This window comes from Pseudophryne corroboree, chromosome 6 (assembly GCF_028390025.1).
Source record: "Pseudophryne corroboree isolate aPseCor3 chromosome 6, aPseCor3.hap2, whole genome shotgun sequence".
NCBI classification, from domain to species: Eukaryota; Metazoa; Chordata; class Amphibia; order Anura; family Myobatrachidae; genus Pseudophryne; species Pseudophryne corroboree.
Window position 1 is genome coordinate 208,137,343 of NC_086449.1, and position 288,358 is coordinate 208,425,700.

The 288,358-nt window shown below is 47.2% G+C and overlaps 1 protein-coding gene across 3 annotated transcripts; it reads right to left on the reverse strand.

Moving 5' to 3' along the window:
• Window positions 1-72,132: 72,132 nt before the first annotated feature.
• On the reverse strand, window positions 72,133-202,305 carry LRRC28 (leucine rich repeat containing 28). 3 transcript variants are annotated; one of them, XM_063925708.1, is made up of 10 exons: window positions 202,204-202,305; window positions 190,401-190,622; window positions 166,316-166,356; window positions 135,279-135,316; window positions 131,200-131,337; window positions 116,553-116,759; window positions 98,384-98,486; window positions 97,545-97,720; window positions 76,925-77,084; window positions 72,133-73,738 (listed from the first exon to the last, which is right to left on the reverse strand). In XM_063925708.1, exons 2-10 carry the CDS (start codon window positions 190,566-190,568, stop codon window positions 73,666-73,668), a joined length of 1,104 nt encoding a protein of 367 aa, XP_063781778.1. In that variant the 5' UTR covers window positions 190,569-190,622; window positions 202,204-202,305; the 3' UTR covers window positions 72,133-73,665. The 3 variants fall into 3 exon arrangements, with proteins under 3 accessions (XP_063781778.1, XP_063781779.1, XP_063781780.1); XM_063925709.1 differs by lacking the exon at window positions 202,204-202,305 and adding an exon at window positions 192,939-193,060; XM_063925710.1 differs by lacking the exon at window positions 202,204-202,305 and adding an exon at window positions 191,046-191,069.
• Window positions 202,306-288,358: the final 86,053 nt, after the last annotated feature.

Consider the following 288,358-nt stretch of genomic DNA (forward strand, 5'->3'; position numbering starts at 1 on the left):
ACATGTAAGTCATTTTTATGACACGCCTCTGAGATGTACAGTAGCAGTACAAATTCACGCTGGTAAGTGTTACTTTCATAATCCCCCTGACCTGCTTTTTCAAAAGTAGGCAAGCATGGTTACATTTAGCAATTTACTTGCTTTGGATGGCACAGGGCTTGTTTTTGTGTGTGTGTGTGTGTGTGTGTGTGTGTGTGTGTGTGTGTGTGTGTGTGTACATATAGATATATACACATATACACACGGTGATTTAAAAGTTGAAGTACACCCTTTTGTTTCAAAAACTGCAGGAAATGGGAAAACTGAATACTCTAGTAAGGTATGGGTGAGGTGGGCTATCTTTTAGGGTATGTACTGAACATGGGCACCATCTTGCAATCAGCCATTTTGAATGTAAGTCAGTTTTTTTTAAATGGAAAGGGGGTTGTGTAACATGTCAAACAACATCAGTATTTGCTGAAAAGTTTATTGCTGCAAACAGATTTGAAATAGCAGTTATGGTTACAACACTTTATTTGTTGTAGGTAACTGAAGATGGTTTTGACAAAAGAGGAGAGAATTGAGGTCATTTTGATGTCTGGAGAACGAAGATTCCATGTCATAGCTGCTGATTTTAACAACTGGCACCCAGAAAGACCCCCTATTTCACATAACACTGTCAGGTGCCCAATTTCCAAATTCCGAGAAACTGGAACTGTGGCTGACAAGTCACGGAGTGGTCGTCTAACAAGTGCTACTGATGAGACAACCTCAACAATGGTTTTGGCTCTTCACGAAGGATGCCAAAACCATTGTTGAGGTTGTCTCGTCAGTAGCACTTTTTGGACGACCACTCTGAGACTTGTAAGCCACAGTCCCAGTTTCTCGGAATTTGGAAATTGGGCACTTGACAGTGTTATGTGAAATTGGAGGTCTTTCTGGGTGCCGGATGTTAAAATCTGCAGCTATGATACGGAATCTTCATTCTCTAGACACCAAAATGAGCTCAATTCTCTCCTCTTGTCAAAACCATCTTCAGTTACTTGCAACAAATAAAGTGTTGTAACTTTTGAACCATAACTGATATTCCAAATACACTGCTCAAAAAAATAAAGGGAACACTAAAATAACACATCCTAGATCTGAATGAATGAAATATTCTTATTAAATACTTTGTTCTTCACATTGTTGAATGTGCTGACAACAAAATCACACAAAAATTATCAATGGAAATCAAATTTATTAACCCATGGAGGTCTGGATTTGGAGTCACACTCAAAATTAAAGTGGAAAAACACACTACAGGCTGATCCAACTTTGATGTAATGTCCTTAAAACAAGTCAAAATGAGGCTCAGTAGTGTGTATGGCCTCCACGTGCCTGTATGACCTCCCTACAACCCACACAAGTGGCTCAGGTAGTGCAGCTCATCCAGGATGGCACATCAATGCGAGATGTGGCAAGAATGTTTGCTGTGCCTGTCAGCGTAGTGTCCAGAGCATGGAGGCACTACCAGGAGACAGGCCAGTACATCAGGAGATGTGGAGGAGGCCGTAGGAGGGCAACAACCCAGCAGTAGGACCGCTACCTCCGCCTTTGTGCAAGGAGGAACAGGAGGAACACTGCCAGAGCCCTGCAAAATGACCTCCAGCAAACCACAAATGTGCGTGTGTCTACTCAAACGATCAGAAACAGACTCCATGAGGGTGGTATGAGGGCCCGACGTCCACAGGTGAGGGTTGTGCTTACAGCTTTACAGCCCAACACCGTGCAGGACGTCTGGCATTTGCCAGAGAACACCAAGATTGGCAAATTCGCCACTGGCGCCCTGTGCTCTTCACAGATGAAAGCAGGTTCTCACTGAGCACATGTGACAGACGTGACAGAGTCTGGAGATGCCAACGAGAATGTTCTGCTGCCTGCAACATCCTCCAGCATGATCCGTTTGTCAGTGGGTCAGTAATGGTGTGGGGTGGCATTTCTTTGGGGGGCCGCACAGCCCTCCATGTGCTCGCCAGAGGTAGCCTGACTGCCATTAGGTACCGAGATGAGATCCTCAGACCCCTTGTGAGACCATATGCTGGTGCGGTTGGCCCTGGGTTCCTCCTAATGCAAGACAATGCTAGACCTCATGTGGCTGGAGTGTGTCAGCAGTTCCGGCAAGATGAAGGCATTGATGCTATGGACTGGCCCGCCCGTTCCCCAGACCTGAATCCAATTGAGCACATCTGGGACATCATGTCTCGCTCCATCCACCAACGCCACGTTGCACCACAGACTGTCCAGGAGTTGGCAGATGCTTTAGTCCAGGTCTGGGAGGAGATCCCTCAGGAGACCATCAGCCACCTCATCAGGGGCATGCCCAGGCATTGTAGGGAGGTCATACGTGGAGGCCACACACACTACTGAGCCTCATTTTGACTTGTTTTAAGGACAGTACCTCAAAGTTGGATTAGCCTGTAGTGTGTTTTTCCACTTTAATTTTGAGTGTGACTCCAAATTCAGACCTCCATGGGTTAATAAATTTGATTTCCATTGATAATTTTTGTGTGATTTTGTTGTCAGCACATTCAACAATGTGAAGAACAAAGTATTTAATACGAATATTTCATACATTCAGATCTAGGATGTGTTATTTTAGTGTTCCCTTTATTTTTTTGAGCAGCGTATGTTTGCAGCAATAAACATCAGTATTTGCTGAAAAGTTTAACATGTTACACGACCCCCTTTTCATTTGAAAAAACTGACTTAGATTCAAGATGGCGTCCATGTTCAGTGCATACCCTAAAAGATAGCCCACCTCCCCCATACCTTACTGGAGTATTAATTTTTCCCATTTCTGGCACAGTTTTTGAAACAAAGGGGTGTACTGCGACACTTTTCAATCACTATGTGTGTGTGTATATGTCATATATATATATATATATATATATATACACATACACACACATATACACACACACATCTTGTAGCAGTCAGCAGCACACCATACATCCAAATTAGTAAGTATACAGCCGGTGCTCTACATTAGTAACAGCAGCCCAGGCTGTTTCCATGTACATCTACAAGCAGGTGGCGGCACTCCAGGCTCCCCAAAGGGGAAATTACGAAGACTCAGTCAGATTACATACATTATATATATATATATATATATATATATATATATATATACATATACATATATACACACACACACACACACACACACACACACACATATACAGTACTGTGCAAAAGTTTTAGGAGCGTGTGGGAACAGTTTAAAAGTTTCATTTCATAGGCCACACACCATGACAAGACTGCGCACAACAAGGCACAAGGTGGTTATACTGTATTAGCAAGGTCTCTCCCAGGCAAAGATTTCAAAGCAGACTGGGGTTTCTAGATGTGCGGTTCAAGCTCTTTTGAAGAAGCACAAAGAACCGGCAACATTGAGGACTGTAGATGCAGTGGTCAGCCAAGGAAACATAGTGCATCAAATGAAAGACACATGATGCTTACTTCCTTTCGAAATCAGGAGATGTCAAGCAGCGCCATCAGCTCAGAACTGACAGAAACCAGCAGCGACCCAGGTACACCCATCTACTGTTTGAAGAAGTCTGGCCAGAAGTTGTCTTAATGGAAGAATTGTGCCCAAAAAGCCATACCTTCGACACTGAAACAAAGCCAAGCAACTCAACTATGTATGAAAACATAGTAACTGGGGTGCAGAGTCATCAGCACTCTCCCGCCCGTTCTAGAGCTTTGGTATAAACCCCATGGTTCTTGAAGCATCTCCAGCATCCTCTAGGATGTATGACAAAATAGGATTTTAATACCTACCGGTAAATCCTTTTCTCTTAGTCCGTAGAGGATGCTGGGGATGCTTCAAGAACCATGGGGTATAGACGGGATCCGCAGGAGACATGGGCACACTATAAGACTTTGAATGGATGTGAACTGGCTCCTCCCCCTATGCCCCTCCTCCAGACTCCAGTTGTAAGAACTGTGCCTAGGGAGACGGACATTTCGAGGAAAAGGATTTATTTAATTATTTTAAACTAAGGTGAGATACACACCAGCTCAAACCACTAACACGCCGTACAACATGGCATTCAACAACAACGCATGCAACGGCATGACCAACAACAGTCACAGATTGACTAAACTCAATGCAACATGAGCGTAACTATAACCAAACTGCAGCTACAGCCCGCACTGGAACGGGCGCCCAGCATCCTCTACAGACTAAGAGAAAAGGATTTACCGGTAGGTATTAAAATCCTATTTTCTCATATATCCTAGAGGATGCTGGAGATGCTTCAAGAACCATGGGGTTTATACCAAAGCTCTAGAACGGGCGGGAGTGCGCGGATGACTCTGCAGCACCGATTGACCAAACAAGAGGTCCTCCTCAGCCAGGGTATCAAACTTGTAAAACTTCGCAAAGGTGTTTGAACCCGACCAAGTAGCAGCTCGGCAAAGTTGTAACGCCGAGACTCCCCGGACAGCCGCCCAGGATGAGCCCACCTTTCTGGTAGAATGGGCTTTCAGCGATCTCGGTAACGGCAATCCTGCCGTAGAATGAGCCTGCTGAATTGTATTACAAATCCAGTGCGTAATAGTTTGCTTAGAAGCAGGAGCCCCAATCTTGTTGGGAGCCCACAGGACAAACAGAGCCTCTGTTTTCCTAATCTTCGCCGTTCTGGCGACATAGATCTTCAAAGCTCTGACCACATCGAGAGACTTTGACTCAGCCAAGGCGTCAGTAGCCACTGGCACCACAATTGGCTGGTTAACATGAAATGATGAAACCACCTTTGGCAGAAATTGCTGACGAGTTCTCAACTCCACTCTATCAGCATAAAAATCAAATATGGTCTTTTGTGAGACAAAGCCGCCAACTCAGACACTCGCCTTGCAGACGCCAAGGCCAACAACATGACCACTTTCCAAGTAAGGAATTTTAACTCAACCTTGCGCAAAGGTTCAAACCAATGTGATTGCAAGAATTGCAACACCACATTAAGGTCCCATGGTGCCACTGGGGGCACAAAGGGAGGTTGGATGTGCTGCACGCCTTTTACGAAGGTCTGAACTTCTGGAAGGGAGGACAATTCTTTTTGAAAAAAGATCGACAAGGCCGAAATCTGTACTTTAATAGAGCCTAACTTTAGGCCCGCATCCACACCTGCTTGTAGGAAATGGAGCAAACGCACCAGGTGAAATTCTTCTGTAGGAGCCTTCTTGGATTCACACCAAGACACATATTTTCTCCAAATACGGTGGTAATGCTTTGCCGTTACTTCTTTTCTAGCCTGAAGAAGTGTAGGAATGACTTTACTGGGAATACCCTTTCGGGCTAGGATTTGGCATTCAACCGCCCCGCTCTCAAACGCAGCCGCGGTAAATCCTGATACACACGCAGCCCCTGTTGTAATAGGTCCTCCCGAAGAGGAAGAGGCCAGGGATCTTCTATGATCAACTCCTGAAGATCTGGATACCAGGCCCTTTTTGGCCAATCCGGAACAATGAGGATTGCCTGAACCCTTGTTCTTCTTATAATTTTTATCACCTTTGGAATTAGTGGAAGTGAAGGGAACACACAGACCGCCTGAAACACCCACTGTGTCACTAGGACGTCCACCGCTATCGCTTGAGGGTCCCTTGACCTGGAACAATATCTCTGAAGTTTCTTGTTGAGGCAGGACGCCATCTTGTCCACTTGAGGAACTCCCCAACGACTTGTCACTTCTGCAAAGACCTCTTGATGAAGACCCCACTCTCCTGGATGGAGATCGTGTCTGCTGAGGAAGTCTACTTTCCAGTTGTCCACTCCTGGAATGAAGACCGCTGACAGAGCGCTGGCATGTCTTTCCACCCAGCGAAGAATCTTCGTGGCCTCGGCCATCGCCGCTCTGCTCTTTGTTCCGCCTTGGCGGCTCATGTACGCCACTGCTGTCACGTTGTCTGACTGAATCAAGACCGGCAGACCTCGAAGAAGATGTTCTGTTTGCAGTATGCCGTTGTAGATGGCTCTAAATTCCAGAATGTTTATGTGTAGACAAGCTTCCTGGCTTGACCACTTTCCCTGAAAGTTTCTTCCCTGTGTGACTGCTCCCCAGCCCCGGAGGCTTGCATCTGTGGTCACCAGGATCCAATCCTGAATCCCGAACCTGCGTCCCTCCAGAAGGTGAGAACTGTGCAGCCACCACAGAAGAGAAATTCTGGTCCTGGGAGATAAAATCATTTTTCGGCGCATGTCCAGGTGAGACCCGGACCACTGGTCCAGCAGGTTCCACTGAAACACCCTGGCATGGAACCTGCCATACGAAATGGCCTCGTAGGCCGCCACCATCTTCCCCAGCAACCGAGTGCAGTGTAGAACTTACACCTTTGCCGGTTTCAGAATCTATTTTACCATGTTCTGTATTTCCACAGTTTTTTCCACTTGAAGAAAAACTCTCTGCAATTCTGTATCCAGAATCATACCCAGGAACGACCGCCGTGTTGTTGGATCCAACTGTGATTTTGGCAAATGTAGGAGCCAACCGTGTTGTTGCAGAATCATCAGTGAAAAGGCAACATTCTTCAACAATTGCTCCTTGGACCTCGCCTTTATGAGGAGATCGTCCAAGTAAGGGATAATTGTGATTCCCTGCTTGAGCAGGAGAACCATCATTTCCGCCATTACTTTGGTGAAACTCCTCAGAGCCGTGGACAGACCAAACGGCAACGTCTGAAATTGGTAATGACAATCCTGCACAGCAAACCTCAGGTAAGCCTGATGTGGAGGATATATGGGGACATGTAAGTAGGCATCTTTTATGTCGACTGACACCATAAAATCTCCCTCCTCCAGACTGGAGATCACGGTTCGTAGAGACTCCATCTTGAACTTGAATTTTTTAGAAAGAAATTGAGGGATTTTAGGTTTACAATCGGTCTGACTGAGCCATCCGGCTTCGGGACCACGAACAGGCTCGAATAAAACCTTCCCCCTGTTGAGACGGGGGTACCGTGACAATCACTTGAGTTTGACACAACTTTAGTATCGCAGCGCTTACTATCTCCCTTTCTGGAAGAGAAGCTGGCAAGGCCGATTTGAAAAATCGGTGAGCGGGCACGTCTCGAAACTCTAACTTGTACCCCTGGGTTACTATGTCTACTATCCAAGGATCCAGGTCCGAGTGCACCCAAACCTGACTGAAGAGTTTGAGACGTGCCCCCACTGGTGCGGACTCCCGCAGAGGAGCCCCAGCGTCATGCGGTGGATTTGGTAGAAGCCGGAGAGGACTTCTGCTCCTGGGAACTTGCCACAGCCTGTGACCTTTTTCCCCTTCCTCTCCCCCTCGCAGCAAGGAAGGAGGACCCACGTCCTTTTTTTTAATTTATTGGGCCAAAGGACTGCATCTGATAGTGAGGCGATTTCTTCTGCTGTGCAGGGACATAAGGTAAAAATTAAAACTTACCCGCGGTAGCCGTAGACACCAGGTCAGTGAGGCCGTCGCCAAACAAGACCCTACCGTTAAACAGTAGAGACTCCATCACCTTCTTAGAGTCAGCATCAGCATTCCATTGATGTATCCACAACGCTCTCCTTGCTGAGACCGCCATGGCATTGGTCCTTGAACCCAAAAAGGCCAATATCCCTTACAGCTTCTTTTAAATATGCTGCAGCATCCCTGATGTGACCCAGAGTCAAAAGCACACTATCCCTGTCTAGGGTATCTACCTCAGATGACAAGTTATCTGCCCACCTTTTAATAGCGCTACTCACCCATGCCGAAGCAACGGCAGGCCTGAGTAGCGACCCTGTAGTGACATAAATTAATTTTAGTGTATTTTCCTGATTACTATCCGCAGGATACTTTAGGGCTGCCGTGTCAGGGGACGGAAGCGCTACCTTTTTGGATAGACGCGATAAAGCTTTGTCTACCGTGGGAATTGACTCTCACCTTTCCCTGTCCCCAGAGGGGAACGCATATGCCACTGGAATTCTTTTGGGAACAAGTATCTTTTTGTCAGGATTTTCCCAAGCTTTTTCAAAAAGTGCGTTCAGTTCATGAGAGGGAGGAAACGTTACCTCAGGTTTCTTTCCTTTAAACATACAGACCCTAGTATCAGGAACAGCAGGGTCCCTCAGTGATATGTAATACATCTTTTATCGCCACAATCATGTACTGAATACTCTTAGCCAGTTTTGGATGTAATCTGCCATCACTATAGTCGACACTGGAATCAGAGTCCGTGTCAGTATCTGTATCTGCTATCTGGGTAAATGCACGTTTCTGTGACCCCGAAGGGGTCTGGGCCTGTGACAAAGCATCTTCCATGGATTTCCTCCATGTCTGGTGCTTAGACTCAGATTTATCAAATCTCTTAGTCAACTTAGTCACATTTGCGTTTAACACACTCAACATATTCACCCAATCATCCGTCGGCGGTGCCGACACGGTCACACTCACATTATTTTCTGTCCCCGCTCCAGCCTCCTCCTGGGAAGAGCATTCAGCCTCAGACATGTCGACACACACGTACCGACACACCCAAACACACTGGGGCTATAGGAGACAGACCCACAATGAAGCCTGCCAGACACAGAGAGTTCAGCCAGCTCACACTCAGCACCTATCCCGGTACTAAAGCCAGTAATAAGACTGCCCAGACCTGCTAGCGCTTTTATATATATATATATATAATTTTAGCACCAAATCACTTGTGCCCCCCCCCCCCCCCCCCATCGTTTTGCATCCTGTTACTTGTACAGCAGTGTGGAGGTCAGGGCCAGTGTCTCTGCAGCTTCTGTGAAGAGAAAATGGCGCTGGTCAGAGCTGTGTGGGCTACATGGCACGCTTCAGTCCTGCTTAAAAAATCTTTATACTGGCGGGGGTCCCTTAACAAGTGCCTGGGCGCTGTTATAGCTTATTGCCAGTGCTGTTTGAGGTCCCCCATGCTGCCCAGGGCGCCCCCCTACGCCCTGCACCCTGCAGTGCCGTGTTATGTGTGGGAGCATGGCGCGGTACCTCGAACTCCGTCTTCTGCCGTTACTGAAGTCTTCTGATCTTCTCATACTCACCCGGCTTCTGTCTTCTGACTCTGTGAGGGGGGTAACGGCGCGGCTCTGGGAACAAGCAGCTAGGCGAACCAAGTGATCGAACCCTCTGTGTCACGATCCGGGTATCTGGACGCCATTTCTTACCCATCAGATGCCTCCTAAGGCTGGCTCAGCGCTCCAGGACCGGATCCCATCTGTTATCCTAATGTTCACATTCCTGCATCCTCTCCTGTCTCTCTGAGACGCTGTCACAGTAACGCCTTATTACATCTGGCATGGCGTCTCCCGCGGCCTCCGCCGCCGTCCCTGAGCTTCTGCATGCAGAGTGTCAGAGTGGCGATTACGTCAGCCGCGGCCTCCGCTGTGTCCGCGTGGTTGGATGTGCACTTGTCAGCCTTGCGTCTCCTGTCTCCAGTGGCCGGCGCCGCCATTACTGTTTTCATTACCACATGGATTACAAACCAAACTTCCCTCCAAGTGTCTGCATGGGCGCAGCCATCTTGGATTCTGTCAGCTGATCATTTCCTCCAATCTGTTATCAGTATTGTTAATCTGCATAATTGCCTAGCCAATCCCTTCCTTGCTGCAGGTATAAATACACTGTGCCTGAGCAAGGAAGGCGTCAGTGCTTTGGTTGTCAAACCTAGTTCCTGTTTGTCTCTCTCCTGTGATTGTCTTCCAGGTTCCAGCTCCTGTCTCAAGACTTCCACCATAGAGACCCGCACCAGCATTCCACCTGCGGTGTAGCCTGACTCTCCAATCCATTGTGGATTCATCTGTTTCCAGCTACAACATTACCTGCTTCCAGCCCAGCTTCCAGCAGAGTACAGCTTCTCTTAAAGGGCCGGTGTCCTTTCTACACTTTACCACTCTCCACCGGTATTATTATTTCTCTGCTCTCAAGTTCTACATTTCAGTTCATATTTCATCGCTCCCAAGTTCATTTATTATTTAACTGGTTCCAGCCAGTATCCACTCCGTGCTAACAACAGTCTGGTTCCAGCCAGTATCCACAGCAGCCGTTTTATCTTCAGCAACCCAGCTTTTCCTGGAACACCAGCTGGTACAATCCTGGGTTATCTCCATTGCTACAGTCGGGCCTGGTAAGGACTTTCCATCTAGAAGATTATAAGAACTATCTCACACTACCAGTGCCCTGTGGCTCCTGCCATCCTGTAGTACCCAGGAACTGTATTTATTCTTTGCTGACTTTTACGTTTTCTTTTACTGCTGCTGTGTTGCGGAGTTGTCATAATAAACATCATTGACTTTTATCCAAGTTGTCGTGGTCACGCCTTCGGGCAGTTATTATTCATGTTACTTACATGTCCAGGGGTCTGATACAACCTCCCAGGTTCCGGTACATCTCAGCCCCTACAACTGAGGCTGCCTCCCGTCAGCTCAGGCCCTCAGTTGTGACAGTAAGCACTGACCTAATGAATCCAGCCGGAGACCAGGATCAAGCGGCCAGGCCGATGCAAGAACTGGCAGCCCGACTAGAACATCAGGAGGCTGCACAGGGCCACATCATCCGCTGTCTCCAGGATTTCTCTACTCGGCTGGATGGGATTCAGACAACTCTCCGTGGATCAGGCGCGTCTGGTGCGTCAACCACAGTGACTCCAGCTATAACCCCACCCACCTTACCCATTTCTGCTCCACGTCTTCATCTTCCAACGCCAGCAAAATTTGACGGATCTCCAAGATTCTGCAGGGGATTTCTCAACCAGTGTGAGATTCAGTTTGAGCTACAACCTGGTAATTTTCCCAGTGACCGTACAAAAATTGCCTACATTATTTCTCTTCTCAGTGGCTCAGCCCTTGATTGGGCATCACCGTTATGGGAGAGGTCCGACACCCTGCTATCTTCCTACACTGCCTTCGTGTCAACATTCAGGCGCATCTTCGACGAACCAGGCCGGGTAACCTCAGCTTCATCCGAGATTCTCCGTTTACGCCAGGGGTCACGTACTGTAGGACAATATCTGATACAGTTCCAGATCCTGGCATCCGAACTGGCATGGAACGACGAGGCCCTGTATGCTGCATTCTGGCATGGCTTATCTGAGCGTATTAAAGATGAGTTAGCTACCAGAGACTTACCTTCTAAGTTAGATGAGCTAATCTCACTCTGCACGAAAGTTGATTTACGTTTCAGAGAGAGAGCAACTGAGCGTGGAAGATCATCTGCTCCAAAATCTTCTGCTCCTCCTCCTCGTCAACTGTCACCATCTAAAGATGAGCCCATGCAACTTGGCCGTTCCCGTTTAACTCCTGCTGAGCGCCGAAGACGTCTCTCCGAGTCTCTCTGTCTCTATTGTGCAGCTCCGTCTCACACCATTAATGCCTGTCCCAAACGTCCGGGAAACTCCAAATCCTAGCTCGCCAAGGAGAGGGCCGGCTAGGAGTAATGATCTCCTCTCCATCTCCTCAAGATTGTAATCTCCCAGTCTCGCTTCAAGTTGCTCAACGTTATCGGAACGTCATTGCCCTCCTTGATTCCGGAGCAGCTGGGAACTTTATTACCGAAGCCTATGTTAAACGGTGGTCCCTACCCACCGAGAGACTTCCTTCGTCCATTTCTTTAACTGCCGTGGATGGCAGCAAAATTTTTGATGCAGTTATTTCTTTAAGGACTCTACCAGTTCGTCTGAGAGTGGGAGTTCTTCATTCCGAACTTATTTCTTTTTTAGTGATTCCAAGAGCCACACATCCTGTGGTCCTGGGCCTTCCATGGCTCCGTCTTCACAATCCTACAATTGATTGGACGACTACGCAAATCCTGGCATGGGGTTCCTCCTGTGCTGAGACATGTTTGTTTAAAGTATTGCCTGTCTGTTCTTCCTCCCCCAGATCGTCTGATGTTCCACCTCCTCCATATCAAGATTTCACGGATGTGTTCAGTAAAGCTTCTGCTGATATCCTTCCTCCTCATAGAGAATGGGACTGCCCGATTGATCTCGTTCCAGGGAAGGATCCACCTCGAGGCCGAACTTATCCGTTGTCTCTGCCTGAGACGCATTCTATGGAGGAATACATTAAAGAGAACCTAGCAAAGGGGTTCATTCGACCTTCTTCTTCCCCAGCCGGCGCAGGCTTCTTTTTTGTAAAAAAGAAAGATGGTGGTCTGCGGCCGTGCATCGACTACAGAGGTTTGAACGACATTACCATCAAGAACCGTTATCCTTTACCCCTGATTACTGAGCTCTTTGACAGAGTTAGCGGAGCTACCATCTTTACAAAGCTGGACTTGAGAGGTGCATACAATCTCATCCGGATCCGTGAGGGTGACGAATGGAAGACCGCCTTTAACACCCGTGACGGACATTATGAGTACCTCGTCATGCCCTTCGGATTGAGTAATGCTCCAGCTGTCTTCCAGCATTTTGTCAATGAGATCTTCAGAGACATTCTATACCGTCATGTCGTGGTCTATCTAGACGATATCCTCATTTTTGCCAACGATTTAGAGGAACATCGTTTTTGGGTTAAAGAGGTTCTGTCCCGTCTCCGTGTCAATCATCTCTATTGCAAATTAGAGAAATGCGTCTTTGAAGTCAAGTCCATTCCGTTTCTAGGGTACATTGTGTCCGGTTCCGGACTAGAGATGGATCCTGAGAAACTACAAGCAATCCAAAATTGGCCGATACCCTTAACCCTCAAAGGGGTCCAGAGGTTCTTGGGGTTCGCCAACTATTACCGAAAGTTTATACGAGACTTTTCCACCATTGTGGCGCCTATTACTGCTTTCACTAAGAAGGGTGCTAACCCGCCCAAGTGGTCTGAAGAAGCCATGCAAGCATTTTATCTTTTAAAACAAAGGTTCATCTCTGCGCCTGTTCTGAAACAGCCTGACATCGACTCTCCTTTCATCTTAGAGGTGGATGCCTCCTCCGTTGGAGTAGGAGCGGTGTTATCTCAGAGGGCTAAAGATGGCCATTTACACCCTTGCAGTTTCTTCTCCCGGAAGTTCTCCCCAGCTGAGCGCAACTATGCCATTGGCGACCAGGAGTTGCTAGCCATCAAGCTCGCTCTAGAAGAGTGGAGGTATCTGTTGGAGGGAGCTTCTCATTCAATCACCATACTTACAGACCACAAGAACCTTTAATATCTGAAAGGCGCACAATGTCTCAACCCTCGTCAGGCCAGATGGGCACTTTTCTTTTCCAGGTTCGACTTTAAACTCCAGTTCTGTCCGGGCTCTCAGAATCGCAAGGCCGATGCCCTTTCCCGCTCATGGGAGCAAGAAAATGAGTCAGAGTCTTCAGACAAGCATCCTATTATAAATCCGTTGGCATTCTCCACGGTAGGGATGGACTCTACGCCCCCATCAGGGAAAAGTTTTGTGAAACCGATGCTAAGGAAGAAGCTCATGCATTGGGCCCATGCTTCCCGTTTTGCCGGACATACAGGTATCCAAAAAACCCTGGAGTTTATCTCTAGGTCCTATTGGTGGCCAACTCTGAAAAAGGACGTCTTGGAGTTTATTGCATCTTGCCCAAAGTGTGCTCAACATAAGGTATCCCGCCAGTCGCCTGCGGGGCAACTGGTTCCACTATCTGTTCCCCGTCGACCTTGGACCCATTTGTCGATGGATTTTATTACAGATTTACCCATGTGCAACAAGTTCAATACCATCTGGGTGGTAGTTGACCGGTTCACCAAGATGGCACACTTCATTCCTCTCACCGGTCTTCCGTCAGCTTCCAAGTTGGCTCAAGTATTCATACAAGAGATCTTCCGACTCCACGGTCTTCCTGAAGAAATCTCAGATCGAGGAGTTCAATTCACAGCCAAATTCTGGCGAAGTTTATGTCAAGTCCTTCAAGTCAAGCTAAAGTTTTCCACGGCTTACCATCCTCAGACCAATGGTCAAACCGAGAGGGTGAATCAGGACTTGGAGGCCTTCCTCCGCATCTATGTGTCCTCCTCTCAAGATGACTGGGTTCAATTACTTCCCTGGGCCGAGTTCTGTCATAACAACCAGTATCATTCTTCATCTGCTTCAACACCATTCTTGACTAACTTTGGATTCCACCCTAAAGTCCCTGAGTTCCAACCGCTTCCAGCAACTTCTGTTCCCGCAGTGGATATCACCTTGCATCAGTTTGCCAATATCTGGAAGAGCGTACGATCAGCTCTGCTCAAGGCATCGTTCAGGTACAAGAAGTTTGCGGATAAGAAGCGTCGAGCAGTTCCTGCTCTCAAGGTGGGTGATCGGGTATGGTTATCCACGAAGAATTTGAGGTTAAGAGTTCCCAGTATGAAGTTTGCACCTCACTATATCGGTCCTTTCAAGATTGAACAAGTCATCAATCCTGTTGCTTACAGACTTCAGTTGCCTCCCTTCTTAAAAATACCCAGGACATTCCATGTTTCCCTGTTGAAACCGCTGATCTTGAATCGGTTTCATTCCTCACTTCCTCCAACTCCGAAAGTCCAAACTCAACGAGGCGTTGAGTATGAAGTGGCCAAGATCCTGGACTCACGTCACCGTTACGGTCAACTACAGTATCTTATTGACTGGAAGGGTTACGGCCCTGAGGAACGTTCATGGACCAATGCTTCTGATGTCCATGCTCCTGCCTTGGTCCGGAGATTCCATTCCAAGTTTCCTCAAAAGCCAAAGAAGTGTCCTGGGGCCACTCCTAAAGGGGGGGGTGCTGTCACGATCCGGGTATCTGGACGCCATTTCTTACCCATCAGATGCCTCCTAAGGCTGGCTCAGCGCTCCAGGACCGGATCCCATCTGTTATCCTAATGTTCACATTCCTGCATCCTCTCCTGTCTCTCTGAGACGCTGTCACAGTAACGCCTTATTACATCTGGCATGGCGTCTCCCGCAGCCTCCGCCGCCGTCCCTGAGCTTCTGCATGCAGAGTGTCAGAGTGGCGATTACGTCAGCCGCGGCCTCCGCTGTGTCCGCGTGGTTGGATGTGCACTTGTCAGCCTGGCGTCTCCTGTCTCCAGTGGCCGGCGCCGCCATTACTGTTTTCATTACCACATGGATTACAAACCAAACTTCCCTCCAAGTGTCTGCATGGGCGCAGCCATCTTGGATTCTGTCAGCTGATCATTTCCTCCAATCTGTTATCAGTATTGTTAATCTGCATAATTGCCTAGCCAATCCCTTCCTTGCTGCAGGTATAAATACACTGTGCCTGAGCAAGGAAGGCGTCAGTGCTTTGGTTGTCAAACCTAGTTCCTGTTTGTCTCTCTCCTGTGATTGTCTTCCAGGTTCCAGCTCCTGTCTCAAGACTTCCACCATAGAGACCCGCACCAGCATTCCACCTGCGGTGTAGCCTGACTCTCCAATCCATTGTGGATTCATCTGTTTCCAGCTACAACATTACCTGCTTCCAGCCCAGCTTCCAGCAGAGTACAGCTTCTCTTAAAGGGCCGGTGTCCTTTCTACACTTTACCACTCTCCACCGGTATTATTATTTCTCCGCTCTCAAGTTCTACATTTCAGTTCATATTTCATCGCTCCCAAGTTCATTTATTATTTAACTGGTTCCAGCCAGTATCCACTCCGTGCTAACAACAGTCTGGTTCCAGCCAGTATCCACAGCAGCCGTTTTATCTTCAGCAACCCAGCTTTTCCTGGAACACCAGCTGGTACAATCCTGGGTTATCTCCATTGCTACAGTCGGGCCTGGTAAGGACTTTCCATCTAGAAGATTATAAGAACTATCTCACACTACCAGTGCCCTGTGGCTCCTGCCATCCTGTAGTACCCAGGAACTGTATTTATTCTTTGCTGACTTTTACGTTTTCTTTTACTGCTGCTGTGTTGCGGAGTTGTCATAATAAACATCATTGACTTTTATCCAAGTTACATGTCCAGGGGTCTGATACAACCTCCCAGGTTCTGGTACATCTCAGCCCCTACAACTGAGGCTGCCTCCCGTCAGCTCAGGCCCTCAGTTGTGACACTCTGCAGCTAATGGTGTCCAGTAGCCTAAGAAAAAGAGCCCATGAACTCAGAAGTAGTAAGTCTGCTTCTCTCCCCTCAGTCCCACACTGCAGGGAGCCTGTAGCCAGCAGGTATCCCTGAAAATAACAAATCTAATAAAAGTATTTTTCTGAGAAACTCTGGAGAGCTCCTCAGTGTGCATCCAGTCTCACTGGGCACAGAATCTAACTGGAGTCTGGAGGAGGGGCATAGAGGGAGGAGCCAGTTCACACCCAAAGTCTTATAGTGTGCCCATGTCTCCTGCGGATCCCGTCTATACCCCCATGGTTCTTGAAGCATCCCCAGCATCCTCTAGGACGTATGAGAAACAGCAGCAGGTGATCTGGACTGATGAGTCAAAATTTTAAAATATTTGGCTGTAACAGAAGCAGTTTGTTCACTGAAGGGCTGGAGAGTGGTACAATACTGAGTGTCTGCAGGCAACTGTGAAGCATGGTGGAGGTTCCTTGCAAGTTTGGGTCTGCATTTCAGCAAATGGAGTTGGGGAAGGGGGCCTCAAGGCTGAGAAATACAGGTAGGTACTTATCCATCATGCAGTAACATCAGGGAGGCGTCTGATTGGCTCCAAATGTATTCTGCAGCAGGACAATGATCCCAAGCACACAGCCAATGTCATTAGGAACTATCAACAGCGTAAAGAAGAACAAGGAGTCCTGGAAGTGATGATATGGCCCCCACAAAGCCCTGATCCCATGATCTCAACATCGAGTATGTCTGGGATTGCATGAAGAGACAGAAGGATTTGAGCAAGCCTACATCCACAGACTATCTGTGGTTAGTTCTCCAAGATGTTCGGAACAACCTCCCTGCCGAGTTCCTTCAAAAACTGTGTGCAAGTATACCTGGAAGAATTGATGTTCTCTTGAAGGCAAAGGTTGATCACACCAGATATTGATTTGATTTAGATTTCTCTTCTGTTCACTCTTTGCAATTTGTTAATTGATACAAATAAACTATTAACACTTACATTTTTTAAAGCATTCTTACTTTGTAGCATATCTTACCCACCCCTTCCACAGCCTAACCCCTGAACTTACATCTGGAATGCGTTGGGATTCTGACCGTCGGGATCCCGCTGCCGGTATTTTGACAGGATCCCAACATAGTAATGCTGATTCTGGGTTGATATATAAACACATACTTGCCTAATCTTTTGATGTCCAGAAGAGTAGACCACTCTGCTGGACCCTGTCCACTTCCACAATGAAATGGGTGGGTCACAATGATCATGGGCCCACTGCATGATGCTGTGGATCGACCTCCCACCTACTTACTTTACCAGACTGTACGCCCTCCCAGGCAGGGCCCTCTGTCCTTGTTCTCCAGTCCCAGCACTATGCCTGTCACAAAGCACATCAGTCTCCTGGCTCCTACTAGTGATCCTGTGTCCACCCACTTGTTATGTTAAGGATAATTAAATGCTAATTTACTTTCCACTCCATTCCTCCACCCCACCCTCATCCCCACATTCCCCTAAAAAAATGTAATTATTTGCTTTTCTGGCCATAATGAGTTGTTTGATCCACTCACCTCACTTCCTCCATTCCGTCCACCCTGTGTTTATTTGTATTATTTTGTTAACAATTATCTTATGCATCTCCTATATATTAGACCAGATCTGTGACTCATTTCCTAACGCTGGGTGTGGCTAGGAGCTTTCATTGGGTTAGCGGCAGGTCTATCACACCCAGCCCACAGCTGATTGGCCGAGAAACACCCTCCCACACAGGTTACATCCAATGGGAGGCTCTGCCCTTTGCCTGCTGTGTGTTCCCTGGACTCCACTTGGCTGCAGAGGGACTCGCAGGCGGGGAAAAGCTGCGGTGCCTGGCCCGGGCACAGGAGCCTTCCCCGCCTGATGCAGGGAGCACCAACAAAGTTAAGCAGCTTAGCTGCTTCCAGGAGGAGAAGCATTATCCGCCCCTTCTCCCACTCGCAACACCTCCAGGCCCCCTCCCCCATACATGGCACCACTGCACCCTCCCCTACCCGCAGCACCCCCGGCCCGTCCCCACCTACGACGACACCACCGCACCCGCCCCTCCCACACACGTGGTGGCTCAGGACTCCCCCCCCCCCCCCCCCACCCGCGGCACCTCCGCAACCGACCCTCCCCCACACCTGCCCCTACCCAACCCGCGGCACCCACCCCTCCCCAAGGGCGTGCAAGGGTTAAGGGGGCATAGGCCCTTGCGACGGTGTGAAGAGCGCCCGTAGGGCGCGATGAATCACCTAGTTGTTCTACAATTGTTTTGTTACTCCTGTACAGCACTGCAAACAGCTTGTGTCAGCTCATAAATAAAATATAATATTGAAGTAATTTTGCAGCTGGGGGTAAGGATGATGTTGTCCCCGTACATGACACTTTGACCTCTCCTCTGGGAAATCCCAATACGCAACAGTGAAAAGTATGCTAAATGGCCATGTCCTAATTGCACTATGGGGACCAGACAGTTTTAAGTATTGGCAATGTCAGTGGTCTCATGTATTTTGTGAATGAGGGAAATGTACTAAGCAGTGATAAAAGTGGAGACGTGAGCTAGTGGAGTCAGCATTGAAGTAACATTTATAATTAGCACACTATAAAATAGGGGTGGGCAACATGCGGCCCGCGGGCCGGATGCGGCCCGCGGACCGATCCTGCCTGGCCCGCTGTGCCCCACCAGAGTGCAATGACAAGAGGCCCGACAGGCCGCTTGTCATTGCACTGCTCGCAGATGCGGCGCCGCTGAGGAAATCCCGGTCACGTCACATGGTCAGCTGACCGGGATTTCCTCTATCTCATGCGCTGGGCGGCGCTGGGCGGGCACTGCAGAGTGGGACTCGGAGCATAACGCAGCGGCCAGTGGGGAGCACAAGCGGAGGCCAGTGGGGAGCACAAGCGGAGGCCAGTGGGGAGAAGAAACGGCGGCCAGCGGGGAGAAGCAGCAGCAGCAGCAGCAGCAGCGCGGATCATCACTGACAGTGGGGATCGTCACTGACAAATAGGTAAACCCCCTGGATAAAGCTAAAGCTGCCCTATAAGTTATGGGGAGGGGAGTTAAAAAAGGTTGTATGGGTTTAGGGGAGTGTGTGGGGGGGGGGGGGGGAGGGTAAGGACTGCTATATAGGTTTAGGGGAGGGTGGGGAAAGGGGGGTAGGGACTGTCTGCCGTAATGTGTAAAAACGGGGGCCCTGTCTGCCGTAATGTGTAAAAACGGGGGCGCTGTCTGCCGTAATGTATAAAAACGGGGGCGCTGTCTGCCGTAATTATAAAAACGGGGGTGCTGTCTGCCGTAATGTGTAAAAACGGGGGGTGCTGTCTGCCATAATGTGTAAAAACGGGGGCACTGTCTGCCGTAATGTATAAAAACGGGGGCGATGTCTGCCGTAATGTGTAAAAAGGGGATGCTGTCTGCCGTAATGTGTAAAAACGGGGGCGCTTGCTGCCGTAATGTGTAAAAACAGGGGTGCTGTCTGCCGTAATGTGTAAAAACGGGGGCGCTGTCTGCCGTAATGTATAAAAACGGGGGTGCGGTCTGCCGTAATGTGTAAAAACGGGGACGCTGTCTGCCGTAATTAATAAAAGCGGGGGCGCTGTCTGCCGTAATGTATAAAAGCGGGGGCGCTGTCTGCCGTAATTATAAAAATAGGGGTGCTGTCTGTCGTAATCTGTAAAAATGGGACGCTGTCTGTCGTAATGTGTAAAAAGGGGGACACTGTCTGCCATAATGTGTAAAAAGGGCACGCTGTCTGCCATAATGTGTAAAAAGGGATCTCTTTTTGAGTATTTTGTGTGTGGCCCTCGAATATTCGCTGGAAGTGTTAAGCGGCCCCCCAGCTGAAATAATTGCCCACCCCTGCTATAAAAGTATACAGAGCAGCTGATTGGTTGACATGGGCAACTTCTCCACTGGCTCACTTCTCCACTTTTCTCACTGCTTAGTACATGTCCCCCATAGTTTCTACCAATATACTGTACATATCTGCCTCCACTCTGTGTAGTGTAGACAGTGTCAGCTCCCATCTGTTACAGATTAAACTAGTACCGGGTGTTAGTGGTGTTAGTTACTATAGGAGAATTCAGCTTCCCCTCATTCTGCAGAATAATGTGATATACTCTGTACTCGTTATGGTTGGTCATAAAGCAAACAATATTATAAATATATTAAATATTAAAAATTAAATATTTATACAAAAAATATATATTTGCTTACTTTGCAAAGTGATTCCTTATTAATAGTACTACTACAATCTTAATAGGAGCGTCATTATATTTTTCATAACTTGACGTAATTACAGTACTTTAGGGAGGCAACAATCGGTGAACCAAATATAATTATCGGTCCGGATTCACTATGGGAGCCCGACCTTGAGTGCAGCGTGTCACCTCACGGGCTTGCTGCGCTTGCCACGCTTCGTGCACACCACACTGTTATATTCCCCCTAGGGTGGTGGCGTGGACCACCACCCAAGTGGGAATACCGGGCTGTGGTCAGGATTTTGAATGTCTGCATTGTCCCTGATGTCGGGATTCCGGCATTGGTATTTCCAGCGCCGGGATCCCATCATTCGGGAAATTACCTGCATCCCATCAGTCCGATGTGAACCACTGTTTAGTTCTCTTCCCAGTAGTTCTGATATTGCAGAGTGATCAGTGTATTGAAGCAGTCCAGGGGGTAAATGTACTAAGATGGGAGTTCTATTTAAGATGGGATGTTGCCCATAGCAACCAATCAGATTCCAGTTATTATCTTCTAGAAGGCGCTAGATAAATGAGAAGTAGAATCTGATTGGTTGCTATGGGTAACATCCCATCTTAAATAGAACTCCCATCTTAGTAAATTTGACCCCATGACTGGAATGGTGATGAACCAGCCATAGACTATATGACAGTGTCCGAGCATTGTGTAATGGTGCTCTGATCCCATTATGTTACCTGATGCTTCTCCAGGAAAGATATTGGCAGCAACCTTATGAGATGAAGGTCACAATGCTAGGCCACTGAACATGATGAACCTCTTGTCCAAAATCACTGGTCTAGAGTAGTTAGATATGGTCGCTGTGTCCATGGTTACTAAACGGCGATAATTACTTTTAGTACATGCAATTATTACTTTCACCTACACATCATATGGACTAGGGACAGTGATAATTATATCCAATATGTAGAATAAGAATCAGACTGCGCAGCTGGTTGCTACTGAAAATGGGATATTACTAACACTAAGTCTTTAAAACCAGGAAATTAAGCATAATAGGGAACAAAGGGGGAGATGTATCAAAGTGTAAAGTGAAGTTGCCCTTAGCAACCAATCAATTTCTACGTATCATTTTTCAGAATTTACTCAATAAATGATACATCAAAGCGAATTATTTGCTATGGTCAACTTCTCCACTGGTTACACTGCTTGATACATCTCCCCCACAGTCATGAGTTTTTCCACATATGCATTTAAAAAGTAAGCTCTAGAAAGCTACATGTATGTACAGATGTAGCCACACTCATTGTGGCTGCGTCTATTCGTGGTTGCTGCGATGCATGCGCACAGTGACGCGCATATATATATATATATATATACGCCCCCGTCGTGCATATGCATTGCATGGACTAATTCGTGGGTGCGTATAGGTGTGGCTAGTCAATGCCACAATGCGTATGTATGTGCGTATGCATTGCAGCAATGATGAGCCTGGCTACATCTGTATAAACAGCAAGTTATGTCCACATGCTTTGGTGGTGGCTTTGCAAGACGCATCCGGCTCTGCACCTTTAGTATACAGTATGTACCAGTTTTATATCAGACATATTTATACTTTTACATCAGACATATTTACACCCAACCAGGTCATAAGCACAAGAAAAATAAGTTGACATTTGAGGTAATAAAGAAAAACGCATTTGCAATTAGCTATACAGTGCATTCTGAAAGTATTCACATCGCTTCACTTTTTCCACATTTTGTTATGTTACAGCCTTATTCCAAACTGTAATAAATTCATTTTCCCCCTCAAAATTCTACACACAATACCCCATAATGACAACGTGAAAAAAGTATTTTTGAGATTTTTGCAAATTTATTAAAAATAAATAAATATATATATATATATATATATATATATATATATATATATAAATAATAAAAAACTTCCATAATACAGCAGCAGAGGCATATTAAGAGAAGAGGGGTCAATTTACAGTCTCCACCTGGGCCCCCCGTCTCTCTAGCTGGCAGCACAGCAATTTCTGAACACTAGGGTAACTAGGAGACAGTAGTGATGTGCCAGAAACTAGAGCACATGTGCAGGACTCCAGGAAAATGGAGTGGTAGACATTTTCCAAGTGATTTTCCTACTGCGCATATGTGCAGTACAAATTTGCATTTAAATAGGCATACACCTAACTCTGCATAAGCCCTGTTATGTAGTAATCGTAGTCAGTCATTAGGGCAACACCAACACACAATATCAACGGTTATGATGGTCAATGGCAGACAGGGGGAATTCAGTTGATTTTTGCAGTGGGCGCCCAACTGAGCTATTCAGTTGTTTAGATGTTCAGGTGCGACTGCATGATTTCTGCTCGCAGACTCCTGAGTTGTTGAGCAGAAATCAGCAAAAAAGTTGTATGCTTTGCCACGCTACAAAGGACTTTGTATGGGTTTAGCTGCATTACACGTCTAACCATGGTGCATTTGGGCGCAACAAGCACGATAAGTAATACAGTTGTGCCTGACCAGCAAAACAATTGAATGGCTTCATTGGGCGCCCAATTACATATAGTAGCGCAAAAAATTATTAAAACATGGATGAAATTAAATTACATACTGTATGTTCTTACAGCTCATGCATACAATATACACCATATTACTTTATAAGTATTTTACTTTTGTGAACTTGAGTTCATATTGTGAGAAAGTTGATGAAAGCCTCTACCCGTCCTCTCCTTGCAAATCTGACCAGTGAAGGTTTCTTAGACTTATATATCACTTCCATCATCCTGGATGCATACACACGTAGCTAAGCTGCTAGAGTAAAAACAGATTGATGGCAGGAATTCAATCGATATTCAATTAAAGTAACCACTAGGTCTGTCTCTGTGGGTTTTTGGGCCAATGCCCAGATTGGAAGTCATATTCACAGCATGCTCCAGGGGAGAAACTGCAATTCTTATACAAGAGATTTAAGGAAGGGGGGAGCGTGTGCCTTGGGGCCCTAAAATTAAATATGGGATTCAGTATGTCAATGAGGAGCACACATTTGCATTTTTCATTCTTCTGAAAGCGTACTTTGAAAGTCAAATCCAACTGCATGGAACAGAGATTTTTTTTGTACACAGCAAATATCTTAACACCATTGCACATCAGGATTTATAGATGTCACTGCTTAAATTCCGAAATAAAAGGACTATTGATTAATCAGGTCAGGGATGGTGCTAGGGTGTTCAGCACCCCCGTGCAAAAGGGGTGTGGTCTCACAATAGTAACCCCAATTCAAATAACGCCACACAGCACAGTCTTATTCACATTACACCGGATGCTGTGCCCGATTCCTATTACACCATATAGAAGCGTCCTTTATTCACGTTACGTCATGTAATACTGTCTCCTTATTCACATTATGCTACACAGTAGTACCCCTTATACACGTTACACCATATAGTAGTACTCCTTATACACGTTACACCATACAGTGGTACCCCTTATACACAATGCACACAGTAGTAGTGCCACTTACACATAATGCCCATAGTAGTGCCCTATTCTGCCTCTGTACCCCTTTCTTACACTATGCCCACTTCTGCTTCTCTGTACCCCCTACTGCTTTTCTGTGCAACAAAATTTACCCCCTTTCTGCCACTTTTCCCTTTCTATGCTATTCATTGTTTATTTCACCACCTGTTTTCTGTCCAAGCCACTGTGTTACATTCCCATAGTCTCCCAGCCATTGTCACCCCCCCCTCCTACCCCTGTGCTCTCTCCCAGCCACGGGCACCACCTACCCATGTTCTCTCATGTCACCCCTTACCTGTGTTCTCTCCTAGTCACGGTCACCACTTAGCTGCATTCTCTCCCAACCATGGTGTCACCCCCACCCGTGTCCATTTACAGCCACTGTGGCACCCCACACCCGTGTTCACTTACAGCCACTTTGTCTGCCTCCAATCTGTTTTCTCTCCCAACCACTGTGTTGTCCAAATGCACCCCCCTCACTCCTGATTCCCTGCTGCCTGTTGAATGCAACTTCCCCATAAATCTGATCTGCTTACCTGACCCATTAGACCAGGTGCTTCAGTGGCCTGCTAGTGCCTCAGAGGTATCCCGCTGGTCATCACTGAGTTGTGCGAGTACAGTTTCTCCACCTCTCTAAGTTGCCCAGGTCACCCAGCCTCTCGTTGCTCAGCAAACTGCTTCCCTCCCAGTCCCAACCCACTGATGCCATTGGTGCCCAAACATCCCGCTCCGCCCACACACTACACCTCCTCCCAGCATAGCCAGACCAAGCCTTCGGTTGGCCCAGGGCACTTAAGACTGGGGGGCCTCTATGATCTCTTCGTCCTCTCCCACTGTACTGTACTCTCCGGTGGCACATCAGATCGCTAGCAGCTGCACATTACTCCATCCAGAACGGTCTCTCTCCCCCAACAAATCAGCAATATTCCACCCAGCTCTCCCTTATCCCATGTGTTATCTCCCCTGCATCCTGTGTACCTCCTGTTCTTTCCCTATTTAATTTTTCCTCAATTTTCAAAATGTCCTCATATTTCCCCTGAACCTCCCTTTAATTTCATTGCATGTCCTTGTGTTCTAATTCTTCTGATAATTTTCTTCCTTTGACAAATGTCTCCCTCCTGTACCATGTCAAAACCTTTGATATATTTGAAAGTGTCTATCATGTTCCTCATTCCCTTCTCTACTCCAAACTGTACACAGATCTTTTAGACTGTCCTGGTAAGGTTTGTGATGTAGGCGATGCACCATTTTAGCTGTTCTTCTTTGTAGTCTTTGTTACAATGATTACCTGCATTTAAGTCACCTGAAATAGTGAATCCCAGATCCTCCTCCTCCTCTGTAGTTACCATTATAGTACCATGATACTATATTTAGCCTTTGAGTTTTGAGACCCAAGTGCATGATATTGCATTTTTTGGCAATAAACTGTTGTTGCCATGTTCTTGCCCATTCCTCTAATCTACCTAGATACTCAATCATTTATTTCACCCATCCCGGTGTATCTACCCTGTTGCATACCTTTCTGTCATCTGCAAACAGGCATACTTTACCTTCAATACCATTTGCAATGTCTCCAAAAAGATATTAAAAAGCACTGGTTCAAGTACAGATCCCTGGGGTACTCCACTGGTAACATTCCCCTCCTGTGAATGCACTCCATTTACTACAACTCTCTGTTGTCTATCCTGCAATCAACATGCCTCTTTTCTGTGGCAGAAACATAAGATACAGTAGTAGGCTGGCCATGTCTAGTGAAGTACAAAAAGCAACGATTATGGTAGACTTACCTAGATAACCTTGTTTTTCTGAAGTCCACAAGATCTACCTTGGGATATATAGTAGCGACAGCTGAACGGGCACAAACCAGTTAAGCTTTTCAGACTCCAAGGATGCAATGGGCCAGCCCCCTATATCCCCACCTCCTTGCTCAGGCAATTTAGTTGGTTCCAAAAGCTCAAGGCCGGAGCAGTTCCAGAGGGAGACCTATTCGAGCGAGAAAAACATACACATACACTTCCATACCAAAGGACAGGAAGAGTTTAGCAAGTGTATAGATTCTCAAATCAGGTGCGTCAGGGTGGGTTCCCTGTGGGCGTCAGAGAAACAAGGTTATCTAGGTGAGTCTGCTTTCTCTATCAGGGTCCACAGTGATTCACAGGATTTACCTTGGGACGTCCCCAAGCAGCAATTAGTGGAGGATATGCTCCTGATTGGACAGGAGAATCCTTCATCCAAATGCAGCATCCTGAGAGGCAAATGTGTCAAAGGCATAATGCTAATGAATGGTAAATGGAATACCATGTGGCTGCCTTATAGATTTGTCCAGCTGAGTAGGTAGGCTGCCCATGAGAACCTACCTTTCTAGTAGAGTGGGCAGAGACATTATCCGGAATAGGGAGATAAGCTTGGGAGTATGCTTCTGAGATAGTTATCTGAAGCCATCTTGCCAGTGTTTACTTATTCACAGGCCATCCTTTCTTATGAAATCCGTATAGGACGCAGAGAGAGTCTGTCCACCTGAGGCACTTGTACGATCTACGTCGATCCTTGGAGCACAAACTAAATCCAATGATGCATCTCCCGCAGAGAGGTCTGGTGCCTGAAAGGCGGAACTACAATTTCTTCATTAAGTAGGAACTTAAAAACCACCATAGGAAAATAACACAGATTTAGTTCAAAGAACGGCTCTATTTGGATGAAATACCCGAAATGGAGGACAACACGAAAACGCCCCTAAATCTGATACTCTTTTAGCTGAAGCAATTGCCAATTGCCAGTAGAAAAAGAACTTTAGCGGTCAAACATTTGAGACCCACCTGATTCAGTGGTTCAAATGGGGCAGCTTGAAGCGCCCTGAGGACTATTTCTAGATCCCAAGGGGCTGTAGGGGGAACAAAAGGAGGTTGAATGTTGAGCATTTCTAGGAAAAAAGTGGGAACATCCTGTAGGTTACCAGTTTTTCTTTTGAAACCATACAGTTAATGCTGACACTTGTACCTTCCAGGAAGCAAAGCGGAGACCTTTGTCCATTCCCGATTGAAGAAATGCTAGAATTCGTGAAACTCTGAAAGGCCTATAGTAATATTTTCTGGCAGCGCACCACTGAAAATACACATGCCATATCTGGTAACAGATGCGAGCCGAGGATGGTTTCCTTGATTTAAGCATCGTTTGAATTACCTCGTGAAAACCCTTTCATGTTCAAGATGGGTGTCTCAAGAGCCATGCTGTCAAAGACAGACGATCCAGGTGTTCGTAAAGACAGGGACCCTGGATCAGTAGATCTGGACGTTGAGGCAGAAAGAACAGAGTATCTGCGGACATCCTCTGCAGATCTGTGTACCAATTTCATCTGGGCCACGCTGGAGCTATTAGTATCACGGCGCCCTTACCTGTTTGAATCTTCAAATCACCCTGGGCAACAAGAAAATTGGTGAAAAAAAAACCCCATATGCCAGATGAAAATCCCATTCGACTGATAGGGCCTCCACGACAACTGCATCGGGATCCTTTGTTCCTGACCCGTATGCGGGTACTTTGTTGTTCTGACGAGAGGCCATGAGGTCCACTTCAGGCAGTCCCCACTTGTTTACCAGAATCTGAAAGACTTGTGGGTGCAAGGTCCATTTGGATGCATGACTGTCGCACAGACTGAGAAAGTCAGCTCCCAATTTTGGACTCCCGGTATGAACACAGCTGGATGATGAAGTTCTGCCCACCTTAACGTGCGGCTTACCTCCTTTATTACCCTTCGGCTGCGAGTGCCTCCTTGGTGATTGAGGGACGCTACTGCCGTCGCACTGTCCGAGCGAATCTGAATCGGCTTGCCCTGAAGTATTTCCTTTGCCTGGGTGAGTGCCATGTGTATGCCCGTAGTACTGGAAGAAGTACTGTTCTGTCATGGCTCCCCAGCCCTGAAGACTAGCGTCCGTTGTCAGTACCTCCCAATTAGAGATCCAGAAGGGTCAACCTCTGTCCAGATGGGATGTCTGTAGCCACCAGGCTAATGACCGACATTTCCGGAGGAAGAATTATAGTCTGAGCTATTTATTATCTGATCCTTTCTATTTGGAGAGAATCAGATGTTGAAGGGGCTGGGTTTAACCTTATATGAGGAGGGAAAATGCGTCTTTTTGGAGTCTGCTTCAGACACCAGAATGTTATCTAATTATGTGCAACACAGAATATTCACAACAGGTAAAGGAACCAGAACCTCTAAAATTTTTAATCAGCCTTCTTGCATGTATCCAGATAGCTCTACGAGCTGCTATTGAAGAAACTACAGCCTAAGAAGCGACTGTACCGTATCCAGGGCAGCTCTTTTGCAATATGGGATAACTGTTCTCTTGTAGCTGTTGAAAGATCATTTTCTAAAGCATCTTCACCCTCTTGGATTTACAGCAACTGGTATTCCCAGGTGGTCTCCCATCAGAGTACTAACCAGGCCCAACTCTGCCTAGCTTCCAAAATCAAGTGAGATTGAGCAGTGTGGTGTGTCTGTAAGTCCTACTGTTTTAGCCACTGATGCTGTGGCCATAGCTGGGCTAGACATTGTGCTAAAGAAAAACAAACAGTTCTTAAGAAACCCATCAATGGGGGTAATTCCAAGTTGATCGCAGCAGGATTTTTGATAGCAATTGGGCAAAACCATGTGCACTGCAGGGGAGGCAGATATAACATGTGCAGAAAGAGTTAGATTTGGGTGGGTTATTTTGTTTCTGTGCAGGGTAAATACTGGCTGCTTTATTTTTACACTGCAAATTAGATTGCAGATTGAACACACCCCACCCAAATCTAACTCTCTCTGCACATGTTACATCTGCCTCCCCTGCACTGCACATGGTTTTGCCCAATTGCTAACAAAAATCCTGCTGCGATCAACTTGGAATTACCCCCAATCTTTCTGTCATTATATTTATGATTTTGTAGGCAGAGATAATGTAGATTAGCGCACTAGTCTCACTGTGGGGCAAATGTATTAACCTGGAGAAGGGATAAAAAGGTGATAAAGCAGTGATAAGTGCAAGGTGATAACGCACCAGCCAATCAGCTCCAATATGCAGAGGCGTCACTAGGGTTGGTGTCACCCGGTGTGGTAACTCATGGTGTCACCCCCCATGATCCTCCTCCTGTATCACACCACACGGAACCCTTAGTAATGTACTAGTACTAGTTTTACTTGTAAATCATAATTCCTGTATATCACTGAATGCAATGGCAATAGTAGTGACATAAACAGCTAACAAAATTAATATCATACCTTTAAATTACAATATCATATGCACAGCCCACATGAACAAAAAAAAACCCCGTAAAAGCCATATACACTTAAAAAAAAAAAGTTACAGCACTATACTCACCATTGGCTGAAGTCTTACTGTTATGCGGGTCCCTCACCGTGGAGCTCACAAACGGGCAGGCTGTGGGAGACCAAGCAGCAGGAATGCGAAGCTGCAATGCATCAGGCCATCAGTGGGATGGGGATAACCAGGCACAGTGGTGGGCGGCCAGGAGCCATTTTAAATGTGGCGCCTACTTGCGAACCAATAGGAGCTTGCGGTCCGGCAACGCTCCTGATCGGCTGTCGGTCCGTGAGCTCAGAATGGCTGGAGGTCGGCGCCTCATTTGAAGTATCGTCAGCGCTATCATCCATAGCTGTCCAGCCCCTGCCTTACCGCTTGTGTCGATGTTCCATTCGTGATCAGGACCAGGAAGTGACAGCACGAGAGGGCAGTAGATTACTTCCGCCCTTACAGCACCTTAATGTTTTATCCATTCTCCGTTCGTTTGTGGTTATTTCGTTTTACCTATGCACCATTGGACGCTCGACACGCTTTGGGCTGGGTGTCTCGCTCTGCTTCGCTCGCCACAGGTTACTATTAAAAATAGTTTGTGACATGGACCCAGGAGGTTATGGGAAAGGTCCCCTCACGAAAGATAACTAGACGCTACCCTACCTGACCGCATGCCCAGCCCCATCCTCACTACGTTCCCAGTCCCCTCCTCATAGTGTTCACGGCCCTGGTCGCCAGGCACCAATACCTGGTCGCCATGGCGTCTTGGCCGCCGGAATTTGTCGTGCCATGCAATACACACTTACAAAATCTAATCTAAATGACCTTTTATCTTTTTGATAATCAAATAAATATTTAGTATCAGTTGTACAGCAGTCACATAGGGTTGTGTCTATGTTGCCTTCGTGCAAAGGACCTGGACGTGACAAAATGAGTGGGCATGAGAGAACTTCCGCCCTTACAGCTCCTACATGTTTTCTTTGTTCTCTGATTGGGGTATTTTTTTTTGTCTATGCAGCATTGGACCCTCGCCACGCATCGGGCTCGGTGTCTCGCTCGCCAACTTTTCTATTCCAAATAGATTGTGACATGGACCCAGGGGGTTATGGGAAAGGTCCTCTGCACGAAGAGAATCTAGACTCTACCAGTCACATAGGTGTACTAACCTCCCCTGCCGTATTATTTGGCTTGTCTCAGAGCTCTTTTTGTATTATCTTTGCGGATACTGGTCACCGCTCCGCTGCCCGGCGCTACCCATTGCTCCCCGTCTTCATTCTCCTCTCTGCCATCCGCATCATCACCGCCGTGGCCACTGATTCCTCTGCTCTCCGTAGAGCTTAGTCAGCACTGCGCTCCCCCTGTCATCTGCCTATCAGGAAGTTGTGACAAGTGCGCATGCGCAGCTGACAGGGGGAACGCAGCGCAGACCAAGCTCTACGGAGAGCAGAGGAATCAGTGGCCGCGGCGGTGATGATGCGGATGGCAGAGAGGATAATGAAGATGGGGAGCGTGGGGGCGCAACGGGTAGCGCCAGGCAGCGGAGCGGTGACCAGTAGCCGCAAAGATAATACAAAAATAGCGCTGAGAAAAGCCAAATAACATGGTGGGGGAGGTTAGTACATCCCACCCTGAGACTGTACAGGAGAAGCTTATATCCACTTACTCAGCACTGCAGTCTCAGCTCCAGATGAAAATACAGGCCAGCCCAGCCCCTGCTTCAAGATGTGAGCTGCGCCACAGGACTCAGCTACATGCACCGACCCACACAGTGTCAGCTTATCCCGCAGAGTCCCCGCCCGCTCCTCCCAGCCTCCCTCTACAGCCGCTACAGTGCAGAGAGAAAGACTCGCGAGATGATGATGTCATCATCTCACGAGTCTGTTCTCCGTCGATAGCTCCGCAGCGGCACAGACTGAGACACAGTGCCGCTGCGCTGCGGCTGCCGGACCCCAGTAGCAGTGACAATACCCCGGGCGGCGGCGCACACGAAGCGCGCTGTCCGGTGTCTGTTTAACTTTAAACATAGCGGGCGTGAGTGACTGCGGTCCGCTTTAGAAGGAGGGGGTGCGGACGTGAGAGTGCCTGTACTTGGTGTCACCCTATTGAAGGGTGACACGGGGTGCGGGCCGCACCCCCCGCACCCACTAAGTGACGCCACTGCCAATATGTAAATTTACAGTTAGGAGCTGATTGGGCGGTGCATTATCACCTTGCACATATCACTGCTCTATCACTTCTCCAGGCTTAATACATTTGCTCCTATGTGTGCAACTACCCTGGAAGGAATCTTCTTTTTAAACATAAGGATAATGAGAACCCTTCTTGGGAATAATAGGATTTTAAATTACCTACCAGTAAAATCTTTTCTCGTAGTCCGTAGAGGATGCTGGGGTCCACATTAGTACCATGGGGTATAGACGGGTCCACTAGGAGCCACTGCCACTTTAAGAGTTTGAGAGTGTGAGCTTGCTCCTCCCTCTATGCCCCTCCTACCAGACTCAGTCTAGAAACTGTGCCCGAGGAGATGGACAACTTCAAGAAAAGGATTTTACACAGATAGTGGCGAGATTCATACCAGCTCACACATACAAGGCAAACCAAGCTAACTAGCTTGAAACATCAGTAACGGCTGAACAAGATAACTTACCAAGTAACAAAACCGTACTAAACCAAGAACTAAGCAGTACTGAATTAATTAACCACTGCAGGATCACGAAGTGCTGGGTGGGCGCCCAGCATCCTCTACGGACTACGGAAAAAGGATTTACCGGTAGGTAGTTAAAATCCTAATTTCTCTTACGTCCTAGAGGATGCTGGGGTCCACATTAGTTCCATGGGGATGTACCAAAGCTCCCAGAATGGGAGGGAGAGCGCGGAGGCTCCTGCAAAACAGATTGACCAAACTTCAGGTCTTCAGAGGCCAAAGTATCGAACTTGTAGAACTTTGCAAACGTGTTCGGCCCAGACCAAGTAGCCGCTCGGCAATGCTGTAAAGCCGAGACACCCCGGGCAGCCGCCCAGGAAGAACCCACTTTACGAGTAGAGTGGCCCGTAATAGATGTAGGACACGGCAATCCTGCTGTAGAATACGCATGCTGGATAGTGAAAGTGATCCAGCAAGATACTGTCTGCTTAGAAGCAGGACACCCAAGTTTCTTGGGATCATACAGGACAAACAGATTCCGATTTTCTGTGACGAGCTGTCCTCTTCAAATAGATTTTTAGAGCCCTTACTACATCCAAAGACTTTGATGAAATTGAGGAGTCAGTAGCAACTGGAACCACAATAGGTTGGTTGATATAAAATGCCGACACAACCTTTGGAAGGAACTGCTGACATGTCCGCAGCTCAGCTCTATCTTCATGGAAGATCAAGTAGGGGCTCTTACAAGACAAAGCCCCCAGCTCCGACACACGTCTAGCAGAAGCTAAGGCCAACAAAGTGACAGCTTTCCATGTGAGAAACTTGACCTCAACCTCCTGTAGAGGCTCGAACCAATCCGATTAGAGAAACTGCAACACCACGTTAAGATTCCATGGTGCCGTAGACGGCACAAAGGGAGGCTGGATGTGCAAAACCCCTTTCAAAAAGGTCTGAACCTCCGGGAGGGAAGCCAACTGTTTCTGGAAGAAAATTGACAGGGCCAAAATCTGGACCTTTACGGATCCCAACCTCAGGCCCATATCCACACCTGCTTGCAGGAAGAGGAGAAACAGTCCCAGTTGAAACTCCACCATAGGAAACTTCTTGAACTCACAAGATAAATATTTTTTCCAAATACGATGGTAATGTTTAGACGTTACTCCTTTCCTAGCCTGTATCAGGGTAGGAATAACCTTGTTCGGCATGCCCTTCCGCGCTAATATCTGGCGTTCAACCTCCATGCAGTCAAACGTAACCTCAGTAAGCCTTGATAAGCGAACAGCCCCTGCTGCAGCAGGTCTTCCCGAAGAGGAAGAGGCCTCGGCTGTTCTAGCAGTAGATCCAGAAGATCTGCGTACCAAGCCCTTCTTGGCCAGTCCAGAGTAATGAGGATTGCCTGAACACTTGTTCTCCTTATGAGTTTTAGAACTCTTGGAATGAGTGGAAGTGGAGGAAACACATATAAAAGACTGGAACACCCACGGAGTCACTAGGGTGTCCACCGCCACGGCTTGCGGGTCTCTCGACTTGGAACAATACCGCAGATGCTTCTTGTTGAGATGAGAGGCCATCATGTCTATTTGAGGTACCCCCCAAAGATCTGTTACCTCCGTGAACACCTCCGGATGGATTCCCCACTCTCCTGTATGGAGATCGCGTCTGCTGAGGAAGTACGCTTTCCAGTTGTCTACTCCCGGAATGAAGATTGTTGACAGCACCAACGCGTGTTTTTCTGCCCAGAGGATGATTCTTGTTACCTCTGACATTGCAGCTCTGCTCTTCATTCCGCCCTGTTGGTTTATGTAAGCCACTGTCGTTACATTGTCCGACTGCACTTGAATGGCTCGATCTCGCAGAAGATGAGCCGCTTGGAGAAGACCATTGTAGACGGCTCTTAGTTCCAGAATGTTTATCGGTAGGCCAGCTTCCAGACTTGACCACCTTCCTTGGAAGGTCTCCCCTTGAGTGACTGCGCCACAGCCCCGGAGACTTGCATCCGTGGTTAGAAGGATCCAGTCCTGAATCCCGAACCTGCGGTCCTCCAGAAGGTGAGCTGAGGTAATTGTAGCCACCAGAGGAGTGAAATCCTGGCCTTTGGTGACAGACGTATTCTCTGGTGCATGTGCAGATGAGATCCCGACCACTTGTCCAGGAGATCCAGTTGGAAGGGTCGAGCATGAAACCTGCCGTACTGCAGAGCCTTGTAAGAGGCCACCATCTTCCCCAGAAGTCGAATGCACTAATGAACAGACACCCGCGTTGGCTTCAGGACATCCCACACCATTGCTTGTATCACCAACGCTTTTTCCCCTGGGAGAAACACCCTCTGCACTTCAGTGTCGAGGATCATTCCCAGAAAGGACAACCTCCTGGTAGGCTCCAAATGTGATTTTGGAAGATTCAGGATCCAACCGTGTTCCCGGAGTAGGTGGGTTGTGAGAACAATGGACTGTAACAGCATCTCCTTGGACGATGCCTTTATTAGCAGATCTTCCAGATATGGAATTATGTTCACCCCCTGTCTGCGGAGAACCATCATCTCCGCCATCACCTTGGTGAATACCCTTAGTGCTGTGGAGAGGCCGAATGGCAGGGCCTGGAACTGAAAATTACTGTCTAATAGTGCGATTCGAAGAAAAGCTTGATGTGGCGGCCAAATCTGAATGTGGAGGTACGTATCCTTGATATCCAGGGATACCAGGAATTCCCCCTCCTCCAGATCTGATATCACTGCCCTCAGAGACTCCATTTTGAATTTGAACTCCCTCAGAAAGGGGTTTAGCGATTTTAAGTTCAAAATGGGCATGACCAAACCATCCGGTTTCGGAACCACGAAAAGGTTTGAATAGTAACCTTTGTTTTGTAAATGGGGTGGAACTGGTACAATGACCTGTGACTCCACCAACTTCTGGATGGCTTCCTGTAGGATAGCCTTGTCCACCAGCAAAGCTGGCAAGCCTGATTTGAAGAATCGGTGAGGAGGGAGATCTTGAAACTCCAGTCTGTATCCCAGGGACACAATATCTTGCACCCAGGGATCCAGGCCAGACGACACCCAGACGTGGCTGAAATGCCTGAGTCTTGCCCCCACCTCCAGGCCGCGCTGTCCACCGTCATGCTGAGGACTCTGGCGTACCTGAAGCAGGCTTCTGTTCCTGGGAACCCGCCGCAGCAGGTGGATTTTGGCCTACCTCCTCTAAAGGAGGAGTTGAACGGCTTGGCATTTCTTGTTTTAGCAGCCCGAAAGGACTGTGAGGCAGCTGAAGAAAAGGTTTCTTCGTAGCAGGTGCAGCTGAGGGAAGAAAAGGTGACTTACCCGCTGTAGCCGTGGAAATCCACGCATCCAACGCTTCCCCAAAGAGAGCCTGACCAGTGTAGGGTAGGGTCTCCACACCTCTCCTGGATTCCGCGTCAGCAGACCACTGGCGTAGCCAAAGTCCCCTACGAGCTGAGACAGACATGGAAGATATCCCTGCAGCCATGGAACCCAGGACTTTCATGGATTCCACCATAAATCCTGAATGTTACGTAAAAACAATTCAACGTCACTTTTATCCATTGTATCCAAATCCTCAAGTAATGTGCCTGACCACTTTACTAGAGCTTTGGAAATCCATGCACAGGCAATAGTAGGATGCAGTATCGCCCCTGAAGCCGTGTATATGGATTTGAGCGTAGTGTCAACCTTGCGATCAGCCGGTTCTTTTAACGCGGCAGATCCGGGGACAGGTAAAACCATCTTTTTTGAGAGTCTGGATACAGATGCGTGAACTATGGGTGGGTTTTTCCATTTTTTCCTATCCTCCTCAGGGAAAGGGAAAGCAACCAGAACCTTTCTAGGGATCTGAATTTTTTTCTCTGGGTTTTCCCAGGCTCTCTCAAATATAGCATTTAATTCCTTAGACACAGGGAAGGTTAGCGAGGCTTTCTTATTGTCAGTGAAGTAAGCCTCCTCAACCTGCTCAGGTGTTGTATCAGCAATATTCAACACATTTCTAATGGCCTCTATCATCAACTGCACCCCTTTTGCAAGAGATGCCGCCCCTGTAGCACATCCCCATCCCCGCCTGCCACATCAGAATCGGTATCCGTGTTATCTTGCATAATCTGGGCAAGAGCACCTTTTTGGGAGCATACAGCAAGGGGCCCTGAGGTAACTGAACCGGACCAAACTGCCATAGAGTTCTGTAAAACCTGAGTTGCAGATTCACTTTCTGCAACTTTAGTAGAAATCTTACTTTTAATAGAGGCTAGCCACTCAGGCTCCCTTGCTGGGACCTGCGCTAACACAGTGCAATCCTGATTACATGGAATGGGATTATCCGGAGAGGACATATCCTCTGCAGCATATGACACAGAGTCCCTGGACATAGCTTAATGGAGACCACAAACACTCCACACACAGGGAAGGGGCAGACAGAGTTTCCCCCTAAGAATGGCAAGAGAGACACAGATTGGAGCCAACCCACACACAGCGCTCCAGGATATAGGGAAAACCTTATCCAGCGCTTACTGTGCACCTTAATAGGTTGCACAGTACAGATATACAGCCTCCCCCCCACTTCTACAACTCATTGGTACCATATAAGATAGCTGGAGTTGATTTGGAGGGACAGCTCTCACTGACAGCGCTTCTGCAGGCACGAAAATGGCGCTGAATGCTGCTGGGTCCGCTCTGAGAAGCTCCGCCCCCTTTCATGGGGCTGTCTTTCCGCTCTTCTGAAGATTATACTGGTCTGAGGAATAGTGCTGGCAGCGATCCTGTGACCCTGACAGGCTTGGAGGTCAGTGTAGGCGCTGGCTAAGGGCCCCCCTCACAGAGCTGCACCATGTACCGCTGAGCCCCGGAGTGCAGTTAGTACTGCGCTCCCTACCCTGTTGCCACCATCTTCACACCGGTACCCCGCTTGCCAGGGGGGCCGGTGACTAACCACAGATCTTCTGGCTCTGTAAGGGGGTGGCGGCATGCTGCTGGGGTGAGCGATCCTGTGGCGGGGAACGTTCGATCCCCTCAGCAGCTCAGTGTCCTGTCAGTGGAGATAGTGGCTCAGACCCCACAGGGCGGACACTACTTCCCCCCTTAGTCCCTCGAAGCAGGGAGGCTGTTGCCAGCAGCCTCCCTGTGCCTAAACTCTATTAAAAGTAATAAAACTAAAAGAACTCCTATGGAGCTCCCCTAGCTGTGACCGGCTCCTCCAGGCACATTTTCTAAACCGAGTCTGGTAGGAGGGGCATAGAGGTAGGAGCCAGCCTACACTCTCAAACGCTTAAAGTGCCTCCTAGTGGACCAGTCTATACCCCATGGTACTAATGTGGACCCCAGCATCCTCTAGGATGCAAGAGAAATTAAATTACTTACTGGGTGTAACCCATGCCTTTGCATTATTTCCCTCAGATGAACAGATTTAGGAAATTCTGTTGGTCGTTTAAATACAGGTGCCTCCTAGATTGAGAAATAGATTTGACTACCTGAACTAACTCAGGTATTCCACTTTAGAAGAGTATTCCTCTTCTAATATTTCAGAATTTGAGGATTTGGCTTCATCACATGAAGTACCCTCTGACTCTGAAAATAGTGTCAACAGTGAAGATAGTAATTTACGGTCTATGTGACTTGAACTGGATGTGGCATAATCCCAGTGGGATGTTGCATGTAAGGGTTACATGGGAACCCCATACCTAGGGCCTGCTAATTCAGACATCTATGCAAAAACTGAACGAGGAGGTTCTTAAGAATTAACAAGTACCTAACTTGGATCTGTATATTCAGAAAGTTTTTACACTACCAGTCATCCTGAACCAGATCCTGGGTGGTTAACCCATCTTAGTAGGACATGTTAATGTAGTCATCACTATTTCCTTTTTTTTTTTGGACATAGCAACAATTATTACCACAATAATCAGTGTAATTCTACGCATAAATGTGACCATCCTCACTTTAATGCTCACAAAGTGAAGTACAATCAGATCCCCTACATAGGAGGATCTGAACAACAGAGAGACAGCTTAAAAAAAAAAAAGACGTTAAAGTCAGCAGTCACACTAGTAATCAGTCACACCAAAAAGAAGCGTTAATACATATACATTATACAATGGGGGTAATTCAGACCTGATTGTAGCAGCAAATTTGTTAGCAGTTGGGCAAAACCATGGGGGTAATTCCAAGTTGATCGCAGCAGGAATTTTGTTAGCAGTTGGGCAAAACCATGTGCACTGCAGGGGAGGCAGATTTAACATGTGCAGAGAGAGTTAGATTTGGGTGGGGTGTGTTCAATCTGCAATCTAATTTGCAGTGTAAAAATAAAGCAGCCAGTATTTACCCTGCACAGAAATAAAATAACCCACCCAAATCTAACTCTCTCTGCACATGTTATATCTGCCCCCCCCCCCCCCCCCTGCAGTGCACATGGTTTTGCCCAACTGCTAAAAAAAATTCTGCTGCGATCAACTTGGAATTACCCCCCATGTGCACTGCAAGGGGGCAGATATAACATGTGCATGGAGAGTTAGATTTGCTGCTACGATCAGGTCTGAATTACCCCCCATGTGAGCACATTTTTCAACTACTTAATACATATAAGTAGGCAGGAAGAAACATTACTGCATTACCTTATACCAGAGAATAGCGTATTAAGACACATAGCGAATAATACAACAGTAAATGTTCACAATGCACTTTTGCATCAGGCACCTATAATCAACTACTCAGTACCCCAGGGTACAGAGCCGGCCATAGGCATAGGCAAACTAGGCAATTGCCTAGGGCATTTGATATGCCTAGGGGCATTAGCAGCTTCTGCTGATTAAAATGATATGCGGCATGCCTATATTCTGTGTGTAGCATTTCATATGCAGATACAGCCACAGTCTCACACAGTATATAGGCATGCTGCATATCATTTTAATCAGCAGCAGAAGCTGCTTGTGCATCCTAGCCACATACCAATGCAAATAAGATACAGCTTAATAAAAAAAAAGGTGCCTGACGTTAGCATTGAGGCAAGATTTATGAGGACACATCTGTATCCAAGCAGAGGCAGAGGTCACAGTGTTAGTGGCAGTGTGAGTACTGTGTGCATGTGAGTGTGTTGGTTGTGCAGTAGTGTTCGGAATATGTGTAAGGAGCATTATGTGTGTCATGTAAAAATGCATTAATAATGTGCAACATATGTGTAAGGGGCACTGTGTGTCATTAAGTGTATAAGGGCATTAATAATGTGCAGCATATGTGTAACAGGGTACTACTGTATGTGTGTCATTATGTGTATAGGGGCACTAATAATGTGCAGCAAATGTGTAGGGGGCACTATGCATGTCATTATGTGTATAAGGGCATTAATAATGTGCGGCATATGTGTAAGGGACATTATGTGTAAAAGGGCATTAATAAAGGTTGTCATAATGTGTAAGGCGCATTATGTTTATAAGGACATTAATAATGTGTCTCATGTGTAAGGGGCATTACTGTGTGGAATTATGTGTGTAAATGCATTACTAATGTGTGGCATTATGTGTATAAGGTGCTCTACTATGTGGCGTTGCGTATAGAAAGGGCACTACTGTGTCATCTAATGTGAATAAAGAGCAATAGGGTGTGATGTAATGTGAATAAGGGGCTCTACTGTGAGGAGTAACGTTTATAAGGTAAAGTGATACTACTGTGGGATGTAATATGAATTATGGACACTAACGCATGATCAAATGTGAATAAAGTTGCAGTACTGTGTGGCGTAATTGGAATTGGGGTTACTATTGTGTGGCCATGCCCCTTGCCCGCAAAAAGACACTCCTTTTTGGGCTGTGCGCCAAATGTGCGAACCAGCCAAAATCTTGCCTAGGGCATCATATTGGTTAGGGCCGGCTCTGCCAGGGTAGGTAGGTACTCAGTGCTGTAACACCTGCCTCAGGAGAGCGGTATACAGGGAGATTTAAGCCTCGCTTCATATTCAACCACTGCACTATAGATGGCTGGGAGACACAGTGGACACAACCGCAGAGCAACTTATACGGACCTAGTTTGTGTAAGCGTCTCAGACGGAAGCGGGACTATCAGTTAATGGTGGGAAACTCAAAGGACACTGGACATGAACTGGGGGGAGGGGCGACCAGGGGAGCGCCTTACTCCTCACTGCTGACATCAACTTCAGGGATCGCGGTCTCTTCTGATCGCCAGAACCTATGATCCCTACGGCCTACGCTGGTGCACCTGAGGTGGTAGCCGGGTCAGCGACTGTCCGGTAGTCTCCACCCCGGAAACAGTAAGGATGTGTTACATGCATCTCAAAACGCCATCGGTAAAGAGACGCCTTACCTTCTCCCCGATCTGACCGCAGCCTGGGATCGTCAGTACGGACTTGCTAGTACATCCAGTCTGACGCCCACCGAAATAGAGGTGTACTCAGAGGTAACAGTTGTCACAACCCGGCGGAGAGTTGTTTGAGCGCCGTTACCTTACACGTTTAAGACGCATAGAAAGATCACTCCTAAAAATAAAATACTGTAAAATGAAAGCTTATGGCTGTGGAAAAAAAATGTGCAGCCCAACCGTTCAAAGTGGTCCGGCCTATTGCATCCTGGGAATCTGAAAAGCCCAACTGTTTGGTGCCCGTTCTGCTGTCATTACTATATATCCCAAGGTAGTTCCTGTGAACACTGTGGACTTCAGAAAAAATAGGATTTTGGTACCTACCAGTAAATCCTTTTCTCGTAGTCCGTAGAGGATGCTGGGATCAACATTAGTACCATGGGGTATACATGGGTCCACCAGGAGCCATTGGCACTTTAAGAGTTTAAGAGTGTGGGTAGGCTCCTTCCTCTATTCCCCTCCTACCAGACTCAGTCTAGAAACTGTGCCTGAGGAGACGACATACGAGAGAAGGACTTAACACAGATAGTGGTGAGATACGTACCAGCTCACACATACAAGGCTCAACTAGCTTGAACAAGTCAGCAAATGGCTGAAACATTACTTACCCAGTAACTATGCAGTATGCAACTAAACAAAGTGGTACTGAACAAATAACATATGCAGGAAACGAAGCGCTGGGTGGGCGCCCAGCATCCTCTACAGACTACGAGAAAAGTATTTACCGGTAGGTAACAAAATCCTATTTTCTCTAACGTCCTAGAGGATGCTGGGGTCCACATTCGTACCGTGGGGATGTACCAAAGCTCCCAGAACGGGAGAGAGCGGAGGCTCCTGCAGAACTGATTGACCGAACTTTAGATCATCAGAGGCCAAAGTATCGAACTTGCAAAACTTTGCAAACGTGTTCGACCCCGACCAAGTTGCCGCTCGGCAAAGCTGCGTTGCCGAGACATCCCGGGCAGCCGCCCAGGGAGACCCCACCTTATGAGTAGAGTAGGCCTTAACAGATTTTGGACACAGCAATCCTGCCGTAGAATAGGCATGCTGGATAGTGAACCTAATCCAGTGAGAAATAGACTGCTTAGAAGCAGGAGACCCAATTTTCTTGGGATCGTACAGGACAAAGAGTCCGATTTCCTGTGACGAGAAGTTCTCTTCACATAAACCTTCAGAGCCCTCACGACATCCAAGGACTTTGAAGTAATCGAGGGGTCAGTAGCCACTGGCACCACAATAGGTTGGTTGATATGAAATGCCGACACAACCTTTGGAAGGAACTGCTGACGAGTCCGGAGCTCAGCTCTATCCTCATGGAAGATCAAGTAAGGGCTTTTGCATGACAAAGCCCCCAGCTCAGAGACACACCTAGCAGAAGCTAAGGCCAACAAAGTAACCACCTTCCATGTAAGAAATCTGAGCTCCACCTCCTGTAGAGGCTCAAACCAATCCGACCGGAGAAACTGCAACACGTTAAAGGTCCCAAGGCGCCGTAGTCGGTACAAAGGGAGGTTGGATATGCAGAACTACCTCCAAAAAGGTCTGAACCACCGGGAGGGCAGCCAATTGTTTCTGAAAGAAAATGGACAGGGCTGAAATCTGGACCTTCACAGATCCCAATCTCAGCCCCATATCCACTCCTGCCTGCAGGAAGAAGAGGAAACGTCCCATTTGAAATTCCACCGCAGGAAACTTCTTGGACTCACACCAAGAGAGACCTATTTCTTCCAAATATGATGGTAATGCTTAGACGTTACCCCTTTCCTAGCCTGTATGAGGGTAGGAATCACTTCTTTCGGAATACCCTTCCGAGCAAGAATCAGGCGCTCAACTTCCATGCAGTCAAACGCAGCCGCGGTAAGTCTTGATAAGCGAACGGACCCTGTTGCAGCAGGTCCTCACGAAGAGGTAGAGGCCTCGGCTCTTCTTGCAGTAGATACAGAAGGTCAGCGTACCAAGCCCGCCTTGGCCAGTCTGGGGCAATGAGGATCGCTTGTACCCTTGTTCTCCTTATGAGCTTTAAGATTCTTGGGATGAGTGGAAGTGGTAGAAACACGTACACTGACTGGAACACCCACGGAGACACCAGGGCGTCCACGGTCACTGCCTGAGGGTCCCTCGACCTGGAACAATAACGCCGAAGCTTCTTGTTGAGACGAGAGGCCACCATGTCTATTTGGGGTAGACCCTAAAGATCTGTTACCTCCTTGAACACTTCCGGATGGAGGCCCCACTCTCCCGGATGGAGATCGTGTCTGCTGAGGAAGTCTGCTTCCCAGTTGTCTACTCCCAGAATGAAGATGGCTGACAGCCCCAATGCATGCTTTTCCGTCCAGAGGAGTATTCTTGTGACCTCTGACATCACCGCCCTGTCATTTTATGTAAGCCACTGTTATGTTGTCCGACTGTACTTGAATGGCCCTGTTCCTTAGAAGAGGGGCCGCCTGAAGAAGACCGTTGTAGACTGCTCTTAGTTCCAGAATGTTGATGGGCAGGCCGGCTTCTAGGCTTGACCACCTTCCCTGGAAGGTCACCCCTTGAGTGACTGCTCCCCAGCCCCGGAGGCTCGCATCAGTCGTTAGCAGGACCCAGTCCTAATTCCCGAACCTGCGGCCCTCCAGCAGGTGAGGCAATTGGAGCCACCAGAGGAGTGAAATCCTTGCTCTTGGCGACAGACGAATTCTCTGATGCATGTGGAGGTGAGATCCCGACCACTTGTCCAGTAGATCCAGTTGGTAGGTCAGAGCATGGAACCTCCCATACTGGAGAGCCTCGTAAGAGGCCACCATCTTTCCCAATAGGCGAATGCATTGATGAACCGACACCCGGGGTGGCTTCAAGACATCCCGGACCATAGAATGGATCACCAACGCCTTGTCCCGTGTTGTGAGAGCAATGGACTGCAGTAGCTGTTCCCTGGACGACGCCTTTATCAGGAGATCGTCCAGATAAGGAATGATGTTCACCCCCCGCCTGCGGAGCAGCACCATAATTTCCGCCATTACCTTAGTAAACACCCTCGGTGCTGTTGCCAGGCCAAACGGCAGGGCCTGGAACTGAAAATGACAGTCCTGCAATGCAAAGCGGAGATAAGCCTGATGCGGCAACCAGATCGGAACGTGAAGGTATGCATCCTTGATATCCAAGGATACCAGGAATTCCCCCTCTTCCAGACCTGATATCACTGCCCTGAGAGAATCCATCTTGAACTCCTTTAGAAAGGGGTTCAATGATTTCAGGTTCAGAATGGGCCTGACTGAACCATCCGGTTTCGGTACCACGAAAAGGTTTGAATAGTAACCTTTCGCCTGCATGTGTGGTGGTACCGGCACAATGACTTGTGCCTTTACCAGCCGTTGAACAGCCTCCAGTAGCACGGTGCTGTCCTCCAACAGAGTTGGCAAGCCCGACTTGAAAAACCGATGAGGAGTTAGACTTTGAAATTCCAGCCTGTATCCCTGATAGACAATATCCAACACCCAGGGATCCAGGCCGGAGGAGACCCAAACATGACTGAACTGTCTGAACCTTGCCCCCACAGGCCCCACCTCCGGGCCGTCCCGTCCAACGTCATGCGGAGGACTTAGGGGTAACCGAAGCAGGCTTTTGTTCCTGGGAACCTGCAGTGGCAGGCTTCTTAGACTTAACCTTACCTCCTCAGAAGAAGCAACCGGAAGACTTGGCCTTTCTGGTCTTGTTGGGCCGAAAGGACTGCTGCGAAGCTGAGGAGAAGGACCTCTTCGGAGCAGGAGCTGCTGAGGGAAGATACGGAGACTTACCCACAGTAGCGGTAGATATCCACGCGTCTAGGGCTTCCCCAAAGAGAGCGTGACCTGTATAGGGCAGCGACTCAACACTTTTTCTGGATTCCGTGTCGGCCGACCACTGACGGAGCCACAGTCCCCGAAGAGCTGAGACAGACATGGAAGAAATTCCCGCAGCCATGTAACCCAGGTCCTTCATAGATACCACCATGAAACCTGCAGAATCATGAATGTTACGTAAATATAATGCAACGTCATCCCTATCCATCGTATCCAAATCCTCCATCAAGGCAGCCGACCATTTCACTATAGCCTTAGCAATCCACGCACTGGCAATAGTGGGACGTAATATGGCCCCTGAAGCAGTGTACACCGATTTCAGAGTATTATCAATTTTCCTATCTGCCGGCTCCTTTAAGGTGGTAGATCCCGGTACCGGCAAAACCACCTTCTTTGAGTGTCTAGATACAGAAGCGTCAACAATTGGCGGGTTTTCCCATTTTTCCTGTCCTCCTCAGGGAAAAGAAAAGCTACCAGAACCCTTTTAGGGATCACCCAAGCCTTCTCAAATATAGCATTCAGCTCTTTTGACGCAGGGAAGGTTAGCAAAGCTTTCTTGTTTTCAGTGAAGAAAGCCTCCTCAACCTGCTCAGGTGTGGTATCATTAACATTTAACACATCCCTGATCACCTCTATCAACAGCTGCACCCCCCTTGCAAGAAATGCGACCCCCGCAACACATCCCGTCACCATCTGTAGTGTCAGAATCGGTATCCGTATCGTCTTGTGTTACCTGCACAGTCGCACGTTTGTGGGGATATGTAGCAGGGAGGCCCGAGGTACCAGACAAGGGCCACACAGCCATAGAGGACTATGGCTGTGTGGCCAATGGCTGTGTGGCCAGTAATGAGTTGCCGACTCATTACTGGTAACCCTGTCAGCAATCTGGGACATCCAAGTCCTGATAGAGGAAAACCATTCTGGTTCCCTTGCTGGAACCTGTGCTAGACCAGTCCTAACCTGATTGCATGGAATGGTATCATCCTGGGAGGATAAATCCTCAGCAGCATAAGACACAGTATCCCTGGACATTGCTGCTAGTGACAACCAAACACACCCCACACACACACAGGATGGGGTAGGACAGAGCTTCCCCCCCTCCCCCAAGAATGGCAAGAGAGAGAGAGATTGGAGCCAACCCACACCAGCGCTTTCTATACTAAGAGACACCTCTTACCAGCGCTGACTTGTGCTCCTTAATAGGACACACAGTCAAGTATTCAGCCTCCCCTCCCTTCTACAACCCCCTGGAACCGTACAGTAACTGGAGCTGCTGTGGTGTGGATGAAGATCTTCCTTCAGCATGCAGCATGGAGGAAAATGGCGCTGGAACGATGCAGGTACGCTCTGAGGAGAAGCTCTGCCCCCTTCCTGGCGCCGTCTTCCTGCTCAACAGTTTTCAAATCTTGGTCTGAGGAGTTATGCTGGATGGATCCCAGGGGCCAGACAGGCTTGCTGACCAAGTGTGAGGGGTAAGCGCTGGCCCAGGGCGCCCCTCACAGCGCCGCACAGTGTGCCTCTGGTAACCATCCAGGCCTTTGAAGCAATTGAAGAGTCAGTAGCCACTGGCACCACAATAGGTTGGTTGATATGAAAAGCCGACACAACCTTTGGAAGGAACTGTTGACGCGTCCTGAGTTCCGCCCTATCTTCTTTTTTTTTTTTTTGAAAGAATATTTTATTGGGTGATATAGAATTAGGTTACAACTTGTGAGGGAAATACAGCAGGCTTATTATGAAGTCTTAGCCAAACATTGTTATACTGTAAAAGCACCTGTATCATTGGAGATCAGTAGAAGTGTAACTCATTATAACATTGAAATAGAATTTATCATTTTATGTATGTGAAGAAGAATATACTAGTCAGAGTTCTGATAGTAAAAATATGCGTAATAGGTTATAGGAAAGATGGAAGAAGAAAATAGTATAGAACTTTAGTGATTCTGTATGGAGAGAGACAGGAAGGTAGAAAGGGTGCAGAGAAGAAGAACATGAGAAAAGGGGGAGAGAGAAGGTGATAGAGAGGGTGGGGGGAGGTAGGATTAGGGATAGGAATTACAAGATCGGAGATGCAATCATAAGATACAGGTGGTGTGGTGGGGGGGGGGGGGGGGTTGCCAGTCGGGGTGTATCATCATGCTAGGGGGATTCAGGTGATTTTAGATGGTTGACAAGGGAGGTTCAGCGTTGTAATAATCGGTCCAAAGTGACCACACGCGGATAAATTGAGTCGGGGTGTCATGAAGTACTGAGGAGATACGTTCCAGTCTGTAAGTTGACCATATGGCGTTGATAGTAGCAGGGACGGGAGGGGGGGCTGTGGATTTCCAGTGCAATGCAATTTGACACTTCGCTGTGTTAAGTATGTGATTGATCAGTTTGAGCGTGGGACGTGGAAGGTTGGGGATCGGTCTAGCTAAGAGAGAATAAAAAGGTGAAGAGGGCATGTCAAAGTCAGTGATATGCTTAATTAGTTTGTGTATTTCCTTCCAGTATTGACTTATACTAGGACACGTCCACCAAACGTGTAATAAGGATCCTCTCTGGCCACATTGTCGCCAGCAAAGATCCGAGGCATCAGGGAAAATTGCACGGAGTCGGGTCGGAACCAAATACCATCTGGTATATAATTTATAAGCATTCTCTTTAATGCTCACTGAAATTGAGCATTTTGATATGGCCAGTTTAATTAGGGACCAGTCTTCGGGGGTGAGAACCTCCCCCGTGTCATTCTCCCATGCCAGTTCGTGGGGTTCCTTAGCAGGTTGATTGTGTGATAGCAAAATCTGATAGATTGACGAGATAAGACCTTTAGATAAGTGGCCTGAACGACACAGGGATTCAATAGCTGAAGTGGGTGTAAGGGGAGTGCCTGGGGAGGATCGGTGAAGCGAGTGGTGGAAGTGTCGGATTTGTAAAAATTGGTAAAAAACTCTGTGGGGGAGGTTAAAGCGCGATTGTATGTTAGCAAAGTCCGGGAAGGTGTGTAGGGGAGCTAGGTCCAGGAGAAACAAGATATTGTGGGCAGTCCAATGTGAGAAATGATAGTGGTCCATACCAGGAGTGAAGATAGGATTGTTCCATAAGGGGACTAGGAGGGGGTGGAATGAGCGGAGTTTGTATAATCGCGTACAGTAATCCCATATGGATAGCGTGAATCGTATTGTGGGGAGCATAGTTGAGGTTGGTGGGCGTTGTGTACGTTGGCACCATAAAAGGGTGGAAGGGGAGTATACCGATAATGTGTGGGCTTCTATATGTGTCCAGACTTTCTGGTTGGGCGGGGCGTGCCAGTGAATGCATGATGCTAGGTGGGTGGCTCGGTAGTATTTGATTAGATCAGGTATGCCTATACCTCCTGTGGATTGATGTTTGTGTAGTATTCGCATCTTAACTCTTGGTTTTTTGGTTGCCCATATAAAATTTGAGATGTCCCGCTGTAGGTTCTTAAGGATTGGCGTAGGGATGTGGATTGGTAGCGTCTGCCATAAATATAGTAAGCGGGGTAGAACGTTCATTTTGATCGCCGCAGTTCGTCCGTACCATGAAATATATTGTTTATTCCATGCTAATAGATCCGTTTTGATAGAGGCGAGCAGTCTTGGAAAGTTGGCTGTGTATAGTCGGGGATATGATTTTGTTAAATATACTCCCAAATATTTAAGTTTCTCCGGTTGCCATCGGAAGGGGAAGTCCGTTTGAAGTAGTGTTAGATCTGAGTATGGAATGTTGATGTCTAAGAATTCTGTTTTTTCTGTGTTGATGTTATAATTTGAGTGTAAGCCATAAATGTGAGTCTCAGCGAATAAGGTTGGGAGGGAGACAGTGGGGTTGGTCAATGTCAATATTACATCGTCCGCATATAGTGCTATTTTATGGTCCGAGTGACCTACTCCTATACCCGTAATATTGCTATTAAGCCTTATTCTGGCTGCGAGAGGTTCCATGACAAGGGCAAACAACAGGGGAGAGAGGGGGCAGCCCTGACGGGTGCCGTTTTTTATTTGGAAGGGTTCGGAGGTAAGGCCATTTACCAATACGGAAGCGGAAGGGTTATGATAGAGGGAGTTAATACCATTGAGAAAAGCGCCTCGAAATCCCATATGATGTAGGGTTTGAGTCAGAAACGGCCAGGCCACCCTGTCAAAGGCTTTCTCAGCATCGAGCGCCACCACCAGGGTCGACAGCGAGCGGGTTGTTGCCATTTGAATAAGGTTGATCAGTCGTCTCGTGTTATCGGAAGCCTGCCTGTTGGGGATAAAGCCCACCTGGTCTGGATGGACCAGGGACGTCAATATAGGGGAAAGGCGCATAGCAAGAATCTTGGCGAACAGTTTTAAATCGACATTTAAAAGAGAAATAGGCCTATAATTGCCCATCTCCAGTGGGTCTCTCTGTGGTTTAGGGATAATTATAATGTTGGCCCTGGTGGTGGCGTCATCGAGCGTACCTCCCTCCAGTAGTGAGTTGAAGAGGGGGCGAAGCATAGGGAGCAGCGATTCTGTAAATTTTTTGTAGTATAGGGCGGTGAAGCCATCAGGCCCTGGTGCTGCAGAGCGGCGTAGCGATTTGATAGCTAATCTAATCTCTTCATCAGTGATCGTTGCATTAAGGCTTTGAAGCTGTGTCATGGATAGCGTGGGTAGAGAGCATGAATTCAAGTATTGGGTGAGAGAGGTGGTATCTGATGGTAAGGTAGAGGGGCTGTGTGAGAGATTGTAAAGTGATTCATAGAATTGGCGGAATTGTCTAGTCATAACTTGGGGGTCATGGGTAATGGTGCTGTCTGTGCATTTTAGCTTAAGAATACGGTTGCGGGTGCGTTTAGCTCGCAACTTTCGAGCCAAGATGGTGTCTGCTTTATCAGATTTTTCATAAAAAGTTTGTCGAACCCATAAAAGAGTTTGTGCTGCCTTTTTAGATAAGATTTGCGATAGTTGTCCCTTAACAGCGAGTATCTTTAAATAGGTGCGTCTTTTAGGATGATTGTGGTGTAGGTCTGTCAGGGATACTAGTGTCTTTTCTAGCTCTAGTATACGTGACATCTCTGATTTCTTAGATGCAGCTGACAAACTGATAAGGGTGCCCCGAAGGGTAGCCTTATGAGCTTCCCACAGGATGGGTGTGGGGATATCAGGGGTAGAGTTGAGGGTAACAAAATCCGTGAGAGCTGTAGCGATAGTCTCGACATTTGATTGTTTCAAGAAGAGGGATTCATTCAGTCGCCAGTGGCGAGTAGGTCGGGGGCCTATATGAGAGGAAATTTCTAGTTCGATAGCTAGGTGATCTGACCATGATATAGGGAGGGTCTGAGCGCCCACAAGAGATTGAGATGTGGCACGGTCTACAAAAAAGTAGTCAATGCGAGTGTGTAGGTCATGGGGGGGAGAATAATGTGTATAACCTCTCGCATTGGGGTATTGTACTCTCCATGCGTCATATAGATCGTGAAGGGCCAATCGTGACATGAGCGCCTTAGATGACTTGGCGTGTTTGGGGGGGGTGTTAGAGGAGCGTGATCTATCTAGTTTGGGGTCCGTGATAGTATTAAAATCCCCTCCTATAATGGTGAGTCCTCGGGGCATCTGAGTAAGTTGATTAAAGAATGTGGCACAGAGGGAACCTTGTTGGTCATTAGGGGCATAGACTGAGGCCAATATAATTGGGGCATTGTTATACGTACCCTTAAGGATAAGAAAACGTCCCAGAGGGTCGGAAATAGAGTCATGTATGGTGATAGGTGTGTTGCGATGGATGAGAATCGCAGTGCCTCGACGTTTAGCGTTCATGGAGGAGTGATAGGCCGTAGGATATTGTTTGGTCACGAGGCAAGAATGGGGAGTCTTGAGGTGTGTCTCTTGCAGCATAACAATGCTAGATTTACGCCTGTGAAGGTATTGGATGGCCATAGCCCTTTTGGTTGGGGAATTAAGACCGTTTACATTGAGAGTTAAAACTGTCAACTTCATGGTGGGTCAAAAGAAAAAGAGCTCAGTAGCAGATGGGGTTCACACCCCAACTGGCGGGAAGGGCAGGGGGGGAGAACATGGAGGAGGTTAAAGATAGTGAGAGAGGGGTTAAGAATCAAGGGGAATAGAAGGCGACCTACTCCTATAGTGGAGCTAGGTCCAATGTAGGCAGAGGGAGTGTCGTTCTGACACATCCATCTGAGTGTGAGGGTGTGTAAAAACAGCAAAATTCGTAGAACGTGAGGTTTAGTGTACATATCAAGTAACAACTAAAAAGAAAGAGCGAACGGGGTGACCTGAGGGAGAACAAGGGCAAATATTAACATGTTAACATATTAGCGCTTGAGGCAAGAGGGTAAAGAGAAAAGGAAAGAAAAGGGGCGCTAGGACTGTCTATAGAACAATTATCAAACTTGTTGTTAAAGAGCATCAAGAAATATATGAAAAGTTAGCATTAATAGAGTGTGAGGCACAGTTTTCTATCTTAGTATGATTAATGTAATTAATTAAGCCGGGGTCCATTCCTTCGTTGGCGCCATGGGTCTAGAAGGTGAAGCAGGATGTCGGCATATTTCTGGAACATCTTCTAGGAGACCAAACGATTTCAGTAAATCATAACCTTGGTTTGGGGTCTTGACAGCGTGAGTCGTGCCATTTCTGTTGACCAATAATTGGAAGGGGAAGCCCCACTTGTATTTGATAGAGTGGGTTCTCAGAGTCTTGGTAACATTCAGTAGATCTCTCCTTTTCTTTAGTGTCGACGGTGCCAGGTCCTGAAAGAGTTGAAGCTGAGACCCAGAATGGGAGACCGTTGAGAGCCCTCTAACAGCAGTCATAATTTGCTCTTTCGCTTTAAAATAGTGAAAGCGGAGAATAACGTCCCGTGGTGGTTGGGTCGAGGGCGGTTTTGGGCGGAGGGCCCTATGGGCCCGGTCCAAATGAAGAAGGTCCACTGAGATGTCAGGGATTATGTGGAGAAAAAGGTCCTTTAGGTAGGCTGGAAGTGCGTCGGCAGTTATTGTTTCCGGGATGTTGCGTACGCGGATGTTGTTCCGCCTATTTCGGTTTTCAATATCCTCGAGCTGGTCTTTGTATGTTTCCATCTCTGCCCGTAGATCCGTGAATTCTTGATCCATGACGCTCTGATATTGGCAGATTTCATCTACCTTCTGCTCGAGAGTGCCCGTTCTGGAACCTAGGTCTTCCAGTTCCGATTTAAAATCTGCAAGGGCCGATCTCATCTCTGATTGTATCGTTTTAGTAACTATGGCGATCACATCCTGAGCCGATAACGGGGGGTCAGTACGAGAGGCACCAGCCATGATCAGAGCACTTTCAGCTCCAGGTGATTGTTTCGGCAGAGAACCGGCTTTTTCCCACGCCCTGATGATACTGGGTTTGGATGGAGCAGGGGCCTTCCGGCGCTTCTGTGGCATTCCGTGAGAAAAAATAAGAGTAAAAATGGAAAGTTCTGCAATGCGGAATGAATGTTATGGGGCTTCCCGTGAAAAAGTGGCAATTACGGTCTCATTAAAGTAGATGCATTAGAGGTAGGTGGTGTTAATAACAGCAGCGTGCAGCTGAGTCCCCGTTCAGGTCAGGCCACCCCATGATTCAGAGGTAAATCTTCATCAGGCGAATTAATAAGAGCACATGTAGTGAGGAACTAGGCACTGTAGGATAGTAATGGAATGGAGGGCGCAGGTGAGCAACACCATCCGGAGGGAGAGGTGTTCAGAGGTTGTGCTTTGAGGCCGGCGTCTCGGGGGCCGTGTGTGTGGACTCCCGGTAAAGCAGAGGCACAGGGTCCCAGGGAGTGTTCAGCGGGGTCCCCCAGCTAGAACCTGCAACGTTTGATGAGGGCGGTGTTGGTGGTGTGGAGCTTGCTGCGGCTGTCCGCCACCTCCAAGATGGCCGCCGAGCGGGTCCGTTTAATGTGCGGGTATAGAGTGTGGCTGAGGTCTGGCCAGAGTGTCTAGTGGTGAGCAGAGCCCTGTGGGGGGGCCGCACCGGGTCCGGCCGAGCAGTGCAAGCGGTGGTGTGGGGCCTGCTATGAGTGATTGCCTCTACCAATATGGCCGCCGGCAAGTCACCCGTATCAGGGGCGGGTTTCAGGGCTTGTAGCCGGGGTGAATGCTAGTAGCGGTGGGGGGGGTTAGGTACCTTCAGGGGGCTCCGGTGGCTGGGAGGCTCCCGGCTGCCTATGTGGAGGGCAGCGTTGGTGGTGTGGAGCTTGTCGTGTCCGGCTGCCACCTCCAAGATGGCCGACGGACGGGTCCGTGTGCCGAGTGTGGACGGGATGCGGCGAGGGCCGGAGGTCGTGCAGGACCAGTAGATGTGTCCGGCGGCGAACGGAGCTCGGGGCCGTCGGGCGGAGAGTCTCACCGTCCGATCGGTGCAGCTGGCGGTGCGGGGCCCGTCTTGAAGTCTGTCCCTTCCACTTCCAATATGGCCGCCGGGCGGATCACTCTTAGCTGGAGCAGCACCCAGCGCCGATTATTAGGGTGAGTGATAGTTGCGGCAGTGGCAGAGACTTAAGCACCGTTGGGGGGGGGTCCTGTATCTGTCAGATCATATCATATAGGGACGGCAAAGGGGGGGGGGGGGCGTCGGGTCCACACCAAAATCGAGGTCCCAGGCTGGAGGGTGTAACTGGGCCTCAATCCGCAGGAGCTCTTTTCAGTTGCTCCCCGATTCTGAGGTCGCAGTTTGAGATTCCCCCTGAGTGCTATGGGTGGGGGTCTATAAGCTGGGATATTTTAGGAGGGGATTTTGGTTGAAATAACCAGTTTAAACCTTTAGGAGTGGGGAGCTCAAAGCAAGTGTGTCTGTTCCTCACAGTAGCTAGGCCACACCCCTTCGAGTTCCACCCTATCTTCATGGAAGACCAAATAGGGACTTTTACAGGACAAAGCCCCCAATTCCGACACACGCCGAGCAGAAGCCAAGGACAACAAAGTGACCGCCTTCCACGTGAGAAACTTGACCTCAACCTCCTGTAAAGGCTCAAACCAATCCCATTGCAGGAAATGCAACACCACGTCAAAATCCCAGGGAGCCATCGGCGCCACAAAGGGAGGCTGGTTATGCAGAACTCCTTTCAAAAAGGTCTGAACCTCAGGGAGGGCAGCCAATTGTTTCTGGAAGAAAATGGATAACGCCTAAATTTGGACCTTTAGTGTCCCCATATCCACACCTGCTTGCAGGAACAGAAAACAAGTTGAAACTCCACCGCAGGAAACTTTGGATTCACACCAAGACACATTTTTTCCAAATTCGATGGTAATGTTTAGACGTTACTCCCTTCCTAGCCTGTATCAAGGTAGTAATAACCGCACTCGGAATACCCTTCCGAGCTAAGATCTGGCGCTCAACCGCCATGCCGTCAAACATAGCCACAGTAAGTCTTGATAAGTGAACGGCCCCTGTTGCAGAAGATCCTCCCGAAGAGGTAGAGGCCGTGGATCTTCCAGTAGTAGATCCAGCAGATCCGCGTGCCAAGCCCTCCTTGGCCAGTCCGGAGCAATGAGGATTGCCTGAACCCTTGTTCTTTTTACAAGCTTTAGAACTCTTGGAATGAGAGGAAGTGGAGGGAATGCATACACTGACTGGAACACCCACGGTGTCACCAGTACGTCCACTGCCACTGCTTGTGGGTCTCTCGACCTGGAACAGTACCTCCGCAGCTTCTTGTTGAGGCGGGAGGCCATCATGTCTATGTGAGGTACACTCCACCAACTGGTTACCTCCTCGAACACCTCTGGGTGGTGGAGATCGTGTCTGCTGAGAAAGTCCACTTCCCAGTTGTCTACTCCCGGAATGAAGATTGCTGACATCACCACTGCGTGCCTTTCCGCCCAGAGGATTCTTGCCACCTCCGACATTGCAGCTCTGCTCTTCGTTCCACCTGTCTGTTTTTGTAGGCCCCCGTGGTCACGTTGTCCGACTGCATCTTAACAGCCTGACCCTGTAGAAGGTGTGCTGCTTGAAGACCGTTGTACATGGCTCTTAGCTCCAGGATGTTTATAGGAAGAAGGGATTCCTGACTTGACCACCTTCCCCTCGAGTGACTGCTCCCCAACCTCTGAGGCTGAACCCCCGAAGCTGCAGCCCTCCAGAAGGTGCGGCAGTTGTAGCCACCAGAGGAGTGAAATCCTTGCTTTCGGCGACAGACGTATCCTCTGATGCATGTTTAGGTGAGATTCCGACCACTGGTCCAGGAGATCCAGCTGAAAGGACAGAGCATGAAACCTTCCGTACTGCAGAGCCCTGTAGGAGGCAACCATTTTCCCCAAAAGGCTGATGCACCGATGAACCGATACCCAGGCAGGCTTTAAGACATCCCGGACCATTGACTATATCACCAATGCTTTCTCCACCGGGAGAAACACCCTCTGCACCTCTGTGTCGAGGATCATCCCCCAGGAAAGCCAGCCTCCTTGTCGGCTCCAGATGAGACTTTGGAAGGTTCAGGATCCAACCGTGCTCGCGAAGCAGATGCGTCGTGAGAGCAATGGACCGTAACAACTTCTCCCTGGACGATGCCTTGATCAGCAGGTTGTCCAGATATGGAATTATGTTCACCGCCTGCTTGCGGAGAACCATCATCTCCGCCATCACCTTGGTGAAGATCCTTGGTGCCATGGAGAGACCGAATGGTAGTGCTTGAAACTGATTGTGATCATCTAACAGTGCAATCCTGTACAGGAACACCAGAAATTCCCCCTTCTCTAGACCTGAGATCACCGCCCTCAGATATTCCATTTTGAATTTGAACTCCCTTAGATAAGGGTTTAACAATTTCAAGTTCAAAATTGGCCTGACCAAACCATCCGGCTTTGGTTTCACAAAAAGGTTTGAATAGTAACCCTTGTTTTGTTGATTAGGTGGAACCGGAACAATGACTTCCGACAGTTCCAATTTTCGGACAGTTTCCTGTAGAATAGCTCTGTCTGCCAGCAAAGCTGGCAATCCTGATTTGAAGAATCGGTGAGGTGGAAGAGTTTGAAACTCCAACCTGTATCCCCAGGACACAATATACTGCACCCAGGGATCCAGGCCGGACAACACCCAGACATGGCTGAAATGCTGGAGTCGTGCTCCCACCTGATCGACCTCCAGGCTGTGCGGTCCAACATCATGCTGATGATTTTGAGGCACCAGAAGTAGACTTCTGGTCCTGGGATTTAGCCCTACCTCCTCTAAAAGAAGGTGTTATAGGGCTTGTTCTTTCTAGTCCTAGCGGACCGAAAGGACTGATGTTTTGGGAGAAAAAGGTTTCTTCATAGCCAGTGCAGCTGAGGGAAGAAATCCACGCATCCAGCGCCTCCCCAAAGAGAGCCTGACCTGTGTAGGGTAGGTTCTCCACACTTCTCCTGGATTCCGCGTCCGCAGACCATTGGCGCAGCCAGAGACCCCTGCGAGCCGAGACGGACATGGAGGAGATCCCTGCAGCCATGGAACCCAGGTCCTTCATGCATGCTACCATAAATCCCGCAGAATCCTGTATGTTACATAAAAACAATTCAACGTCACCCATATCCATCATAGCCAAGTTTTCCAGTAGTGTGCCTGACCACTTTGCTATAGCTTTAGAAATCCATGCAGGCAATAGTAGGCTGCAGTATCGCCCCTGAAGCCGTGTATATGGACTTGAGCGTAGTGTCAACCTTGCGATCTGCCGGTTCTTTCAATGCGGTAGACCCACCTTCTTTGACAGTCTGGCGTCAACTATAGGTGGGGTTTCCCATTTTTTCCTATCTTCCTCAGGGATGGGAAGAGCAACCAGAACCCTTTTTGGGATCTGGAATTTGTTCTCCAGGTTTTCCCAGGATTTTTCAAATATAGCATGTAATTCTTTAGATGCAGGGAAGATTAGCGAGGCTTTCTTAGTATCAGTGAAGTAAGCCTCCTCAGGAGTTGTGTCAGCAATATTCAACACATCTCTCATGGCCACAATCATCAACTGCACCCCCTTAGCAAGTGATACCGCCCCCCTCAACACAGCCCCATCACAGTCTGCTGTGTCAGAATCGGTATCCGTGTCACCCTGCGTAATTTGGGCAAAAGCACGTTTTTGAGGGTGTACCGCAGAGGAGCCCGAGGGAACAGAACCAGACCATACTGCCATAGTGGACTGTAAAGCCAACCCTCTCAGAAATCTGAGAAATAACCCCCTTAAGAGAGGCTAACCACTCTGGTTCCCTAGCCGGGATATGCGCTACAACAGTGCAATCCTGATTACATGGAATGGGATCTTCCTGAGAAGATATAGTCTCTACAGCATATGATACAGTCTCTCTAGACATGGCTGCTTGCAATCCCTACACACACACAGGGTAATGGCAGAGTTCCCCCCCCCCAAGAATGGAAGAGACACAGAGATTGGAGCCAACCTACACACAGCGCTTCTGAGGAACAGGGAAATCCCCACTTCACGCTGACTGCGCTCCTTAATAGGTAGACACAGTATACACACTGCCTCCCCCCCCTTCTACAACCCTCTGGTACCATACAGATAGCTGGAGTTGATGTGGAGGGACAGCGCCGAAGACTGCAGGCAGAGAAAATGGCGCTGAAAGCTGCTGGGTCCGCTGAGAAGCTCCGCTCCCTGAAGATGGCGCATCTTCCCACTCTTCACTAGGATTATACTGGCCTGAGGTATATGCTGGCTGAGATCCAGGGACCCCGACAGGCCTGCTGACCAGTGCAGGGTGTAGGCGCTGGCTCAGGACGCCCCTCACAGCGTGCCTCTGAGCTCCGGAGCGCAGTTAATACCGCGCTCCCTACCCTGTTGCCGCCATCTTCACACTGGCTCCCCTCTTGACAGTGGGGGGCGGTGACTAACTCGCCACGATCTTCTGGCTCTGTAAGGGGGTGGAGGAATGCTGCTTGGGTGAGCGATCCTCTGTGGCGGTGGTCGTTCTATCCCCTCAGGAGCTCAGTGTCCTGTCAGCGGAGTAAGTGGCTCAGACCCCGCTGGTCGGACACTACTCTCCCCCCTTAGTCCCACGAAGCAGGGAGGCTGTTGCCAGCAGCCTCCCTGTGCCTAAACTCTATTAAAAATAAAATAACTCCTATGGAGCTCCCTTAGCTGTGACCAGCTCCTCCGGGCACATTTTCTAAACTGGGTCTGGAAGGAGGGGCCAGCCCACACTGTTAAACTCTTAGAAGTGCCAATGGCTCCTGGTGGACCCATCTATACCCCATGGTACTAATATGGACCCCAGCATCCTCTAGGACGTAAGAGAAATTAAAAATTTTTTAATTGCGTGAGAGCAGGGTTGCATGTGACTGGGGCAGATTCATGATAGGAGGAGGGGAAATGGAGACAAGCAGGAAATGTACAGATATACTAGAAGGAACAGATCATCCCAACAGAACAGCGTAATAATGCTGTTCAAACACTATTAAATGCACCTCTGTATTAAAAAGAATTCATTCACTCAACATTGTATCAGAGGGGGGAAATCTATATTATAATTTCATAAGGTCTGTCCTGTCACCTGAAGGTGCGCATCAGGGAGGGAGTGGGTTGGGGAAGGGTGCCTTGGGATAGAGTGGAGTGTGGTACGGGGTTGGATGGGGCAAGGGGAAGACAGGAAAAGCACCAATGAGTGCAGCAGTGCAGAGGAAGGTGACCTGGGTCCTTTTACTAGTTGTAAAGTATAAAGGAGAGGGTGATGCTTCTTTTTGGAAGGCTGTCATACAAATAATGTTTTTTTTTTTTTTTTAGTTTGCAACTAGATGATATACGAATTACTTCAATATGGTTATAATCAGCTTTCTGCTGTAAATAAACTATCATATATGAAACATACACCACTAGGGAAGCCAATCCCAGGATCGGTGGGATCCCGGGATTTCGGCCCAATAACGGCAGGGATTGAGGGATCAGCGTTGAGCATCCTCTGGATGCTCAGATGCTGCCTGGCTTCCTACTCCCAGCTCCCCAGCGCAGCATGACGTGCAATGAGAGGTCACGCTGCGCTGTCTCACGCCGCCGGGAGAGTGAAGCAGAGGTCTCCTGCCCACCCCAGTGCTATGGTGCGTTATATGAGCGAGGCGAGGGATCAGTCACACAGGGAAACGCCAATACCGGGATTGACCATTTTTTAATCACGATACCCGGGATTGAAAAAAATGGCCCAGGATTGGCCTCTCTATACACTACCGAGCCAAATTATTATACCCACCTCCTACATCGGCAGCACTGAGCCTGTAAAGTACGCCACATATCGTGTGCTGGCTTGGTGGGTATTGTCAAAGTCAGAAAAATATCTCTATACACACTGCCATATTTGCACCTCATTCTGGTCCGCGCTGCGCATGCGTGCGCTCTCCCGTGCGTGCGCATACTCACAGTCGCGGGCACCCGCAGGCGCACGGTATGCGTATTTACGGTAGGGTTTATGTGATCGTAGCGTGCGACTCAATCGTTACATATTTTCAGTAATAATGTATTTTGTAGATCATGGTCCCTTTGATAGATTCTGAAAGTTTAGTTAACATAGCATGTTCCTGAACAGAGAGATCCCTCTTTGTATTGTACGAAGGGTCTAACAGGGGTCATACAGTGGTGTTTGGTACCCATCGGAAGAGTATTTAAATAGCAATATTCCGGTGTTGGTTTGGAGCGGATTAATCGCTCATGCGAATAGTTATGGACATAAGAAGTTTATGTCCATTTACTATTATTTGTTCTTATTTAGTCATGCGGCGGGAAACTCAGTATCCCACCCACCTGAACAGTTGGAAGCAGTCACAGCCCACCTGTATGAATCAACCTATGACCTTTTGTTATAATGCGAAGCCGAATTCCTGTGTCCAATGAACAATGAGATTGTAGGGACCATTGAATTGTATTGTGTGTGGGGCATAAATAGGCAGGCCGACCATATCCAGTTCACTCTCTTCAACGGTTCTCATTGCTGATAATCGGGAGCTGGATATCGAGGCGCATGCGATCGTTTCCCCTTGTGCGTAAGTGTTTCTCCGCAACTAATATTGATCTTCTTGTTATTGTGGGCCAATTTCTCTCTCTCCCTCTCCCTTCTCCTCTTTCTCTCTTATTTTCCTTTAAATAGTAATTGTATTATATTTCCTGTGTAGTTATCTGGTTAGGTAGTCTATGTTATATTGTAGTGTATGACTTGTATTGTGTTTAACTCTTTTGCAAGTATAGCATTCATAATATATATTTTAGGCGTTGGACCCTGAGCACGGTATCTGTGTGTTTCTTATAGTATTAAGTATTCTCAGAGCGTCGGTGACGCTCGAACAGCTCTAAAGGTAATAAGGTTATACTGTGTTGCATTTACACTCTAACATTACACTAAGGTTTTACTGCACAATACACTGTTTATGGTTTAGATACAAAGGTTTAATATAGTGAGCGTCAGCGCCGCTGGTGATCTCCTCGTGGTCCCGAGCGTCCGCTACGCTATAGCGAATCATTACGTTAGTCAACAGCCAATAACGTGCCTGCCTGTGATCTCTTGGCCGTGAGTGAACGTGACGCTTGAGCGTCCCGATCACGGCAAAGCGATTGTTACGCAACTAGCGTACCCTTACGGTACTTCATACGTAAATAGCGTACAGTGTTCTTAGACCTCATAAAGGGTATTATATACGATAAATATTTAGCTTTATCAATTGCGGGCTCGTCCTGTCCTTCACATATCTACACTAGGTAATTTCAGCAGACATTATCCAGCAGCAAAGGGCGGGAGATCATATTCCTCTTAGTGCTGTTTGGATAAGCGTCTGCTTCTCTTAGTAAAGGGTGCTGAAGGAATCCGGGAACCGGAGGTAAGAACAAAACAATAGTGTCTTTTTAAAACTGTTTATTTTTCTGTCTTGCGTACACACGCACGCACACATATATATCTGCATTTCCTTTTCATTTGTGTATTTTCGTATATCACTCTCCTGTTTGCCAGTTCTATAGTTGATAAACGTGCTTAGAGAGATTTGTCACTATTTCATAGTTTAAGAGTAAAGGTAACATAGTTAAAGTATAGACAAACACACAGCTGTGCCTGAGAGACAAGGCGAAGTCAGTGTGGTGCGCGGTAGATGATAAAGGATCATCTACATTGATAAACGTATAAATTGTGTTACGGTGGATCTTTGTTTTGCGTACACGTGTCTCTAACAAAAGACTGAGACTTGCGTACGCAATCCAGGGGCCGACGCACGCAGCGTATATTACGCAACGGAGCGTACGGGTACGCCCACGTAACTCAAATCACAAGTTTTTTTTTTTTCTCTCCTCTCAACGCGATAAGTAGCGCCACGCGGTAAATAACGCCAGGCGATAAATCGCGCAAATTTTTTTAATTCCAAATTTAAATTAATAGATCCTTCTCCTAATTTGTAACACATCTGGTCTAAAGAGAAATTTCTGCGCAGAAATAGAAATAAAAGTGTACAGGTGGTGAGTGAGTGTGTTGTATACAATTTTACAGGTTGAACCACAAGAAAAGTCGAGTTCTCGTGAGGTACATGCGTGTAAGTGACGTACATGGTGGCTAGGGAGGCATCCTTGGTTAAAACATACAATTTGAGCATTAGAGTGTAGCAGACCAGGAGGTCATACTGTAACAGACCAGGAGGTCATAGCAGACCAACAGGTTCAGGTACAGCAGACAAGGAAGTCCGCTATACAGTCCACAGGCACAACACCAAGAAAGGGTTGGTGCAACACCCATATAGGCCATATAAGCTCTGGCTGAAGGAATTCGCAGCCGCAATTTTCGATTCCACTGGTCGCTCAGTACATAAGATTAGTTGCTTGTGTACTAAACGATTGTACCGCACGTAATTGTGTGCATTAGTAAACCTGACCGGTACTATTTGTGTACGAAGGTCATAAACGCTATTTGTACATTCTAACGTGATTTGTGTAATTTTTTTTATTTTAAGGGAAGTTCGCTGCTCACTCAGGAACTATCCAGCAACCAATAGTTACTGGAAAGAGTAAGTGTTCTTCGGAGCACCCTCACAGGTTCCAGTAAATAGAGGTTCAGGTCGCAGGGGCCCTAGGTCGAGTACGCCAGCACCATATCGGTGTGATCAGGTCGTATTGGTCGGCGTGGGCGAGTGAGTGGGGTACTCGGTAAACCGCCACCGTCAGCCTATTTTGGACATTTGGTTTGCGTAAGGGTTGGTTAAATAAAGCAACACCTTCGAACTATGGGGGCCACTTGTTCAGGTAGGGGGCGATCAACCTCGGTTCGGGTTGATTCAGTGAACCGACCAATTGGGTCGGCAAGGTATGTAATGTGTGAGAAATACGGAAGTCACACAGAAGCTTTATGTGATGAATGGGAGAGAATGACAGTACATGACGGGGAGAAATTCCCAAGAGTAGGTAGCTTCAGCACAGAGGTGTTAACGAATTTAAGGAGAAGGATATGTCTCATTAAATCAGCAAAGAGACGAATCAAGCATTATGATTATTTGCAGTTGTGGCAACAGGAGGGTGACATACAGAGAGGATTGGCTCAGGCGGCGGGATCTGGCTCAATCAGAAAACTGATAGCCACGGCCCCACCGCCACCATACATATCAGGAGAGAAATTGGTTGCGGAGAATGACGCACTAAGGTGTAACACACAAACACTTAGCAACTGTGTACATGTTAAAGATAATGTTAACCAATTAACCAATACAAGTATTAACCCGTGCAAGTTGTACCCTGTTTTGAACTTTCCTCAGGAGTGTGATCAAGAAGACGAATCGGCAACAATTTCAGCGCTCTCTCTAGCAGCCACCATAGCAGAGACCACAGTAGGCACAGCTCCACCCACGAGATTAGTAACAAAGGCCCCTAGCGGAGGGATAGGTGAGGTCGTATCTACAGGTAAGTACGGCACCATACACTATGCTGAAGCCATTTCACCACAGGCTGTAGAACCCACACAGAGCGATGTTGTTAGAGTTACTCCTGTTAGGGTAATAGCTGTTCCAAATGGGAAAACTGACACATCAGGAGTCACCCCTGTGAGGAACATTGCCATGTATAGCCCATTTTCCAGAATGGAATTAAGGACCATAGTGTCTGAATTCCCTGACCCTAGAAAAGACTTAGTTGCCAGTCAAAAATACATCAGAGACTTAGGTAACACTGTAGAGCCCAACAATAAAGACTGGCAGATATTGCTGAGAGCATGTTTACCCTCCAATGTTGACGCAACTCAATTTTTAGCTGATTGCGGATTAGATCAGGATGTACCTCTTACAGATGTGTACAACAAAGATAATGTAAAAAGAATAAGCTTACAGTTAAGAGTATTTCCCAGCGGTAGTCAGATGGAACAAGATATTCTCCATTAAACAGAAGGAGTCAGAGACAGCTGCAGAGTATTTTCACAGAGCATTATCAGAAATGGCAAAATACACAGGCATAGAGGACATTAAAACAAACATAAACCATCGAGAAGTAGCAGTATCGGTACTGATGGATGGTTTAAAAGAATCATTAAAGACTAGGGTACAGACCACACAACCATGTTGGCGAGGTCTGTCTGTGGCTACTTTGAGAGAGGCTGCTATTGATCACGATAGGAACATCACCAGACACAGGGAACAACAGCCCTGACCACAAGGCAGCCTTTGTTTGTATCACCAAACCCTGTGGGTAAGTCAAGTGTGGTTACTTGTTATTCTTGTCATAAACAGGGACACATGGCACGAGATTGTAGAGTAAAGAATGTACGAAACTCATACCAACCCCCTAGACAACGACACGACACACGACATTGGGATCAGGGTCCGCAGAAACGGAGTTATGAGCCACATGCAGGGGAAACAAAAAGATACCCCCCAAACAGAGACTGGCAAGCCTCTGGTAGCTCCCAATTAACTCCATCACAAGTAGTTGCTGCCAGCGGGATTCAGGGAGGTCACCATACCCAATAGGGGTGTGGCCATACCTGTAATCTGCAGCCAGTAAAATTGATTGCAAGTCTTGAAAGTGAACCAGAAATTGCAATCAATGTAGCTGGTAAATCATTAAACTTTCTTGTAGACACAGGGGCGGCCAAATCAGTGATAAATTCGACAGTTGGCATGAGGACCACTGGTAGGACAATTCCAGCCGTGGGAGTAACAGGAGTAGTCCAGCATTACCCTGTTAGCAAACCAGCAGAGATTACAATAGGGCCTTTACATACCAAGCATTCCTTTTTGCTGGCTGCATCGGCACCGACCAATCTCCTGGGAAGAGACTTACTGTGTAAAATGGGGTGCGTCATTTATTGTACTCCTGAAGGTGTATTCTTGGACATACCTGAGAATCACGCTCAGGAAGTACGAGACATGTTAGACTCCCCGTCAAAATTAATGTCACATACCACTATGACAAATAGGACTCCCTCCCAAGTAGAAGAAATGACATCTCAGATACCAGAGTCACTTTGGACTAAAGATGGACAGGACACTGGATTAATGGCAAACGTAGCTCCGGTAGTTGTACAAGTAAAAGATGGTAGGATAGCTCCAAAAATCCCACAGTACCCTCTGAAGCCAGAGGTGGAGTTAGGAGTTTACCCAGTAATAGAGCGCTTGCTACAACAGGGCATTCTGGTAAAAACGTCCAGCACTGCCAATAGTCCCATCTTCCCTGTTAAAAAGAGTGGGGGGAGGGGTTACCGGCTAGTGCAGGATCTAAGGGGGATTAACAAAATAGTTGAGAGTCAGTTCCCCGTAGTGCCAAATCCAGCTGTCATCCTAATGCAAATCCCTCCCACTGCGAAATTTTTCACTGTTATTGACCTCTGCTCCGCTTTCTTTTCGGTACCTCTGCACCCTGACAGTCAATATTTGTTTGCATTTACATACAGAGGAGTCCAATACACATGGACTCGATTACCACAAGGATTCATAGATAGCCCAAGTATATTTTCTCAGGCTTTGCATGATTGTTTACAGTCTTTCCAACCAGTGAGTGGATCAGTATTAATACAGTATGTGGATGATCTACTACTGTGTTCTGATTCATTGGAGGCATCCCTGAAGGATACGAAGCAGCTCCTGTTTCATCTTTCAGACACAGGACACAAGGTTTCCAAAGACAAGTTGCAATTATGCCAAACTAAGGTAAAATATTTGGGACACTGTTTAACACAAGGACTGAGACACCTGACCGCTGATAGAATTCAAGCAATTAGAGACATGACTCTGCCACAAACCCAGCAACAGATCAGAACATTTTTAGGAATGTGTGGGTATTGCCGTAATTGGATCCCAGGGTTTTCCATTTTAGCGTTACCTTTGCAGGAGATGGTCTCCTCAAACAAACCTGATCGGATTTCGCATACAGACGAGTCTGAGGCAGCATTTGAGAGACTTAAACAGTGCCTAACGCAGGCACCAGCATTAGGTATGCCGGACTATGGGAAACCCTTTGAACTATACGGAACAGAAAGTGCTGGTTGCGCGGCAGGCGTACTAACCCAAAAGCACGGTGATGCCAGCAGGCCAGTAGCATATTACAGCGCTCAGCTAGACACGGTAGCACGATCCCTCCCCACATGCTTGCGAAGCGTTGCTGCGATAGCATTGCTAGTAACGAAAAGCGAAGACGTCGTGCTAGGTCACAACCTCACAATTCATACACCACATGCAGTGTCAGCCTTGTTAAATTCTGCCCAAACCAGGCACGTCTCATCAGCGCGGTTTACAAGATGGGAATTGGCACTAATGGCCCCCGTAAACATCACCATAAGGAGATGCAGTGCATTAAATCCTGCAACATATCTCCCAGGTGTGCCTGGACAGGCACAAAGGGTGGAAGATGAGAGTGGTGGGGAAGGAGAATTTAATACAAAGGAAGACACTCATGATTGTATGGAATATTTGACCCAAAATTTTACCGCAAGGCCTGACATCAGTGACAACCCACTGAAAGATGCAGAACTTACGTTCTACACGGACGGTAGTTGTCATAGACAGTCAGACTCGGGAGACTTGTGTACCGGATACGCAGTCGTAGATGACCAAGGCACCATAGAAGCGGAACCGCTAGGCCCACCTCACTCAGCCCAGGTTGCTGAACTGGTCGCCCTAACCAGAGCATGTGAATTGGCTAAGGGCAAATCAGCCAATATCTACACCGATTCTAGATACGCATTCGGGGTAGTCCATGATTTCGGAGCCCTATGGCGCCTCAGAAATTTCATGACGGCAGCTGGTACACCGGTAGCGCATGCAGCTCACATAAAAAGGCTTCTAACAGCGATACAGGAACCCGACAGAGTGGCTGTTATCAAATGTAAAGCACATACATATAGCCAAGACCCAGTATCGCTTGGTAACAGCCGAGCAGACGAAGCGGCTAAATTAGCAGCTGGTACCCCCAGACAGACAGACACCACACAATTGATGGTATTTAATACCATCAACACACAGAAATTGTGTGAAATGCAAAATTTGTGTTCCACACAGGAAAAGGCAGTCTGGAAGGCAAAGGGATATGGCCAGGAGTCCTCAGGACTCTGGACGGATGGACATGGTAAACCAGTGGCCCCCAGAGCATATCTTCCGTGTTTGGCTGAAGCAGCTCACGGGCTGACTCATCTAGGCAAGGAAGGGATGTGCAAGTTGGTAAGAGCATATTGGTGCGCCCCAGGATTCTCCTCTCATGCGAGTAAAAGGGCAATGTCATGCCTTACCTGTTTGAGAAAGAATATTGGAAAGGCAATACCTACAGAACCATCCCATATCCCACCTGCCGGCGGCCCTTTCCAGGTAATACAGATTGACTTCATTCAATTACCCCCTTGTCGAAATTTGAAATATGTACTTGTTTGTATAGATGTTTTTTCAAATTGGGTCGAAGCATTTCCGGCGGCCACAAATACCGCTATGTTTACTGCTAAGAAAATTGTGCAGGAATTTGTATGTAGATATGGTATCCCTAGAATTATCGAAAGTGATAGGGGTACCCATTTTACAGGTGATGTCTTTCAAGGAATGTGTAAATTGATGGGAATTGATAGCAAGCTGCACACTCCATACCGTCCACAGGCGAGTGCGAAAGTGGAAAGAGTGAACAGCACTATTAAAAATAAACTGAGTAAAGTGATGGCAGAGACAGGATTGACATGGCCAGAAGCTTTACCCTTTGTACTGTACAGCATCAGAACCACTCCCAGGTCCCCTCTTAATCTGTCTCCCTTTGAAATCTTGTTTGGTCGACAACCGCATGTTATGATTAACCGTCAGGATGACTTGAAGTGTAACAATGAAGTGACTGTAAAATACTTGATTAACATGAGTAAACAGTTAAGGAATCAAAATGATAATCTGAAGTTAGTGATTCCTGATTTACCAGATAGTAATTGTCATGACATTGAACCTGGGGATTATGTAACGATACGGAATTTTCTACGCTCAGGTTGCCTTATTGACAGATGGGAAGGACCATACCAGGTCTTATTGACTAGCACTACAGCATTGAAGGTTGCTGAGAGAGAGACTTGGGTTCATTCGTCCCACTGTAAGAAGGTCGTTGATCCAGAGAAGTCCTGTGATAAGGAACAGACGGTAGAGGTTGTATCACTAGAGTGTCTGTTCCAGGAGGACTAAAGCGGCACCTGAGCATCGAGAACCACGAGATCAAAAGCAGTTGTCGATCCCCTGTTCCTTTTTTTTGTTTTTCTCCACTTCCCATCCCCTCTCCCTCAAATTATTTTTCCCCCCTTCTCATTCTTCTTCGTCTCCTCCTATAAGATGGACTTGCCCCAAGAGACTGTGATCCGGATTTTTCTGTTGACCATGATGTTGACCAGAGCAGTCTGTTCCGGCGAGAGTACCATGGAGGTCGAGAGAGGTTCTGGAATGGGTTCTGATGATAAAGATGGAGGCGTAGTTTCCCGAGAACAACTTAACCAACAAGTAAAGGCGAGTATCAGAAAACGATCCGATAGCATTGACCATAGAAGGAATTGTGAAAGATTGTTAGCTGAAGAAAACTGTATCTGTAGGCTCTGTAACAATGTCATTGAGGATGGGTGCATTAAGAAATGCCAATCCAGTTTTAATATCCATATGGACCGGCATCCATTGAGTGACTATCACTCCTTAGTGGGTAATGTGTTAAACAAAACAGATTGTTGGGTATGCTCTCAAGTACCTCAGGGTCATAGCAAATCAGGGCTAGTACCATTTCCTTTAACGATAGGGGAGGTACTTGAGTTAAGTGGTGGGAGACCGGTGGACAGGAGGTTTAATATCTCCAGTCCTCCTAGTTTGAAGCTCCACCAATACCATTTGGATAGGTCCCTATTGTTTCAACATCTCCAATCCCCGAAAGCCGGGAAATTGGGAAGTGTCATGGAGTAACCACACCATGACCTTTTCGCATAGAGCAGATAGAATGCCTACAGATACAGAGCTTGTACGCCACATAGCCAGTAGAGGAAAATCTTTCCGGTATAGGTATACCTTAGGAAATAGGATTACTAGAGTTGGAGAGGTATCACCAGGATACTGTGCACATATCGTACAACCTGATACGTGTACTAAGCAGATGGAAGAATTAGGGTTAGGAGATTTCACATGGAAGGTGTGTAATATGGTTATGTCCTACTCCGTCCCATATGTTCTCCCCGATGATGCATATTTCATATGCGGGAGAAAGGCGTACAAGTGGCTTGCCCCAAACTCTGAAGGATTGTGTTATATTGGAAAAGTACTGCCTGAAGTAATGACTGTATCACATGACAAAATGAAAGACATACACCGTGGTGCCCAAGCTCCTTATACTCACACCCATTACGAGCACGTTGTTAAAAGGCACCTGATAGAGAAGACAGAGCATCCGGCCTCTGATCTGATAAGTGAATCCACCGGGATTCAATTCTTAATCGCGTTAGATTTCACCCGCACCGCTAGAGGAGTGCTGAATTATAAATACATATCGGCGCTCGCAAATTTGTTAGATAATATCACTGAAATGTATGATGACACATTTAGGTATACTGGAAGGGAACTTCAAGCTTACAAAACAGAACTGGTACAGCATAGAATGGTTCTCAATTACCTCACAGCAGTGACAGGCGGATATTGTGTCACACTGGCAACACAATACGGCGTGAAATGTTGCACATATATTACGAATAGCACCGAGGATCCGGTCGAGGTCATAGACCAAAAGATGGACGATATTCTCCAACTGAAGTGGGAATTTCGCAGGAGACACAATCTCACTCTTGCTGCTGTAGGTAATGAGCTGACTGGTTGGATGTCATGGTTGAACCCGCGAAATTGGTTTTCTGGTTTAGGAGAATGGGCTCAAGGAGTCATAATGGATGTTAGGAAGTTTCTCCTATGTATCTTAGGTGTTGTCATATCGATTGGATTGATATTTAGATGCGGTCAGGCTTTAATGAAGTGCAAACATCGTACAAGGGTAATGAGTTTGAGGAGTGAGGAAACTGTAATTCCAATGGACTTGATTTATGACCCAAATGTAGAAACAATGATGTGATGAAAATGCGATTTCTACGGTCCGTTTCTTTCACCTGTTTTTCCATTTTCTCCAAGGTAACAAGACCAACTTGGACGAGGAATTTGATGAGCCGATATACAGACAACAGAGGGATTAAAGAAGAAGTTTGACAACCTGATACACAGATTTTTGATGAACTATGCCATGGATCCCCAGTTTCCCTAGAAATTTTAAAATTACGCTAGCCCAACACTTTTGTAAATCTATGGACATTGACAGCTTTGCTCGCACCTTATGAGCAAAAGCACAAAGAAGACTGCATTCAACAGACACCAAACAAGACCTCAATCGACGAATGTACATTTACCTGACATAGAATACCACCGCATTTACCGTAATTATGTCTTTTCTTCATTTCTACAACCCTCGGGTAATAACACACATAGTCGATAGGGAATACAGGCACAGATATCAGCAATCACATATCTCCCCCATTCATGTATCATCAACTAAAATGTGCTCCCCCATTTTGTTACAACCAAAGTCGAAAAGAGCTCGGTAAAGTTTGACGGCCCATCCACAGACCCGTACCACGGGATAAGAAGGAATTCAAATGTATACTTCGCAATACCTCGAAGCTTGATTTAAAACACGTACGGCACGATGATACATGACCCCCAAGCACGGATTCATACACACATGCTTCTGCTATCTCACTAGGTCATACCCTTTTCCTACCTTCTCCTCTCCTCCCCAACCATGTAAATGTATTAACCCCTGACATATATTTTTCTCTTTTGAAATGTTTTAGAAGGTGGCAGTTATTGTTGACTGCCAAAGGGTGGACTGTCAAAGTCAGAAAAATATCTCTATACACACTGCCATATTTGCACCTCATTCTGGTCCGCGCTGCGCATGCGTGCGCTCTCCCGTGCGTGCGCATACTCACAGTCGCGGGCACCCGCAGGCGCACGGTATGCGTATTTACGGTAGGGTTTATGTGATCGTAGCGTGCGACTCAATCGTTACATATTTTCAGTAATAATGTATTTTGTAGATCATGGTCCCTTTGATAGATTCTGAAAGTTTAGTTAACATAGCATGTTCCTGAACAGAGAGATCCCTCTTTGTATTGTACGAAGGGTCTAACAGGGGTCATACAGTGGTGTTTGGTACCCATCGGAAGAGTATTTAAATAGCAATATTCCGGTGTTGGTTTGGAGCGGATTAATCGCTCATGCGAATAGTTATGGACATAAGAAGTTTATGTCCATTTACTATTATTTGTTCTTATTTAGTCATGCGGCGGGAAACTCAGTATCCCACCCACCTGAACAGTTGGAAGCAGTCACAGCCCACCTGTATGAATCAACCTATGACCTTTTGTTATAATGCGAAGCCGAATTCCTGTGTCCAATGAACAATGAGATTGTAGGGACCATTGAATTGTATTGTGTGTGGGGCATAAATAGGCAGGCCGACCATATCCAGTTCACTCTCTTCAACGGTTCTCATTGCTGATAATCGGGAGCTGGATATCGAGGCGCATGCGATCGTTTCCCCTTGTGCGTAAGTGTTTCTCCGCAACTAATATTGATCTTCTTGTTATTGTGGGCCAATTTCTCTCTCTCCCTCTCCCTTCTCCTCTTTCTCTCTTATTTTCCTTTAAATAGTAATTGTATTATATTTCCTGTGTAGTTATCTGGTTAGGTAGTCTATGTTATATTGTAGTGTATGACTTGTATTGTGTTTAACTCTTTTGCAAGTATAGCATTCATAATATATATTTTAGGCGTTGGACCCGGAGCACGGTATCTGTGTGTTTCTTATAGTATTAAGTATTCTCAGAGCGTCGGTGACGCTCGAACAGCTCTAAAGGTAATAAGGTTATACTGTGTTGCATTTACACTCTAACATTACACTAAGGTTTTACTGCACAATACACTGTTTATGGTTTAGATACAAAGGTTTAATATAGTGAGCGTCAGCGCCGCTGGTGATCTCCTCGTGGTCCCGAGCGTCCGCTACGCTATAGCGAATCATTACGTTAGTCAACAGCCAATAACGTGCCTGCCTGTGATCTCTTGGCCGTGAGTGAACGTGACGCTTGAGCGTCCCGATCACGGCAAAGCGATTGTTACGCAACTAGCGTACCCTTACGGTACTTCATACGTAAATAGCGTACAGTGTTCTTAGACCTCATAAAGGGTATTATATACGATAAATATTTAGCTTTATCAGTATATAATGTGTGCGATAGGCTGAATGGTGTTGCTGACCCCTTGATTCCAGAATTGTCCTGAGAGCACTGAACGGTTCATGTACATTTCATCCAAAGTTGCCTACCCTGGTGGGTGTTTAACAACGCTTGTCTGAGAACTGTTTATCCACCAGTTCTCCACAACATCTGGTAATTGCTCAGTCCTCTGGGGACACTATATGTAATCACAGTGGGAATTCTCTGTATTGTTTTTATGTATATCTATGTGTGATTTGTACAATTAAATTTACATTACTTCACATGAGGATATATTCTTCTTACATATGCCGAGCTGATGAGATCCAGGCTGTGAAGTGAAGAGGATTTTGATATATACTTAAGGAATATTTCTACTATTTCCACCATAGGGTGATGGTTACACAATTCTAAGGTGGCGCCTTGTCAACAGTCGGTTCATAACCACATTTCTCTGTGCGATAGGCTGTCTGCACACATCACTCATTGCTGTCATGGGTAAAAGGTGCGATTTATCAAAGTTGCACAAAGGTATAACTATTGGCTTTCGGGCCAAGGGTGGCAGTATTTCTGAAACAGCGCAGTTTGTGAACGGTTCATGTGCTGCTGTGGTGAAGGTGTATTGTGACTGTACAGATGCCACCGTTGCGAACAACAGACGTGGAAACTGCAAAGCACCATGTGCCATTTATGTGAGAAGTGAATGCTGGCTATGAAGGTGCGTGAGGGCTGACCAACATGCTACAGTGGAGCATCTGACCGTCAAAATGAACCTGGGGACTACCAGTGTGTCTAAATGACAGTTCAGCGACCGGGTTCACTATGGTATCCTGGTGGTCGGGCTCCCGGCGTCCAGCATACCGGCACCGGGAGCCTGACAGCCGGCTTACCGACAGCGTGGCGAGCGCAAATGAGCCCCTTGCGGGCTCGCTGCGCTCGCCACGCTATTTTATTCTCCCTCCAGGGGGCTCGTGGACCCCCACGAGGGAGAATAAGTGTCGGTATGCCGGCTGTCGGGATCCCGGCGCCGGTATACTGTGCGCCAGGATCCCGTCAGTCGGCATACTGAAGACCACCCCAGCGACCGTCTAGCTGTCTGTGCTGCACATGGTGGCTATTAGCTGGTAGCCGTAATAATGTGACTGGAATGTGTATCTCATTTATATAAGAGCAGAATTTGAAGAAAATAAATAAATAAATATATCTTTTTTTTATTATATATGTTATATATCTGTTATATATTATATATGTTATATATTATATATATTATATATATTATATATGTTATATATTATATATGTTATATGTTATATTATATATGTTATATATTATATATGTTATATATTATATATGTTATATATTTTATTATATATGTTATATATATGTTATATATTATATATCTGGATTCAAAAATCCCTCATCCCTTCCATAGTCATTACAAAAGAACCCGAAATGCAGTCTTAACTTCAAAGCTTTTCGGATGCAATTTTTCTTTATATAAGGTTTACCATTAATGTAATGTTCTGCAACCATAAGGCATCAGAAAATATAGATAAAGAGATATGGCTGGAAGCCTTTTACAGATACAGTATATTAAAATCTTACGTGTATTTCAACTAACGACTGAAGACGCTTAAGGTTCACATAAAAAGCAGCTTTATTTCAGTCCACATTTTGTTGAGAAGTTGCCGAGATGAGATCATAAGAAGTGATGATCTACTCCACTGCCTGTAATAGGTCTCCCTGGTCAGCAGCTCTGCTGTCCTCTTCACATGCAGCGCTGAGATTTGCTGTTGGCACATGAGGTCCAAGAAACATCTGCAGTTTTCCATATCCCAGGTACAATATAAAACCTATAGTAGATGTGTCCGCACATAAAATATTCTTCCCCCTCCGTGATCATCATTTATAAAGGAGTTGTTCTTGTTTCTGGCAGTGAAATGGTAAAAAGTTTGAAAGCCTGAGATATTCAGTCTTGACGAAGCACCATTATTACAGTCTCAGGATTCAAAGGCGCCCTCAACACTCTAATAAACTGACCTCGCTAGAATTTGTCAGTTTCACATAATACCAGCGGTCATATTCATTCTGTAAGCGGCACGTGTTTTTTGGCAGCTCAGTAAAGACTGTCCTGTGCCTTGTGTTATCATGGGCCAGACACACATACTGCTGCTAGGCTTGTCCTGGCAGACAGAGGCAATAGAAGAAGGCTTAGAGTGAAGCAGTGCATACCAGAGAGAAGAGACGGTGGCTCTTTGGTTGGTTCAATATACTGCTTACTTTAGCAAAGGTCACTACATATATGTATTTTACGTATGCTAAATTAATGGCAAACAGAGGACAATTAAATGTCTATGCACAATGACTATTAAAAGGTTTCTGATGTTAGAGGTTATTTATTTGTCTTCATTTTAGCTTTATAAACCCTGGTTTCAAAATCACATTTCATAGAACTAAAAAAATAAAATAAAAAGTATATATATATATATATATATATAGGCCCATTTAGTAAAATTAATTTAGACTGCCAAATAAACACTATACATAGGATTAAAGCAAGATTAGAGCTACTTGTGGGAGAGAAAGATTTACATCCTCATCTAACTCCTCTTCATTTAATATCTATGCCACAGGTTCTCAAACTCGGTCCTCAGGACCCCACACAGTGCATGTTTTGCAGGTCTCCTCACAGAATCACAAGTTAAATAATTAGCTCCACCTGTGGACCTTTTAAAATGTGTCTGTGAGTAATTAATTAACCTGTGTACCTGCAAAACATGCACTGTGTGGGGTCCTGAGGACCGAGTTTGAGAACCCCTGATCTATGCACTAAAAAATTGTTTCAGACCAGACTGAAGTCTCTCACTTTCTTCATATGTATTTTGGATACTAGTTCCATCTCCCTTTGGTATACAGGTAACACCCATAACCACAGAAGGAGGAGATCAAAGTCTTTATGGAGTAACCTGCGAGATAGGAACAGGAAAGTGTAAGAGACCAGATGAGATGACAAAGTAGCCAGAGTCAGCACCAATAAGAGGTGACCCCAGACCGCTCATACTGTATACTAATCTGCAAACTCAGGAGACGTCGCTGCTGGTTTTTCTTCATGTTTGTGAAGTCAGAGTATGGTGTAATATGGAGTAGTCCAATATCAGCAGTGAAATGTTTATCAACTCAGAAGGTCGAATGTTTGGAGACACTGGGTGGAGCAGCAGTAGGCCACAAAGCTAATAGCTGTCCTCCTGCAACAAAAAGGAAGTACATGGTCAGAAGTAGCACTGCAACCTGGAAAACTAACTCAGATTCACAGAAAAATCCAGGAGTTGAATTATTGTTACCAGAATTCCTTATCTAGGATAGGTACTTTATCCCTTTGCTGCAAATGTTGCCATAGCTGCTTGCGCTCATTATTTATTCCATAACAATTCAGTATAGGTAGTTACACCTCTGTATGTCATAGTACCGCCTTTTTTTTTTATTATTGTTTATTAATTTCAAAGGGTGATATAGGGTACCTACATCCTTTTTTCAAATCTGAAAAACAAAAACCTCCATAAAATATTTTTTTCTATAAATTAAATTGGAAAACATCAGCAAACTTTCAGTTTAACCCATAAATGATCCATGGTTTATTATCGTGATAAAAATCTGTCCAATTAATTTGTACAGCCAATAAGTTTGCAGTGCTAGAGACTTCTGTTCACGCACAAGTCAGCATGCTACAACCCATCCGATCACCACCTTTCACTGAAACACACGCACTTAGATCATCTTTCAATGCAACATATTCCAAAAAAAGGAATATGCAGGTGCACACACCAAACATTATCAGCGATAATTGTAATAAATTCTGCAATTTAAAATAAGTAGAGTAAAATTGAGGTTGTTTGTATTTACAGACTGCATATTGAACAAGGCACTATGAATGGTAAGACATGAATAAATGTATATACAGGTTGAGTATCCCATATCCAAATATTCCGAAATACGGAATATTCCGAAATACGGACTTTTTTGAGTGAGACTGAGATAGTGAAACTTTGTTTTATGATGGCTTAGTGTACACAAACTTTGTTTAATACGCAAAGTTATTAAAAATATTGTATTAAATGAACTTCAGACTGTGTGTATAAGGTGTATATGAAACATAAATGAATTGTGTGAATGTAGACACACTTTGTTTAATGCACAAAGTTATAAAAAATATTGGCTAAAATGACCTTCAGGCTGTGTGTATAAGGTGTATATGAAACATAAATGCATTCTGTGCTTAGATTTAGGTCCCATCACCATAATATCTCGTTATGGTATCTAATTATTCCAAAATACAGAAAAATCCGATATCCAAAATTCCTCTGGTCCCAAGTATTTTGGATAAGGGATACTCAACCTGTAGTATGTCAGTACTGGGGAAGTGTTTGGGGCGTGGGGCTCCCCAAGTTTGTGTGGCCAGGCCGCTTCAGGGCATCATAATATAACTCTTAATTTAGCTCCCTTATTTGTTTTTTTAATCAATGTAAAGACCTTTTATTACCTCACCTATGTATCACTCTTAATACACCGCAGCTGCTTCTTACTTATCTAATACCTTTTAACACTTTACTTGCTATCTCTCACTAGTGTGGTCCTTTGGGGCGGTTTGATTAGGCATGCCTGGGGAAGGGGGCCTGGACTTGAACCTTAGGAATGTTACAGACCTACCTGATGAAGACACCTGGACGTAGAGGGCAGGCCCATACTTTTGGTCAAAATTATGCAGAGTATCTCAATTTTATTTGATGTTAAATTGCAGATTTTTAAAAAATTATTCTGCTTAGTAATGCTTGGAGTGTGCACCTGCATTTTCCTTTTATATGTATGTGTGATACTTTTAAGTCTCAGCATGGTAGCGCCTGCAGTCCAGGCACCCTTCCAATATCATCAATGAACACACTCCCTGCAACTTTACTTCTCTACATAACCTCTTAATGATATACAAGGACTAGTATAATTTCTCTAATCTAAATGTATCTCCTAATGCTCCATCCTCCAAGTATTTCTCACAGTTACACAGTGCCTATATAACTTCTCCAATCCCACATCCCTCTTTGATGCTCTTCCAATGCTCAATACACCCTCTATTTCTCATTGATACACAGTCCCTAGATCACGTCTAATGTGCCATCATCACCCATGTATGCAACATTGAAACACATTCCTCAAAAAGGTTAAAGTTCCCTCTCTACATATTCCTCATGAACACACAGTCCCTATAGCTAATGCTCAATCCCTTATATCTCTTATTGATGGAGTCCCTATATGGTTTCTAATACTCCTATACTCCATATCTCTCATAGAAACACAGTCTACACAGTCACTTCTAATGCTCCATCTTGACCATTATTCCAATCAATGATGAGCAGGAAACACATTTCCTATAAGAGAAATAGAAGTAATGACTCGAATATAGATATTAGAGGACTCGTCTAAGCATAGATCCTAGGGATGCTCCACTGGTAACCTATCCCTCTAGGAGAACACGCCATCCTTCAACTAAGGTCATACCTGCTTCCTCAAATACCGTATATACTCGAGTATAAGCCGACTTTTTCAGCACTTTTTTGTGCTGAAAAAGCCCCCTCGGCTTATACCAGAGTCAGTGGAAGGAGGGACACGGAGAGCACAGCGCGCGGCTCTCCTGTGTCCCTCCTGCGTCTCCAGCGGCGTGTGTGTGTGTTAAATGAACTGCCCGTTCGTGAGCTCTGATTGGCTCACGAACCGGCACTTCATTTAATACACACACGCCGACGGAGACGCAGGGGGGACACAGGAGAGCCGCGCGCTGTGCCATCCGTGTCCCTCCTTCAGATGACAACGCGGGAGCGATGGAGGGTAAGTACCCTTCCTGGCACTGTGGGGCATATCTGGCAGCATGAGGGCACATCTGGCACAGTGGGGCATATCTGGCAGCATGAGGGCACATCTGGCACAGTGGGGCATATCTGGCAGCATGAGGGCACATCTGGCACTGGGGCATATCTGGCAGCATGAGGGCACATCTGGCACTGTGGGGCATATCTGGCAGCATGAGGGCACATCTGGCACTGTGGGGCATATCTGGCAGCATGAGGGCACATCTGGCAGCATGAGGGCACATCTGGCAGCATGAGGGCACATCTGGCAGCATGAGGGCACATCTGGCAGCATGAGGGCACATCTGGCAGTATGAGGGCATATCTGGCACTGAGGGCTGTGTACGGCTAGAGCTGCATTTCCCACCCTAGGCTTATACTCGAGTCAATGAGTTTTCCCAGGTTTTTGTTGTAAAATTAGGTGCCTCGGCTTATATTCTGGTCGACTTATACTCGAGTATATACGGTACTTTAAATCCAAGCCCAACACCACTACACTTAGGACAGAAGGCTCTACTTTCTTAGCTCATGAATTACCCTTGATGAAGTCCAGCCATAGGAGTCTCTCTCAGAGGAAAGAGCTTTGGATAAACAATAGTAAACATGGACTGACTACAGCGATGGCAGTGTCCCAGGGGACACTGCAGTAGCTCCAAAAGACTTCGGGGTAAGGATATGTACGACAGACAGCTTATATCTAGAAAAGAAGAACAAACTGGTTAAATTACATAATTTTGATATATGATTACTAATAGAAAATAAAACAGAAAAACTAAAACAATTTTTTTTTTTAATGAATTCTCCAATTTAAAAGCAAAAAATAGGATTTTAAAATTACCTACCAGTAAATCCTTTTCTCGTAGTCCGTAGAGGATACTGGGAATCCATTTAGTACCATGGGGTATAGACGGGTCCACTAGGAGCAATGGGCACTTAAAGAATTTGAGAGTGTGCGCTAGCTCCTCCCTCTATGCCCCTCCTACCAGAATCCGTCTAGGAAACTGTGCCCGGGGAGACGGACATACTTTGAGAGAAGGATATAAAAGGATAGTGGTGAGATTCTGAACCAGCACACACAAAAGAGGAAAGCCAAGCTAACCAAACTTGAAAACAGCAACAGCTGAGCCGAACAACAATACTTAACCAAGTAACAGTGCAGGAAGTACAAAGCACTGGGCGGGTGCCCAGTATCCTCTACGGACTATGAGAAAATAAGATTTTACTCACCGGTAAATCTATTTCTCGTAGTCCGTAGTGGATGCTGGGACTCCGTAAGGACCATGGGGAATAGCGGCTCCGCAGGAGACTGGGCACAACTAAAAGAAAGCTTTAGGTCTACCTGGTGTGCACTGGCTCCTCCCTCTATGACCCTCCTCCAGACCTCAGTTAGGATACTGTGCCCGGAAGAGCTGACACAATAAGGAAGGATTTTGAATCCCGGGTAAGACTCATACCAGCCACACCAATCACACCGTATAACTCGTGATACTATACCCAGTTAACAGTATGAACAACAACTGAGCCTCTCAACAGATGGCTCAACAATAACCCTTTAGTTAAACAATAACTATATACAAGTATTGCAGACAATCCGCACTTGGGATGGGCGCCCAGCATCCACTACGGACTACGAGAAATAGATTTACCGGTGAGTAAAATCTTATTTTCTCTGACGTCCTAAGTGGATGCTGGGACTCCGTAAGGACCATGGGGATTATACCAAAGCTCCCAAACGGGCGGGAGAGTGCGGATGACTCTGCAGCACCGAATGGGCAAACTCTAGGTCCTCCTCAGCCAGGGTGTCAAACTTGTAGAATTTAGCAAATGTGTTTGACCCCGACCAAGTAGCTGCTCGGCAAAGTTGTAGAGCCGAGACCCCTCGGGCAGCCGCCCAAGAAGAGCCCACCTTCCTCGTGGAATGGGCTTTCACTGATTTAGGATGCGGCAGTCCAGCCGCAGAATGTGCAAGCTGAATCGTACTACAGATCCAGCGAGCAATAGTCTGCTTTGAAGCAGGAGCACCCAGCTTGTTGGGTGCATACAGGATAAACGAGTCAATTTTCCTGACACTAGCTGTCCTGGAAACATAAATTCTCAGGGCCCTGACTACGTCCAACAACTTGGAAGCCTCCAAGTCTTTAGTAGCCGCAGGCACCATGATAGGTTGGTTCAAATGAAAGGCTGATACCACCTTAGGGAGAAAATGGGGACGAGTCCTCAATTCTGCCCTATCCATATGGAAAATCAGATAAGGGCTTTTACATGACAAAGCCGCCAATTCTGACACACGCCTGGCCGAAGCCAAGGCCAACAGCATGACCACTTTCCACGTGAGATTATAATTCCACGGTTTTAAGTGGCTCAAACCAATGTGACTTTAGGAAATCCAACACCACGTTGAGATCCCAAGGTGCCACTGGAGGCACAAAAGGGGGCTGAATATGCAGCACTCCCTTAACAAAAGTCTGAACTTCAGGTAGTGAAGCCAGTTCTCTCTGGAAGAAAATCGATAGAGCCGAAATCTGGACCTTAATGGAACCCAATTTTAGGCCCATAGTCACCCCTGACTGTAGGAAGTGCAGAAAACGGCCTAGCTGAAATTCCTCCGTTGGGGCCTTCCTGGCCTCACACCACGCAACATATTTTCGCCAAATGCGGTGATAATGGTTTGCGGTCACTTCTTTTCTAGCTTTAATCAGCGTAGGAATGACTTCCTCCGGAATGCCCTTTTCCTTCAGGATCCGGTGTTCAACCGCCATGCCGTCAAACGCAGCCGCGGTAAGTCTTGGAACAGACAGGGCCCCTGCTGCAGCAGGTCCTGTCTGAGCGGCAGAGGCCATGGGTCCTCTGAGATAATTTCTTGAAGTTCCGGGTACCAAGCTCTTCTTGGCCAATCCGGAACAATGAGTATAGTTCTTACTCCTCTTCTCCTTATTATCCTCAGTACCTTGGGTATGAGAGGAAGAGGAGGGAACACATAAACCGACCGGTACACCCACGGTGTCACTAGAGCGTCCACAGCTATCGCCTGAGGGTCTCTTGACCTGGCGCAATATCTTTCTAGCTTTTTGTTTAGGCGGGACGCCATCATGTCCACCTGTGGCCTTTCCCAACGGTTTACAATCAGTTGGAAGACTTCTGGATGAAGTCCCCACTCTCCCGGGTGGAGGTCGTGCCTGCTGAGGAAGTCTGCTTCCCAGTTGTCCACTCCCGGAATGAACACTGCTGACAGTGCTAACACGTGATTTTCCGCCCATCGGAGAATCCTTGTGGCTTCTGCCATCGCCGTCCTGCTTCTTGTGCCGCCCTGTCGGTTTACATGGGCGACTGCCGTGATGTTGTCTGACTGGATCAGTACCGGCTGGTTTTGAAGCAGGGGTTTTGCCTGACTTAGGGCATTGTAAATGGCCCACAGTTCCAGAATATTTATGTGTAGGGAAGTCTCCTGACTTGACCATAGTCCTTGGAAGTTTCTTCCCTGTGTGACTGCCCCCCAGCCTCGAAGGCTGGCATCCGTGGTCACCAGGACCCAGTCCTGTATGCCGAATCTGCGGCCCTCTTGAAGATGAGCACTTTGCAGCCACCACAGCAGAGACACCCTGGTCCTTGGAGACAGGGTTATCAGCCGATGCATCTGAAGATGCGATCCGGACCACTTGTCCAACAGGTCCCACTGAAAAGTCCTTGCATGGAACCTGCCGAATGGAATTGCTTCGTAGGAAGCTACCATTTTTCCCAGGACTCGCGTGCAGTGATGCACCGACACCTGTTTTAGTTTTAGGAGGCCTCTGACTAGAGATGACAGCTCCTTGGCCTTCTCCTCCAGGAGAAACACTTTTTTCTGTTCTGTGTCCAGAACCATCCCCAGGAACAGTAGACGTGTCGTAGGGACCAGCTGTGACTTTGGAATATTTAGAATCCAACCGTGCTATTGTAGCACCTCCCGAGATAGTGCTACCCCGACCAACAACTGCTCCCTGGACCTCGCCTTTATCAGGAGATCGTCCAAGTACGGGATAATTAAAACTCCCTTTTTTCGAAGGAGTATCATCATTTCGGCCATTACCTTGGTAAATACCCTCGGTGCCGTGGACAGACCAAACGGCAACGTCTGGAATTGGTAATGACAATCCTGTACCACAAATCTGAGGTACTCCTGGTGAGGATGGTAAATGGGGACATGCAGGTAAGCATCCTTGATGTCCAGTGATACCATGTAATCCCCCTCGTCCAGGCTTGCAATAACCGCCCTGAGCGATTCCATCTTGAACTTGAATTTTTTTATGTATGTGTTCAAGGATTTCAAATTTAAAATGGGTCTCACCGAACCGTCCGGTTTCGGTACCACAAACATTGTGGAATAGTAACCCCGTCCTCGTTGAAGGAGGGGCACCTTGACCATCACCTGCTGGGAATACAGCTTGTGTATTGCCTCTAACACTACCTCCCTGCCTGAGGGAGTTGTACGCAAGGCAGATTTGAGGAAACGGCGGGGGGGAGACGTCTCGAATTCCAGCTTGTACCCCTGAGATACTACTTGAAGGATCCAGGGATCCACCCGTGAGCGAGCCCACTGATTGCTGAAGTTTTTGAGACGGGCTCCCACCGTACCTGGCTCCGCCTGTGGAGCCCCAGCGTCATGCTGCGGACTTGGAGGAAGCGGGGGAGGACTTTTGCTCCTGGGAACTGACTGTATGCTGCAGCTTTTTCCCTCTACCTCTGCCTCTGGGCAGAAAGGATGCGCCTTTAACCCGCTTGCCCTTATGGGGCCGAAAGGACTGTACCTGATAATACGGTGCTTTCTTTGGCGGTGAGGGAACATGGGGTAAAAATGCCGACTTCCCAGCTGTTGCTGTGGAAACGAGGTCCGAGAGACCATTCCCGAACAACTCCTCACCCTTATAAGGCAAAACTTCCATGTGCCTTTTAGAATCTGCATCACCTGTCCACTGCCGAGTCCATAACCCTCTCCTGGCAGAAATGGACATTGCACTTATTTTAGATGCCAGCCGGCAAATATCCCTCTGTGCATCTCTCATGTATAAGACTGCGTCTTTAATATGCTCTACGGTTAGCAATATAGTGTCCCTGTCTAGGGTATCAATATTTTCCGACAGGGAATCTGACCACGCAGCTGCAGCACTGCACATCCATGCTGAAGCAATAGCTGGTCTCAGTATAATACCTGTGTGTGTATATACAGACTTCAGGATAGCCTCCTGCTTCCTATCAGCAGGCTCCTTTAGGGCGGCCGTATCCGGAGACGGTAGTGCCACCTTCTTTGACAAGCGTGTGAGCGCTTTATCCACCCTAGGGGATGTTTCCCAACGTGACCTATCCTCTGGCGGGAAAGGGTACGTCATTAGTAACCTTTTAGAAATTACCAGTTTCTTATCGGGGGAAGCCCACGCTTCTTCAAACACTTCATTTAATTCTTCAGATGGGGGAAAAACTACTGGTAGTTTTTTCTCTCCAAACATAATACCCTTTTTTGTGGTTCCTGGGGTAACATCAGAAATGTGCAACACATTTTTCATTGCCTCAATCATGTAACGTGTGGCCCTATTGGAAGTTACATTAGTCTCATCGTCGTCGACACTGGAGTCAGTATCCGTGTCGACATCTGTGTCTGCCATCTGAGGTAGCGGGCGTTTTAGAGCCCCTGATGGCTTTTGAGACGCCTGGGCAGGCACAGGCTGAGAAGCCGGCTGTCCCATATTTGGTATGTCGTCAAACCTTATGTAAGGAGTTGACACTTTCACGTAATTCCTTCCACAAGTCCATCCACTCAGGTGTCGGCCCCACAGGGGGTGACATCACATTTATCGGCATCTGCTCCGCCTCCACATAAGCCTCCTCATCAAACATGTCGACACAGCCGTACCGACACACCGCACACACACAGGGAATGCTCTGACAGAGGACAGGACCCCACAAAGCCCTTTGGGGAGACAGAGAGAGAGTATGCCAGCACACACCAGAGCGCTATATAACACAGGGATGAACACTATAACTGAGTGATTTTCCCTTATAGCTGCTTATATATATATATATACTGCTGCGCCTAAATTTAGTGCCCCCCCTCTCTTTTTTACCCTTTGTAGTCTTGAAACTGCAGGGGAGAGCCTGGGAGCGATCCTTCCAGCGGAGCTGTGAGGGGAAAATGGCGCCAGTGTGCTGAGGGAGATAGCCCCGCCCCTTTTTCGGCGGACTTCTCCCGCTTTTTTATGGATCTCTGGCAGGGGTATTTTTCACATATATAGCCTCTAGGACTATATATTGTGATTTTTTTGCCAGCCAAGGTGTTAATATTGCTGCTCAGGGCGCCCCCCCCCCCCCCAGCGCCCTGCACCCATCAGTGACCAGTGTGAGGTGTGCATGAGGAGCAATGGCGCACAGCTGCAGTGCTGTGCGCTACCTTGTTGAAGACCGAAGTCTTCTGCCGCCGATTTTCAGAACCATCTTCTTGCTTCTGGCTCTGTAAGGGGGACGGCGGCGCGGCTCCGGGACCGGACGATCGAGGTCGGGCCCTGTGTTCGATCCCTCTGGAGCTAATGGTGTCCAGTAGCCTAAGAAGCCCAAGCTAGCTGCAAGCAGGTAGGTTCGCTTCTTCTCCCCATAGTCCCTCGTAGCAGTGAGTCTGTTGCCAGCAGATCTCACTGAAAATAAAAAACCTAAAATATACTTTCTTTTCTAGGAGCTCAGGAGAGCCCCTAGTGTGCATCCAGCTCAGCCGGGCACAAGTTTCTAACTGAGGTCTGGAGAAGGGTCATAGAGGGAGGAGCCAGTGCACACCAGGTAGACCTAAAGCTTTCTTTTAGTTGTGCCCAGTCTCCTGCGGAGCCGCTATTCCCCATGGTCCTTACGGAGTCCCAGCATCCACTTAGGACGTCAGAGAAAAGGATTTACCGGTAGGTAATTAAAATCCTATTTTCTCTTACGTCCTAGAGGATACTGGGAATACATTTAGTACCATGGGGAAGTATCAAAGCTCCCAAACCAGGTGGGAGAGTACTGAAGTTCCTGCAGAACTGACTGACCAAACTGAAGATCCTCAGAGGCCAAAGTATCGAACTTGTAGAACTTAGCAAACGTGTTCGACCCAGACCAAGTAGCTGCTCGGCAGAGCTGTAAAGCCGAGACACCCCGGGCAGCCACCCAAGAAGAACCCACCAACCTAGTAGAGTGGGCCTGTACAGATTTTGGAACAGGCAACCCTGCCGTGGAATAAGCATGCTGGATAGTGCGCTTTATCCAGCGTGCAATGGACTGCTTCGAAGCAGGACACCCAATTTTATTGGGATCGTAAAGAACAAAACAGCAAGTCCGATTTTCTGTGACGCGCTGTTCGCTTCACATACCCCTACAAAGCCCTAACAACATCCAAAGACTTTGAAGTAGCAGAGGTGTCGGTAACAACCGGAACCACAATAGCTGAACAGGAACACATAAACAGAACCTGCAGAAAGTCACCACACAGAGGCGGGCCCAAATATCCCTTATGGGACTACGATTAAAGGATTTACCGGTAGGTATTTAAAATCCTATTTTCTCTAGCATCCTTAAGGGATACCGGGGACAGATTAGTACGATGGGGATGTCCCAAAGCTTCCAGAACAGGCGGGAATGTGCAGAGACATCTGCAGCACCACCTGCCCAAACTGGGTATCCTCTTTGGTCATAGCATTCAACTTGTAGAACTTCACAAAGGTGTTCTTCCCCGACCAGGTAGCAGCTCGGCATAGTTGTAGGGCCGAGACTCCATGGGCAGCTGCCCAGGAAGAGCCCACCGATCTTGTAGAGTGGGCCCTTCAGAGGCACTGGAACCGGTAAGGCTGCCAACGCATAGGCCTGTTGGATAGTAAGCCTAATCCAACGAGCAATAGACTGCTTAGAAGCAGGACTCACCCTTTTTCTGCGCTTCATAGAGCACAAACAAGGAATCAGTCTTTCTGATCCGAGCCGTCCTTTTGATATAATTTTTCAAGGCTCGCACAGCATCCAATGTCTCCGGAGGAGCAGAAGTGTCCGAACTGGACGGAATCATGACAGGTTGATTCAATTGAAACGTGGAGACCACTTTCGGCAAGAACTGCTGTCTAGTCCAGAGCTCAGCTCTGTTCTTACAAAAGACCAGGGGGGTCATTCCGACCCGTTCGCACGCAGCGGTTTATCGCTGCGGTGCGAATGGGTGCGGAATGCGCATGTGCGGCGGCCGCAGTGCGAGATGTTGCCCGGCGACAGGGGTCGCCGGTTTACGTCGCGGCTTATGAAAGAAAGCGGTCGCAGGACGGGCCACAAAGAAGATTGACAGGAAGGGCGGTTCCGGACCGTTTGGAGCCGTTTTTGGGGAGTGGTGAGTAAAACGCAGGCTTGCCCAGGAGAGGAGTGACGTCAAAGCCGAGCCCATCATCGCTGGATCCATCGCACAGGGTAAGTAGGTATAGGCCTAGTCTTGTTTTGTGCTCATTTTTTTTAGCTTAGCAGGGCTGCACAAGCGATCGCAGTCCTGCTAAGCTAAAATACACTCCCCCATAGGCGTGGGCTACTTGATCGCAGCAGCAGCAAAAAGTTGCTGGCTGCGATCAACTCGGAATGACCACCCAAGTACGGACTTTTGCACAACAAGGCCCCCAATTCGGAGACACGCCTAGCAGAAGCCAGGGCCAGTAACATCACCGTTTTCCATGTGAGGTACTTATCTTCTATTGTCGTTAGAGGTTCAAACCAGGAGGACTGTAGAAAACGTAACACTACATCCGGATCGCAAGGTGCCGTAGGTGGCACGAATGGAGGTTGTATGTGAAGCACCCCTTGCAAGGAGGTCTGAACTTCTGGCAAGAGAGACAACTTCTTCTGGAAGAAAATGGAGAGAGCTGAAATCTGGACCTTAATGGATCCCAGACGTAAGCCTTTATCCACTCAAGCCTGCAGGAATCGTAGGAACCTTCCGAAAATGAATTCTGCAGAGGGATATGTGTGTTCCTCGCACCAAGAGACACATCTCCGCCAGATATTATGATAGTGTTTTGACGTCACAGGTTTTCTGGCTTGCACCATAGTGGCAATGACCTTTTCGGAAAGCCCTTTGTGAGCTAGGATGTTCTGCTCAACTTCCATGCCGTCAAACGAAGTCACCGTAAGTCCGGGTAGACAAATGGTTCTTGTTGAAGATCCCTTCATCCCTTCTTAGTGGCAGAGGCCAAGGGTCCTCTGCGGACATGTCCAGAAGAGCCGCGTACCACGTTCTTCGGGGCCAATCAAGATTGCTTCAACTCTTTGATGTCTGATCCGCTTGAGCACCCTTGGGATCAGCAGAATCGGAGAAAACAGATAGACCAGCTAGTAAGGCCAAGGGCGATGTCCGCGCATCCACTGCGCTCGCTTGCGGGTCCCTGGTTAGTGAGCAATAGCAGCAAAGCTTCTTGTTGAGACGAAAGGCCATCAAGTCAATCTGTGGGCATCTCCACCTGTCGGTCATTTGTTGAAACACCTGAAGGTGTAGTCCCCACTATCCCGGATGGAGGTTGTGGAGACTTAGGAAGTCCGTTTCCCAGTTGTCCTCCCCGGAATGAAGAACCCGGACAGTGCTCTTGCATTTCTTTCTGCCCAGAGGAGTATTCTTGACATGTCTCGCATTCAGGCCTTGCTTTTTGTCACTCCTTGTCTGATGTACGCCACCGCCGTGACGTTGTCCGACTGCACCTGGATCGCCTGATCCCGGAGTAGAGGGGATGCCTGAATTAGAGCATTGTAGATAGCCCGAAGTTCCAGAATGTTGATATGAAGAAGGCCCTCTTGGAACTGTGCCCCCTGGGTGACAGCTCCCCCTCCTCTCAGACTTGCATCCGTCGTGAGGAGGATCCAATACTGAATCCCAAAGCGTTGACCTTCCAGCAGGTTGGAAGACTGTAGCCACCACTGGAGAGAGATTCTGGCCTGAGGTGACAGCCGAATTATCCGGTGCATCTGAAGATGGGAACCGGACCACTTGTTCAGCATGTCCAATTGGAACAGTCTGGCATGAAACCTTCCGAATTGAATTGCCTCGTACGAGGCCACCATCTTTCCCAACAATTTTATGCAAAGATGAATGGAGACTTGGGCAGGTCGGCGCACCATGCGAACCATTTCTTGAAGTGTTCTCACTTTTTCCTCTGGGAGGAACACTTTCTGTGCTACAGTATCCAGTAGCATCCCCAGAAACAAGAGCAATTGAGACGGTTTCAGGTGGGACTTCTGCAGATTGAGGATCCACCCGAGTGTGACAGAAGCTGGATAGTGCTATCTATATGGAGCTTGCTTTTATCAGGAGATCGTCCAGGTATGGAATAACATTGACCCTCTGGACCCCGAGTTGAAACATCATTTCCACCATCATCTTCGTGAACACCCTCGGAGCTGTAGACAGGCCGAAGAGTAACACCTGAAACTGGTAGTGATCGTTCAGCAGGGCAAACCTCAGATAGGCCTGATGATATGTAGGTAAGCGTCCTTGATATCCAGGGACACAAGGAATTCCTGTTGTTCCAGGCCTGCAAATCACCGCTCTCAAAGATTCCATCTTGAATTTGAAAACCTTCAGGTAAGGATTCAAGGACTTCAGATTCAGAATGGGTCTCACAGACCCGTCTGGTTTTGGTACTACGAACAGATTGGAGTACCTGCCCTCGTTGTTGTAGGGGTATTGAAACAATGACCTGGGACTGGATCAACGTGTTGATGGCCAGCAGTAGCATACCACGCATATTTTCTAAAGCTGTTAAGCTTGATTTGAAATATCATTGGGGAGGAGTACCGCTGAACTCCAGCTTGTAACCCTGAGAGATAAGGTCCTTTACCAAAGCATCTTGGCAGGTACCGTCTCAGATGTGGCTGTAGTGACGTAACCGAGCTCCCACCACGAGATCCCCTCGGGGTGGGTGGGCACCGTCATGCTGAAGTCTTTGCGGAAGCAGAGCTGGTGTTCTGGTCCTGAGATCCGGCAATGGCTGGTTTGTTAGGTTTATCTCTGGAGCCTCTAGATGCGTTGGAGGCCCCCCTGGCCCTAGAACGTAATCTGGAGGACCAAAAGGACTGAGTAGACGGTCCTGGGTAGGGACGTCTAGCAGGCGGAGCTCCCGAAGGGAGAAACGTGGATTTTCCAGCAGTAGCTTTGAAAATCCATGCGTCCAATTCACCGCCAAAGAGCCAGTCACCTGTGAAGGGAAGATATTCCACATTACGTTTGGAGTCAGCATCAGCAATCCACTGACACAACCATATGGCTCTGCGCGCAGACACAGCCATAGCCGTGGTCCTAGCATTAATATTGACAATCTCTTTAAGGGAGTCACAGAGGACTCTTGCCGTGTCCTGAATGTGATTCAGGAAAATAAGAATTTACTTACCGATAATTCTATTTCTCATAGTCCGTAGTGGATGCTGGGGACTCCGTAAGGACCATGGGGAATAGCGGCTCCGCAGGAGACTGGGCACAAAAGTAAAGCTTTAGGACTACCTGGTGTGCACTGGCTCCTCCCCCTATGACCCTCCTCCAAGCCTCAGTTAGGATACTGTGCCCGGACGAGCGTACACAATAAGGAAGGATTTTGAATCCCGGGTAAGACTCATACCAGCCACACCAATCACACCGTATAACTTGTGATCTAAACCCAGTTAACAGCATGATAACAGAGGAGCCTCTAGAAAAGATGGCTCACTACAGCAATAACCCGATTTTTGGTAACAATAACTATGTACAAGTTGTCAAAGTCAGAAAAATATCTCTATGCACACTACCATATTTGCACCTCACACAGGTCCGTGCTGCGCATGCGTACGCTCTCCCGTACGTGCGCATACTCACAGTCGCGGGCACCCGCAGGCGCACGGTATGCGTATTTACGGTAGAGTTTATGTGATCGTAGCGTGCGACTCAATCGTTACATATTTTCACTATATAATGTAGTTTGTAGATCATGGTCCCTTTGATAGATTCTGAAAGTTTAGTTAACATAGCATGTTCCTGAACAGAGAGATCCCTCTTTGTATTGTACGAAGGGTCTAACAGGGGTCATACAGTGGTGTTTGGTACCCATCGGAAGAGTATTTAAATAGCAATATTCCGGTGTTGGTTTGGAGCGGATTAATCGCTCGTGCGAATAGTTATGGACATAAGAAGTTTATGTCCATTTACTATTATTTGTTCTTATTTAGTCATGCGGCGGGAAACTCAGTATCCCACCCACCTGAACAGTTGGAAGCAGTCACAGCCCACCTGTATGAATCAACCTATGACCTTTTGTTATAATGCGAAGCCGAATTCCTGTGTCCAATGAACAATGAGATTGTAGGGACCATTGAATTGTATTGTGTGTGGGGCATAAATAGGCAGGCCGACCATATCCAGTTCACTCTCTTCAACGGTTCTCATTGCTGATAATCGGGAGCTGGATATCGAGGCGCATGCGATCGTTTCCTTTGTGCGTAAGTGTTTCTCCGCAACTATATTGATCTTCTTGTTATTGTGGGCCAATTTCTCTCTCTCTCTCTCTTCTCCTCTTTCTCTCTTATTTTCCCTTAAATAGTAATTGTATTGTATTTCCTGTGTAGTTATCTGGTTAGGTAGTCTATGTTATATTGTAGTGTATGATTTGTATTAATTCTTTTGCAAGTATATCATTCATAATATATATATATTAGGCGTTGGACCCTAAGCCCAGGTATCTGTGTATTTCTTATAGTGTTAAGTATTCTCAGAGCGTCGGTGACGCTAGAACAGCTTTAAAGGTAATAAGGTTATACTGTGTTGCATTTACACTCTATCATTACACTAAGGTTTTTTGCACAATACACTGTTTATAGTTTAGATACAAAGGTTTAACATTGTGAGCGTCAGCGCCGCTGGTGATCTCCTCGTGGTCCCGAGCGTCCGCTACGCTATAGCGAATCATTAAGTTAGTCAGCAGCCAATAGCGTGCCTGCCTGTGATCTCTTGGCCGTGAGCGAACGTGACGCTTGAGCGTCTCGACTACGGCTAAGCGATTGTTACGCAACGTGCGTACCCTTACGGTACTTCATACGTAGATAGCGTACAGTGTTCTTAGACCTCATAAAGGGTATTATATAGGATAAATATTTAGCTTTATCAAAGTATTGCAGACAATCCGCACTTGGGATGGGCGCCCAGCATCCACTACGGACTACGAGAAATAGAATTATCGGTAAGTAAATTCTTATTTTCTCTGACGTCCTAGTGGATGCTGGGGACTCCGTAAGGACCATGGGGATTATACCAAAGCTCCCAAATGGGCGGGAGAGTGCGGATGACTCTGCAGCACCAAATGAGAGAACTCCAGGTCCTCCTCAGCCAGGGTATCAAATTTGTAGAATTTTACAAACGTATTTGCTCCTGACCAAGTAGCTGCTCGGCAAAGTTGTAAAGCCGAGACCCCTCGGGCAGCCGCCCAAGATGAGCCCACCTTCCTTGTGGAGTGGGCATTTACAGATTTTTGGCTGTGGCAGGCCTGCCACAGAATGTGCAAGCTGAATTGTACTACAAATCCAACGAGCAATAGTCTGTTTAGAAGCAGGAGCACCCAACTTGTTGGGTGCATACAGGATAAACAGCGAGTCAGATTTTCTGACTCCAGCCGTCCTGGAAACATATATTTTCAGGGCCCTGACAACGTCTAGCAACTTGGAGTCCTCCAAGTCCCTAGTAGCCGCAGGCACCACAATAGGTTGGTTCAGGTGAAACGCTGAAACCACCTTAGGGAGAAACTGAGGACGAGTCCTCAATTCCGCCCTGTCCGAATGGAAAATCAGATAAGGGCTTTTACAGGATAAAGCCGCCAATTCTGACACGCGCCTGGCCCAGGCCAGGGCCAACAGCATGACCACTTTCCATGTGAGATATTTTAACTCCACAGATTTAAGTGGTTCAAATCAATGTGACTTTTGGAACCCAAAAACTACATTGAGATCCCAAGGTGCCACTGGAGGCACAAAAGGAGGCTGTATATGCAGTACCCCTTTTACAAACGTCTGAACTTCAGGGACTGAAGCTAGTTCTTTTTGGAAGAAAATTGGCAGGGCCGAAATTTGAACCTTAATGGACCCCAATTTCAGGCCCATAGACACTCCTGTTTGCAGGAAATGTAGGAATCGACCCAGTTGAATTTCCTCCGTCGGGCCTTACTGGCCTCGCACCACGCAACATATTTTCGCCAAATGCGGTGATAATGTTTTGCGGTTACATCCTTCCTGGCTTTGATCAGGATAGGGATGACTTCATCCGGAATGCCTTTTTCCTTCAGGATCCGGTGTTCAACCGCCATGCCGTCAAACGCAGCCGCGGTAAGTCTTGGAACAGACAGGGTCCTTGCTGGAGCAGGTCCCTTCTTAGAGGTAGAGGCCACGGATCCTCCGTGAGCATCTCTTGAAGTTCCGGTTACCAAGTCCTTCTTGGCCAATCCGGAGCCACGAATATAGTGCTTACTCCTCTCCATCTTATAATTCTCAGTACCTTGGGTATGAAAGGCAGAGGAGGGAACACATACACTGACTGGTACACCCACGGTGTTACCAGAGCGTCTACAGCTATTGCCTGAGGGTCCCTTGACCTGGCGCAATACCTGTCGAGTTTTTCCCAACGGTTTATAATCATGTGGAAGACTTCTGGGTGAAGTCCCCACTCTCCCGGGTGGAGGTCGTGTCTGCTGAGGAAGTCTGCTTCCCAGTTGTCCACTCCCGGAATGAATACTGCTGACAGTGCTATCACATGATTTTCCGCCCAGCGAAGAATCCTTGCAGCTTCTGCCATTGCCCTCCTGCTTCTTGTGCCACCCTGTCTGTTTACGTGGGTGACTGCCGTGATGTTGTCCGACTGGATCAACACCGGCTGACCTTGAAGCAGAGGTCTTGCTAAGCTTAGAGCATTGTAAATGGCCCTTAGCTTCAGGATATTTATGTGAAGTGATGTCTCCAGGCTTGACCATAAGCCCTGGAAATTCCTTCCCTGTGTGACTGCTCCCCAGCCTCGCAGGCTGGCATCCGTGGTCACCAGGACCCAGTCCTGAATGCCGAATCTGCGGCCCTCTAGAAGATGAGCACTCTGCAACCACCACAGGAGGGACACCCTTGTCCTTGGTGACAGGGTTATCCGCTGATGCATCTGAAGATGCGACCCGGACCATTTGTCCAGCAGGTCCCACTGGAAAGTTCTTGCGTGGAATCTGCCGAATGGGATTGCTTCGTAGGAAGCCACCATTTTTCCCAGAACCCTTGTGCATTGATGCACTGAGACTTGGCTCGGTTTTAGGAGGTTCCTGACTAGCTCGGATAACTCCCTGGCTTTCTCCTCCGGGAGAAACACCTTTTTTTTTTCTTTTTTCGGACTGTGTCCAGGATCATCCCTAGGAACAGAAGACGAGTCGTCGGAACCAGCTGCGATTTTGGAATATTGAGAATCCAACCGTGCTGCCGCAACACTACCTGAGATAGTGCTACACCGACCTCCAACTGTTCTCTGGATCTTACCCTTATCAGGAGATCGTCCAAGTAAGGGATAACTAAAACTCCCTTCCTTCGAAGGAGTATCATCATTTCGGCCATTACCTTGGTAAAGACCCGGGGTGCCGTGGACCATCCAAACGGCAGCGTCTGAAACTGATAGTGACAGTTCTGTACCACAAACCTGAGGTACCCTTGGTGAGGAGGGTAAATTGGGACATGAAGGTAAGCACCCTTGATGTCCAGAGACACCATGTAGTCCCCTTCTTCCAGGTTCGCAATCACTGCTCTGAGTGACTCCATCTTGAATTTGAACTTCTGTATGTAAGTGTTCAAAGATTTTAGATTTAAAATCGCTCTCACTGAGCCGTCCGGCTTCGGTACCACAACAGTGTGGAATAATACCCCTTTCCCTGTTGCAGGAGGGGTACCTTGATTATCACCTGCTGGGAATACAGCTTGTGAATGGCTTCCAAAACTGCCTCCCTGTCGGAGGGAGACGTCGGTAAAGCCGACTTTAGGAAACGGCGAGGGGGAGACGTCTCGAATTCCAATTTGTACCCCTGAGATACCACCTGAAGGATCCAGGGGTCTACTTGCGAGTGAGCCCACTGCGCGCTGAAATTCTTGAGACGGGCCCCCACCGGACCTGAGTCCGCTTGTAAAGCCCCAGCGTCATGCTGAGGGCTTGGCAGAGGCGGGAGAGGGCTTCTGTTCCTGGGAACTGGCTGATTTCTGCAGCATTTTTCCTCTCCCTCTGTCACGGGGCAGAAATGAGGAACCTTTTGCCCGCTTGTCCTTATGGGAACGAAAGGACTGCGCCCGATAATACGGCGTCTTCTTATGTTGAGAGGCGACCTGGGGTAAAAACGTGGATTTCCCAGCTGTTGCCGTGGCCACCAGGTCTGAAAGACCGACCCCAAATAACTCCTCCCCTTTATAAGGCAATACTTCCATATTCCGTTTGGAATCCGCATCACCTGACCACTGTCGTGTCCATAACCCTCTTCTGGCAGAAATGGACAACGCACTTACTCTTGATGCCAGTCGGCAAATATTCCGCTGTGCATCACGCATATATAGAAATGCATCTTTTAAATGCTCTATAGGCAATAATATACTGTCCCTATCTAGGGTATCAATATTTTCAGTCAGGGAATCCGACCACGCCAACCCAGCACTGCACATCCAGGCTGAGGCGATTGCTGGTCGCAGTATAACACCAGTATGTGTGTAAATACATTTTAGGATACCCTCCTGCTTTCTATCAGCAGGATCCTTAAGGGCGGCCATCTCAGGAGAGGGTAGAGCCCTTGTTTTGACAAGCGTGTGAGCGCTTTATCCACCCTAGGGGGTGTTTCCCAACGCACCCTAACCTCTGGCGGGAAAGGATATAATGCCAATAACTTTTTAGAAATTATCAGTTTTTATCGGGGGAAACCCACGCTTCATCACACACCTCATTTAATTTCTCAGATTCAGGAAAACTACAGGTAGTTTTTCCTCACCGAACATAATACCCCTTTTGGTGGTACTCGTATTATCAGAAATGTGTAAAACATTTTTCATTGCCTCAATCATGTAACGTGTGGCCCTACTGGAAGTCACATTTGTCTCTTCACCGTCGACACTGGAGTCAGTATCCGTGTCGGCGTCTGTATCTGCCATCTGAGGTAACGGGCGCTTTAGAGCCCCTGACGGCCTATGAGACATCTGGACAGGCACAAGCTGAGTAGCCGGCTGTCTCATGTCAACCACTGTCTTTTGTAAAGAGCTGACACTGTTAATTCCTTCCAACAGTTCACCCACTCAGGTGTCGACCCCCTAGGGGGTGACATCCCTATTACAGGCAATTTGCTCCGCCTCCACATCATTTTCCTCCTCATACATGGCGACACAAACGTACCGACACACAGCACACACACAGGGAATGCTCTGATAGAGGACAGGACCCCACTAGCCCTTTGGGGAGACAGAGGGAGAGTTTGCCAGCACACACCAGAGCGCTATATATATACAGGGATAACCTTATATAAGTGTTTTTCCCCTTATAGCTGCTGTATTGTTAATACTGCGCCTAATTAGTGCCCCCCTCTCTTTTTTAACCCTTTCTGTAGTGTAGTGACTGCAGGGGAGAGCCAGGGGAGCTTCCCTCCAACGGAGCTGTGAGGGAAAATGGCGCCAGTGTGCTGAGGAGATAGGCTCCGCCCCTTTTTCGCGGACTTTTCTCCTGCTTTTTTATGGATTCTGGCAGGGGTTAAAATTCATCCATATAGCCCTGGGGGCTATATGTGATGTATTTTCGCCAGCCAAGGTGTTTTTATTGCTGCTCAGGGCGCCCCCCCCTAGCGCCCTGCACCCTCAGTGACCGAAGTGTGCTGAGGAGCAATGGCGCACAGCTGCAGTGCTGTGCGCTACCTTGGTGAAGATAGGATGTCTTCTGCCGCCGATTTTCCGGACCTCTTCTTGCTTCTGGCTCTGTAAGGGGGCCGGCGGCGCGGCTCTGGGACCGGACTCCATGGCTGGGCCTGTGTTCGATCCCTCTGGAGCTAATGGTGTCCAGTAGCCTAAGAAGCCCAATCCACTCTGCACGCAGGTGAGTTCGCTTCTTCTCCCCTTAGTCCCTCGATGCAGTGAGCCTGTTACCAGCAGGTCTCACTGAAAATAAAAAACCTAAAACTAAACTTTTCACTAAGCAGCTCAGGAGAGCCACCTAGTGTGCACCCTTCTCGTTCGGGCACAAAAATCTAACTGAGGCTTGGAGGAGGGTCATAGGGGGAGGAGCCAGTGCACACCAGGTAGTCCTAAAGCTTTACTTTTGTGCCCAGTCTCCTGCGGAGCCGCTATTCCCCATGGTCCTTACGGAGTCCCCAGCATCCACTAGGACGTCAGAGAAAGTAACAGTATTAACTAAGGTCATATCACCCGAAAGACTTTCCTTAATTTGATTAGCCCAGAAATGAATTGCATGTGTAATCCAGCAACCTGCAATGACCGGCCTTTGAGCAACACCTGCAGCAGTGTAAATAGATTTCAGAGTGGTCTCAAGTTTCCTATCTGCCATGTCCTTTACCGTAAAGGAGCCCAGAGCAGGGAGAACCGCGTTTTTAGAAAGGCGAGAGACTGGGACGTCTACTGCTGGAGACTCCTCCCAGAATTTCCTGCCTTAAGGGGCAAAGGGGAATGTATGCAAAGACCATTTTGACATTGACATTTCTTATCTGGGGTCTTAAAGACTATTTTAAATAAGTCATCCAATTCCTTGGAATCAGGAAATGTGACTGTCCGTTTGTCTTGTGGGAGGAAAAAGGACTGCTGAGTAGTAGCATCCTCCAGGGGGAGCTTTAACACATCCCTTATAGCCAATATGAGGGGTTCAATACCCTGGGTAGGGGTGGAATCCCCACTTATGGGGTCCACATCATCCCCATCATCCTGTAAATCATCAGTATCTGATAGGAGTGCAGGTAGAGCACATGTTTGTGACCTTGTAGTAGACAGGGGGGATGTTTAGCAGCTAGACTTGCCACTGCTTGTTGCAGTTCCTGAGTCTTATTTGCATTGGCAGTAAGCTGAGATGACATATCAGACATCATATTTTTGATAGCCCCAACCAGGAGGGCTCTGGACGCTCCCCCACATTGTTATCAGCATTCAGAGATGGCTGACTACACTGCTCACATGATATTGAGCCAGATAAACTAGGAGAGAATCTAGCATTACATACTCTGCATGACTTCTGTTTTACCATTGTGAATCAGAAAAACAGGCATAATAAACATACAATACAACCCGATATTGATATATTGCAAGCTTGCCCTATTGCATGCGAGAGGAGACACAGAAGAGAGGACCCCAACACACCCAGCACTGCACAGCACTATTTAGGCTGTCAGCGTTTTTTGTGTGTAAACACAGTGAGACTGTAATATGATAAAATCCCTCAGAGGGATTGTTATTGTGCAGTAATATAGCGGCTCTCCCCCTCTACACCCGGTACCTGCGATACAGGGACTGTTTGGAGGAGCTGTGGAAGCTGCTGCTATGCAGAGGAAGGCGCCAAAATGCAGCCGAGCACGCTCTCATGTAGATCCGCCCACCGCCATGGCACCAGAGCTACTTCTGTATATTTATACTGGCCATGTCTCCCAATATGTAAAACCTCACATAAATGCTTGGTTTACTATATTTAGCCAATCTCACGCAGGGGCTATAGCAAGTACCCCCCAGGAGGGACCCATACGTCACACCCTCGCTTTCAGTCGCACAGTAAAAACAGGGGACCCCGCTAGTGGGGCCCCCGGTTGGTACTCACCACCGATGATCACCTTCAGGCAGCGTTAGGGGTGTGCGGCATGCTACGGCTGCGACAGCCAAGGCGCCATGCCCCGCTGAACAAACAGCCCCTCAGGACGGTGGTCCTGTAATGGGGAAGCGGCTCTGCACCTCAAGAGGCCGGTAACCGTCCCTCCCCCTAACTCCCATAATGCAGGTATGCTGTTGCCCAAACAGCATACCGAAATAAATAATACTTTTAAAAAGAAATTGAAGAAAAACTCTGGAGCTTGCAGAGTGTGCATCCTCTCCTGAGGGCACTTTTTTCTAAACTGACCTGTAGGAGGAGGCATAGAGGGGAGGAGCCAGCACACCCAGTTGAAGAAATTTAAAGTGCACTGGCTCCTTTGGACCAGTCTATACCCATTGTACTAATCTGTCCCCAATATCCCTTATGGAGGCTAGAGAAATACACTTGTGCTCCACATATTAAGCTAGTTTTTACTCCAGCACCTAGAATAATATACAAAATATGCAATATGCACATAAATGGATTATAGCCTTCAGTCACAGCATAAGTGGAGAATAAGGATCCACAGGCACAGTGTGGCACCCGTGGACATGGCAGTATACCAAGCTGCAAACTTAAGCATTATGCCAGACTTTGTCAGAAGGTTCTTGGTTTATGAAGGTATACAGTCAACTTTGTTGCGTGAGCGCAACAAAGCCCCTTGCTGGCTCGCTGTGCTTGCCACAGGTTATATTCCCACTCTATAGGTGTCGTGGACACCAAGAAGTGGGAATAGACCCTGTGGATTGGGATTTCGGCTGCCGGCATTTAGAGCACTCTGGATTCCAGCGTCTGCGTGGTGACCGCACAGATCCCGAGCACCAGTCACATGACTGCATCCCGTTCAAAAGTAACTACACACCACCCTATGCAATCCCACTCTCCAGTACTTAGGAGTCACATATAAATCAGCAGGTGCTGTAAAATGAAGGTGGGGCTTTCACAGGATGACCCCTAAAGATGTGCTATACTGAGGAGATACTTATAGGGTTGCTATGCCAAGGTAACACCTTTAAAAACAAATAAAAAGTAATTAAATATGGAATATGTCAGGAGCATGTCACATTTGACAAGTGAATAAACCACTTGTACACAGTGAAAGCATACATTTTTTTGTTGAGCTAAAACTCATAGAAATTGCAGTTACTGGCACACTTGAGCAGGGTCTTCTTACCGCTCTGTCGCTCTATTATTACCCAGTCTTGTTTTATTACTCCATTATGGTTTTGTTCCCAATTGCAATGGAGTACAGTATGCTGGCGCTATGTAGGTAAATGTTCATAAAATCGCAGAAATCTGTAGAAGCAAGAGTTTCACCTGGTAAGAATGAGCAGAAAGCAGCATGGAGAGAGCGAAGTGCCAGCTCTTGTAGAGGTAACACTGAATCAGCCGACAAACCAATGGACTTCACCTCGACTGGGAGATGGACGCTGAGTGGCCCAGAGGTAAAAGTAAGCAGCTTGGTTTCGGATATGGGAAGCGGGGAGCCACAGCTGTGAGGGATACAAGGAAGGAAACTGTTAGAATCACAAGGTGTCTGTTTACAGTAATTCACGGACTTGAAGCATCTACATTATGAAGCTAAATCCAGTCTTTAAAATATAAAAAAAGAAAAAAAGTAATGCAAAAAAAAAAAAAAAAAAAGTTGAAGTCAGCAGGTAGCCATTTCAATCCCTTGGATGCTGGCCAGACTATGAGCACTATTTTCCACTGCAGACAGACTCTGTACAGTTCTAAACAGGAAATCACTACTACGCTGAAGACACAATGCACAAAGGCACAGAGGAGTTATACAGATTTGCACTTGTACTGCGTTGTACGGCACGCCCGTAAAAATGGTATTTTGCTTTCAGATCACTTTCAATTTACTAGTTTTCTTGCATCTTGTATTCAGACTTATATTTATACTACTGCAGCACATCATTACTTTACCTTGGGACAAAGCTCTGCTTATACATTGGCTACAACTGTATCTAGAACGCAGGTCTGACCTTTACGCGAGGACAACAAATGTAAATCCCTCCGGATGGCGAATATGCACATACAATGTATCTACTTTATACTGCAAGAAGGAGGGCAAAGCAAAAACGTAAAAGTAGTTTGAAGTTGTCTCTCTTATAGGACAGTTATATGGTTTAGAAATGGGAGGGGCTTACCCACTACAGCCAATCACTTTGTTGTAGAGATAGGAAGGGAGGCCCTTCAACTGAAGATTGTTATCCACATAGACATACTGCAGCTCCCGTGATCTTCCCAAGTCTCAAAGTACAAAAAAGGAGACAATTATTTAAACATATACAATGCATACACTTGAAGCACATACTATACTAATCAACACACACACACACACACACACACACACACACACACTACATACATATATATATATATATATATATATATATATATATATATATATATATATATATATAGTAACACCGTAAGGGAACCGGACCCAGTTTCTTGGGGTAGATGGCAGCCGGCAGCAGCTGAGAAGTCATACAAGTCCAGTTTTTATGGTGCAACTGCCCACAACCAGAAAACAAAACAAACATCAAAAGAAAATACCTTGCCTGTCCGGCACTAACTAAACACAAGACGTTCCTAACTGTCTCTAAACAAAAAAACACAGCGTCCACAGCGAATAAACAACAGTTCCAATCCAGAATAAATTTTAATTACGATATATAACAAACTATTATCATGTAACTGAGGCATAGAACACATTAAAAGGATAAGTAGAAAGATTGATTAAGCAATTAAGACATACAGGAAGTAGGTCTGCCAAGCTAAGGGTATATAAACCCACCTGTCCAGCAATATGATACACTGCTGTTCAGGAGAGCCTGTCACTACCCAAAAGTAAGTTACTATGTTGCATTATGTATCCCATTGGCATGTCTGAAGGCTGAGCTATAGCTTAGATGTTTGTTCACAGTAACAGTTATCAGATGTTTGTTCATAGTAACCAATGTTTGTTAAAAATGTAACAAAGGTGATTGGAATGTTACAACAGAAATCACCATCATGTTTTTGTATTCAATGAAGTGAATGGAGAATCAAGTTCGGTTATATAAAAATAATGTTAAATACACAGTTTATTTTATACGGAGAAAAATGTTATAAGCCATTATTAATTGTTTTATAGGCCGGATCACTATAAATGTGTTTGTAGCTGATAGGGATTATAACAACGCAATCCCTCAGTCTGTACGTATATGAGGGTATGTATGAGAAGTTTTTTGCCCCTTCCCATCTGGAGAAATTTTCCAAATTTGCTATCACTATAGAGGAATTATTGTTCCTTAAAAGCTAATATTTACATTATAGGCTGGATCAATGGTGAACACTGGTGCATGCAGCGTGATCTTGTTTTGATTTTAATTTTTCGGTATGTATAAAAAAACAAAAACTTAAACACTATTTAAGGTTGTATATAATATATATTTGGATTATAACATTGATATAAGAAGTCATTTGGTTTATAGGAGCCCTATAATCAAATATTATGTATAGATATCTTTGATATAGGTCTTCCTCTTACAACACTCCATACATTGTTATTCAAAATAGTTTATTTCTATGGAGAAATTCAAGGTTAATATATCTGGTTTCCATTTTCTTACATATCCACTTTCCTCCCTCCTTCTATAGTAGTGGATTATTTATGGACTTTAATTATACAATGACCTAATTTATACCATGATATGGTTATTTCAGAATCTATTTGTGGAAACAACATTACCGTGTAAATCGGTTTCCTTTTCCTCATAACTCTTCCAATATTGATGGGTATGTATAAAAATACCATCTTAAGATTATGATCACGTGATAGATTATACAGAGGTCTCATTTAATTCATATGTATCATTTAGACATGAACCCCTGATGAAGTCCTTTGGGACGAAACGCGTCGGGTACGATCTTGTTGTGAGAACATCAAACATCCTGTATACAATACTATTGGATGGAATATATTGATATATCATGTCTTCAACAAAACAATTGGAAATTGTATTTTAATATGTATAATATGTAATTTTTATATCAATCTATGTTCACCGAATTTTAATGTGCATAGACAACATATGAATAAACTATTTGTTGTTCCATTATTCTGTGGTCATAATCTGGAAAAGTATCACACAGCTCCCTTTGACATCCCACACTTCTGTATTCCTTTATTTGTACTCTAGCTAACAGGGAGTACGTCATAAGGTTTGCAGCTTATTCATAGCGCATAATTGGGTCTACACCACATCCATATATATATATATATATATATATATATATATATATATATATATATATATATATATATATATATATATATATAGTAACACCGTAAGGGAACCGGACCCAGTTTCTTGGGGTAGATGGCAGCCGGCAGCAGCTGAGAAGTCATACAAGTCCAGTTTTTATGGTGCAACTGCCCACAACCAGAAAACAAAACAAACATCAAAAGAAAATACCTTGCCTGTCCGGCACTAACTAAACACAAGACGTTCCTAACTGTCTCTAAACAAAAAAACACAGAGTTTTCCAACCAACACTGTATGGCTCACTTGTGTAAGGAAGCGTATTTCTCTCACAGAGATCCTGCAGTCTTCCCAGGCAGTCTGCACACACTAATCAGGCTAGCAGCCCTATAACCCACTTACACAGCTGAAACCCTGATTAGACCTCTGTGAGGCCAAAGACCCAAACTGGGCCCAATGTCTGGAACTTGCCCTATCTCTCTTTCAGGGCCCTTATCCAGCATTTCCAATAAACTGAAAAGGTTCTGACAAAACAAAACATTTTCCTAATACATATAAGACAAGAACCTGGGACAAACATACCTGCCCTCAAACACTATTCCAGTGTTCTTGTCACAATATATATATATATATACATACATACACACACACACACACACACACACACACACGTTGTATATACACACACATACATCAGTGACTGCGCTAAACCAAAAAAAAAAAAAAAAAAAATACCCTCACCTTTTAAAAATTGGGGTCCTACCGGTCTTTTTCTGGGTCCCATTGGAATGAAGGTGCGTTTTAATCATAATCTTGTTTAGACACTACAAAAGTGTTGCAAGGTGGGGGGATGGGGTGACAATGCTGCTGGGCTGTGTAGCATGCAGGACACCCTGCACCAGAGGTGTAACTAGACATTTTGGTGCCCTTAGGCAGAAAGTGAATTGGTGTTCCACCTCCCATACTGTAAAGCATAGGCAGTGTGCGCCAGAGGCGCGGCTTCATGGGGATGGGACATGACCACATAATAGTGCTAATTCACATAACACCACACAGTAGTGCCGCTTATACACTTTGCGCCAGGCAGAGCACGTTATACACTTTGCTCCTGGTACAGCACGTTAAACACAATGCGCCCGGTAGAGCACGTTAAACACATTGCACCAGATAGAGCACATATAAACATTGCACCAGGTAGAGCACATATAAACACTGCACCAGGTACAGCGCGTTATACACATTGCACCAGGTAGAGCACATATAAACATTGCACCCGGTAGAGCACGTTATAAACATTGCACCAGGTAGAGCGCGTTATACACATTGCACCAGGTAGAGCGCGTTACACACATTGCACCAGGTACAGCACGTTATACACATGGCACCCGGTAGAGCGCGTTATACACATTTCACCAGGTAAAGCACATATAAACATTGCACCAGGTAGAGCGCGTTACACACATGGCACCAGGTACAGCGCGTTATACACATTGCACCCAATTGAAAACGTTATACACATTGCACCAGGTGACCATTTAGACACATTGTAGCCACCATCTCGGACCCCCAGTTGTCGTCCCCAGACACAGTGATCGTGGGTGTCAGTGGAGGGGGTGTCTACAGTGATTGCGGGTGTCAGCGGGGGAGGGTGGTGTACACAGTGATTGCGCGGGAAGGGGGTGCCCATAGTAATCGCATGTGTCAGTGGAGGGGGTGATCGCAGGTGTCAGCGAGGGAAGGGGGTGCCCAGGTCATCACGGGTATCAGTGGGGGTGCAGAGGGGAGGAGTGATGACTGACATGTAGTGCAGCAGCTCTGGTCCTCTTCCTGCTCTGGTGCTGCAGCAATGGCCACTGAGCCCAGTGTGACAGATGTAGGAGCACGCTCTAAACCATCCAGCACATATAAAAGTAACCAGCTCTCACCTCTCCCCCTGCACAACACACAAACAGCCACCGGCGCTCACTCCCCCCCTTCCTCGCAGCACATACCTAGGCACCAGCTCTCACCTCTCCCCTCCGCACAGCACACACACAGTCACCGGCGCTCACTCCCCCCCTTCCCCGCAGCACATACATAGGCACCAGCTCTCACCCCTGACTTCCCCTGCCGGAAGAGCACATATAGTCTACAGTGCCCGGCGCCCCCCCGGGACTCACCATTGTTGCATAGAAAGAGGGCGCTGGTGACACTGTGCTGGGGAAGCGGGGCCAGTCTCTGCCAATGTTGCAACACAGATACATGGTGCTGGCAGCGGAGCCTAGGATCAGCACGCAGCGAGAGGAGGATTCAAAGCCACAGCGCGCCGAACTGGCGGGCAATGAGAGGGAGACACCGCAGGGCAGGCTATGATTCGCTGGAGACTACAGGAGGTGACTGGCTGGGGAAGCAGCCAGTCACCTCCTGCGTACAGCTGATTGGCTAGGGCACTGACACATAGATCTAGAATGAGCGCGTCTTGTGGGACCCGCTCATCTTCTAAAAGTGGGTCCCAGGTGGCAGTTTTGGGGTAAAATACGCACTATAGCGCGTTTTTGCGATCACTGTACACAGTATAATACATATATTTTTAAACAATTGACAAAATGTAAAGTGAATTAACAGAAGAAAAATCTAAAAATCCATCAATATTTGGTGTGACCACATTTTGCCTTCAAAACAGCATCAATTCTTCTACGTACACTTGCACACAGATTTTGAAGGAACTCGGCAGGGAGGCTGTTCCAAACATCTTTGAGAACCAACCACAAATCTTCTGTGTATGTAGGCTTGCTCAAATCAGTCTGTCTCTTCATGTAATCCCTGACAGACTCGATGTTGAGATCAGGGCTCTGGGGGTGTCATCATTTCCAGGACTTCTTGTTCTTCTTTATACTGAAGGCAGTTCTTAATGACATTGGCTATGTGTTCGGCGTCTTTGTCCTGCTGCAGAATAACATTGGAGCCAATCATACGCATCCCTGAGGGTATTTCAAGATGGATAAGTACCACTTGGTCATAACCATCATAAAACAAGCTCAAACTACTTCTGGGAGCAACTTCAGCACAAGAGCGGTTTATTGGGAGCTCCTCTGATAAGGTTTCCATTGCTGAGCAGCTGTTCATTAGCCTCAGCTCACCATGCACAATCCCAGATGTAAACTGCAGTGGTGGAGAGCACACATACACTGGAATCCGTAGTAGTGGAAATGCGTCACCATCTTGGAGTCTGACAAATCTGGGTTTAGCAGATGCCAGGAGGCGGCCGCTTACATCCTGAATGCCTACTGAAAAAATTGCAGGAAGAAAAATGTTCTGGGGCGGAATTTTATGGTTTGCCTGGGCCCATTAGCTCCAGTAAAGGGAAATCTTAATGCAGCAGTATACAAAAAGTTTCTACAGAATGGTGTGCTTCCAACATTGTGACAACAGTTTGGGGAAGACAAACTTCGCTGTTATGAACCACAGGTAGTGGTTCATTTCTATTTTATGTTTATTTAGTTGTCTTGCATGCCAGGATTTCCCATTGCTCTGTTTTAGATTACTCTTGTCTGCTGCCGCTGGTGAGTCTGTGCAATTGCAGCTTGTTCCCATGTGTTCAGCCTCATCTGGCTGCTAATTGCATCTTGTCAGCTTGGAGTCCTGCAATAGGCCAGCTGCACTGGATTATTAATTAGGCCTCTCTGTTATATGCTGGCTGATTGCAGTTCGCAGATGCTGGTGATATTTCTGGGTTTTCAGTCTGCTTGAGTTCTGAGCTTGGTTCCTGCTAGTTCCTGAGCTTCCTGTTTGCTGTATCTGTTGCAGAGAGTGTTTCCAGTCCTGCTCTTTCCGGTCGTTCCTGTCCTCAGTGGTCCAGTACTCGGAAGTTGTCATCTGTTCCTGGAGTCCTGACCGAGCACCTTTAACATCCTGTGGTGTTCGTGAGTCGCGGCGTAGCCGTGTGTTGCGGCTTGACCGCTTACTATTTATTATTTGTTATATTGAGTCTCGGAGCTTTTGCGGAGGATTCCGCTCCCACAAATCCACTCTGGTATCCAGCGGTGCTGGGTAGGAGTAACGGATTAGTGGATTTTGGTTGTCCTTTTCCCTGGCGGTTTGTCCGCACATACTTCGGGTTTAAGTTTAGTTAGCTTGTAGCCCCTGGCCTGGTTGTTTAGTCAGAGGGCCCCTTGTTATCACCCTGTCTCGGATTTCCCTTTGTCTCCCATTAAGACCTGAGGGGGCATCGGAGTTGGGCAGACATAATCCGCCCTTCAAACGCGGCTGCCATGGGCTCAAGCAACCATAGTCTCGCAGGGGATTTCTGATAACACGGGCGAGACAACGGAGTTAGGGCGCCAGGGGCTATTCCCTTTCCATTCCCCTTTCCCAGCATTACGTCCTGGTGCTCTGGACTCGCTTCATAACATCTCCCTTGTTCTGAGCACCAGGAACCTAACATTATCACCAGCCATACCACAAAAAAAGAAATAAAACTTTTTTTTCTTTTTTGGCCCAGTCCAGTGTCTAGTCTAGAATCCAGTCCGGTGTTTAGAATCCAGTCCGGTGTTTAGAATCCAGTCCGGTGTTTAGAATCCAGTCCGGTGTTTAAAAAAAAAAAAAAGTCTTGTTTTGTTTAGCAAAATTTAGTCTTGCCTTGCCTTGTCTTGCCTTGCCTTGTCTTGCCTTGCCTTGTCTTGCCTTGTCTCGTCTAGTTTTAAATCCTCCTATGTCTACTATGCAAGCCCTGCAGGCATCTCTCGCAGCTCTGAACTCTGTATTCAGTGCTTTGAGACCAGAGCGACTAGAAGTTTTGCAGCAATCCCTAAAGCAACTGCAAAACCTTCTGACTAAAATCTTGCTCATTTTGCCAGAAGTCGTTGAGAGTACATCTATCTCTAAAGAGACTCTTGCTCACAGTATGGTGACAAGAGAATCCTCTGGTCTAATTGAAGAGAAAAGGTTTAAAAGTTTTCTGCGGCCCAGGCTCTCAGAAGAGGAGCGTCTGCGTCGCAGAAACTTAAACTTATGCCTATGTTGTGGGGGTTTAGGCCATTATCTGCAGACCTGTGAGTTGCGCAAGCCAAAGTGTGGTGACGAGTCTTGCCCTCTGGCCAAGTTGAGTCATGATACAAGACCTACTCCTGTCTCTACTGTGGCAGAGGCACTTGTCACACAACCCACACAAAAAAGCTCTCTGTCCTATAATTGGGGTCCTTGGGCAAGGGAGCCCCATTATAGATTCAGGAATCAAAAGAGAATGTTTCTCTCCTCTCTTGAGGTTCCTGTGGAAGCGGAGTTGCAAGTCCCTGGAGTGATGCCCGATGCCCAGGTTCCTGGAGTGGTGCCCGATGCCCAGGTTCCTGGAGCGGTGCCCGTAGCCCAGGGTCCTGGAGCGGTGCCCGTAGCCCAGAGTGCTGGAGCGGTACCCGATGCCCAGAGTGCTGGAGCGGTACCCGATGCCCAGAGTGCTGGAGCGGTACCCGATGCCCAGAGTGCTGGAGCGGTACCCGATGCCCAGAGTGCTGGAGCGGTACCCGATGCCCAGAGTGCTGGAGCGGTACCCGATGCCCAGAGTGCTGGAGCGGTACCCGATGCCCAGAGTGCTGGAGCGGTACCCGATGCCCAGAGTGCTGGAGCGGTACCCGATGCCCAGAGTGCTGGAGCGGTACCCGATGCCCAGAGTGCTGGAGCGGTACCCGATGCCCTAGCTTATAGAGGGACATCAAATATTATAGTTCAGGTGTCCATATCGGAAGGGGTCTCAGAAGCTGTTACCCCAGGTAGGGACTTGAAAAGTGCAACCCTAGAAAGGGTCTCTAAAACCATAGTTCTTGAGGGGAACTCGAGAAGCAAAACCCCAGAAGGGATCTTTGAAGTAATATCCCCAAGTGGGGTCTCGAGAGACGCAGCCCCAAAGAAGGGTCTAGAAGTCGCTTCCCCAGGAAAGAACTTAAGAAGCATAGCATTAGTGGAGGATCTGAACGTTATTGCTTCAGCAAAAGTCCCGGAAGTCATAGTCCCGGGAGAACTTTCGATAATTATCGACTCAGAGAGGGAGGCCGATGGCCCGATCCCAGTCAGGGAGGCCAACGGCCCGGTCCCAGTAAAAGAATCCGAGGTGCTGGCCCCAGCGGGGTTCTCGGAGGCCACTGCCCCAGCGGGGTTCTCGGAGGCCACTGCCCCAGCGGGGTTCTCGGAGGCCACTGCCCCAGCGGGGTTCCCGGAGGCCACTGCCCCAGCGGGGTTCCCGGAGGCCACTGCCCCAGCGGGGTTCCCGGAGGCCACTGCCCCAGCGGGGTTCCCGGAGGCCACTGCCCCAGCGGGGTCCCCGGAGGCCACTGCCCCAGCGGGGTTCCCGGAAGTCACTGCCCCGGGTGGGGTTCAGAAAGTCACTGCCCCGGGTGGGGTTCAGAAAGTCACTGCCCCGGGTGGGGTTCAGAAAGTCACTGCCCCGGGTGGGGTTCAGAAAGTCACTGCCCCGGGTGGGGTTCAGAAAGTCTCAGCCCCGGGTGGGGTTCAGAGAGTCTCAGCCTCGAGTAAGGTCAATAGTGACCAGGTCCTAGCAAAGCACTACAGTCAGTCAGATGAGAAGGAAACAGATCCTGACTCTGATATCTCAACATCCATAACCTTTGATGGGGACTTCGCCCAATTTCTGGCGCTTTTCAAACACTATTACACTATTATGTTGTCTAGACCATTTCTGGGCATCACTTCAGAAAACCTTGGGCTCTATCTGATTTATTCTTTTAGAGGAGAGCCTTCTGAGTGGGCAACCAGCCTAATGAAAGCTGAAGATCCCATTCTTCAGGATCCCCTAGCATTCTGTGATGCAATTGTTAAAAGATACGGTTCCAAAGAAATTGGTTCAGGTTCCTCTAAGTCACCCGTCTTGTCTGCTGAGAGTCCACCAAATACTGTAAACTCTGCACAAGAGTCCCAGCCCGATGTTTTGACTGCAGGATGTGCTTTTTTGACTTCTTCTTCTAATAATAGTACTTTACCAGAAAGTTCAGCTCCCAAGGGTAAGAAACCTGTCTCTGATTTGAACGCAGCCTTGCTGGGTGGTACCATCAGTTCAGACAATGTTTGGGGAATTACCTTGGTCAGACCTAAAGAGCTTTGTAAAAAGAAGAAGAAAAAGAAATAATTTTTTGACTCTTGCCTTGATTTAAAAAAAAATAAAAAAAAATAAAAAAAAAATTTTTTTTTTCTCTCCTTGTCTTGTGTCCTGTGGCCACCGTTAGGGGGAGGGCACTGTTACAAGTTGTTGCTACAGCTTGTTTTTGTTTTCTTGTCTGTTAGACCAGTGTGTCAGGTTTTTTTTTTTTTTTGTATCCCTTGTTCTGGATAGTCTGAATTTTGGGGTGTTTTGACCCCTCCTCAAGGGGGGGGGTAATGTTATGAGCCACGGCTGTGGCTCATTCCTGTTTTGCATTTTTGTTATGTATTTTTTGTTATACTTCTGTTTATTTTCCCCGTGGGTGTCATGGGGTGCTCGGAGCTCACCCTTAAGGAGGGGATACTGTTATGAACCACAGGTAGTGGTTCATTTCTATTTTATGTTTATTTAGTTGTCTTGCATGCCAGGATTTCCCATTGCTCTGTTTTAGATTACTCTTGTCTGCTGCCGCTGGTGAGTCTGTGCAATTGCAGCTTGTTCCCATGTGTTCAGCCTCATCTGGCTGCTAATTGCATCTTGTCAGCTTGGAGTCCTGCAATAGGCCAGCTGCACTGGATTATTAATTAGGCCTCTCTGTTATATGCTGGCTGATTGCAGTTCGCAGATGCTGGTGATATTTCTGGGTTTTCAGTCTGCTTGAGTTCTGAGCTTGGTTCCTGCTAGTTCCTGAGCTTCCTGTTTGCTGTATCTGTTGCAGAGAGTGTTTCCAGTCCTGCTCTTTCCGGTCGTTCCTGTCCTCAGTGGTCCAGTACTCGGAAGTTGTCATCTGTTCCTGGAGTCCTGACCGAGCACCTTTAACATCCTGTGGTGTTCGTGAGTCGCGGCGTAGCCGTGTGTTGCGGCTTGACCGCTTACTATTTATTATTTGTTATATTGAGTCTCGGAGCTTTTGCGGAGGATTCCGCTCCCACAAATCCACTCTGGTATCCAGCGGTGCTGGGTAGGAGTAACGGATTAGTGGATTTTGGTTGTCCTTTTCCCTGGCGGTTTGTCCGCACATACTTCGGGTTTAAGTTTAGTTAGCTTGTAGCCCCTGGCCTGGTTGTTTAGTCAGAGGGCCCCTTGTTATCACCCTGTCTCGGATTTCCCTTTGTCTCCCATTAAGACCTGAGGGGGCATCGGAGTTGGGCAGACATAATCCGCCCTTCAAACGCGGCTGCCATGGGCTCAAGCAACCATAGTCTCGCAGGGGATTTCTGATAACACGGGCGAGACAACGGAGTTAGGGCGCCAGGGGCTATTCCCTTTCCATTCCCCTTTCCCAGCATTACGTCCTGGTGCTCTGGACTCGCTTCATAACATCTCCCTTGTTCTGAGCACCAGGAACCTAACATTCGCTTGGTGTTTCAGGCACCAAACGAGGTACATAAACCATGGTTTGCAGAGTTCAGTGTAGAAGAACTTGAAGTGTAGAAGTCTGGAATGGACAGAGCACGGACCTCCAAGCCCATCAAACGATTCTGAGATGAAATGGAACGCCTAATCCAAGCCATTCATCAGCCAGTATTACTAATACTGCTGTGCCTGTAGTGGCGTCACTGGGGTCAGTGTCACCAAGTGTACCAAAAAGAACCAGTGTGTCTGAAAAGGGGCATGGCCTTCTGTTGAAGGGGACAGGCACTGCGTGATAACTAGTGATGAGCGGGTTCTGTTCCTCGGAAACCGAACCCCCCCGAACTTCACCCATTTTACATGGGTCCGAGGCATACTCGGATTCTCCCGTATGGCTCGGTTAACCCGAGCGTGCCCGAACGTCATCATCCCGCGGTCGGATTCTCGTGAGATTCGTATTCTATATAAGGAGCCGCGCGTCGCCGCCATTTTCACTCGTGCATTGGAAATGTTAGGGAGAGGACGTGGCTGGCGTCCTCTCCGTTTATTAATGTTGCTGCAAATATTTGTGCTTATTGCTTAATTGTGGGGACTGGGGAGCAGCTGTATTATATAGGAGGAGTACAGTGCAGAGTTTTGCTGATCAGTGACCACCAGTTTTATCCGTTCTCTGCCTGAAAAACGCTCCATATCTGTGCTCAGTGTGCTGCATATATCTGTGCTCACACTGCTTTATAGTGGGGACTGGGGACCACCAGTATTATATAGGAGGAGTACAGTGCAGAGTTTTGCTGACCAGTGACCACCAGTATACGTTGTCTGCCTGAAAAACGCTCCATATCTGTGCTCAGTGTGCTGCATATATCTGTGCTCACACTGCTTTATTGTGGGGACTGGGGACTAGCAGGATTATATAGGAGGAGTACAGTGCAGAGTTTTGCTGACAGTGACCACCAGTATATATAGCAGTACGGTAGGCCACTGCTCTACCTACCTCTGTGTCATCAAGTATACTATCCATCTAGATTCTATACCTGTGGTGCATTTTAGTTTTGCAGTTTGCTGACAGGGACCACCAGTATATATAGCAGTACGGTACGGAAGGCCACTGCTCTACCTACCTGTGTGTCATCAAGTATACTATCCATCTAGATTCTATACCTGTGGTGCATTTTTGTTTTGCAGTTTGCTGACAGTGACCACCAGTATATATAGCAGTACGGTACAGTAGGCCACTGCTCTACCTACCTCTGTGTCGTCAAGTATACTATCCATCCATACCTGTGGTGCATTTCAGTTGTGCGCAGTATATATAGTAGTAGGCCATTGCTATTGATACTGGCATATAATTCCACACATTAAAAAATGGAGAACAAAAACGTGGAGGTTAAAATAGGGAAAGATCAAGATCCACTTCCACCTCGAGCTGATGCTGCTGCCACTAGTCATGGCCGAGACGATGAAATGCCATCAACGTCGTCTGCCAAGGCCGATGCCCAATGTCATAGTAGAGAGCATGTAAAATCCAAAAAACAAAAAGTTCAGTAAAATGACCCAAAAATCAAAATTGAAAGCGTCTGATGAGAAGCGTAAACTTGCCAATATGCCATTTACGACACAGAGTGGCAAGGAACGGCTGAGGCCCTGGCCTATGTTCATGGCTAGTGGTTCAGATTCACATGAGGATGGAAGCACTCATCCTCTCGCTAGAAAAATGAAAAGACTTAAGCTGGCAAAAGCACAGCAAAGAACTGTGCGTTCTTCTAAATCACAAATCCCCAAGGAGAGTCCAATGGTGTCGGTTGCGATGCCTGACCTTCCCAACACTGGACGGGAAGAGCTTGCGCCTTCCACCATTTGCACGCCCCCTCAAGTGCTGGAAGGAGCACCCGCAGCCCAGTTCCTGATAGTCAAATTGAAGATGTCACTGTTGAAGTACACCAGGATGAGGATATGGGTGTTGCTGGCGCTGGGGAGGAAATTGACAAGGAGGATTCTGATGGTGAGGTAGTTTGTTTAAGTCAGGCACCCGGGGAGACACCTGTTGTCCGTGGGACGAATATGGCCATTGACATGCCAGGTCAAAACACAAAAAAAAAAAAAAATCAGCTCTTCGGTGTGGAATTATTTCAACACAAATGCGGACAACAGGTGTCAAGCCGTGTGTTGCCTTTGTCAAGCTGTAATAAAGTAGGGGTAAGGACGTTAACCACCTAGGAGCATCCTCCCTTATACGTCACCTGGACCGCATTCATCAGAAGTCAGTGACAAGTTCAAAAACTTTGGATGACAGCGGAAGCAGTCCACTGACCACTAAATCCCTTCCTCTTGTAACCAAGCTCCTGCAAACCACACCACCAACTCCCTCAGTGTCAATGTCCACCTTACACAGGAAAGCCAGTAGTCCTGCAGCCCATGTCACTGGCAAGTCTGACGAGTCCTCTCCTGCCTGGGATTCCTCCGATGCATCCTTGAGTGTAACGCCTACTGCTGCTGGCGCTGCTGTTGTTGCTGCTGGGAGTCGATCGTTATCCCAGAGGGGAAGTCGGAAGACCACTTGTACTACTTCCAGTAAGCAATTGACTGTCCAACAGTCCTTTGCGAGGAAGATGAAATATCACAGCAGTCATCCTGCTGCAAAGCGGATAACTCAGGTCTTGTCAGCCTGGGTGGTGAGAAACGTGTGTCCGGTATCCACCGTTAATTCACAGGCAACTAGAGACTTGATTGAGGTACTGTGTCCACGGTACCAAATACCATCTAGGTTCCATTTCTCTAGGCAGGCGATACCGAAAATGTACACAGACGTCAGAAAAAGAGTCACCAGTGTCCTAAAAAATGCAGTTGTACCCAATGTTCACTTAACCACGTACATGTGGACAAGTGGAGGAGGGCAGACTCAGGACTATATGACTGACAGCCCACTGGGTAGATGTATTGCCTCCCGCAGCAAGAACAGCAGCGGCGGCACCAGTAGCAGCATCTCGCAAACGCCAACTCGTTCCTAGGCAGGCTACGCTTTGCATCACCGCTTTCCATAAGAGGCACACAGCTGACAACCTCTTACGGAAACTGAGGAACATCATCGCAGAATGGCTTACCCCAATTGGACTCTCCTGGTAATTTGTGACATCGGACAACGCCACCAATATTGTGCCTGAATTACATCTGGGCAAATTCCAGCACGTCCCATGTTTTGCACAGATATTGCATTTGGTGGTGCAGAATTATTTAAAAAACGACAGGGGCGTGCAAGAGATGCTGTCGGTGGCCCGAAGAATTGCGGGCCACTTTCGGCATTCAGCCACCGTGTGCCGAAGACTGGAGCACTAGCAAATAGTCCTGAACCTGCCCTGCCATCATCTGAAGCAAGAGGTGGTAACGAGGTGGAATTCAACCCTCTATATGCTTCAGAGGATGGAGGAGCAGCAAAAGGCCATTCAAGCCTATACATCTGCCCACGATATAGGCAAAGGAGGGGGAATGCACCTGACTCAAGCACAGTGGAAAATTATTTCAACGTTGTGCAAGGTTCTGCAACCCTTTGAACTTGCCACACGTGAAGTCAGTTCAGACACTGCCAGCCTGAGTCAGGTCATTCCCCTCATTAGGCTTTTGCAGAAGAAGCTGGAGACATTGAAGGAGGAGCTAAAACAGAGCGATTCCGATAGGCATGTGGGACTTGTGGATGGAGCCCTTAATTTGCTTAACCAGGATTCACGGGTGGTCAATCTGTTGAAATCAGAGCACTACATTTTGGCCACCGTGCTCGATCCTAGATTTAAAACCTACGTTGTATCTCTCTTTCCAGCAGACACAAGTCTGCAGAGGTTCAAAGACCTGCTGGTGAGAAAATTGGCAAGTCAAGCGGAACGTGACCCGTCAATAGCTCCTCCTTCACATTCTCCTGCAACTGAGGGTGTGAGGAAAAGGCTAAGAATTCCGAGCCCACCCGCTGGCGGTGATGCAGAGCAGTCTGGAGCGAGTGCTGACATCTGGTCCGGACTGAAGGACCTGCCAACGATTACTGACATGTCGGAGGATTATATGAGTGACCGCATCCAAGTAGGCACGTCAGACAGTCCGTACGTATACTGGCAGGAAAAAGAGGCAATTTGGAGGCCCTTGCACAAACTGGCTTTATTCTACCTAAGTTGCCCTCCCTCCAGTGTGTACTCCGAAAGAGTGTTTAGTGCAGCCGCTCACCTTGTCAGCAATCGGCGTACGAGGTTACTTCCAGAAAATGTGGAGAAGATGATGTTCATCAAAATGAATTATAATCAATTCCTCCGTGGAGACATTCACCAGCAATTGCCTCCAGAAAGTACACAGGGATCTGAGATGGTGGATTCCAGTGGGGACGAATTAATAATCTGTGAGGAGGGGGATGTACACAGTGAAAGGGGTGAGGAATCGAAGGATGATGATGAGGTGGACATCTTGCCTCTGTAGAGCCAGTTTGTGCAAGGAGAGATTGATTGCTTCTTTTTTGGTGGGGGCCCAAACCAACCAGTCATTTCAGTCACAGTCGTGTGGCAGACCCTGTCGCTGAAATGATGGGTTCGTTAAAGTGTGCATGTCCTGTTTATACAACATAAGGGTGGGTGGGAGGGCCCAAGGACAATTCCATCTTGCACCTCTTTTTTCTTTCATTTTTCTTTGCATCATGTGCTGTTTGGGGACAATTTTTTTGAAGTGCCATACTGTCTGACACTGCAGTGCCACTCCTAGATGGGCCAGGTGTTTGTGTCGGCCACTTGTGTCGCTTAGCTTAGTCACACAGCGACCTTGGTGCGCCTCTTTTTTTCTTTGCATCATGTGCTGTTTGGGGACTATTTTTTTTGAAGTGCCATCCTGCCTGACACTGCAGTGCCACTCCTAGATGGGCCAGGTGTTTGTGTCGGCCACTTGTGTCGCTTAGCTTAGCCATCCAGCGACCTCGGTGCAAATTTTAGGACTAAAAATAATATTGTGTGGTGTTCAGAATAGACTGAAAATGAGTGGAAATTATGGTTATTGAGGTTAATAACACTATGGGATCAAAATGACCCCCAAATTCTATGATTTAAGGTGTTTTTGAGGGGGTTTTTTGTAAAAAAAAACACCCGAATCCAAAACACACCTGAATCTGACAAAAAAATTTCAGGGAGGTTTTGGCAAAACGCGTCCGAATCCAAAACACGGCCGCGGAACAGAGTCCAAAACCCGAAAAATTTCCGGTGCACATCTCTAGTGATAACATCACAGTGCAACATCCTGCTTCCGGTCAGTAGTGTAGGTGTAATGTTATATCGATTTTTTTTCTTCTCTACACAAAAATACATACATGTATCCACATCTAAAAATCTCCACTCAACTGTGCACACTTAAGTTAGAATGGGGAAGGGGGTCATGTAATTTCTGCCTGTGTTCAAAAGAGAAGGGAGTAATGAAGGGGGAAGGGGGGGGGGGGGGGGGGGAGTTTTTCCTTTAATATAATAGGGTATTAATAGAGGTTTTGACCTCTCCTAATTATTATGATTAAAGGTTGAATTGTTTACATTCCTGCATTTCATGTCTAACTATTGCTGATCCAAGAGTTCAAAGACTCTCTGCCAGGCAGAATATTAAAGTCCTTTTATTGTACTTCAAACCCTTCTGGGAATCTGTTCTGTGCATCCACTACCTCAAGGCTAAAGGGCAGAAAGGTTCACTTCCTACCCAGCTGCATTAAGGGACATGCAGAATGGACCTGCTCACCCTAGCCTTTCAACAGTCATAATATAATAAAGTTTAACCAGTGCTTGTATTTCACAGCTCATGGAGAAGTGTTCCTTGCTCTTGCAGCACGCTGCTGTCACTCTGCTGGCCCCTTGGCTGTAGCCCAACACATTATTTTTTATCACTGCAGCTCAGATGTTGGCAGCTGTAGCTCTATTGTATGTAGAGCAAGGCTTTGGATTTACACAGAGCTGTGGACTAGTCTAGTGGAGATGGCCGAACTTACACAATATCCAAATATGGGAAGGGAACGTCTGTTAACTGTGCAGAATGGAAACAACTAAATGATGTTTGTACAGAGCACCTTGCCAAAAGCACTTCGATATGGTACAATAGATCTTTCAGGAAGGTGAAGGGAGCGATAAAGATTACTCATGCATTAACTCCTTCACTTCAGGGTCCAGAGAGCCACATTAGGGCAGCAAAGGGGCATAACATATAGAAACATTCACTTTTTTTTTTTTTTGTTTAAATAGAAATTCTCCATCATACTGAAATGTCATTATTAATCAGGCTGCAATAGTAGAAAAAAAATGTACAAAGAATATGTAATTATCTGGTGCTCCCATACTCAGAGCTGCCAAATATGTGCACTTTGCTTACAGTATATCTTACTACAGCCAGTCACAGAGCCAAAGCTGGTGAGAACCTTAGAAGACTACTCCCCCTACAGGCAATTGCCAGCACTATTTGAGGCATACATGGAAGTTACTAATGGATTAAGTTTACATGAATCCATTCTATTAAATTTTTCTTTGCAACCACAGATCGGTCTATCACTATTCAGTTGCACAACTTTCCGTTAAAGGGGCTATTTATTAAAGTATATTTGCAGGGTACCCCCAAATATTATGGATCCTACTGTGTAAGATGAGCATCTCTGCTGCAGTCACTCTACTTTCGACAACAGCAGCAGCCATCATAGGTTTTTATGGGAGCTGCTATGCTGATAGATTTACAGTACCAAGCATGGCCCCTGGCCGCTAATTAAATCTGCATATGAAGATGTTGTTAGTCTATAGTAGCCTATGGGTAACCTTTCGCTGATTTTCCAGGTTTTATCATCGTCTTGCACTACCGCAGCTGTGGCGCAATGCGACCACTTTACTTCTCACGGATCGCCAGGACCTGTCTCAGGTACCCTGTAATGGAGCATCTGAGCAGATTCCTTATAGCCATGAATTGTGGCAATAAGGAATCTTTATTATTGGGGGCAGACCACAAAAACTAAAAAATATGCCCCTAAATAATGAGTACTGCAATCAAGGAGTCACAAACCAAAACATATGAATCTCCATCATGTGTTATGTGTGAATGGAGTCATTGAGAAGAGTGGGTGGAAACTATCTATACTGCAGGATTCCCCACTGTAGTGCCAACAAGCACTGGCTGGCACATCCTAGTGCTGGCAGAGGCAATTTCAGTGGATCCCATGCTTTTTATCACTAGCTGCACTAGTGCGGACTACACTTGGAGGGATAAACCTGCCACAAGCACGCCACATTAGACCAAGCTGAAAGTGTTGTGTGTGTTTTAAATCCAACACACATTGCTCGCAATCTGGCAAATCAACAGTAAAATGTAGCGCTTTGGTAATTTGCAGTCTATCACAATCCCCTGAAGTCTGATCTGCTTATAAAAAGGTTTCCAGCATGGCCATAGATCTATTTCCATTACCTGGGTTACTTTGGAGGGTAACTACATATATACATATATACATACATACATACAATTGCTACAATTTTCATTCCATAAGGCAACTTTCCTCCTAATTTGCTGCAGCAGGCAGTCATGAAAAGGATTTCAGTCTCTCCCCAGTATACTCACCCAAAGGCAGAGATGCCAAGCGATTGCCAGCCATAGACAGCTCATTGAGACTGGCTAACTGACAGAGGTGGCGGGGAATGCTGCACAGAAAGTTCCGATCCACTGTCAGATACTGCAATGACTGGCACAGGTGCAGCTTCTCCGGCAAACTGACCAGATGATTTGTGGAAAGGTCTAATGTCTGGAGTTCCTTCAGCTTTCCAATTTCTAGAAACAAAAAGAGCAAGTGTCAGTGTCCTTCTAATGAGAAAGCCATACACCTAAAGACACTCATCTGTCAGTTACAGAGGATGGAAAATGCATTTGGAATCGGTCTTCCATAAAGAGGACGTCATCTGATCAGTTACCTTCAGCTGCACGTTTTAGGGAATCTCACAGACCAAGCAATGCAGTAGAGGAATTATATACAATATTGGAACATTTGGAATAGAGTCCCTATATCATTGATGCAATAAGTTAAAAACAAACAAAAAAAAAATAGGATTTTGGTACTTACCGATAAATCCTTTTCTCCTAGTCCGTAGAGGATGCTGGGGACTCCAAAAGGACCATTGGGTACAGACGGGATCCGCAGGAGCTTGGGCACACTAAAAAGACTTATCTGGGTGTGAACTGGCTCCTCCCTCTATGTCCCTCCTCCAGACCTCAGTTATAGGAACTGTGCCCAGGAGAGACGGACATTTCAAGAAAAAGATTTTTGTTTAAACGAAGGGCTACAAACCGACCGGCCCACACCACAAACATACCGTACAACCGGAGTAACTTTAAACAGATAACAGTATGCATTAACACCAGCAACAAGCTGAAACAAAATAATACACAACCAACACTGCAAGTAATAGTCCGCACCGGGACGGACGCCCAGCATCCTCTACGGACTAGGAGAAAAGGATTTATCGGTAAGTACCAAAATCCTATTTTCTCTTACGTCCTAGAGGATGCTGGGGACTCCAAAAGGACCATGGGGATTATACCAAAGCTCCAGAACGGGCGGGAGAGTGCGGACGACTCTGCAGCACCGACTGAGCAAACGCCAGGTCCTCATCGGCCAGGGTATTAAACTTATAGAACTTAGCAAACGTGTTAGAACCCGACCAAGTAGCTGCTCGGCAAAGTTGTAACGCCGAAACGCCTCGGACAGCCGCCCAAGATGAGCCCACTTTCCTGGTAGAATGGGCTTTCACAGACTTCGGCACCGGTAGTCCGACCGAAGAATGAGCCTGCTGGATCGTACTACAAATCCAGCGTGCAATAGCCTGTTTTGAAGCAGGATGACCAATCCTGTTGGCAGCATACAAGACAAACAACGCCTCAGTCTTCCTAGCAACAGCTGTCCTAGTGACGTAGATCTTCAACGCTCTTACAACATCCAGAGATTTTGGAATCGCCACCGCTTCCGTAGCCACCAGAACCACAATAGGTTGGTTAATGTGAAATGAAGAAACCACCTTCGGCAGAAATTGTTGACGAGTCCTCAATTCCGCCCTATCCGAATGAAAAATCAAGTACGGGCTCTTATGAGAAAAAGCCGCCAACTTTGACACCCGCCTGGCAGACGCCAGCGCCAAAAGCATAACTACCTTCCAAGTGGAAACTTAAACTCAACCTTACGCAAAGGTTCAAACCAGGAAGACATGAGAAACTGTAAGACCACATCAAGGTCCCATGGAGCTACAGGAGGCACAAACGGAGGATTGATATGCATTACTCCTTTCACAAAAGTCTGAACCTCTGGGAGGGCAGCTAACTCTTTTTGAAAGAAAATAGACAAAGCCGAAAATCTGCACTTTGATGGAACCCAATTTTAGGCCTGCATCTACCCCCGCTTGTAAAAAGTGGAGAAAGCGACCCAAGTGAAAATCTTCCGCAGGAGCCATTTTAGACTCACACCAGGAAACATACTTTCTCCAAATACGGTGATAATGTTTCGCCGTAACCTCCTTCCTAGCCTTAATGAGAGTTGGAATGACCTCCCTGGGAATACCCTTACGAGCTAAGATCTGGCGCTCAACCTCCATGCCGTCAAACGCAGCCGCAGTAAGTCTGGAAACACGCATGGCCCCTGCAACAACAGATCCTCTCTTAGAGGAAGCGCTAACGGATCTTCCACCAGTAAGTCCTGAAGATCCGGGTACCAGGCCCTTCTTGGCCAGTCCGGAACGACGAGAATCGCCTGAACCTTTGCTCGTTGAATGATCCCCAGTACCTTTGGAATGAGAGGAAGTGGAGGGAACACATACACCAACTGGAACACCCACGGAGACACCAGGGCGTCCACTGCAGTGGCTTGGGGGTCCCTTGACCTGGAACAATACCTCGGGAGCTTCTTGTTGAGACGAGACGCCATCAGTTCGATCAACGGAATTCCCCAGCGTCTTGTCACCTCTGCAAATACCTCTTGGTGAAGAGCCCACTCTCTCGGATGCAGATCGTGTCTGCTGAGGAAATCTGCTTCCCAGTTGTCCACTCCCGGTAGGAAGACTGCTGACAGGGCGCACACGTGTTGTTCTGCCCAGCGAAGGATTCTTGTGGACTCCGCCATTGCCGCTCTGCTCCTCGTTCCGCCTTGACGGTTTATATGCGCCACTGCTGTGATTTTGTCTGACTGCACCAGGACAGGTCGACCCTGAAGAAGGCTTCTTGCTTGCAGCAGGCAGTTGTAAATGGCTCTTAACTCGAGAACATTTATGTGGAGACAGGCTTCCTGAAGCGACCATTTCCCCTGGAAGTTTCTTCCTTGGGTGACTGCGCCCCAGCCCCGGAAACTTGCATCTGTTAGAAGTACCCAATCCTGGATACCAAATCGGCGTCCCCCTAGGAGGGGGATGACCTTGTAGCCACCACAGGAGAGAAATTCTGGCTCTGGGAGATAAACTTATCTTCCGGTGAATGTGCAGGTGAGACCCGGACCATATGCTCAGCAAGTCCCACTGAAACACCCGGGCGTGAAACCTGCCGAATGGAATGGCTTTGTACGCCGCAACCATCTTCCCCAGAACCAGAGTACATTGATGGATCGACACACTCGTCGGCCTCAGAAGTTCCCGGACCATCGTCTGCAGTTCCAGAGCCTTTTCTTCTGGAAGAAATACCTTCTGTAATTCCGTGTCCAGAATCATGCCCAGAAAAGGAAGCCGAGTGGTCGGAATAAACTGTGATTTTGCCAAATTGAGCACCCAACCGTGCTGTTGCAGAACCGACAGTGACAACTCTACACTTCTCAGCAACCGTTCCTTGGACCTCGCCTTTATCAGATCATCGTCCAAGTACGGGATAATTGTAACCCCTTGTTTGCGAAGGAGAACCATAATTTCCGCCATGACTTTGGTGAAAATCCTCGGAGCCGTGGAAAGCCCAAACGGCAACGTCTGAAATTGGTAATGAGAATCATGTATCGCAAACCTGAGAAAGGCCTGATGTGAAGGATATATCGGGACATGTAAGTAGGCATCCTTGATGTCGACTGACGCCATAAAATCCCCCCCTTCCAGGCTGGCAATCACTGCTCGAAGAGATTCCATCTTGAACTTGAAAACTTTCAAGTATGGATTGAGGGATTTTAGATTTATAATTGGTCTGACCGAACCGTCCGGTTTCGGCACAACAAAGAGGCTCGAGTAGGAACCCTCCCCCCGCTGATACGAGGGAACGGGAATAATGACCCTCTGTAGACACAGTTTTTGAATCGCTGCTAGCACCACCTCCCTGTCCGGAAGAACTACTGGTAATGCCGAAACGAAGAACCGGTGAGGGGGCATCTCCTGAAACTCCAATTTGTATCCCTGAGATACGATCTCTAGTACCCAAGGATCCAGGCCTGATTGAATCCAGACCTGACTGAATATTCGTAGACGGCCCCCCACCGGTCCGGACTCCCCCAGGGAAGTCCCAGCGTCATGCGGTGGACTTGGTAGCAGCAGGGGAGGACTTTTGGTCCTGGGTGCCTGAGTCTGCAGGAGGTTTTCTTCCCCTTCCTCTACCCTTTGAAGCGAGGAAGGATGAACCTTTTCCACGCCTGTATTTATTGTGACGAAAGGACTGCATTTGCTGATGTTGTGCCTTTTTTTGTTGTGTGGGAACATAAGGAAGAAAAGAGGACTTACCCGCAGTCGCGGTCGAGACCAGGTCAGCCAAGCTGTCCCCAAACAAGACAGTACCTTTGAAGGGTAGCGCTTCCATAGCGCTCTTGGAGTCGGCATCAGCGTTCCATTGATGGATCCCCAGCGCCCTCCTGGCTGAGATCGACATGGCATTGGTTCTTGAACCCAAGAGACAGACGTCCCTCGCCGCGTCCTTTATGTAATCTGCAGAGTCCTTAATATAACCGAGAGTTAAAAGGACATTATCTTTATCAAGAGTATCCATATCATTAGCTAAATTCTCAGCCCATTTAGCAATAGCACTACTCACCCATACCGACGCCACAGCGGGTCTGAGCAATGCACCCGAATTAGCGAAAATGGACTTCAGAGACATCTCCAGTTTGCGATCCGCCGGATCTTTGAGAGCTGCCGTGTCAGGAGACGGAAGTGCCACTTTCTTAGACAAACGAGATAGAGCTTTGTCAACATTTGGAGATGCCTCACATTTTTCCCTGTCATCAGAGGGGAAAGGATACGCCATGTAAATCCTCTTGGGAATCTGCCATTTCTTATCCGGCGACTACCAAGCCTTTTCACAAAGAGTATTCATTTCATGAGAGGGGGGGAAACTTCACCTCAGGTTTTTTTCCCTTGAACAAGCAAATCCTTGTTTCCTGTACCGCAGGTTCATCAGAAATGTGTAAAACATCTTTTATAGCCACAATCATGTACTGAATACTCTTAACTAACCGTGGATGTAAAGCTACCTCAGTGAAATCGACCTCGGAATCAGAGTCCGTGTCGGTATCAGTATCTACCACTTGAGTAAATGGCCTCTTTTGCGACCCGGATGGGGTCTGTACCTGAGACAAAGCCTCTTCCATGGACTTTTTCCGCACCTGCGTCTGTGACTCAGACTTATCTAACCTCTTTGATAAGGAAGCTACATTTGAATTTATCGTACTGAGCAATGCTAGCAAATCAGGTGTCGGCTGCGTCGACAGTCCCAACTCTAGCCCCGCATCCGCTCCCCCAATAACCTCCTCCGGTGAATAACCTTCAGCCTCAGACATGCCGACACGTAGTACCGACACACCACAACACACAGAACGTCCCAGCTAGGTGACAGGCCCACAATAAAGCCCAGATAGAGGACACAGAGGGAGGATGCCAGCTCACACCCCAGCGCCCATATATCGCAAGAAACGATATATGTACCCAGCGCTGCCTTATGTTAATATTAAGCACCACACTGCGGCCCCCCTCTGAAAATGCCCCCCGTTACTTGGGAGAGAAGCGTGGAGGTCCCGGCAGCGTCTATCCCTCAGCCGCGTGTTGTAGGGAAAACGGCGCCGTGAGCTGCGGGACGAAGCTCCGCCCCCTTCCCGGCGCGCTTCGGCCCGCCAATTTTAAATCTGAAAAAAGATGCTGGCGGGGGTCTGTAAACGGTGCTGAGGCACCTACAATCTTTAAGCCGCCCAACAAACTCCAGTAACATGCTGCCGAGGGCGCCCCCAGCGCCCTGCACCCAGTGAAAACCGTTGGTGATGTGTGTGGGAGCATGGAGCACAGCGTTACCGCTGCGCTGTACCTTTACTGAAGTCTTCTGCCGTCCTGAAGTCTTCTGATCTTCTCATACTCACCCGACGGCGTGGCTCCGGGAACAAGCAGCTTAGCGCACCAAGTGATCGAACCCTCTGGAGCTAATGGTGTCCAGTAGCCGAGAAGCAGAGCCCTTAACTAAGAAGAAGTAGGTCTGCTTCTCTCCCCTCACTCCCACGCTGCAGGGAGCCTGTAGCCAGCAGGTCTCCCTGAAAATAAAAAACCTAACAAAGTCTTTTCTAGAGAAACTCAGTAGAGCTCCCCTAGTATGCATCCAGTCGTCACTCCTGGGCACAAAGTCTAACTGAGGTCTGGAGGAGGGGCATAGAGGGAGGAGCCAGTTCACACCCAGATTAAGTCTTTTTAGTGTGCCCAAGCTCCTGCGGATCCCGTCTATACCCCATGGTCCTTTTGGAGTCCCCAGCATCCTCTAGGACGTAAGAGAAATAAATGTGTTACACCAGTAGTAGTTTACGAGGAAAAATAAACATGTGTGGTTGTAAGAGGATACAGTAATCTAGCGGGAACTTTACTTTAGCAGTCCACACATGTGCAAAATGTCATGACAGGCAACTACTCATATAAAGCATAAGACAGCAGGATGAGGGTGTGCTTGGAGGGGCTTCGTTAAAAAAATATATATACCACAAAAATGTTTCCACTTGTTAAAGACCGGCACAGTAATCGTACCAGCATATGCAAAACACCAGACAGTAACTGGCCCTCTTGCCTTTAAAAATAACCAGTAACAAGCGCCCTCACATATCTAGGCTACGTGCTGGGGTCCAAAATTTAAAGGGCATGGCTACAATTAAATTTCATCCCACTTCACTTCTATAATAAAAAAAACCATGGATTACTCATTTAATTTAGACATTACATGAGTGGGCAATAATGACCTTACTAAAATACATACCAGTAATGCCTTTAATACAATAAGGTCTCAAAATGTAAAAAGTATTATCTACAAGACACAAGTACACTAGAAATATTCCTCTTATATAGAGCAGTGAAAAAGTACTGCCCTTTGTGCTCTATACTGACAAACTTTAGCCAGAATATAAAAAAACCTCAGACCCACCCCAGTAGCTTCGCTATGTTCAGATATGGCTGGATTTAGCACAGAGATCACCAACTATTATATGGAAATTCGAGAGCTCCAACTGAGTAAGCCTTCATATTGGGGTGGCTTTCATGATCAGGATATCAGCCTTGGATTTGATTAGTACAGGAAGATAAGGATAGGCCCTCAAGACTGGTCAATGTCTTTACTTGTGCTCTAGAGTGGAGGAATAATGCAGCTGGGTGAAAAGTGCTATATATGGGTCTAGCACAGAGGTTCCCAAACGTGGTCCTGAAGGCACCCCAACAGTCCAGGTTTTAAATGTATCCATGCTTGGCCACAGGTGACTTAATTAGCACCTCACTCAATTTGATTTAACCATCTGTGCCGAGCTATGGATATACCTAAATCCTGGACTGCTGGGGTGCCTTGAGGACCGCGTTTTTTGGAACCTCTGGTCTAGCAATTAGTGTTTAGTTGCAAAATAAAAGTGTATTATGCCTCAGAAGTGCAAAGCAGAGAATTTGCCACCATATTCATTACTGTGCTATTTATATTGCAAGCTCTACACGGTAAGGACTGCAACCCAACAGTTTTGTTTTTTTTTACAATCGACTGTTACTTCCAACATGTATTAGAAGCATTGGCTCCAGCCGTCAGGGGGGCACCAAGGAAGGAGGACAGAGGGGCTGCTGAGCATGGATAGTGTCTTGATCCAGGCTATTTCAAATAGAAATAGGCCTGTTAAAATCAATGTTTGTGATATCACTATTCTGATCAATGTACCAGTATGTGATAACTGTCTTTGCATGTCAAATGGTTGAAGCTTGAATGATCTGCTGGCATTCCATTATAGCCACAGAACTCAGACACACACTGGCTATTCAGGTGTGAAATTCCTCCTGACCAGAGCTAGTTTAATTACCCCAGAACCAGAGCTATGGCCAGAAAAGTGTTAAGCTCTTCCTGGTCTGTCATCTCAGAACTGGCCATTTGTTTACACAAGTACCATGGCCAGAGCATCAAAGGCTATTAGAAGAGAAGGCCATTTGCCCCTGAGCGAGTGGCTGGGAAACCCAGTATGAGCAGACACTCAATACCTTCTCTGGCTTTGGAAGGGTTAAAACAAACTCTCCAGAGGGAGGGGGCTGAAGGGGCAGCCTGAGTTTCAAATAGGAGAAACACAGACTGCAAGTTGTCCATTATCAAGGAAGCGAGTCAAGAGAAGCATCCTCGCTCTGAAATGTCCCGATAATATCCGAAGAGGCTTCACTTCATCCCATCGTTCCACTCTGCTTGTGTTAGGATCGGTGGGTTTTATCTCCCTGTTTTTATTTTTCTTGAAACGGTCTTTACTCATGTGACTGACTTTTTATCATTCTATCTTATTACTTTCTTTTCTGTAACATTAGCTTTGAAGTTTTTTACTTAAATTAAATAATCTAATTTTAGCTCTGGTTTTCTGTCGTGTATCCAACCCAACTCTCCGAAAGAGGCATTACCAAAATATGGATTTGTTGTATCTGGGGAATCGCCGTGCCTAGGATCGTGACAGATAGGTCTATCTCCACATATTTCATAGTGATTTGCTGTCACTGCTGACTGCTATCCTTGCTCACAAGCCCCCTTGGTGACGCCCCAGCAGTACCTTAACTGAAGAATAGCCAATAGTGGCAAGCAGCTTAGGTTAGATACTGTAAAATAGGATTTTAATACCTACCGGTAAATCCTTTTCTCTTAGTCCGTAGAGAATGCTGGGGTCACTTCAAGAACCATGGGGTATAGACGGGATCCACAGGAGACATGGGCACTTTAAGACTTTCAAAGGGGTGTGAACTGGCTCCTCCCTCTATGCCCCTCCTCCAGACTCCAGTTATAGGAACTGTGCCCAGGGAGACGGACATTTCGAGGAAAATGATTTATTTTAAACTAAGGTGAGATACATACCAGCTCACACCTCAAGCACGCTGTACAACATGGCATTTAACACAACGCAAGTCAAAGGCATGAACAACATCAGCAACAGGCTAACTATAACCGTAACACAACATGTGTGCAACCACAACTAATAACTGCAGATACAGTACGCACTGGGACGGGCGCCCAGCATCCTCTACGGACTAAGAGAAAAGGATTTATCGGTAGGTATTAAAATCCTATTTTCTCATACGTCCTAGAGGATGCTTGGGACACTTCAAGAACCATGGGGTTTATACCAAAGCTCTAGAACGGGCGGGAGAGTGCGGATGACTCTGCAGCACCGATTGACCAAACATGAGGTCCTCATCAGCCAGGGTATCAAACTTGTAGAACTTCGCAAAGGTGTTTGATCTCGACCAAGTAGCCGCTCGGCAAGGCTGTAATGCCAAGACCCCCCGGGCAGCCGCCCAGGACGAGCCCACCTTTCTGGTAGAATGGGCCTTCACCGATTTCGGTAACGGCAATCCAGTTATAGAATGAGCCTGCTGAATCGTATGACAGATCCAGCGCGCAATAGTCTGCTTGGAAGCAGGAGCCCCAATTTTATTGTGAGCATACAGGACAAACAGAGCCTCTGTTCTGGCGACATAAATTTTCAAAGCTCTTACTACATCGAGAAACTTCGATTCCAGCAAGGCGTCAGTAGGCACTGGCACCACAATAGGTTGGTTCAAGTGGAACGACGAAACCACTTTCGTCAGAAACTGCTGACGAGTCCTCAACTCTGCTCTATCTTCATGGAAGATCAAATAAGGGCTCTTGTGAGACAAGGCCGCCAATTCAGACACCCGCCTTCCGGATGCCAAGGCCAACAGCATGACCACTTTCCAAGTAAGGAATTTCAACTCTACCTTCTGTAAAAGGTTCAAACCAATGAGATTGAAGGAATTGCAACACCACGTTAAGATCCCACGGTGCCACAGGAGGCACAAAGGGAGGTTGGATGTGCAACACGCCTTTCACAAAAGTCTGAACTTCTGGAAGGGAGGCCAATTGTTTCTGGAACTTTAATGGAGCCCAACTTTAGGCCCACATCCACACCAGCTTGTAGAAAATGGAGAAAACATCCTGACATTCTTCTGTAGGAGTCTTCTTGGATTCACACCAAGACACGTATTTTCTCCAAATACGGTGGTAATGTTTAGACGTTACTCCTTTCCTGGCCTGAATAAGAGTGGGGATGACTTCCTTGGGAATACCCTTTCGGGCTAGGATCCGGCGTTCAACCTCCAAGCCGTCAAACGAAGTCGCGGTAAGTCTTGGAACACGCACGGCCCCTGCTGTAACAGATCCTTTCGTAGAGGAAGGGGCCAGGGATCTCCTATGAGTAATTCCTGAAGATCTGGATACCAAGCCCTCCTTGGCCAGTCTGGAACAATGAGGATCGCTTGAACTTTTGTTCTTCTTATGATCTTTATCACTTTTGGAACAAGTGGAAGCGGAGGAAACACGTACACCGACCGAAACACCCACGGTGTCACCAGGCCGTCCACTGCTATTGCTTGAGGGTCTCTCGACCTGGAACAATATCTCTGAAGTTTCTTGTTGAGGCGAGACGCCATCATGTCTATTTGAGGAATTCCCCAAAGACTTGCCACTTCTGCAAAGACCTCTTGATGAAGACCCCACTCTCCTGGATGGAGATCGTGTCTGCTGAGGAAGTCTGCTTCCCAGTTGTCCACTCCTGGAATGAAGATCGCTGACAGAGCGCTTGTATGCCTTTCCGCCCAGCGGAGAACCTTTGTGGCCTCTGCCATTGCCGCTCTGCTCTTTGTTCCGCCCTGGCGGTTTATGTACGCTACTGCTGTTATGTTGTCCGACTGAATCAAGACGGGCCGATTACGAAGAAGATGATCCGCTTGCAGAAGGCCGTTGTGAATGGCCCTTAATTCCAGAACGTTTATGTGTAGACACATTTCCTGGCTTGACCATCTTCCCTGGAAGCTTTCCCCCTGTGTGACTGCTCCCCAGCCTCGGAGACTCACATCCGTGGTCACTAAGATCCAGTCCTGGATCCCGAACCTGCGTCCCTCTAGGAGGTGAGAGCTGTGCAGCCACCACAGGAGTGAGATTCTGGCCTTGAAAGACAGGCTTATCCTTCGGTGCATGTGTATCGATACTTTTGCTGGTTTCAGAATTTGTTTGACCAGGTTCTGAATTTCCAGAGCCTTTTCCACTGGAAGAAAAACTCTCTGTAATTCGGTGTCCAGAATCATTCCCAAAAACGACAGCCGTCTCGTCGGAACCAACTGTGATTTTGGCAAGTTTAGGAGCCAACCATGTTGCTGCAGAATTGTCAGGGAGAGCGTAATGTTCTGCAGTAATTGGTCCCTGGATCTCACCTTTATCAGGAGATCGTCCAAGTACGGGATAATTGTGACTCCTTGCTTGCGCAGGAGAACCATCATTTCGGCCATTACTTTGGTGAAAATCCTCGGAGCCGTGGACAGACCGAACGACGTCGTCTGAAATTGGCAAGTACAATCCTGAACTGCAAACCTCAGATAAGCCTGATGTGGAGAATAAATGGGAACATATAAGTAGGCATCCTTTATGTCTACCGACACCATAAAATCCCCCTCCTCCAGACTGGAGATCACTGCCCGGAGAGATTCCATCTTGAATTTGAATTTTCTTAGGTAGAAATTGAGGGATTTGAGGTTCAGGATTGGTCTAACTGAGCCGTCTGGCTTCGGGACCACGAACAGGCTCGAATAAAAGCCTTTTCCCTGTTGTGACGGGGGAACCCTGACAATGACTTGACTGACACAATTTTTGTATTGCGGCGCACACCACCTCCCTCTCCGGAAGAGAAGCTGGTAAGGCCGATTTGAAAAATAGGTGAAGGGGAACGTCTTGAAACTCCAGTTTGTACCCTTGGGACACTATTTCTAAAACCCATGGGTCCAGGGCCGAACGAGCCCAGAACTGACTGAAGAGCCAGAGACGTCCCCCCACCGGTGCGGACTCCCGCAGCGGAGTCCCAGCGTCATGCGGTGGACTTGGCAGAAGCCGGGGAGGACTTCTGCTCCTGAGAACCGTCCACGGCCGGTGATCGTTTACCTTTTGCCTTTCCTCTAGTAGCAAGGAAGGAAGACCCCAGGCCCTTTCTGTATTTATTGGGCCGAAAGGACTGCATCTGATAGTGGTGTGCTTTCTTTTGTGGTGCAGGCACATAAGGTAAAAACGATGACTTACCCGCGGTAGCCGTAGATACCAAATCAGCGAGGCCATCACCAAACAACACACCACCTTTATACGGTAGAGACTCCATAGCTTTCTTAGAGTCAGCATCAGCATTCCACTGATAAATCCACAATGCTCTCCTAGCCGAGACTGCCATGGCATTGGCCCGTGATCCCAAGAGGCCAATATCTCTCGCAGCTTCCTTTAGGTAGACTGCAGCGTCCCTGATATGACCTATCCAGGGTATCCATTTCAGATGACAAGTTATCTGCCCATCTTTCGATAGCACTACTCACCCACGCAGATGCAATGGCTGGTCTGAGTAGCGTACCCGTGGTGACATAAATGGATTTCAATGTATTTTCCGGTCTACGAGCCGCAGGATCCCTTAGGGCAGCCTTGTCAGGGGACGGAAGAGTCACCTTTTTTGGACAGCCGTGACAGAGCTTTGTCCACAATGGAAGGGGGGGGGGGGGGAGGGTGACTCCCATTTTTCCCTATCCCCAGAGGGAAACGGATACGCTACTACCACCCTTTTGGGAATCTGAAACTTTTTGTCAGGATTTTCCCGAACCTTTTCACAAAGCGTATACAGTTCATGAGAGGGAGGAAATGTTACCTCAGGTTTCTTCCCTTTATACATACAGACCCTAGTATCAGGAACAGTAGGGTCCTCAGTGATATGTAATACATCTTTTATAGCCACAATCATGTACTGAATGCTCTTTGCCAGTTTTGGATCTAATCTGGCATCACTATAGTCGACACTTGAGTGTGTGTCCGTGTCGGTATCCGTGTCTGCCAGCTGGGCAAATGAACGTTTTTGTGACCCCATGGGGGTCTGGACTTGAAACAACACATCCTCTACGGATCTCTTCCAAGTTTGGTTCGGAGACTCAGAGTTATCCAATCTTTTATTTATCAGAGCCACATTTGCATTCAAAGCACTCAAAACATTCACCCAATCCGGTGTCGGCGGTGCCGACAGGGTCACTTTCACAGCCGTTTGTGTCCCAAACATAGTCTTCTCCTGGGAAGAGCACTCCGCCTCAGACATGCCGACACACGTGCACCCACCACACGCAGATACACTGGGCCTATAGGGGACAGACCCACAGTAAAGCCCGTCAGAGAGACACAAGCGGAGATATTGCCAGCTCACACCCCAGCGTCCAATCCCGGTCTGAAAACAATACAGAAAATGTCCCAGACCTGCAGCGCTTTTATAAGTTACATATAATGCACCAATATACCTGGTGTTCCCCCCCCCCCCCCCCGTTTTGCACCCGGTTACTTGTACAGCAGTGTGAGGAAGGACCAGCGTCTCTGCAGTCTTGTGTAGAGAAAATGGCGCCGGGCTGTGTGCTGTGAGGGCTAAGCCCCGCCCCCGTAATGGCACGCTTCAGACCCGCTTTTTTAAAATTTTTATACTGGTGGGGGTCCGGACAGTGCCCTGGCACTATGTCCGCTCTTGCCAGGTATTTATTTGAGCCTAAAATGCTGCCCAGGGCACCCCCCCCCCGCGCCCTGTAGTGCCACTGAGTGTGGGAGCATGGCACGCAGCGCGGCCGCTGTGCGGTACCTCAAAGCCGTCACTGAAGTCTTTTGATCTTCTTCTTCTCACCTGTCTTCTGGCTCTGCAAGGGGGGTGACGGCGGGCTCTGGGAACGAGCATCTAGGCGTACCTAGCGATCAGACCCTCAGGAGCTAATGGTGTCCTGTAGCCAAGAAGCAGAGCATTTAACTCACAGAAGTAGGTCACAGAAGTAGGTCTGACTTCTCTCCCCTAAGTCCCACGAAGCAGGGAGACTGTTGCCAGCAGTTCTCCCTGAACATAAAAAACCTAACAAAGTCTTTTCAGAGAAACTCAGTATAGCTCCTCAGTGTGCATCCAGTCTGCCTGGGCACAGATTCTAAACTGGAGTCTGGAGGAGGGGCATAGAGGGAGGAGCCAGTTCACACCCCTTTGAAAGTCTTAAAGTGCCCATGTCTCCTGTGGATCCCGTCTATACCCCATGGTTCTTGAAGTGACCCCAGCATCCTCTAGGACGTATGAGAAATAATGTTGTGGCATCCTGTGATTGGAGGGGCTCCTGGAGCTAGTATACCTTGTACTTTTAGTGCATCCATCTCAACACAGACACAATGGAGATGGGACCAGTGTACACTAGTATGCCACCTACCAATTGCTCCAGCAATGTAATTACTTCTACAGTCTCATGAACACTGGACAGCTGGCAGCCGCTGCTGTGTGTGCGCACCTTAATGCCTGCGCTATAGAAATTGCCATCATACACGGAAAATATTTTCATTTTACTAAACATATGCTATTGTTCAGTGATTCACTTCAAAAATGCACCTGCTACTGTATGTGGTTAAACCCCAAAATGTTAAAGAAAACATTTGTACACTTTATTACAAACCCTTTACGTTACAGCCTCTCTCTCAGTCCTCATATCACTGGGTACAGAGTATCAGAATGAAGAGAGATGCCAGGAAGGAAGACTGTACCTGGACAGTTACTGTACTAACCACACAGCATTTCCTTTCACTACCTCTTCATGTCGTGTCACCTTGTAAAAAGCTCATGACAAGAAATACAAAACAGCTAGAACCGGCGAGAAACATTTCCAGAGATGATTGGTCTCTGAAACCTGTTGCTTTTAGGTTCTGTTATCTCAGTGAGATATAGATGATAAATAAAAGAGCAGGTGCACAGGCTGTAGCGCAGTACCTGGAGGAAGGAATTTCAGACGGTTGTTTGTCAGTCGCAAATGGCGTAGTGATTTAAGCCTCCCAATGTCAGGGCACAAGATTTCCAGCGCATTGTCACTCAGGTCCAAGGACTGCAGCTTAACCAGAGAACCAATGGCTTCAGAGAGGAAAGGAAACAAGTAGTTATGAAAAGAATATTATGCTGCCGTATCAGTCCAACAACTACATAAGTTATACAGTTTTGCTGGCTGAATAAAACAAGAAATCTAGAAGCACTTTCCCATTTAAGCACATAGCTGCAACATACTGTAGCACAATAAGTAAATGATAGCAAAAAAGACCTGATCACAAAGTGACTGCTCCCGATAAGGAGACAGGCTAGATTAGAAATATATAGGGTATATACACGCAGCAATCTGTGGCTACTTTGGTCTAAAAGATCCAAATTATTTTTTTGGTTGGGACAGAAAAAACATAATGGGTGGTTGCACTCATATTAATAAGGGCTAATATGGAGAAAATATCTGTTGCCTATTCAGAATTGATTTATATGCCTTTTACGGTACATCATATTATAGTAATGAAGGGATGGTGCTGCCTCACAGTGATAGGGTAAAGAGTTTGCTGATTATGCCCCATATGTGTGCCCCATGTTCGTGTGAGTTTCCTTTGGGTGCGACAATTTTCCTATCACATTCAAGCAAACTGGCTGCTGACAAACAAACAGACGCGTGTTACAAAATGTAGACTAAGTTCCAATGGAGCAGGGAGTGATGTGCATGATTAAATAGTCTCTGTACAGCGATGTGTAAGATGGTGATGCTATAGAAGTATATAAAATAATCTGTGCAACCTGCAGTCCTGTACAATAAGGAACACTAAGTGAACATAATACAGAAACAAAATAATATCTAGACATCAGACCCTGCTCACCAGAGCTACTGTATCTGAATAGAGAGAAATACAATAAACTTGCAAAATGGGGATCTCAATTCACTATATTCTCAAGCATATTTTGCTTAATATGAAAGGGTCACTAGTAATATTTAGGAGAACATTCCCTAAGGTTATGGTGGGAAACAGGAGGCCTAACAGTAGTGCACTGTAATATCCTATTTCCATTGTTGCAATATCTGGGTTATTGCTGATGCTAAAACATGTAAGAGGGATGATTCCGCACCAATTACAAAATTTATGGAAGACCAAACTAAGACAGACAATCAGGGGAAATATTCCCAGATAAAGTCTCTATGGCGGTGCACCCTGAGTCAACAATAGTACTGTAGAATGTGAGTGGAGAAGAAGCTGATGCTACCCAGGTCTTGGCTCAGTGGAAAAGGGTCCTTGAAAAATAACCTGAATCCAGTGACTTTGGAATCCGACCCAAGTAGCTACCAAGGTCAGTCCTAGGTAAGATTGCAGTGTAAATGGGTGACCCGTGTCCCAAACCGTGTCCTGTTAAAAGCCTATGGAGAGCCATATCACCGGCGCATGGAGATGATGTCATCTCGAAGCGCCGACAGAGGAGGACCCACCACCAACCCAGGTCCACAACACCCATAGAGCTCACCACCAAGCCTGCTAAGGGCTTTGTTGTGCTTGCCCCCCTGCCGGCATTCCACCACTCAGGATGCCTATGTCGGTATATATACTGGCAGTAGGCATCCTGTGCAGCGGTATAACATACCAAACCCGTACTAAAGGGCCCCATACACTAGGACGATAATGCCCGATTTAATCTGATTTCGAGCATTCGGCCTGATATATCGGATGAAATTGGGCATTTTGGAGGTGTTTCCGATCCGATGCGCATTCCCGTGAGCATAGGATCCTCCAAAATGAATGTGCTGCACATTCAATCATGTCCGACCCCGCAGGCATGGCTGGTATCGCCCAAGATACATCTTATACAAAAGGACAGCATACAATGTATCTTGGGCGATCCTGACCGCTGGGAGGCTGCCGGGGTGATCGCCTGCAACATGTCAGACGGACATGTCGTGTAAGTGTATGGGGCCCTTAAGCCTTGAAGCATGATAAAGTGGAGAAAGGTAAAGTACCGGCCAATTAGCTATTGTCATTTTTGTTTGTGTCATTGATGGAACAGCTGAGCCACCATGAAAGTATGTGATATCAGTTACAGCGATGGCCCCTCAACAGCAAAATTGTACTGACCCGGGGGACAGATGGCACACTGAACCCCCCCCCAGCATGCTACTGTAGAGATATCAGGTTGATAACTACAACTGGACAGTGGAAATAGAATTGTTTTGGAAATATTAAGTTTGAGGTGGCGAGAGGACTTCCAAGATGAAAACGGCAGAAATGCATTCATTGACATGGACCAATACAGATGGTGACAAATCTGGGGAGGATAGGTATATTTGAGTATCATCCATGTACAGATGACACTAAAATACAAATGAGCTGATTAGTTTGCCTAGAGATGTGGTAGAAATTGGGAAAGATAGGGACCTTCACATCCTAGCACAGTTTTGCTATTAATGCATGCTAAAACTGTGACAGAGCATGCTGGGATGTGTAGCTGGAGGGCAGCATGTTGAATACCCCTGCTCTAGATATCAGTCATGATTTCTAATCCCTAACCTGCACTAAGATTTTCCTTAGCAGTTTATAATTTATATATCAGTGGATCCTAAACTTTCTCAGTTCACAACTGACCATGGGGAAGATTTTTATTAAGAATAATCCAGCTAGAAACTGCTGATCAGACAATTGATGTTTTCCTACTGTAATGTGGAGACACACATCTTGGTTACACATTCAGCAATCTAGGATAACCAAACGCAGTACACACGTGAACATTGGAAGAGGAGCACATTACACTGTAAAGCTTGTTTTGAGGAATTCATGTATATGCACTGAACTGCTCTGGTGTTGCAAATTGTGTGTAGGCCTGTATTAGATCTGGTGCAGCAAAGTGTAAAACATCCCCCTTCACCACCACAGTGTACAGATGAATGTGGGATTTTCATGGTTTGGAAAGAAAAAGCATTATGTTTCTACAAAGTATCTGAAACAATTTGCCTGGAAATAGGGAAAGGTCCCATTGATATAATGAGCCAGTGATAGTGGTACTGGAGGAAATAGAGGGTGGGGGTCTGTGGTTGCCACTGGGGACTATAGTCACGAGGATGGAGAGGAAGCGGAAGGGGCAGAAACACACAGCCTGCAGCGCAGCTGTGCAAATGCAATGGCTGCGCAAGAGCGGTAATTTGCAGCCTCAGCCTTCAAATTTGCCAACCCTAGGTTGATTTGGGACCAGACTACTCGCAACATCTCTGAAAGCGCATACAATAGGGGAACTGCTAATTTATATAAGAACACAATAGAAAAGTACAGTAACTCACAGACAATTAGAGAATACTGAATGCAAATAGCTTGCGGACTAGACTACATACAGTGTCTGATAGACTGTAACATATTATATATAGAGTCTCTTTATGTATATGCTTCCAGGAATTTGATGGGTCTAAAAGCCGGCAAATTCTCAGGTCTCAGGCCCGACCCTGGTCAAGGGCAGGGTCAGACTCCAGGTTAGTTTGTATTCACCCATGCAGAAATCCCGGGTTGACGCGCGTTCATGTACAAAAACCTGGGATTTAGCTGCATGTCTAGTGTTCACGCTAGGCTGTTTTAGCAGGGCGCCGCACCCTGACCGATTTTTAAAGGGCAAACTGCGCCCTGCCCCTTTAGTGGCATCCTGCTGAACAGCCAGCCACGGCCGATGTGTGAATAGATGCCGTGCGCTCGCATGTTATCTATTCACATTGTAGGTAGAGCCCCACCCACATTAGTGATGCTAATACGCACACGCCCCCTTCCTTGCAGTCCGCACCCCTTTTTTGTGCGCCTCTGCTGCCCCTGGCATACTGCCATCCTGCCCAATTAAATTCCTGGGTGGGGAAGAGGGGAACACTACATGTGTGAAAGAGGTATAAGTGATACAAGGTGTATTTTCACATATAATCAGAGTGCATGCTGGGTAAGTGTCTGTTTTGCTTTAATTTTCTCAAACCTAAAACACAATTTGTTTATCAGACAAACAAACTATATTGTTTCATGCGAGATACTCACCTTCCGGGACAAACACAATGTTATTTGAATGGAGATACCTTGAAAAACAAAGAAAACAGAACAGCTGTTATCCTGAAGGATTTGTGCTAGGACATGGGATTTCCAGGCATTACACTAGAAGCACCAAGGGCAAACAACAGATACTAGAAATATACAAGCATGCAGAATTATACCCTCTACTCCCTCTATCATTTCTCCTGCTTTACATTGCTTAGTATAAAAATTGAAGCGAACTAGTCACCCAAGAAAAAGGCTACACACACTACTTAATAATTACTTTCCTTAGGCAAGTTATTCCTAAACAAATTTAAAATTAAGGGTTTGTTCCAGCCCAGTCATTTAATACAGCATCACCTGTACTGTGGATTAAAACCAAAATATTGAGAAAATCATACAAATGACATTTAGTGTTTAGGCGATGGATTAACTTTAAGGGCTCAGACATACACTGGGAAAATGATAAAAAAAAAAAAAAATTCAATGGGCTGTGCTTTTAGCAAAAAATACTGTATTGGTAGTGTGCAACAAGGCATTAGCAACGATAGGCAATTACAGTAACCCAACCTCGACGGGATCCGGTCTTTAGGTCGACATGAGTGTCTCACCTTTTTTTTTTTTTATCATTTTTTGAACTTTTTCATACTTTACGATCCACGTGGACTACAATTGGGAAAGTCATGTCGACCTAGAACATGCCGACCTACAGTCCCCGTTGACCTACTTGCTGTCGACCAATAGTGGTCGACCTAGACACTGTCGACATAAGTCTAATCTACCTAACATACCACACCCACATCGCCAAGTGCAGAAAAATCATCAAGACAATCATCATGTCCATTACACCAACTGAATCTCCCACTAAAATGTTAATGCTGCATTTGAAGTTTCAGGACGCAAGTGTGAGAACACACGCACAGGCTGCTATCAAAAATTGTGGGGCCCAGTACAGATGTAACAGAAATGGCCCCCCCTTACCCTTCTCCCGACCTGTTGGATGCAGAGGTCCAACTAGTCCTGGCGCCCAGAGCAAGCACATGCTATAATGCGGCTTCCCACAGCACATATATATCATAGCACACCTACACTGCACTACGCTTGAAAGTTGTCAGCATTTTGCCAGTCAGTTAAATTATACTTTATTTATTTAAAGCAGTCACAACTGGGACTTGAACTCAGCACCTCTGACATTGCAGTCCGACACCATACATAAGGAGCAATTTGCTCCTGCATAGGAATCATGCTAACTATATGAAGCTAGGTGTAATTGGCAGATCTATAGTATGTAGCGTGCAGCCACATATCCAATCCCCTGCAGACGCACACTACACAGTAGCTTCTTATAGTTAGCGTTAGCAGGCTTCTTATACAGGAGCAAATAGCTCCATGTATAAGGTGTATGACAGCAATGGGTTTGGGTCCCAGGTATGACATTATTGAGAAATGTGTGTGTTAAAGAAGGGAGGATGTAACTGAATGTCAGCATCTACTGACATCCTGTACTTATAAGAGCCTTCCTACCTGCAAACCCTGCCTCTAACACCGCTGCAGGGGAACCCGCAGTGCATTTTTAATGCAGGTTTCATTTGTCTGAAAGGTAATTTTATCTGTGAATAAGTGTGGATGAAGGTATCGTGCTACTACACAGCAGCTGCACATGCTCAGTCAACTGCATGTGTACTCTGGTCTAGTGGTACGATACCAAGTAGTCTAGCTGCACTCCAGACAATGAGCCAGAGTGTTGGCAGAGTGAAAAAGGGGGAGGAGGACTGGCTACTGCAAGTTTTAATATCCTAAAATGTAAAAGACTCACGGAATTAAAATACACTGCTCAAAAAAAATAAAGGGAACACTAAAATAACACATCCTAGATCTGAATGAATGAAATATTCTTATTAAATACTTTGTTCTTTACATAGTTAAATGTGCTGACAACAAAATCACACAAAAATTATCAATGGAAATCAAATTTATTAACCCATGGAGGTCTGGATTTGGAGTCACACAAGTTTAAAGTGGAAAATAAGATTTTAAACCTACCGGTAAATCTTTTTCTCCTAGTCCGTAGAGGATGCTGGGGACTCTGTAAGGACCATGGGGTATAGACGGGCTCCGCAGGAGACATGGGCACTATTAAGAACTTTAGAATGGGTGTGCACTGGCTCCTCCCTCTATGCCCCTCCTCCAGACCTTAGAGAAACTGTGCCCAGAGGAGATGGACAATACGAGGAAAGGATTTTGTTAATCTAAGGGCAAGATTCATACCAGCCCACACCATCCACACCGTATAACCTGGAATATACGCAAACAGTTAACAGTATGAACAAAAAAACAGTATCAGCTAAAGACTGATCTCCACTGTAACATAACCCTTATGTAAGCAACAACTATATACAAGCCTTGCAGATTTTGTCCGCACTGGAACGGGCGCCCAGCATCCTCTACGGACTAGGAGAAAAAGATTTACCGGTAGGTTTAAAATCTTATTTTCTCTTACGTCCTAGAGGATGCTGGGGACTCCGTAAGGACCATGGGGTTTATACCAAAGCTCCAGACTAGGCGGGAGAGTGCGGACGACTCTGCAGCACCGACTGAGCAAACGCAAGGTCCTCATCAGCCAGGGTATCAAACTTATAGAACTTTGCAAAAGTGTTTGAACCTGACCAGGTAGCTGCTCGGCAAAGCTGTAAAGCGGAGACGCCTCGGGCAGCCGCCCAAGAAGAAGCCACCTTCGTAGTGGAATGCGCCTTTACTGAATTTGTTAACGGCAATCCTGCCGTAGAATGAGCCTGCTGAATCGTGTTACAGATCCAGCGAGCAATAGTCTGCTTCGAAGCAGGAGCGCCAACTTTGTTGGCTGCATACAGGACAAACAGTGCTTCTGTTTTCCTAACTCGAGCCGTCCTGGCTACATAGATTTTTAAGGCCCTGACTACATCCAGGGACTTGGAGTCCTCCACATCACTCGTAGCCACAGGCACCACAATAGGTTGGTTCACATGAAATGAAGAAACCACCTTAGGCAAAAATTGAGGACGAGTCCTCAACCCTGCTCTATCAACATGGAAAGTCAAATAGGGGCTCTTGTGAGACAAGGCCGCCAATTCGGACACCCGCCCTGCAGATGCCAAGGTCAACAACATGACCACCTTCCAAGTGAGAAATTTAAATTCAACCGCTTGAAGAGGTTCAAACCAGTGAGACTTCAGGAACCGTAATACCACGTTAAGGTCCCAAGGTGCCACTGGGGGCACAAAAGGAGGCTGGATGTGCAGCACTCCCTTTACAAAAGTCTGGACTTCTGGGAGAGAAGCCAATTCCTTCTGAAAGAAAATAGATAGGGCCGAAATCTGTACCTTAATGAAGCCTAATTTTAGGCCCATATCCACTCCTGTCTGTAGAAAGTGGAGAAAACGGCCCAGATGGAAATCTTCCGTAGGAGCATTCTTGGCTTCACACCAAGAAACATATACTTCCTCCAGATACAGTGATAATGTTTTGCCGTCACCTCCTTCCTAGCCTTTATCAGAGTAGGGATGACTTCCTCCGGAATACCTTTCCCAGCTAGGATTCGGCGTTCAACCGCCATGCCGTCAAACGTAACCGCGGTAAGTCTTGGAACACGCAGGGCCCCTGTTGTAACAGGTCCTCCCTGAGAGGAAGAGGCCATGGATCTTCAGTGAGCATCTCCTGAAGATCTGAATACCAGGCCCTTCGAGGCCAATCTGGAACAATGAGTATTGTTTTCACCCTTTTTTGTCTTATGATTCTCAATATTTTTGAGATGAGAGGAAGAGGGGGAACACATAGACCGACTGAAACACCCAAAGTGTCACCAGGGCATCCACCGTTACTGCCTGAGGGTCCCTTGACCTGGCACAATACCTCCGAAGCTTCTTGTTGAGGCGTGACGCCATCATGTCTATGTGAGGAATTCCCCAGACTCGTTATTCTCTGCAAAAACTTCTTGATGAAGTCCCCACTCTCCTGGATGGAGATCGTGTCTGCTGAGGAAGTCTGCTTCCCAGTTGTCCACTCCCGGAATGAAGACCGCTGACAGAGCGCTTACGTGATTTTCCGCCAAGCGAAGAATCCTGGTGGCTTCCGCCATTGCCACTCTACTCCTTGTCCCGCCTTGGCGGTTTACACGAGCCACGGCTGTGACGTTGTCTGATTGAATCAGAACCGGTAGGTCGCGAAGAAGATCCTCCGTTTGTTGTAGGCCGTTGTATATGGCCCTCAATTCCAGTACGTTGATGTGTAGACAAGCCTCCTGGCTTGACCATAGCCCCTGAAAATGTCTTCCTTGTGTGACTGCTCCCCATCCTCGGAGGCTCGCGTCAGTGGTCACCAGAACCCAGCGCAGAATGCCGAACCTGCGACCCTCTAGAAGGTGAGCACTTTGCAGCCACCACAGGAGAGACACCCTGGCCCGGGGGGACAGGCTTATCTTCTGATATATTAGTAGATGGGACCCGGACCACTTGTCCAGGAGGTCCCACTGAAATGTCCTTGCATGAAACCTGCCGAAGGGGATGGCCTCGTAGGCTGCCACCATTTTTCCCAGAACTCGAGTGCATTGATGAACAGACACTCTTTTTGGTTTTAGCAATTCTCTGACCATGTTCTGGAGGTCCTGGGATTTTTCCATCGGGAGAAAAACCCTCTTCTGTTCCGTGTCCAGAATCATGCCTAGGAATGATAGTCGAGTCGTTGGAATCAATTGTGACTTTGGCAGATTGAGAATCCAACCGTGTTGTTGTAGCACTCTCAGGGAGAGCGACACGCTCTTCTGCAATTGATCTCTCGATCTTGTCTTTATCAGGAGATCGTCCAAGTATGGGATAATTGTGACTCCCTGCCTGCGCAGGAGCACCATCATCTCCGCCATCACCTTGGTGAAAATCCTCGGGCCGTGGAGAGCCCAAACAGCAACGTCTGAAACTGGTAATGACAGTCCTGTACAGCGAATTTCAGGTACGCCTGATGAGGAGGATATATGGGGACATGAAGGTATGCATCCTTTATGTCGAGTGACACCATAAAATCCCCCCCTTCCAGACTGGAGATCACAGCCCGGAGCGATTCCATCTTGAATTTGAACTTTCGCAAGTACAGGTTTAGGGATTTTAGATTTAAAATGGGTCTGACTGAACCATCCGGCTTCGGGACCACGAACAGGGTCAAATAGTAAATAAAGGTGTATATGTCCCTTGGCAATTCTTGGATTCAGGCGTATAGAAAGTTCTCTAAATTTCTCATGCACAGAAGGATTTTCACAGCAGGGCCTCAATCACCGATATCATGTGAAAAGAGATATGGAGCATCTCGTGTAACACAGATTTATTTCTTCACAGTAAGCTTCATAAAAGTTAATAAAAACAGAATCCAAATAAAATTTTCCATAAAAAACTACATGGAGCACATGCAGCATGAATGATGATCCCCAAACTGTGTGTAAAAGTGAAAAATTACCGGATATTTAGAGGATAAAGATATCCTCAAATAAGCAAGGTCTTAACACCAGGTAGCCTCCCGGGAAATAGCGTCCTGGATTCTCCGGCAATCCTCCTTCCACAACCAGCGAAGAGACATCCCCTGCTGCTCCGACGCGTTTCAGGCCTTTCTAGGCCCTTTTTCAAGGCTAATGTGCTCCAGGTTCGCCCCAAGTTATGCAAACTTATTTATGGGAAAATTGGAATCAGACTATGTCTGGGGATCCGAAAACCCATTTGGGGCGACCCTGGTGTCATGGAAACGCTATATAGATGACATAATTTTCATATGGAGAGGAGGAAGGGAGAAACTGGAAGATTTTTGTATTTATTTGAACAATCCATTTAACATTAATCTCACTTTCCATATAAGTATGGAAAGTATAGATTTTCTGGATATCACGATCTATGTAAAGGAGGGCAATTTATATACAAAAACATTTACGAAGCCCACAGACTCTCAGACGTACATAGATCGGAATAGTTGTCACCACAGAAACTGGCTACAGTCTATACCAAACAGCCAATTTAAGAGGATCAGACAGAACTGTTCGGAAGATGCCATATTTAAAGAACAAGCAGAACAACTAGAGATAAGATTCCAATGAAGTGGATATGAAGCTGAACATGTCAGAAAAGTAAAAGAACAGATTCTGGTAATAAATAGAGAAGAACTTTTGGGGGAGAAAGAAAAGATTAGGAACGAACATAACCATTTTGAATATGCTTTCATAACTAATTATAACGTACAACACAAAGTTCTGGAACGAACAATTAGGAAACACTGGAACATCTTAAAAAAAAAGATCCCGTACTAAAGGAAGTTTTGCCAAAAAAACCTTCATTTATCTATAAAAAGGCACCTAACCTGAGGAATAATCTTGTTAGAAGTGATCTACCAATCTTAAAGAAAGAGGGCCAGATCAACACTAAAGGTTTTCATCGATGTGGGTCATGCATAGGATGTAAAACAATTAAAACAGATAGTAGGAAGAAATTAGAGAGACTAGATATCAATGGACAGACACATCAAATAACCGATTTCATAACATGCAATGTGAAAAATGTTGTTTATGCCATAGAATGCTCTTGCCATATGTTTTATATAGGCAGGACATCCAGGCCTTTCAAGGTACGCATAGGCGAACACTTGAGAAATGTAAGGAAAGGCCTGGAAACTCACGCACTATCTAATCATTTCAAAAAAATTCATAACTGTGATCAGAGTCATATCTTAAGATTTGTAGGGATAAAACGGGTTGAAACAACCCATCGTTAGAAAAATACCGCTAAATCATTAGCCAAAATAGAAATACAGTTGATTCATAAATATAATACATTGATTCCAGGGGGTCTTAATTCAGACTTTGAAATCAAGTGGTTTTTGTGAACTTATTTAAGGATCTGTTATCTATCTAGTCCATGTATGTTATGCAAGGGTTAAATGAAACATGCTTAAGGTCTTCTATTTTTATTAATACTGTTTTATTAAGTGCATTTATCCCTATAATGGAGGGATGCATATTAAAACAATTTCTGATCAATAGGTTCCAGTTTTGGATTTTCTAAAGACATCATCTCCACTCTATACAAATGTGAACGATTATGACCTTTGGTTGCTATAGCAACTCGGAACAATACTGGAGGCGGTTGGTGATATAGGTGCGGCGTCATGAAGCGGAACTCTGCCTATCGATGGATGAAAATGGAGCGAAGGGCGGAGATGACGTCCCGCCGCGAGAGCGGGCATTAAGGGCGGAAGTGACGTTCCGTCCTCCACAACGGATCCTACTACGACTTAGCGGAAGTGATGTCTCGCAAAGACGGTTGCCTAGCAACCGGAGGAACTTGGTATAATATGATTAATGGAGTTAGGCTACGCTTGGACTTCTATTAATGACTGATTGGGACAGTAACAGGGAGTGCCCACCCATAGTGAAAGAGGGATTGGATACTTAAGAATAAGTTTCCATTTAAATCCCAACTCTTCAATCTCTGGGGAATTGTGGGAAACGAGATAGAAAGCGGTAACTATGGAATCAGGAGTAAACATATGGTGGGGGCCATATTGTTATACAGGTGTAATAAGTTGTTTTTAATTAACATTGCGATTGGTTGTTTTAGAAATAAAAGGATTTCAGTATTTGTGGGGAGCACATTAGCCTTGAAAAGGGGCCTAGAAAGGCCTGAAACGCGTCGGAGCAGCAGGGGGTGTCTCTTCGCTGGTTGTGGAAGGAGGATTGCCGGAGAATCCAGGACGCTATTTCCCGGGAGGCTACCTGGTGTTAAGACCTTGCTTATTTGAGGATATCTTTATCCTCTAAATATCCGGTAATTTTTCACTTTTACACACAGCTTGGGGATCATCATTCATGCTGCATGTGCTCCATGTAGTTTTATAGAAAATTTTATTTGGATTCTGTTTTTATTAACTTTTATGAAGCTTACTGTGAAGAAATAAAACTGTGTTACACGAGATGCTCCATATCTTTTTTTCACATGATATCGGTGATTGAGGCCCTGCTGTGAAAATCCTTCTGTGCATGAGAAATTTAGAGAACTTTCTATACGCCTGAATCCAAGAATTGCCAAGGGACGTATACACCTTTATTTACTCTCTGATTTGTACATTCAATAGTGTTATTCGTTGTCTTTTTGGCGCCCTATACAGTGTATTATCTATTTTTTCTGCATTCTGTTGTTCATTGGGAGTGGGAACACCCATATTTGATATACATAGTTAAGGCAGCCTACACCGCGCATTGGGGAGGTACTCCACCAACATAATTTTAGGGTCGAATAGTACCCTTTCCCCTGTTGAACTAGGGGAACCTTGACAATCACTTGCTGTTGATACAGCTTTTGAATTGCAGCGAACACTACTTCCCTCTCTGGGGGAGAAACTGGCAAGGCCGACTTGAAAAATCGGCGAGGGGGCACCTCTTCGAATTCCAGTTTGTAGCCTTGGGATACAATATCCATCGCCCAAGGATCCACGTCCGACAGAACCCAGACCTGGCTGAAGAGTCGAAGATGTGCCCCCACCGGTGCGGACTTCCTCAGTGGAGCCCCAACGTCATGCGGTGGATTTAGTAGAAGCCGGGGAGGACTTCTGCTCCTGGGAACTAGCCATAGCAGGCATTCTTTTCCCTCTACCCTTACCTCTGGCGAGGAAAGATGAGCCCCGTCCTCTTCTGGACTTACGCAACCGAAAGGACTGCATCTGATACTGTGGAGTTTTCTTTTGCAGTGGGGGAACAAAAGGCAAAAACTTAGATTTACCCGCGGTAGCTGTGGCAACCAGGTCCGCGAGACCTTCCCCAAAAAAACTTCACCCTTGTATGGCAAAACCTCCATATGTTTCTTTGAGTCGGCATCACCCGTCCATTGGCGAGTCCACAGGGCGCGCCTACCAGAAATCGCCATGGCGTTGGCTCTTGAACCCAGCAGCCCAACGTCTCTTTGAGCATCCCTCATATATAAGACTGCGTCTTTAATGTGGCCTAAGGTTAATAAAATGGTATCCCTATCTAGGGTATCAAGGTCAGCTGACAAGGTATCTGTCCAAGCTGCAACAGCACTACACACCCATGCCGATGCTATTGCCGGTCTGAGCAAAGCACCTGTATGCGCATAAATAAAGTAGTTTCCTGCCTGCGATCAGCAGGATCCTTGAGGGCCGCCGTGTCCGGAGACGGTAGCGCCACTTTCTTGGACAGGCGTGTTAAAGCCTTGTCCACCCTGGGTGAGGATTCCCAACGTACCCTGTCCCGTGCAGGGAAAAGATACGCCATAAGAATCCTCTTGGGAATCTGCAATTTTTTTTATCAGGAGTTTCCCAAGCCTTTTCAAATAACTCGTTAAGCTCATGGGATGGGGGAAAGGTTACCTCAGGTTTCTTTTCCTTATACATGCGCACCCTCGTGTCAGGGACCGAGGGGTCATCTGTGATATGTAAAACCTCTTCTATTGCAATAATCATATAATGAATACTTTTTGTCACCCTTGGGTGCAACCTCGCTTCATCGTAGTCGACACTGGAGTCAGAGTCCGTGTCGGTATCAGTGTCTGCTATCTGGGATAGGGGACGTTTGAGACCCAGAAGGGCCCGGTGACCCAGCCGAAGCCGTGGATTGTCTCCCTGCTCTTTCCCTGGACTCTGCTTTGTCCAATCTCTTATGTAATAAGGTCACATTTGCATATTAAAACATTCCACATGTCCATCCAATCATGAGTCAGCGTTGCCGACGGCGACACCACAATCATCTGCTCCACCTCCTCCTTTGCTGAGCCTTCCGCATCAGACATGCCGACACACTCGTACCGACACCCCCACACACACAGGGATATAAGGAGACAGTTCCCCAATAAGGCCCTTTGGAGAGACAGAGAGAGAGTATGCCAGCACACACCCAGCGCCAACTGACACTGGAAAATAAAGTCCCAGATAATAGCGCTTTTATATTAAATTACTGTGTTAATACACTCACTGCGCCTTACAAGTGCCCCCCCTCCTCTTTTCAGCCCTGTGTCACCGTGTTCAGCAGGGGAGAGACCGGGGAGCCAGCTTCTCAGCAGATCTCTGTGGAGAAAATGGCGCTGGTTAGTGCTGAGAGACCAAGCTCCGCCCCCTTCAGCGGCAGGCTTCGATCCCGCTTAAAATATCACAAACTGGCGGGGGATTGAAAGAAATACTGTCTCCGCAGTATATATGCCAGATATAGAGGCTTTATTGCTGCCCAGGGCGCCCCGCCCTGCACCCATCTGTGCCTGTGTGTGTGTGTGTGTGTGTGAGCAATGGCGCGCAGCGGTACCTCATTGAGGATCTGAAGTCTTCTGCCGCCTTGAAGTCTTCTTTTCTTCTTATACTCACCCGCCTTCTATCTTCCGGCTGTGCGAGGAGGACGGCGGCGCGGGACGAACAGCAAGGGGAGACCAGCGTTCAGACTCCCTCTGGAGCTAATGGTGTCCAGTAGCCTAAGAAGCAAAGCCTATCACTTAAGTAGGTCTGCTTCTCTCTCCTCAGTCCCACGATGCAGGGAGCCTGTTGCCAGCAGTGCTCCCTGAAAATAAAAAACCTAACAAAATTCTTAATCAGAGAAACTCAGGAGAGCTCCCCTGTAGTGCACCCAATCTCCTCTGGGCACAGGATCTAACTGAGGTCTGGAGGAGGGGCATAGAGGGAGGAGCCAGTGCACACCCATTCTAAAGTTCTTTATAGTGCCCATGTCTCCTGCGGAGCCAGTCTATACCCCATGGTCCTTACGGAGTCCCCAGCATCCTCTAGGACGTAAGAGAAAAACATACTACAGGCTGATCCAACTTTGATGTAATGTCCTGAAAACAAGTCAAAATGAGGCTCAGTAGTGTGTGTGGCCTCCACGTGCCTTTAATGACCTCCCTACAACGCCTGGGCATGCTCCTGATGAGGTGGCGGATGGTCTCCTGAGGGATCTCCTCCCAGACCTGGACTAAAGCATCCGCCAACTCCTGGACAGTCTGTGGTGCAACGTGGCGTTGGTGGATGGAGCGAGACATGATGTCCCAGATGTGCTCAATTGGATTCAGGTCTGGGGAACGGGTGGGCCAGTCCATAGCATCAATGCCTTCGTCTTGCAGGAACTGCTGACACACTCCAGCCACATGAGGTCTAGCATTGTCTTGCATTAGGAGGAACCCAGGGCCAACCGCACCAGCATATGGTCTCACAAGGGGTCTGAGGATCTCATCTCGGTACCTAATGGTAATCAGGCTACCTCTGGCGAGCACATGGAGGGCTGTGCGGCCCCCCAAAGAAATGCCACCCCACACCATTACTGACCCACTGCCAAACCGGTCATGCTGGAGGATGTTGCAGGCAGAACGTTCTCCTTGGCGTCTCCAGACTATGTCACGTGCTCAGTGAGAACCTGCTTTCATCTGTGAAGAGCACAGGGCGCCAGTGGCGAATTTGCCAATCTTGGTCTTCTCTGGCAAATGCCAAACGTCCTGCACGGTGTTGGGCTGTAAGCTCAACCCCCACCTGTGGACGTCGGGCCGTCATACCACCCTCATGGAGTCTGTTTCTGATCATTTGAGTAGACACATGCACATTTGTAGCTTGCTGGAGGTCATTTTGCAGGGCTCTGGCAGTACTCCTCATGTTCCTCCTTGCACAAAGGCGGAGGTAGCGGTCCTGCTGCTGGGTTGTTGCCCTCCTACGGCCTCCTCCATGTCTCCTGATGTACTGGCCTGTCTCCTGGTAGCGCCTCCATGCTCTGGACACTACGCTGACAGACACAGCAAACCTTCTTGCCACAGCTCGCATTGATGTGCCATCCTGTATGAGCTGCACTACCTGAGCCACTTGTGTGGGTTGTAGACTCCGTCTCATGTTACCACTAGAGTGAAAGCACCGCCAGCTTTCCAAAGTGACCAAAACATCAGCCAGAAAGCATAGGAGCAGAGAAGTGGTCTGTGGTCACCACCTGCAGAACAACTCCTTTATTGGGGGTGTCCTGCTAATTGCCTATAATTTCCACCTGTTGTCTATTCCATTTGCACAACAGCATGTAAAATTGATTGTCAATCAGTGTTGCTTCCTAAGTGGACAGTTTGATTTCACAGAAGTGTGATTGACTTGGAGTTACATTGTGTTGTTTAAGTGTTCCCTTTATTTTTTTGAGCAGTGTACATTATTCAGTGCAACCCTGACATTCCATTGCAGCAGGGTTGGAAAAAACAAAACAAAAACAGGTTACAAAAAAAAAAAAAAAAAAAAAAAAAAGAGAAGCTTTTTTTGGTTTAAACTTGAAACCAAATTTTTTTTTTTTTGCATTAACGTTTTAATGAAAACATTTTTTAATCCTGTTTGCTATGATACTGTGAAACATTGCTATGTATTAGAAACCTTGATCAACCATGTTTTAATGCTTTCTAACAATCCAAAGTTATTAGGCCTTGATATGATTTATTTGAAATCTTTCAATAAAACCAAATTTTAGACTAAATATAATTAAAACATGCAAAAGAGAAACGCACAAACAAAAAAAAAAGAAGAAAAAGAATGGAGTTAAGTATTAGCACTGGATAGATCACTGGCATTAAACATTTTGAATAAAAACACTAGTTTAGATGCCTTTTCAGTTCCCAGTCTGTTTCGAAGCTTCAAATGAACTAAACCAAAATAAAGAAATTCTTTCTACACTAGCGGAAGATGATTGAGCAGTCAGAAGTTGTTCAATAAATAAGATTTTACTCACCGGTAAATCTATTTCTCGTAGTCCGTAGTGGATGCTGGGAACTCCGTAAGGACCATGGGGAATAGACGGGCTCCGCAGGAGACTGGGCACTCTAAAAGAAAGATTAGGTACTATCTGGTGTGCACTGGCTCCTCCCTCTATGCCCCTCCTCCAGACCTCAGTTAGGATACTGTGCCCGGAAGAGCTGACACAATAAGGAAGGATTTTGAATCCCAGGTAAGACTCATACTAGCCACACCAATCACACCGTATAACTCGTGATACTATATCCAGTTAACAGTATGAAATATAACTGAGCCTCTCAACAGATGGCTCAACAATAACCCTTTAGTTAGGCAATAACTATATACAAGTATTGCAGACAATCCGCACTTGGGATGGGCGCCCAGCATCCACTACGGACTACGAGAAATAGATTTACCGGTGAGTAAAATCTTATTTTCTCTGACGTCCTAGTGGATGCTGGGAACTCCGTAAGGACCATGGGGATTATACCAAAGCTCGCAAACAAGCGGGAGAGTGCGGATGACTCTGCAGCACCGAATGAGAGAACTCAAGGTCCTCCTCAGCCAGGGTATCAAATTTGTAGAATTTAGCAAACGTGTTTGCCCCTGACCAAGTTGCAGCTCGGCAAAGTTGTAAAGCCGAGACCCCTCGGGCAGCCGCCCAAGATGAGCCCACTTTCCTCGTGGAATGGGCTGTAACTGATTTAGGATGCGGCAATCCAGCCACAGCAATGCTCCAGCTGAATTGTGCTACAAATTCAGCGAGCAATAGTCTGCTTAGAAGCAGGAGCACCTATTTTGTTGGGTGCCTACAGGATAAAAAACGAGTCAGTTTTCCTGACTCCAGCCGTCCTGGAAATATAAATTTTTAAGGCCCTGACTACGTCCAGTAACTTGGAATCTTCCAAGTCCCTAGTAGCCGCAGGCACTACAATAGGTTGGTTCAAGTGAAAAGCTGATACCACCTTAGGGAGAAACTGGGGACGAGTCAACAATTCTGCCCTATCCATATGGAAAATCAGATAAGGGCTTTTACATGACAAAGCCGTCAATTCTGACACACGCCTGGCCGAAGCCAAGGCCAATAACATGACCACTTTCCACGTGAGATATTTCAAATCCACAGTTTTAAGTGGCTCAAACCAATGTGATTTTAAGAAACTCAACACCACGTTGAGATCCCAAGGTGCCACAGAAGGCACAAAAAAGGGGCTGAATATGTAGCACTCCCTTTACAAATGTCTGAACTCCAGGCAGTGAAGCCAGTTCTTTCTGGAAGAAAATCGACAGAGCCGAAATCTGGACCTTAATGGAACCCAAATTTAGGCCCATAGTCACTCCTGACTGTAGGAAGTGCAGAAAACGACCCAGCTGAAATTCCTCTGTTGGGGCCTTCCTGGCCTCACACCACGCAACATATTTTCGCCAAATACGGTGATAATGGTTTGCGGTTACTTCTTTCCTGGCTTTTATCAGCGTAGGAATGACTTCCTCCGGAATGCCCTTTTGCTTTAGGATCCGGAATTCAACCGCCATGCCGTCCAACGCAGCCGCTGTAAGTCTTGGAACAGACAGGGCCCCTGCTGTAGCAGATCCTGTCTGAGCGGTAGAGGCCATGGGTCCTCTGATATTATTTCTTGAAGTTCTGGGTACCAAGCTCTTCTTGGCCCATCCGGAACCACGAGTATCGTTCTTACTCCTCGTTTTCTTATTATTCTCAGTACCTTTGGTATGAGAGGCAGAGGAGGGAATACATAAACCGACTGGTACACCCACGGTGTCACTAGAGCGTCCACAGCTATTGCCTGAGGGTCCCTTGACCTGGCGCAATATCTAGTTTTTTGTTTAGGCGGGACGCCATCATGTCCACCTGTGGCCTTTCCCAACGGTTTACCAACAGTTGGAAGACTTCTGGATGAAGTCCCCACTCTCCCGGGTGTCGGTCGTGTCTGCTGAGGAAGTCTGCTTCCCACTTGTCCACTCCCGAAATGAACACTGCTGACAGTGCTAAGACGTGATTTTCCGCCCATCGGAGAATCCTTGTGGCTTCTGCCATCGCCATCCTGCTTCTTGTGCCGCCCTGTCGGTTTACATGGGCGACTGCCGTGATGTTGTCTGATTGGATCAGTACCGGCTGGTTTTGAAGCAGAGGCCTTGCCAGACTTAGGGCATTGTAAATGGCCCTCAGTTCCAGAATATTTATGTGTAGGGACGACTCCTGACTTGACCAAAGTCCTTGGAAATTTCTTCCCTGTGTGACTGCCCCCCAGCCTCGAAGGCTGGCATCCGTGGTTACCAGGACCCAGTCCTGTATGCCGAATCTGCGGCCCTCTTGAAGATGAGCACTCTGCAGCCACCACAGTAGAGATACCCTGGTCCTTGGAGACAGGGTTATCAGCCGATGCATCTGAAGATGCGATTCCGACCACTTGTCCAAGAGGTCCCACTGAAAGGTTCTTGTATGGAACCTGCCGAATGGAATTTTGCTTCGTAAGAAGCTACCATTTTTCCCAGGACTTGTGTGCAGTGATGCACCGATACCTGTTTTGGTTTCAGGAGGTCTCTGACTAGAGATGACAGCTCCTTGGCTTTCTCCTGCGGGAGAAACACTTTTTTCTGTTCTGTGTCCAGAACCATCCCCAGGAACAGCAGGCGTGTGGTAGGAACCAGCTGTGACTTTGGAATGTATAGAATCCATCCGTGCTGTTGTAGCACTTCCCGAGATAGTGCTACTCCGACCAACAACTGCTCCATGGACCTCGCCTTTATAAGGAGATCGTCCAAGTACGGGATAATTAAAAACTCCCTTTTTTCGAAGGAGTATCATCATTTCTGCCATTACCTTGGTAAAGACCCTCGGTGCCGTGGACAGTCCAAACGGCAGTTTGGAATTGGAATTGGTAATGGCAATCCTGTACCACAAATCTGAGGTACTCCTGTTGAGGATGGTAAATGGGGACATGTAGGTAAGCATCCTTGATGTCCAGGGATACCATGTAATCCCATAGGCGTGCGCAGCACATTTTATTAGGGGGTGCACCGTTGGAGTGGTGTGTCTAGCACCATCTATTGACGGTCAACGCAATATAAAATATCCACCCTTGTACCAATCCTAATAAAGCAGATACATTGTCAGATGTTGTGGTGTGCACCAAACACCCCTGATGGCACACACTGCAATTACAGTGCTCCTCCTCAGCCTGGTCTGGCTCCCCCTCTCTCTCCCCTGCAAGCTGCAGCAGCTTACTTACAAGTCACTCACTCACTGACACTGACAGTCGCAGACTAGTACTGCCGCTGCTGGAAAAACGAGTGACGTGTCAATGTTGCTACCGACCGCCTGCCAGTATTGAATTTGTCTTCCTGGGGGAGATGTACTAAGCCTGAAAAGTGATAAATATCACTGTGATAAAGTACCAGCCAATCGGCTCCGAACTGCCATGTCACAGGCTGTGTTTGAAAAATGACAGTTAGGAGCCGATTGGCTGGTACTTTATCACAGTGATATTTATCACTTTTCAAGCTTAGTACATCTGGCCCCCTAAGAGGAATGCTGGCTGCATGCTGATCCTCATCAGTAGCTGGCGTTGGCATAGCATAGAAGGAGAGAGGTGGGCATGTGGCGGGTGTGATGGGTGGGCGTGCGAGCAGCATGACGTAATCACGTCACATCACGCTGTTTTTGTACATGGAGGTGGAGCCGGGAGTTTGAAAGCTGGTGGCAGTGGCACCCTTGATTAACCCAGACGTCCTGTCAGTAATGCAGTCCTGACAGGGTGCAGCGCAGAGGGGACAGTAATCAGCCTGCTTGGCAATCGTTGCATCAGGCATGTGAGATCGGGGTGCCAGACATTAGGGGGTGCCTGGGCGCACCAGGCACCCCCCCCTGCGCACACCTATGTGTAATCCCCCTCCTCCAGGCTTGCAATAACCGCCCTGAGCGATTCCATCTTGAACTTGAATTTTTTTATGTATGTGTTCAAGGACTTCAAATTTAAAATGGGTCTCACCGAACCGTCCGGTTTCGGTACCACAAACAGTGTGGAATAGTAACCCCGTCCTTGTTGAAGTAGGGGCACCTTGACTATCACCTGCTGGGAATACAGCTTGTGAATTGCCTCTAGCACAGCCTCCCTGCCTGAGGGAGTTGTCGGCAAGGCAGATTTGAGGAAACGGCGGGGGGGGGGGAGACGCCTCGAATTCCAGCCTGTACCCCTGAGATACTACTTGAAGGATCCAGGGATCCACCTGTGAGCGAGCCCACTGATCGCTGAAATTTTTGAGGCGGCCCCCCACCGTACCTGGCTACGCCTGTGGAGCCCCCGCATCATGCGGTGGACTCAGAGGAAGCGGGGGAAGAATTTTGATTCTGGGAACTGGCTGACTGATGCAGCTTTTTCCCTCTTCCCTCGTCTCTGTGCAGAAAGGAAGCGCCTTTGACCCGCTTGCTTTACTGAAGCCGAAAGGACTGTACCTGATAATACAGTGCTTTCTTAGGCTGTGAGGAAACCTGAGGTAAAAAAAATTTCTTCCCAGCTGTTGCTGTGGATACGAGGTCCCAGAGACCATCCCCAAACAATTCCTCACCCTTATAAGGCTCTATGTGCCTTTTAAAGTCAGCATCACCTGTCCAGTGTCGGGTCTCTAATACCCTCCTGACAGAATGGACATTGCATTAATTCTGGATGCCAGCCGGCAAAATATCCCTCTGTGCATCCCTCATATATAAGACGACGTCTTATGTTTGCAAAATAGTATCCCTGTTTGACAGGGTTACAGACCACGCTGCAGCAGCACTATCTGCAGGTCTCAGTCTAGTACCTGAGTGTGTAAATACAGACTTCAGGATAGCTTCCTGCTTTTTATCAGCAGGTACCTTCAAGGTGGCCGTATCCTAAGACGGCAGTGCCACCTTTTTTGACAAACGTGTGAGCGCCTTATCCACCCTAGGGGATATCTCCCAGCGTAACTTATCCTCTGGCGGGAAAAGGTACGCCATCAGTAACTTTTTAGAAATTACCAGTTTCTTATCGGGGGAACCCACGCTTTTTCACACTTCATTCACTCAAAAGATGGGGGAACAAAACACTGCCTGCTTTTTCTCCCCAAACATAAAACCCTTTTTTAGTGGTACTTGGGATAATGTCAGAAATGTGTAACACATTTTTTATTGCCGGGATCATGTAACGGATGTTCCTAGTGGATTGTGTATATGTCTCAACCTCGTCGACACTGGAGTCAGACTCCATGTCGACATCTGTGTCTGCCATCTGAGGGAGCGGGCGTTTTTGAGCCCCCGATGGCCTTTGAGATGCCTGGGCAGGCGCGGGCTGAGAAGCCGGCTGTCCCATAGCTGTTACGTCATCCAGCCTTTTATGTAAGGAGTTGACACTGTCGGTTAATACCTTCCACCTATCCAACCACTCTGGTGGCGGCCCACAGGGGGCGACATCCCATTTATCGGCATCTGCTCCGCCTCCACATAAGCCTCCTCATCAAACATGTCGACACAGCCGTACCGACACACCGCACACACACAGGGAATGCTCTGACTGAGGACAGGACCCCACACAGCCCTTTGGGGAGACAGAGAGAGAGTATGCCAGCACACACCAGAGCGCTATATAATGTAGGGATAAACACTATCACTGAGTGAATTTTCCCCAATAGCTGCTTGTATAAACAATATTGCGCCTAAATTTAGTGCCCCCCCCTCTCTTTTTAACCCTTTGAGCCTGAAAACTACAGGGGAGAGCCTGGGGAGCTGTCTTCCAGCTACACTGTGAAGAGAAAATGGCGCCAGTGTGCCGAGGGAGATAGCTCCGCCCCTTTTTCGCGGACTTTTCTCCCGCTTTTTTATGGATTCTGGCAGGGGTAATTATCACATATATAGCCTCTGGGGCTATATATTGTGATTATTTTGCCAGCCAAGGTGTTTTTATTGCTGCTCAGGGCGCCCCCCCCCAGCGCCCTGCACCCTCAGTGACCGGAGTGTGAAGTGTGTATGAGGAGCAACGGCGCACAGCTGCAGTGCTGTGCGCTACCTTGGGGAAGACTGAAGTCTTCTGCCGCCGATTTTCCGGACCATCTTCATGTTTCTGGCTCTGTAAGGGGGACGGCGGCGCGGCTCCGGGAACGAACACCAAGGACGGGTCCTGCGGTCGATCCCTCTGGAGCTAATGGTGTCCAGTAGCCTAAGAAGCCCAAGCTAGCTGCAAGCAGGTAGGTTCGCTTCTTCTCCCCTTAGTCCCTCGTTGCAGTGAGCCTGTTGCCAGCATGTCTCACTGTAAAATAAAAAAACCTAACATAAACTTTCTTTCTAGGAGCTCAGGAGAGCCCCTAGTGTGCATCCAGCTCGGCCGGGCACAGAAATCTAACTGAGGTCTGGAGGAGGGGCATAGAGGGAGGAGCCAGTGCACACCAGATAGTACCTAATCTTTCTTTTAGAGTGCCCAGTCTCCTGCGGAGCCCGTCTATTCCCCATGGTCCTTACGGAGTTCCCAGCATCCACTAGGACGTCATAGAAATTGGAAATACATTAGGTTTTGAATTGAAGTAAACATGAAGATTAAACCATGAGGTGTTTTTTTGTGTATTGCCTTTTTAATGTGTTGGTATTGTTTACTCTCTCTCTTTAAAGACTGAGTGTTAACTGCGTTTTTTTTCCTGTCCTATGGGAATGTTGGGGGAGAAGCTGGATGGTAGGCAGATTTAGCACCTCTCTTATCTGATTTACCTCCCTATATCTTTGTGTGTGTGATTTACTGCATTGGTTCAGTTTACTTAGATGAAGACCACAAGCAACAAGAATGTGGAAAAATACCAGGGATTCCCTTACAATAGGCTTTTTTTTAAGAAGTCACAGCATATTAAAAAAAAAAATTGTTTAAAAGAATGGTTTAAACCAGCCAACCCTAACTGCAGCAATCCACCCACTGCAGACAGCAAATCTCTGGACAGGATCTGATCCAGTTCGCAAAGCAGATGCTCATGGTATTTGGATTACGGTGACATCACTTGCCCTGCCCGTGTGTATGAAACAACCAACACAGAGCATTTCTTATTGGCAAATTCACTCACTCACTCAAATTGTCACTCAAATGCAGTCTTCTTAGTTAGAGAAGCACTGCCCTATTTACAGGGGAACCAACTGCTAAAGCGCGAAAGAGCATGCTAGATGTAGCAGAGCAGACGCGGAACTGCACGTAAGTCGGCCATAATTACACTGGCACCGCATGCAAATAAATATGGATATTCACCAACATGCCATGTTTAATGCATCTTTGCGACTGCACAACTCCTGTCTATACGCTTGGTCAAATAGCAATCATGATTACCAACGTCCATGTGAACCAGCCCTTTGCAATCAGAAATGAAACAGATCTCTGCATACACACAACTCCGGCAGCCGGCAATTGGATGTACACGTCCTCACTAAACTTCACCCAACTTGGAATCACCTGTACATGAATATTCTGGGCTTTCTTGGCATTTCAAACATCAGAACAGCTTGAAGGAGCTGGTGTAACTGGCAGCTAAGCACAGCAACTTTCCCACACCAGCAGTGCCATACTAGAGTGCAGGAAGAAGAATGGAATTCCTGAGTCGATGTGCTGCTTGCAGACTCATTTAGTCTTCAATGAGCAAAGCCAAAGATCTCATGGAGTGGACCTGCAAACTTTCAATGTTTCCTCTATCAACCACCCCTTCCACTCCCGGGAAGCCTGGCAGGGGTTAACATAGCTGGGGGTATCCAATGCATGTATAAACATTGGATACCCCCGGCTATGTTAACACTGAAAATAAGAATCTCTAATTCTAATGTGTTTACAGTTCCAGCATCCACAGGACAGAATATACAAGATAATATAAGGCTACAAGCTGCACTTTCCCAGAAGATGACGGAGTTACGGAATTACAACACAAGGTCTGAAGGTTCAATGAAAAATAGGTGATCTTAATCTTTGTGAAGATACGGCATAGAATTTATTAGTCCAGCTCTGCTATAGCTTTGTTTTCAGCTCTGTGCAGGCTTAATACAGATACAGAACTACACAGACAACCCAAGTAATGTATATATTGCATTCAAAGCAGCCTTAATGTTTATGCCACAGCTATAGATCACGGCAATTTTTTCACATAGCTCAAAATAACGAAAATTGTCCCTCCCTAGTTTGTCCCGTCGGTGTACAGACTGTGCCCATCCAGATACCCAGGGTGCCTCTTACCCTTGTGAAGGGCAGACAGAGACCTGTGTCTGGGATCTGGCTGGCTTCCTGCTGGCGGCAGTGCCATGTTCAGATACTTGATCTTGCCTGCCCTTCGCATGCCAAGGGATGGGACAAAGCTAACTGATGTCTGTCCCACCCGTCTCAAGGACAATCTATGAACCCAAATCCTTCTGGTCTAGCAGACTGCAACTTTAACCTCTCATTCACCAACATCAATTCTCTGTTTAAATGGTCTTAACTAAATATAGTAGCGATTTAACACCCTTCAAGCAAGTGTCTAGCCACTGCCTGAAGGACAAAATCTTAAAATGTATAGCTATCCCCAGTTAGGACCAATTTAAACTTGTGTCCATAGAATTTAAAGAGCCTCTTAGTGATGGTCATTTGTGCCTATGGTAACAGTCGTCCCAGTCTGCAGTATATTTATTACAACATATAAGATAAGGGTCCTCCCTAATTGCATCCTGTGACCCTATATAAGTACCCTATACAAATCCAGAAAGCTATATAAACCACAATAGTATGGTTATAAACGTTGTGTTAAAAAAAAAAAGTTAAAATAAATATTTAAACAGCAATTACAAAGTGGTAAGACTGGTGACACCCAGACGGAACATAGAGTTTTAAAAAGCTAACTTTTGTTATACAGAATTACATACTATAAAAGTGATAGACCCGACTTCACGCCTTCGTTAGGTATGCTCTATATTAGCATGTATAGAACACTGCTCTACATGCTCTGCTCTCTTGAGACATGATATGGACAGTGAGATAACGGTCAGATATTCCAGCTTGCTGCTACATTTTACCAAAGTGGCTCTGGATTCACCCAGCATGGGAAATTATCCATTACCATCACTTGCCCCGAAAGCCACTTACACAGAATCCATAATACACACAGTCATGATCACAAAGTGACCTCTCTCAGTCACTATTACCCCTTTCAGACATCCTCCAAAATCTCAAGTTTTTGCACATGAACACGCATCAACCTGGGATTTTGGCATGTCTGAAAGGTCCCAACCACCGGGTTGCCGACCCTGCAATTGACCAGGGTTTTTCCCCAGGACTGTAGACAACTCTGCTTAGGTCTGAAAGGTGCGACCGGGAATTTGCTCCCGGCTTGTACCTACATGCCACTGATTGGCGCTGGACTGACTGGAAGGGGCGGGGCTGCTTGAAAACAAGTCGGATTGAGGTGAGGAGACAGGGAGAGGTGCGGCGGGCTACGGGGATGAGAGGTACCTTAACGGTCGTCCCCCGGCCAGGCACCTCTCTTCCTGCAGCGCCTCCTCCCGCTGCAGACATGTCCCCCCACCGCCAGCTCCCCCCGCCGGCCGCCGATCTCAGCTCCCCCACCGGCCGCCGCTCTCTGCTCCCCCGTCAGCCACTGACACCAGCGGAAGGACAGGTCACCGGGAACGGCCAAACCAGACAGTCGGATTTGTCCGTTCATTGAATAGCCCGTTGGATCCATTCCGACAAATGCATGTCAGAATGGATCCGACACTGATTGAATACACCCCTTAGTGTGAAAGGGGGTCCCAGCAAAAACCCGGGATTTTTCAGAGGTGAAAAACCCGGGACTGAGCAGAGAAATTCCCGAGTCGTATGTCTGAAAGGGGTATATGTGAAGAACTGCTAAAAAATTTAGAGCCAATGTGGACAGGATTCCCTTAAAAAGATAATTTGTTATAGTTTAGACATGCGGCTCCAAATTGCATAGCTTCTCCTTATGTGAAAAACCTAAATCAGTGGCATTCAGAATAATAGATCCTTTCCCTGTATATTAATTGTGGGGTGCTTTATTACAAAACCCTTTTACTACTGGTGACATAGTATAAAAATGTGGATCATACGTGGTTTGGGGTATTTATTCCAAAGAATATAACGCCAAGTTAACCAAAGGCAATAGGTCACTATTGATAAAATTGGCAGCTGCCACTAAAAAAACGATACTGTCTTAATGGATCTCTCCGGATCCCAAACCTGTTTCTCTAGTTCACTCTAGCCTAGGGTATCCGTTTTGTTTTTAGTGGATTGGACAGAAACCTCCAAAAGAATTAAAACAGGGAAAAAAATTTACATTTGGTTACCGTATGTTCACACTGATATCTTGAAGGATGCACTACCAGCATATCCGTACCCCGCAACCCCTTGCATGCATGCATCTAGTGAACGCAGCAAACTCAAGGAGCAATCAGGACAAACAACATCGATGACTCCTCCGAGTAAGTAGTTCTATCTTACCACACCCAGTTGTAATATAGCATCTGACTGCACCTGATCCTACATATTCTATTGCTTCTGAGGTATATCAATATACGTCTGGTATTCACTATTGTTATCAAGTACACGCACCAATTATTATTATTTTTTTTAATTAAGTATTACAGAGCGCTCCCTACTTTTAGGTTTTACCGTATGCATGAGGTTGAATACTTATTTGTTTGTGTAGCCGTTAGTGATACCACAATACCCCTAAGTAACACCGTCCAAGTGTTACATAATGCCACCTCTCATCCCTACCAATTACATCCTAAGAAGATTTTGCACATGCTGCTCCCTATCTCTGGAATTCTCTACCTCACCCTATCAGACTCTCTGCTTCTCTACAAAAGTTAAAACGGGCTTTCAAGATCCACCTCTTCATCAAACCCAGACATCTATAATCCTAACCCTCATTCCATGCTCACTGTCTAATTCATCTGTGTCACCCCTGTCTATCTGCATCTCCTCTTTAGAATGTAAGCTCTCACGAGCAGGGCCATCTCCCCTCATGTGCTTTTCCTTCTCTTAAGGTCTTGAGCTTCTCTTGAGCTCGGTGAGCAACATCGCCTAGTGCTCCCCCTACCAGACCGTTTGACGGTGGGCATACACACTGTGCGATATCACTAATGATACTGCACAGTGTCGAAGTCGAAAATATTATACCTACACTCAGCACGTGCAAACACCACACAGAGTGGTCTCTGTGCGTGCACGTGTTCTGCCGTGCGTGCGCATACCCGCACGCTGCGTACATTGGCTCGCGAAGCCCTGCGTATTAACGCGTGGTATGACTAAATACGGTAGCATACGCATTCGCATAGAAAAGCCGCAAAGACATATCTGATATTTTATCCACATAATGCGTAATTTACACATAGTCTACACACACCACACCAGCAAGTTACATTTACTTAGGAAATAGAACAATAGAGATATCCAACTTTACAGGATGTGAGGGGACAGAACTAGGTTAGGTCATAGTGTTTGGTTTTCAGATGTACAGTATTTCAAGGGCTACATTCCGATCGCAGAATATAACATGCTCCCGCGCATAGATATGCGCAGGAATACAATATTCATATCTTACTGTAATTATTGTACTTGTGATATTCGGCGGGAACCCAGTGGAGGACATCTGCAAGTACACCTGGACCAAGCATCGCCCACCTATTCAAACCAACCTATGACCCCTCATGTACTGTAAATAACCTGCCCCTTGACCTATGGAAGAAGAGCTTACAGGGTTCCTTTGTATTGTGTTTTGGACCATTGTATAAAAGCAAGGCCTCCTGGCCGGCCTCAGTCTATTCTCTGAAGGTCATCTTGCTAAGACTGACTGAGGACCGGATCCGGGAGGCGCAGGCGAACAAACGTATGTACTATTGGTTGTAGCTCTTCTCTGTGATATTGTTGTATTTCTGTGTAGATCTCTTTTAGTAAATATTTGTTGCTGCGTTGGACCACAACATAACATATACAACTTGTGGCGCATTCCGCTCTTGTTTGGGTACAGAAGTGCATTCAGCCACACGTGTCGCTGTATAGTGCGCATAGTGTGTCTGCGTGCATACGCTACGTGCATTCACGTCGTAGGGGTATTATCTGCATTCAGCGGCCGCAGCGGCCCGAACCAGTGTATTGTAAGGTATAACATTTCCCTGTAAGTTAAACGAACTTAGCAACAGTGACGTCGTGCTGTGGCCGGCCAGAGCATGTAGCTTTGGACGAGGAGTCAAAACTGAGCTGCACGCATGGCCGAGACAGTGTCCTTAATGACCCGCGCATCGCTTGTCGGCTGCATATACACTGGTCAATATAGTAAACTATGTCGCTCAGGAGGGGGAAAATGAGCGATATAGTTTACTATATGGCTAAGAGTGTAGACACTTTTACTTGGACTATCTTCTAGTCTGTACTTCCTGCAACGGTATCTAACCTTCTGTTTCTGCCTCCCTGATGCCTACATTGTCTTGTACAGTTAAGGGGCATACACACTAGACGACTTTTCAGAACGATATGCCCGATAATTAAGATTTTAACACACAGGGATATATCTATAAGGAGACAGTTCCCCACCAAGGCCCTTAGGAGAGACAGAGAGAGAGAATGCCAGCACACACCCAGCGCCAACTGACACTGGAAGCAGAATTCCCAGATAGTAGCGCTTTTATATATAATAAATCGTGTAATACACTCACTGCGCCTTACAAGTGCCCCCCCCCCCCCCCCTCCCCCCCTCTTTTCAGCCCTGTGTCACAGTGTTTAGCAGGGGAGAGTCCGGGGAGCCAGCTTCTCTGCAGTGCTCTGTTGAGAAAATGGCGCTGGTTAGTGCTGAGGGACCAAGCTCCGCCCACTCCAGCGGCAGGCTTCGGTCCCGCTCTATTTTATAAAACTGGCGGGGGATTTATACACTTACTGCCTCCGCAGCCTATATCCATATTGCCAGACTTAAAGGTTTATATTGCTGCCCAGGGCGCCCCCCCTGCGCCCATCAGTGCCTGGTAGTGTGTGTAATGTGTGGGCGCAATGGCGCGCAGCTTTACCACTGCGCGCTTACCTCAGGGAAGATCTGAAGTCTTCTGCCGCCTTAGAAGTCTTCTTTTCTTCTTATACTCACCCGGCTTCAATCTTCCGGCTCTGTGGGGAGGACGGCGGCGCGGCTCTGGGACGAACGGCGGGGGGAGACCTGCATTCTGACTCCCTCTGGAGCTAATGGTGTCCAGTAGCCTAAGAAGCAGAGCCTATCACTTAAGTAGGTCTGCTTCTCTCTCCTCAGTCCCACGATGCAGGGAGCCTGTTGCCAGTAGTGCTCCCTGAAAATAAAAAACCTAACAAAATTCTTTTTTCCAGAGAAACTCAGGAGAGCTCCCCTGTAGTGCACCCAATCTCCTCTGGGCACAGGATCTAACTGAGGTCTGGAGGAGGGGCATAGAGGGAGGAGCCAGTGCACACCCATTCTAAAGTTCTTTATAGTGCCCATGTCTCCTGCGGAGCCCGTCTATATCCCATGGTCCTTACGGAGTCCCCAGCATCCTCTAGGACGTAAGAGAAATACATTAATGGGTGAAATAGCAGGAGACGCACCAGGCAGAGCTGTGCATGTGCGGCTGCTGTGTGCTCCGTGCAGCAGGTATGGATCCGGGGAGGAGGAGCTATGTCACATTGTGCACATCGCTCATCACGCCTCCGTACACACATGCCGAGATGAGCGACGTCACAAGTGCCATTGCTCACACTGAGCTGCATGCACGGCCGACCCGCGACCTGCTCTTAACGAGCACGGGTGTGCGCATCAGCCATCAGGGTGGCCATACAAACTAGACGACTTGAACGATACATTGTTCGAAATCGTCTACCGTCCATATCTTTTAAAAAAAGTTGTCTAGTGTGTATGGCCCTTTAGTGTGTACACTCAATTTCGTTTGTCAGGACTTTCACATCTTCTAGTGTGTATGGGTCTTTATAGTCGCTGTTTTCTTGTTTTGTTCATGTACTTCATAAGGCACTGTGGAACCCTTGTGGTGCCATATTAAGAATAATTATAATAATAGAACCTGATATAGCAAAATAGAGACATTACACTAAACAAAGCTCATTGTTGATCTATCTTTAAACCTTTCTACGCAGAAGCACTTTTCAGGAACACAAACAAAAACAGGAGTTAAGCATTAGCACTGGGCATGCCACTGGCATTAAACATTTTGAATAAAAAAAACTTTTTTTTTTTCTTTTAGTATAACAGGCTTTTTTTTTTTTTTTAAAGAAGTCACTGCACCATGCCTGTAGTCGCAGCATAATGAAAGATATAATAAAAAGACAATGATTAAAAAACAAAACAAAACCAGCAATATTTGGTTTAAACCAGCCAACCCTGTTTCTATGCCAATTTTAAACCATCTCCTATATAATAGCCCTATTCTGTGACCTTGTGATTCATTTGCTAACGCTGGGCGGAGTCACAACAGTGGGCGGAGTTATTCAAATGAGTTACAGAGATCTGGCCAAATCTACAGGAGACTAGGAGCAGAAGCAGATAGCATGGACATTGGGCATGTCACAGGCAGGGGTGCATACCTCCCAGCTTTCTGCAGGAGCTTTCTCCAGGCAGAAGGAGGGAAACACTCGGCGAAAAGGGGGCGTGGCTTCACGGGAGGGTCCCCGTTTTCGTCAGTGAGGGGGCATGCCCAGCGCTCTGTGAGCTGCTGGCATGCCCCCAGGGGCTGATTATGAGTCCGGGGGGCCCAGGGCACTTGAGACAGGGGAGCCCTATCTCATTGCTGTGCCTGCTGGGGGTTGGGGGCGTGGCCTAATCGCGGACCGCGCGGCCACGCCCCCTTATGCAAATTCCGATTTTTGTTTTTATTTTTTTTATGGGATTTTGGCCCCTCAGCTAGGGCTAAATCCAGAGGACGTGGTCGCTCCCCCCTACACACCCGCACAGGGAGAAGAAAGCAGGGAGACTGCTGCCTCCTTGCAACACCACAGACCTGCCAATATGCAGCAGCGTGTGCTGACTGTAGCACAATGCTGCCACTGTTGCTGGCAGGACGGGGGGGGGGGGGAGCTTCTGAGCTGGGACAGAGCTACTCCAGCCGGGGGGGCCTCAAACTGTGGGGCCAACGGTGCGTATCCCCCGCCCCCCCCCCCTTAATCCGGCTCTGCTGCTGGAACCCCCCCATTAATCCGTACCCCCCTGATGCCCCCTCTCCCTCTGTCTCCACTATTCACCGCTGCTCTGCTAAGCAGAACAGCGAGTACAGGAGCTTTCCAACTGCCCCCCCCCACCGCAGGACACTGCGACCCGCGGGTGGGACAGCGGGACAGACCCCAAAAAATGGGACTGTCCCGCGAAAATCGGGACATTTGGGAGGTATGGGGGTGTGTGAGGGGTATGTCATACAGACAGACGGGCACCGGCTCACTGTGTGCTTGACCCCCCACATCGGCATACTCAGCAGGGTCTCTCTGGTGCGGAGGAGCGTCACTTTCTGACACACTCCACGCTTCTTAGCTGCAGTTTAGTGAGGCACCTGCCGCTGTGCAGGTTCCATACTGCCGCTGTTATCTCCAGCCCCGGCAACCCCACCGCTAGCTGCAGCGCTGCCACCCGCAGTGGAGTGCGCCCAGCTCATTCACACACTTTAGCTGGCGGGTAGCGCTGCAGAAATCCGAGCTGCTTGCAGGCTCTGACCCACTCCTCCCTCCAGCCGCAGCGTCTCCTGGGAGCTAACCAGTCACTCCCAGTCTCCCCTTACCACAGTGCCCGGAAGCCGTGAGGTCCGCGCCACGTGCATGCTATGACCCCCTCCTCCCTCCAGCCGCAGCATCTCCTGGGGGCTAACCAGTCATTTCCAGTCTCACCTTACCACAGTGCCTGGCAGCTGCGCGAGGTCTGCGGTGTGTGACTGAGAAGGGGGGGGAGGGATGCGGACTGGCAGAGAAAGCAGGACTCCAGCCTGAGAGAATCAGCCATGCCAAGTCTCCAGCAGCAGCAGATCCCAACAGGTTGGAATGGAACAGCAGCAGCCAGCAGCAGTGACTCCGGTAAGACACATCTGTCTGTCACCACTGTTTTGTCCCTAATACCAATCTCTCCCGTGCCCTGTGTTCTGTCATGTCCCTGGCCTTGCCCTGCCACCCTTATTCTGGCCCTTTCACCCTTATCCTGGCCCTGTCACCCTTATGCTGGCCCTGTTACCCCTATCCTGGCCCTGTCACCCCTGTGCTTGCCCTGTGAACCCTATACTGGCCCCGTCACCCCTGTCCTGGTCCTGCCGCCCCTACCCTGGCCCTGTCACCCCTATCCTGTCCCTATCATTTCTGTCCTGGCCCCGTCACCCCTGTCCTGGCCCCGTCACCCCTGTCCTGGCCCCGTCAACCCTGTACTGACCCTGTCACCCCTGTCCTGGCCCTGTTACTGCATACCCTCCAACTACCTTTTATGGCATGTACAGTACCCGCAGCGCCTCCAGACCTCTCCCCAATGCACCACACCTCCGCACCTTCCCCTCCACCACATGCGGCACTCCACCCCTCCCCCACATGCTGTGCCTCCAGACCCCCTACACCACCCGTGGCTCCCACTCCTCCACCCCTTCACCACCCACAGCACCTCCAGGCCCCTTCCACCATTCACCCCCCTTATACGTCTCCCCCCACACCTGCCCCCCTCCACCCGCAGCATCTGCAGACACCCTCCTCCATCAGTGGTCCCCCCCTCACCCACCCCTCCCCCACCAATGGCACCCCTGCACCTGCCCCTCCACCACCTGCAGCACCTCCTTTCCCATCCGCCGCAACACCCGTACCTGCCCCTACCCTACCCATGGTGCCTGCGGTCCCCTACCCAACCCCCGGCACACCCGTCCCTTCCCATCCCACAGCACCTCCGGAACCCTTCACCCATCCACAACATCCCCACACCTGCCCCTCTCCCACCCGTGGCACCCCTGCCCCTCCCCCACCTGCGGTGCCTCCGGACCCCTCCCCCATCTGCATCCCCCACTCCTCTGCCCCTCCCCCACGCGCAGCACCTCCCGAACCTTCCCCATCCGGGCCCCACCCCCACTTCTGCCTCCCCTCCACCCGCAGCATCTACAGACACCATCCGCAGTCCCCCCCGCACCCGCTACATTCTGTACATCGTGCCCTGCAGGTGCTGTTCACGCCGTCGCAAGGGGCTGCGCCTCCTTCACCATCGCACGCCCTTTCATTGTGCAATATTTAACCACTAACAAAGGAATGCAGGTAATACTCCATATAATACAAATATTAAACCCCAGAAAGGCATGCAAGGGTTAAGGGGGCGTAGCCCCTTGCGACGGTGTGAAGAGCGCCCGTAGGGCGCGATGAAGCACCTAGTATGTTATATGCACTTGTAAGAGACTGTTTCACTTTAAGTTTTGCACGAGTCAACTTTCCCACCTATGAAATCATGTTATAAATTACAGTTTCGGTTTTAATTTTTTAATGTTTTTTTGCCATCTTGTCTCTACAAGAGCCCTGCGCAGCAATCAGGTACCACTCGGTGAGATCTCTTGCTGTGTTCACTCTGCTGACGTTACTCTGGCCATCTCTGTTATTGGAAACACAGAAGGCTCATGTACAAAATCAACCCAACATTCAACTTACATTTTTACATTGCCCTGCAAATCTGCATGCCATCTTGTGGATAGCCGCGCAAATATAAACAGAGGCGCATAACGTCATACATGGGGAAGAAGCGGAACCAGGGCACATAACATGCGCAGATACCACTTCTCCCCCATATCGGAGGATTATACATCTACCCCTCAGTCCATTTGATTATGCCATCTGTGCACATGCATAGATATCCTTAAAACCTGACCTATTAGGGTGCCTAGAGGACTGTGTGAGGTTTGTAACCTTTAAATAGATTAGGCAAGGTGTGCTGGGAAAGCAATGCTTATACAGTATGTAAACATTATTGGTATAAGCCTACTGCAGAATTTTGTGGGGACCCTTTCAGATGAGAATAATTTGCCCTCAGGTACTTAGTAAGAGCAGAAACTGTAAAACACCAATTTATGTCAATATAATGCAACTGATAGTTAGATGCGTATATGTTACAATATTCAGTTTCACATCTTAATAATTTTACTAATTATTTTGATAGCATGTCTTTCTTACCCAACATGGCTGAGCGACACCCAGAATACAGTATATAAATGGAGACAAAACAAGCTTTTTGAAACACATTGAGTAGTCAGCAAGTTCTTTGTCACCCTCTAGTGGATACACTGGAATAAAACAGCCAACAACGCAATGGTCACTTACAATTCAACAAGGTTTGGGAGCTTCTGGGCAAGATTTTCTGGCTGCAAAATAGAAGGATAAATTATACACGTGTGCACAACATACACATCTGATATGTAACATATGAACTGTAATTTTTTTAGAAACTACATGGCAAAATGAAATTAAAAATTTTTTTTTTTTAAAAGAACCCACAGGTTGAATTAAGAAAAAAAAAAAAAAAAGTGTATATACCAAAAGTCATAGATGCGAATATGCAGGAATATCAGGCAAAAGGGGTTTCTGGGAAGGCATTTCTTTTTTTATACTTAGTTTATCCCCCAGAATATCCCAGCTGACCACCAAAGTATAACAGCCAAGGGAGAACATCATTTTAAAAGAGGGGACTCCTTCAAACAGCGCCCACATGGGCGATATAGGGAAAGCAATGTAGTACCAGACAAGTGCTACTAAGGGGCCCTGATTGTTTGAAAGAAAGCACCCCCCCCCCCCAAAGGTGGCCCCTGAATTTATGGATGTAAGCTTGGAAGAGGTGTTCCCCTATCTCAACCTCATGATTTTTCTGCAATGTAGTGCTTTTTGCCTGGTGGTAAGGGATCACAATAGATTAGCTTTTATGGGAGCAGCTTTTTGAAACAAAACCGATGTCTGCAACAAGCAGGACTCCTCATTCACAGCAAAGGGTTAAGATGTACCACTCGCCATCGCACAGCGAGGAAGAGGGGTGGTCTTCTGTATGCCGAATGTCGGGATACCGGCGCACAGTATACCGGCGCCGGAATCCCGACACCCGGCATACAGACAACTATTCTCCCTCGTGGGGGTCCATGACCCCCCTGGAGGGAGAATAAAATAGTGTGCCACCGTGCCCGCAGCGTGGCGAGCGCAGCGTGGCCGAGCCCGCAAGGGGCTCCTTTGCGCTCGCCACGCTGTCGGTATGCCGGCGGTCGGCCTCCCGACGCCGGTATGTTGGTCGCCGGGAGCCCGAGCGCCGGCATACCGTACAACACCCATTATGAGGACTGAAACAGTATTCATGGGAATGCAGCATATCCAGCCACTAGAGCAACGAGTTCCAAACTTTCTTGAATCACGGAGCACTAGAGCATCACTCCTAGGCCAACAGTTTCTTACTGAAGAACTTATCAAACACCGGGGCAGGTGTATTAAGCCTGGAGAACGGATAATTCAGTGATAAGTGCAAGGTGATAACGCACCAGCCAATCCGCTCCAATATGTAAAATTGGCAGTTAGGAGCTGACTGGCTGGTGCGTTATCACCTTGCACTTATCACGGCCTTATCACTTCTCCAGGCTTAATACATCTGCCCCACTGTAACATTAGGTAAATTGTGCTTAACTGTCATCCTTAGGGACAGTTATGTGGTGGTGGACAGGGGTGCGCTTCTGCTCGTCAGCCACCAGCTCTGCTTTAGACTGGGGGGGGGGGGGGGGGGAGAGGAGTGTGTTGGCTCCGCCCCTCTATGCCCCTCCTACCAGACTCAGTCTAGGAAACTGTGCCCGAGGAGATGGATATACCAGGAGAGAAGAAAACAGGTACAACAGCGATGAGGCACTAAGCCAACACACAACCATAACCAAAAAAGGAGGGCGCTAACCAGAACAGAGGATAGCAACACCAACCTAACCAGGATAGCAAAGCTATCCCAACAACATAAGGGGGCCGCAACAGCGGGCCATCTAAACACTTACTCAGGTAAGCAGGAATCGAAGCACTGAGGCGGGCGCCCAGTATCCACTACAGACTACGAGAAAAGAAATTACCGGTAGGTATTAAATTCCTATTTTCTCTTACGTCCTAGTGGATACTGGGGATCTGTACTTTAGTACCATGGGGGAAGTCCCAAAGCTTCCAAACGGGTGGGAGAGTGCCGAGACCCCTGCAACACCGCCTGACCAAAATGAAGGTCATCCCTGGCCAAGGTGTCGAACCAATAGAAAACTGAACAATTTTTTTTCTTTCTAACCAGACCAAGTAGCAGCTCAGCACAACTAAGGCCGAGACACCCCGGGCAGCCGCCCAGGAAGAGCCCACAGATCTTGTTGAGTGTGCCTGAATAGACGACGGCAAGGACAGAGCAGTCGATATATAGGCTTGTTGAATGGGCAACCTGAGCCAACGAGCAACAGATTGCTTAGAAACCAGACGACCAATCTTGGTGGTATCATAAAGGACAAATAGCAAATCAGATTTCCGATGACGAAAAGTCAGTTTGACATAAACCTTAAGAGCCCTCCACATCCAAGGACTCTGGACCAACGGAAGAGTCAGACAATGCCGGAACCACAATGGGTTGATTCACATGAAAAGCTGAAACCACTTTTGACAAAAACGGAGGTCGGGTCCTGAGTTTCGCCCTGTCTTCATGAAAAATCAAATAAGGGATCTTACAGGATAAGGCCCCCAATTCAGAGACACATCTGGCAGACGCCAATGCTAATAACATCACCGTCTTCCAGGTGAGAAATTTAAACTCCACCCTATGTAAGGGTTCAAACCAGTCCGATTGAAGAAAGGACAGAACCACATGGAGATCCCACGGAGTCGTGGGAGGTACGAAGGGCGGTTGCATATGAAAAACTCCTTTTAGGAAAGTTTATACTTCTGGCAACATGGCAAGTTGTTTCTGGAAGAAAATAGAGAGTGCCGAAAACTGGACTTTGATGGAGCCTAAACAAAGGCCCATATCCACTCCTGCTTGCAGGAAAATTAGGAAACGACCAATTCTAAATTCCACAGGAGAAACCATTCTGCCCTCACACCAAGAAACATACTTCTTCCAGATACGATGATAATGTTTAGACGTAACCATCTTCCTGGCCTGGACCATGGTGGAAACAACCCGGGAGGGAAGACCTTATCTGGCTAGAATCTCCCTCTCAACTTCCAAGCCGTCAAACGTAGCCGCTGTAAGTCTGGATAGATAAACTGACCTTGCTGAAGAAGATTCTTTTGATGCGGCAGAGGCCAGGGATCCTCCAGAGCTATGGTTAGGAGGTCCGAGAACCACGCCCGTCGAGGCCAATCCGGGGCAATTAGAATTGCTTGAACGCTTTCCCTTCTTAAGTCTTTTTAGAACCCTTGAGATTAGTGGTAGAGGGAACAGGTACACAAACTGGTACGTCCACGGTGTCGTCAGCGCATCCACTGCTACAGCCTGCGGATCCCTCGTTCTGGAACAGTAACGGCATAGCTTTCCATTTGAGATGAGAAGCGCCATCAGATCTATCTGCGGACAGCCCCACCGGTGAATTACCTGTTGAAACACCTGGGGATGTAGGCCCCATTCCCCCGGATGGAGGTCGTGTCTGCTGAGGAAGTCCGCTTCCCAGTTGTCCACTCCTGGAATGAATATGGCTGAGATGCCCCTTGCGCTGGTTCCGCCCAGACGAGTATTTTTGACACCTCTCGCATCACCGCTCCGCTTCTTGTTCCCCCTTGTCGGTTTATGTACGCCACCACCGTGGCGTTGTCCGATTGAACCTGGATCGCCTGATCCTTCAGGAGATGGGAAGCCTGCAGAAGAGCATTGTAAATTGCCCCGAGTTCCAGGATGTTTATTGGCAGAGCAGATTTCTGAACCGACCATATCCCCTGGAACTGGGCCCCTTGGGTCACAACCCCCCAACCCCAGAAGCTGGCATCCGTTGTCAGTAGAATCCACAAGTGGATATTGAAATATCTGCCTTCTACCAGGTGAGGAACTTGTAGCCACCATAATAGAGAAATCTGGGCTTTTGGAGATAAGGTTACTTCCTGATGCATGTGCTGCATGTGAAGGTGAGACTCCAACCATTTGTCCAGCAGATCCAGCTGAAATGGCCGGGCATGAAATCTGCCGTATTGGATTGCCTCGTAAGCAGCAACCATCCTGCCCAGCAAGCGCATGCAAAGATGTATGGATACCTTGCGAGGACGGAGCACTGAGCGGACCACAGGCTGGATAGCCAAGGCCTTGTCCATCGTAAAGAAACACCTTTTGAGACACTGTATCCAGTATCATTCCCAGGAACTGAAGATGTTGGGTCGGTTCCAGGTGAGATTTCTGAAAATTTAGGATCCACCCATGATCCGTAAGCAGGCGAGTCGCCAGATCAATGGTGGGGCACTGTGCTATGCCCACTGCTGTATATATTGCCTTGAGAGTGGTTTCAATTTTAAGGTCAGCAGGGTCTTTTAGGGATATAGCCCCTGGCATCGGCAGTACTAAATTCTTAGACACACTGGACACAGGCGTATCGACTGCTGGCAGGTTTTCCTATACCTTCCTGTCCTCAGCTGGGAGGGGAAAATAGGATTTTGATAACCTACCGGTAAATCCTTTTCTGTAGAGCAGCGGTGGCCAACCTGTGGCTCTTGAGCCGCATGTGGCTCTTTCTTTATTCAAATGAGGCTCCCAACACTCTAAATCATGTGAGCACAACAGATACAGAAAATGCTGCACTCCAGCCAGACACGCAGCAGCACTACAGGGACTTAAAACTGAAGGAGACAGATACTAGAGGTGAGATACCCACAAGCAAACAGAGGAAACATTAGGGACTGCTGCAATGGCATGAGTTGATGGGGGAGGGGGGCTGTAGTGATACATGAGGGTGGGCTAGAGTGACACATGGCAGAGCTGGCTGGAGAGACACAGGAGGGTGCTGGCAGGAGTGACACAGGAGGGTTCTGGAAGTAGTGACACACGGGAGAGCTGGTTGGAGTGACATAGGAGGGTGGTAGCAGGAGTGACACATGGAAGAGCTGGCTGGAGTGACAGGAGGGTGTTGGTAGGAGTGACACATGGGAGAGCTGGCTGGAGTGACATAGGAGGGTGGTAGCAGGAGTGACACATGGAAGAGCTGGCTGGAGTGACAGGAGGGTGTTGGCAGGAGTGACACATGGGAGAGCTGGCTGGATTGACATAGGAGGGTGGTAGCAGGAATGACACATGGGAGAGCTGGCTGGAGTGACATAGTAGGGAGCTAGCAGGAGTGACACATGGAAGAGATGGCTGGAGTGACAGGAGGGTGTTGGCTGGAGTGACACATGGGAGAGCTGGCTGGAGTGACAGGAGGGTGTTGGCTGGAGTGACACATGGGAGACCTGGCTGGAGTGACACAGCAGGGTCTTGGCAGTAGTGACACATGGGAGAGCTGGCAGGAGTGACACGGGGGAGCTGGCTGGAGTGACATAGGAGGGTGCTAGCAGGAGTGACACATGGAAGAGCTGGCTGGAGTGACAGGAGGGTGTTGGCTGGAGTGACACATGGGAGAGCTGGCTGGAGTGACAGGAGGGTGTTGGCTGGAGTGACACATGGGAGACCTGGCTGGAGTTACACAGCAGAGTCTTGGCAGTAGTGACACATGGGAGAGCTGGCTGGAGTGACATAGGAGGGTGCTAGCAGGAGTGACACATGAAAGAGCTGGCTGGAGTGACAGGAGGGTGTTGGCTGGAGTGACACAGCAGGGTCTTGGCAGTAGTGACACATGGGAGAGCTGGCTGGAGTGAGACGGTGAGCTGGCTGGAGTGACATAGGAGGGTGCTAGCAGGAGTGACACATGGGGGAGCTGGCTGGAGTGACACATGGGGGAGCTGAAGTTTATTATGTGAAAGTGGCTTTTTCAATGGATTTGGCTTTAAATATGTATTTTATGTCATTCTGGCTTTTTCAATGGATTTTATACCAGGGGTGTGGTCTAGCAGGCACAAGGCCACATTCCATTTTTGCATGCGCGCCATTGGCTCGATGTCGGCTCTTTGACGTACCTAACAAGGTTTTTTGGCTCTTTGTCACTGACTGGTTGGCCACCCCTGCTGTAGAGGATGCTGGGGATGACATCAAGACCATGGGGTATAGACAGGATCCGCAGGAGACATGGGCACTCCAAAGACTTTTCATTGGGTGTGAACTGGCTCCTCCCTCTATGCCCCTCCTCCAGACCTCAGTTGTAGGAACTGTGCCCAGGGAGACTGACATTTCGAGGAAAGGAATTGCTTAACTAGTGGTGAGATATCTACCAACTCACACCCTCAACCATGCCGCACACATGGCATTCAACATAACACACGCCAACAGGCATGAACTAATTGCAGCAACATGCTGAAACCAAGATAACACAACTTATGTAACTGTAATAACTAAACTGCAGGTAAAGTACACACTGGGATGGGCGCCCAGCATCCTCTACGGACTAAGAGAAAAGGATTTACCAGGTGGTTTATCAAAATCCTATTTTCTCATACGTCCTAGAGGATGCTGGGGACGTCATCAAGACCATGGGGTCTATACCAAAGCTCCAGTACGGGCGGGAGAGTGCGGCACCGATTGACCAAACTTTAGGTCCTCATCGGCCAAGGTGTCAAACTTGTAGAATTTTGCAAATGTGTTTGACCCTGACCAAGTAGCTGCTCGGCAAAGTTGTAATGCAGACACCCCCGGGCAGCCGCCCAGGAGGAGCCCACCTTCCTAGTAGAATGGGCCTTCACCGACATCGGTAACGGCAATCCAGCCGTGGAATGAGCTTGCTGAATCGTACCTCTGATCCAGCGCGCAATAGTCTGCTTGGAAGCAGGACACCCAATCTTGTTGGGAGCATACAGGACAAACAAAACCTCTGTTTTCAGTATTCAAGCTGTTCTAGCGACATAAATCTTCAAAGCTCTAACCACATCTAGAGACTTTGACTCAGCGAACGTGTCAATAGCAACTGGCACCACAATAGGTTGGTTTATGTGGAAAGAGGAAACCACCTTTGGAAGAAAATGTTGACGAGTTCTCAACTCTGCCCTATCTTCATGGAAGACCAGGTAAGGGCTCTTGTGGGACAAGGCCCCCAATTCAGACACCCGCCTTGCGGATGCCAACGCCAAAAGCATCACCAATTTCCAAGTGAGAAACTTCAACTCTATTTCTTGTAGAGGCTCAAACCAACCCGATTGAAGGAACTGCAACACCACATTAAGGTCCCATGGTGCCACTGGAAGCACAAATGGAGGCTGGATGTGCAGAACCCCTTTCACGAACGTCTGAACTTCTGGAAAGGAGGCCAATTGTTTTTGAAATAAAAACTTATAAGGCCGAAATTTGGACCTTGATTGACCCCAATCTAAGGCCCGCATCCACACCAGCCTGCAGAAAATGGAGAAAACGTCCCAACTCAAACTCTTCCGTAGGAGCCTTCTTGGATTCACACCAAGACACATATTTTCTCCAAATACGGTGGTAATGTTTAGACATTACTCCTTTCCTGGCCTGAAGAAGAGTGGGGATGACTTCCTTGGGAATACCCTTTCGGGCTAGGATCCGACACTCAACAGCCATGCCGTCAAACGTAGCTGCGGTAAGTCTTGATACACACACGGCACCTGCTGTAGTAGGTCCTCTCGAGGAGAAAGAGGCCGAGGATCTTCTATGAGCAACTCCTGAAGATCTGGATACCAAGCCCTCCTTGGCCAGTCTGGGGCAATGAAGATTGCTCAAACTCTTGTTCTTATTATTATTTTGAGAACTTTTGGAATCAGTGGAAGTGGAGGGAAAACATATACCGACCGAAACACCCACTGGGTCACCAGTGTATCCACTGCTATTGCTTGAGGGTCACTCGACCTGAAACAATATCTCTGAAGCTTCTTGTTTAGACGAGATGCCATCATGTCTACTTGAGGAACTCCCCAAAGACTCGTCACCTCTGCGATGACTTCTTGGTGGAGGCCCCACTCTCCTGGATGGAGATAGTGTCTGTTGAGGAAATCTTCTTCCCAGTTGTCCACTCCCGGAATAAAAATTGCTGACAGAGCTCTAACATGTCTTTCTGCCCAGAGGAGAATCCTTATCACCTCTGCCATTGCCGCTCTGCTTTTTGTTCCGCCTTGCCTGTTTATGTACGCGACTGCTGTTACATTGTCCGACTGGATCTGCACGGGATCTTGAAGAAGATGTACCACTTGAAGAAGGCCGTTGTAAATGACTCAATTCCAGAACGTTTATGTGAAGGCAGGCTTCCTGACTTGACCATTTTCCTTGGAAGCTTTCTCCCTGTGTGACAGCTCTCCAGCCTCGGAGACTTGCATCTGTGGTTATTAGGACCCAGTCGTGAATCCCAAACCTGCGTCCCTCTAGTAGGTGAGAACTGTGTAGTCACCACAGGAGCGAAATCCTGGCTTTGGGGGACAGGATTATTTTCCGGTGTATGTGTAGGTGGCATCCGGACCACTTGTCCAACAGGTCCCACTGGAAAACTCTGGCATGAAATCGACCAAACTGTATGACCTCGTAGGCCGCTACCATTTTCCCCAACAACCGAATGCATTGATAGATCAACACGCTTGTTGGTTTCAATATTTGTTTGACCATTTTCTGGATTTCCAGAGCCTTTTCCACTGGAAGAAAAACTCTCCGTACTTCTTTGTCCAGAATCATCCCTAAAAAGGACAATCTTGTAGTCTGTTCCAACTGCGACTTTGGAAAATTCATGATCCAACCGTGTTGTTGGAGTATTGACAGGGAGAGTGCGATGTTCTGCACCAACTGTTCCCTGGATCTCGCTTTTATCAGGAGATCGTCCAGATAAGGAATTATATTGACTCCTTTTTAACGAAGGAGGACCATCATCTCCGCCATCACCTTGGTGAATACCCTCGGTGCCGTGGAGAGTTCGAACGGCAACGTCTGAAACTGGTAATGGCAATCCTGTACTGCGAATCTCAGATAAGCTTGGTGAGGAGGATAAATGGGAACATGCAAGTAAGCATCTTTTATGTCTACTGACACGAAGTCCTCCTCTTCCAGACTGGAAATCTCTACCCTCAGGGATTCCATCTTGAACTTGTACCTTTTCAGGAAGAGATTCAGATTTTCAGGTTTAAAATCGGTCTGACCGAGCTATCCGGCTTCAGAACTATGAAGAGGCTTGAATAAAAAAAACCTTCTCCTTACTGTGCCAAGGGTACCAGGGCAATGACCTGATCCTGACAATTTTTGAATTGCCGTTGTTACTGCCTCTCTTCCCGGAAGAGAAACTGGCAAGGTCGATTTGAAAAATCGGCATGGGGGGGGGGGGGGGGGGGGAACGTCTTGAAACTCTAGTTTGTACCCATGGGACACTATTTGTAAGACTCATTGGTTCAGGCCAGATTGAATCCAGATTTGGCTGAAAAGTTTCAGACGTGCTCCCACCCGAGTGGACTCCCGCAAGGGAGTCCCAGCATTATGCTGCAGATTTGACAGAAGCAGGGGTGGACTTCTGCTCCTGCAATCCGGGAGACGCTGCGGATTTCTTTCCTTTTGCTCTTCCCCTACCTGCAAAAAAAGGGGAGACCTTTGGCCTTTTTGTATTTGTTGGGCCGAAATGACTGTATGTGAGAGTGATGTCTTTTTCGCCGGTGTAGGAGCATAAGGCAAGAATGTCGACTTACCTGCGGTAGCCGCCGAGACTAACGCATCCAGCCCATCACCAAACAAGGCCTCACCTTTATATGGGAGAGCCTCCATATTTAATTTTGGAATCTACATCAGCATTCCACTGGCGAATCCACAACGCCCTCAGAGAGAAACTCAGTAGAGCTCCTCAGAGTGCATCCAGTCGACCTGGGCACATTTCTAAAACTGAGGTCTGGAGGAGGGGCATAGAGGGAGGAGCCAGTTCACACCCAATGAAAAATCTTTAGAATGCCCATGTCTCCTGCGGATCCCGTCTATACCCCATGGTCTTGATGTCGTCCCCAGCATCCTCTAGGACGTATGAGAAAAGTAGATAAAAACCTCTGAGGAGTTTTAAATTTGTCAGGGTTCACCCATGCCTCCCTGGCCAGGGAGTTTAATTACTTAGACACAGGAATTGTGGCGGAGGTCTTGGGTCTAACATTAAAGTACAACTCCTCATCTGGTTCTGCTTCCTTATCTGGTATGTGAAGAAACTTTCTTACAGAATAAATGAGGGCCTCCACCCCAGGGGACAGAGAGCTGTACTCATCCATATCATCATCATCCACATCAGGCTGATCAGAATCAGACTGGAGCACCTGTGGCAGTGAGCGTTTATGTGAAACCAACAGAGGGCGCTGAGAAGCCTTTCTGGTATTGGCCACACAATCAATAGACTGTTAACACCTGTCTCTCCTTTTTAGCAGCAGCTAATTCTGAATTCACATTCTGAATCATGCTTTTAAAAGTATCTAGCCAGTCAGGTGCATGTGAACTGTGTTCCTGTGGAGATAAGGAGCATTGTTCACACGAGGGACCCCACTGAAGGAGTAGAGTTACAAGCAGCACACATAACAATGTCAACAGACATATTGTACACAACTGTAGTACAGCGCAGCTCACTGAAAAAACACCCCCACACAGACCCTAGAGCGCCTCTGGAGTGACACAGAACACAGCGGCGCAGTGTGTGAAAATATGTATATAACCTTATAGATGTGCAGCGTCGCTACCCCTGATGTGCTTCCCCCCCTGCTATGACCCCCTGGTACCAGTACAGAATCTGCAACAGTGTGGGCCCGTGGAGGAGCAGCATGCATGCAGCCTTGATGAGCAGGAAAAGGCTCTGGAAATCCAGGAAATGGTGCCTTCCCGCATCTGGTCCCGCTCTCCGGGAAGCCCCGCCCCTGGAATGGCACGCGGTCCCACAAATGTTTATACTGGCTGAAGTATTAGAAAACAGTACACACAAAGCCTAATGACAGTGAGCACTGTGGAGCCTATGCCCGCTGAGACAGTGTAGTCCGATGCAGGCACCGCAGCTCGTGGCCCGTGACATGCCACCAAACCGCACCGGGTACCCGCTAACCAGGACACGGGTGTCATCACTCACTGCACCTGACGATCGTCGGCATCTGTTAGAGGATGGCGGCTAGTCGCTGGTGTGGGCACACAGTGTGGTGTGTGAAACAGCACCTCAGGAGCTCAGTGTCCTGTCAGCTCGGATTACAGACCATTAACCCTCAGGAGGTTAGTTCGGTCCCCCCTCTAAGTCCCACGAAGCAGGTAGACTGGTTGCCAACCAGTACTACCTGAAAATTAAGAACTAAAAATAAGAATTTACTTACCGATAATTCTATTTCTCGTAGTCCGTAGTGGATGCTGGGAACTCCGTAAGGACCATGGGGAATAGCGGCTCCGCAGGAGTCTGGGCACATCTAAAGAAAGCTTTAGGATCACCTGGTGTGCACTGGCTCCTCCCCCTATGACCCTCCTCCAAGCCTCAGTTAGGATACTGTGCCCGGACGAGCGTACACAATAAGGAAGGATTTTGAATCCCGGGTAAGACTCATACCAGCCACACCAATCACACTGTACAACTTGTGATCTGAACCCAGTTAACAGCATGATAATAGAGGAGCCTCTAGAAAAGATGGCTCACTACAGCAATAACCCGAATTTTTTTGGTAACAATAATTATGTACCAGTATTGCAGACAATCCGCACTTGGGATGGGAGCCCAGCATCCACTACGGACTACGAGAAATAGAATTATCGGTAAGTAAATTCTTATTTTCTCTGACGTCCTAGTGGATGCTGGGAACTCCGTAAGGACCATGGGGATTATACCAAAGCTCCCAAACGGGCGGGAGAGTGCGGATGACTCTGCAGCACCCAATGAGAGAACTCCCGGTCCTCCTCAGCCAGGGTATCAAATTTGTAGAATTTTACAAACGTATTTGCTCCTGACCAAGTAATTGCTCGGCAAAGTTGTAAAGCCGAGACCCCTCGGGCAGCTGCCCAAGATGAGCCCACCTTCCTTGTGGAGTGGGCATTTACAGATTTTTGGCTGTGGCAGGCCTGCCACAGAATGTGCAAGCTGAATTGTACTACAAATCCAACGAGCAATCGTCTGCTTAGAAGCAGGAGCACCCAGCTAGTTCGTTGCATACAGGATAAACAGCGAGTCAGATTTCCTGACTCCAGCCGTCCTGGAAACATATATATTTTCCGGGTCCTGACAACGTCTAGCAACTTGGAGTCCTCCAAGTCCCTAGTAGCCGCAGGCACCACAATAGGTTTGGTTCAGGTGAACGCTGAAAACACCTTAGGGAGAAACTGAGGACGAGTCCTCAATTCCGCCCTGTCCGAATGGAAAATCAGATAAGGGCTTTTACAGGATAAAGCCACCAATTCTGACACGCGCCTGGCCCAGGCCAGAGCCAACAGCATGACCACTTTTTCTGCGAGATATTTTAACTCCACAGATTTAAGTGGGTCAAACCAATGTGACTTTTGGAACCCAAAAACCACCTGGAGATCCCAAAGTGCCACTGAAGGCACAAAAGGAGGCTGTATATGCAGTACCCCTTTAACAAATGTCTGAACTTCAGGGACTGAAGCTAGTTCTTTTTTTTTTTTTTTTTTTTGGAAGAAAATTGACAGAGCCGAAATTTGAACCTTAATGGACCCCAATTTCAGGCCCATAGATACTCCTGTTTGCAGGAAATGTAGGAATCGACCCAGTTGAATTTCCTCCGTCGAGCCTTACTGGCCTCGCACCACGCAACATATTTTCGCCAAATGCGGTGATAATGTTTTGCGGTTACATCCTTCCTGGCTTTTATCAGGATAGGGATGACTTCATCCGGAATGCCTTTTTCCTTCAGGATCCGGCGTTCAACCGCCATGCCGTCAACGCAGCCGCGGTAAGTCTTGGAACAGACAAGGTCCTTGCTGGAGCAGGTCCCTTCTTAGAGGTAGAGGCCACGGATCCTCCGTGAGCATCTCTTGAGGTTCCGGTAACCAAGTCCTTCTTGGCCAATCCGGAGCCACTAATATAGTGCTTACTCCTCTCCATCTTATCAATCTCAGTACCTTGGGTATGAGAGGCAGAGGAGGGAACCCATACACTGATTGGTACACCCACGGTGTTACCAGAGCATCTACAGCTATTGCCTGAGGGTCCCTTGACCTGGCGCAATACCTGTCGAGTTTTTCCCAACGGTTTATAATCATGTGGAAGACTTCTGGGTGAAGTCCCTACTCTCCCGGGTGGAGGTCGTGCTGAGGAAATCTGCTTCCCAGTTGTCCACTCCCGGAATGAAAACTGCTGACAGTGCTATCACATGGTTTTTCGCCCAGCGAAGAATCCTTGCAGCTTCTGCCATTGCCCTCCTGCTTCTTGTGGCACCCTGTCTGTTTACGTGGGTGACTGCCGTAACGTTGTCCGACTGGATCAACACCGGCTGACCTTGAAGCAGAGGTCTTGCTAAGCTTAGAGCATTGTAAATGGCCCTTAGCTTCAGGATATTTATGTGAAGTGATGTCTCCAGGCTTGACCATAAGCCCTGGATATTCCTTCCCTGTGTGACTGCTCCCCAGCCTCGCAGGCTGGCATCCGTGGTCACCAGGACCCAGTCCCGAATGCCGAATCTGCGGCCCTCTAGAAGATGAGCACTCTGCAACCACCACAGGAGGGATACCCTTGTCCCTGGTGACAGGGTTATCCGCTGATGCATCTGAAGATGCGACCCGGACCATTTGTCCAGTAGGTTCCACTGGAAAGTCTTGCGTGGAATCTGACGAATGGGATTACTTCGTAGGAAGCCACCATTTTTACCCAGAACCCTTGTGCATTGATGCACTGAGACTTGGTTCGGTTTTAGGAGGTTCCTGACTAGCTCGGATAACTCCCTGGCTTTCTCCTCCGGGAGAAACACCTTCTTTCTGGACTGTGTCCAGGATCATCTCTAGGAACAGAAGACAAGTCGTCGGAACCAGCTGCGATTTTGGAATATTGAGAATCCAATCGTGCTGCCGCAACACTACCTGAGATAGTGCTACACCGATCTCCAACTGTTCCCTGGATCTTACCCTTATCAGGGAATCGTCCAAGTAAAGGATAACTAAAATTCCCTTCCTTCGAAGGAATATCATCATTTCGGTCATTACCTCAGTAAAGACCCGGGGTGCCGTGGACCATCCCTACGGCAGCGTCTGAACTGATAGTGACAGTTCTGTACCATAACCTGAGATACCCTTGGTGAGAAGGGTAAATTTTGACATGAAGGTAAGCATCCTTGATGTCCCGAGACATCATGTAGTCCCCTTCTTCCAGGTTTGCAATCACTGCTCTGAGTGACTCAATTTTGAATTTGAACCTCTGTATGTAAGTGTTCAAAGATTTTAGATTTTAAAATCGGTCTCACCGAGCCGTCTGGCTTCGGTACCACAATAGTGTGGAATAATACCCCGTTCCCTGTTGCAGGAGGGGTACCTTAATTATCACCTGCTGGGAATACAGCTTGTGACTGGCTTCCAAAACTGCCTCCCTGTCAGCGGGAGACGTCGGTAAAACAGACTTTTGGAAACGGCGAGGGGAATACGTCTCGAATTCCAATTTGTACCCCTGAAATATTACCTGAAGGATCCAGGGGTCTACTTGCGAGTGAGCCCACTGCGCACTGAAATTCATTGAGAACGGGCCCCCACCGTGCCTGAACTTGTAAAGCCCTAGCGTCATACTGAGGGCTTGGCAGAGGCGGAAAAGGGTTTCTGTTCCTGGGAACTGGCTGATCTCTGCAGCCATTTTCCTCTCCCTCTGTCACGAGCAGAAAAGAGGAACCCTTTTGTCCGCTTGCCAACCAGGACTGCGCCTGATAATACGGCGTCTTATTTTGAGAGGCGACCTAGGGTACATCCCCTTTTTTAAGGCAATACTTCCAAATGCCGTTTGGAATCCCTGACCACTTTACTGGTAGAATACAACGCACTTATACTTGATGCCAGTCGGCAAATATTCCGCTGTGCATCATGCATATATAGAAATGCATCTTTTAATTGCTCTATAGGCAATAATATACTGTCCTTATCTAGGATATCAATATTTCCAGTCAGGGAATCCGACCACGCCAACCCAGCACTGCACAGCCAGGCTGAGGCGATTGCTGGTCGCAGTATAACACCAGTATGTGTGTAAATACATTTTAGGATACCCTCCTGCTTTTTATTAGCAGGATCCTTAAGGGCGGCCATCTCAAGAGAGGGTAGAGCCCTTGTTCTTACAAGCGTGTGAGCGCCTTATCCCCCGTAGGGGGTGTTTCCCAACGCACCCTAACCTCTGGCGGGAAAAGGTATACTGCCAATAACTTTTTAGAAATTATCAATTATCGGGGGGAAACCCACGCATCATCACACACCTCATTTTATTTTTCAGATTCAGGAAAACTACAGGAAGTTTTTCCTCACCAAACATAATACCCCTTTTTTCGGTGGTATTCATATTATCAGAAAAGTGTAAACATTTTCCATTGCCTCAATCATGCAATGTGTGGCCCTATTGGAAATCACGGTTGTCTCTTCACCGTCGACACAGGAGTCAGTATCCGTGTCGGCGTCTGTATCTGAGGTAACGGGCGCTTTAGAGCCCCTGTATGAGACGTCTGGACATGCACAAGCTGGGTAGCCGGCTGTCTCATGTCAACCACTGTCTTTTATACAAAGCTGACACTGTCACGCAATTTCAACAGTACATCCACTCAGGTGTCGACCCCCTAGGGGGTGACAACACTATTACAGACACTCTACTCCGTCTCCACATCATTTTTCTCCTCATACATGTCGACACAAACGTACCGACACACAGCACACACACAGGGAATGCTCTGATAGAGGACAGGACCCACTAGCCCTTTGGGGAGACAGAGGGAGAGTTTGCCAGCACACACCAGAGCGCTATATATATACAGGGGGTTCACTACGGCTGGCCGGCGGTCGGGCTCCCGGCGACCAGCATCCCGGCGCCGGGAGCCCGACCGCCGGCTTACCGACAGCTTGGCGAGCGCAAATGAGCCCCTTGCGGGCTCGCTACGCTACGGGCACGGTGGCGCGCTACGCGCGCCACACTATTTTATTCTCCCTCTATGGGGGTCGTGGACCCCCACGAGGGAAAATAACTGTCGGTATTCCGGCTGTCGGGCTCCCGGCGCCGGTATACTGAGCGCCGGGAGCCCGACCGCCGGCAAACAGAAGACCACCCATATACAGGGATAACCTTATATAAGTGTTTTTCCCTTTATAGCTGCTGTATTGTTTATACTGCGCCTAATTTGTGCCCCCCTCTCTTTTTTAACCCCTTTCTGTAGTGTAGTGACTGCAGGGGAGAGCCAGGGAGCTTCCCTCCAACTGAGCTGTGAGGGAAAATGGCGCCAGTGTGCTGAGGAGATAAGGACGCCGAGAAAGGGGCGGAGCCTATCATCCGTTTTTCTGTATGTTTTGGCAGGGGTTAAATGCATCCATATAGCCCAGGAGTTATATGTGATGCATTTATTTTAGCCATATAAGGTTTTTATCGATTTATTGCGTCTCAGGGCGCTGCCCCCCCAGCGCCCTGCACCCTCAGTGACCGGAGTGTGAAGTGTGCTGAGAGCAATGGCGCACAGCTGCGGTGCTGTGCGCTACCTTATCTGAAGACAGGATCGTCTTCTGCCGCCGATTTTCCGGACCTCTTCGCTCTTCTGGCTCTGTAAGGGGGCCGGCGGCGCGGCTCCGGGACCCATCCAGGCTGAACCTGTGATCGTCCCTCTGGAGCTAATGTCCAGTAGCCAAGAAGCCCAATCCACTCTGCACGCAGGTGAGTTCGCTTCTTCTCCCCTTAGTCCCTCGATGCAGTGAGCCTGTTGCCAGCAGGTCTCACTGAAAATAATAAACCTAAACTAAAACTTTCACAAAGAGCTCAGGAGAGCCCCTAGTGTGCACCCTTCTCGTCGGGCACAGAAATCTAACTGAGGCTTGGAGGAGGGTCATAGGGGGAGGAGCCAGTGCACACCAGGTGATCCTAAAGCTTTCTTTAGATGTGCCCAGACTCCTGCGGAGCCGCTATTCCCCATGGTCCTTACGGAGTTCCCAGCATCCACTAGGACGTCAGAGAAATAATAAGATTTTACTTACCGATAAATCTATTTCTCGTAGTCCGTAGTGGATGCTGGGGACTCCGTCAGGACCATGGGGAATAGCGGCTCCGCAGGAGACAGGGCACAAAAGTAAAAGCTTTAGGATCAGGTGGTGTGCACTGGCTCCTCCCCCTATGACCCTCCTCCAAGCCTCAGTTAGGATACTGTGCCCGGACGAGCGTACACAATAAGGAAGGATTTTGAATCCCGGGTAAGACTCCTACCAGCCACACCAATCACACTGTACAACCTGTGATCTGAACCCAGTTAACAGCATGATAACAGCGGAGCCTCTGAAAAGATGGCTCACAACAATAATAACCCGATTTTTGTAACAATAACTATGTACAAGTATTGCAGACAATCCGCACTTGGGATGGGCGCCCAGCATCCACTACGGACTACGAGAAATAGATTTATCGGTAAGTAAAATCTTATTTTCTCTGACGTCCTAGTGGATGCTGGGGACTCCGTCAGGACCATGGGGATTATACCAAAGCTCCCAAACGGGCGGGAGAGTGCGGATGACTCTGCAGCACCGAATGAGAGAACTCCAGGTCCTCTTTAGCCAGGGTATCAAATTTGTAGAATTTTACAAACGTGTTCTCCCCCGACCACGTAGCTGCTCGGCAGAGTTGTAATGCCGAGACCCCTCGGGCAGCCGCCCAGGATGAGCCCACCTTCCTTGTGGAATGGGCCTTGACAGATTTAGGCTGTGGCAGGCCTGCCACAGAATGTGCAAGTTGAAATGTGCTACAAATCCAACGAGCAATCGTCTGCTTAGAAGCAAGAGCACCCAGTTTGTTGGGTGCATACAGGATAACAGCGAGTCAGTTTTCCTGACTCCAGCCGTCCTGGAAACCTATATTTTCAGGGCCCTGACAACATCTAGCAACTTGGAGTCCTCCAAGTCCCTAGTAGCCGTAGGTACCACAATAAGCTGGTTCAGGTGAAACGCTGAAACCACCTTAGGAAGAAACTGGGGACGAGTCCGCAGTTCTGCCCTGTCCGAATGGACAATCAGATATGGCTTTTGTGAGACAAAGCCGCCAATTCTGACACTCAACAGCATGGTCACTTTCCATGTGAGATATTTCAAATCCACAGATTTGAGCGGTTTAAAATGGGATTTGAGGAATCCCAGAACTACGTTGAGATCCCACAGTGCCACTGGAGGCACAAAAAGGGGGTTGTATATGCAATACTCCCTTGACAAACTTCTGGACTTCAGGAACTGAAGCCAATTCTTTCTGGAAGAAAATTTACAGGGCCGAAATTTGAACCTTAATGGACCCCAATTTGAGGCCCATAGACACTTCTGTTTGCAGGAAATGCAGGAATCGACCGAGTTGAAATTTCTTCGTGGGGCCTTCCTGGCCTCACACCACGCAACATATTTTCGCCACATGTGGTGATAATGTTTTGCGGTCACCTCCTTCCTGGCTTTGACCAGGGTAGGAATGACCTCTTCCGGAATGTCTTTTTCCCTTAGGATCTGGCGTTCCACCGCCATGCCGTCAAACGCAGCCGCGGTAAGTCTTGGAACAGACCTGGTACTTGCTGAAGCAAGTCCCTTCTTAGTGGCAGAGGCCATGAGTCCTCTGTGAGCATTTCTTGAAGTTCCGGGTGCCACGTCCTTCTTGGCCAATCCAGAGCCACGAGTATAGTTCTTACTCCTCTACGTCTTATAATTCTCAGTACCTTGGTTATGAGAAGCAGAGGAGGGAACACATACACCGACTGGTACACCCACGGTGTTACCAGAACGTCCACAGATATTGCTTGAGGGTCTCTTGACCTGGCGCAATACCTGTCCAGTTTTTTGTTCAGGCGGGACGCCATCATGTCCACCTTTGGTCTTTCCCAACGGTTCACAATCATGTGGAATACTTCCCGATGAAGTCCCCACTCTCCCGGGTGGAGGTCGTGCCTGCTGAGGAAGTCTGCTTCCCAGTTGTCCACTCCCGGAATGAACACTGCTGACAGTGCTATCACATGATTTTTCGCCCAGCGAAGAATCCTTGCAGTTTCTGCCATTGCCCTCCTGCTTCTTGTGCCGTCCTGTCTGTTTACGTGGGCGACTGCCGTGATGTTGTCCCACTGGATCAATACCGGCTGACCTTGAAGCAGAGGTCTTGCTAAGCTTAGAACATTGTAAATTGCCCTTAGCTCCAGTATATTTATGTGGAGAGAAGTCTCCAGACTTGATCACACTCCCTGGAAAATTTTTTCCCTGTGTGACTGCTCCCCAGCCTCTCAGGCTGGCATCCGTGGTCACCAGGACCCAGTCCTGAATGCCGAGTCTGCGGCCCTTTAGTAGATGAGCACTCTGCAGCCACCGCAGAAGAAACACCCTTGTCCTTGGAGACAGGGTTATCCGCTGATGCATCTGAAGATGCGATCCGGACCATTTTTCCAGCAGATCTCACTGAAAAGTTCTTGCGTGAAATCTACCGAATGGAATCGCTTCGTAAGAAGCCACCATTTTTCCCAGGACCCTTGTGCAATGATGCACTGACACTTTTCCTGGTTTTAGGAGGTTCCTGACTAGCTCGGATAACTCCCTGGCTTTCTTCTCCGGGAGAAACACCTTTTTCTGGACTGTGTCCAGAATCATCCCTAGGAACAGCAGACGTGTCGTCGGAAACAGCTGCGGTTTTGGAATATTTAGAATCCACCCGTGCTGTCGTAGAACTACTTGAGATAGTGCTACTCCGACCTCCAACTGTTCTCTGGACCTTGCCCCTATCAGGAGATCGTCCATTTTCTTTGAAGAATCATCATCATTTCGGCCATTACCTTGGTAAGGACCCGGGGTGCCGTGGACAATCCAACCGGCAGCATCTGAAACTGATAGTGACAGTTCTGTACCACGAACCTGAGGTACCCTTGGTGAGAAGGGCAAATTGGGACATGGAGGTAAGCATCCCTGATGTCCCGGGACACCATATAGTCCCCTTCTTCCTGGTTCGCTATCACTGCTCTGAGTGACTCCATCTTGATTTGAACCTTTGTATGTAAGTGTTCAACTATTTCAGATTTAGAATAGGTCTCACCGAGCCGTCTGGCTTCAGTACCACAATATAGTGTGGAATAATACCCCTTTCCTTGTTGCAGGAGGGGTACTTTGATTATCACCTGCTGGGAATACAGCTTGTGAATTGTTTCCACTACTGCCTCCCTGTCGGAGGGAGACGTTGGTAAAGCAGACTTCAGGAACCTGCGAGGGGGAGACGTCTCGAATTTCCAATCTGTACCCCTGGGATACTACTTGTAGGATCCAGGGGTCCACTTGCGAGTGAGCCCACTGCGTGCTGAAACTCTTGAGACGACCCCCCCCCACCGCACCTGAGTCCGCTTGTACGGCCCCAGCGTCATGCTGAGGACTTGGCAGAAGCGGTGGAGGGCTTCTGTTTCTGGGAATGGGCTGCCTGCTGCAGTCTTCTTCCCTTTCCTCTATCCCATGGCAGATATGACTGGCCTTTTGCCCGCTTGCCCTTATGGGGACGAAAGGACTGAGGCTGAAAAGACGTTGTCTTTTTCTCCTTTATACGGCAATACGTCCATGTGCCGTTTGGAATCTGCATCACCTGACCACTGTCGTGTCCATAAACAACTTCTGGCAGATATGGACATCGCACTTACTCTTGATGCCAGAGTGCAAATATCCCTCTGTGCATCTCGCATATATAGAAATGCATCCTTTAAATGCTCTATAGTCAATAAAATACTGTCCCTGTCAAGGGTATCAATATTTTCAGTCAGGGAATCCGACCAAGCCACCCCAGCGCTGCACATCCAGGCTGAGGCGATCGCTGGTCGCAGTATAACACCAGTATGTGTGTATATACTTTTTAGGATATTTTCCAGCCTCCTATCAGCTGGCTCCTTGAGTGCGGCCCTATCTGGAGACGGTACCGCCACTTGTTTTGATAAGCGTGTGAGCGCCTTATCCACCCTAAGGGGTGTTTCCCAACGCGCCCTAACTTCTGGCGGGAAAGGGTATACCGCCAATAATTTTCTATCGGGGGAAACCCACGCATCATCACACACTTCATTTAATTTATCTGATTCAGGAAAAACTACAGGTAGTTTTTTCACACTCCACATAATACCCTTTTTTGTGGTACTTGTAGTATCAGAAATATGTAACACCTCCTTCATTGCCCTTAACAAGTAACGTGTGGCCCTAAAGGAAAATACGTTTGTTTCTTCACCGTCGACACTGGAGTCAGTGTCCGTGTCTGTGTCGACCGACTGAGGTAAAAGGACGTTTTAACGCCCCTGACGGTGTTTGAGACGCCTGGACAGGTACTAATTGGTTTGCCGGCCGTCTCATGTCGTCAACCGACCTTGCAGCGTGTTGACATTATCACGTAATTCCTTAAATAAGCCATCCATTCCGGTGTCGACTCCCTAGAGAGTGACATCACCATTACAGGCAATTGCTCCGCCTCCTCACCAACATCGTCCTCATACATGTCGACACACACGTACCGACACACAGCACACACACAGGGAATGCTCTGATAGAGGACAGGACCCCACTAGCCCTTTGGGGAGACAGAGGGAGAGTTTGCCAGCACACACCAAAAACGCTATAATTATACAGGGACAACCTTTATATAAGTGTTTTTCCCTTATAGCATTTTAATATATATAGTCATATCGCCAAATAAGTGCCCCCCCTCTCTGTTTTAACCCTGTTTCTGTAGTGCAGTGCAGGGGAGAGCCTGGGAGCCTTCCCACCAGCATTTCTGTGAGGGAAAATGGCGCTGTGTGCTGAGGAGAATAGGCCCCGCCCCCTTTTCGGCGGGCTTCTTCTCCCGTTTTTCTGAGACCTGGCAGGGGTTAAATACATCCATATAGCCCCCAGGGGCTATATGTGATGTATTTTTAGCCAGAATAAGGTACTATCATTGCTGCCCAGGGCGCCCCCCCCAGCGCCCTGCACCCTCAGTGACCGCTGCTATGAAGTGTGCTGACAACAATGGCGCACAGCTGCAGTGCTGTGCGCTACCTTATGAAGACTGAAAAGTCTTCTGCCGCCGGTTTCTGGACCTCTTCACTTTTCGGCATCTGCAAGGGGGTCGGCGGCGCGGCTCCGGGACGAACCCCAGGGTGAGACCTGTGTTCCGACTCCCTCTGGAGCTAATGGTGTCCAGTAGCCTAAGAAGCCAATCCATCCTGCACGCAGGTGAGTTCACTTCTCTCCCCTAAGTCCCTCGATGCAGTGAGCCTGTTGCCAGCAGGACTCACTGAAAATAAAAAAACCTAACAAAACTTTTACTCTAAGCAGCTCTTTAGGAGAGCCACCTAGATTGCACCCTTCTCGGCCGGGCACAAAAATCTAACTGAGGCTTGGAGGAGGGTCATAGGGGGAGGAGCCAGTGCACACCACCTGATCCTAAAGCTTTTACTTTTGTGCCCTGTCTCCTGCGGAGCCGCTATTCCCCATGGTCCTGACGGAGTCCCCAGCATCCACTAGGACGTCAGAGAAAAAAAATAAAGGAAACTCTCCGGAGCTCCAGAGAAATGCACCCGGCTCCTTGGGCACATTTTTCTAAACCGAGTCTGGTAGGAGGGGCATAGAGGGGGGGAGCCAGCACACACATACACACACTAAAGTATGCCTGGCCAACCTGTGGCTCTCCAGCTGTTGTGAAACTACATATCCCAGCATGTACTGCCACAGTTTTAACATTCCCTAATAGCAAAACTGTGGCAGGGCATGCTGGGATGTGTAGTTTCACAACAGCTGGAAAGCCACAAGGTGGCCAGACCTGCACTAAAGGCTTTTTAAAGTGCCAGGCTCAAGTGAACCCAATCTATACCCCATGGTACTAAAGAACAGATCCCCAGTATCTACTAGGACGTAACAGAAATGGTAACTAAACCCAATTAAGATCAATCACATGAGTAGGTTATTAAATGTGGTTTGAAGATTACCACTATTGGCCCAAGTGTGCTGTCTTTCTACAGCCGCATGAACCGGCCACAGATGGGCTGGAAGTGATCTTGTTATTTGGCATGGACGGCTGATCTCATTCTTTTGAGCGCCCTTTTTGGCCAAGTTCAACATGAATCTAATCGCTCAGATGGAGAAGCCACATCAGCCTGGGAGCAGCTGGCGTAAGTGTAATAAAGGACAGTGGAAGCAGTATATCTGTCTGAACGACTGGGAAGAGGGAACTATAGTTGACATGAAGCTGCACAGTAAATGTAAATAAAATGCCAAATATCTCAAACTGCGTCAAGATATGGCATCTTCCACATGTATGTAATGTAATGTAATGTAACTAGTGCTGCTTTTACAAGGCAATAATTATTCTCTGTTCGGCAGTCCTATTAAAAACTTTTTGCAGAAAATGAGACCTGGAATGCGAGTGCAAGACAAGCTGGATATCTATGTAACAGGACCATGTAATTACCATCTTCTGCTATTCTCACAGGCACATCATATATTTAAAATAAAATAAAAATAAAAAAGTGTGGCTGCTCTGTCTTTTGCATTATGGGCCTAACTGAGAACTGATCACTCCTCTGCAAATTTGCAGAGGTCTGCAATAAGAAAGTCGCCGCCCACGAGTGAAAACCTGCTCCGTGCAGGTGTGCGAATGCATGCGTATGCCGTGCAAACACTTCACCAGACAGCAGACATCTGCAAAATCGGTTCGCAACTCACTATCGAGTGATTTTTCCAGTCTGTGTGTAGCTCAGGACTTACTCCTACAGTGCGATAGAAACAGGCTGTTCTGGCTGGAGTGGACGTCGCACACCCTCCTAGAAAACACTTGGGAACGCCTGCGTTTTTCCTGACACTCCCAGAAAATGTCCAGTTACCACCCACAAATGTCCACTTCCTGTCAATTGCCTTGCATACGCCTAGCGATTAAAATTTTAGCACCAATCTGTCGCTGTTTGGGCTCGCGCCTGCGAAATGTGGTGCTTACAGTCATTCGCTGTGCGATTTCGCACAACAGCGATCAGGTCTGAATTTGGCCCTATGTTGTCAGTACAGCTAATATAAAGTCTTAATCAATTGTAAAGCGCTATATAAGAAACGGTTAATAAATATAAATAATAAATGAATGACCAACTAACTGCATAATGGCACAAGGGTGGTATCTCAAGAACGGGTGCTCTGCACAAAGCACCATGGGCCAAATAACAAGACAAAATCCCAAATCCCACAAATTATTTTAACAATATCATTTTTACCTACCAGTGTGGTTAAAGAGTTTCTTTTCATATAAAGTCTCTCAAGATACTGTAGACCCTCATCCTTAAGCAGTTCCAGAGGAAAATGGTTTAAATTGCGGTAATTTAAGAAGAGATTCTTGTGTCTTTCCAGCTTGGCCACAGAGATGGTCTGGCAGAGTTCAGAAGCCATGATTCTCTGGGATCCATCCAAGTGGACACACTGCTCGTCAACATCTCAATTCATCTTAAAGACAACATAGACAAAATAGTTACATTTAAAAATAAAATTTAGTTAGTGCATCGCTGTACAAGTTATAGGAGGAGACATGGATGCCACTACTGGGTCAGCCATCCTGCCCCCAATAGCTGCCCCATGTCCCTTTCTGCCATCTTCTCTGAATACAATAAGGGGACTTAATGAGAATTACGCGTGCATTGATGGGCCCTAATGTATGACCACCGATAACACCGTGCATGTCACACCCCACAAAGCCATATGATGCCCTGTATTCTGGGTCCTCAAATAGCTTGCAGTGTCAGCGGCCACACAGCAGAGAGCTCATTTTGATATCCACTGACACCGCGATATTCTCCTGTAAACGCAGCACTCAGAGGAGACGGCACATGGAGGTGGGTTAAGAGCAGCAACACTGAGTTCTGCTTCTACCTCTCTGATCAGAGTACAGAGAGGCACACTGTGGAGTTTCAGCCACATCCACTTCTCATAGTAACTCAGCTCCATGTATTAACATTCTGGTTCTCTGATTACAATGCTTTTGAATGTCATCAGGTTTGACAACAGGATACCCTGTATTTAGAGCCTCCTACATTGACAATTCTCCAATTAATCAGTGGTAGGATAATTGAATGGGGTATTATAGGCAGCTCTCACACAATTTTAGAAGTTGTAGGGACCGAGTCTACATCAAAATACAAAAATATTCTATTAATAAAATATACCACACACATAATTGACTTAAATGTTGAAGGAAACAAGACAGCTATGTAAAGGTGTGAGAATCCTGGGGACTTGCCCAGCGGCTTATGAGGAAGTCATTACGTGGCAGAGAATGGGGACTATATGGCTGCACTGTAGACTAAAGTGCACGTTCTTAAACCTGATGAAAGGGTTTTGAAACATAAGTCACAGACACTGACTAGTACAGGTTGAGTATCCCTTATCCAAAATGCTTGGGATCAGAGGTATTTTGGATATCGGATTTTTCCGTATTTTGGAGTAATTGCATACCATAATGAGATATCATGGTGATGGGACCCAAGTCTAAGCACAGAATGCCTTAATGTTACATATACACCTTATACACACAGCCTGAAGGTCATTTTAGACAATATTTTTTGTAACTTTGTGCATTGAAAAAAGTGTATCTACATTCACACAATTCATTTATGTTTCATATACACACAGCCAGAAGGTAATTTTAGCCTATATTTTTAATAACTTTGTGTATTAAACAAAGTGTGTGTACATACACACAATTCATTTATGTTTCATATACACCTTACACACACAGCCTGAAGGGCATTTAATACAATATTTTTAATAACTGTGTATTAAACAAGGTTTGTGTACATTGAGCCATCAAAAAACAAAGGTTTCACTATCTCACTCAAAAAATTCTGTATTTCGGAATATTTCGTATTTCGGAATATTTGGATATGGAATACTCAACCTGTATTTGCTTTGCTGCACGTCAATTTTGACTTTAACAGACTCATTAACACAATGTACATGGAGTTCTATTATAATAATTATTTATATAGCGCTCAAGTTAGAATTAGAGCAACATGTAGATTTGACCCATGTGCAGATCAGTTGGATGACAACGCACAAGATCAGAACTTTAACCCACTATCTGCACACCAAGCACTAAGGAGGGCAACTGTATCGCCGGGGGCTATCCTATTAGCCTCAATATGGACTTATCCCCGATCCCATGTGTTTTTGTGCGATCGTGGGTATGTTTTCACCCGATGAAAATGGACCCTCCTCATTGGATACCGCAATATAACATTATGGCAGCCAGCATTCATCACCGGGCGTGAAGAACTTTAGTCAATGAAGACAGATGTAGATGTTTACTTATGAAGTGGTGTTACTTCAAAATCAATATATTTTTGCCAGTTTTTAAAATTTGTATTTTCCAACGCAGCCAGGTTTTGTCTACAACAAGAATACAGACGGGAAAATTTGGGATAATCTGCTATTTTGAAAATTTGCAACCCTTGTAAACAGACCCTCATAAGGTAGTACATGCTACTTCAATTCTGCTGCAAAAGGAGAACGCAATAAAATTGGTTTGTGAGGTTTGTGATAAAATTGATATATTAGCAATGTTTACGCCATAGATATCTACAATAACCAAAGTAAGTAGTCCAAGCAATCAGTAATAAATGGTGAGCTCTGAAAGCACTTATACACTTGCAAGATCTAGGTAAAGAGCTGCAGAGACAGATTTTAAAAAACGCACAACTTAAGATTTACATTAGACAGGTGAAAAACAAGACAAATTCACTGCAACATGTTCTAATATTATTTTACCTGCTCACACAAATTTTCACAAGACCAATCCTTGCAAGAGAGCAAACCTAGTAAGGAGTCGCTCTATTTACACATCACCGATGTAGGAAAACATTTTTCCCCGATGACCATTTATCTCTTCCGAGCAAATAAACAGCAAACTCTTGGCTTGCACTCTACCAACTCGCTTTGCACTTAGCTGTGTACAGAGTGTCAGCCAATAAGTCAGGAGGAGGCAAGTATCAAATGTCGGTATCAAGGCACAGCTGCAGGAACAGATGCTGGGACACTACTATTGTGAACGTGAGTCAGGCTTCATCAATGTACAGAGGCTTTGCCCTTTCTGCACAACAAATCTATAAAACAATATCATGATATTTCCAAGATGTGTTTTGTACAGTGTAATATCCATTGGGCTGACAGACATGGAGTGTACAAAGCTGGGCTTGCTGTACTGTACTGATTGCAAAATTAAAAAAATAATAATAATGTTTGCCACCAGTAATAAGTACATTATTGCATCCCATGAATTACATATTTCACATAAGTTCTGTATACTTTTTGCTGTTGTGCTGTTTCATATGTGGATACTTGTACAAAATATATTTACAATAAGTAAGCTCCAGAACAAGTACAAAGAAACAAAAATCAAGAGGCATTACATATAAAGCGTGCAAGCAGCAACGGTGCGATAAATGTTTACATAAACTGGGGTGCAGAGGCATTGAGAACTAGGAAATAAGCACACATTAACGGCTTATAAGGAGAACTCTTAAGCTGGCCGTAGACTGCACCAGAAGAAACGGACGTGAGGTGAAGCAAAGGGACAACAATCGCTGTGCCCACATAGACAGCAAGATATATGGAGGCAGCAGGTCTGATAATCAGATCAAATGATCCCAACTATGGGCCTAATTCAGACCCGATTGCTGGGCTGCAAATTACACTGTCCTGTGATCAGATAGTCGCCGCCCATGGGGAGTGAAAATTCGCCCCGTGCAAGTGTACACTGTGCAAAAAATCCCCTCAGACAGCGGACGACTGCAAAACCGTTCTCATCACACTCACCATCAAATATTTTTCCAATTCTGCGCAGTGTGTGCATAGCTCAATACTTACTCCTCCAGTGTGAAGAAACCAGGCTGATGTCACACACCCGCCCTGAAAACACTTGAGAACGCCTGTATTTTTCCAGAGACTCACAGAAAACGGCCAGTTAGCACTCATAAACGTCCTCTGTCAATCACCTTGCGAATGGCCGTGCAATCAAAGTTTTCGCACCATCCTGTCGCTGTTTGGTGACACGACTGCGCAATGCAGTGCATAAGCTATTCTTCCGAAATGCATTTTTTTCCTCCAAGTGAGATTTATTACATATTGAAGCTTCTTTGCCACAAATGCACAGTATTTACAGTTGTGTTTGCATGTACAGCTCCATATAAGATGTTATTTATTATAATCACTGCAGAAAAGAGGCAAATCTGTGCGAATACCATAGCATCCAATCACTAATGAGCCTTTAGTTACCTAGTGCCAGTTCCACAATAAAACTAAATGGTGTCATGGATGTAGTGCAAAGTTATACCTTTGGACGGGTTTGGGTATGCTTGACCGGCGATCAGAAGCACGCCAGTCGGCATACCTCCGCCATTATCACGAAGGAGGGCGCAAGCGCAACAAGCCCCTTGCGGGCTCACTGTGCTTGCCACGCTGTAGGCTCGGTGGCGACCTGCGCAACAGGTTCTATTCCCACTCTATGGGTGTCGTGGACACCCATGAGTGTGAATAGTTCCTGCTAGTCGGCATACAGACTGTCAGGATTCTCAGGGGGCGGGAAGTAGGGGGGGGAGGTGTTGGACCCCAGGTCACATAACTACATCCCCTTTGGACAACGTTCATAAATATCCCTTATTACGCAAGCAAATATAACGATAATGCACATCTTACATACTGGGTGAGATTCAATTGTCTTCTCGCCGACAGCCAGTAGATGCCCAATGAAGCTATTAAATTGTTGCTTCATGCGGGGGAGATCAGCTGCCATCACCTGCATTTCTGCTCGCACCCCCCAGGGTGTGGCAAGCTGAAATGAGCGAAAAGTGGCTCAAAGTGAGTTTCAGCGCTCAAACAGAACTTTTCACATTGCGCTCATTACTTTACGCGTCTAAACCTCACCTCTCTGTATGAGACAAGCGCGATAACAAGAGCACAATTGAACAATCCCCCGATCTCCCATCACGCGATAAACAAATTAATTCTGCCCAACGTGTTAAAATCAACTACAGTCATTCTACCCACTTTTTACCCTGCCTATAGTGGGCCACAAATGTTACCAATACTGCACAGGTCTACTTATAAAGCCGTGTCAGAGGAGGGGAAAAAAATAAGAATTTACTTACCGATAATTCTATTTCTCATAGTCCGTAGTGGATGCTGGGGACTCCGTCAGGACCATGGGGAATAGCGGGCTCCGCAGGAGACAGGGCACATCTAAAAAAGCTTTTAGGTCACATGGTGCGTACTGGCTCCTCCCCCTATGACCCTCCTCCAAGCCTCAGTTAGGTACTGTGCCCGGACGAGCGTACACAATAAGGAAGGATCTTGAATCCCGGGTAAGACTCATACCAGCCACACCAATCACACCGTACAACTTGTGATCTGAACCCAGTTAACAGTATGATAACAAAACGAAGTAGCCTCTGAAAAGATGGCTCACAACAACAACAGTAATAACCCGATTTTGTAACAATAACTATGTACAAGCATTGCAGACAATCCGCACTTGGGATGGGCGCCCAGCATCCACTACGGACTATGAGAAATAGAATTATCGGTAAGTAAATTCTTATTTTCTCTAACGTCCTAGTGGATGCTGGGGACTCCGTCAGGACCATGGGGATTATACCAAAGCTCCCAAACGGGCGGGAGAGTGCGGATGACTCTGCAGCACCGAATGAGAAAACTCCAGGTCCTCTTTAGCCAGAGTATCAAATTTGTAAAATTATACAAACGTGTTCTCCCCTGACCACGTAGCTGCTCGGCAAAGTTGTAATGCCGAGACCCCTCGGGCAGCCGCCCAAGATGAGCCCACCTTCCTTGTGGAGTGGGCCTTTACAGATTTAGGCTGTGGCACGCCTGCCACAGAATGTGCAAGTTGGATTGTGCTACAGATCCAACGTGCAATCGTCTGTTTAGACGCAGGAGCACCCATCTTGTTGGGTGCATACAATGTAAACAACGAGTCAGTTTTTCTGACTCCAGCTGTCCTTGAAATATATATTTTTAATGCTCTGACAACGTCCAGTAACTTGGAGTCCTCCAAGTCGCTAGTAGCCGCAGGCACCACAATAGGCTGGTTCAAGTGAAATGCCTCAATTCTGCCCTGTCCGAATGGAATATCAGATATGGGCTCTTGTATGACAAAGCTGCCAACTCTGAAACTCTCCTGGCTGAAGCCAGGGCCAACAGCATGGTTACCTTCCATGTAAGGTATTTTAATTCTACCGATTTTAACGGCTCAAACCAATGAGATTTGAGAAAATTTAGAACCACGTTCAAATCCCACGGTGCCACTGGAGGCACTATTGGGGGTTGTATATGTAGTACACCTTTGACAAAAGTTTGTACTTCAGGCACTGACGCCAATTCCTTCTGGAAGAAAATTGATAAGGCCGAAATTTGAACTTTAATGGACCCCAATTTTAGGCCCATAGACAATCCTGCTTGCAGGAAATGCAAGAATCGACCCAATTGAAATTCTTCCGTTGGAGCCTTCTTGGCCTCACACCACGCAACATATTTCCGCCAAATGCGGTGATAATGTTGTACAGTCACTTCCTTTCTAGCCTTAATCAAGGTAGGAATAACTTCCTCTGGAATGCCCTTTTCTTTTAGAATCCGGCGTTCAACCGCCATGCCGTCAAACGCAGACGCGGTAAGTCTTGGAACATACAAGGTCCCTGCTGAAGCAGATCCCTTCTTAGAGGTAGAGGCCACGGATCCTCCGTGAGCATCTCTTGAAGTTCCGGATACCAAGTTCTTCTTGGCCAGTCCGGAGCCACCAGTATTGTTCTCACTCCTCTTTTCCGTATAATTCTCAGTACCTTTGGTATGAGAGGCAGAGGAGGGAACACATACACTGACTGGTACACCCACGGTGTTACCAGAGCGTCCACAGCTATTGCCTGAGGGTCTCTTGACCTGGCGCAATACCTGTCCAATTTTTTGTTGAGGCGAGACGCCATCATGTCCACCTTTGGTTTTTCCCAACGGTTCACAATCATGTGGAAAACTTCTGGATGAAGTCCCCACTCTCCCGGGTGAAGGTCGTGTCTGCTGAGGAAATCTGCTTCCCAGTTGTCCACTCCCGGGATGAACACTGCTGACAGTGCTATGACATGATTCTCCGCCCAGCGCAGAATCCTTGCAGCTTCTGCCATTGCACTCCTGCTTCTCGTGCCGCCTTGTCGGTTTACGTGGGCGACTGCCGTGATGTTGTCGGACTGGATCAACACCGGCTGACCCTGAAGCAGCGGTTTTGCCAGACTTAGAGCATTGTAGATCGCTCTTAGCTCCAGTATATTTATGTGAAGAGACGTCTCCAGGTTTGACCACACGCCCTGGAAGTTTCTTCCCTTTGTGACTGCTCCCCAACCTCGTAGGCTGGCATCCGTAGTCACCAGGACCCAGTCCTGTATGCCGAATCTGCGGCCCACTAACAGATGGGCAGTCTGCAACCACCACAGGAGAGACAACCTTGTTCTCGGTGACAGTGTTATCCGCTGATGCATGTGCAGATGCGATCCGGACCATTTGTCCAGCAGATCCCACTGAAATGTCCGTGCATGGAATCTGCCGAATGGAATCGCTTCGTACGAAGCCACCATCTTTCCCAGGACTCTTGTGCATTGATGTACTGACACAGTTCCTGGTTTTAGGAGGTTCCTGACAAGTTCGGATAACTCCCTTGCTTTCTCTTCCGGGAGAAATACCTTTTTCTGAACCGTGTCTAGAATCATACCCAGGAACAGCAGATGCGTTGTCGGGGTCAATTGAGATTTTGGAAGATTTAGAATCCACCCGTGTTGCTGAAGCACTACTTGTGTTAGCGCCACACCGACTTCCAGCTGTTCTCTGGACTTTGCCCTTATCAGGAGATCGTCCAAGTAAGGGATAATTAATACGCCTTTTCTTCGTAGAAGAACCATCATTTCGGTCATTACCTTGGTAAAGACCCGAGGGGCCGTGGACAAACCAAACGGCAGCGTTTGAAACTGATAATGACAGTCTTGTATCACGAACCTGAGATACCCTTGGTGTGAGGGGTAAATCGGGACATGTAGATAAGCATCTTTTATGTCCAAGGACACCATGAAGTCTCCTTCTTCCAGATTCGCTATCACTGCCCTGAGTGACTCCATCTTGAACTTGAATTTCTGTATGTACAGGTTCAAGGATTTCAGATTTAGAATAGGCCTTACCGAACCGTCCGGTTTCGGTACCACAAATAGAGTGGAATAATACCCCTTTCCCTGTTGTAGGAGGGGTACCTTGACTATCACCTGCTGAGAATACAGCTTGTGAATGGCTTCCAAAACCGACGTCCTTTCTGAGGGAGACGTTGGTAAAGCAGACTTTAGGAACCGGCGAGGGGGAAACCTTTCGAACTCCAGCATGTAACCCTGAGATATTATCTGCAGGACCCACGGGTCCACTTGTGAGTGAGCCCATTGATTGCTGAAAATCTTGAGTCGACCCCCCACCGTTCCTGAGTCCGCTTGTAAAGCCCCAGCGTCATGCTGATGGCTTTGTAGAAGCCGGGGCGGGCTTCTGTTCCTGGGCAGGGGCTGCGTGCTGCCCTTTCTTACCCTTTCCTCTGCCTCTCGGCAGATAAGACTGTCCTTTTGGTCGCTTTTTATAGGAGCGAAAGGACTGCGGCTGAAAAGACGGTGTCTTTTTCTGTTGTGAAGGGGTCTGAGGTAAAAAGGTGGATTTGCCGGCAGTTGCCGTGGTCACCAGGTCCGAAAGACCGACCCCAAACAATTCCTCTCCTTTATATGGCAATACTTCCATATGCCTCTTGGAATCCGCATCACCTGACCACTGTCGCGTCCATAAACTTCTTCTGGCAGATATGGACATCGCGCTTACTCTTGATGCTAGAGTACAAACATCCCTCTGAGCATCTCGCATATAAAGAAAAGCATCCTTTAATTGCTCTAGAGTCAATAAAATACTGTCCCTATCCAGGGTCTCAATATTTTCAGTCAGAGAATCCAACCACACTACCCCAGCACTGCACATCCAGGCTGAGGCTATTGCCGGTCGCAGTATAACACCAGTATGTGTGTATATACTCTTCAGTGTAGTTTCCAGCCTCCTATCTGCTGGATCCTTGAGGGGGGCCGTATCAGGAGACGGCAACGCCACTTGCTTTGATAAACGTGTGAGCGCCTTATCCACCCTAGGGGGTGTTTCCCAGCGCGCCCTAACCTCTGGTGGGAAAGGGTATAATGCCAATAACTTCTTTGAAATTAGCAATTTTCTATCGGGGGTAACCCACGCTTCATCACACACATCATTCAATTCCTCTGATTCTGGGAAAAATACAGGTAGTTTTTTCACCCCCCACATAATACCCCTTTTTGAGGTACCAGCAGTATCAGAGATCTGCAACGCCTCCTTCATTGCCGTGATCATATAACGTGTGGCCCTATTGGAAAATACGTTTGTTTCTTCACCGTCGACACTAGATTCATCTGTGTCGGTACCCGTGTCGACTGACTGAGGTAAAGGACGTTTTACAGCCCCTGACGGTGTCTGAGACGCCTGAACCGGTACTAACTGGTTTGCCGGGCGTCTTATTTCGTCAACTGACTTTTGTAGTGTGCTGACATTATCACGTAATTCCATAACTAAAGCCATCCATTCCGGTGTCGACTCCCTAGGGGGTGACATTACCATCATCGGCAATTGCTCTGCCTCCACACCAACATCGTCCTCATACATGTCGACACACACGTACCGACACACAGCAGCCACACAGGGAATGCTCTAATCGAAGACAGGACCCCTTAGCCCTTTGGGGAGACAGAGGGAGAGTTTGCCAGCACACACCAAAAGCGCTATAAATGTATATAAACAACCCTAGAAGGTGTTGTTTACTATATATGCGCTCTTAATATATAAATATCGCCAATTTATGCCCCCCTTCTCTTTGTTACCCTGTTTCTGTAGTGCAGTGCAGGGGAGAGTCCTGGGAGCCTTCCTCACCAGCGGAGCTGAGCAGGAAAATGGCGCTGAGTGCTGAGGAGAATAAGCTCCGCCCCTTTTTCGGCAGGCTTTTTCTCCCGGTTTTTAAGAAACTGGCCTGGGTTAAAATACATACATATAGCCTTAATGGCTATATGTGATGTATTTATTTTGCCACTAAAGGTAATTATATTGCTGCCCAGGGCGCCCCCAGCAGCGCCCTGCACCCTCCGTGACTGAGTCAGTGAGCCGTGTGACAACAATGGCGCACAGCTGCAGTGCTGTGCGCTACCTTCATGAAGACTGTGGAGTCTTCTGCCGCCTGTTTTCCGGACCTCCGTTCTGCCGTCTCTTCAGCGTCTGTAAGGGGGATCGGCGGCGCGGCTCCGGGACGAACCCCAGGCTGACCTGTGTTCCGACTCCCTCTGGAGCTAAGTGTCCAGTAGCCTAAGACTCCAATCCATCCTGCACGCAGGTGAGTTGGAAATCTCTCCCCTAAGTCCCTCGATGCAGTGATCCTGTTGCCAGCAGGAATCACTGAGATTGAAACCTAAAAAAAAACTTTTCTAAACAGCTCTTTAGGAGAGCCACCTAGATTGCACCCTCTCGGACGGGCACAAAAACCTAACTGAGGCTTGGAGGAGGGTCATAGGGGGAGGAGCCAGTACGCACCATGTGACCTAAAAGCTTTTTTAGATGTGCCCTGTCTCCTGCGGAGCCCGCTATTCCCCATGGTCCTGACGGAGTCCCCAGCATCCACTAGGACGTTAGAGAAAATTTTTTTTTAGATAACATTGCTAAATTGGATAGACATAGTTCATTGTTATGTCATATACTTACTTGCAAATTACACCAAGGTATTTATTAACATTGTGATATACAATAACAAACTCCATCTAAAGTTTATAACCTTATACATACTGTATACCTGTATATAATTGAGGGGCAGACTTATTAAGCCTGCTGAAGTGATAAAGTGGAAGGTGATAACGACCAGCCAATCAGCTACAAACTTCCATGTTACAGGCTGGGTTTGAAAAATTACAGTTAGGTGCTGACTGGCTGATGTGTTATCACCTTCCACTTTATCACTTCTCCAAGCTTAATAAATCTGCCCCTTCATTCCGGAAAGAGGTGCATCCTTATTTATGGGACAATAACACTCTATACAACATGTAAAAAAAAGTTTAGCACCAGTAGTTAAAACTTTAGGTAGACTCCTGCTCCATGTAAACTGGCCAGCACTAAAATATGGTGCTGTAAGGCCACATAAAATGTATTTTTTGTCTTTACACGTCTAAGTCAACAAAATTATCTTCATGCTGGCTAGCTCTAGCAGACACCTTCGGATAGGGATGTGGTCATGTGACCGCCGTAATTACCCAGCAGACACGCCTACCTGAGAGCAGTAAGAGATTACATGCCAATAAATGAACACAAAACAACTGTGAGCAATACTGTCTTAATAACTAATGTATTGAACAGGATTTCAAGTATGATAATTACATGGCCAATACTCAACATACAATGATTGCATGCATAATAATCAAGACATATAGGATTACATAAAGTAAATATATCACCTATGAGAATCACATATGTAATAATCTAACAAAAAATTGGAAACTTAAAAGCAGGACCCTTTTACTTCTTAGTCTACCAGCTAATGCCTAGTCTTGGTTGTATATGCTCAGCTATGGAATTTGCTAGTACTATAAAAATAATTTTAAGGATATAGGACTGCTACATGCACTATAACCCAAGGTATAGATATTGCATACACAATAACCCATGTGTAGTGATGACGTATACATAGTCTCATGTACAGTATTGATGGTTACATGTACAATATGATGGTTACATGCACATATACCGTAGCATGATGCAGATGGATGCATGCACAGCAGCCCCATGCATAGGGTTGACATGTAGTCTGTGTCACCCCCTGTGTGTGTCCCTTATACATAGGGCAAGGCAGACAACAGCCTCCCCGTCTACACTAACTCCCAGACACCTGCAGGACAGGGACACTCACCTTTTTATTGCGCTTGAAGACCAGACACATGAAGCAGCCTCAACCATAAAACCCCCCAGCTGATTGGCCTGGGAGGAAGCGCCGCGCTGCGGTTGGCTGGGACACAGAGTGGGTGGATTTTTCCCGAAGACCAATCGGTTTTCAGTTAACATGCAGTTTCTTGCTATCTCAAAGCTTATTGGCTGCCGGTCACGGCGCTGCCACAGATGACGAGGTTCCCATTCGCCCAGTGTTTCTGCTATGCCGCGTATGATTGGCTGCCGTGTGACTGACAAACCCGAGCACCTGTTACCACGCACCATAATGATCGCCAATACAAAGCTATGGAAATGTATTCCCTATACCTGGCGGCTGGCGCATGCGCGGGATGGACATCGAAAGCAAACCATCATATGATGGCAATGCTTGCGCCATTGAAACTTTCGATGCGATGGTTACTAACCATCGCATCAAAAGTATTTGATGGTGAAAACTAGTTATATGACTAGCGCCAGGCGCAAAAGCCTGCATTTCAGTTGGCAAGGCGGGAATTGGGATCGGGGACAGGGCCAGACTCTGAGCAACATATTACTTTATTACTGGACATTGTGTGTATAATATACTTATATAATATACACACACAATGCCCAATGATGAAGTAACATTGCCCCCACAGTGCCAGATATACAATGCCCCCCTGTGCCAGATAAACATTGCCCCACCGTGCCAGATATACATTGCCCCCACCGTGCCAGATATACAATGCCCCACTGTGCCAGATATACAATGCCCCCACAGTGCCAGATATACATTGCCCCCCCGTGCCAGATATACAATGCCCCCACAGTGCCAGATATACAATGCCCCCCCTGTGCCAGATATACAATGCCCCCACAGTGCCAGATATACATTGCCCCCCTGTGCCAGATATACATTGCACCCCTGTGCCAGATATACGATGCCCCCCTGTACCAGATATACGATGCCCCCCTGGCCAGATATACATTGCCCCCCCTGTACCAGATATACAATGCCCCCACTGTACCAGATATACAGTGCCCCCACCGTGCCAGATATACAATGATATACAATGCCCCCACAGTGCCAGATACACAATGCCCCCCCTGTGCCAGATATACATTGCCCCCACAGTGCCAGATATACATTGCCCCCCTGTGCCAGATATACAATGCCCCCACAGTGCCAGATATACATTGCCCCCCTGTGCCAGATATACAATGCCCCCACTGTGCCAGATATTCAATGCCATAAAGGCAAGGATTGTGCACATACAGATGAAGCGCTCACCAATTACCATATTAACCCCATGTGTGACATGATGGACAAAGTGATAGAGAATAAATACATTCACCCTTAATAGGATGATGATCCTCAAGGAAAAAATGGAATGGTAATTTCCTGGAAAGTTCTTTTCCTTCACATGCAAGGCATAAGTGGGACTGGTATATCCTGAAACAAAAAAGTACCTCTCTTCCCAATAAGAATGAGAATTTTAGAGAGGTACTAAGAAAAGGCAGACCATAGTGTAGTACAGATTAAAAACACGCACAAGTTTAATGCCACAGATTAAACTTACAAGAAGGTTAAAATAAAACAGCATATCAATATAGACTCCATATATTTTCACAGTAGGTATATCACCAAGGAGGGCCCAGGACCACAGATGTAACCGGTGTGGGATGCAGACAGGCTTTCCGGATGCCTAGCAGCAACCAGGGTTGTTCTCCAAATAGGTGGTAAAGTCCGTTGGTGTCAGAGTCAATAATGAAATAAAACAAGGTCACGCTTAACGCGTATCGGACGTAAAGTCCTTCTTCAGAAACATGCTTGTGCGTGTTTTTAATCTGTACTACACTATGGTCTGCCTTTTCTTAGTACCTCTCTAAAATTCTCATTCTTATTGGGAAGAGAGGTACTTTTTTGTTTCAGGATATACCAGTCCCGCTTATGCCTTGCATGTGAAGGAAAAGAACTTTCCAGGAAATTACCATTCCATTTTTTCCTTGAGGATCATCATCCTATTAAGGGTGAATGTATTTATTCTCTATCACTTTGTCCATCATGTCACACATGGGGTTAATATGGTAATTGGTGAGCGCTTCATCTGTATGTGCACAATCCTTGCCTTTATGTAATTGTTTTTTGATGTGTGGGATACACCTCTATTGTGCACACCGATAGCTGCTCACTGAGTTTTGTTGCGCATCTACACCGTAAATATCTGTTGTACCAGATATACAATGCCCTCACAGTGCCAGATATACATTGCCCCACTGTGCGCTCATTGCCCCTTACCCCTTACCGCTGGCTCTGTTTCTTCTATGTGAGGGGAGGAGAGCGCAGCGCAGCACCTCTCCTGCCCCTCAATTCTCTTTGATGCCCGTTCTCACTCTCCAGTGGCTGTGGCGAGGTTAATCTGAAATGAGGCGCCGGTTCGTTAGCCAATCAGAGCTTGCGGACCGGCAGCCAATCAGGAGCCACGGCTGCCGGTCCACGAGCTCTGATTGGCTAGCAAACCGTGCCTTATTCAGATTGACCCTGCCGCCGCCGATGGATAGTGAGACCGGGCATCAAAGAGAATTGAGGGGCAGGAGAGGCGCGGCGCTGCGCTCTCCTCCCCTTACACAGAACGAAGCCAGCGGGATGCAGTATGGTGGACGGCCCGGCGGTACTGCGTACCGGCTAGGAATTTCTTACTAGTACGCCATACCGCCCCTTACCGCCTTACTTGCAGCGCTGAGCAAGACTCCTGCGCAGTGACTGACACTGCGCCATGTGCATCTCCTCAGTGCTGGACAAAGACTGCAGGAGAGAAATCATAATAGCCTTCACCTCTGAAAATTCCTCCATAGGCATAAAGCGACTAACACCATGAGAGACAGATGGCGGTAACCTTTGGGACCAAGCTCGAAAAGACTTACAGCACCATATTTTAGTGCTGGCCAGTTTACATGGAGCAGGAGTCTACCTAAAGTTTTAACTACTGGTGCTAAACTTTTTTTACATGTTGTATAGAGTGTTATTGTCCCATAAATAAGGATGCACCTCTTTCCGGAATGAAGGACACGGATTGGTGTGCGGTGTGAATGGGCCATGGTCGAATTCCTGGGTCACCTGAACCGGTAATTCAACCCGGGTTATAAGCAGTGTTATTCCTGGGTTGAATACCAGGTCAGTGGCAGCGTAAACGGGTTCCCGGGTCGAAGCGACCCGGGACCCGTATACAACTTAGGGAGAGGTGGTGCGGAGATGAGCTCATCTCCCAGCGCCACCTCCACCCCTGCATTTTACCCCCTTCCCCCCCCCTGCAGCTATGGCAACCGACCCAGCAAATTGCCGGGTTGGGAAGCCACCTGTTAGGGCCCAATGCCGGATCCCACCCAGGAAGGACCGTTTCTAATTCCCGGGTGGGATCCTGCATTGGCGATGTGAAAGGGGCTTAAGGATCCTCTGATGGTGGGTGTTTTATCTCTAGTATCTGGCTCCCTCAGTCCACAGCCCTCGTAGTGCTTCCGCGTGTCTTTCTGGAGTGCAGTGGTTACCGGAACTGTTGTGGTAATGTGACTTCAAGTGTCGGGAGCCACATTTAAAGAAAGAAAGAGCCACATGCGGCTCAAGAGCCACAGGTTGGCCACCGCTGCACTAGTGCGATATGGCCACTTTTCATCCAATTCCAAGCTGTCGGATTGATGGATCGGACGAAAAATGACACATCACATGTCATTTTCCCCCGACTCTGATCCAAGGCGCCTTCCCATGCTCCTCGGATCGGAGTCACAGATCGTCATGGCTGCCATGATTATTGCAATCGCAGGTAAAAAGGTGCACATAGGAGTGCATTTGTACACCTGCGATCCTATAACAGGCGATAACTCGGAGTCACTTAACTGGTACCAGGACACACCCATCCACACGCCCAGTAGCAGCAGCAGCATGCAATATATCAGGATGCAAAAAACCCCACTCAAGTTGCAAATCGTAATCGCAGGACTCCCGGGAAGTTGCCGGGGAGGCCGGTAGCAAAATTGAATCTGACTTTCAGTTTAGATAAGTTTAACTAATGGATGGGGGTCTTTAGACCCCTTTCAGACTGGTGACCCAACTTGACTTATTGTTGGGTTGGTGACATCACTGCCGTCACGTGCGGAGGCGGCTTTTGGAGATGAAATGATCTCCAAGCGCTGCCTCTTCCTATTCAGTGAAAGGGGGCCAGGTTACACTGAACCAGTTTACCCGAGCACATCGCACCGCAAGCCGGATTGAACACGTGTTTAACCCTACCCACTCCCTGTGTTATATACTCGATCTGTGTTATTTCAACTAGCCCCTTTCAGACTGTGCCGCAACCCGGATTGCTGCGCTTTCACGTGCAATAACCCGGGTTATTGCTGACAGTCTGAAAGGGGTATAAAACTGCTTTAGAACATCATTAAACTTGTTGAGAACGTTAAAAAAATAAGTACCCTCACTGTCTCACTTCGCTCACCACAGGTTAATATTCCCATTAGCTAGCCACGTGGATAGTGAAACTGATTGCCCAGTAGTCCCATGTTCTGAACTTGAGCCGAGAACTTGTTACCATGGAAACAATGGCCCTCATTCCGAGTCGTTCGCTCGGTAATTTTCTTCGCATCGCAGCGTTTTTCTGCTTAGTACGCATGCGCAATGTTCGCACTGCGACTGCGCCAAGTAATTTTGCTATGAAGATAGTTTTTTTACTCACGGCTTTTTCTTCGCTCCGGCGAACGTAATGTGATTGACAGGAAATGGGTGTTACTGGGCGGAAACACGGCGTTTTATGGGCGTGTGGATGAAAACGCTACCGTTTCCGGAAAAAACGCAGGAGTGGCTGGAGAAACGGAGGAGTGTCTGGGCGAACGCTGGGTGTGTTTGTGACGTCAAACCAGGAACGACAAGCACTGAAATGATCGCAGATGCCGAGTAAGTCTGAAGCTACTCTGAAACTGCTAAGTAGTTTGTAATCGCAATATTGCGAATACATCGTTCGCAATTTTAAGAAGCTAAGATTCACTCCCAGTAGGCGGCGGCTTAGCGTGTGTAACTCTGCTAAAATCGCCTTGCGAGCGAACAACTCGGAATGAGGGCCAATATTTAGCAAAGTATTTTGTGACACATAGGGGAAAATGTATCAAACCTAGCTGTCTCTTACTCCAGTCTAAAAGTATAGTTAAAAGTGGATTGGTTGCTATCGGCAACTACATCTGTCCTCTTTAGAAGGTTTTATAGATCTCCCCCTTGTACCTTTATGTACAATCGTCTCTACCACTTCTAGATATGTCCTGAATTAAGAAAAATATTACGTATTATTTTTAACCTGTGAATAAATATCTAAAATAACATTTAAAAAAAAATTAAACAGTGCAATACAACTCCAGCTTCATGTATACAGTACACGAGGACATGTTGTTGTAGGCATGAGGTCATTGTTTTACCTGGTCCCAATCACCTGACCACAGCATCATTCATCAAAAATGTCTGTGACCTGTCGCAATCAGGACCTGATTCAGGTTGGATCGCAAATCACGATCCAACCGCAAAAATTACTAAAATGATGCAGGTGCATGCCCAGCGCCCACCCTGCACATGCGCCCGCATATACTACGAATGCCTCTGTCTGTCAATCAGGCAGAGGCGTTCGCGTGGGGGGGGGGGGGGGACACGGCAATGCTCCGTTTCCTAGGCGGAGATGGAGTGTTGCAGGGGCGGAGTCAAGGAAACTGCGTTATAAAAATGCGGGCGTGGCGTGGGCTTGATCGCGGTGGCTGGGTGACGTCACACACAGCCACCGCGATCAGAAAGATGGCACCCAGCATGCGAATACAAGGATTGCAAATTCTGCTACTTAGTAGAATATGCAATCCTTACTGAATCGGGCCCTCAGTCATTTATTTTCATTAGCTAGCAGTAAACCAAAATCAAATTTCTATATTATATAATGAGCTTCTTCTATGTCAGTCTGGTGCGTTTGCTCCTGCAACCATTGATCTTTGGTACTTTGCGCATGCGCAGGACTCGTTCTGCGCGTGCGCAAACGGGTTCCACTGCATAGGCCGAAGCCTGGCATCAGACTGTCTTTGATTGACAGTCCGATGCCACTTCAAGGGCAGGGAGTGCGGGGTGACGGCTTCCATTTGTGAAAACGGAGGGATGTTGCCACTGTTTTGGGGGTGGGAAGAGGCCAGGGATCTCCATCGTAGGACGGAGATTTGCTGACCTTTGCAGAGGGCGGCTTGGGTTCACCATGGGTAAGCCACCTGATGGTGGGTGGTTAAATGCGATGCTTCGTCCTAGGACGCAGCTTGGATCACTAGTGCAGCAGGAGGCATCTGCATGTAATAGATGACTCCTGCTGCATCTACATACAGCGCTATCACTGTTCTCAGGAAGCAGCAGTGATAGCTAAACCAACTGTACGTACATGACCTCCGTCAGAGCTGGAAGGATGCCCCCTCCCCTGTTATTGACAGTCTGATGCCAATTGGGGGCAGCGATGGCCACCGTTTCTCCATATGCCATTGTGGTGGAAGGACGAGGCCAGGATCTTATACCCCTTTTAGACCGTGAACTTTGAACATGGATTATTGCACATGAGCACGCATAACCCGTGTTGCTGTGCGGTCTGAAAGGGCCCATTTGGAATAATCTGGGTTGAGCGACCCGGTATTCCAACTCGAGTAGCTTGCAGGCTTGAACATGTGTTCAACCCGGCTCGCTGTGCAAACGGTAAGGCGGGATGCATCGACCCATTTCCCATTCACCCTGTGTGGATATGCCGGGTTAGGAACAGCGGCGGCGAGGGGTCTGAGGCGGGTTGCACCCAGGAAGCACCCATGTCAGGCTCCCAGGTGTGACCCGCCTCTGGAGATCTAAAAGGGGTATTAGTCAGATGATGGAGATTTCCTGTCATTTTGGTAGGTCATGGGTCACGCAGCTGGCCGATGAAGTGGAGATAATCCAATACTTCGTACTAGGATGCATTTCGGATCAGTAATGTATGCAGTAGGTGGGACGCTACTATGTGGCATAACATTAACTAGTTCACTGCTAGGGTTCATAAAATAAACTAGGGTGATACTATGGGACATAACATTAAAAAGGGCACTTCTATGGTTCAGCAAATGTACTAGGGCAATATTATTAGGCATAAAAGTAACAACTGCTGCGGAGCTGTGTCTCTCTAGAAGCATTTGGACAGGGGCTTCTTCAAAATGTTAAATGGGGCTCACAAAGTCCTGGCTACTCCCCTGCTATAACCCCTTAAGCTAAGGACAAGTGCTAACTAGGTGGTAGCAGCTGTGAAGGAAGCGGCTCCTCTATGGGGATCGGGAGGTCAGCTGTGCAACACATAAGATGCGACCTTCCGATCCCGACTGTTACAGGAGTGCTATAAGCCGTTTATCAGCTAATTCTCCTGCATCGGTACCGCAGACACACCTATACAATCATCAGCCATTCACCCAATATCAGGAGAATGGGCCAATGATTGTATAAGTGTGTAGCCAGGTTTAGGAGGAGATGTATCAAGCCTTCTAAAGATTGGAGAAATGGACCTTATAAAATGGCCAACATATTATCACTGACCTGGTTTGGGAGTGTTGTGGACTCGGGGTTTCTTCCGATGACCAGGAAGAGGAACCGCAACTGGGCCACAGCAGAGATGGCCGAATGTAGGTTTTCCTCATGCAGGATTTGGATGACAGGCAGGAGGCACGTGTGGATGCGGAAGGTCTCCTGAAAGACAAGACTTGAAAAGCGCTGATGAATTTGGTGAAGAATACTGTGAGCTCACCGAGAGCGATACTGAGGTGCTTGGAGGCACTGAGGTGCTTGGAGGCACAGAGGTGCGTGGAGACGCTGAGGTGCTTGGAGGCACTGAGGTGCGTGGAGACGCTGAGGTGTTTGGAGGCACTGAGGTGCGTGGAGACGATTAGGTGCTTGGAGGCACTGAGGTGCGTGGAGACGCTGAGGTGTTTGGAGGCACTGAGGTGCGTGGAGACACTGAGGTGCTTGGAGGCACGGAGGTGCGTGGAGACGCTGAGGTGCTTGGAGGCACTGAGGTGCGTGGAGACGCTGAGGTGTTTGGAGGCACTGAGGTGCGTGGAGATGCTGAGGTGCTTGGAGGCACTGAGGTGCGTGGAGACGCTGAGGTGCTTGGAGGCACTGAGGTGCGTGGAGACGCTGAGGTGCTTGGAGGCATGGAGGTGCGTGGAGACGCTGAAGTGCTTGGAGGCGCTGAGGTGCGTGGAGGCACGGAGGTGCGTGGAGACGCTGAGGTGCTTGGAGGCACTGAGGTGCGTGGAGACGCTGAGGTGCTTGGAGGCACTGAGGTGCGTGGAGACACTGAGGTGCTTGGAGGCACAGAGGTGCGTGGAGACGCTGAGGTGCTTGGAGGCACTGAGGTGCGTGGAGACGCTGAGGTGTTTGGAGGCACTGAGGTGCGTAGAGATGCAGAGGTGCTTGGAGGCACTGAGGTGCGTGGAGACGCTGAGGTGCTTGGAGGCACTGAGGTGCGTGGAGACGCTGAGGTGCTTGGAGGCATGGAGGTGCGTGGAGACGCTGAGGTGCTTGGAGGCACTGAGGTGCGTGGAGACGCTGAGGTGCTTGGAGGCACGGAGGTGCGTGGAGATGCTGAGGTGCTTGGAGGCACTGAGGTGCGTGGAGACGCTGAGGTGCTTGGAGGCACAGAGGTGCGTGGATACGCTGAGGTGCGTGGAGATGCTGAGGTACTTGGAGGCACTGAGTTGCGTGGAGACGCTGAGGTGCTTGGAGGCACGGAGAGCCACAGCAATACAGGAGCACTGGAGATCACAACTTCTAAGTAGAAAAGATGATACTCAGGCGCCAAGCTCAGCCCGGCGTCTGAATTTGAACTTCCCGCCAGTACCTGATTGGTGGGAAGTGTTGATGACGTCACCCGCACCTTCAGTGGATGCCGGGCGTACCCGCGTCGTCCACACTCACGATCGCGGGACGGAGCGCTGGGAGCCGGAGACCGCCAGCGAGGATGGCCGCACGGAGACCCAGCGTGCCCGGAGGGGTAAGTACGGCGCCCGCGGCGGCATGACAGTACCCCCTCCTCTAGGAGTGGCCCCTGGACACTTCCCTGGCTTCGTAGGGTGTCTAGAATGGAAAATCCAGATTAGTCGAGGAGCTGAGACCTCAGAAGCTTTTATCCAACTTCTCTCCTCAGGACCATAACCTTTCCACTCTACCAGATATTGCAGGTTCTTATGATGATAACGAGAGTCCAGAATAGTTTTGATCTCGAAGTCTGTACCAGTTTCAGTTTCTACTGAGGTGGGGCTAGAAGACTTTGAATGAAAACGATTAAGGACGAGAGGATGAAGAAGAGAAACATGGAAGGCATTTGGTATGCGTAGATGAGAAGGTAAACCCAACTTGCAGACCACAGGATTCAGAACTTGTAGCACAGGATAAGGACCGATGAACCTTGGAGCAAACTTCATCGTGGGTACCTTTAACCGGAGATTACGTGTGGATAGCCATACCCTATCACCAACCTTGTATTGAGGAGCGGCTCGACGTTTCTTGTCCGCGAAGTACTTGTATCGGACAGAAACCTTTTTAAGACTAGCATGAACCTTACTCCGAATTTGTCTAAAGTGTGATAAACTGGAAGTCACAGCTGGAACCTCTTCTGTCGGAAGGATTGGCAATTCCGGAACTCGTGGGTGGAACCCATACAGTGGCGTAACTACTGCCCCCGCAGCCCTCGCAGTGTCTTGGGGGCGAGGGGCTGCGGGGGCGCCACTGATTTACAGCAGACTGACATGCGGATGAGCGTCCGCATGTCAGTCTGCAGTCTCCTTCCCTCCGCCGCTTTTTGGAGGGACACAGAGGGCACAGCGTGCCTCCCTGTGTCCCTCCTGCTGCATCATCTCCGGCGGCCGCGGGTCTAATAGGGGAAAGTGCCGTCCGTGAGCTCTAATTGGCTCACGAACCGGCACTTCCCCCTATTAGACCCGCGGCCGCCGGAGATGATGCAGCAGGAGGGACACAGGAGAGGTGAGCTGTGCCCCCCGTGTCCCTCCAAAAAGCGGGGGGGGGGGGATATCTGGCACTGGGGGGAATATCTGGCACTGGGGCATATATGGCACTGGGGGGGAATATCTGGCACTGGGGGCATATATGGCACTGGGGGGGGAATATCTGGCACTGGGGGGAATATCTGGCACTGGGGGCAATATCTGGCACTGGGGCATATATGGCACTGGGGGGGAATATCTGGCACTGGGGGCATATATGGCACTGGGGGGGAATATTTGGCACTGGGGGCATATATGGCACGGGGGGAATATCTGGCACTGGGGGGGAATATCTGGCACTGGGGGCATATGTGGCACTGGGGGGGAATATATGGCACTGGGGGGGAATATATGGCACTGTGGGCATATGTGGCACTGGGGGACATATGTGGCACTGGGGGGGAATATCTGGCACTGGGGGCATATATGGCACTGGGGGGGAATATCTGGCACTGGGGGCATATATGGCACGGGGGGAATATCTGGCACTGGGGGCATATATGGCACTGAGGGCATATATGGCACTGGGGGGGAATATCTGGCACTGGGGGCATATATGGCACTGGGGGCATATATGGCACTGGGGGGGAATATATGGCACTGGGGGCATATCTGGCACTGGGGGCATATGTGGCACTGGGGGGGAATATCTGGCACTGGGGGCATATGTGGCACTGGGGGGGTATATGTGTACCTGGCACATGGGGGGGGCTATATTTGGCACTGGGGCATGTGAGTACCTGGCACCGTGGGGGAATATCTGGCACTGGGGACATATGTGGCACTGGGAGCACAGCCCTAGCAACAAGGACTACCTCCTAGCAACGAGCATGACACCCAGTGCATGAAACACCTGGCAACGAGCATGACACCCAGTGCATGAAACACCTGGCAACGAGCATGACACCCAGTGCATGAAACCCCTGGCAACGAGCATGACACCCTGAGCATGAAAACCCCTGGCACCGTGCATGGAACCAAGAGCATGAAACCCCTGGCAACGAGCATGACACCCAGTGCATGAAACCCCTGACAACGAGCAGGTAATTGAAAAGTAATTAGAAGCCTTACTGTAGGACTTAATGTGTAATGGGCATTACGGTGTGTGGCATAACGTATCACGGACATTGCGGTGTGTGTCATAATGTGTCACAGGCATTACGGTGTATGGTATACTATATCGCGGGCATTGTGATATGTGGTATAATGTCTCAGGGTCATTGCAGTGTGTGGCATAATGTATCACGGACATTGCGGTGTGTGTCATAATGTGTCACAGACATTGTATGTGCTATAATGTATCAGGGGCATTGCAGTGTGTAGCATAATGTATAACGGGCATTGCGATTCCTGTCATAATGTGTCACAGGCATTACTGTGTGTGGCATAATGTGTCACAGGCATTACGTTGTGTGGCATAATGTGTCGGGGGCATTACAGTGTGTGCATATTGTGTCATGTGCATTATTGTGTGCGGCATAATGTCTAAGGGCCATTGCAGTATGTGGCATAATGTATACTGGGCATTACTATAAGGAGGAAAAATGACAAATAATGTAAGGGGCATGAATCAGGATTATTTTTCTTTCCTGTGGTGGCCAACGTATGGGCGTGCAGGTTGCAAAACTGGGGTATAAGGTAGTCTTTTCCTGCAATGTCACGCCCCTTTATGCGAAACCACGCCCATTCCAACGAAACCACGCCCATTTTTTATCCCTTTCTTGCTCCCAATTATGGAGCATGAAGGGGGGGCGCCGAAGAATTTTTTGGTTTGGGGGAGAAAAATTTCTAGTTACGCCACTGAACCCATAGTTGATGAAGAACGGAGATTCGCCAGTGGAAGAATGAAATGAATGGTTATGGGCAAACTCCGCCCAAGGTAACAACTCCACCCAGTTGTCCTGTGAAGGGGAGAGATAAAGGCGGAGGAAAGTCTCCAAATCTTGGTTGACTCGTTCCGTTTGACCATTCGTTTGGGGATGATAGGCAGACGAAAATTTAAGTTTAATTTGTAAGGCTGAGCAGAGGGCTCTCCAGAACCTTGCAGTAGACTGTACCCCTCGATCAGAGACTATTTCTTGAGGTAAACCGTGCAACCGAAAGTGTTCCTGGATGAATAATAGAGCCAATTTGGAACCTGTCGGCAGACCCGTCAATGGAATGAAGTGCGCCATCTTAGAAAAACGGTCGACAATCACCCAGACGGTATTGTAACCTTTGGAACAGGGCAACTCGGTAATGAAGTCCATGGAAATATGAGTCCAGGGTTTCAAAGGAATGGACAGAGGACGAAGCAACCCGGCAGGAGGCAGACGAGGAGATTTATGCTGCGTACACTGTGGGCAAGAGTTAACGTAATCCTGTACATCCTTCCTCATGGTGTCCCACCAGTAAGATTTTTGCAGAAACTTGAACATCTTCTGGACACCAGGATGACCGGAGAACTTGGAGTTATGAGCCCACTGCAGTATTTTCGGCCGGAATTTAGTTGGTACAGACATCCTTCCAGGGGGAGGACTCGGAGTAGTGGAAGCAGCGGAAACAGAAATTGGATTCAGAATTAAACTCCGCTCAAAAGAATTCTCTTCATCTGTGGGAGTTTGTGAACGAGAAAGCGCATCCGCTTTAGTATTGAAAGTCCCGGCCCGGTACTTGATAACAAAAGAAAATCGAGTGGAGAAAAGCGCCCATCTAGCTTGACGAGGATTCAAACACTGTGCGGTTTTGCTGTACAACAAATTTTTGTGATCGGTGTAGATAGTAATTACATGTTTGGCCCCTTCTAAAAGATACCTCCACTCCTCCAAAGCGGATTTTATTGCTAAAAATTCCTGATCACCAATAGAATAATTCCGTTTCGGCCGGAGAGAATTTACGAGAGTGGAAGCCACACGGATGCAATTTCTTATCCGAGGAGTACTGGGAGAGAACGGCTCCGACTCCGACCGAGGACGCATCAACTTCCAGGAAAAAAGGTTCTTCGAAATTTGGTTGTTGGAGGACAGGGGCTGACATAAAAGCTGATTTTAAATAGGTGAAAGCTTCCATGGCCTCGGGAGACCACAAACCCGGGTTGGAGCCCTTTCTGGTCAAGGCGGTAATGGGTGCGACTATGGTGGAGAAACCTCTAATGAATTTCCTGTAATAATTCGCAAAGCCCAGGAATCTTTGTATTGCTTTCAAAGAGAGGGGCTGAGTCCAGTCACGAATGGCGGAAAGTTTCTCCGTGTCCATGCGAAGCTCCTTCCCCAAGATGATATAACCGAGGAACGGAATTGATGTTACTTCGAAGGTACATTTGAAGATCTTAGCATAGAGATGATTCTTTCGTAAATGGTGGAGCACCTCTTTGACCTGTGTCCTGTGTTCAGTAAGATCTTTGGAAAAAATCAGTATATCGTCTAAATATACCACAACACTTCGATATAACATGTCTCGAAAGATCTCGTTGACGAATCCTTGAAAGACGGCGGGGGCATTACTAAGGCCGAACGGCATCACCAGATATTCGTAATGCCCATCCCTCGTATTGAAGGCTGTCTTCCATTCATCCCCTTCTCGGATACGTATAAGATTATAGGCTCCCCTCAAATTGAGCTTGGAGAAAACGTGGGCGCCCCGAACCCTATCAAATAACTCTGTAATTAGTGGCAAGGGGTATTTATTTTTGACGGTGATATCGTTTAGGCCGTGGTAATCAATACATGGTCTTAACCCCCTGTCCTTCTTCTTCACGAAAAAGAAACCTGCTCCAGCCGGGGAGGTAGAGGGGCGAATTAATCCCTTGAGAAGATTGGACTTAATATAGTCCGACATGGCTTGAGTCTCGGGAAGTGACAAAGGATATGTGCGGCCACTGGGCGGCATCTTCTCTGGGATTAGGTCAATGGGACAGTCCCAAGGCCTATGGGGTGGTAACTTGTCAGCCGCATGTTCCGAAAACACATCCTTGTACTCTTGATACGCCTCCGGAATAAGCTCTTCATCCGACTTAGAAGAGACACGGAACGAACAGACAGGAATGAGACAGTTAGCGTGACAAAAAGAACTCCAAGACAGAATTTGTGAAGACTTCCAGTCAACGTGGGGATTATGGGTTTTGAGCCAAGGCAACCCGAGGACAAGGTCGTGAGGCATCTGCGGAATCACTAGGAGTTCTAGATGTTCTTGATGTAGCGCTCCGACCTGCAGCCTAACGGGCTCTGTGCGATATGTAATGAGGCCATTGGATATTCTGGTTCCATTAATAGCAGTCAAAGAAATAGGCCGTTTGATAGACCGCAACTTTAAATCCAGACCTTGGGCACAGGAGAAAGAAACGAAATTCCCAGCAGCCCCAGAGTCCAATAGGGCATTAAAAGATTTGGCAACTGACTTGGAGGTCAAAGACACGGAAAGTAAGCAATCCAAAGTCGGAGAAGATTTGGACGTGACTCCCAACTTGACTCCTCCGGAACAAGCTAGGCCTGCCCGTTTCCCGGACGGGATTTACAAAGCTTGAGGTAATGATCTGCGGCTCCACAGTAAAGGCAAAGTTTACCCTCACGACGACGCTGTCGTTCCTCCGGAGACAGTCGGGACCGGTTAATTTGCATGGGTTCGTCCGAACTGGGCACAGCCGCCGGCCTAGGAGGAGGAAGCCGGAACCTGGAACAATCTGAACGACTACGTTCTCCTCCACGCTCCTGCATCCGAAGATCCACCTTGATGCAGAGGGAGATCAACTCTTCTAATGGATCCGGCAGATCCCTAGTGACCAACTCATCTTTCAGCCGGTCGGAGAGACCGTTCCAGAAGGCAGCCCTCAGGGCGTCATTATTCCAGCGAAGTTCAGAGGCAATGGTCTGGAAATGAACCACGTACTGACCCACGGAGCGGGAGCCCTGACGGACATGGAGCAAGTCAGAAGAAGCAGTGGTCTTCCTGCCGGGCTCGTCGAAGATTCTTCGAAAGGACGTGATGAAGTTGGTGTAGTTGGAAACCACGGGATCAGATCGTTCCCATAACGGAGACACCCAATCCAACGCTGACCCTTCGAGCAGGGAAATAATATACGCCACCTTAGACCGATCCGTAGGGAAATTATGAGAGAGAAGCTCGAAGTGCACCTCGCACTGGTTTAAAAAACCACGGCAATTCTTTGGATTCCCATTATAGCGGGAAGGAGTAGGAAGCTGAAGGCGTGACCTGGTACCGGCCGGAGGTTGGACGTTACTGGAAACGGCAACTGGAGCAGTTACGGGAACTGAAACCGGAATTACGGAAGCTAAGGATGCTTGAATTTGATCCAATCGGCCGGACAATTCCTGGAGATATTGCATCACCTGGCCCTGTGTCGCCTCCTGAGTCTGAACTCGGGAAGCCAGACTTTGGATGGCGCTCGACTCTGTGTTCCGATCCCCCGGGTCCATGAGGCCTGAGTATACTATCACTGACCTGGTTTGGGACTGTTGTGGACTCGGGGTTTCTTCCGATGACCAGGAAGAGGAACCGCAACTGGGCCGCAGCAGAGATGGCCAAATGTAGGTTTTCCTCATGCAGGATTTGGATGACAGGCAGGAGGCACGTGTGGATGCGGAAGGTCTCCTGAAAGACAAGACTTGAAAAGGCGCAGATGAATTTGGTGAAGAATACCGTAAGCTCACCGAGAGCGATACTGAGGAGCTGGGAGGCACTGAGGTGCTTGGAGGCACTGAGGTGCTCGGAGACACTGAGGTGCTTGGAGGCACTGAGGTGCGTGGAGACGCTGAGGTGCTTGGAGGCACGGAGGTGCGTGGAGACGCTGAGTTGCTTGGAGGCACTGAGGTGCGTGGAGACGATGAGGTGCTTGGAGGCACTGAGGTGCGTGGAGACGCTGAGGTGCTTGGAGGCACTGAGGTGCATGGAGACGCTGAGGTGCTTGGAAGCACTGAGGTGCGTGGAGACGCTGAGGTGCTTGGAGGCACGGAGGTGTGTGGAGACGCTGAGGTGCTTGGAGGCACTGAGCTGCGTGGAGATGCTGAGGTGCTTGGAGGCACTGAGGTGCGTGGAGACGCTGAGGTGCTTGGAGGCACTGAGGTGCGTGGAGACGCTGAGGTGCTTGGAGGCACGGAGGTGCGTGGAGACGCTGAGGTGCTTGGAGGCACTGAGGTGCGTGGAGACGATTAGGTGCTTGGAGGCACTGAGGTGCGTGGAGACGCTGAGGTGCTTGGAGGCACTGAGGTGCGTGGAGACGCTGAGGTGCTTGGAAGCACTGAGGTGCGTGGAGACGCTGAGGTGCTTGGAGGCACGGAGGTGTGTGGAGACGCTGAGGTGCTTGGAGGCACTGAGCTGCGTGGAGATGCTGAGGTGCTTGGAGGCACTGAGGTGCGTGGAGACGCTGAGGTGCTTGGAGGCACTGAGGTGCGTGGAGACGCTGAGGTACTTGGAGGCACTGAGGTGCGTGGAGACGCTGAGGTGCTTGGAGGCACGGAGAGCCACAGCAATCCAGGAGCACTGGAGATCACAACTTCTAAGTAGAAAAGATGATACTCAGGCGCCGGAGCTCAGCCCGGCGTCTGAATTTGTACCTGATTGGTGGGAAGTGTTGATGACGTCACCCGCACCTCCAGTGGACGCCAGGCGTACCCGCGACGTCCACACTCACGATCGCGGGACGGAGCGCCGGGAGCCGGAGACCGCCAGCGAGGACGGCCGCATGGAGACCCAGCGTGCCCGGAAGGGTAAGTACGGCGGCGGCGGCATGACACATATGTTGACAACATACACTATATGGACAAAAGTATTTGGCCACACCTGTTAGTTATTTAATTCAGGTGTTTCAATAAGACCTGTTGCCATAGGTGTATAATATCAAGTACCTACCATGCAGTCTCCATTTGCGAACATTTGTGATACAAAATGGGTCGTTCTGAAGACCTCAGTGACTTCAAGCGTGGTACTGTGATAGGATGCCACCTTTGCAATAAGACAGTTTGTAAAATTTCATCCCTGCTGGATATTCTACGGTCAACTGTAAGTGATATTATTAGAAAGTGGAACCATTTAAGAACAACAGAAACTCAGCCACGAAGCGGAAGACCATGTAAAATCTCTGAGTGGTGTCAACGACTGCTAAGGCACATGATGCGTAAGAAAAAGTCACCAAAGCTCTGCTGATTCCATAGCTGAAGAGTTCTGAACTTCCACTGGCATTAATGTAAGCACAAAAACTGTGCGGCTGGAGCTTAATTGAATGGGTTTCTATGGCCGAGCAGCTGCATGCAAGCCTCACATCGTCAAATCCAATGTAAAGCGTCGGATGGAGTGGCATAAAGCACACTGACACTGGACTGTGGAGCAGTGGAAACATGTTCTGTGGAGTGACAAATCTCTGTTTGGCAGTCAGATGGGCGAGTCTGGGTTTGGCAGATGCCAGGAGAACGTTACCTGCCTGACTGCATTGTGCCAACTGTGAAGTTTGGTGGAGGAGGGATAATCAATTTGAGCTAGGCACCTTATCTCAAGTGAAGGGCAATCTTAATGCTTCAGCATACCAAGACATTTTGGACAATGCTGTGCTTCCAACTTTGTGGCAACAGTTTGGGGAAGGCCCTTTTCTATTCAAACATGACTGTGTCGCACAGAGCCCAGAACCTCAACCCCATTGAGCACCTTAGGGATGGACTGGAACAGAGATTGCGAGCCAGGCCTTCTGGTCCAACATCAGTGCCTGACCTCATAAATGCTCTACAGCACGGGTTTTCAACCGGGATCCGGTCTGAAGATCGACAGTGTCTAGGTCGACAATGTTTAGGTCGACCACTATAGGTCGACAGTCACTAGGTCGACAGGGTCAGAAGGTCGACAGGTTCAGAAGGTCGACATGTTCTAGGTCGACAGGTCAAAAGGTCGGCATGAGTTTTTCAATGTTTTTCTTTTTAAAACTTTTTCATACTTAACGATCCACGTGGACTACGATTGGAATGGTAATCTGTGCCGAGCGAAGCGAGGCACCTTGCCCGAAGCATGGCGAGTGAAGCGAGCCATGCGAGGGGACACAGTGCACTAATTGGGGTTCCCGGTCACTCTACGAAGAAGACGACACCAAAAAAACATAAAAAACTCATGTCGACCGTTTGACCTGTCGACCTAGAACATGTCGACCTTCTGACCCTGTCGACCTAGTGACTGTCGACCTATAGTGGTCGACCTAAAAAATTGTCGACCTAGACACTGTCGATCTAATGATCCACACCCCTTCAACCTGCGGCCTTCCAGCTGCTGTGGAACTATGCACCCCAGCATGCACTCAGTTTTAGCATGCATTAATAGCAAAACTGTGGCAGATCATGTTGGGATGTGTAGTCCATAGCAGCTGGAGGGCCGCAGGTTGGAGACCTATGCACTACAGAATGAATGGGCACAAATTCCCACAGAAACACACCAAAATCTTGTGGAAAGCCTTCCAACAAGAGTGAAAACTGTTTTAGCTGCAAAAGGGGGACCAACACCATATTAAAGTATATGTGTTTGAATACAGTGTCATTACAGTCCCTGTTGGTGTAATGGCCAGGCGTCCAAATACTTTTGTCCATATATAGTGAATCTTAATTACGATATTGATAACTGAGCCTCAGTATGTCATGTTTACTTTGGGGTGAATTTACTAAAGTGGGAGGATTTTTTAGAACTGGTGATGTTGACCATAGCAGCCAATAAGAGTCTATCTATTACCTTCTATAAGCAGCTAGATACATGTAAAGTAGAATCTGATTGGTTGCTATGAGCAACATCACCAGTTCTAAAAAAAACAACCTCCCACCTTAGTAAATTTACTCCTTTATCTTAAACTGGCCCCACATCTAAAGATTCATTCTAACTAGCCAACATCTTGACTGGTTGGAATGAAAATCTAGTAAAGGGAGCAAATGACAATCAGCCATTTTTTCCCAAATGCCGAAAAATGGATGAAAACCGTTGTTCAGAGAAGTCAGTTAAATCAAACAGATTTAACCAACTTGTCTGAATGACAGTTTTGTCTGTTTTCCGGTATTTAGGATCTAACAGCCGATTGACATTTGCTCCCATATATTGGCAGATTTCCGTTTCAACTAGCTAACTAGTTGTATGGATGGAAGGAGAATCTTAAGCTGTATGGTCAGCTTTAAAGTGTAAGCTTTTGTGTTCTGAGGCTTTAGTCATATTACTTCTGGATGGTTTGTAATTGTCATAATGCTCTAAGTGTACTGCTTGCCCTATACAATAGGGAGAAGTTATTGCTCTGTTCCTATAAATATTCAGATTGTGTAACAAAAACAGAAAGGATAGAGAATGTGCTGTTACCTGAATCGGACAGTAGAGGGAACTCCTGTTTTACAGAATTCTAGAACTATTTATAGGGATTGCATACTTCATGCTTCTGTTCAGTGAGATAGTGTTGGCTATAAACATATCTGCAAGAATGTGAATCCCTTCTTACTGCTTTGTTTGTAGTGGAGAGCTCTTAGGTTCCTTGTGGCCCAATCACTGCAGTCCTAATGATTGCGCTGTGCAAGTCAGGATACAAAATAAAGGAAAAAAGATACTGCCAGAAGGTGTTCGGAGGTCTAAGGGGCATATTTATTAATCAGCTGGTTTGACATCTGATAATTATAATTTCTTATCGCCACCTATCCGAGCAATAAGAAATTAAAACATTTATTTAAAAACAAACGCTTCCCTGCAATAATTTAGAAAAATGGCCGCTAATGATCGCTGATGAAGTGTACTAGTGTGCATGAATGCAGGCCCCTCTAGTAGCCCCCATTGCAAGACTTTTTGGAGTCTTATAGATATATCCAGGAGATACTCAATATTTGAAGGTACCCCCTAAAAACAATATGCAAATATGATTTGAGAAATATGCTACTAAGTCCGCCAATGGGGGCTAGAGACGAAACACCTGTAGATGGGCTAGGGATGAAGTGTCCCAGAAGCTGAAGCTTCCTGCAGACAAGAAAACACAGAATTCAGTTCTCCTGAATTGAATAAATATTTGTCAACCCCCTTTTATATATATATACTAGCTGGAGTTACCGGCGTTGCCCGGGATTTTAAGAATGTCTGTTTACAAATATAAATGTAAATATTAAACACACAGTATAAATAACATTGTAGATAGCTGAATACCCGTGCTTCGCTACGGGATTAGGAAGGTAAATGAGAATGATAGTTGTTTGTTAATTTACGTTGGTTGGAGATCTAGTATATAGTAGAGATGAGCGGGTTCGGTTTCTCTGAATCCGAACCCGCCAGAACTTCATGGTTTTTTTCACGGGTCCGAGCAGACTCGGATCTTCCCGCCTTGCTCGGTTAACCCGAGCGCGCCCGAACGTCATCATGACGCTGTCGGATTCTCGCGAGACTCGGATTCTATATAAGGAGCCGCGCGTCGCCGCCATTTTCACACGTGCATTGAGATTGATAGGGAGAGGACGTGGCTGGCGTCCTCTCCATTTAGATTATAAGAGACTGAGAGAGATTTACTGGAGCTGACTAGGAGGAGTACTGTTACTGTAGAAGTGTAGAGACTGAGTGGAGAGAGTTTACTAGTGAGGACAGTGCAGTTTACTTTATAATCCGTTCTCTTCAGTCACATACCATATCTGTGTGCACTGCTCAGGCTCAGGCCAGTGTGCTGCATCATCTATTATCTATATATAATATTATATATATCTGTCTGACTGCTCAGCTCACACAGCTTATAATTGTGGGGGAGACTGGGGAGCACTACTGCAGTGCCAGTTATAGGTTATAGCAGGAGCCAGGAGTACATAATATATTATATAGTGAGTGACCACCAGACACACAGTGCAGTTTATTTAATATATCCGTTCTCTGCCTGAAAAAAGCGATACACACAGTGACTCAGTCAGTCACATACCATATCTGTGTGCACTGCTCAGGCTCAGGCCAGTGTGCTGCATCATCTATTATCTATATATAATATTATATATATCTGTCTGACTGCTCAGCTCACACAGCTTATAATTGTGGGGGAGACTGGGGAGCACTACTGCAGTGCCAGTTATAGGTTATAGCAGGAGCCAGGAGTACATAATATATTATATAGTGAGTGACCACCAGACACACAGTGCAGTTTATTTAATATATCCGTTCTCTGCCTGAAAAAAGCGATACACACAGTGACTCAGTCAGTCACATACCATATCTGTGTGCACTGCTCAGGCTCAGGCCAGTGTGCTGCATCATCTATTATCTATATATAATTAGAGATGAGCGGGTTCGGTTTCTCTGAATCCGAACCCGCCAGAACTTCATGTTTTTTTTCACGGGTCCGAGCGACTCGGATCTTCCCGCCTTGCTCGGTTAACCCGAGCGCGCCCGAACGTCATCATGACGCTGTCGGATTCTCGCGAGGCTCGGATTCTATCGCGAGACTCGGATTCTATATAAGGAGCCGCGCGTCGCCGCCATTTTCACACGTGCATTGAGATTGATAGGGAGAGGACATGGCTGGCGTCCTCTCCGTTTAGAATTAGAATAGATTAGAGAGACACTTGATTTACTAATTTTGGGGAGCATTAGGAGTACTCAGTAGTGTACAGTGCAGAGTTTTGCTGATAGTGACCAGTGACCACCACTTTTATTTATAATCCGTTCTCTGCCTGAAAAAAGCGATACACAGCACACAGTGACTCAGTCACATACCATATCTGTGTGCACTGCTCAGGCTCAGGCCAGTGTGCTGCATCATCTATTATCTATATATAATATTATATATATCTGTCTGACTGCTCAGCTCACACAGCTTATAATTGTGGGGGAGACTGGGGAGCACTACTGCAGTGCCAGTTATAGGTTATAGCAGGAGCCAGGAGTACATAATATAATCCGTTCTCTGCCTGAAAAAAGCGATACACAGCACACAGTGACTCAGTCACATACCATATCTGTGTGCACTGCTCAGGCTCAGGCCAGTGTGCTGCATCATCTATTATCTATATATAATATTATATATATCTGTCTGACTGCTCAGCTCACACAGCTTATAATTGTGGGGGAGACTGGGGAGCACTACTGCAGTGCCAGTTATAGGTTATAGCAGGAGCCAGGAGTACATAATATATTATATAGTGAGTGACCACCAGACACACAGTGCAGTTTATTTAATATATCCGTTCTCTGCCTGAAAAAAGCGATACACACAGTGACTCAGTCAGTCACATACCATATCTGTGTGCACTGCTCAGGCTCAGGCCAGTGTGCTGCATCATCTATATATATTATATATCTGTCTGACTGCTCAGCTCACACAGCTTATAATTGTGGGGGAGACTGGGGAGCACTACTGCAGTGCCAGTTATAGGTTATAGCAGGAGCCAGGAGTACATAATATTATATTAAAATTAAACAGTGCACACTTTTGCTGCAGGAGTGCCACTGCCAGTGTGACTAGTGACCAGTGACCTGACCACCAGTATATAATATTAGTAGTATACTATCTCTTTATCAACCAGTCTATATTAGCAGCAGACACAGTACAGTGCGGTAGTTCACGGCTGTGGCTACCTCTGTGTCGGCACTCGGCAGCCCGTCCATAATTGTATATACCAGTGACCTAACCATGGTTTTTTTTTCTTTCTTTATACATACATACTAGTTACGAGTATACTATCTCTTTATCAACCAGTCTATATATTAGCAGCAGACACAGTACATTGCGGTAGTTCACGGCTGTGGCTACCTCTGTGTCGGCACTCGGCAGCCCGTCCATAATTGTATATACCACCTAACCGTGGTTTTTTTTTCTTTCTTTATACATACATACTAGTTACGAGTATACTATCTCTTTATCAACCAGTCTATATATTAGCAGCAGACACAGTACAGTGCGGTAGTTCACGGCTGTGGCTACCTCTGTGTCGGCACTCGGCAGCCCGTCCATAATTGTATATACCACCTAACCGTGGTTTTTTTTTCTTTCTTTATACATACATACTAGTTACGAGTATACTATCTCTTTATCAACCAGTCTATATATTAGCAGCAGACACAGTACAGTGCGGTAGTTCACGGCTGTGGCTACCTCTGTGTCGGCACTCGGCAGCCCGTCCATAATTGTATATACCACCTAACCGTGGTTTTTTTTTCTTTCTTTATACATACATACTAGTTACGAGTATACTATCTCTTTATCAACCAGTCTATATATTAGCAGCAGACACAGTACAGTGCGGTAGTTCACGGCTGTGGCTACCTCTGTGTCGGCACTCGGCAGCCCGTCCATAATTGTATATACCACCTAACCGTGGTTTTTTTTTCTTTCTTTATACATACATACTAGTTACGAGTATACTATCTCTTTATCAACCAGTCTATATATTAGCAGCAGACACAGTACAGTGCGGTAGTTCACGGCTGTGGCTATCTCTGTGTCGGCACTCGGCAGCCCGTCCATAATTGTATATACCACCTAACCGTGGTTTTTTTTTCTTTCTTTATACATACATACTAGTTACGAGTATACTATCTCTTTATCAACCAGTCTATATATTAGCAGCAGACACAGTACAGTGCGGTAGTTCACGGCTGTGGCTACCTCTGTGTCGGCACTCGGCAGCCCGTCCATAATTGTATATACCACCTAACCGTGGTTTTTTTTTCTTTCTTTATACATACATACTAGTTACGAGTATACTATCTCTTTATCAACCAGTCTATATATTAGCAGCAGACACAGTACAGTGCGGTAGTTCACGGCTGTGGCTACCTCTGTGTCGGCACTCGGCAGCCCGTCCATAATTGTATATACCACCTAACCGTGGTTTTTTTTTCTTTCTTTATACATACATACTAGTTACGAGTATACTATCTCTTTATCAACCAGTCTATATATTAGCAGCAGACACAGTACAGTAGTTCACGGCTGTGGCTACCTCTGTGTCGGCACTCGGCAGCCCGTCCATAATTGTATATACCACCTAACCGTGGTTTTTTTTTCTTTCTTTATACATACATACTAGTTACGAGTATACTATCTCTTTATCAACCAGTCTATATATTAGCAGCAGACACAGTACAGTGCGGTAGTTCACGGCTGTGGCTACCTCTGTGTCGGCACTCGGCAGCCCGTCCATAATTGTATATACCACCTAACCGTGTTTTTTTTTCTTTCTTTATACATACATACTAGTTACGAGTATACTATCTCTTTATCAACCAGTCTATATATTAGCAGCAGACACAGTACAGTGCGGTAGTTCACGGCTGTGGCTACCTCTGTGTCGGCACTCGGCAGCCCGTCCATAATTGTATACTAGTATCCAATCCATCCATCTCCATTGTTTACCTGAGGTGCCTTTTAGTTGTGCCTATTAAAATATGGAGAACAAAAATGTTGAGGTTCCAAAATTAGGGAAAGATCAAGATCCACTTCCACCTCGTGCTGAAGCTGCTGCCACTAGTCATGGCCGAGACGATGAAATGCCAGCAACGTCGTCTGCCAAGGCCGATGCCCAATGGCATAGTACAGAGCATGTCAAAACCAAAACACCAAATATCAGTAAAAAAAGGACTCCAAAACCTAAAATAAAATTGTCGGAGGAGAAGCGTAAACTTGCCAATATGCCATTTACCACACGGAGTGGCAAGGAACGGCTGAGGCCCTGGCCTATGTTCATGGCTAGTGGTTCAGCTTCACATGAGGATGGAAGCACTCAGCCTCTCGCTAGAAAACTGAAAAGACTCAAGCTGGCAAAAGCACCGCAAAGAACTGTGCGTTCTTTGAAATCCCAAATCCACAAGGAGAGTCCAATTGTGTCGGTTGCGATGCCTGACCTTCCCAACACTGGACGTGAAGAGCATGCGCCTTCCACCATTTGCACGCCCCCTGCAAGTGCTGGAAGGAGCACCCGCAGTCCAGTTCCTGATAGTCAGATTGAAGATGTCAGTGTTGAAGTACACCAGGATGAGGAGGATATGGGTGTTGCTGGCGCTGGGGAGGAAATTGACCAGGAGGATTCTGATGGTGAGGTGGTTTGTTTAAGTCAGGCACCCGGGGAGACACCTGTTGTCCGTGGGAGGAATATGGCCGTTGACATGCCAGGTGAAAATACCAAAAAAATCAGCTCTTCGGTGTGGAGGTATTTCACCAGAAATGCGGACAACAGGTGTCAAGCCGTGTGTTCCCTTTGTCAAGCTGTAATAAGTAGGGGTAAGGACGTTAACCACCTCGGAACATCCTCCCTTATACGTCACCTGCAGCGCATTCATAATAAGTCAGTGACAAGTTCAAAAACTTTGGGTGACAGCGGAAGCAGTCCACTGACCAGTAAATCCCTTCCTCTTGTAACCAAGCTCACGCAAACCACCCCACCAACTCCCTCAGTGTCAATTTCCTCCTTCCCCAGGAATGCCAATAGTCCTGCAGGCCATGTCACTGGCAATTCTGACGAGTCCTCTCCTGCCTGGGATTCCTCCGATGCATCCTTGCGTGTAACGCCTACTGCTGCTGGCGCTGCTGTTGTTGCCGCTGGGAGTCGATGGTCATCCCAGAGGGGAAGTCGTAAGCCCACTTGTACTACTTCCAGTAAGCAATTGACTGTTCAACAGTCCTTTGCGAGGAAGATGAAATATCACAGCAGTCATCCTACTGCAAAGCGGATAACTGAGTCCTTGACAACTATGTTGGTGTTAGACATGCGTCCGGTATCCGCCGTTAGTTCACAGGGAACTAGACAATTTATTGAGGCAGTGTGCCCCCGTTACCAAATACCATCTAGGTTCCACTTCTCTAGGCAGGCGATACCGAGAATGTACACGGACGTCAGAAAAAGACTCACCAGTGTCCTAAAAAATGCAGTTGTACCCAATGTCCACTTAACCACGGACATGTGGACAAGTGGAGCAGGGCAGGGTCAGGACTATATGACTGTGACAGCCCACTGGGTAGATGTATGGACTCCCGCCGCAAGAACAGCAGCGGCGGCACCAGTAGCAGCATCTCGCAAACGCCAACTCTTTCCTAGGCAGGCTACGCTTTGTATCACCGCTTTCCAGAATACGCACACAGCTGAAAACCTCTTACGGCAACTGAGGAAGATCATCGCGGAATGGCTTACCCCAATTGGACTCTCCTGTGGATTTGTGGCATCGGACAACGCCAGCAATATTGTGTGTGCATTAAATATGGGCAAATTCCAGCACGTCCCATGTTTTGCACATACCTTGAATTTGGTGGTGCAGAATTTTTTAAAAAACGACAGGGGCGTGCAAGAGATGCTGTCGGTGGCCAGAAAAATTGCGGGACACTTTCGGCGTACAGGCACCACGTACAGAAGACTGGAGCACCACCAAAAACTACTGAACCTGCCCTGCCATCATCTGAAGCAAGAAGTGGTAACGAGGTGGAATTCAACCCTCTATATGCTTCAGAGGTTGGAGGAGCAGCAAAAGGCCATTCAAGCCTATACAATTGAGCACGATATAGTAGGTGGAATGCACCTGTCTCAAGTGCAGTGGAGAATGATTTCAACGTTGTGCAAGGTTCTGATGCCCTTTGAACTTGCCACACGTGAAGTCAGTTCAGACACTGCCAGCCTGAGTCAGGTCATTCCCCTCATCAGGCTTTTGCAGAAGAAGCTGGAGGCATTGAAGAAGGAGCTAAAAGGGAGCGATTCCGCTAGGCATGTGGGACTTGTGGATGCAGCCCTTAATTCGCTTAACAAGGATTCACGGGTGGTCAATCTGTTGAAATCAGAGCACTACATTTTGGCCACCGTGCTCGATCCTAGATTTAAAGCCTACCTTGGATCTCTCTTTCCGGCAGACACAGGTCTGCTGGGGTTGAAAGACCTGCTGGTGACAAAATTGTCAAGTCAAGCGGAACGCGACCTGTAAACATCTCCTCCTTCACATTCTCCCGCAACTGGGGGTGCGAGGAAAAGGCTCAGAATTCCGAGCCCACCCGCTGGCGGTGATGCAGGGCAGTCTGGAGCGACTGCTGATGCTGACATCTGGTCCGGACTGAAGGACCTGACAACGATTACGGACATGTCGTCTACTGTCACTGCATATGATTCTCTCAACATTGATAGAATGGTGGAGGATTATATGAGTGACCGCATCCAAGTAGGCACGTCACACAGTCCGTACTTATACTGGCAGGAAAAAGAGGCAATTTGGAGGCCCTTGCACAAACTGGCTTTATTCTACCTAAGTTGCCCTCCCACAAGTGTGTACTCCGAAAGAGTGTTTAGTGCCGCCGCTCACCTTGTCAGCAATCGGCGTACGAGGTTACATCCAGAAAATGTGGAGAAGATGATGTTCATTAAAATGAATTATAATCAATTCCTCCGCGGAGACATTGACCAGCAGCAATTGCCTCCACAAAGTACACAGGGAGCTGAGATGGTGGATTCCAGTGGGGACGAATTGATAATCTGTGAGGAGGGGGATGTACACGGTGATATATCGGAGGGTGAAGATGAGGTGGACATCTTGCCTCTGTAGAGCCAGTTTGTGCAAGGAGAGATTAATTGCTTCTTTTTTGGGGGGGGTCCAAACCAACCCGTCATATCAGTCACAGTCGTGTGGCAGACCCTGTCACTGAAATGATGGGTTGGTTAAAGTGTGCATGTCCTGTTTTGTTTATACAACATAAGGGTGGGTGGGAGGGCCCAAGGACAATTCCATCTTGCACCTCTTTTTTCTTTTCTTTTTCTTTGCATCATGTGCTGATTGGGGAGGGTTTTTTGGAAGGGACATCCTGCGTGACACTGCAGTGCCACTCCTAGATGGGCCCGGTGTTTGTGTCGGCCACTAGGGTCGCTAATCTTACTCACACAGTCAGCTACCTCATTGCGCCTCTTTTTTTCTTTGCGTCATGTGCTGTTTGGGGAGGGTTTTTTGGAAGGGACATCCTGCGTGACACTGCAGTGCCACTCCTAGATGGGCCCGGTGTTTGTGTCGGCCACTAGGGTCGCTAATCTTACTCACACAGTCAGCTACCTCATTGCGCCTCTTTTTTTCTTTGCGTCATGTGCTGTTTGGGGAGGGTTTTTTGGAAGGGACATCCTGCGTGACACTGCAGTGCCACTCCTAGATGGGCCCGGTGTTTGTGTCGGCCACTAGGGTCGCTAATCTTACTCACACAGTCAGCTACCTCATTGCGCCTCTTTTTTTCTTTGCGTCATGTGCTGTTTGGGGAGGGTTTTTTGGAAGGGACATCCTGCGTGACACTGCAGTGCCACTCCTAGATGTGCCCGGTGTTTGTGTCGGCCACTAGGGTCGCTAATCTTACTCACACAGCTACCTCATTGCGCCTCTTTTTTTCTTTGCGTCATGTGCTGTTTGGGGAGGGTTTTTTGGAAGGGCCATCCTGCGTGACACTGCAGTGCCACTCCTAGATGGGCCCGGTGTTTGTGTCGGCCACTAGGGTCGCTAATCTTACTCACACAGCTACCTCATTGCGCCTCTTTTTTTCTTTGCGTCATGTGCTGTTTGGGGAGGGTTTTTTGGAAGGGACATCCTGCGTGACACTGCAGTGCCACTCCTAGATGGGCCCGGTGTTTGTGTCGGCCACTAGGGTCGCTAATCTTACTCACACAGTCAGCTACCTCATTGCGCCTCTTTTTTTCTTTGCGTCATGTGCTGTTTGGGGAGGGTTTTTTGGAAGGGCCATCCTGCGTGACACTGCAGTGCCACTCCTAGATGGGCCCGGTGTTTGTGTCGGCCACTAGGGTCGCTAATCTTACTCACACAGCTACCTCATTGCGCCTCTTTTTTTCTTTGCGTCATGTGCTGTTTGGGGAGGGTTTTTTGGAAGGGCCATCCTGCGTGACACTGCAGTGCCACTCCTAGATGGGCCCGGTGTTTGTGTCGGCCACTAGGGTCGCTAATCTTACTCACACAGCTACCTCATTGCGCCTCTTTTTTTCTTTGCGTCATGTGCTGTTTGGGGAGGGTTTTTTGGAAGGGACATCCTGCGTGACACTGCAGTGCCACTCCTAGATGGGCCCGGTGTTTGTGTCGGCCACTAGGGTCGCTTATCTTACTCACACAGCGACCTCGGTGCAAATTTTAGGACTAAAAATAATATTGTGAGGTGTGAGGTATTCAGAATAGACTGAAAATGAGTGTAAATTATGGTTTTTGAGGTTAATAATACTTTGGGATCAAAATGACCCCCAAATTCTATGATTTAAGCTGTTTTTTAGTGTTTTTGGAAAAAAACACCCGAATCCAAAACACACCCGAATCCGACAAAAAAAATTCGGTGAGGTTTTGCCAAAACGCGTTCGAACCCAAAACACGGCCGCGGAACCGAACCCAAAACCAAAACACAAAACCCGAAAAATTTCAGGCGCTCATCTCTATATATAATATTATATATATCTGTCTGACTGCTCAGCTCACACAGCTTATAATTGTGGGGGAGACTGGGGAGCACTACTGCAGTGCCAGTTATAGGTTATAGCAGGAGCCAGGAGTACATAATATATTATATAGTGAGTGACCACCAGACACACAGTGCAGTTTATTCAATATATCCGTTCTCTGCCTGAAAAAAGCGATACACACAGTGACTCAGTCAGTCACATACCATATCTGTGTGCACTGCTCAGGCTCAGGCCAGTGTGCTGCATCATCTATTATCTATATATAATATTATATATATCTGTCTGACTGCTCAGCTCACACAGCTTATAATTGTGGGGGAGACTGGGGAGCACTACTGCAGTGCCAGTTATAGGTTATAGCAGGAGCCAGGAGTACATAATATATTATATAGTGAGTGACCACCAGACACACAGTGCAGTTTATTTAATATATCCGTTCTCTGCCTGAAAAAAGCGATACACACAGTGACTCAGTCAGTCACATACCATATCTGTGTGCACTGCTCAGGCTCAGGCCAGTGTGCTGCATCATCTATTATCTATATATAATATTATATATATCTGTCTGACTGCTCAGCTCACACAGCTTATAATTGTGGGGGAGACTGGGGAGCACTACTGCAGTGCCAGTTATAGGTTATAGCAGGAGCCAGGAGTACATAATATATTATATAGTGAGTGACCACCAGACACACAGTGCAGTTTATTTAATATATCCGTTCTCTGCCTGAAAAAAGCGATACACACAGTGACTCAGTCAGTCACATACCATATCTGTGTGCACTGTGCAGTGCACTGCTCAGGCTCAGGCCAGTGTGCTGCATCATCTATATATATTATATATCTGTCTGACTGCTCAGCTCACACAGCTTATAATTGTGGGGGAGACTGGGGAGCACTACTGCAGTGCCAGTTATAGGTTATAGCAGGAGCCAGGAGTACATATTATATTAAAATTAAACAGTGCACACTTTTGCTGCAGGAGTGCCACTGCCAGTGTGACTGACCAGTGACCTGACCACACTGACCACCAGTATAGTTAGTAGTATACTTATATTGTGATTGCCTGAAAAAGTTAAACACTCGTCGTGTGACTTCACTTGTGTGTTTTTTTTTTTTTATTCTATAAAAATAAAACTCATTCTGCTGACAGACAGTGTCCAGCAGGTCCGTCATTATATAATATATAATATATACCTGTCCGGCTGCAGTAGTGATATATATATATTTTTTATATCATTTATCATCCAGTCGCAGCAGACACAGTACGGTAGTTCACGGCTGTGGCTACCTCTGTGTCTCTGCACTCGGCAGGCAGTCCGTCCATAATTGTAATACCACCTAACCGTGGATTTTTTTCATTCTTCTTTATACATACATAGTTACATAGACATCTTCTCTTTATCAACCAGTCTATATTAGCTGCAGACACAGTACAGTACGGTAGTTCACGGCTGTGGCTACCTCTGTGTCTGCACTCGGCAGGCAGTCCGTCCATAATTGTATACCACCTAACCGTGGTTTTTTTTCATTCTTCTTTATACATACATAGTTACATAGACATCTTCTCTTTATCAACCAGTCTATATTAGCTGCAGACACAGTACAGTACGGTAGTTCACGGCTGTGGCTACCTCTGTGTCTGCAGTCGGCAGGCAGTCCATAATTGTATACTAGTATCCATCTCCATTGTTTACCTGAGGTGCCTTTTAGTTGTGCCTATTAAAATATGGAGAACAAAAATGTTGAGGTTCCAAAATTAGGGAAAGATCAAGATCCACTTCCACCTCGTGCTGAAGCTGCTGCCACTAGTCATGGCCGAGACGATGAAATGCCAGCAACGTCGTCTGCCAAGGCCGATGCCCAATGTCATAGTACAGAGCATGTCAAATCCAAAACACCAAATATCAGAAAAAAAAGGACTCCAAAACCTAAAATAAAATTGTCGGAGGAGAAGCGTAAACTTGCCAATATGCCATTTACCACACGGAGTGGCAAGGAACGGCTGGGGCCCTGGCCTATGTTCATGGCTAGTGGTTCAGCTTCACATGAGGATGGAAGCACTCAGCCTCTCGCTAGAAAAATGAAAAGACTCAAGCTGGCAAAAGCAGCACAGCAAAGAACTGTGCATTCTTCGAAATCCCAAATCCACAAGGAGAGTCCAATTGTGTCGGTTGCGATGCCTGACCTTCCCAACACTGGACGTGAAGAGCATGCGCCTTCCACCATTTGCACGCCCCCTGCAAGTGCTGGAAGGAGCACCCGCAGTCCAGTTCCTGATAGTCAGATTGAAGATGTCAGTGTTGAAGTACACCAGGATGAGGAGGATATGGGTGTTGCTGGCGCTGGGGAGGAAATTGACCAGGAGGATTCTGATGGTGAGGTGGTTTGTTTAAGTCAGGCACCCGGGGAGACACCTGTTGTCCGTGGGAGGAATATGGCCGTTGACATGCCAGGTGAAAATACCAAAAAAATCAGCTCTTCGGTGTGGAGGTATTTCACCAGAAATGCGGACAACAGGTGTCAAGCCGTGTGTTCCCTTTGTAAAAGCTGTAATAAGTAGGGGTAAGGACGTTAACCACCTCGGAACATCCTCCCTTATACGTCACCTGCAGCGCATTCATAATAAGTCAGTGACAAGTTCAAAAACTTTGGGTGACAGCGGAAGCAGTCCACTGACCAGTAAATCCCTTCCTCTTGTAACCAAGCTCACGCAAACCACCCCACCAACTCCCTCAGTGTCAATTTCCTCCTTCCCCAGGAATGCCAATAGTCCTGCAGGCCATGTCACTGGCAATTCTGACGAGTCCTCTCCTGCCTGGGATTCCTCCGATGCATCCTTGCGTGTAACGCCTACTGCTGCTGGCGCTGCTGTTGTTGCCGCTGGGAGTCGATGGTCATCCCAGAGGGGAAGTCGTAAGCCCACTTGTACTACTTCCAGTAAGCAATTGACTGTTCAACAGTCCTTTGCGAGGAAGATGAAATATCACAGCAGTCATCCTACTGCAAAGCGGATAACTGAGGCCTTGACAACTATGTTGGTGTTAGACGTGCGTCCGGTATCCGCCGTTAGTTCACAGGGAACTAGACAATTTATTGAGGCAGTGTGCCCCCGTTACCAAATACCATCTAGGTTCCACTTCTCTAGGCAGGCGATATCGAGAATGTACACGGACCTCAGAAAAAGACTCACCAGTGTCCTAAAAAATGCAGTTGTACCCAATGTCCACTTAACCACGGACATGTGGACAAGTGGAGCAGGGCAGGGTCAGGACTATATGACTGTGACAGCCCACTGGGTAGATGTATGGACTCCCGCCGCAAGAACAGCAGCGGCGGCACCAGTAGCAGCATCTCGCAAACGCCAACTCTTTCCTAGGCAGGCTACGCTTTGTATCACCGCTTTCCAGAATACGCACACAGCTGAAAACCTCTTACGGCAACTGAGGAAGATCATCGCGGAATGGCTTACCCCAATTGGACTCTCCTGTGGATTTGTGGCATCGGACAACGCCAGCAATATTGTGTGTGCATTAAATATGGGCAAATTCCAGCACGTCCCATGTTTTGCACATACCTTGAATTTGGTGGTGCAGAATTTTTTAAAAAAAGACAGGGGCGTGCAAGAGATGCTGTCGGTGGCCAGAAGAATTGCGGGACACTTTCGGCGTACAGGCACCACGTACAGAAGACTGGAGCACCACCAAAAACTACTGAACCTGCCCTGCCATCATCTGAAGCAAGAAGTGGTAACGAGGTGGAATTCAACCCTCTATATGCTTCAGAGGTTGGAGGAGCAGCAAAAGGCCATTCAAGCCTATACAATTGAGCACGATATAGTAGGTGGAATGCACCTGTCTCAAGCGCAGTGGAGAATGATTTCAACGTTGTGCAAGGTTCTGATGCCCTTTGAACTTGCCACACGTGAAGTCAGTTCAGACACTGCCAGCCTGAGTCAGGTCATTCCCCTCATCAGGCTTTTGCAGAAGAAGCTGGAGACATTGAAGGAGGAGCTAACACGGAGCGATTCCGCTAGGCATGTGGGACTTGTGGATGGAGCCCTTAATTCGCTTAACAAGGATTCACGGGTGGTCAATCTGTTGAAATCAGAGCACTACATTTTGGCCACCGTGCTCGATCCTAGATTTAAAGCCTACCTTGGATCTCTCTTTCCGGCAGACACAAGTCTGCTGGGGTTGAAAGACCTGCTGGTGACAAAATTGTCAAGTCAAGCGGAACGCGACCTGTCAACATCTCCTCCTTCACATTCTCCCGCAACTGGGGGTGCGAGGAAAAGGCTCAGAATTCCGAGCCCACCCGCTGGCGGTGATGCAGGGCAGTCTGGAGCGACTGCTGATGCTGACATCTGGTCCGGACTGAAGGACCTGACAACGATTACGGACATGTCGTCTACTGTCACTGCATATGATTCTCTCAACATTGATAGAATGGTGGAGGATTATATGAGTGACCGCATCCAAGTAGGCACGTCACACAGTCCGTACTTATACTGGCAGGAAAAAGAGGCAATTTGGAGGCCCTTGCACAAACTGGCTTTATTCTACCTAAGTTGCCCTCCCACAAGTGTGTACTTCGAAAGAGTGTTTAGTGCCGCCGCTCACCTTGTCAGCAATCGGCGTACGAGGTTACATCCAGAAAATGTGGAGAAGATGATGTTCATTAAAATGAATTATAATCAATTCCTCCGCGGAGACATTGACCAGCAGCAGTTGCCTCCACAAAGTACACAGGGAGCTGAGATGGTGGATTCCAGTGGGGACGAATTGATAATCTGTGAGGAGGGGGATGTACACGGTGATATATCGGAGGGTGATGATGAGGTGGACATCTTGCCTCTGTAGAGCCAGTTTGTGCAAGGAGAGATTAATTGCTTCTTTTTTGGGGGGGTCCAAACCAACCCGTCATATCAGTCACAGTCGTGTGGCAGACCCTGTCACTGAAATGATGGGTTGGTTAAAGTGTGCATGTCCTGTTTTGTTTATACAACATAAGGGTGGGTGGGAGGGCCCAAGGACAATTCCATCTTGCACCTCTTTTTTCTTTTCTTTTTCTTTGCATCATGTGCTGATTGGGGAGGGTTTTTTGGAAGGGACATCCTGCGTGACACTGCAGTGCCACTCCTAAATGGGCCCGGTGTTTGTGTCGGCCACTAGGGTCGCTAATCTTACTCACACAGTCAGCTACCTCATTGCGCCTCTTTTTTTCTTTGCGTCATGTGCTGTTTGGGGAGGGTTTTTTGGAAGGGACATCCTGCGTGACACTGCAGTGCCACTCCTAGATGGGCCCGGTGTTTGTGTCGGCCACTAGGGTCGCTAATCTTACTCACACAGCTACCTCATTGCGCCTCTTTTTTTCTTTGCGTCATGTGCTGTTTGGGGAGGGTTTTTTGGAAGGGACATCCTGCGTGACACTGCAGTGCCACTCCTAGATGGGCCCGGTGTTTGTGTCGGCCACTAGGGTCGCTAATCTTACTCACACAGCTACCTCATTGCGCCTCTTTTTTTCTTTGCGTCATGTGCTGTTTGGGGAGGGTTTTTTGGAAGGGCCATCCTGCGTGACACTGCAGTGCCACTCCTAGATGGGCCCGGTGTTTGTGTCGGCCACTAGGGTCGCTAATCTTACTCACACAGCTACCTCATTGCGCCTCTTTTTTTCTTTGCGTCATGTGCTGTTTGGGGAGGGTTTTTTGGAAGGGACATCCTGCGTGACACTGCAGTGCCACTCCTAGATGGGCCCGGTGTTTGTGTCGGCCACTAGGGTCGCTTATCTTACTCACACAGCGACCTCGGTGCAAATTTTAGGACTAAAAATAATATTGTGAGGTGTGAGGTATTCAGAATAGACTGAAAATGAGTGTAAATTATGGTTTTTGAGGTTAATAATACTTTGGGATCAAAATGACCCCCAAATTCTATGATTTAAGCTGTTTTTTAGTGTTTTTTGAAAAAAACACCCGAATCCAAAACACACCCGAATCCGACAAAAAAAATTCGGTGAGGTTTTGCCAAAACGCGTTCGAACCCAAAACACGGCCGCGGAACCGAACCCAAAACCAAAACACAAAACCCGAAAAATTTCAGGTGCTCATCTCTAGTATATAGGCATATATGCTTCCCTGACGCACTTTGTGTAGTGGCCGGACCAGTTTTTGGTCCCCCAAGGGACCCTGCTCTTCCCACCAGTCTGTGGCATCCTGCTGTCTCCATTCCCCTCCTCACATCATGTCAGTGCCCCTGTGAAATTATCGATTTTTTTTGCTTATATAGGGGGTCATTCCGAGTTGTTCGCTCGTTATTTTTTTGTCGCAACGGAGCGATTAGTCGCTAATGCGCATGCGCAATGTCCGCAGTGCGACTGCGTCAAGTAAATTTGCTATGCAGTTAGGTATTTTACTCACGGCATTACAAGGTTTTTTCTTCGTTCTGGTGATCGGAATGTGATTGACAGGAAGTGGGTGTTTCTGGGCGGAAACTGGCCGTTTTATGGGAGTGTTTGAAAAAACGCTACCGTTTCTGGGAAAAACGCGGGAGTGGCTGGAGAAACGGAGGAGTGTCTGGGCGAACGCTGGGTGTGTTTGTGACGTCAAACCAGGAACGAAACTGACTGAACTGATCGCAGATGCCGAGTAAGTGTGGAGCTACTCAGAAACTGCTAAGAAGTGTCTATTCGCAATTCTGCTAATCTTTCGTTCGCAATTTTGATAAGCTAAGATTCACTCCCAGTAGGCGGCGGCTTAGCGTGTGCAAAGCTGCTAAAAGCAGCTTGCGAGCGAACAACTCGGAATGAGGGCCATAGTGCAGTACATTATGTATCTCCTGATACACTCTGTGCTGCTGGGGGTCCGTGCTACTTCCACTATATAACTCTCAGTGTGTGAGTTTGTGCTACCTCCATTCCCCTCCTCACATCATGTCACTGGCCCTGTCACATGCAGCCCTGTCATCACTGACATATCATGCATGTCCTGATATAGTGTGTGCTGCTGTCCCACCGCTAGGGGTGCTAGTGGTGTGTTACCCCCATAGTGTTTGTTCCCAGAGTGTAAGTCATATGTGTACCAAGTTTGGTGTAAATTGCTCCAGGCATTCCAGAGTTATGCTGTGTGCTGAAAAACTCTGTGCTGCTGCCTCACCCCTAGGGGTGCTAGGGGTGTCTTACACCCACAGTGTTTGTTCCCAGCTTGTAAGTCATATGTGTACCAAGTTTGTTGTAAGTTGGACTAGGCATTCGGAGTTATGCTGTCTCTTGAAATACTCTGTGCTGCTGTCCCACACCTGGGGGTGCTAGGGGTGTCTAACCCCTACAGAGTTTGTTACCAGATGAGATGTGTACCAGGTTTGGTGTAAATTGCTCCAGGCCTTCCACAGTTTTGCTGTCTGCTGACATACTCTGTGCTGCTGTTCCACCCCTAGGGGTGTCTTCACCGAACAGTGTTTGTTGCCAGATTGTAAGGCATATGTGTACCGATTTTTGAGTACATTGCTCCTGCAATTCCGGAGTTATGCTGTCTCCTGATATACTCTGTGCTGCTGTCTGCCCCCCTAGGGGTGCTAGCGATATAAAATTGTTTTAGTTGCCTCCGCCATGTTTTAATACACTCGTATGTAAAATTTCACGATCTTCGCTTGTAAACTGTGGATTTGTATAGAAAGACACATTTTCATTTTTATATATTATAATATATATATATATATATATATATATATATACATACACTGCTCAAAAAAATAAAGGGAACACTAAAATAACACAGCCTAGATCTGAATTGATGAATTATTCTTATTAAATACTTTGTTCTGTACATAGTTGAATGTGCTGACAACAAAATCACACAAAAATGATCAATGGAAATCAAACTTATTAACCCATGGAGGTCTGGATTTGGAGTCACACTCTAAATTAAAATGGAAAAACACACTACAGGCTGATCCAACTTTGATGTAATGTCCTTAAAACAAGTCAAAATAATAATAATAATTTTATTTATATAGCGCTCTTTCTCCAATAGGACTCAAGGCGCTTAACAGATACATAGCATAATATAGTACAGAAAATAATGAAGTACATTTTCATAAAATACAGAAGCATGAAGATACTAAAAGGGACATTATGGAAATGCTTGAGTAAACAGAAAAGTCTTGAGTCTACTTTTGAAGGATTCTATAGTTGGGGCCTCTCGCACTGTGCGGGGAAGTGAGTTCCATAGAGTCGGAGCCGCATGACTAAAAGCTCGACCCCCAGATGAATTACGGTAGATTCTAGGTACTGCTAAAAGTCCTTCATCTACAGATCGCAGTAATCGAGTGGGGCAGTATGGGGTCAGAAGTTGTTTCAGGTACCTTGGGCCTTAGTAATGCTTTGAAACTCAGTAAGCCAATCTTGAAGATGATTCGCCATCGTACAGGCAGCCAGTGAAGGGAGTAGAGGATGGGTGTTATGTGGCTAGAACGGGGCTGGTTGGTTAATAGCCTGGCAGCTGTGTTTTGCACCAGCTGTAAGTGGTGCAATTCTTTTGCTGGGAGACCAAGGTAGAGGGCATTACAGTAGTCTAAACGAGATGATACAAATGCATGTATGACTTTTGGCATATCATCTGAGGGAATTAAGTGCTTGATTCTGGCTATGTTCCTCAGGTGAAAGAATGAGGATTTGATTGTGGCTGATATCTAAAGTTTAAGTGTCAAGCCACCATCCAGGACAACGCCAAGATTCCGCACACGCTCACTGGTCTGTAATTCTGAATCCCCGAGTGAAAGTCCAGTTGGTTGGCTGTGCTGCAATCTTGTCCTTTGATGTTGCGGTCGTATCATAAGGACCTCTGTTTTATCCGGGTTCAGTCGCAGCCAACTGGCGCTCATCCACTCCTGTAGTTCAGCTAGACAGCCATTTAGGGTTGCTATTGGGTTATCAGTGCCCGGAGCAAATTACAAGTACAGTTGTGTATCATCTGCATAGCAGTGGTAGACCAGGCCATGGCGCCTGATTATTTCGCCCAATGGGAGCATGTATACTGCAAAAAGCATGGGGGATAGTATAGAACCTTATGGGACACCACATGGCAATGGCACTGGTGGTGATGAGTATAATCCAGATGATACTCTCTGTGACCTGCCTGTGAGAAATGATTTGAACCAGCTTAGGACTGTGCCATCCAGACCACAGAAATATATCAGTCGCTCAATCAGAAGCCCATGGTCCACGGTATCAAATGCTGCCGAGAGATCCAGAAGGATTAATATTGAACAGTCACCTCTGTCTTTTGCCATCAGAAGATCATTTAACACACACACCAGGGCTGATTCAGTGCTATGTCTTCTCCTGAATCCTGATTGAAATGGATCATAAATATCATGGGTTGTCAGGCGGGTTTCCAGTTGATTTGCAACGACTTTCTCAATAACCTTTCCTAGGAAAGGAAGGTTTGATACCGGTCTGTAGTTGGTCATGCAGTCGGGATCTAAATTAGGTTTTTTAAGAAGCGGTCTAACAATTGCTTCCTTTAGGGGTCCAGGAAAAATGCCTGTCTGCAAAGAGCATTGAACAATTTTTGTAAAGACAGGACCAATTATATCCATACAACCTATTAGAAGCTTGGTTGAGGCTGGGTCCAGATCACAGGTGGTGGGACGCAAAATCCGAGCAATTTCATTTTCAGCAGTGTCCTTTACATCCATTGGATCAAAGCTGGTCTATGAAGGCAGGTAGCTTATATTGGCAGGCTTTGTAGTTTGACACTCCTTTGATGGCACTGTGGAGATTCCAGCCCGGATGGTGGATATTTTATCTGCAAAGAAGTTTTCAAATGAGGCTCAGTAGTGTGTGTGGCGTCCACGTGCCTGTATGACCTCCCTACAATGCCTGGGCATGCTCCTGATGAGGTGGCAGATGGTCTCCTGATGGATCTCCTCCCAGACCTGGACTAAAGCATCCGCCAACTCCTGGACAGTCTGTGGTGGCGTTGGTGGATGGAGCGAGACATGATGTCCCAGATGTGCTCAATTGGATTCAGGTCTGGGGAATGGGCGGGCCAGTCCATAGCATCAATGCCTTTGTCTTGCAGGAACTGCTGACACACTCCAGCCACATGAGGGCTAGCATTGTCTTGCATTAGGAAGAACCCAGGACCAACCGCACCAGCATATGGTCTCACAAGGGGTCTGAGGATCTCATCTCGGTACCTAATGGCAGTCAGGCTACCCCTGGCGAGCACATGGAGGGCTGTGCGGCCCCCCAAAGAAATGCCACCCCACACCATTACTGACCCACTGCCAAACCGGTCATGCTGGACGATGTTGCAGGCAGTCTCCTTGGCGTCTCCAGACTCTGTCACGTCTGTCACATGTGCTCAGTGAGAACCTGCTTTCATCTGTGAAGATCACAGGGCGCCAGTGGCGAATTTGCCAATCTTGGTGTTCTCTGGCAAATGCCAAACGTCCTGCACGGTGTTGGGCTGTAAGCACAACTCCCACCTGTGGACGTCGGGCCCTCATACCACCCTCATGGAGTCTGTTTCTGATCGTTTGAGTAGACACATGCACATTTGTGGCTTGCTGGAGTTAATTTTGCAGGGCTCTGGCAGTGCTCCTTCTGTTCCTCCTTGCACAAAGGCGGAGGTAGCGGTCCTGCTGCTGGGTTGTTGCCTCCTACAGCCTCCTCCACGTTTAATGATGTACTGGCCTGTCTCCTGGTAGCACCTCCATGCTCTGGACACTACGTTGACAGACACAGCAAACCTTCTTGCCACAGCTGGCATTGATGTGCCATTCTGGATGAGCTGCACTACCTGAGCCACTTGTGTGGGTTGTAGACTCCGTCTCATGCTACCACTAGAGTGAAAGCACCGCCAGCTTTCAAAAGTGACCAAAACATCAGCCAGAAAGCATAAGAGCTGAGAAGTGGTCCATGGTCACCACCTGCAGAACAACTCCTTTATTGGGGGTGTCTTGCTAATTGCCTATAATTTCCACCTGTTGTCTATTCCATTTGCACAACAGCATGTGAAATTGATTGTCAATCAGTGTTGCTTCCTAAGTGGACAGTTTGATTTCACAGAAGTGTGATTGACTTGGAGTTACATTGTGTTGTTTAAGTGTTCCCTTTATTTTTTTGAGCAGTGTATATATATATATATATATATATGTGTGTGTGTATATATATATATATATATATAATAGAATATCCTTTGATGGCCCCAAAGAGCATAGAGATTAAGTTAAATTGGTTAAATATAGTAATGATTAGCCGATAATTTTACGATCAGGCTGATAATTGGATAGTGTGTATACAGAGGCCTGGCGCTACCCGCTCAGCAAAGGGATGCATTGCAAGGAGGTGCCAGTCTGGAGAGGCGCTCTCCCTGCTCTGCATCCCTGAGCTGATATCCCTGCTGCTGCCGGCTGCTGTGCCTGTCACACGGTGATGTCTGTGATAGTGCAGAGCAGCGGGACCTAAAAAAAGGGGCAGAGCTACATGGGACTGAGGGGCAGAGCTACACGGGACCATGCTGCAGCCTGCTACACAGGAGGATGAGCTGCTCCAGCTCCAGCAGCCAGACTTCCTTAGGTAAGTGTGGATGGAAAGAGAGTTTGTGAGTGAGAGAAAGTGTGTAAGTATCTGTGTGTGTATGTATGTATGTATGTATGTATGTATGTATGTATGTGTGTGTATATATGTGTATGTGTATATCTGTATGTGTATTTTGACTGTGTGGGCAGAAAACGTCACTGCTACAGGGGTCGTTATATGTTTAACGTTACTGCTACAGGCGCCGTTATATGTGTAAGCATCACTGCTATGAGGGTATTATATGTGTACTGCTACAGGTGGCATTGTGTGTGTAAGCATCACTGCTACAGAGGGCATTGTGTGTGTAAGCATCACTGCTACAGATGGCATTGTGTGTATAAGCGGCACTGCTACAGGAGGCGATATGTGTATAAGCGGTGCCACTACTGGGAACATTATGTGTATAAGCGACACCACTACTGGGTGCGTTATGTGTATAAGTGGCACCACTACTGGGAGTATTATGTATAAGCGTCACTACTACTGGGGGCATTATATGTATAAGCAGCACTACTACGTGTGGTGTAATGTGAATAAGATTGTGCTACTGGGTGGCGTAATATGAAATGGGGATACTATTGAGTGGCCAAGCCTCTTCTTGTTAGACCACATCCCTTTTTTTTTGTGCGGTCCAAAGGCATGCACTTTCTCTTCGTAAAGTATGGCAGGGCGCAAATTTATAGATTGCAGGGGGGCGCCAAACACCCTAGCATCGGCCCTGTATATACAGCGTCAAACACTCCTGCAACGGTCACATCGGGGCAGATCTGTGACTATGCAGTCTATATACTTAGCCATGGAGAGAAATAAAGTGGATGGAGATAAAGAACCAACCAACTAGCTCCTGTTTATCTTTCAAACACAGCCTGTAACATGGCAGTTAGAAGCTGATTGGCTGATACTGTATCTCTCCTTTATTTCAAAACTAAGTTATGCTGAATGGTTCATGGAATATTTTTTAAACATCTTGGAGCCAAAATTGACTTAGCTTTTTTGTATACTATGTTTGGTCTACAGTATGTGTATACTGTAATGTTTATGTTTAGTGGTGGGTGATGAGGCTGAGAGGCAGGGCCGGATTAAGCCTTGGGGGTGCCCGGGGCACGTAAAACAGGGGGGCCCCGATGGAAGGTGGGGGGGTGTATATTAAATTGCGCATACTTTCCAACATGTCCCATTCCAGGAGGGACAAAATGCTCTCTACCTGGATTCCCACTTAATATATGATTAGCGTCACCTGTGTTGAACTATTTAATTGATAAGAAAGGTACTTTAACACAGGTGATTGCAATCATAAATTAAGAAGGAAGTTCAGGTAGAGAGCATTTTTTTTACCATCAATAGTTTTTTATTTAAACCTAATAGCATCACATTTCTGGGGTACAGATAGAAAAAGGGGAACAGCACAGGTAGGGGGGAAACCACAGTAATAACGTAATTGCATTACATTCAGATTGTAAACAATATTCACATATACATTCAGTAAAATATATAGGAGGGTAATGCACGATTTAGTAACTTGGGCTAGGGGTGTGTCGAAGTCAGAAAATATTACAGTACACACAGGGGTATATGCAATTGCGGTCGAATTCCCGAAATTGTCGAATTTCGGGTCATTTTCGCCCAAAAAAAAAATTCGCCAATGCAATTCAGTGCTTTCCGACCAAAAAACGGACTTTCAAAATTCGACTTTTTGAAATTCGAATTTTTGCAAATTCGACTTTTCTGCAATGATACAAGTGCTGCAATTCGACCAAAGCATATTCAATTCAAGTTTGGAAATTCGACAGCAGTGCTTTTAGACAGCAAATTCGTCATTTTCAATCCGCCACACTTTGGAGGGTGAAAACAATAAAAAAAATTTTAAACATGTTTTTTTGGGTGTTTTTTTTTTTAGGAATAGCATATCTATTTATATTAGAAGGGATTAGGTACTTTTTTTTTTTTTTGGAGGCACAAATATTATTTATATATTTTTTAAAATATTATTTTTTTATTGCTGGAACGGTAAAATCCTTTAAAAAAAGGCGTGGGGTCCCCCCTCCAAAGCATAACCAGCCTCGGGCTCTTCGAGCTGGTCCTGGTTCTAAAAATGCGGGGAAAAAATTGACAGGGGATCCCCGTATTTTTAAAACCAGCACCGGGCTCTGCGCCTGGTGCTGGTGCAAAAAATACGGGGGACAAAATGAGCAGGGGTCCCCCGTATTTTTCACACCAGCATCGGGCTCCACTAGCTGGACAGATAATGCCACAGCCGGGGGTCACTTTTATGCCGTGCCCTGCGGCCGTGGCATTAAATATCCAACTAGTCACCCCTGGCCGGGGTACCCTGGGGGAGTGGGGACCCCTTCAATCAAGGGGTCCCCCCCCCAGCCACCCAAGGGCCAGGGGTGAAGCCCGAGGCTGTCCCCCCCCATCCAATGGGCTGCGGATGGGGGGGCTGATAGCCTTTTGTGATAATGAAAAGAATATTGTTTTTTCCAGCAGTACTACAAGTCCCAGCAAGCCTCCCCCGCAAGCTGGTACTTGGAGAACCACAAGTACCAGCATGCGGGAGAAAAACGGGCCCGCTGGTACCTGTAGTACTACTGGAAAAAAAATACCCAAATAAAAACAGGACACGCACACCGTGACAGTAAAACTTTATTTCATACGTCGACACACACATACTTACCTACTTGGCTGTGCGCTGTCTGAACTCAGACAGCGCATCGCACAGCCCCATCCATTATATTCAATGGTGGGAACTTAGCGGCTAGCGATGAGGTCACCCGCCGGTCAGCGGCTGACCGCGGGTAACCCCACCGCTAGCCGCTAAGTTCCCACCATTGAAACTAATGGAGCGGCTTTGCGATGCGCTGTCACAGCACAGACAGCGCACAGCCAATCAGGTGAGCGCCACGGAAGTAGCGCTTCCTGATTGGCTGAATTCACCTGTCGAATTTAAAAACGGCGATAATTTGCCGCGATTCGCCGTGAATTGCATATACCCCATTACGTACAAACACCACATAGATGGCCTCCATGTGCGTACTTAGTCGGCCGTGCGTGCACATATTCGCAATTTGTGTATAGTCGCTCCCGCGGTCCTGAGTATTAGAGCGTGGTATGAGTAATTACAGTGGAATTTGTACTCGCATGGAAAAGCCACAAAGACATATCATATATCTAATCCATATATTGCATAAATCACCCACTGTCTGCTTCCTCTTCTAAATAGCATGAAGATGGGTCACCCATAAATTATACTCCCAGATACTCAAATACAATGGCCTTATTTACACAAAGCTTTGAAATTCTATGAAGAAGGCAAACACATTTGTTTACTCCTATTGTTCTAGGGTAGGCCAGTTTCTGTAGAAGACAATAAAATACTGGATTGTCATTGTCTTATCTAAGGACGGGGCAAACAAGAAAGACAATATCCAGGAACCTAGCTTGGCTGAGGAGAAACTCAATTAGCAATAGCTAACAAAATTACAAAACCAGACATTTAGAAATCTGAGGTAATAACATTCATAGTCTAAACTCTTGGAGATATATATATATATATATATATATATATATATCTATGATTCCTAACAAATTGTAATATCAGGAGTATGTGTGTATGTGTATTTATATATATATATATGTATATATATGTGTATATGGATATATGTGGATATATGTATATCTTGAGGATGGAAATAGATAATCATATCATGTGTGGGATCATATTGTTCAGAGTCACGTAATTATTAATCTGGTGGGAATAAGAATATTATCATATGGGGGGCGTGGCTTGTGGCCTGACTGAGAGGACGTGCCCCTGGAGAGCTCCTGCTGGTACAAGCTCCTATTCTACTTTAAAATTGCCCTCACGCTGCCTACAGATCCTAAATACTGTCCCACACTACCATCTACACCTGGGGACACGTTGGGAGTGAGCTGCGGAGCCGGGGCACAGGCCTGCCCTGTGCTTGCAGGTTGCGGCCCTCCCCACGAGGTGAAGCCGGGACCTCATTTTTCGTCCACCCCCGCCCGAGAGTGATCGACTTCCGGCCGCCTTAAAATACTGCACAGAACCTACCCCGCCGTCCTGCTGGGTGCCCCTTGCCTGGAGAGCCTTGGAAGTGGGGCTGAGGTGAGTCGGGGAGCCCCGGGAGCTGCAGGGCCGGAGACGAGCGGTGCTGAGGAGGTCCGGTGGCGGCGGCTATCTTGGATGTGGCGTCTGCCGGAAAGCAGGCGCCGCACTGAAACAGCTAACTGGCGGGCTGCGGCGGTGATAGAGGGGACCTAGCGGAGGGCGCAGAGGACACCTAGAGAATAGGTAGGGTCTGGCCCCACGGAGAATCAGCTGGGTAATTAAGTAGGAGAAAAACGCTGCACACTACGGACGGCGGCCATCTTGGAGGTGGCAGGATAGGCCCCTCTTCCCTGAATTGTGCTGCCCCCGCTGGAGCTAAATGGAAATACGCTCCTTGTACTACCAGATTTACTTCAAGTGATTTAACATCCCAGATCCTTCACCCTGCAGCTGCTGTTATACCTTTCCATAATCCCAGAGAAAGAAGTGTGTTAAACCGGGACGCTCTCCTGGGGATCCCTCTCACTGATTTCACAGATTAATAGGACCTAGGTCCTGTAAATGATGTAGCACTACGGATGCCTGACTTCCCCCCTCACCCGGACCAATTGTTGAACACGTAACATCCAAGTAAACCTTTCTCGACACCAATCCTTGAACGGACGTTTTTATCCTACCAGATATTATGAGCAGAGCGAACACCAGAGCAAAAAAACCGGGAGCTTCACAAGATATCTCGCAACATTTCTCACGCCGGGAAAAACTGTCTGAAACCTCATCTCCACCCCCACCAATGCCTACCCCCATCATGGATCAGACGGGAGGCACCGTCAACCAAGGCGGATATTCAATCCCTTCAAAACATGATCTTAGACCTTAAGAACTCCTTCACGACAGCTCTTCGATCAGCGATCGGGGAATTAAAATCAGATATGGCGGCTCTAGACTCCCGCACAACCGCGCTGGAATCAAGGGAAGACCACCAACAGAACTTCCGTAAACAAGTGGGCGAAGACATGAGCTACCTATCCAGCGAGCTGGAAATCCTCAAGGATAAGGTTGAGGATAGCGAAAATCGCGAAAGACGGAACAATTTACGCGTCCGCAATATTCCAGAATCTGTCTCAACTTCCGAACTGGAACCATACCTCCGACGCTTGTTCCTTCACTTGGTCCCGTCGCTTACGGATTCAGCCATCTCGATAGATAGAGCGCACCGCGCCCTGAGACATAAATCGAAGGATTCGGACCCTCCTCGCGACGTCATCCTCCGGTTTCTGTCCTTTAAGATCAAAAATAGTATCACACTGGCGTGCAGGAATTCAACCACAATTTTATTTGAAGACTCCCGGATTCAGATCTACCAAGATTTGTCACCGGTGACCATTGCCAAACGGCGTGATTTACGTGCCGTCACCTCTACACTGCGCGACAATGGATACAAATACCGCTGGGGTTTTCCTTTTCGCCTCATTGTGGAGATTGAGGGCAAAGTTCACACCACCCGCTCTCCTGATGAAGGGGACACGCTTCTTCGAAAGCTGCAGTTGTCCCCGGTTGCTACTTCATAGTTCTGCCGCTCATTACGTTTATGTTTGAACGCTATGTTTTTACAACGTCTAGTATGATTGGTTTTGCTCTCAACTTTGCTCAAATGCCATGTAATGCATGTTTTGGATACCGTATTGGTATATTAACGTCCCTTTTACTGTTTTCACACAATGCTTTTGTTGGCGGACTTTTATACTCCGCGTATTGCAGCGTTTTTGTTTCGCCGGTCTGGCCGGCGGCTCGGAGACATGGCCCGATGGCTGGTGTCCTGGATTGACCCCATTTTTGACACCATGGAGCCTGTCTCTGGGTGCCGACCTGTTCGGCGACGTTACTGTATGCTCTAATGTTATTATGTTATTATCCTATTGATACTAGCTGTAACATGATTACTTTTTCACTAACGTTTGGTATCTAGGACTGATTCGCCCCAGAGCTAAGTCTTGGATAGCTATATGTAAGTCCATTATTATTATTTTTGGTGTATTAATGGTCTCGGGTGGGGGGTGTCAGGGCTCTGTCTTGACACATCCTCCCCCGACTCATAGGGATCAAAGGTACATTCAAACATAGTGGGTTGATACCCTCTTTTGCTATACTGCCTTTATATCCCGCAAGTGAGCTCTTTCTCTTTTCTAGAGCTCAATCTTGGCAGTCGAGTATCCTGCCTACTGGATACTACGCCTGCTTATTTCTTTTTTTTTTGCTTCTCTTTCTTCTATTATCTTCCTCCCTTAGACCCCCGTCACAAGACAGTGGCAAGTTGACATATCTGTGTTCACCGACAAACAGGCCTAGTTATTAAGAACTGTTCGTGTACAGTAACATACATTTTCATTCTCCTCTTTCTATCTTTCTCTTTTGTTCTTCTCGTCTACCCTAGCAGAGTCCGGGATCTTAGGGGTTACCAGCGAACCACTCCCACTCTTGCTTTAACCATGCCATTAACATGCCTGTCCATCAATGTTAAGGGACTGAATACTCTCCAGAAACGCTCTCATCTCCACAGATCTCTTAAAACATTAAAAGGTGATGTGGTTTTCTTACAGGAGACACATTTGAAAGCTGATTCCCATCCCTCCTTGATGTCTAAACAATTTCCCATGGCCTGGTACTCCAATAACACAGCAAAAAGACATGGGGTGGCCATCTTGGTAAAAGGGTCAGTCCCTTTCCAATTTCTAGATTGTAAACACGACAATGAGGCTATATAATGGTGCGAGGAAAAATTGGACACGAGGAGGTTACCTTGGCTAATCTATACGCTCCAAACACTGCCCAATCTAAATTCTTCCGTAAGTTTTTTCACGACCTTTACTCATATAGACGAGGCAAAACACTTGTCGGAGGTGACTTTAATATGGCTCTCGCAAACATGGACAGATCCGGCCCTTTGCGCAGCGGTCAAACCCTAAACTCCTCAGTATTACACAGGTGCATGGCCAAGGCTGGTTTGTTCGATGTATGGCGTTTTCTTAACCCGACCACCAGAGACTACACTTTTTATTCCAATCCACATGATGTGTACTCTCGCATTGATATGTTTCTGAGTTGTGCACCCCTCTCCCGGACCGCTCACTCTTCCTCGATAATCCCACTTACCTGGACTGACCACGCAGCTTTAGCTGCGGCATTTGACATTTTTGATATCCCCGACGGTAGACCGACGTGGAGACTTAACGAGACGTTATTGAAGATTCCTAAATTCCAAGACTTAATTAAAACTGAGCTTAGAGAATATTTTGCGGTTAATGTGGAAAGTGATTGCAGCATAGCCACTATATGGGAAGCCCATAAGGCGGTCATCAGGGGGTCTATTATACAATTTGCATCCCGCCGTAAGAGAAGTCGGGAAAACCAAATTGCTTTATTAACAAATAACATTGCAACATTGGATCAGGAACACAAACGTACACGCTCTAAAAAAACTCTAACCGAACTTTCTAAGGCACGCGATGGCCTACAATCACTTTTGGCGGAGAACGTCGAGCGCTCACTTCGATGGGCTAACCAAACGTTTTACGATAAAAGTAATAAAGCACACACCTTGTTGGCCAATCGTTTGCGCGCCAAAAAGGCTAACCAATGCATCCACTCTATAAGACAGCCCTCAGGTAATATTACTTACGACCCCAAAAAAATCAATAGTGTCTTTTTTGATTATTATAAGACACTCTATAATCTTGATCCCCCGTCCGACCCTTTAGCACAAGCCGATCAGACACAACAATACCTAGACACATGCGCTCTCCCCCGGTTAGACGAGGAGACTAACACTGCTCTCAATGCCGACATCTCTGCTGAGGAAATTGAGGCTGCATTAAAAACCCAGAAACCCTCTAAAGCACCTGGCCCGGATGGATATCCGATGGTGTACTATAAAACCTTCGCCCCTCAACTTATTCCTCATATGGTTTCTTTGTTTAACAAAATACTCCAGGGCACATTTCACACGGACTCCATGACATCCCGTATTATAGTAATCCCAAAACCCGGAAAGGATCCCTCGTATTGCTCAAACTACAGACCCATATCTTTGATAAACACCGATCTCAAACTTTTTGCCAAAATACTGGCATCACGCCTAAACGCTGTGCTGCCGTCACTAATAGATCCTGATCAAGTAGGATTTGTTCCCGGTCGTCAGGCCTCGGACAACACCAGACGTATTGTTAACTTGATTCACCAAATAAACACGACAAAAATACCAGCGATTGCTCTGGCTCTAGATGCCGAAAAGGCATTTGATCGCATCTCTTGGCCCTTTTTGTTTTCTACCTTATCCGCATTTGGCTTCCATGGACACTTTATCACAGCAATAGCGGCTCTCTATTCTAACCCCTCATCAGCGGTCCTGACCAATGGCTTGAGCTCACATCGAATCAACCTGAAGAATGGTACTAGGCAGGGATGCCCTCTCTCACCCCTACTTTTTGCCCTATGCATTAAACCTCTTGCAGCCCGAATCAGACTTAATACGGATATTGGGGGCGTTACAGTGGGTCAGAATCCGTATAAAATATCTTTGTTTGCAGATGACGTATTCTTGACTCTCACTAACCCTTTGATATCTCTCCCTAACTTACAGAGAGAACTACTTTTATATGGTTCCCTCTCTGGCTACAAAATAAATCACACCAAATCCGAGGCTCTTACATTTAATGTTCCACCACATACCCATAGGATTTTAACGTCTTCTTTCCCTTTTCTTTGGAGACCCTCGGCTATTAAATACCGTGGCATATTTATTACTAAATCCTACACCAGCCTATTTCAGGCTAATTATGTTCCCATAATTAAAACTCTCACATAAGACCTAGATAAATGGAACCGTTTATTTATTTCATGGATCGGACGGATCAATGCCCTAAAAATGAATCTCCTCCCCCGTATTCTTTACCTGTTTCAGACCATTCCAATAATGGTGCCCCGAGTGACTTTGGCGTCCTTGCAATCACAGTGCAACAAATTTGTTTGGGCTCAGCGTAAATCTCGATTACGACGAGCTATGTTGACTAAGAGTGCCACCTCGGGGGGTTTGGGATACCCTGACCTTCAGGCTTATTTTAACGCATGTCACCTTAACCACATAGTGTCCTGGCACTCCCCCATAGGGATCAGAAAATGGGTAGATATCGAGAATTCACTATATCAGGGTGTCCCCCTCGACTCTCTTACCTGGCTCCCCAGGTCCTGCAGACCAGCCTCGGCCTACTCAGTCCCCACGATTAAATTCACACTCAGACTGTGGGATAAACTCCGCAGCACCCACAATCTATCTTCATACCCCTCACCCTTATCACCCATCTGGGGTCACCCCGCCTTTCCCCCAGGATGCGAGCGAAGAATAGCGGCCCCATGGCAATCCCAGGGTATCACGAGATTCATCCATGTTAAAGGCCTCTCAGCACCGACCACTTTTGGAGAAATTCAAGAGCGCTTTGGTATCCCATCCTCGTGTCAATACCATTATATCCAAATTCTTAGCTTCCTCAAGTCTCAGCTTAAAACCACCCCTCTGAAAACACCCACCTCCTATGAGTATATGTGTTTACGTTCAATTGGCAAAAAGGGGAATATCTCAACAATATACAACTCAATCTTGGCACCAGACCCCCCAATCCGAGAACCCCACGAATTAGCCTGGGAATCAGATCTCTCCCATCCGTTGGAAGACGATCAATGGGAGGAAATTAGAATGGGTATCGCTAAGGCTTCTATCAGTGTAGCACTTAAGGAAACATGTCATAAGGTCTACATCAGGTGGTATCTGGTCCCCTCCAGACTTCACGCCATTTTCCCCACAACATCAAATCTGTGCTGGAGACACTGTGGAGAGGAGGGAACTTTTTTTCACATATGGTGGACTTGCCCCTCTATCCGCCCCGTCTGGAACACGGTCGGAGCACTTATTGCTCAAACCTGCGGGCATACCTTTGACCTCTCCCCTGACATTGCTTTGCTTCACGCCCCCATACCATCAATACCCAAAACCCAAGACAAGCTAATCATGCAACTTTGCATGGCGGCTAAAGCACTGATCGCTAAATGCTGGAAAGACCATAAACCACCCTCCAAGGCTGTACTGTTGACTAAGATTAATCACATAGCCAATATGGAATACATTACAAGCCTAAGGAATAACACTGTGGCGCAGTTCCACAACACCTGGTCTCCTTGGTACCTCGCCCGCTCTCTATTGATGCCCGGACTCTGCTAATACTGCTAATATTACTAATATAGCTAATACTGCTAATACCGCTAGCATTACTATCTCCTCTAGCTCACTAAGTGTCCCTCCTTAGGGTATTAAAACAGAAGAATATCCCCAACCTCTTGCTTTCTTATAGGGAACCTTCTTAATCTTCCTCCTCTACTAACGCCCGTTTTCTCGCTTCTTCACTCCCTTCCCCCTCCTTCTCTTTCTTGCTTCTATCCTCCATAGATTTACACTCTGTTTGGATACAGAATCGATCCGATAAATAAAAAATAAATTGAGAATTGTTTAGGTTCACAGGTGGACTTTTATAAGACACATTTTGATGATACCGGTTCGCCTTTATCTCCATAGAATTGTCTTTATTAAGATGGTATGTTATGTACACACCCTGTATCCATGTTTATGTCCTCAACCTGTACAACCTAACTATTATTACTGTTTTGGACACTGTTCATTCTCAATAAAAAAAAATTCTAACTTTAAGAATATTATCATATATTACAACCTTAAATTATTAATAATACCAGAAAAATGTATGATTAATGTGATGGGTTTAACTGGTCATGGGGCGGGAACTCAGTTGCAAACAACAGAAATCACATCTCAAGTCATCGCCCACATCTTGATCCTCGGTGCACAGGATATGTCCCACCCCCGAACCAATGGAAGAAGAGCACACAGTGTCTATTGTATTATGTTTTGATCCACTGTATAAAGAGCCAGCTGTATGCCAGGTCACTATCACAGACTCTTAAGGTCATCTACTCTGATGACTGAGGACCAGACTGGGAAGCGCAGGCGAAACTAAACAAGTATGTACCATTGACTGTAGCCATTATTCTATTGTATTGTATTGTTATTGTGTTATTGTAACCCCCTTTCAGTAATTATATGTTGGTGTGTCGGAACCCGGCATTTTAAATACAATCTGGTGTCGTGTTTCCTTTCCCTGCTAAGGTTTAAAGTGTATTTACAGCCACTCGGGCTGCTGCATTGTGCTAACAGCGTATAGGCCTGTGTACGCAAACTGTGTAGTCACTACGCCCTTTTGGCGTACATACGCAGAGTGCGTACACTGTGCGACCTTGTGTACGTAAGGTTTGTGAATAACATAAAGGTGAAAGGTTAATTACTGCTGCCACAGTGGCTCCATTTAAAGTATATCAAGTGTGTTTAAGGTATATACTTTTTAGTCCTGTAAGTAAACCAGCGTTTACAGGTGTTATCTGGTTCGTTCAGAGGAAATAGGGCTGGGTCAGAGCCGGAGAGGACAGTTAAGGCCTGGGTCTGAGCTCTAATAATTCCATATTCCTGCCATAGGGACCAGTCAGGTAATTTTGTGGGGGAATGAAGAGACATTGGGGGTCATTCCGAGTTGTTCGCTCGTTGACAATTTTTCGCAACGGAGCGATTAAGGCAAAAATGCGCATGCGCATGGTACGCAGCGCGCATGCGCTAAGTATTTTTGCACAAAACTTAGTAGAATTACTGACGTCCGAACGAAGAATTTTCATTGTTGAAGTGATCGGAGTGTGATTGACAGGATGTGGGTGTTTCTGGGCGGAAACTGACCGTTTTCTGGGAGTGTGCGGAAAAACACAGGCGTGCCAGGATAAAACGCGGGAGTGTCTGGAGAAATGGGGGAGTGGCTGGCCGAACGCAGGGCGTGTTTGTGACATCAAACCAGGAACGAAACGGGCTGAGCTGATCGCAGTGTAGGAGTAAGTCTCGAGCTACTCAGAAACTGCTAAGAATTATTTAATCGCAATTCTGCTTATCTTTCGTTCGCACTTCTGCTAAGCTAAGATACACTCCCAGAGGGCGGTGGCCTAGCGTGTGCAATGCTGCTAAAAGCAGCTAGCGAGCTAACAACTCGGAATGAGGGCCAATGCCAGAAATTGTGATTCCATCTCAAATTTAAAATCAATTTTTTGAATAACTTTTGAAATGTGTGGCAGTGTTGTTTGTTTCCAGTTCTGTGCGAGGGCTGCTCTTGCCACTATAAGGATATGGCCTAGCACATATTTGTGTCGGGTAAGAAAGTATCTGGCAACAGATGAAGCAGTGCTATATTAGGAGAGGGGTTTAGAGATGTGTGGAGGACATTATTAATTAGAGTGGATACTGCCCCCCAAAATGTGGACAAACGGGGACATGACCAAAAGATATGGAATATATCGCCAACTTCCCCACATTGTCGCCAACAAAATTTAGAACAGGAAGGCCAAAACATATGAAGTCTATCCGGGATCAAATACAGCCTGTTTAGTAATTTCGTATGCATCTCGGTATGATTGAGACATTTGGACATGCTGTATGAATGCATATAAATGTTATTCCATTGGGAATCAGACAGGGCGAGTCCCAAGTCCTCCTCCCATTTAACTTGCGCCTTAGCTCTGGGATTGGGTAATAAGGCAATAAGTAGTTTATACCAAAAGGAAACCTTGCCCTTGGAATCAATCCTATACAGCCTGGCGTAGACCTGGTGAGTATGCGGATTAATATCTTTAGTGACAGTAGCGCGCGTACTCCACCAGTGTCTAATTTGGTAGTAGCTCAGTCGTGCGGATTCTGATGAGGGAAACTTAGATTGCAAGGTGAGGAAAGGCGTTATTATTGAACCGTCCAGTAAATCACTCAATTTGGAGAAGCCATATATGTGCCATCGGGAAATATTCAAATTCAGAATAAATTTTGCCAGAGCGCGGAGAGATAGGGATGTAAAGGTGGGCGGAACATTATTAAGTTTTGCCGCTAATTTGTCCCATGTTCGTAGCGATGCACGAGTAGAGGGGAGTGTTGGTAAGTAGGATGGTCAGAGACTCTTAGGAGTTTTTAATATATCTTCTAATGGGTACGCTGTACATGCCACTCTCTCCAAACACACACACCCTAGATCAGAACTAGCGATCCCGTACGCCTTTAAGTGTGCCAATATACATGCTTCATGGTAAAGGGTGAGATCTGGCATAGCCAGCCCTCCCAAATTCTTGGGCAGAACCATCCGTGAGCGGGCTATTTTAGGGGGCCGTGATGCCCATATATAGTTAATCATAATGGGCGAAAATTTATCGAGATATCATTTAGGTAAGGAGTAGGGTATAGTTCGAAAGAGGTACATTAATTTGGGAAGGGACATTTTGAACGCAGCCAGTCGCCCTAGCCAGGATATATCATACTGCGACCAGGATCTAGTTTGAAGTGATAATGAAGCAAGGAGGGGTATGAGGTTTATTATCAAACACTGCCTCTACATTGGGGGATATATAAACACCTAAATATTTAATTGACGAGGCTTGCCAGTTATAAGGGTATAAGGACAGAAGTGTGATCCCGCACTGCTTATTTACATAGAGACTCAATTAATAATACCAACAATTCTATGTGATTTAATGCTATAATGCCTTAGTTAATGTAAATATTGGCGGTGCACCCCTGAGGAAAAAGACTATAATATCATAAGGGGTTTTTGTCCTTGCAAGAGAGCAGAAGGGATGAAGTTTACCTCTGTGTGGGGGACACTCCTTTTGTATATGAATTTGTCAAAAAGTATGAAGTATAAACAGAAAGTGAAGTAACAGTACTCTTAAAAAGTAACTTTTAATTCATTAATTTAAAATTGCTTATAATCACCTCGGCTCAGATTTTTATCTTTTTTTCTTTTTTTATAAAAATAGAATTAGGTTTAAAAAGAATTTAGCGGTTTGTTCCCCATTACATAACATCTCATAAATACTTAGTAACCATTCAATAATTCACATAAATATAGACCTTAATATGGTAATTTTCTCTGGTATATTTATCCAGAGAGGGTGAAAATATCCTCTATTACAGTGATTTGAAATAATTTGCACTGTTAGGGCACAATTGAAAAAATCCCGTCGAATATACACGAGTCAACTATATATGACTTTCTGAGAGATAGTTATATATACACTCCGTTGCAAAAACTTATGTAATAAGGAGATTTTGGGGTAAGAGATACTGCAATATAAAGGGAAATGATTGTCACTGTATAAATACGAACTGAGAGTAGAAATCAGTTGTCAGCACCGTAGACCCGGTGACTTCTACTTCCTTCCCATGTATGTATGTATGAGACACAGTGAATGGAAGGTGAGAGAGTCAGCTGGATGGTGCTGGCAGGAAGAAAGAGTAGGCAGTGTGTCTGCTGTCGGGAGCCACTGGTAACGGAGACAGCAGTGATTACCCGGATGTCATTTCACTGTGACCGCTCCTGCTTTACCCCGATGAGAGGACTCCAGAGTACCTGTCAGCAAGTGTCTACGATCTCCGTCTCCGGTGTAAATCTGTCAGTGTGCCCTGTGTCCGGACCCATGTGCGCCGCACGGGATTCCGGAAGTGACGTCAGGTGACGTCTACAACGAACGTACGTTTCACCCTGCTGGGGCTTTGGTCACTGTTGAGCCTGCCTGGGATTCCCTCTGCAAGTTCTCTTATGTCACGGAACACCAATAGGATGATTGCATTAATATGATATCGGATACATAGGACTCCTAATTAGAATAGCTGTAACATTTCTCCATCCTGTTAAATCAGTGACCACACACTAGTAATTAGGATTCCTGAGTTTAAATACAAAAGTGTACCATATAATTAATGGTTTTAACAGTCAGGAGTGATAACTCCTTTGATTGCAATAAAGTGCTAATGTTGATACTGGTAACTGGAACACTTGAGAGTGAAATGATAATCTGTGAATTGTCCAGCATACTTATAATATGTGACTTTGTGGTATGATATAAGAAAATCCTTGCTTAATTTATGAGAATTACCAATTAATTATGAGTTATAGACAAAATATAGCTATTTAAATTAGTTTCTCTGGAGTATAAAGGAACCTATATGGTAAGTACAGTATATGAATGATAGTGATGGGATTAATAAGAAAATAATAAAAAATTAAATTAAAATTATATAGTAAAAAAGAGATATAACAGACTAGGTCTGTTTGATTGATATAGTTATTTTACATTTGCGTGTAATATATAGTTTATTGAAAAAGTTATAAGGGTACGCTGATTGAAGGGTAGCAAGGGAACCAGAAAGGTTAATTGGGAGGACATCTGTTTTTGACGTATTAAGTTTGTAATAATAGGCCTTGATATAGTTATCTAATATAGAATGCAAATGGGGGAGGGACATCATAGGGTTGGTCACAAACAAAAGAACATTGTCGGCAAATAGGCACAATTTATGCTGTTGGTTTCCAAGAGGAACGCCAGGGAATGAGGGGTCAAAGCAGATCTTTGCCAATACAAAAATTATTGGGGACAGTTGGCAGCCCTGCCTCGTACCGTTGGTGATAGAAAATACATCTGATAAGAAGCCATTGCTAAATACCCGGGCCGAGGGGCAACTGCACAGTGCCAGCATGGAGGTAAGGATCCGACCGCAGAAACCGAAGTTCGATAGGACTGATCTTATATATGGCCAACTTAACCGATCAAATGCCTTCTCTGCATCCAAAGATAGCAGAAGAAGGCCCTGGTCAGTCGGTAGGGAATCTAGCAGGTTAAAGACCCTGCGAGTGTTGTCTGATGCATACCTTCCGGGCACAAACCCATCCTGGTCCCGGTGGATCAAGTCAGGCAAGAAAAGCTTAACTCGAGTGGCAATGATCTTGGCGTACAATTAATATCCCCATTCAACAATGCTATTGGTCGGTAGTTTTGACAGGGAGAGGGGTCTTTCCCTGGTTTAGGTAACGTCACCACTTGCGCCTCTAGCATTTCCCTGGGCGGGGAACCAGTCTCAGTTATAGTATTAAAACATGAGTTAATGGAGACATCAAAAGACCTTGGTATGCTTTGTAGAAGTCATTTATAAAGCCATCCGGTCCCAGGGCTTTACCAGAGGGTAATGACTTAATCACTTCGGTAACTTCATCAGAAGTCCAGGGAGTGTTTAAAAGCTCCACTTGGGCCTCTGTCAAAGAGGGAAGGTGTAAAGAGTCTAAAAAATTATCAAAAGATGATGTCGTACATTGGGGGGTAGTGAGATCATATGAGAGATTATAAAGTTGGGTATAGTAGTGGGCAAATTGGTTTGAAATATCTAGTGGGTTGGAAATTTTTGATCCAGAGGGGGAAATTAAAAATGTACTCTTATTCCGAGCCTGTTGGGCCCATAACTTCCGGTCTAGTAATTTGCCCGGTCTTTTGCCAGCTATATAGAATCTCCTACGTAGTCTACTCAGTGCTTCTTTGGTGCGGGCCATTAAAAGTTTTTGCAATTGACCCCGTATAGTGGTAAGTTCTTTACGAACAGACGGGGATGGGACCTGTTTGTTTTGGTCCTCCAGACACTTCAGTTTGGCCTCTAGGTCTGATTGTAATTTGGCTGATTGGCGTTTAAGTAATGCACCCACCTGAATAGGTAAGACAGTTGCAAAACAAAAAGTGGTACCATTACATACAACCAAGTGCATCAGGAGGATGATTAAATCAGGGACCCACTGCAATGTATGGTCCTCTCACATAAGATTTCAATGGTGTCCGGCAAAGAGAAACAAAAGTGCATATAGTGAAGCACAGTTTAAAAAGGTGCGTAGATGCAAGCACAGTTTAAAACATTTAATATGGAATAAAATCACACAAGATACAATAAATATAGCAGCAAATAGATGTCCACATAGAGAGTCCAACAATGGGCAATTACCAGCAGTAGGTGAGAACTGTCTTGCTGCAGTTCTTAAGAGCATTGGGGTTTATATATTTCCACGGCAACCGCAGCACCTCCTTCACCATTCATCTGGTTCTCCGCCTAGGATCTCTCAGTACTGTTGAATGAATAAACCAACGCGTTTCTCCCCTTTACATTGGGTCTTTGTCAAGGCATCTAGTAGCATGACACCCACCTGAATGGCCGCACTTTTAACTACCGCTTTTAAAGCGCACCAGTGATTAAGAGTAGACATCAGTGCCGTTACTAGGCATTTTAGCGCTGTGTGCAAGAAACGACATTGGCGCCCCCCCACCCCATGGAAGATAGGGGCTGTCTGCCGTAATGTGTAAAAAGGGGACTCTGTCTGCCGTAATGTGTAAAAAGGGGGACTGTCTGCTGTAATGTGTAAAAAGGGGGACGCTGTCTGCTGTAATGTATAAAAGGGGTTCTACCTGGTGTGCGCAAAAAATATATAGGGGTGTGGCTTCATGGGGAAGGGGCATGGCCACAAAATAATAGCAATTCATACTATGGTGCACAGTAGTCTCCATTATTCAAATTACGCTGCACAGTAGCGCCACTACACCAGGTAGAGCCCCTTTTATACATTACAGCAGACAGCGTCCCCCTTTTTACACATTACAGCAGACAGTCCCCCTTTTTACACATTACGGCAGACAGAGTCCCCTTTTTACACATTACGGCAGACAGCGTCCCCTTTTGTACACATTACGGCAGACAGCGTCTCCTTTTTTACACATTACGGCAGACAGCGTCCCCTTTTTTACACATTACGGCAGACAGCGTCCCCCTTTTTTAAACATTACAGCAGACAGCGTCCCCTTTTTTAACATTACGGCAGATAGCGTCCCCTTTTTACACATTACAACAGACAGCGTCCCCATTTTTACACATTACGGCAGACGGTGTCCCCCTTTATACATATTGCAGCAGCCAGCGTCCCCCTTTTTACACATTACGGCAGCCAGTCCCCCTTTTTACACATTGCGGCAGACGGTGTCCCCCTTTTTACACATTGCGGCAGCCAGTCCCCCTTTTTACACATTACGGCAGCCAGTCCCCCTTTTTACACATTGCGGCAGCCAGTCCCACTTTTTACACATTGCGGCAGCCAGTCCCCCTTTTTACACATTACGGCAGCCAGTCCCCCTTTTCACACATTGCGGCAGCCAGGCCCCCTCTTTACATATTATGGCAGATGGTGTCCCCCTGAGAGAGAGAGAGAGAGAGAGAGTGTCACAACTGAGGGCCTGAGCTGACGGGAGGCAGCCTCAGTTGTAGGGGCTGAGATGTAACGGAACCTGGGAGGTTGTATCAGACCCCTAGACATGTAAGTAACATGTAGAATAACTGCCCGAAGGCGTGACCACGACAACCAGGATAAAAGTCAATGATGTTTATTATGACAAACTCCGTAACACAGCAGCAGTAAAAGGAAACATAAAAGTCAACAGAGGATAAATACAATTCCTGGGTACTACAGGGTGGCAAGGGCCACAGGCACTGGTAGTGTGAGACAGTTCTTATAATCTTCTAGTTGGAAAGTCCTTACCAGGCCTGACTGTAGCAATGGAGAGAACCCAGGATCGTACCAGCTGATGTTCCAGGAAAGGCTGGGCTGCTGAAGGTAAAACGGCTGCTGTGGATACTGGCTGGAACCAGACTGTTGTTGGTACGGAGTGGATACTGGCTGGAACCAGTTAAATAATAAACGAACTTGAGAGCGATGAAATAATAATGAAGTTTGGAGTTTGAGAGCGGTGAAATAATAATACCGGTGGAGAGTGGTAAACTGCAGAAAAGGACACCGGCCCTTTAAGAGAAGCTATACACTGCTGGAAGCTGGGCTGGAAGCAGGTGATTGTTTGAGAGCGGTGAAATAATAATACCGGTGGAGAGTGGTAAAGTGTAGAAAGGACACCGGCCCTTTAAGAGAAGCTGTACTCTGCTGGAAGCTGGGCTGGAAGCAGGTAATGTTGTAGCTGAAAACAGATGAATCCACAATGGATTGGAGAGTCAGGCTACACCGCAGGTGGAATGCTGGTGCGGGTCTCTATGGTGGAAGTCTTGAGACAGGAGCTGGAACCTGGAAGACAATCACAGGAAAGAGACAAACAGGAACTAGGTTTGACAACCAAAGCACTGACGCCTTCCTTGCTCAGGCACAACCTATTTATACCTGCAGCAAGGAAGGCATTGGCTAGGCAATTATGCAAATTAATAATACAGACAGCAGATTGGTGAATATGATCAGATGACAGAATCCAAGATGGCTGCGCCCATGCAGACACTTGGAGGGAAGTTTGGTTTGTAATCCATGTGAGAATGGAAACAGTAATGGCGACGCCGGCCACAGGAGACAGGAGACGCCAGACTGACAAGCGCACATTTAACCACGCGGGCACAGCAGAGGCCGCGGCTGATGAAATCACCACTCTGACATTCTGCATGTGGAAACTCAGGAACAGCGGGATCCGGTCCTGGAACGCTGAGCCAGCCTTAGGAGGCATCTGAAGGGTAAGTAATGGCGTCCAGATACCCGGATCGTGACAGCACCCCCCCCTTTAGGAGTGGCCCCAGGACACTTCTTAGGCTTTAAAGGAAACTTTGCGTGGAAATTTCGGACCAAGGCAGGAGCATGGACGTCTGAGGCATTGGTCCAAGAGCGTTCTTCAGGACCATAGCCCTTCCAGTCAATGAGGTATTGTAACTGACCGTAACGGAAACGTGAGTCCAAAATCTTGGCCACCTCGTACTCGACTCCCCGTTGAGTCTGAACTTTGGGAGCTGGAGGAAGTGCGGAATGAAACCGATTCAGGATCAGCGGTTTCAACAAAGAAACATGAAATGTCCTGGGTATTTTCAAGAAGGATGGTAACTGTAACCTGTAGGCAACAGGATTGATGACTTGTTCAATCTTGAAGGGTCCGATGTAGCGAGGTGCAAATTTCATGCTGGGAACTCTCAACCTTAAATTCTTCGTGGACAGCCACACACGATCACCCACCTTGAGAGCAGGAACCGCTCTACGCTTCCTATCGGCAAACTTCTTATACCTGAATGAGGCTTTAAGCAGGGCTGCGCGGACGTTCCTCCAGTTATTTGAAAACTGACGCAAGGTGACATCCACTGCTGGAACAGAAGTTGCGGGAAGCGGTTGGAATTCTGGGACTTTAGGGTGGAATCCATAATTAATGAAGAATGGTGTAGAAGAAGATGAGGAATGGTATTGATTGTTGTGGCTGAACTCGGCCCAAGGAAGGAGTTGAACCCAGTCATCTTGAGAGGAAGACACATATATACGGAGGAAGGCCTCCAAGTCCTGATTCACCCTCTCGGTTTGACCATTGGTCTGAGGATGGTAAGCCGTGGAAAACTTTAACTTGACTTGGAGGGCTTGACACAAACTTCGCCAAAATTTGGCTACAAATTGTACTCCACGATCCGAGATGATCTCTTCAGGAAGACCGTGAAGTCGGAAGATCTCTTGTATAAACACTTGAGCCAACTTGGAAGCTGACGGAAGACCGGTGAGAGGGATGAAATGTGCCATCTTGGTGAACCGGTCAACTACCACCCAGATGGTATTAAACTTGTTGCAGATAGGTAGATCGGAAACAAAGTCCATCGACAAATGGGTCCAAGGTCGACGGGGAACAGATAATGGAACCAGTTGCCCCGCAGGCGACTGGCGGGAGACTTTGTGTTGGGCACACTTTGGGCAGGAGGCAATAAATTCCGTAACGTCCTTCTTCAGAGTTGGCCACCAGTAGGACCTAGAAATAAATTCAAGGGTTTTCTGAATGCCTGTATGTCCAGCAAAACGGGAAGCATGGGCCCAATGCATGAGCTTCTTCCTTAGAACTGGCTTAACAAAACTTTTCCCTGGTGGAGGCGTAGAGTCCATCCCTACCGTGGAGAATGCCAACGGATTAATAATAGGATGCTTGTCTGCAGACCCGGACTCATTTTCTTGCTCCCATGAGCGGGAAAGGGCATCGGCCTTACGATTCTGAGAACCCGGACAGAACTGGAGTTTAAAGTCAAACCTAGAGAAGAAAAGTGCCCATCTGGCCTGACGAGGATTCAGACATTGTGCGCCTTTGAGATATAAAAGATTTTTGTGGTCGGTAAGTATGGTGATTGAGTGGGAAGCTCCCTCCAACAGGTATCTCCACTCCTCCAGAGCGAGCTTGATGGCTAGCAACTCCTGATCGCCAATGGCATAGTTGCGCTCAGCTATGGAGAACTTCCGGGAGAAGAAACTGCAAGGATGTAGATGTCCATCTTTGGCCCTCTGGGATAACACTGCTCCTACTCCAACGGAGGAGGCATCTACCTCTAAGATAAAAGGAGAGTCGGTGTCGGGCTGTTTCAGAACTGGTGCAGAGATGAACCGTTGCTTCAGAAGGTGAAAGGCCTGTGTAGCTTCCTCGGACCACTTGGACGGATTAGCACCTTTCTTGGTTAATGCAGTGATAGGCGCCACGATGGTGGAAAAGTCTCGTATAAATTTTCTATAATAATTGGCGAACCCTAAGAACCTCTGGACCCCTTTGAGGCTTAAGGGTATAGGCCAATTCTGGATTGCTTGGAGTTTCTCAGGATCCATCTCTAGTCCGGAACCGGACACAATGTAACCTAGAAACGGAATGGTTTTAACTTCAAACACACACTTCTCCAATTTACAATAGAGGTGATTGACACGGAGACGGGAAAGAACCTCTTTTACCCAGAAACGATGATCTTCGAGATTATTAGCAAAGATGAGGATGTCGTCTAGATAAACCACGACATGGCGGTACAAGATGTCCCTGAAAATCTCATTCACGAAGTGCTGGAAGACTGCTGGAGCATTGCTCAATCCGAAGGGCATGACGAGGTACTCATAATGTCCGTCACGGGTGTTAAAGGCGGTCTTCCACTCGTCACCCTCACGGATTCGGATGAGATTGTAGGCACCCCTCAAGTCCAGCTTTGTGAAAATAGTTGCACCACTAACTCTATCAAAGAGCTCGGTAATCAGGGGTAAAGGGTATCGGTTCTTGACGGTAATGTCGTTCAGACCTCTGTAGTCGATGCACGGATGCAGACCACCGTCTTTCTTCTTAACGAAGAAGAAGCCTGCGCCGGCTGGAGAAGAAGATGGTCGGATGAAACCCTTCGCCAGGTTCTCTTTGATGTACTCTTCCATGGAGTGTGTCTCAGGCAGAGACAACGGATAAGTTCGGCCTCGCGGTGGAACCTTCCCTGGAATGAGGTCGATTGGGCAGTCCCATTCTCTATGAGGAGGAAGGATATCAGCAGAGGCTTTACTGAACACGTCCGTGAAGTCTTGATATGGAGGAGGCGGAACATCAGATGACCTGGGGAAGGAAGAACAAACAGGAAGAACTTTGGCTAAACAAGTCTCAGCACAGGAGGGACCCCATGCCAGTATTTGCGTAGTCGTCCAGTCAACTGATGGGTTGTGGAGACGGAGCCATGGAAGGCCTAAAACCACTGGATGTGTGGCTCTTGGAATCACTAAAAAAGAAATATACTCAGAATGAAGAACTCCCACTCTCAGACGAACTGGAAGAGTCCTTAAGGAAATGACTGCGTCAAAAATCTTGCTGCCATCCACGGCAGTCAAAGAGATGGACGAGGACAGTCTCTCGGTGGGTAGGGACCACCGTTTAACATAAGCTTCGGTTATGAAATTCCCAGCTGCTCCGGAATCAAGGAGGGCAATGACGTTCCTGTAACGTTGAGCAATTTGGAGCGACACTGGGAGGTTACAGTCATGAGGAGATGGAGAGGAGATCATTACTCCTAGCCGGCCCTCTCCTTGGCGAGCTAGGATCTGGAGTTTCCCGGACGTTTGGGACAGGCATTGATAGTGTGCGACGGAGCTGCACAGTAGAGACAGAGAGACTCAGAGAGACGTCTTCGGCGCTCAGCGGGAGATAGACGGGAACGACTAATTTGCATAGGCTCATCCTTGGATGGAGATGGTTGACGAGGAGGAGGAGCAGAAGATTTAGGAGTAGATGATCTTCCTCGCTCGGTTGCTCTCTCTCTGAAACGTAGATCAACCTTCGTGCAAAGAGAAATTAGCTCATCCAACTTAGAGGGCAAGTCTCTGGTAGCTAACTCATCCTTGATGCGTTCTGATAAGCCATGCCAGAATGCAGCATACAGGGCCTCGTCGTTCCATGCCAGTTCGGATGCCAGGATTTTAAACTGTATAAGATACTGTCCCACAGTACGTGTTCCCTGGCGTAAACGGAGAATCTCAGATGAAGCAGATGTTATCCGGCCTGGCTCGTCGAAGATGCGCCTGAATGTAGCAACAAAGTCAGTATAGGAGGATAGCAGGGGATCAGACTTCTCCCATAAAGGTGATGCCCAGTCAAGGGCTGAGCCACTGAGAAGGGAGATGATATAGGCAATTTTGGTACGGTCACTGAAGAAATTGCCAGGTAGAAGCTCAAAGTGGATTTCACATTGATTGAGAAATCCCCTGCAGAACCTTGGAGATCCATCAAATTTTGCTGGCGTTGGAAGATGAAGATGTGGACTGGAAATGGGTAAGGTGGGTGGGGTTACAGCTGGTGTTACTGTAGTGGACGCACCGGACGTGCCAGGTCCACGGAGGGTCGTTTGAATCCCATCCAGCCGTGTAGAGAGATCCTGGAGACAGCGGATGATGTGGCCCTGTGCAGCCTCCTGATGTTCAAGTCGGGCTGCCAGTTCTTGCATCGGCCTGGCCGCTTGATCCTGGTCTCCGGCTGGATTCATTAGGTCAGTGCTTACTGTCACAACTGAGGGCCTGAGCTGACGGGAGGCAGCCTCAGTTGTAGGGGCTGAGATGTAACGGAACCTGGGAGGTTGTATCAGACCCCTAGACATGTAAGTAACATGTAGAATAACTGCCCGAAGGCGTGACCACGACAACCAGGATAAAAGTCAATGATGTTTATTATGACAAACTCCGTAACACAGCAGCAGTAAAAGGAAACATAAAAGTCAACAGAGGATAAATACAATTCCTGGGTACTACAGGGTGGCAAGGGCCACAGGCACTGGTAGGGTGAGACAGTTCTTATAATCTTCTAGTTGGAAAGTCCTTACCAGGCCTGACTGTAGCAATGGAGAGAACCCAGGATCGTACCAGCTGATGTTCCAGGAAAGGCTGGGCTGCTGAAGGTAAAACGGCTGCTGTGGATACTGGCTGGAACCAGACTGTTGTTGGTACGGAGTGGATACTGGCTGGAACCAGTTAAATAATAAACGAACTTGAGAGCGATGAAATAATAATGAAGTTTGGAGTTTGAGAGCGGTGAAATAATAATACCGGTGGAGAGTGGTAAACTGCAGAAAAGGACACCGGCCCTTTAAGAGAAGCTATACACTGCTGGAAGCTGGGCTGGAAGCAGGTGATTGTTTGAGAGCGGTGAAATAATAATACCGGTGGAGAGTGGTAAAGTGTAGAAAGGACACCGGCCCTTTAAGAGAAGCTGTACTCTGCTGGAAGCCGGGCTGGAAGCAGGTAATGTTGTAGCTGAAAACAGATGAATCCACAATGGATTGGAGAGTCAGGCTACACCGCAGGTGGAATGCTGGTGCGGGTCTCTATGGTGGAAGTCTTGAGACAGGAGCTGGAACCTGGAAGACAATCACAGGAAAGAGACAAACAGGAACTAGGTTTGACAACCAAAGCACTGACGCCTTCCTTGCTCAGGCACAACCTATTTATACCTGCAGCAAGGAAGGCATTGGCTAGGCAATTATGCAAATTAATAATACAGACAGCAGATTGGTGAATATGATCAGATGACAGAATCCAAGATGGCTGCGCCCATGCAGACACTTGGAGGGAAGTTTGGTTTGTAATCCATGTGAGAATTGAAACAGTAATGGCGACGCCAGCCACAGGAGACAGGAGACGCCAGACTGACAAGCGCACATTTAACCACGCGGGCACAGCGGAGGCTGCGGCTGATGAAATCACCACTCTGACATTCTGCATGTGGAAACTCAGGAACAGCGGGATCCGGTCCTGGAACGCTGAGCCAGCCTTAGGAGGCATCTGAAGGGTAAGTAATGGCGTCCAGATACCCGGATCGTGACAGAGAGATACTTACCATCTCCCCGCTGACAGGCTCCTCGTGCTGGCAGCTCCCTCGTTGCAGGCATCGGACAAGGAGGAGGAGGGAGGGGGACTGGAGCCGCAGCAGCGCTATTTCATTGGTAGTAAGCGCCGCTGCAGCTGTCCCCTCTCCTTCCGTATTGGCTGCCCGGCACTGCTGTGGATGCTGGGATGAAGGAACCGCATCCCAGCATCCACAGCAGCGCCAGGCAGCCAATACGGAAGGAGAGGGGACAGCTGCAGCGGCGCTTACTACCAATGAAATAGCGCTGCTGCAGCTCCAGTCCCCCTCCCTTCTCCTCCTTCTCCGCTGCCCGGCGCTGCTCTCTCCTCTCCAGCGCGGCGCACGGCGCACACAGCAGAGGCGGCATGTAATGAGTCAATTTGACTCATTACATGCCGCTGGCCGTGCGCCCTCAGGGCAACTGCGCTGTGTGCCAGGCCTACTTGGCACGCATGTAGTTACGGCCCTGGTAGACATGTCTGAGGGAGCATTGGATGTTAAATAGCCTGAAATACTATCTTCAACCATCTGCCTAGTAATTTGATTAGAGAGTAACTGGGGGGACAACCGCCAAGAGCGGGGTGGGAGATATTGTCGATCTAGATCCCGACGGCAAAGTATTGGGGCATGGTCTGACCATGTAATGGGGAGTATATCTATTGAGTGGATATGTTGTAGGGTCCATTTATCACAGAAGGTGAAATCGATCAACGAATATGAGTTATGTACAGGAGAATAGTAGGTGTAGTCCCTAGCTGTAGGGTTCTGAACCCTCCAGGCATCATATAAATCATATTCATTCAGTAGGGTCTTGAACCCAGCAGAAGGTGTGGACGGAGGGACCGATCTCAGTGTGGCACCTCTTGGGGACCTATCCAGGGTTGGCTCTAAGACCAGGTTAAAGTCCCCCATGACACCAAAGAGCCTTTACGGGAGGTCTGTATTTAAGCAAATAATTTATGGAGAAAAGCGATCTGGTTAGCGTTAGGGGCATACACCGAGGCTATAGTGACCAGTTTATCTGCTAGAAGGCCTTGTACAATCAGGTACCGGCCGTTCTTATCTGCTAATTGTGATTGCAGCACAAAGGGTGTTCTTGAACTAAACAGAATCGCAACATCATTACATTTAATTGGGCCATTTGCAAAGTACCGTTGGGGATATCTCTGGTCACCAAAAATTGGTGAGCCCAAGGATAAAAAGTGAGTTTCTTGTAAACCAACAATGTCCACTTTATTTTTAAAAAAATATGTGAGGGCTAACCTCCGATTATTGGGGGATTTTAATTCCTTAACATTTAAGGATAGGGTCCTGACCATGACGTAAAAATTGGAGTATATGTTAATAACCCTCATCAACAAAGACAAATGTCTTTGTCTGTGTGGTTTATCTTTTGATGTACTGTAATACTTAAATCTTCTGTATTATGTGTATTGTGTGAGTTCTAGTTGGCGCCGCGGATGGCTGCCTCGGTGCTGCTCTGCCAAGCAGCCTTAGGTTTTAGTCTTAAATGTATAATATGTCTACTGTACAGTTGCATATGTGCAGTATGAACTCATATGTGTAATGTTTGTAATGTATGCTACGTTTTTCCTCCTTCATGTTGCTGCTTGGCGATGCATTGTACCACAAAGAATTCCTAGTGTACGTGAGTACACCTGGCCAATAAAGCTGATTCTGATTCTGATTCTGATTATACTAAACCATCATTTGAAAAACACAATAAAAAACAATGTGTTTCCCAAAAGAAAATATACGGGATAGAAAAAAGGGAAAAAGTAACAAAAGTGCAGGTAAAAACAAAGTATAGGCAAAGGAAAGGAAAACCAAGATGACCCTGTATATCGGGCCTGCATAGCTACTGCAAGGGGAAGAACAAGTGCAGTAGTGTAACAAGGGGGATATTTCATGGCCGTACGCCACCACTCATGGTACTTATCCATAAACAATTAGGGCAAACCTAGATTCACCCGCTTGTGATAAGTACTCAAAAAACACAATTTAAATAGCCAACAATTTCAATAAAGGCAATACAACATAGTAAACGGGAACAGAAAGAACACAGAAGTGCAGCACATGGTTCATATTAGCATAAAAAATATTACAATACGCATACGTATGTCATTGCATAACTCACGGAGTTCCAAGGGGTAGTCCCGAACATGGGGCAAAGTCCCGGACATAAGGCATAGGGTAACCTGTTGCAACCGAAGTGCTCCAAATGCAAATGAGTGACCCAAGTATTCAGGTTGTGGCCCACTTGGTGCGAGACCGAGGGCGGGTGCCAGGCCCTTCGGGTTGTTTAACGGAAATGTCCCAGTCTGACATTAACTTGACCCCGGCGTCTAGGGAGGCAACAACATAAGAGGATTCTTCGTAAGAGATGATTAACTTTACTGGGAAACCCCACCAATAGGGTATGCCATTCGCACGTAGGGCCGCCGTTATCGGGGCTAGGTTCCTTCTTTTCGCTATCGTTACATCTGGGAAATCCAGAAAGATTTGGAGCCCTCACGGGGTATCAGAATCTCCTGCTGCTCTCGCCGCTCTGAGGATCTTTTCTTTAGTGGGGAAGAAATGGACGCAGAGGAGAGTGTCTCTAGGAAGATCAGTGGGTACCGTGCATGGGCGTGGTAAACGATGTATTCGATCAATAAGCAAGTCCCGGGTGTCCGCACCCGGCAGTACAGATAACTTACGGAAGAAGGTCATAGTATAGCCCTCCAATTCTGAGTTGGCTACGGAGTTAGGAATACCTTTGATCTTGATGTTATTACGTCTGTAACGGTCCTCCATAGCCGTCATTTTATCTCTAAGTGTGTCCAGATCGGCCCTTTGCTGGTCGTGTGCAGTAATGAGATCATTATGGGATGTCACAAGCTCCTCCATCTTGTGCCCCAAATGATCTGTGCGGTTTCCCTCCTCGACCAGGTCTGACTTTACCTCCCTGATTGCTGCTGTAAGGTTGGCAGCTAAACCAGACTTAAATGCCGACAGGACCTGGCATACGGATTTCACAGTCAGGGGTGCCTCAGAGTTCACATCTATGCCTGCAATGGACATGGTGTTCAGTGGGCTACTCGATTTTAATAGGCCCGATTTGGTACCAGAAGGGTTGACCCGAGATGACGAAGGGGCGAGTGGTGACTTCTGCACGGGAAAGGACACCTTGGATGGCAGGGCCCCTTTTAGCTTTTTAAGGGGCATAATGGAGGTGGCCGGAGAATGATGTAAAAGGACAGGATAGGTAATATGTTAGGTATATGTATTCAGGAGACCAACTATATAGGCCAGAAAGGCAGAACATGGAGGACCAAAATTTTTCAAAAATAGCAATTCATTATTTTGACGCAGGGAAGGTTAGCGAGGCTTTCTTATGTTCAGTAAAGTAAGCCTCCTCAACCTGCACAGGTGTTGTATCAGTAATATTTAACACATCCCTAATGGCCTCTATCATCAACTGCACCTCTTTTGCAAGAGATGCTGCCCCACTCAATACATCCCCATCACCGTCCTCAGTGTTAGAATCGGTATCCGTGTCATCTTGCATAATTTGTGCAAGAGCACGTTTTTGGGAATATACAGCGGGGGGCCCTGAGGTAAACAGAACTGGGCCAGACTGCCATAGAGCTCTGTAAAGCCTGAGTTGCAGAATCATTCTGTGCAACTCTAGTAGAAATCTGAGAAATCATAGATTTGATAGAGGATAACCAGTCAGGCTCCCTTGCTGGTATCTGTGCTAAAACTGTGCAATCCTGATTACATGGAATGGGATCATTCTGAGAGGACATATCCTCTGCAGCATATGACATAGAGTCCCTGGACATAGCTTAATGGTGACCACAGAGACTCCACACACACACACACACACACACACACACACACACACACACACACACACACACACACACACACACACGCGGGAGGGCAGACAGAGTTTCACCCCCAAGAATGGCAAGAGAGACACAAAGATTGGAGCCAACCCACACAGCGCTTTTTAGGTAAAGGGAGACCCCCAACCAGCGCTGACTGTGCACCTTAATAGGTTACACAGCCTGTATACAGCCCCTCCCCCCTTCTACAACCCCCTGGTACTGTGAGAGATAGGTGGAGTTGTTCTGGAGGGACTTGCTCTTCACTAACAGCATTGTGCAGGCAGGAAAATGGCGCTGAACGCTGCTGGGTCCACTCTGAGGAGAAGCTCCACCCCCAAAATGGCGCTGTCTTCCCGCTCTTCATAGGATTATACTGGCCTGAGGAATTATGGTGGCTGAGATCCCGGGACCCCGACAGGCTGTGTGACCAGTGTATGGTGTAGGCGCTGGCTCAGGGCGCCCCTCACAGCGCCGCACTATGTACCGCTGAGCCCCGGAGCGCAGTTAGTACTGCGCTCCATACCCTGTTGCCGCCATCTTCACACCGGCCCCCCGCTTGCTAGGGGGTTGGTGACTCACTCGCCACCAATCTTCTGGCTCTGTAAGGGGGTGGCGGCATGCTGCTGGGGTGAGCGATCCCATGTGGCGGGGGAACGATCGATCCCCTCAGGAGCTCAGTGTTCTGTCAGCGGAGATAGTGGCTCAGACGCCGCAGGGCGGACACTATTCCCCCCCTTAGTCCCACGAAGCATGGAGGCTGTTGCCAGCAGCCTCCCTGTAAAATAATAAACTGTAAAATAAACTTTTACTAAAGAAACTCTGTAGAGCTCCCCTAGCTGTGACCGGCTCCTCGGGGCACATTTTCTAAACTGAGTCTGGTAGGAGGGGCATAGAGGGAGGAGCCAGCCCACACTCTCAAACTCTTAAAGTGCCAATGGCTCCTGGTGGACCCGTCTATACCCCATGGTACTAATGTGGACCCCAGCATCCTCTAGGATGTAAGAGAAAAAATAATTTATCTTGTCACATACAAGAATAGCAGCAGCCTCTGTACTACTTACACACTGGGACAGGACTCACGAGGACTTTGTGTGTGTCTCTATCTCTAGACCCAAATGGTTTAGTTGCATAACAGTTTACGGAGGACTCAGACACCTAGGCGAGGAGGAGGAGAAGGTGGGATCCCTGTGTCACTTACATCTCTCTCTCTGCCCTTCTATCTCTCCTCTGGTCAGAAAGCTCTGTCAGTAGCTCATGAAACCTGATATTCCTGTGTCTCTACCTACACTACACTAGTGCACGCAGGGGAGGTTTGAGTACCCAGAAACCCCCCCTGACAGACCAAATCATTTTTTTAAGCAAAAAACCCAGAGCCGCGGTCCGGTATTTAGGCCCCTCCCGAATTTGGCCCTGCCCCTTCAAACACGCGCGAATCGCGGGTTGTGCACTTGCCCAAGCTGTGCTGTATGTGTGTCTTGGAAGCTGCTCTGGTTGCCTCAGTCCCCACTGGCTGCTGCTTTCTGTTACTACCCAGCCTACTGTCTGATCTTCACTTGTAAGTGCAGTTATTATACTTGCATATATTTTTCATCATGCAGTATCATTATATATATATATATATATATATATATATATATATAAAAGTCATTCGCGGCGGCACTCAGGACCATATCCAAATAAAATCACAGACGCATAAGGTAGCTTATCAACGTTTCAGTGCTTACGCACTTTTATCAAGATGTGTCACAATAATATAATAATACAACAAACACTTACCCTCTAAATAGACCCAGTGAGTGAACGTCTCTGGCGCCACTTCCCGCCACGCCATCCGAATCCATGGCGTCGCTAGAAAATGACGTCAGACACACTCGACCTGTTACCTAGTAACCAACAAACAATACACATAGATCCCATTATTCCTCTTCTAAAGCAGCGACAGCGAAATACAACTGCATATCAGTGACACTTAATGCATCATAGATGTAATCATAAATGTAATGCTCAATCATAAAACATGTCAAACATCGTATAAACACAATTTAGAATAAATCTTGCTATAATCAATAACAGGCTATTAGCAAAAACAATATTTTAAAACACTCCGGTCAGAATACAAAGAGGGCACAGTAAAGCATTGTCAAACAAATGACCTCTAGTGGAAAACACTCTGACTGACATAACATTAAATAACTAGCAGCAAAGTTCAAGATAGCAATTTAATACTAATTATAAATAGCAGCTTAAGCCCAGTGTTTCATTTAGTCCTCTAGGGGACAACGTACCCAACCTATCTATCCATTGGACCTCACGCTGTAACAACATCTTTTTCCTATCACCCCCTCTGGTGGGCATAGGGATGTGGTCAATAATACGGTATCTAATGGACGTAAGACTATGTCTAGCAATGGCAAAATGATGAGCCAAAGGCTGATCACTTGATCCTTTTAAAATAGCCGCTTTTATGGCCGAACGGTGCAAGGCCATCCTCTCCTTAAATTGTCGTTCCGTTTTCCCCACATATTGTAGGGAACAGGGACAAGTGATCACATAGATCACAAACTGACTAGTGCAAGTCAAATGGTGTTTCTCTAACGTCCTAGTGGATGCTGGGGACTCCGTAAGGACCATGGGGAATAACGGCTCCGCAGGAGACTGGGCACAGCTAAGAAAGAATTAGGACTACCTGGTGTGCACTGGCTCCTCCCACTATGACCCTCCTCCAGACTTCAGTTGGAATCCTGTGCCCGGCCGAGCTGGATGCACACTAGGGGCTCTCCTGAGCTCCTAGAAAGAAAGTATATGTTAGGTTTTTTATTTTACAGTGAGATCTGCTGGCAACAGACTCACTGCAGCGAGGGACTAAGGGGAGAAGAAGCGAACCTACCTAACTGGTGGTAGCTTGGGCTTCTTAGGCTACTGGACACCATTAGCTCCAGAGGGATCGACCGCATGGAACCGGCCATTGGTGTTCGGTCCCGGAGCCGCACCGCCGGCCCCCTTACAGAGCAAGAAGCAAGAAGAAATCCGGAAAATCGGCGGCAGAAGACATCAGTCTTCACCAAGGTAGCGCACAGCACAGTAGCTGTGCGCCATTGCTCCTCATACACACTTCACACTCCGGTCACTGAGGGTGCAGGGCGCTGGGGGGGGGGGGGGCGCCCTGAGAAGCAATAAATACACCTTGGCTGGCAAATATATCACAATATATAGCCCCAGAGGCTATATATGTGATAAATACCCCTGCCAGAATCCATAAAAAAGCGGGAGAAAAGTCCGCGAAAAAGGGGCGGAGCTATCTCCCTCAGCACACTGGCACCATTTTCTCTTCACAGTGCACCTGGAAGACAGCTCCCCAGGCTCTCCCCTGTAGTTTTCAGGCTCAAAGGGTTAAAAAGAGAGGGGGGGCACAAAATTTAGGTGCAATATTGTTATACAAGCAGCTATTGGGGGAAAAATCACTCAGTTATAGTGTTAATCCCTGCATTATATAGCGCTCTGGTGTGTGCTGGCATACTCTCTCTCTGTCTCCCCAAAGGACTTTGTGGGGTCCTGTCCTCAGTCAGAGCATTCCCTGTGTGTGTGCTGTGTGTCGGTACGGCTGTGTCGACATGTGGGATGAGGAAGGTTATGTGGAGGTGGAGCAGAGGCCGATAAATGGGATGTCGTCCCCTGAGGGGCCGACACCAGAGTGGATGGATAGGTGGAAGGTATTAAACGACAATGTCAACTCCTTACAAGGCTGGATGACGTAAAACAGCTGTGGGACAGCCGGCTTCACAGCCCGCGCCTGCCCAGGCGTCTCAAAGGCCATCAGGGGCTCAAAAAAGCGCCCGTTACCTCAGATGGCAGACACAGATGTCGACACGGAGTCTGACTCCAGTGTCGACGAGATTGAGACATATACACAATCCACTAGGAACATCCGTTACATGATCTCGGCAATAAAAAATGTGTTACGCATTTCTGACATGAACCCAAGTACCACATAAAAGGGGTTTTATTTTTGGGGAGAAAAAGCAGCCAGTGTTTTGTTCCCCCATCAGATGAATGAATGAAGTGTGTAAAGTAGCGTGGGTTCCCCCAATAAGAAACTGGTAATTTCTAAAAAGTTACTGATGGCGTGCCCTTTCCCGCCAGAGGATAGGTCACGTTGGGAGATATCCCTTAGGGTGGATAAGGCGCTCACACGTTTGTCAAAAAAGTTGGCACTGCCGTCTTAGGATACGGCCACCTTGAAGGAGCCTGCTGATAAAAAGCAGGAGACTATCATGAAGTCTGTATATACACACTCAGGTTATATACTGAGACCTGCAATCGCCTCAGCATAAATAGTGCTGCTGCAGCGTGGTCTGATACCCTGTCAGATAATATTAATACTCTAGGACAGGGAAAATAGTTTGCTAACATAGAGCATATTAAAGACGTTGTCTTATATATAAAGGATGCACAGAGGGATATTTGCCGGCTGGCATCCAGAATTAATGCAATGTCCATTCTGCCAGGAGGGTATTAGAAACCCGGCAGTGGACAGGTGATGCTGCCTATAAAAGGCACATGGAGATTCTGCCTTATAAGGGTGAGGAATTGTTGGGGATGGTCTCTGGGACCTCGTATCCACAGCAACAGCTGGGAAGAAAAATTTTTTTACCTCAGGTTTCCTCACAGCCTAAGAAAGCACCGTATTTTCAGGTACAGTCCTTTCGGCTTCAGAAAAGCAAGCGGGTCAAAGGCGCTCCTTTCTGCACAGAGACAAGGGAAGAAGGAAAAAGCTGCACCAGCAGCCAGTTCCCAGGATCAAAAATCTTCCCCCGCTTCCTCTGAGTCCACCGCTTGACGTTGGGGCTCCACAGGTGGAGACAGGTGCGGTAGGGGCGCGTCTCGGGAACTTCAGGGACCAGTGGGTTTGCCCACAGGTGGATCCCTAGGTTCTGCAAATAGTATCACAGGGATACAGGCTGGAGTTCGAGGCGACTCCCCCTCGCCGTTACCTCACCTCAGCCTTGCCTGCTGCCCTCGGAGAAAGGTAGTACTGGCGGCAATTCACAAGCTGCACTTCCAGCAGGTGAAATCTAGGTACCCCTCCTTCAACAAGGCCGGGGTTACTATTCCAAAATGTTGTGGTACCGAAACCAGACGGTTCGGTGAGACCCATTCTAAAATTGAAAGCCTTGAACACTTATATACGAAGGTTCAAGTTCGAAATGGAATCGCTCAGGGCGATTATTGCAAGCCTGGATGGTATCACTGGACATCAAGGATGCTTACCTGCATGTCCCTATTTACCCTTTTCACCAGGAGTACCTCAAAATTGTGGTACAGGTTTGTCATTACCAATTCCAGACGTTGCCGTTGGTCTGTCCCCGGCACCGAGGTATTTACCAAGGTAATGGCCGAAATAATTATCCCGTACTTGGACGATCTCCTTATAAAGGCGAGGTCCAGGGAGCAGTTGTTCGGCGGAGTAGCACTATCTCGGGAAGTGCTACAACAGCACGGCTGAATTCTGAATATTCCAAAGTCGCAGCTGGTTCCTACGACGCGTCTACTGTTCCTGAATATGGTTCTGGACACAGAACAGGATAAAAAGGGTTTCTACCGGAGGAGAAGTCCAAGGAGTTGTCGTCTCTAGACAGAGACCTCCTAATACGTATACAGGTGTCGGTGCATCAATGCACGCGAGCCCTGGGAAGGATGGTAGCTTCTTACGAAGAAATTCCATTCGCCAGGTCCCATTCAAGGATTTTCCAGTGGGATCTGTTGGACATGTGGTCCGGGTCGCATCTTCAGATGCATCGGCGGATAACCCTGTCTCCAAGGGCCAGGGTGTCGTTGTTGTGGTGGCTGCAGAGTGCTCATCTTCTAGGGGGCCGCAGATTCGGCATACAGGACTGGGTCCTGGTGACCACGGATGCCAGCCTTCGAGGCTGGGGGGCAGTCACACAGGGAAGAAACTTCCAAGGCTATGGAAAAGTCAGGAGACTTCCCTACACATAAATATTCTGGAACTAAGGGCCATTTACAATGCCCTAAGTCAGGCTAGACCCCTGCTTCAACACCGGCCGGTGCTGATCCAGTCCGACAACATCACGGCGGTCGCTCATGTACACAACAGGGCGGCACAAGAAGCAGGATGGCGATGGCAGAAGCCACAAGGATTCTCCGATGGGCGGAAAATCATGTGTTAGCACTGTCAGCAGTGTTCATTCCCGGAGTGGACAACTGAGAAGCAGACTTTCTCAGAAGACAAGACCTCCACCCGGGAGAGTGGGGACTTCATCCAGAAGTCTTCCAAATGATTGTACACCGTTGGGAAAGGCCACAGGTGGACATGATGGCGTCCCGCCTCAACTAAAAGTTACAAAGATATTGCGCCAGGTCAAGAACCCTCAGGCGATAGCTGTGGACGCTCTGGTAACACCGTGGGTGTACCAGTCGGTGTATGTGTTCCCTTCTCTGCCTCTCTTACCCAGGGTAATGAGAATAATAAGAAGGAGAGGAGTAAGAACTATACTCATTGTTCCGGGTTGGCCAAGAAGAGCTTGGTAACCAGAACTCCAAGAAATGATCTCAGAGGACCTTATGCCTCTGCCGCTCAGACAGGACCTGCTGCAGCAGGGGGCCTGTCTGTTTCAAGACGTACCGCGGCTGCGTTGACGGCATGGCGGTTGAACGCCGGATCCTGAAGGAAAAGGGAATTCCGGAGGAAGTTATCCCTAAAGCTAGGAAAGAAGTGAACGCTAACCATTATCACCGCATAGGGCGGAAATATGTTGCGTACTGTGAGACCAGGAAGGCCCCAAAGGAGAAATTTCAGCTAGGTCGATTTCTGCACTTCCTACAGTCAGAGGTGACTATGGGCCTACAATTGGGTTCCATTAAGGTCCAGATTTCGGCTCTATCGATTTTCTTCCAAAATGGAACTGGCTTCACTGCCTGAAATTCAGACATTTGTCAAGGGAGTGCTGCATATTCAGCCTCCTTTTGTGCCTCCAGTGGCACCGTGGGACCTCAACGTGGTGTTGGGTTTCCTAAAGTCACATTGGTTTGAGCCACTCAAAACCGTGGATTTAAAATATCTCACGTGGAAAGTGGTCATGCTTTTGGCCTTGGCTTCGGCAAGGCGGGTGGCAGAATTGGCGGCTTTGTCATGCAAAAGCCCCTATTTGATTTTCCATATGGATAGGGCAGAATTGAGGACTAGTCCCCAGTTTCTTCCTAAGGTGGTATCAGCTTTTCACTTGAACCAACCTATCGTGGTGCCTGCGGCTACTAGGGACTTGGAGGACTCCAAGTTACTGGACGTAGTCAGGGCCTTGAAAATGTATGTTTCCAGGACGGCTGGAGTCAGGAAGACTGACTCGCTATTTATCCTGTATGCACCAAACAAGATGGGTGCTCCTGCTTCAAAGCAGACTATTGCTCGCTGGATTTGTAGCACAATTCAGCTTGCGCATTCTGTGGCTGGCCTGCCGCAGCCTAAATCTGTAAAAGCCCATTCCACGAGGAAAGTGGGCTCTTCTTGGGCGGCTGCCCGAGGGGTCTCGGCTTTACAACTTTGCCGAGCTGCTACTTGGTCAGGGGCAAACACGTTTGCAAAATTCTACAAATTTGATACCCTGGCTGAGGAGGACCTGGAGTTCTCTCATTCGGTGCTGCAGAGTCATCCGCACTCTCCCGCCCGTTTGGGAGCTTTGGTATAATCCCCATGGTCCTTACGGAGTCCCCAGCATCCACTAGGACGTTAGAGAAAATAAGATTTTACTCACCGGTAAATCTATTTCTCGTAGTCCGTAGTGGATGCTGGGCGCCCGTCCCAAGTGCGGACTGTCTGCAATACTTGTATATAGTTATTGTTAACTAAAAGGGTTATTGTTGAGCCATCTGTTGAGAGGCTCTGTTATGTTCATACTGTTAACTGGGTATAATATCACGAGTTATACGGTGTGATTGGTGTGGCTGGTTTGAGTCTTACCCGGGATTCAAAATCCTTTCCTTATTGTGTCAGCTCTTCCGGGCACAGTATCCTTACTGAAGTCTGGAGGAGGGTCATAGTGGGAGGAGCCAGTGCACACCAGGTAGTACTAATTCTTTCTTAGCTGTGCCCAGTCTCCTGCGGAGCCGCTATTCCCCATGGTCCTTACGGAGTCCCCAGCATCCACTACGGACTACGAGAAATAGATTTACCGGTGAGTAAAATCTTATTTTAATAACAATTTTTTTCCCTGAAAATGGATGTGAAAAGGATGCACCAGACTGCATGAATCCACATGTTGTGCAATTCGGACATCTAAAGCAGCCTGGTTTAGCATTACCCAAAAACCTATAGCTCATTTGCTTACCCATATTAGTAATATCGGTTTTAACTAATTGGTTTCTCAAACTCCTACCTCTGCGGTAACAGGGCATCAAGGCCGAGCCATTCAAATGTAAACCCGAATCAGTGCGTATTATGGGCCAGAGTTTTTTAGCTGAATTGACAATCTGGGGACTCATATGTGTATATGTATTTGGCCACACAAATTTATTAGGTTTGTTGGTAGATTCACGGCTCACTAATAGCTGGTCAATAGGGACAGCTAAAGCTTTTTTCTTCATAAGATTTAGTTGTTTAATATTGTATCCCCTAGCCATAAACTTATTAAACATTTCCTCTAATTTTACAAGTGCCTCAGAGCGTCTACTGGTCACTCTTAATACTCTTAAAAACTGGCTGTAAGGTAGGGAATCTTTCAGAGGCTTAGGATGTGCACTTGACGCTAATAGAAGGTTGTTCCTATCGGTCGACTTTGTGTATAATGACGTTTCCAATCCACTACCTACTCTAGTAATAGTGACATCTAAAAAATTAACGCTCTCTTTACTTAACATGTAAGTCAGCTTCGCCGGGCTATCTGAGTTATTATGCTTCTCAATCAAAGAAATTAGATCAGTGTCTTTACCAGACCATAATAACAGCACGTCGTCTATATAACGAAAGTAAGCAATAATGTGTCTAGAAATCAACGGATTGGAGAAAAATAAATCTTCCTCTACCATAAACATGAAACAAATTGCCACAGATGGAGCTACAGAAGAACCCATAGCAACACCTGCCGTCTGCAGGTAAAAACGCCCATCAAAATAAAAATAATTTTTGGACAAAATAAATTCAAGTAATGTCATGAAAAATTCAATATTAGGCACATCAAATTCAGTATTCCTAGTTAATAATCTCCTTACCGATTGTAAACCAAGACCATGAGGTATGCATGTGTATAGACTACATACATCAACTGAACATAAAATTACATCATCAGGTAAATCAGACAATTCTTTAAGTGCTATTAGCAAAGAAGTTGTATCTTTAAGGTGGGTTGGTTGTGCCTGTATGATAGGCTGCAAATACCCATCTAGAAATACAGAAACCGGTTGATGGATCGAACCGCGAGCCGAAATAATCGGTCTACCTGGTGGTCTAGTTGGATGTTTATGGATCTTGGGGAGGGTGTATAATATCGGTTTGATGGGATAACTGACCATCATACAATCTTTAACATCCTCAGAGATATAGCCGTCTAATACAGCCCTCTCCAAGATCACATCCAATTCTCTTTTAAATTTCACTGTAGGATCACATGGAAGAATTCTATATGTCTCCTCAACAGATAACTGCTGCATGATTTCAGATCTATAAGCAGAAAGATCTTGTACAACAATAGATCCGCCTTTGTCAGATTGTCTGATGATAATGTCATCATAAGCCGCGAGAGTCTTTAATGCTTGCTGTTCATTTTTACTTAAATTCCAATATTTTGGTTTAAAGGCATCTTTGTTCTTGATAACATCATGGTTGAGCAGACGAGTGAAAGTCTTAAGTGAGGCATTATTACTGATAGGGTCAAATTTAGACTTCTTTTTGAACTGTAACATATGTTGTGGAATCTCATTAATCGATGGTGTCGTTACTTGAGCCCCAAAATGTTCCCTTAGTTTAATCTTACGATTTAACTTAAATAAATCCACTTTCCATTGTAAGGTGTCAAATGGAGATGTTGGGACAAAAGTGAGACCCTTACGTAATACAGATAATTCATATTTAGAAAGGGATCTAGCAGACAAATTAAAAATTAAGTCCTCTGATGGGCTGGGGGTTTCCCTCCTGCCCTTCTCCTGCCGCGAGTTCTGCTTCCCCCTCCTCGTGTAACGCCGTTTGGATTTAGCAGCTGAGCTCTTGTTCGAACGCCTAAAGGGCGTTGTAGATGGGATTGATCAATCTGTCCCTCACTTTCACTCCCAGTTGTTGCTGCCTCGGAAGATGTATTAACATATCTCCGGTTGTATTTCTTTCTAAACAGTGGTCTTTGGTCATCTCTAGCATAGGCTCCTGTGAGCCAACTATAGACTCTTTGGTGTTCATAGTCCTGATCGACTTTAAGCCGCTTTTCCTTTTTATATAGCATAGTGATGAGCGGATTCGGTTTTACTCGGTTTTACTCGGTTCTCAAAACCGAATCTTATTGGCTCACTGATGTCACGTGTTTTGGATAGCCAATAAGATTCGGTTTTGAGAACCGAGTAAAACCGAGTAAAACCGAATCCGCATAGCAGCAAATCTTGTTTGTACTTCAGGACATCCTTTTCTAATTTCGACAACCACTCTCCCTCTTTATCAGCAACCAATTTAGGCAGCTGCTCCTTCTCAAATGCCTCAATCTTAGATTTACTTAATTCCATCTCACGTCTTGACTCTTCCACCACAAGCAATAACAAATCAAATGAGCATTTATTTAAAATAGAAGTCCACTTAATGCAGAACTCCGCATTATATCTCCCAATAGTGGGAATATTTTTAATGCGGAATCCCCTAGGAATCCTTTTGTCTCTATAATAATTAGATAAGGTATGCCCGTGCAAGAGGAAATCGATCTCCCTCTTTTTCAATCTTAAAAGATCTTTATAAATATCAGGTAGATTATCCACACAAACTTGATTGGTGGTATCATCTTTAAAGAGAATGCCTTCAGCATCAGAGTCAGAGTAGCTAAATGATTTACCAGGGGTTAGAACCACCCGTTGATGTAAAACCTCCGCATTGACCGGAATAGATGTAGACATTTTAATTCAATGATGGTAGTTCTTATATAAACCAGAAAAGTGCTGCGTGCTTAAGGGGAATCCCAGCAAAGTGCTAAACAACACGTGCCAAACAAACAAAGTTCCACTGTGTCTACTCTTGATATGAGGTATAAATAAACGGAGCCGGTGCCTTGATAGCAGAAAACACTTCACATACTCACTGCAACGAGTCAATGCAAGGTGTCTTCCCATATAGAATGCAATAATCCGGCACTCGGATGATCTCCACAGTGTATTTGCCCGGTGCCCTCCGAATTAAGCTGCAATTAGCATACAGCTCCATACAAAAGTCATTCGCGGCGGCACTCAGGACTGCATATCCAAATAAAATCACAGACGCATAAGGTAGCTTATCAACGTTTCAGTGCTTACGCACTTTTATCAAGATGTGTCACAATAATAATACAACAAACACTTACCCTCTAAATAGACCCAGTGAGTGAACGTCTCTGGCGCCACTTCCCGCCACGCCATCCGAATCCATGGCGTCGCTAGAAAATGACGTCAGACACACTCGACCTGTTACCTAGTAACCAACAAACAATACACATAGATCCCATTATTCCTCTTCTAAAGCAGCGACAGCGAAATACAACTGCATATCAGTGACACTTAATGCATCATAGATGTAATCATAAATGTAATGCTCAATCATAAAACATGTCAAACATCGTATAAACACAATTTAGAATAAATCTTGCTATAATCAATAACAGGCTATTAGCAAAAACAATATTTTAAAACACTCCGGTCAGAATACAAAGAGGGCACAGTAAAGCATTGTAAAACAAATGACCTCTAGTGGAAAACACTCTGACTGACATAACATTAAATAACTAGCAGCAAAGTTCAAGATAGCAATTTAATACTAATTATAAATAGCAGCTTAAGCCCAGTGTTTCATTTAGTCCTCTAAGGGACAACGTACCCAACCTATCTATCCATTGGACCTCACGCTGTAACAACATCTTTTTCCTATCACCCCCTCTGGTGGGCATAGGGATTTGGTCAATAATACGGTATCTAATGGACGTAAGACTATGTCTAGCAATGGCAAAATGACGAGCCAAAGGCTAATCACTTGATCCTTTTAAAATAGCCGCTTTTATGGCCGAACGGTGCAAGGCCATCCTCTCCTTAAATTGTCGTTCCGTTTTCCCCACATATTGTAGGGAACAGGGACAAGTGATCACATAGATCACAAACTGACTAGTGCAAGTCAAATGGTGTTTAATAACAATTTTTTTTTCCTGAAAATGGATGTGAAAAGGATGCACCAGACTGCATGAATCCACATGTTGTGCAATTCGGACATCTAAAGCAGCCTGGTTTAGCATTACCCAAAAACCTATAGCTCATTTGCTTACCCATATTAGTAATATCGGTTTTAACTAATTGGTTTCTCAAACTCCTACCTCTGCGGTAACAGGGCATCAAGGCCGAGTCATTCAAATGTAAACCCGAATCAGTGCGTATTATGGGCCAGAGTTTTTTAGCTGAATTGACAATCTGGGGACTCATATGTGTATATGTATTTGGCCACACAAATTTATTAGGTTTGTTGGTAGATTCACGGCTCACTAATAGCTGGTCAATAGGGACAGCTAAAGCTATTACTAGAATAGGTAGTGGATTGGAAACGTCATTATACACAAAATCGACCGATAGGAACAACCTTCTATTAGCGTCAAGTGCACATCCTAAGCCTCTGAAAGATTCCCTACCTTACAGCCAGTTTTTAAGAGTATTAAGAGTGACCAGTAGACGCTCTGAGGCACTTGTAAAATTAGAGGAAATGTTTAATAAGTTTATGGCTAGGGGATACAATATTAAACAACTAAATCTTATGAAGAAAAAAGCTTTAGCTGTCCCTATTGACCAGCTATTAGTGAGCCGTGAATCTACCAACAAACCTAATAAATTTGTGTGGCCAAATACATATACACATATGAGTCCCCAGATTGTCAATTCAGCTAAAAAACTCTGGCCCATAATACGCACTGATTCGGGTTTACATTTGAATGACTCGGCCTTGATGCCCTGTTACCGCAGAGGTAGGAGTTTGAGAAACCAATTAGTTAAAACCGATATTACTAATATTGGTAAGCAAATGAGCTATAGGTTTTTGGGTAATGCTAAACCAGGCTGCTTTAGATGTCCGAATTGCACAACATGTGGATTCATGCAGTCTGGTGCATCCTTTTCACATCCATTTTCAGGAAAAAAAAATTGTTATTAAACACCATTTGACTTGCACTAGTCAGTTTGTGATCTATGTGATCACTTGTCCCTGTTCCCTACAATATGTGGGGAAAACGGAACGACAATTTAAGGAGAGGATGGCCTTGCACCGTTCGGCCATAAAAGCGGCTATTTTAAAAGGATCAAGTGATCAGCCTTTGGCTCGTCATTTTGCCATTGCTAGACATAGTCTTACGTCCATTAGATACCGTATTATTGACCACATCCCTATGCCCACCAGAGGGGGTGATAGGAAAAAGATGTTGTTACAGAGTGAGGTCCAATGGATAGATAGGTTGGGTACGTTGTCCCCTAGAGGACTAAATGAAACACTGGGCTTAAGCTGATATTTATAATTAGTATTAAATTGCTATCTTGAACTTTGCTGCTAGTTATTTAATGTTATGTCAGTCAGAGTGTTTTCCATTAGAGGTCATTTGTTTGACAATGCTTTACTGTGCCCTCTTTGTATTCTGACCGGAGTGTTTTAAAATATTGTTTTTGCTAATAGCCTGTTATTGATTATAGCAAGATTTATTCTAAATTGTGTTTATACGATGTTTGACATGTTTTATGATTGAGCATTACATTTATGATTACATCTGTGATGCATTAAGTGTCACTGATATGCAGTTGTATTTCGCTGTCGCTGCTTTAGAAGAGGAATAATGGGATCTATGTGTATTGTTTGTTGGTTACTAGGTAACAGGTCGAGTGTGTCTGACGTCATTTTCTAGCGACGCCATGGATTCGGATGGCGTGGCGGGAAGTGGCGCCAGAGACGTTCACTCACTGGGTCTATTTAGAGGGTAAGTGTTTGTTGTATTATTATTGTGACACATCTTGATAAAAGTGCGTAAGCACTGAAACGTTGATAAGCTACCTTATGCGTCTGTGATTTTATTTGGATATGCAGTCCTGAGTGCCGCCGCGAATGACTTTTGTATGGAGCTGTATGCTAATTGCAGCTTAATTCGGAGGGCACCGGGCAAATACACTGTGGAGATCATCCGAGTGCCGGATTATTGCATTCTATATATATATATATATAGATATATATTACACAGACACACACATTTATATTTACATATATATATATATATATATATATACACGTGTGCGTGTGTGTGTGTGTATATATATATATATATATATTGTAACACTGTAAGGGTGCAAGGTGCCGTTTCCTGGGATATATGGCAGCACGCAGCAGCTGAGGAACAACACAAGTCCAGTTTCTGGTACAACTGGCCCCAGCCAGTTTTATTGTACAGAAAATAAAACAAACACCAAAAGAAAATACCTGGCCTGTCCGGCACTAACTAAACACAAGATGTTCCTAACTATCACTAAAACTAAAAAACACAGAGTTCTCCAGCAAACACTGTATAGCTCACTTGTATCAGGAAACGTGTTAAGGCCCGTACACACTGGTCGATATATCGCAGGACCGTCGGCCAGTGTGTACGGCCGATACGTCTGTGAACTTCGTCGTTCACAGACGTATCGCGTCGGCCGCACAGCACAGCCGACGGCCAATATATCTACCGATATATTGGCGCGTTGCTGTGTGTGTACGGGGCGGTCGGCCGACCGCCCGTACACATGCTGCGGCGGCCGGCGGTGATTGACAGCTGAACTGGGCGGGCGTGTGTACACGCCCGCCCAGTTCATGACGTCAGTCCCCAACGGATCGAGCAGTGTGTATGCTGAACACACTGCTTGATCCGTCCATAGATATATCTGCAGATCAATTGATCTGCAGATATATCTGTTAGTGTGTACCCACCTTTTCTCTCACAGAGATCCTGCAATCTTCCCAGGCAGTCTGCACACCCTAATCAGGCCAGCAGCTCTATAACACTCTTACACAGCTGAAAGCCTGATTAGCCTTCTGTGAGGCCAAAGACCCGAACTGGGCCCAATGTCTGGAACTTGCCCCATCTCTCTTTCAGGGCCCTTACCCACCTTTTCCAACAAACTGAAAAGGTTCTAACAAAACAAAACATATTCCTAGAAGTTTTCATTTTTCTAATACATGTAAGACAAGAACCTGGGACAAACATACCTGCCCTCAAACACTATCCCAGTGTTCTTGTCACATATCCCCCTCCCCTGTTTCGACCTAGGGGCCGGAACACTTGTAGCCCCCAAACAGAAGATGCGGGACAATGCATCTGCGTTGGCCAATTGTGTACCCGGTCTATGTTCGACAGTAAACTTAAAATCCTGCAACGCTAGAAACCATCTAGTTACCCGAGCATTCTTGCCTCTATTTACATACATCCATTTTAACGGGGCATGATCCGTCACTAGTCTGAATTGTCTACCCAAGAGGTAATATCTCAAGGTATCTAGTGCCCACTTAATGGCCAAAGCCTCCTTTTCCACAATGGCATACCTTTTCTCATGCTCATTGAGTTTCCTACTCAAATAAATGATAGGGTGTTCGTCCCCATCTCTGGTTTGGGACAGCACAGCGCCTATCCCTACCTCTGAGACATCTGTCTGTACCACAGATTCTTTTGAAAAATCTGGTGTTATCAATACCGGTTGTGAACACAAAGCCACTTTTAACGCTTGGAACGCTTTTTCTGCATCAGGGTTCCATTTCACCATATTTGACTGCTTCCCTTTGGTAAGGTCTGACAACGGCACCGCTGTGGTCGCAAAATTGGGAATAAACCGTCTATAGTACCCAGTTATTCCCAAAAAAGC

Bases quoted from the DNA above. Each gene is read 5' to 3' on its own strand.
- LRRC28 (XM_063925708.1), bottom strand. From the start codon at position 190,568: ATGGCTTCTGAACTCTGCCAGACCATCTCTGTGGCCAAGCTGGAAAGA. The intron at 135,317-166,315 runs GTAAGTGACCAT...TTGTTTTTCAAG, and splicing joins CTCCCAAACCTTGTTGAATT to GTATCTCCATTCAAATAACA. The intron at 98,487-116,552 runs GTGAGTATACTG...TTGTACTTTGAG, and splicing joins CTTGGCATCTCTGCCTTTGG to ACTTGGGAAGATCACGGGAG.